The sequence below is a fragment of the Elephas maximus genome, chromosome 25 (genome assembly GCF_024166365.1).
Source record: "Elephas maximus indicus isolate mEleMax1 chromosome 25, mEleMax1 primary haplotype, whole genome shotgun sequence".
NCBI lineage: Eukaryota > Metazoa > Chordata > Mammalia > Proboscidea > Elephantidae > Elephas > Elephas maximus.
The window spans coordinates 18,096,916-18,385,273 of record NC_064843.1 but is presented as its reverse complement, the minus strand read 5'-3'; the positions used below and the strand labels follow the sequence as shown (position 1 = coordinate 18,385,273).

The 288,358-nt window shown below is 46.5% G+C and overlaps 1 protein-coding gene across 5 annotated transcripts; it reads right to left on the bottom strand.

Moving 5' to 3' along the window:
• Window positions 1–106,457: 106,457 nt before the first annotated feature.
• NFATC2 (nuclear factor of activated T cells 2) lies at window positions 106,458–273,171 on the bottom strand. Of its 5 annotated transcripts, none has more exons than XM_049868794.1 (11): window positions 272,817–273,171; window positions 249,881–250,913; window positions 247,199–247,370; window positions 196,281–196,483; window positions 194,773–194,945; window positions 181,233–181,373; window positions 161,846–161,901; window positions 161,301–161,427; window positions 158,012–158,701; window positions 119,976–120,063; window positions 106,458–111,282 (listed from the first exon to the last, which is right to left on the bottom strand). In XM_049868794.1, exons 1-10 carry the CDS (start codon window positions 272,944–272,946, stop codon window positions 120,020–120,022), a joined length of 2,769 nt encoding a protein of 922 aa, XP_049724751.1. In that variant the 5' UTR covers window positions 272,947–273,171; the 3' UTR covers window positions 106,458–111,282; window positions 119,976–120,019. The 5 variants fall into 5 exon arrangements, with proteins under 5 accessions (XP_049724751.1, XP_049724752.1, XP_049724750.1 ...); XM_049868795.1 differs by having other exon boundaries at window positions 106,458–110,819; XM_049868793.1 differs by lacking the exon at window positions 119,976–120,063.
• Between the last annotated feature and the right edge of the window lie 15,187 nt (window positions 273,172–288,358).

Sequence of the window (288,358 nt, the reverse complement as noted above, 5' to 3'; positions counted from 1 at the left end):
CTTAACTCTCTGAGCCCCAGTTTCCTCATCTGTGGAGGGGAGGCCTATTAAGATCCTTGGTTATAGGGCCAAGAAGCCCTTGTGGCACAATGGTTAAGCACTCAGCTGCTAACCCAAAGGGGGGTGGTTCAAACCCATCCAGCGGCTCCATAAGATAAAAACTCTGGTGATCTGCCCTGTACAGATTACAGCCTAGGAAACCCTATGAGGCAGCTCTGCTCTGTCACGGGGTAGTGATGAGTCAAAATTGACTTGACGGCACCCAAAAACAGCAATAACAAGATCCTCTGCTAGAGTGCTAGTGAGAGGATTAAATGCTATTTCATACACGTTTATCAGGGTGACTGGAACACAGTAAGTGTTCAATCAGTGTTAGCTATTATTCGTATTTATTGTAATTCTTTCAGATGCCTCCATTCAGGAAACTTTATTGCTTGTCTGCTACGTACCAAGACACTTGTTGTTGTCGTTAAGTGCCTTCAAGTCGGTTCCGACTCATAGCGACCCTATGCACAACAGATCGAAACACTGCCCCGTCCTGCGTCGTCCTCACAATCATTGTTATGCTTCAGCCAATTGCTGCAGCCACTGTGTCAATCCATCTCATTGAGGGTTTTCCGCTTTTTCACTGACCCTCTACTTTACCAAGCATGACATCCTTCTCCAGGGACTGATCCCTCCTGACAACATGTCCAAAGTACGTGAGATATAGTCTAACCATCCTTGCTTCTAAGGAGGATTCTGGTTGTACTTCTTCCAAGACAGATTTGTTCATTCTCTTGGCAGTCCATGATTTATTCGATGTTCTTCGCCAACACCACAGTTCAAAGGTGTCAATTCTTCCGTCTTCCTTATTCATTGTCCAGTGTTCGCATGCATATGCAGCGATTGAAAACACCATGGCTTGGGTCAGGCACACCTTAGTCCTCGAGATGACATCCTTGCTTTTCAATACTTTAAAAAGATCTTTTGCAGCCCATATGCCCAAAGCAATTCGTCTTTTGATTTCTTGACTGCTACTTCCAGGAACTTGGAATACCCTTTTGTGGATCTTACATCCTGTAGGGGGAGCCAGGCCATAGACCAATAAACAATTTTAATATAACGTCAGGTAGTAGTAAGCAGGCCGAGGGAAAATGAGGGAAGGTTTTTTTTTTAGTAGTAAGCAGGCCGAGGGAAAATGAGGGAAGGTTAAGGAACAGAGGATGGTAGGGATGAGCTGAAAAGAAGCTGGATAAAGGGAAGGCGGGAGCCATGAGGCTCTCTGATAAGAGAATGTTCTAGGTCAGGGTTTGGCAAACTATGGCCCACAGGCCAAATCCAGCCTACTATCTGTTTTTGCAAATGAAGTTTTACTGGAACATAGCCACATCTGTGCATTTACATGTAGTCTGTGGCTGTTTTTGCTCGACAATGGCAGAGTTGCACGGTTGCAACAGAAACCAAAGGGCCCACAGTGCCCACACACACGCACTCTCTGGCCCTTTACAGGAAACGAGTGCTGAGTCCTGCTCTAGGGAGACGGACTAGCAAGTCCGAAGGCCCTGAAGGTGGGGCGTGCCTGGCAAGCTGACTACATAAGTGCTTATTTTGTGTGGCTCTCTAGGCCCCTTGAATGGTCAGTTGTGTGTAACTTTCCAACTGATTAAGATTTAGAAGGTCCCTCAAAGGCAGAAGTAAGCCTCAGGCATCTTATGAACCTTATGGCACATTAGCTGATGTAATGTGAAGTGCACAGTAGGAGCTCACTAAATGTGGGGAACAATAGCATTCTAGAGCTATTTTAAAGCCCTCAAAGTTAGCTCATGCAATCACTGTCATGAAATCACTATTTCAGCCTCAGAGAGAGATCAGCAGGGACTCTTTGGTTACAGCCTGAGTCGCTCCCTCTTATCTTCCAAGAGACCCCTCTTTTCTATATTTCTGTGTGGTCATCTCCCAAATTATAGACCACTTCTTTCTAATCAGGAGTCCCTGGGTGACAAAAACAGTTAAGCACTCGACTACTAACCAAAAGGTTGGCCATTTGAACCCACCTGGAGGCACCTTGGAAGAAAGTCCGGGCAATCTGCTTCCAAAAGGTAACGGCCATTGAAAACCCTATGGAGTGCAGTTCTATCCTGCAACACATGGAGTCGCCAGAAGTCAGAATCAACTCAACAGCAACTGCTTTGGTTTTTTTTTTTTTCTAATCAGAATGCCACTGGGGAAGTCAGACACTTGAACCCCTTATGTTCTAATTCTCTCCCTCAGGCACCTAATAAAAATCCATTGAGGACCAAACATCTGCCAGGAACTACACCTAGCAGTGGGGATCCTGTGGTGAGCAAGACAGCTGCAGGCCCTGCACTCAGAGTCTAGGGTGGAGGGTGAAGCTAGAAGTCAAAAGCTTACAGGGCCCAGGACAGGTAGCATAAAGAATGGAGTAGGTAGGACCAACCTGCAATCTGCTGGAAAAAACATAACCTGAACCTGGGGTCAGTTAGGATTACAATGCCTATTGGCATAAATGAGAAAGAAATGTGTTTCTCAATCATGGAAAAGAACTTGATAGGTTGTCCAGTGATGGTATGGCATTTCCACGGTCTTTAGGAACTCAGACCTCTTCTGACATTCTGCTTACCATCCTGAAATTTGTGGCTCTTTTCCTCATGATCCAAAATTACTGCTGGGGATCCAGCCATCACATTCATGTTCTTTTGCACTCCCACACAGAGTTCCTGTTGTCTGCATACGCGTTATCTAAGTCCCCACAAAAATAAGTCTGTATAGGGAAGCAGAAGTTATCAGAACTCAAACATAGTCACAAATAGACTGAACATTTATAAATTGGCTCCTAACGAAGCATTCCTCTTGGGTTCAAATCAGCTGCCTATCCCTATCCATTGAAATTTTTTTGCTGTTTTTCAGGTTTTTCCTGATCGTTGGATATTGGAAACATCAGACTGTACTATAGCAATACAAAATAAAAATTGGAAACACTGCCAAAGATGTAGAATTTCATGAACTTGATCAAGTGACATTGGAAAAACGACAGTTCAGGTCCAAAACCTTCAACAAGCTGGGATCTGGTAGAGCAGGTCCAGTTAAAAACCAAAGGAGAGCAAACCGACAAAGATAATGACAGGGATAACTACTTCAAACAAAAGCTATGAAAGGTTAAGGACAACCTTTGGGAAAATCCATCCAGCCTGGAGATAACCCTCTTTATAACATGATTTAAAAGTCAGATCTTAGGTAAACGGTGATGTTTCTGTTGTACTATTAATTTTGTGGGGAAAATCACTCCAAAAGAAAATGATTAACAACTGGATCCTTTCTGTTCACTAGAAGAATTTAGCACAGAACTGGAATTTAGGCATTCAAATTCATACTTCAACCAAGTCACAGTGGTCACAGATCTTCAGGGTTGGGCAGGGAATGGCAGCGTGTGAATTTCCATAGCTCTGAACTGGAAAGTATTAGAGGCTCTTGATAGTTGAAGAAATGGATACTAGGAAGATGACCTAAAAAGATCACGTTTAAAACATGGATCAAAATTTTGTAGTCGACAACGACAACAACGAACGTTATACTTTATTTTGAACCATGCAACAATGCAAAATGAGGGTAGTCCAGGAGAAAAGGGGGTAGGGAGACTAGAATACTGGAAATGATACAACCAGAACAGACTGAACAAGAATGATGACACATTGTGAAAAATGTAACCAGCATCACTGAATAATTTGTGTAGAAATTGTTAAATGGGAACATAATTTGCTGTGTAAGCTTCCACCTTAAATACAATGAAATATTATTAAAAACAAAACAAAAATTAAGGTAGTCTCGGTCCTGGACTCTGCTTATAGCCGCTATACTTTTCTGTTGTTGTTAGGTGTCGTCAAATTGATTCCAACTCAGAGCAACACTATGTGACAGAGCAGAGCTGCCCCATAGGGTTTTCTTGGCTGTAATCCTTACCGGAGCAGATCACCAGGTCTTCCTCCCGTGTTGCTGTTGCGCGGATTACAATCACCAACCTTTTGGTTAGCAGGCGAATGTTTACACCTAGCGTACTGTGTCCCGCCCCTAGGGGGCGCGCAGAAAACCTTGCTGACTGCAAACATGAGTGGGTTTGTGAGGGGAGAAGAGCAGCCCTGCCATTTGTTGAGCCTGTAAGAAAGGCATCCATCAGAGCCCAGGTCCCTGACAGTGATGAATGGGAGCATTTCCAAGATAAGCCCGCCACACAGGCCCTCCTCCGAGAGTCGTCCTCCCACCCCAATAAAGTAGGTACTGCGCTCGAGACGCCCAGAGCTACACATGTAATCTCACTGAATCCTCCCAGGGAGCCCCTCAAGTAGCTACGGTTGTTATGCCCGTTTACAGATGAGAAAACCAAAGCCCAGAGAGGTTAAGTGACTTGCTGAGTGTCACACAGCTAGCACGCAGTTGTAACGGATCTCATGCCTAGACCTGTGTGACCGCAGGGCCAGACATCTTAGCCACGGAGCAGAAAAGGGGCATGGTAATTGCCTGCTGAGCATTATTCGTGAATGTGATGGCATGCGTCAGTTTTTAGTGAAACCCCAAAGAACGGATTCTGGATTCACAAACCTGCGTGATGGGGACGGTGCTTCGCCTTCCTCCGCAAGCCTTCCCTTTCAGAGCGCGCCCTTTGACGCATTCAGCACGTGGTTCTGCAGAAGCCTGCTGCTTGTACTCATTTCCAGAAGCCATTCACTGGCTCAGTCAAGATTCATCTGCAAGCTCGGAGGCCCTGGGGCAGCCGTCAAACTCGTCGGTTTTGTAGATGTGCATCCCAGACGCTAACTCTAACTGCCTGATCCAATAGAAGACACTTCTCCAGGAGGTGAGTTTAAATGCCAGGAGTGACATCCAATGCAAGATGAATGGACTACGTCTGGGGGTGAGGAAGGGATGGGGCATAGGTTGGAGGGAGGAGAAGAGGTTAGGAAGAAGAGAGAGATGAGACCTCAGCCTGCAGTGCCCAGGGAGGACTTTGATGTGATTTAAGTTTTCTGTCCCATTATCTTGGTCAAGAATTTCATAATTGAGAAGATCAGAAACCTACTCAGAAGAGTTCCAACAAACAGGGAAACATATACATTCATTTAAGAAGCCCTGGAGGTGCAACTGTTAAGCGCTGGGCTCCTAAGGAAGAGGCCAGAGGTTCGAACCCACCAGTGTCTTCGAGGGAGAAAACAACTGATGATCTGTTTCTGCAAAGATTAACCCACTGCCGTTGAATCCACTCCGACTCATATCAACCAAGGCTGTGATCTTTATGGAAGCAGATTGCCAGGTCTTTTCTCCCAAGGAGATGCTGGTAGGTTTGAACCGCTGACCTTCCTGTTAAAAGCCCAGCGCTTAACCACTGTGCCAAAGATTACAGCCTAGAAAACCCTACTCTGCCACAGTCAGTTGTTATGAGTTGAAAATCGACTCAACAGCACCCAGCAACAACAACGTTCATTCATTTAGCAAATTTTACTTGTGTACCTACTATGTGTCACATCATGTGCCCTGTGGGAATTTAGATTCTCATCAGGAAGATGGTCAGTAAACAAGGTGCCAAATAAATAAACAAGGCAATTGCAGATAGTGCTAAGGGTTGTGAAGATATAACAATAGCAAGGTAATGTGAGGGACCTGGAGTGGTGGAGGAAAACCCGGTGGGGTAGTGGTTAAGTGCTACTGCTGCTAACCAAGAGGTTGGCAGTTCAAATCCACAAGGCGCTCCTTGGAAACTCTACCGGGCAGTTCTATAGGGTCGCTATAAGTCGGAATTGACACGACGGCAGTGGGTTTGGTTTTTTGGTTGGAGTGGTGGAGAAGGTGATCAGGGAAAAGCCGCTCTGAGCTGAGGTGTGAATAATGAGAACTGGCCATTTGCAAATTTGAATGAAGGACTTTCTAGACAGGGAGGACCAAACCAAAACCAAACCCATTGCCGTTGAGTCGATTCCGACTCATAGCAAGTGCAAATGCCTGGAGGCAAGAATGGACTTTGCATGGTAGAGCAACAGAAAAGAAGCTTTGCATGGTAGAGCAACAGAAAACAAGCTGGGGGGCAGGATGGAAGCAACCAAGGAGCAAAGGGCAGTGAGAAGAAGGCGGAGTGGGGCCTTAGAGGCCTAGGCCTGGGTTTTATCCTAAGAGCAGCAGGGAGCCATTGGAGGGGTCAAGCAGAGGCCAGTGAATTTGGAGCATGCTCTGGAGGAACAGGAAGTTCAGAGGTAGGTGGTTCCAAGTTTGGTGCCCTGAGGGCCCAGGCTAACTTTCTACTCCACCATCTTGACTGTGTTGAGTTTTATTCTTTAGCTTGTTGCCTCATGGTCTCAAGATGGCAACCACAGCTGCCAGCATTCACGGGGCCGGTATGTTGCTTCTGCATCTGTAAAGCCAACAGGGAAGGAGAGCTGCCTCCAGAGAGCTTCCACTTTCATTCCATTGGCTAAAGCTGGGCAACCTGGCCGTCCCCACCTGTGCGGGCAGCTGGGAGAGCAAGGGTCCTGCAAGGGAAATGGCTCTGGCCAGTCGTAATTTCATGAGAAGATGGCACAGGGCTGACAAATGTTTCAGAATGGACTCGGCACCTAACAACAGCAAGTTGTAATTTGTCACACAGAGCTAGGCATGTTGCCCCGGGAAAACATATTAGGATTCTGCAGGCAGACAAAAGTGGAAACTGTTTTTCTCTCACGCCGTCAGAGGGAGCCGGAGCGTTTCTTCTGAGGTGTCTCTACATCCTCCCCACCAAGGAGACGGGGCTGCCCGAGAGGAATGCCCACCTGTCAGCGTCGCCTCCGCCTTTGTTTCCCGCCCAGAGGGATGCTGGCAGGAGGGCTGGTGTGAAGAACGATGCATCTCAGCTGAACTCTGTGGGTAGCCTCTTGCTTGCCCATGGTGCCATGCCAGCATCACCTGCCAGAGTAAACCAGTGTTCTGAGCGAGTGTCCAGATGAAGTGCCCTTGGCAGGATTGATGAACAGGAAGTGGTGAACTTGACCTGGTCCTGGGAGAATGAGAAGATACTACAAGGACCGAGGAAAGGGTCCTGAACACAATTCCAGAAGTTAATTTGATAGCCTTTTAGGAAACGCAGTGTGGGCAGAAGAAGGAAGCTGGCTGTCTAGGCTTCAGCAATATTGATGTTAGTTGACTCAGAGAGTCAAAGAGACAGAACGTCCCTTGAACGTTAAGGAGTCAAAAAGAGATCCCTGGTAGGGGGCCAAGATGGCGGACTAGGTGGACGTTACCGCGGATCCCTCTTGCAACAAAGACTCGGAAAAACAAGTGAATCGATCACATACATAACAATCTACGAACTCTGAACAACAAACACATTTAGAGACGGAGAACGAACAAATACGGGGAGACAGCAATTGTTTTCAAAGCCAGGAGCCAGCGCACCAGCAGATTTTCTGGAAAAACTAGTTTCCCAGTGATGGCTCAGAGACAGCAGTCCATATCAAACCACATAAAGAAGCAGACCATGACAGCTTCTCCAACCCCCCAAACAAAAGAATCAAAATCTTTCCCAAATGAAGATACAATCCTGGAATTATCAGATACAGAATATAAAGAACTAATTTACAGAATGCTTAAAGACATCACAAATGAGATTAGGCTAACTGCAGAAAAAGCCAAGGAACACACTGATAAAACTGTTGAAGAACTCAAAAAGATTATTCAAGAACATAGTGGAAAAATTAATAAGTTGCAAGAATCCATAGAGAGACAGCATGTAGAAATCCAAAAGATTAACAATAAAATTACAGAATTAGACAACGCAATAGGAAGTCAGAGGAGCAGACTCGAGCAATTAGAATGTAGACTGGGACATCTGGAGGACCAGGGAATCAACACCAACATAGCTGAAAAAAAATCAGATAAAAGAATTAAAAAAAATGAAGAAACCCTAAGAATCATGTGGGACTCTATCAAGAAGGATAACTTGCGAGTGATTGGAGTCCCAGAACAGGGAGGGGGGACAGAAAACACAGAGAAAATAGTTGAAGAACTCCTGACACAAAACTTCCCTGACATCATGAATGACTTTTGAAAGGATATCTATCCAAGATGCTCATCGAACCCCATTTAAGATTGATCCAAAAAGAAAAACACCAAGACATATTATCATCAAACTTGCCAAAACCAAAGACAAACAGAAAATTTTAAAAGCAGCCAGGGAGAAAAGAAAGGTTTCCTTCAAGGGAGAATCAATAAGAATAAGTTCAGACTACTCAGCAGAAACCATGCAGGCAAGAAGGGAATGGGACGAAGTATACAGAGCACTGAAGGAGAAAAACTGCCAACCAAGGATCATATATCCAGCAAAACTCTCTCTGAAATATGAAGGAGAAATTAAGATATTTACAGATAAACACAAGTTTAGAGAATTTGCAAAAACTAAACCAAGACTGCAAGCAATGCTAAAGGAGATTGTTCGGCCTGATGACCAATAATATCAGGTACCAGCACAATACAAGGTCACAAAACAGAACGTCCTGATATCAACGCAACTCAAATAGAGAAAGCACAAAAACAAACAAATTAAGATTAATTCTAATAAATAAATAAATAAACAAAATAATACACATAACAGGGAATCATGGAAATCAATAGATAAACGATCACAATAATCAAAAAAAAAAATCAAAAAGAGGGACTAAATATAGGAGGCATTGAACTGCCAGATGGAGAGTGATACAAGGCGATATAGAACGATACAAGTTAGGTTTTTACTTAGAAAAATAGGGGTAAATAATAAGGTAACCACAAAAAGGAATATCAATTCCATAACTCAAGAAAAAAGCCAAGAAAAACGTAACGACTCAACTAACATAAAGTTAAACATTATGAAAATGAGGATCTCACAATCTACTAAGAAAAACGTCTCAGCACAAAAAAGTATGTGGAAAAATGAAAAGGCCGACAACACACATGAAAAGGCATCAAAATGACAGCACTAAAAACTTATTTATCTATAATTACGCTGAATGTAAATGGACTAAATGCACCAATAAAGAGACAGAGAGTCTCAAACTGGATAAAGAAACACGATCCGTCTATATGCTGCCTACAAGAGACACACCTTAGACTTAGAGACACAAACAAACTAAAACTCAAAGGATGGAAAAAAATATATCAAGCAAACAATAAGCAAAAAAGAAGAGGAGTAGCAATATTAATTTCTGACAAAATAGACTTTAGACTTAAATCCACCACAAAGGATAAAGAAGGACACTATATAATGATAAAAGGGACAATTGATCAGGAAGACATAACCATATTAAATATTTACGCACCCAATGACAGGGCTGCAAGATACATAAATCAAATTTTAACAGAATTGAAAAGTGAGATAGACACCTCCACATTTATAGTAGGAGACTTCAACACACCACTTTCGGAGAAGGACAGGACATACAGTAAGAAGCTCAATAGAGACACGGAAGATCTAATTACAACGATCAACCAACTTGACCTCATTGACTTAAACAGAACTCTCCACCCAACTGCTGCAAAATATACTTTTTTTTCTAGTGCACATGGAACATTCTCTAGAATAGACCACATGTTAGGTCATAAAACAAATCTTTGCAGAATCCAAAACATCAAAATATTACAAAGCATCTTCTCAGACCACAGGGCAATGAAACTAGAAATCAATAACAGAAAAACTAGGGAAAAGAAATCAAATACTTGGAAAATGAACAATACCCTCCTGAAAAAAGACTGGGTTATAGAAGACATCAAGGAGGGAATAAGGAAATTCTTAGAAAGCAACGAGAATGAAAATACTTCCTATCAAAACCTCTGGGACACAGCAAAAGCAGTGCTCAGAGGCCAATTTATATCGATAAATGCACACATACAAAAAGAAGAAAGAGCCAAAATCAGAGAACTGTCCCGACAACTTGAACAAATAGAAAGTGAGCAACAAAAGAACCCATCAGGCACCAGAAGAAAACAAATAATAAAAATTAGAGCTGAACTAAATGAATTAGAGAACAGAAAAACAACTGAAAGAATTAACAAAGCCAAAAGCTGGTTCTTTGAAAAAATTAACAAAATTGATAAACCATTGGCTAGACTGACTAAAGAAAAACAGGAAAGGAAACAAATAACCCGAATAAGAAACGAGAAGGACCACATCACAACAGAGCCAAATGAAATTAAAAGAATCATTTCAGATTACTACGAAAAATTGTACTCTAACAAATTTGAAAACCTAGAAGAAATGGATAAATTCTTGGAACAATACTACCTACCTAAACTAACACATTCAGAAGTAGAACAACTAAATAGACCCATAACAAAAAAAGAGATTGAAATGGTAATCAAAAAACTCCCAACAAAAAAAAGTCCTGGCCCAGACGGCTTCACTGCAGAGTTCTACCAAACCTTCAGAGAAGACTTAACACCACTACTACTGAAGGTATTTCAAAGCATAGAAAAAGACGGAATACTACCCAACTCATTCTATGAAGCCACCATCTCCCTGATACCAAAACCAGGTAAAGACATTACAAAAAAAGAAAATTATAGACCTATATCCCTCATGAACATAGATGCAAAAATCCTCAACAAAATTCTAGCCAATAAAATCCAACAACACATCAAAAAAATAATTCACCCGGATCAAGTGGGATTTATACCAGGTATGCAAGGCTGGTTTAATATCAGAAAAACCATTAATGTAATCCATCACATAAATAAAACAAAAGATAAAAACCACATGATCTTATCAATAGATGCAGAAAAGGCATTTGACAAAGTTCAACACCCATTTATGATAAAAACTCTTACCAAAATAGGAATTGAAGGAAAATTCCTCAACATAATAAAGGGCATCTATGCAAAGCCAACAGCCAATATCACTCTAAATGGAGAGAACCTGAAAGCATTTCCCTTGAGAACGGGAACCTGACAAGGATGCCCTTTATCACCGCTCTTATTCAACATCGTACTTGAAGTCCTAGCCAGAGCAATTAGGCTAGACAAAGAAATAAAGGGTATCCAGATTGGCAAGGAGGAAGTAAAGCTATCACTATTTGCAGATGACATGATCGTATACATGGAAAACCCTAAGGAATCCTCCAGAAAACTACTGAAACTAATAGAGGAGTTTGGCAGAGTCTCAGGTTATAAAATAAACATACAAAAATCACTTGGATTCCTCTACATCAACAAAAAGAACACCGAAGAGGAAATAACCAAATCAATACCATTCACAGTAGCCCCCAAGAAGATAAAATACTTAGGAATAAATCTTACCAAGGATGTAAAAGACCTATACAAAGAAAACTACAAAGCTCTGCTACAAGAAATTCAAAAGGACATGCTTAAGTGGAAAAACATACCCTGCTCATGGATAGGAAGACTTAACATAGTAAAAATGTCTATTCTACCAAAAGCCATCTATACATATAACGCACTTCCAATCCAAATTCCAATGTCATATTTTAAGGGGATAGAGAAACAAATCACCAATTTCATATGGAAGGGAAAGAAGCCCCGGATAAGCAAAGCATTACTGAAAAAGAAGAAGAAAGTGGGAGGCCTCACTCTACCTGATTTCAGAACCTATTATACAGCTACAGTAGTCAAAACAGCCTGGTACTGGTACAACAACAGGCACATAGACCAATGGAACAGAATTGAGAACCCAGATATAAATCCATCCATGTATGAGCAGCTGATATTTGACAAAGGATCAGTGTCAGTCAATTGGGGAAATGATAGTCTTTTTAACAAATGGTGCTGGCATAACTGGATATCCATTTGCAAAAGAATGAAACAGGACCCATACCTCACACCATGCACAAAAACTAACTCTAAGTGGATCAAAGACCTAAACATAAAGACTAAAACGATAAAGATCATGGAAGAAAAAATAGGGACAACCCTAGGAGCCCTAATACAGGGCATAAACAGAATACAAAACATTACCAAAAATGATGAAGAGAAACCAGATAACTGGGAGCTCCTAAAAATCAAACACCTATGCTCATCTAAAGACTTCACCAAAAGAGTAAAAAGACCACCTACAGACTGGGAAAGAATATTCAGCTATGACATATCCGACCAGCGCCTGATCTCTAAAATCTACATGACTCTGTCAAAACTCAACCACAAAAAGACAAACAACCCAATCAAGAAGTGGGCAAAGGATATGAACACGCATTTCACTAAAGAAGATATTCAGGCAGCCAACAGATACATGAGAAAATGCTCCCGATCATTAGCCATTAGAGAAATGCAGATTAAAACTACGATGAGATTCCATCTCACACCAACTAGACTGGCATTAATCCAAAAAACACAAAATAATAAATGTTGGAGAGGCTGCGGAGAGATTGGAACTCTCATACACTGCTGGTGGGAATGTAAAATGGTACAACCACTTTGGAAATCCATCTGGCGTTATCTTAAACAGTTAGAAATAGAACTACCATACAACCCAGAAATCCCACTCCTCGGAATATACCCTAGAGATACAAGAGCCTTCACACAAACAGATATATGCACACCCATGTTTATTGCAGCTCTGTTGACAATAGCAAAAAGCTGGAAGCAACCAAGATGTCCGTCAACGGACGAATGGGTAAATAAATTGTGGTATATTCACACAATGGAATACTACGCATCGATAAAGAACAGTGACGAATCTCTGAAACATTTCATAACATGGAGGAATCTGGAAGGCATTATGCTGAGAGAATTGAGTCAGAGGCAAAAGGACAAATATTGTATAAGACCACTATTATAAGATCTTGAGAAATAGAAAAAATGGAGAAGAACACATACTTTTGTGGTTACAAAGGGGGGAGGGAGGGAGGGAGGGAGAGGGCTTTTTATTGATCAATCAGTAGATAAGAACTGCTTTGGGTGAAGGGAAAGACAACACTCAATACAAGGAAGGTCAGCCTAATTGGACTGGACTAAAAGCAAAGAGGTTTCCGGGATAAAATGAATGCTTCAAAAGTCAGCGGAGCAGGGGCTGGGGTCTGGGGAACTTGGTTTGAGGGGACTTCTAAGTCAATGGGCAAAACAATTCTATTATGAAAACATTCTGCATCCCACTTTGAAATGTGGCGTCTGGGGTCCTAAATGCCAACAAGCGGCCATCTAAGATACATCAATTGGTCTCAACCCACCTGGAGCAAAGGCAAAGGAAGAACACCAAGGTCACACGACAACTAAGAACCCAAGAGACAGAAAGGGCCACATGAACCAGAGACCTACATTATCCTGACACCAGAAGAACTAGTTGGTGCCCGGCCACAATCGATGTCTGCCCTGTCAGGGAGCGCAACAGACAACTCCTGAGGGAGCAGGAGACCAATGGGATACAGACCCCAAATTCTCATAAAAAGACCATACTTAATGGTATGACTGCGACTAGAGGAATCCCGGAGGCAATGCTCCCCAGACCTTCTGATGGCACAGGACAGGAACCATCCCCGAAGACAACTCATCAGACATGAAAAGGACTGGTCAGCGGGGGGGGAGAGAGATGCTGATGAAGAGTGAGCTAATTAAATCAGGTGGACACGGGAGAATGTGTTGGCAACTCTTGACTGGAGGGGGGATGGGAAGATAGAGAGAGAGGGAAGACGGCAAAATTGGCACGAAACGAGAGACTGAAAGGGCTGACTCAATAGGGGGAGAGCAAGTGGGAGAAGGGAGTAAGACGTATGTAAACTTACATGTGACAGACTGATTGGAATGGTAAATGTTCACTTGAAGCTTAATAAAAATTAATTAAAAAAAAAAAAAAGTTGAAACTATCCCTTGGGTCTTGTGAGGAGGAAGAAGTCTCAGGCCAAGGGGCTCAATTGTAAAATAGAGGGTCTGTTCAAAGTGCAAAGAGAACAGCTGCAAGTGGGGCCACCCCCATCCCACCCCAGGCTGCTGTTAGGCTGGAAGGTTCCAGGTCAGGCCCCAAGGGGAGGGAGTCCACAGTGATTTAACAGTGATTTTTTTTAAAAGAAGGCTGCCTGCAGTATGGCCTGTGTGTTAGGAAAGGCAGGTGCTCCCTCTTGTGGCCACAGGTAGGCGAGCACAGCATCCTCCAAACCACTTGGATCCCTCCAGTGGGAGGGCTCTGGGGACGGGAACCAATGAGACTGTTAACGGCTAAGAGGTATCGGGCAGTGTGTGCCAGGTTCCCTTCTACACACCTTACGAACGTTAATCCTCAGGACAACTCTGTGAGATTGGTACCATTGCGGTTATTTATCCAACATCACACAAATGAGAATGGAACCCGTGCTTGGGACACCCCTAAAAATGCCTGGGGATTTCCTGGGGAACAAGCACATTGATCATGAGTTACAGTTCTTTACTGTTTTTCAACTTATTTATTAAATAATGTCAACCAAGACTATTTATTTTAAATTATATTGTGTTTTAGGTAAAAATTTACAGTGCAAATTAGCTTTTCATTCAAAAATGCATACACAAATTGTTGTGACATTGGTTGTAATCCCTGCAATATGTCATCACTCCCTCCTTTTTCCTTTATACCTTGGGTTCTCCCTGTCCATTTGTCCAGGTTTCCTGTCCCTTCCTTCCATCTCATCTTTGCTTTTGGGCCAGTGTTGCCCATTTGGTCTAATATACTTGGTTGAACTAAGAAGCACATTCCTCACGTGTTGTTTGTTTTATAGACCTGTCTAATCTTTGGCTGAAAGGTAGGCTTTGAGAGTGGCTTCAGTTCTGAGTTAGAGTGTCCAGAGGCCATAGTCTCGGGGGTTCTTCCAGTCTCTGTCAGACAAGTAAGTCCAGTCTTTTTTTGTGCATTTGAATTTTGTTCTACATTTTTCTCCTGCTCTGCCCAGGACCCTCCATTGTTATCCCTTTTGGGTAGTGGTAGCTGGGCGCCACCTAATTCTTCTGGGCTCGGACTAGTGGAGCCTATGGTTCATGTGGTCTTTTAGTCCTTTGGACTAATATTTTCCTTGTGTCTTTGGTTTTCTTCATTCTCCTTTGCTCTGGACGTGCTGGGACAAATAGATGTATCTTAGATGGCCACTCATGAGCTTTTAAGACCCCCAGACACTACTCACCAAAGTAGGATGTAGAACAGTTTCTTTATGAACTGTGTTATGCCAGCTGACCTAGATGTCCCCCAAGACTATGGTCCCCAGCCCTCAGGTCCAGTAACTCGGTCCCTCAACGTATTTTTATGTGTCTAGGAAGCTTCTATGACTTTGCCTCGGTCAGGATGTGCTGACTTCCCCTACATTGTGTGTTATCTTTCCCTTCACCAAAGTTGACACTTGTCTACTATCTGGGTAGTGATTTCCCCTCCCCATTCCTCCTCATCCTCGTAACCACCGACGAATTTTATTTTTTCTGGGTGTAAACGTTTTCTTGAGGTTTTATAATCGTGGTTTCATGCATATTTGTCTTTTTGTGATTGACTTATTTCGCTCAGCATAGTGCCCTCCAGATTGACCCATGTTGTGAGATGTTTCAAGGATCCGTCATTGTCCTTTTTCATGTTTAGCGTTGCACTGTGTGTATGTACCGTAGTTTGTTTACCCATTCATCTGCTCATCCGCACTTAGGTTGTTCCTTCTTTTTTGCTATTGTGAATAATGCTGCAATGAACATGGGTGTGCATAGGTCTATTTGTGTGATGGCTATTGTTTCTCTAGAATGTATTTCTAGGAGTGGGATTGCTGGATTGTATGATATTTCTATTTCTAGCTTTCTAAGGAAGTGCTGTTATCGTTTTCTGAAATGGTCATATCATTTTGCCTTCCTACCAGAAGTGCATAAGGGTTCTGATCTCCCTGCAACCTGTCCAACATTTGTTATTTTCTGTTGTTTTTTTTTTTTTTTAGTGCCAGCCTTGTTGGGGTGAGATGGAGTCTCACCGTAGTTTTGATTTGCATTTCCCTAGTGGCTAGTTTTTAATGGCTAATGATCGTGAGCATTTCCTCATGTGTCTCTTAGCCACCTGAATGTCTTCTTTGGTGAAGCGTCTGTTCATATCCTTTGTCCATTTTCTAACTGGATTATGACCAAGACTTTTTAACCCAGGGACATGAGGGGCCTGTGGGTGGAGCTTAGGCACCCCTGGAATTGGGTGTAAAATGCTGTGTGCATCTCTGCACATCTCCCTGGGCAAAGACCCCCAGCCACCATCAGGTGCCCAAAGGGATCAGAAGAAGGTGAAGCCCCTCCCCCTCCATTCCATCATATCTTTAGGCCGTGTTTATTCTTTCACAGGCTTTTGGAAGGGGCGGGGCGGCTGGGGGGCTGATTATAGCGTGTTTGTCACAAAAGCTTGCTTGAGCCCTAATTGACTTGTGATGATCTTAAATTTTACATAAATCAGCTTTTGTGGAGCTCTGCAAACATCTTGGTTTTGACACCTAATCAGAGCCTCTCAGAGAACAGCCAAATTTAAATTTAAAATAATTTTTTAAAAAGCCAAAAAGGAGATATAAAAATTGTGGTAGATTAAGTGCTTATGTTTAATAAAGTAATGCTTTTCACATAAAATGCAATGATTGTGTCTAAGTGCATGTATAGGTAATACCAAAAGCCTAAATTGGAGGATTCTATGAATAAATGGCCCGAGCTAAGTAGCCCCCCACACACACTTGCCCTCCCCACTCCATATAGGACACCAAGGAGTTGAGTTATATAGATCCAGGTTTCTGGTTTCTAGTTTCTTGCAGAGATAATAAAACATCCACCACCTTTCTAGTTCCTAGAGAAGTTGGGGAGAGCCAAGGCCACCTCCAGTTAAGAGAAGGAGGTTCCTTTTGCCTGGGAACACCCTCAAGGGCAGGGGCCAGGTCAAGGGAGAGAGAGAATGAAGATAAGAAAACCTCTTAGCTCCCCAAGTTTAATTCCTTATAATCTGACATTAGTGCTTGATTTAAGGGTAAATTCCCAAGCACCCAGCCTAATGCATGGGTAGGGATGCCCCAAAACACTTTCCAAAACCAGAAGAAATTATTTTCAGTGTGTAGCCATTTGAGTAATAATGGAAAGAGTTTGGGCTTTGGATTTGGTTCTGTCTCTGCCACATTTTGGCTGGGGAAGTTTGAGTTTATCTCTTTGAACTATGGCTTTTTCATCGTTAAAGTTGGGGGAACGTGAGGGTGCAAGTCCCAACCCCGAGGACATGGGGACATAAGGGTACAGGTTCCAATCATGGGGATATGAGGGTGCAAGTCCTGACTGACCTCAGGACACAGACACAGGGACCTGAGGATGCGGGCCCTGACATTGGGGCCATGGTGTGCTGTTGGAGACTGAGTCATCAGTGTTAGCCTGGCATCGGTATTTCCAAAGTGGTCAGTACAGGGGTCTGCTAGCACAGGCTGCCACCCTCCCCAGTGTCCGTGGCTCAGAGAGAGGGCCTTGAAGGTATACTAATGGGAACAGTGACAACAGAAAGAGTGATCAGCACTCACGGAAATTTGCTCTATGCCAGGGGCTCACATCCCATTTCGCCTTTGTATCAACCCTGTGATTTAGGTAATATATCCCCACTGTGCTGAAAATCAAGGCACCCACTAACTAAAACCATGCCAGATGTCATGCTCATAACAAATGGCAGAGCTGGGTTTCAATCCCCATACCTGACCCCAGAGACCGCTCTCTCTACCACTGTGCCCACTACCTCCTTGGGGGAGGGAGATCTTGTACTAGGGTGGTGGTGGTGTTAGTTGTTGTCAAGTAGATTCTGACTCATAGCAACCCTTTAGGACACAGTTGAACTGCCCCATAGGGTTTCCTAGCCTGTAATCTTTATGGAAGCAGGTCGCCATGTCTTTTTCCCAAGGAGCTGGTGGGTGGGTTTGAGCTGCCAACTTTTGCGTTAGCAGCCAAGTGCTTAACCAGGGTTCCTTTGTACCAGAGTAGTGTGTGCCACATATGAGGAGTCTGAACAACTTTCCATAGATTGGTGTGATTGACCAGAAGGGGTGCGGGACAATGGTGATCCTGTAAATCCTTTTTAGGAGAGTTGGAGGTGGGGATTGTTATAAACAGGGGGACAGTTTGATCAAATTGACTCTTAGCAGGAGTGTCCTGCTCCTTAGCATTTGGAAAGCCTGTTTCTAATCCCGATTCCATAGCTGTAGAAAGCCCATTGCCTGTCTCCACATTGTGATAATTTCCCAGAGACTCACAATCTCTAAGGAAGCCCTGGTGGCATAATGGTTAAGTGCTACGGCTGCTAACCAAAGGGTAGGCAGTTCGACTCCGTCAGGCGCTCCTTGGAAACTCTATGGGGCAGTTCTACTCTGTCCTATGGGGTCGCTATGAGTCGGAATCGTCTTGACGGCACTGGGTCACAATCTCTAAGCGCCCAGCTGCCACCAGCGGCTCCTCAGGAGAAAGACCTGGCAATCCACTCCCGTAAAGATCACAGCCTAGAGAACCTTATGGGGCAGTTCTACTCTGTCACATGGGGTCGCTATGAGTCAGAATCGACTCACCGGCCCCCAACAACAATAGGGCACCTCTACACCCTCGGGTGTGCTCCCTCTGGAATGCTGTGTCTAAAGGTTTTCTCTGCTTTCTTCCGTCGTCTCACCTGGGGAATAGAGAATTTGTTGTTAACTTTCACAAACATACCCCCAAACCACTGGCACAAGACATTTGGGGGCAGAGCAGACTCCGCTGGAGGTTTGGGTCAATGGAGGGACGATATTACACAACCAAAAAAAAGCTTACAGTTTAACACTGGACGTCCCTCAGCTTGCAAAGGCTGTTGACGGCTTTCACAGTTCTGCTCCAGGCCTCTGCCATGTTGCCCAGCTCATCTCCCTCCTCTCTTCTCCTCTCTTGGCTCTTGCCCTCTCTTCAGCTTCCTCTGTATTACCAGCCCAGAGCACTTCAGCACATGCTTTTCGTGATTTCACTTCCAGGGCCACCACAAACAGCTGTGCAAACACAACCCAAGTCTACAGCAAGTTCTGCAAACTATGGCCTGTGGGCCAAATCTGGCCCCCTGTCTGGGTTTGTAAATAAAGTTTTATTGAAATGCAGCAATGCCTATTCATTTACATATTGTCTATGACAGGTTTTGTTTTATCACAGTCAAGTGGTTATGATGGAGACCATGTGGTCTGCAAAGCCTAAAATATTGTACCTATAGAGAAGTAGTACCCATACAGAATTAGTTTGTTGATTCCTGGACTGCAGATATAAAATCGCCTAAGGAGCCCTGGTGGCACAACAGTTAAGCGCTCAGCTGCTAACAGAAATGTTGGTGGTTCAAACTACCAGCATCTCCATGGGAGAAAAGACCAGGTATTCTGCCCTGTGACGATTATAGCCTAGGAAACCCTATGGGGCAGTTCTACTCTGTTCTATAGGGTTCTATGAGTCAGAATCAACTTGACGGCACCCAACAACATCATCAATCCCATAAGGGAGCCCTGGAGTCACAGTGGTTAAGCACTTGACTGCTAACCGAAAGGTCAGTGATTTGAACCTACCAGCTGCTCTGTGAAAGAAAGATGTGTCAGTCTCCTTCTGTAAAGATTACAGCCTGGGAAACCCTATGGGGCAGTTCTATACTGTCCTATAGGGTCACTATGAGTCAGAATTGACTCAACAGCAACAGGTTTGGGTTTTGGTGTTGGGGCCATCTCCACCCCATGATAGTAGATGCCTTTTTTTTTTTTTTTTTATTAAGCTTCAAGTGAACATTTACCATTCCAATCAGTCTGTCACATGTAGGTTTACATACATCTTACTCCCTTCTCCCACTTGCTCTCCCCCTATTGAGTCAGCCCTTGCAGTCTCTCGTTTCGTGCCAATTTTGCCATCTTCCCTCTTTCTCTATCTTCCCATCCCCCCTCCAGTCAAGAGTTGCCAACACATTCTCCCGTGTCCACCTGATTTAATTAGCTCACTCTTCATCAGCATCTCTCTCCCCCCCGCTGACCAGTCCTTTTCATGCCTGATGATTTGTCTTCGGGGATGGTTCCTGTCCTGTGCCATCAGAAGTTCCGGGGAGCATTGTCTCTGGGATTCCTCTAGTCGCAATCATACCATTAGGTATGGTCTTTTAATGAGAACTTGGGGTCTGTATCCCATTGGTCTCCCGCTCCCTCAGGAGTTGTCTGTTGTGCTCCCTGACAGAACAGACATCAATTGTGGCCGGACACCAACTAGTTCTTCTGGTGTCAGGATAATGTAGGTCTCTGGTTCATGTGGCCCTTTCTGTCTCTTGGGTTCTTAGTTGTCGTGTGACCTTGGTGTTCTTCCTTTGCCTTTGGTCCAGGTGGGTTGAGACCAATTAATGCATTTTAGATGGCCGCTTGTTGGCATTTAGGACCCCAGACGCCACAATTCAAAGTGGGATGCAGAGTGTTTTCAGAATAGAATTGTTTTGCCCATTGACTTAGAAGTCCCCTCAAACCAAGTTCCCCAGACCCCAGCCCCTGCTTCGCTGACCTTTGAAGCTTTCATCCTATCCCGGAAACCTCTTTACTTTTAATCCAGTCCAATTAGGCTGACCTTCCTTGTGTTGAGTGTTGTCTTTTCCTTCACCCAAAGCAGTTCTTATCTACAGATTGATCAATAAAAAGCCCTCTCCCTCCCCCCCTCCCTCCCCCCTTTGTAACCACATAAGTCTGTGTTCTTCTCCGTTTTTTCTATTTCTCAAGATCTTGTAATAGTGGTCTTATACAATATTTGTCCTTTTGCAACTGACTCATTTCGCTCAGCATAATGCCTTCCAGATTCCTCCATGTTATGAAATGTTTCAGAGATTCGTCACTGTTCTTTATCGATGCGTAGTATTCCATTGTGTGAATATACCACAATTTATTTACCCATTCGTCCGTTGATGGACATCTTGGTTGCTTCCAGCTTTTTGCTATTGTCAACAGAGCTGCAATAAACATGGGTGTGCATATATGTTTGTGTGAAGGCTCTTGTATCTCTAGGGTATATTCCGAGGAGTGGGATTTCTGGGTTGTATGGTAGTTCTATTTCTAACTGTTTAAGATAACGCCAGATGGATTTCCAAAGTGGTTGTACCATTTTACAATCCCACCAGCAGTGTATGAGAGTTCCAATCTCTCCGCAGCCTCTCCAACATTTATTATTTTGTGTTTTTTGAATTAATGCCAGTCTAGTTGGTGTGAGATGGAATCTCATCGTAGTTTTAATCTGCATTTCTCTAATGGCTAATGATCGAGAGCATTTTCTCATGTATCTGTTGGCTGCAGTAGATGCCTTTTGTGTTATGAGCAATATGCTTCATTTCTCAGGCTTTGACCCTCTATCTGGATATAGGAAAATCTCTATTTGGCAATGGTAAATCCTTTCCCTTCCTAGCACTCAGGACAATTGCAGTTACATGGTTGAACGAAGCGGGGCACGATTCTGTTGTTCGCACTAGGCCACGTAGCTACTTCCATGCTCTCGAGGAAAGATATAAATTTGAAACTAATACCTCTTTCCAGTGGAGCCACGAATACCATCTGTTTATAGAGCCCTGGCTGGCCAGTAATTCTATCCTCTCTCCCTCGCCAAGAGCCAACAGAATGCAGATGGGCTTAGAAGCTGAGAACCATCTAGGAGGCTAGTTCTGATGTTTGAACCCTCCCACAGCTCCTCCTCTGCAGGCCTTTAGGAGAAATAGGACATGGGAGGTGTGCTAGTCACCTCTTGTGTGACATATTATTCTCTAAACTGCAGTTTAAAGCAGCGAGCATTTATTATCTCATAGTTTCTCTGGGAGGCTTTGGTGGTTCAGTGGTAGAATTCTCGTCTTCCATGTGGGAGACCCAGGTTCTATTCCCAGCCAATGCCCCTCATACGCAGCTACCACCTGTCTGTCAGCGGAGGCTTGTGTGTTGCTGTGATGTTGGACATGTTTCAGTGGAGCTTCCAGACTAAGACTAGGAAGAAAGGCCTGGCAATCTACTTCTGAATATCAGCTAGTGAAAACCCTATGGATCACAATGGTCCAATCCACAACCAATCATAGGGATGGTTCAGGAACAAGGGATTTGTTCCATTGTGCATTGGGTCATCATGAGTTGGGGGCTGACTTAATGACAGCTAACAACAACAGTTTCTGTGGGGCAGGGAGGAACTTTGCTGAGTCTTCTGGTGAGTCTTCTGGCTCAGGATCGGTTTTAGTCATCTAGTGCTGCTACAACAGAAATCCTGCAAGTGGATGGCTTTAACAAAGAGAAATTAATTTTCTTACAGTCTAGTAGGCTAGAAGTTCAAATTCAGGGCATCAGCTCCAGGGGAAGGCTTTCTCTCTCTGTCAGCTCTGGAGGAAGGTCCTTCTCATCAATCTTCCCCTGGACTAGGCACTTCTCTGCACAGGAACCCCAGGTCCAAAGGAAGTGCTCTGCTCCCAGCACTGCTTTCTTGGCGGTATGAGGTCTCTCTGCTCGCTTCTCTCTTTTATATCTCAAAAGGGATTGGCTCAAGACACCAACCAATCTTGTAGATTGAGTCCTGCCTCACTAACACAACTGCCACCTGTCCCACCTCATTAACATCATAAAGGATTTACGACATACAGGAAAATCACATCAGGTGACAAAATGGCGGACAATCACACAATACTAGCCTAGCCAAATTGATACACATATTTCTGGGGGACACAATTCAACTCAGGATCTCTTGTGAGGTTGCAGTCATACTATTGGCCAGGGCTGCAGTCGTCCGAAGGCTCAACTGGGCAGGGTCCACTTTTAAAGTCGCTTGTGTGGTTGTTGGCAAAATTCAATTCCTTGCTGGCAGTTGGACTGAGGGCCTCAGTTTCTCGCTAGCTGTTGGCCTCCCTCAGTTTCTTGACAAGTGGGCCCCTCCATAGGGCATCTCACAACACAGCAGCTGGCTTCATCAGAGTAGGTAAGAGTGCCAGCGAGAGAAAGTGCTAGCCAGACAGAAGTCACAGTCTTTTGTAACCTAAACTTGAATGTGGCATCCAATCACTGTTGCCGTGTTGTATTCCTTAGAAATGAGTCACTTGGTCTAGCCCACACTCGAAGGGAGGGGGTGACACACATGCCTGAACACAAGAGGACAGAGATCATTGGGGGCCATTGGAGGGGCTGCCTGGCACTGTAGGGGAGCTGGGAGGGGGGATTGCGGTGCTGTCGGCTAAAAGGACACTGTAATGACTTACAGGGAAACTGTGTTGCCTTTGTAAAAGAAAAATCTGTATTTGCTGGTGATAAATCCTTTTCATTCATAGCACTCAGGACAATTGCAATTATATGGTTGAGGTGTGATTATTGATTCGTGCCTGATCCCCCATTAAAGTGTAAGTTCTTGAAAGCGGGAACTGTGTCTGTATTAGTCAGCATCTGCTGCATAACAAAAAAAAACCCAACGTTTCACTGATTACAACAATAAGCATTTAGTTTCTTGCAAATGGGTCTACAGGTTGGCTGTGGCTCATTTGAGCCCAACTGGGCTTGGTTCTAGGCTGCAGGTTGGGTTGACATCTTCTCTGCATGTTTCTTCATCCTCCAGGGACCAGTGGCTACTTGAGTCATATCTTCTTGGAGCAGGTCACTGGAGTGCAAGCAGGCAGGCAAGCCACTTAGTACATGTTGGGCCTCTGCTCATGTCCCATCTGCTGACATTCCATTAGCCAAAGCAACCAGCTCACTAGCACTGTGATTGATGACAGGGGTGCATCTAAGACCAGCTGGAGCAAGGTCCTCAGCCTAGAGCCAGGTTCCAGGACTCCATTCCCTGCCCTGTTTGGGCTCTGTATTTTTGGTCATAGTCCCCACACCACCTCCTTTTGACTGTCCATGACTTTAGCCCGGTAGGCTTTTGGCCCACAATTTCTGCAGTGACCATGTTGTGGCCTGTTGGACCACATCCAACAAATGCAAGCTTCTTCTTGGGCAGTGACTTCTACCCTGCTTTGAGACTGGCTTGTTGTGGCCTGTTGACATGGCACATACTGTGATGTGTGTCTTGTACACGTGTAGGGAGGGCTCTTGGAGTGGACTTTCAAGGGGTGGAGATGGGTCCCCGCATCCCACCATATGACTATCAGCATGGGAGCCAGTAGGATGGAGAGCGATAGGTCTGGAGGTGTTATTAGAGCCCTCAGGGTTTCAACCAGTGGCCATAGCAACATATTAGTAGATTGAAATAAATAGTATCCATAGACACTGGCCATATTCACTTTCTTGAACCAGTCACAGTTGCCTGAGCTCAGTTCATTATTTATCAGCACCTATTATATTTTTTTTATTACCAGTGCAGCCTAGAGGTTTCATCTTGCATGCCAAGTCCTGCTGATTGTGGCAGCCTGCCCAGACAACTGTATCAAGACAAATTGTGAGGCCACACCTGGCTCATTGGAAAAGAATGCTGTGATTGATTGGTGATGTCTGCCCTGGGCTGGGGCGGGGGGGATGCATAGGCAGATGAGTCACACATTTGTCCACTGGCCTGGACTCTCTATGGGTTCATCCAGAGCCTAAGCAGTGGATGAGAGGGATACATCGTAGTGGTTCAGAGCATGAACTTCAAAGTCAGAAGGGCTGAGATTCTCCCCCAGCTCTGCTCTATATTTGCACAAGTTGCATAACTTTGCTGTGCCTTAGTCTCCTCATCTGTGAAATGGGAATAATAAAAACTGTCTCATGAGGCTGTGGTGAGCACTGAATGAGAATGTAAATAAAGAACTTGGCATACTGGCTGGGAAGGATCAATGCACCTAGTACTGTCTACGATGACCATAAGTGTCCCTTAAACATTGACAGTCCACCGAGAGACACAGATGTGCAGAGAGATATGTATGGTGAGTATTAGCATAGAGGGGGTGGGCAGTAGAGTGAGGCACAAACAGGAAGTGGGTGGATATCATCTAAGTGGGGCTACTTCAGCTGGGCCTGGAAGGATGGGTAGCAGCTTGCTAGGTAGAAACATAAGGACGTTTCCAAGAGAAGGAGGTAGGCAGACAAAAGTCACAGGGGTATTGATGACAAGGCATGGGGATGGCTAAAGAGAGAGGAATTAACGGGACAGCAGGAAGTGAATCTGTGCATGAGACAGGGCCCCGTTCTTGAGGACCTGTGAAACACTAAGTCATTTACACCTGACCAGGTACATGAGTTAGATATGGTCTGACTGCTGTAAGGAGACAGCCCAAGTCCAAGTGGCCTCAACAGACAGAATGTCCTTTTCAGTCATAGAAAATGCTGACCTGGTATGGTGACTCTGCTTTGTGAAGTCACTGGGGGCCCAGCCTCCTCCTTTTAGTTTGCTATGGCTGTGTAACAAGTTGCCACAAAATTTTTATTGTTGTTAGGTGCACTGGAGTCAATTCCAACTCACAGTGACCCCATGTGACAAAGTAGAACTGCCCCATAGGGTTTTCTGGCTGTGATTTTTTATGGGATCAGATTGCCAGGTCTTTCTCTCACGAAGCTGCTGGGTGAGTTCAAACTGCCAACTATTTGGTTAGCAGCCAAATGCTTAACTGCTTGTGCCACTAGGGCTTAAAGCAACAGTGTGTACGATCTCACAGTTGCCGTGGGTCAGGAATCCAGGTGCTGCTCCGCTGAGTTCTTGGGCTCGGGTCTCTCATGGGCTGCAGTCAAGGTGCTGGTCAAGGGTGCGGTCATCTTAAGGTTCAACTGGGGCAAGATTCACTCCCAAGCTCACTCAGTGGTTGTTGGCAGGATTTAGTTTCTCGTGGGCTGTTGAACTGAGGACCTTGATTACTCACTGGCTATCAGGGAGGCCACTCTCAGTTCCTTGCCATGTGGGCCTCTCCGACATGGCAGCTTGCTTTATTAAAGCAAGCAAACTGAGAAGGTGAGAGAACTAGCAAGAGAGAAAGTGTGCAGCAAGACTGAAGTCACGGTCTTTAGAACCTCATCTCAGAAATGACAACCCATCGCTTTGACCGTATTCTATTCGTCAGACATAGGAAGAATCAAAAGAAGAATGAAGGAATACACAGAGTCACTATACCGAAAAACAATTGGTCGACATTCAACCATTTCAGGAGGCAGCATATGATCAAGATCCAATGGTACTGAAGGAAGAGGTCCAAGCTGCACTGAAGGCATTGGTGAAAAACAAGCTCCAGGACTTGACGGAATATCAACCGAGATGTTTCTACAGGCAGATGCAGCACCAGAGCTACTCACTTGCCTACACCAAGAAATTTGGAAGACAGCTGCCTGCTCAACTGACTGGAAGAGATCCGTATTTGTGCCCGTTCCAAAGAAAGGTGGTCCAACACAATGTGGAAATTATCGAACGATATCCTTAATATCACACACAAGCAAAATTTTGCTGAAGATCATTAAAAAATGGTTAAGACAGTATATCGACAGGGAACTGTCAGAAATTCAAGCCAGATTCAGAAGAGGGTGTGGAACCAGGGATATCATTGCTGATGTCAGAAGGATCTTGGCAGAGAATACTGGAAGGATGTTTACCTGTGTTTTCTTGACTATGCAAAAGCATCCGACCGTGTGAATCATAACAAATTATGGATAACATTTCAAAGAATGGGAATTCCAGAACCCTTAATTGTGCTCATGCGGAACCTGTACATAGACCAAGAGTCAATCATTCGAACAGAACAAAGGAATACTGTATGGTTTAAGATCAGGAAAACTGTGTGTCAAGGTTGTATCCTTTCCCCATACTTAATTTGTATGCTGAGCAAATAATCCAAGAAGCTGGACTATATGAAGAAGAACTCGGCATCAGGATTGGAGGAAGACTTATTAACGACCTGTGATATGCAGACGACACACGCTTGCTTTCTGAAAGTGAGGAGAACTTGAAGCACTTACTGATGAAGATCAAAGAATACAGCCTTCAGTATGGATTATTCCTCAACATAAAGAAAACAAAAATCCTCACAACTGTAACAATAAGTAACATCATGATAAACGAAGAAAAGATTAAAGTTGTCAAGGATTTCATTTTATTTGGATCCAAAATCAACACCCATAGAAGCAGCAGTCAAGAAATCAAACAATGTATTGCATTGGGCAAATCCGTTAAAAATGACCTCTTTAAAGTGTTGGAAAGCAGAGATGTCACTTTGAGGACTAAGGTGACCCAAGCCATGGTATTTTCTTTTCTTTTTTAAAACCATTTTTATTGGTTTTGTTTTAAGTGAAAGTTTACAAATCAAGTCAGTCACTCACCCAAAAACCCATATACTCCTTGCTACATACTCCCAATTACTCTCCCCCTAATGTGACAGCCTGCTCTCTCCCTCCACTCTCTCTTTTCGTGTCCTTTTCGCCAGCTTCTAACCCCCTCCACCCTCTCATCTCCCCTCCAGGCAGGAGATGCCAACATAGTCTCAAGCGTCCACCTGATCCAAGAAGCTCACTGCTCACGCCATGGTATTTTCAATTGCCTCTTAGGCATGCACAGGCTGGACAATGAATAAGGAAGACCAAAGAATTGATGCGTTTGAATTACGGTGTTGGCAAAGAATATCGAATATACCATGGACTGCCAGAACAAATAAACCTGTCTCGGAAGAAGTACAACCAGAATGCTCCTTAGAAGCGAGGATGACAAGACTTCATCTCACGTACTTTGGACGTGTTATCAGGAGGGACTAGCCCCTGGAGAAGGACATCATGCTTGGCAAAGTAGAGGGCTGGCGGAAAAGAGGAAGACCCTCAATGAGACGGATTGACATAGTGGCTTCAACAATGGGCTCAAACATAGCAAGGATTATAAGGGTGGCGCAGGATGGGGTAATTTCACGTTCTGTTGTACACAGAGTCACTATGAGTTGGAACGGACTTGATGGCATCTAACAACAGCAACAATGTTTATTTAGAAGCAAATCGCTCATCTAGTCCACACTCAAGGGAAAAGGATTATATAAGGGCATGAATACCAGGGGCCAGGGGCCATGGAGGGCCATTTCAGAACCTGCTTTCCACTTTCTACCACCCAGTCCGGCGTTGTCCTTGTCTACCTAGGCCATAACTAAACTGAACCCATTGCCGTCAAGCTGATTCTGACTCATAGCAACCCTACAGTACAGAGAAGAACTGCCTTACAGGGTTTATAAGGCTGAAATCTTTACAGAAGCAGACTGCCACATCTTTCGCCTGTGGAGCTGCTGGCGGGTCAAACCACCAATCTCTTGGTTGGCAATAGAGTGCTTAACCTCTGTACCACCAGGGCTCCATCCCATTTAGTGGAAGTGCAGGAACCTGTAGATTCCACTGTTGTTCATATTCTGTTGGCCTGAACTTAGTCCATGGGTTCTGTAAGCTGCTGGGGGCTGGGCAGTGCAGTCTGTAGCTGAGCCTCCACGTGCTGGGTTCAGAATTTGGGGCCCTATTTGTATGAAGGCAAGGAGAAAATACATGGGATGGGGGAGCATTAATTGCTATCATCCAGTAGCCTTCCAATCGGTCCTGGGGACAGGATATAAAATTTTCCCTTGTATTAAGATGGAAAAATCCCTTCCTTTCTTCCTTGCACAATCACTAAGCATCTGCAGTAAGCCATGAATTCAGCCAGGCACTATTCATAATGCAGCAAAAAAAAAAAAAAAGAATACAGCCCTGCCCAGCTTTACCCAAACAGGGGCACAGGTAGGATTTGAACTCCTGTCTCTAACTCTATGGCCCAGTGCTTACTCATTGCATAATACTGCCTTCAGGTCTAAACTCCTTGTCATCACTGTCGCTACAAGGCTGGGCTAGTTAGGACGTTGAAATCCTTGCTCATTTGTTTCATATCTTAGGAAATAGAAGTACCCAGGAAATAGACTCAGAGGCTCCAGGCTCATAGCTCTGTGCCTTAGCTTTTGTACCTGTGCCAAAAGTTGTTAGCTGCCATCGAGTCAGCTTCAACTCATGGTGACACCATGCACAGCAGAATGAAACTTCGCCTGGTCTTACACCATCTTCCGATCGTTGGTACGCTCAAGTTCATTGTTGCAGCCACTGTATATTTTGAGTGCCTTCTGATCTAGGAAGTGCAAATCGTTAAACACTTGGCTACTAGCCAAAAGCTTGGTGATTGGAATCCACCTAGAGGTGCCTCAGAACAAAGGCCTGGCAATCTGCTTCTGGAGCATCAGCAGCCGTGAAAATTCTATGGAGCACAGTTCCACCCTGAAGCACGTGGGGGTGCCGTGAGTCAGGATTGACTCGACAGCAGCTGGTGGTGGTGGTTCTGGCCCAGGGGCTCCTCTTCCATCCCTATACCGGACATTATTTTCTTGTGAATCATAGGGTTTTTGTTGGCTAATTTTCAGAAGTAGATCTGCAGGCCTTTCTTCCTAGTCTGTCTTAGTCTAGGAGCTCTGCTGAAAGCTGCCCACTACAGGGGACCCTGCTGCTATTCGAAATATCACTAGCATAGCTTCCAGCATCATAGCAACACCTAAGCCACCAAAGTATGACAAACTGATAGCGAGGTGGTGGATGCCAAAAGTTATATCTGTTTAAAAAGGCTTCAAAGAACTGGCTGTGTGTGTGTGTGTGTGTGTGTGTGTGTGTGTGTGTGTGTGTGTGTGTGTGTGTGTGTGTGTGTGTGTGTGTGTGTTTAAAGAGCAGAGTGGAAATACTGTTTGCTTAGAAGGGCCTGGAAAATTTTCCCAGTGTTTCTTTGGCTTCACGTTGTCCTAGGGAGCCAGGGAAGGCTCCACCAAATCATTTTAGCAGTAGCATTTTATAAATGTATAAATCTTTAACCTCAAACCCCCTCCACTCAAAAGCCCATAGAATTGGACATTGATCTCTGTTGATGGTGAGTCCATTAACAGCTCATTCCTCTGGCCCACCACAAAACCCATCTTTGATAGAAACACAGGTCTGTGGTGGCTGACAGGAGGAGACGCCCCACACATACCCCCAGCTGGCATCCCCAGGGTTGCCCTCTGTCTCGGACACAGCCACGGTGACTTCATCCATGCCACAGCTCGGAACGCCCGGTGGTGGTGTCTGTGGTTGCCCCAGGGCCCAGAAGTGTCTCCCTTCCTGATCCTTACTGTCCTAATGAAGTCACATTTCCTGGGCTGTGGATTTGGTTACCAATAATTGCTTTGCGAACAGGAAGATGCAAAATAAACATTTTTGGAGCCTGAAACATATGGCTCATCAGCTCTGGTGGTGGCTGGCCCGGGAGGGGGTGGGAGTGAGGCTGCCACAGAAGGGAACCTGGGAGATTTAGGTTTCGTGTTTATAAAGTCCTAATGTTGGCTTTTAAACTACACACACGAACGGACACATGAGGAAACGGTATAGCTGAAGGGTGGTGTGTCAGCTTATCTGAGTTTTAGCTTGTATGGACGGGATACAAGAAATGCAGGCACTGCTGGGAGGCCTGGGTCCCTTGGCATCACTTTGACCACAGACCTAAGTCTTGTGGGGAGCAGCGTGGAGTCTGGGTTTTCCACACTCACATAGAAAGCAGATATGGCAATTGTAGCATCCCCTGCCAGGGCGAGCCATGAGTCACTTTTTCCACCACCCACTCTCCTCCTCTCCAATCTTGCACTGCGGTTGTTCTGTGAAGTCAGGAACCAGAGACTGCCCTCTGGGAGGAAGGAGCCCCCAAGCCCAGGATTAGGAGCCCTGTGTTCTTCCCGTGGGCTGGCTCTGGGTAGATGGGTGGGACCCCTCAAACAAACAGCCACTATTTAACAAGAACTGGCTTCCCTTCACAAAGAGAATAAAATCCAAATTCCCATAAGGCCCTAGGTAATCTAGGCCCTGTCTGCCACTTCCTCTTGAAACTTCAGCCTCAAAGCCCTCCTCCCTTTCTCCCCACTGTTTCTCAAATACCCCCAGACTCCTTTCCACCATCTGAACTCAGGGCATTTGCACTTAACTGTCCTCTATGGCCGGAATGTCCATCTCAGGTCTCTGCTCAGTTGTCACCTCCTCAGGGAAGCCCTTCTTGGTCATTCTATCTAAAATACTATCCCTGTAACTATCCCTGGTGCCCTGTTTTCTCATAGCTTTCATAACTGCCTGGTTATTTACTGGTCGTCTGTCCCCCTGTTAAATATTAGTGCCACTAGGACTAGGAATTGTGTCTGTCTTGTTCACTACTGTGTCCTACTGCTTGGCATAGTAGATGCTAATAAAAAAGAGAGTGAATGAAGGAAACCAGTGTTGAACACACCATGTGCAATTAGAGAATAAATAAAAATCATGGAGCGATGAGCTGTGTGATCCAGATTAAAAAAGGAGCCAGGGCGCAGATAAGGGTATGCTTTCCTTGAGTTAGGAGCCCTGGTGGCAGAGTGGTTAAGAGCTCGCTGCTAACCAAAATGTCAGCAGTTCAAATCTACCAGCCGCTCCTTGGAAACCCTGTGGGACAGTTCTACTCTGTCCTATAGGGTTGCTGTGAGTCAGAATTGGCTCGATGGCAATGGATTTACTTTGGGTTGGGGAAAGTTGGAAATGACTTCATGAAGAACCTGGGTAAATTGTTTTGCATCCTCGGGAAGGTGATACTTCATGAAACTTATCCATGGTAGGAAGTATAGAGAAATGTGAAGAGCAAGGGCTTTGAGATCAGAATGCTCAGGTTTAATCCCAGCTGTGTGAGAGTCTACGAGTCAGACAACCTCTTTGAGTCTGTTTCTACATCTGAAAACCAGAGCTCATAATAGTACCTGCTTACAAGAAATTTGGGGCAGATTCAATGAGATAATACAGGTAACACATTTAGCACCATGCCTGGCACACAGTATGCCTACAATAAATGTTAGCTTAAAAAAGGTTCTGTTGTTCAAGGGACCCATGCATAGGTAACTTGTTGTGCAATTTAAGACGAATTACTTAACCTCTCTGGGCCCTAGCTGCTTCAAGTGTAAAATGAGAAACTCAAATTCATTTCCTCCCAGCTCTAACATTCAATCATTGTCTCGGTTCTGAGCACTTCTGGTATCGAAGGTCAGCTGGAGTTTTTCTTCCTTTGTACCTTCTTGATTTAGATCCTGGGGAACCCCTGTTAGCTTATGTTGAAGACAGGGGGAGAAAATCCAGTTGAAGAGTTAAGAAGCAAAGACTTAGAGTAGGTATGAGTGTATCATCACCTTGGGACAGAGAGGTGGGGCAGCAGGGACCTGCGCCTTTCATCTGTCAGCAGGGGAGGGGCAGGCTGAGCAGACAGAGGGCTCGATTCCAGAGTTGAGCTCTGGTGTGGGATCTCTTGGACAGGGCTGCAGCCTCAGAAGAAGAAACGTTCCTTAGCAGCCCTGGAGATTCTGCTTTCTCTATTGAGATGCTCAGGACTCTCTTGGTTGTGAGTGACAGAAACCAAATTCCAACCGACTTTTTTTTTTTTCAGCAATGAAGGGAATGTATTGGCTCATTTGCCTGAAGAGACCTGAAGGTGAAGCCACCACAAGAGATAAAAGTGGAAAGATGGGCAAAGACCAAACCCCGAGGACACTCTTTAAGCCCCTAGACTCAGCCAGGCATAAAGACCCATCGTGGTCTCTTCAGGAATGGGTTCAATTGTTAGGCTGCACTTTTTGTTTTTCTAAGAAGTTATTTGGTAGTCGTATTTATACGCAGCTTCTATTGCAAAATGTAGGGTTTCTAAAATGTAGATATAATTGTAAAGCCTGAAAGCTTTTCATGTGTTTGCTGCTTGTGTGGCCCGTGGACAGACGTGTTAGTTATTGCTGTGTAACAAATGACCACAAACCTAGCGGCTTAAAACAGCACAAATTTGTTACCCTGCGGTCAGGAATCCAGGCCTGGCTTAGCTGGGTCCACTACTTCATCTCTTCCAGGGCTACAGTCAAAGCATTGGCCAGGGCCACAGTGTCATCTGAAGTTTCCACTGGGGAAGGGTCTGCTTCCAAGCTCACTCATGTGGTAGTTGGCAGGCTTCAGTTCTTCTAGGGTTATTGGACTGAGGGCCTCAGTGTCTAGCTGATTGTTGGCCACATGGGCCTCCCCAACCTCAGCACAATCAGTAAGGAGAGATTCTGCTAGAGATGGAAGTCAGAACCTTTTGTAATCTACTCCCACAAGTAACGTTCCCCCAAAGTTGAGGTATTCTGTTTCTTAGAAGCAAGTTATTCAAAGGGAGGGATTATACAATGCCATGAATACCAGGAGGTGGGATCATTGGGGGGCCATCCTAGCAGCTGCCTACAATAACAGAGAAGAAGCTGTAGGGTGGTGAACAGAGACTTAGCTGAGTGGACTCAAGGTTATTGCCCCTTTCGGATTGTAGTATGACCCCTGAGCCTGTTCACGCCTCTCCTCAAGCCATGTTGAAATAAACCTTAGTTGAGGAAAGAATTGGTTATGTAAACAGAACAAATACAAACCTATTGTTTGAGGGTGGTTGTAAAGGAAACTGACAGAGACCTAGTTGCAGGGAGTGGCCGGATCAGCTTGAACATGGAGCCAGAGTCCCTAGGGATAGAAGGGGCTGAGATATCCAACCACTGTTCCTCAAGATGTTAAGTTAGGGAAACCCGTCAGAGTGAACCATGGTGCTCCCAGCTAATACCCGCTGGCTGAGAAGGACAAGAAATATACTTGGGAAATCATCAGGACAGGAGCAAAAATTCAGGAGTCCAAATGAGCTTGGGGGGCATGCTTGTGACAGGTCAAGTGGATAAGTTAGAATTCCTTCCGACCCCAGAAATCCTTGTACAATTGTGTTTGGGAACAATAGCTGAGGTTAGGATCGTGAGCTAGGGGAGCTGTAATGACTGTGCACAACCTATATGTAACAGTGACCCCTAGTGGCAGGGAGGCGCAATGGATGCAGTGCGTGGTTCAGACTCTCCCACTTCTATTGTTTGGAAGCCCATTCTTTGGACCAAGTAAACCCCAGGATTCTTGGACACTGGGAGGCGTGATGAAGTAAAAAGCTCAAGAGAGGTATTAGGCTTCCCACTAATGAGGGTAGGAGGGGCTCAATTTATTTATTGAAAACATGAAAGCAATAGGGAGCTATTTGTACAACTCACTGGTTATAAAGTTTATAGAATAAACCAGGGATTGGCAAACCTTGTTTTAAAGAACCACACAGGAAACAGTTTAGGCCTCGTGGGCCCTACATCTCTGTCCCAACTACTCAACTCTGCTGTCATAGCATGAAAGCAGCCACAGACAATTAAGTAAAAAGAATGAGTGTGGCGGTGTCCCAATAAAATTTTATTTATAAAAATAGCCACTCGGCCATGGGCCATAGTTTGTTGACCCCTGAGATAAACAGCCAAGGTCATTCTTTCCACCTTTATAAAATTGACCACTTACACTTTTGTGAAATGTTCTTTCCTCCTTTGAATAAATGGAGGCTCTTCAACAAATTTGCTGATTGCTATTTCTTTTGCTTTCTTTCCTTTTTTTTTTTTTTTTAAATAAATGGAGAGTTATGTACTATTTTTTCTTTTAACCTTCGGGTTGATGAAAGCACAGTCATGGATTTTCTCATTGTTCCTTCATCTTTTGTGAATTATGCTCAATTCGATCATTTTAATGCTTGTATGTATACACACACGTACAAGCTTAGGAATGTACTATTTGTGGTTGTAAAAATGAAATTGCTCATCTGCTGTATTGAGAGTCTGGAAAAGTTTATGAAAATCAAGTAGTACCCACTGGCATTGTCCAACAAGGCACATCACTTCCTGTTGCGCCGGCACGTCCCCCCCAGTCTAGCCGCATGCTTGCAACACAAGGCTCAAGCCGGCAGCAGGATTTTCCACTAGACAGCCTGCTGTTTGCCAGCAGCCGACTCGGAGGTACTCTTGTCCTCAAAGCCACGGCCAAGTCCAGGCCCTCAGGGGCAGCTCTGGGGAAAAACCACCAAGTGATTTGGGAGAACCGGGGAGCCTGGGTCAAAGGCAAAGGGATTCCCTCCTACCCCTAGTCTCGCCTCTCCTCTCTGGTCAAACCTACCATTCTTCCGGAACGTATTTTTTAAAAACTTGAAGAGAGCTTTTAACCATGATGTGTAACAAATATAAGCATTCCTTACATACTCATATATTTTTTTTTCTCTTTATTTTCTTTTATTGTGTTTTAGGTGAAAGTTTACAGCACAAATTACTTTCTCATTCAAAAATTTATACACAAATTGTTTTGTGACATTGGTGGTGTTTGTTAGGTGCCGTCAAGTCAGTTCCAACTCATAGCTACCCTGTGTACAACGGAATGAAACACTGACCAATCCTGAGCCATCCTCACAATCGTTGTTATGCTAGAGCCCATTGTTGCAGCCCCTGTACCAATCCATCTCGTTGAAGGTCTTCCTCTTTTTCGCTGACCCTCTACTTTACCAAGCATGATGTCCTTCTCCGGGGACTGATCCCTCCTTTTCCCTGTCCACCCTGGGTTCTCCGTGTCCATTTATTCAGTTTTCCTGTCTCTTCCTGCCTCCTCGTGTTTGCTTTAGGTCAAGTGTTGCCCATTTGGTACTTGATTGAACTAAGAAGCACGTTCCTCACGTGTGTTACTGTTTGTCTTATAGGCCTGTCTAATCTTTTTGAAAGTGGACTTTGGGAGGGGCTTCAGTTCTGAGTTAGCAGGGTGTCCAAGGGCCACAGTCTCAGGGACTCTTCCAGTCTCTATCAGACTAGCAAGTCCGGTGGCCATAGTCTAAGGGGCTCTTCCAGTCTCTGTCAGAACAGTAAGTCTGGTCTTTTTTGTAAATGCTTATAGATATTTGATGCAGATATTTGAAAACAGTGGAGAAAGGAAATAGCTTTGAGTTATTCTATTATGGAGTCCCTGGGATGGTGCAAATGGTTAACACACACAGATGCTAGCTGAAAGGTTGGCAGTTTGGGTTCACCCAGAGATACCTTGGAAGAAAGGCCCGGCAATTTACTTCTGAAAAGCCAGCTATTGAAAGCCCTGTGGTGCGCAGCTCTACTCTGACATACATGGAGTCACCATGAGTAGAAGTCAACACAACGGCGGCTGGTTTATTCTGTTTAAAAGTACATGTAATGTGAATTAGGCTTAAATTATTCTATCAGGGCTTCATCAGAGAAACAGAGTCAGTGGGAAGGATTTATTGTAGGGATTTGGCATTAGGTCTGGGAGCTGGTTAACAGTCTATGTAAGACTCCTTTGTTGAATCTGGTGCTGGAGCCCAAAGTCAGCAGGGCAGCGGCCAGGAAGGACGGATGGACAAGAAGTGGGAGAGGGTGCGAACAGAGTGGGGCCCACGAGGACAAGCTGGAAACCTTGCGGACAGACTGGAACCCCCATTGGTCTTACCAGCTTCAAGCACCCACCTATGATGACCCATCTGGGTGGTCTGCAGACATTAGTGTCCTTCCTCCTGGAACTAAACGGCCACCCTGTCCAGGTGTCAGAGAAGCTGAAGGAGCGTCCGCAGGACCTGGAGGAGCCAGCCAGGTGAGCTGGGAGAAAATTGGGGGCACGCATGAGGTACAGCATTGCACCCTGCGCTGATCTTCCAAGAATAAATCAATGTACCTGCTGCTTCACTTCGACCTTCCACATCTCGCCCAAAATGTCTCTTGTGGTCACGCTAACCAGGGACTAAGCAGGGAAGGGAATTCTGGGAATTCCAGATTAGCTCCGTTGACACAATCCAAATCCACCACAATTATTACATTAACAAGTAAATGGTGGTAAGTGAATTGATTTGGGCTTTTATTAACAATGTCACTCACAATTGTCAGTGCAAATGTGGGCTTTTAAAACATCTGTAAGGAAAGCTATGATGCAGTAGTAAAGGCTTAGGGGTCAAAATACCCAGATTCAAATTATTAGCTGTGTGACCTAAGACAAGTTACTTAACCTCTCTGAGACTACATTGCTTCACCTATAAACACCTACTGTGTGTAGATAATGTATATAAGATTTAGCACAATAGCTGCATACAGTAGGTAGACTCATGAAGGCACTGTATCTCGTGACACTTTGTTTTTAGAATGCACCAATCCATTTGTATCTCCTACTGGACCATGAGCCCCGTGAAGCCAGGGGTTATGACTGAATGATCAACATGAATTAATTGAATGAATGATATCCCTGGGTGTTAGGCAGACTGGGTATGATTACTCCCATTTAAATATGACAGAGTTTTAGTAGTTTATTGATTAAGTGGCCGAGCTAGTACTAGGCTCCCCAGCCTTCTAACATCTAACCCAGTGCCCTTTACAACCCCAGCTGCCATGTCTCTCCTATATGCCAGAACATTCTGGGGCTACTATGAGAACGTGGCTTTGTGTAGAGAAGCTCTTGCTTTTTCTTTTATTTCCTCCTGTCATTCTGAAGTTGTAGCAAACGTTTGGAGTTCTTCTCAGCTGTGTGGAAGAAAGCCTTGTTGGAGAAGTGAAGCTCTATTTGCCTTTTTTCTTTTTTTTTTAATTGGCTTTAGGTAAAAATTTACAGAGCAGATTAGTTTCTCATTAAACAATTAATACACGTATTGTTTTGTGACATTGGTTACCAACCCCTCAACATGTCAACACTCTCCACTTGTCGACTGTGGGTTCCTCGTTTCCATTTGTCCAGCTTTCCTCTTCCCTCCTGCCTTCTCATCCTTGTCCCTGGGCTGGTGTCCCCATTTAGTCTCATATACCTGGTTGAACTATGTGTGTTATTGTTTGTTTTATGGGCCTGTCTAATCTTTGGCTGAAGGGTGAACCTCAGGAGTGACTTCAGTACTGAGTTAAAAGGGTGTCCGGGGGCCATGCTCTTGGGGTTTCTCCAGCATCTGTCAGACCAGTAAGTCTGGGTTTTTTTTTTGTTTTGTTTTGTTTTTGTGTGAGTTCAAATATCGTTCTACACTTTTCTCCAGCTCTGTCCGGGACCCTCTATGAGATCCCTGTCAGAGCAGTTGGTGGTGGTAGCTGGGCACCATCTAGTTGTGCTGGACTCAGTCTGGTGGAGGCTGTGGTAGTTGTGGTCCATTAGTCCTTTGGACTAGTCTTTTCCTTGTGTCTTTGGTTTTCTTCATTCTGCCTTGTTCCAGATGGGACCAGTAGACTTATCTTAGATGGCTGCTCACAAGCTTTTAAGACCCCAGATGCTACTCACCAAAGTAGGATGTAGAATATTTTCTTTATCCGTCTGCCTTCTGAGAGGCCTGCGTTTTCTGCTCCAGCTAAGTTCTGCCTTGTCCTGTTAATTCATTCACTCATCCAGGTATTCAACAAAATGTATTAAGAATCTACCATGTGCTAAGCATTGTTCTAGAAGCTGAAGAAGTAGCAGTGAACAAAACAGACATGATACTGTTCTCTTACAGACATGGGATCACAGAGACATGGAACGGACATGGAACTTACATTCTGGCAGGTGGTTCCAAAATGGCCTTGATGATCCCTGCTCCTGGTATTCACATCCTTGTGTAGTCCCCTCCCACAATGGGCTTACTTGCGTTACCAGAAAAATATTACAGAAATGATAGTTGTGATTTCTGGGACAAAGTCCTAAAGACATTATGCCTTCTATCTCGCTCTCTCTTGGATCACTTGCTCTGAGGGAAGCCACCTGCCATGTTGTAAGGATGCTCAAGTGGCTTTATGGCAAGGCCTGCGTAGTGAGGACCTAAGGCCTTGTGCCAACAGCCATGTGAGTGTGCCACCTTGGAAGCTGTCTTAGGCTGGGTTCTCTACAGAAGCAAAACCAGTGAAGCGTATATATGTATATATATAAATACCAAAAAAAAAAAAAAAAAAAAAACCCACTGCCGTCGAGTCGATTCCGACTCATAGCAACCGTATAGGACAGAGGAGAACTGACTGATAGAGTTTCCAAGAAGCACCTGGCAGATCCGAACTGCTGACCTCTTGGTTAGCAGCCATAGCACTTAACCACTACGCCAGCAGGGTTTCCATATATATATATAGAGAGAGAGATTTATCTCAAGGAAATGGCTCACACATTTGTAAAGGCTGACAAGTCACAAGTCTGTGGGTCAGGTGTCAGGCCGGGGGCTTCTCCTGACTCACGTAGCTGCAGATGCTGACAAACCCAAGTTTGGCAGATCAGATGGCAGACTGTTGGCTCGCAGGCTACAGAGGCTGATGAATCCCAAGATTTCAATGGGTAAGCTGCTAGCTCAAGTCCCAAGAACTGTGGGTCAGATGATGACAAGCCAGATGCAGGATCCAGAGCAAGAGCCTTGCTGTAACATCCATTTATTTCCTGGAGGCAGGCTACACACCCAAGAAAACTCCCTTTCAACTGATTGGCTGCTCATAGCAGATCTCATCATAGGGTTGATTATATCATTACATAACTGCCAAATTACATCATTACATAAACCACCAAATTACAACTTAACTGCCAAACCATTGAGAATCATGGCCCAGCCAAGCTGACACACAACCTAAACGATCACAGAAGCTGATCTTCCAGTCTCAGTCAAACCTCCTGATGACCACAGCCTCAGCCTACATCTTGACTGCAATCTCATGATAGACTCTGAGCCAGAATCACCCAACTAAGATGCTTTTAAATTCCTGACTCACAGAAACTGTGAGATAATCAATGTTATTTTAATCCATTATATTTTGAGGTAATTTGTCATGCAGCAATGGATAATAATACATGGGGAGAGACAGAGAGTACTCAAAATCAGAAAATACATAGCATACCAGATGGTGGGTAAGTGCTATGGAGACAAATAAACCAGGGAAGAGGACCAGAGAAGTGGAAGGGGTTACAGTTTTAAATAAGGTGGCCAGAAAAGACCTCACTGAGAAAGCAGGTGTTATTAAAGACCTGAAGGAGATGAGGGAGTGAACTGTGTGGAAGAGTGTTCCAGGCAGAGGGAACAGCAGATTCAAAGGCCCTGAAGCAGGAGCTCAAGTGAGTCAAAGTGTCAGCAAAGAGGCCAGGGTTTTTGGAGCAGGTGAAAGGGGGAAGAAAATAGGAGGTGTGATCAGGGAGGTGATGAGGAGCCAGACTGTCTATAGCTACTCACAGCCACAAATGTCTTGGTGCTGGACATAGCCCTTCCCATACATCACCTCCTTCAGACTTACTGAATGGGGTAGACACTGTGACTATCTCGATTTTCTAGATGAAGAAACCAAGGCCCACAGAGATATCTCAAGGCCACCTAATCAAGAAGTGGCAGAGTCGGATCCAAACCTGTTTGAAATCTGAGAACCTCAAACCCATGATTTTAATAACCAGCTGGAACAGATACATGAGAAAATGCTCTCGATCATTAGCCATTAGGGAAATGCAGATTAAAACTACGATGAGATTCCATCTCACTCCAACAAGGCTGGCATTAATCCAAAAAACACAAAATAATAAATGTTGGAGAGGTTGTGGAGAGATTGGAATTCTTATACACTGCTGGTGGGAAAGTAAAATGGTACAACCACTTTGGGAATCTATCTGGCATTTTCTTAAAAAGATAGAAATAGAACTACGATACAACCCAGAAATCCCACTCCTTGGAACATACCCTAGAGAAATAAGAGCCTTTACATGAACAGATATATGCACACCCATGTTTATTGCAGCTCTGTTTACAATAGCAAAAAGCTGGAAGCAACCAAGATGTCCATCAACGGATGAATGGTTAAATAAATTGTGGTATATTCACACAATGGAATACTACACATCGATAAAGAACAGTGGCGAATCTGTGAAACATTTCATAACATGGAGGAACCTGGAAGGCATTATGCTGAGTGAAATTGGTCAGAGGCAAAAGGACAAATATTGTATAAGACCATTATTATAAGATCTTGAGAAATAGTATAAACTGAGAAGAACGCATTCTTTTGTGGTCATGAGACGGGGGAGCGAGGAAGGGTGGGAGAGGGTTATTTACTGATTAGTTAGTAGATAAGAACTACTTTAGGTGAAGGGAAGGACAATACTCAATACAGGGAAGGTCAGCTCAACTGGACTGGACCAAAAGCAAAGAAGTTTCCGGGATAAACTGAATGCTTCAAAGGTCAGCGGAGCAAGGGCGGGGGTTTGGGGACTATGGCTTAAGGGGACTTCTAAGTCAATTGGCAAAATAAATTCTGTTATGAAAACATTCTGCATCCCACTTTGTGGCGTCTGGGGTCTTAAATGCTAACAAGCGGCCATCTAAGATGCATCAATTGGTCTCAACCCACCTGGATCAAAGGAGAATGAAGAACACCAAGGTCACACAATAACTATGAGCCCGAGACAGAAAGGGCCACATGAACTAGAGACTTACATCATCCTGAGACCAGAAGAACTAGATGGTGCCCGGCCACAACCGATGACTGCCCTGACAGGGAACACAACAGAGAACCCCTGAGGGAGCAGGAGAACAGTGGGATGCAGACCCCAAATTCTCATAAAAAGACCAGACTTAATGGTAATGGTCTGACTGAGACTAGAAGAATCCCGGCAGTCATGGTCCCCAAACCTTCTGTTGGCCCAGGACAGGAACCATTCCCGAAGACAACTCATCAGACATGGAAGGGACTGGACAATGGGTTGGAGAGAGATGCTGATGAAGAGTGAGCTACTTGTATCAGGTGGACACTTGAGATTGTGTTGGCATCTCCTGTCTGGAGGGGAGATAGGAGGGTAGAGAGGATTAGAAACTGGCAAAATTGTCACGAAAGGAGAGACTGGAAGAAAGGAGCAGGCTGACTCAGTAGGGGGAGAGTAAGTGGGAGTATGTAGTAAGGTGTATATAAGCTTATATGTGACAGACTGACTTGATTTGTAAACTTTCACTTAAAGCACAATAAAAATTATTTTAAAAAAATAAAATAAAATAACCAGCTGGAATTTGGGGGCCGGGGGTTCTGTCTGTTTCCCTGGGGACTCTCTGTCTCTCATGATGCTGTCTGTCTCAATTGGCATCTGCTGAACCCATGTTAATGAGCCCTGGTGGCACAGTGGTTAAAATTTCGTCTGCTAACAGAAAAATCCGTGGTTCAAAGCCAGCAACTGCTCCAAGGGATAAAGATGTGGCAGTCTGCTTCCATAAAGATTACAGTCTGGGGAACTCGGTAGGGCAGTTCTACTCTGTCCTATAGAATCATTGTAAGTCAGAATCGACTCGATGGCAGTAGGTACGGGAACCATGTTATAGGAGGTCAATGAATATATTTCAGGCCCTGGATTGAGCACAGACCATCAATGACCCAATAGGTTGGAATTTGGGGTGGGTCCAAGATTCTGAGGAGCAGTAAAGGAGCTTGGGGGATCCCCAACACCCAAAGGAAACAGGCCCAGCCGAGGCCTACTTGGCAGTGAGGACGCTGGCCTCGTCAGTCCCAGCTCCCCACAGAAATGCATGAGTCACCGTGGGGTCGCACTGTACAGCCTGCCCAGGACGCGACGTTCTGCGGGACCACAGCTCCCTACTGTGAGCTGGGCCCAGCCAGCAGAGCGTGTGGAAAAACACTGCGGTGAGGTCCACCCTGGCATCTCCTCTGTTCTGCGTCGTCCCAAGTCACTGTGGCCTCCTGCCAGCCAAGTGGGATTTAGGACACTGGCTCAAAGAAAAAAAAAAAAAAAAATAGACAATGGAGCACTTTTTGAGAAGCCAGAGGCCTAGATGTGAAGTTTTTTGCTGCTTTTTCTCCAGATTATGATGACAACAGCACTAATAGGTGACACCTAGTGAACGCGAACTGAGTGCCAGGTGCTGTACCAATACTTTACATCTTTTTGACACATTTAGGCCTTGTTACAATCTTATAGGGGTGTGCTGTTATTTATCCCCCGTTTCCCAAGTGGTAAAACTGAGGCAGAAAAAAAAAAGGCTAAATAACATGACCAAGGTGAAGACGGTGCCCCTGACCACGCTGTGTTGTGTGGTACTCCAAGGCATCTCTGGAGTTAATTAAGGGTCTCAGTGAGAGACATGGAAGGACACAAGGGTACTCACCCTTCCCCCACTTCAATCAGAGCACTCCTTTTTTTTTTTTTTGGCATTGCAACAAATTAATTTTATTTTTATTATTGTATTTTAGATGGTTTATAGAACAAACTAGCTTCTCATTAAACAGTTAATACACATATTGTTTTGTGATGGTGGTAACCAACCCCACAACATGTCAACGCCCTCCCTTCTCGACCTTGGGTTCCCCATTACCAGCGTTCCTCTCCCCTCCTGACTTCTAGTCCTTGCTCCTGGGCTGTTGTGCCCCTTTAGTCTTGTTTTGTTTTATGGGCCTGTCTAATCTTTGTCTGAAGGGTGAACCTCAGGAGTGACTCCAGTATTGAGCTGAGAGGGTGTCTGGGGGCCACACTCTCAGGGTTTTTCCAGTCTCTGTCAGGCCAGGAAGTCTGGTCTTTTTGTGTGTGTGAGTTCGAATTTTGTTCTACATCTTTCTCCAGCTCTGTTTGGGACCCTCTATTGTGATCCCTGTCAGAGCAGTCAGTGGTGGTAGCCAGACACTATCTACTTGTGCTGGACTCCGTCTGGTGGAGGCTGTGGTAGTTGTGGTCCATTAGTCCTTTGGACTAATCTTTCCCTTGTGTCTTTGCTTTTCTTCATTCTCCCTTGCTCCTGAAGGGGTAAGACCAGAGGAGTATCTTAGATGGGCACTCACAAGCTTCTAAGTCCCCAGATGCTACTCACAAAAGCAGAATGTAGAATATTTTCTTTACAGACTATGCTATGCCAATTGAACTAGATGTTCCCTGAGACCATGGTCTGCTCAGACCTCAGCCAAGCAATTCGGTCCCTTGGGGAGTTTGGATGTGTCTGTGGAGCTTCTGTGACCTTGCCTTGGACAAGCTACGCTGGCTTCCCCAGTATTGTGTACTGTCTTACCCTTTACAAAGTAACCACTTGTCTATTTAGCGTGTTTCCATCCCCACCAGCTCTGCTCTCTCCTAACCATCAAAGATTGTTTCTTTTTTTGTGTGTAAAGCTTTTCATGAGTTTTTACTCTAGTGGTCTCATACAATGTTTGTCCTTTTGTGATTGACTTATTTCATTCAGTATAATGTCCTCCAGACTCATCCATGTTGTGAGATGCTTTGCATATTCATCATTGTTCTTTGTCATTGTGTAGTGTTCCATTGCAAAGCACTCCTTTTTATAGATGGGCCTTCTGGTTAATGATGTTAATATAAAGCAAAAGGAAACCAACAAAGACTCCTAGTTGCTACTCAATGTCCGTTCTTTCCTTCACTAGAACAGAACGCTGATTTTATTTAGTGTGGCGTTGTGTCTAGCTAAAAGACTCTATTCCCAGCCTCCCTTGTAGATGGGGATACCCAGCCCAGTGCCGTCGAGTTGATTCCAACTCATAGCGACCCTATAGGACAGAGTAGAACTGCCCCATAGAGTTTCCAAGGAGCGCCTGGTGGATTCAAACTGCCGACCCTTTGGTTAACACCTGTAGCACTTAACCACTATACCACCAGGGTTTCCTGTAGATGGGGATAGCCAATGAAATGTAAGCTGAAGTCACCAGATGGCGCTTTTAAAAAGGCTCTCTTCAAAGAGTTTACATGCAGTGCTGTTGAGTTGATTCTGACTCATAGTGACCCCATGTATTTCAGAGTAGAACTGTGTTCCGTAGGGTTTTTAATGGCTGTAATCTTTATGGAAGTAGATCTCCAGGCCTTTCTTCTATAGCACTGCTGGGTGGGTTCAAGCTCCTCCAATCTTTTGGTTAGCAGCTGAGCATAAACCGTTTGCACAATCCAGGGACAAAGAGTTTACTCACCTAGAATTTGACCCCTCTGGTCCTTCTTCTTTTTGCCTCCTTTTTCCTGCCTGGAACTCCAACATGATAGCTGGAGCTCTGGCAGCTATGTTGGGCCATGATTTGTCCTTGCGCATGGAAGCCATGTATCGAGGATTGTGAAACAGGAGCCTAGGATATTAATGGCATTGTGGCACTGCTATGCCAATCCTGGACTGCTTCTATATGAGGAATATGAGTCCCACATTTGTTTAAGCTGTTATTTGGCTTCTGGTATATTCCACTAAAGCTAAACTTACATGTTGTTGCTGTCGAGTCGGTTCCAACTCACAGTGACCATCTGTATAACAAATTGAAACGTTGCTTGGCCCTGCACCATCTTCATGATTTTTGTTACGTTTGAGTCCATTGGTTTGGCTAGTATGTCAATCCATTTTGTCGAGGGCCTCCCTTGCCTTCGCTGACCCTCCACTTTACCAACCATGTTGTTCTTTCTAACAATTGAGCTGTCCTGATGACATGTCCAAAGTAAGCAAGCTGAAGTCTCTCCATCCTCACTTCTAAGGAGCATTTTGCTGTATTTCTTCTAAGACCGATTTGTTTGTTCCATTGGCAGTCCACAGTTTATCCAATATCCTTTGGCAACATCACAATTTGAAAGCATCAGTTTTTCATTGTCCGACTTTTGCATGCATGTAAGATGATTGAAAAGACCATCACGGTTTGGGGTAAGTGCACCTTAGTAATCAAACTTATATGGCGCTGTTTATTGAGTATTTACCATGAGTCAGTTACTGAGCTAAGAACTTTGTACATATAACCTCGTTGAACCCTGAGATAATCTGATGAGTGGGGTGGGTTCTGGAGCCAAGTGGCCTGGGTTCAAATTCTGGATTTGCTTCGTTCAGTTTGGGAGAGTAACTTGATCTAGGCCTTATTTTTCTCTATCTTCAATGGGGATAGCTGCAACAGTGTCAGTCTCATCAGGATGCTGGAGCAGAGACCAGCTGTGCAGAAGCCTAGAAGGAAGAGAGGACAGTCCTTCAGCAGAAGGCAATGTTCCAGCTGGGTTAGAGTGCAAGCTGAGAATGCCGGCTCCATGATGGCAGGAGCTGTCACCACACTCCCAGTGCCTGGAATGGGAGGGGTAGGCATGCAGTGGGTGCTCGATAAATGTGTGTGGGTGGTGTGGCCAATGGAGGAGACCTTCAGGCCAGTAACTGAGGCCCAGCAGGCCACCTCATGGAGCCTGGACACGGTCCTCGGGGCACGGAAGCCTCAATTCACATTTCAGAAGGATGACCGGCCACCGTGAGAATAGCCTGGACAGAGGAGCAAGAGACAAGAACAAAACCAGAGGAGGAGGCCAAAATAGTCTTCCAGGTGAGAAGTGACCTGGACTAGAACGGCTCTGGGTCAGTGAGCAGACCCAGGGCATCTACTGGACATGGAGCCCACAGGACTTTGTTATGCATTGGGTGCATGGGCGGACTGGGTGATGATGGTGCTGTTTTTGGTGATGGAAAATATTGGGGTGTGACTTCAGGCAGGTCACATGACCTCTCCGTGCCTCAGTTTCCTCATCAGTAATGTAAGGCTAGTGAAGCCTACCGAGCAGGACTGTTGCAAAAATTAAACGAGAGAATGGATAAAAACACCTAGAACAACAAAAAACAAAATTTGCACGTATGAATTTTATCTGTGATTTATATGTAAATATGGGTTGCTGAGTCGGAATCAACTCAATGGCAGCTCGCTGGGTTTAGGAGTCCCTGGGCTGAGCAAACTATTAACAAATAGCTGAATGGTTGGCAGTTCGAGTCCACCCAGAGGCGCCTTGGAAGAAAGACCTGACAGTCTACTTCTGAAAAATCAGCTTTTGAAAACTTATGGAGTACAATTCTACTCTGATATATATGGGGTCACCATGAGTTGGAATCAACTGGAGGGCAACTGGTTTTTATACGTAATGTGTGATTTATATATAATATGTGACTTATATGAAAATAACATATATAATGATTTTTATAGCTATACCTATCTATATTAGGAATCCCTGGTGGTTAAGAGCTCGGCTGCTAACCAAAGGGTCAGCAGTTCGAATCCACCAGCCACTTGAAAACCCTACGGGGCAGTTTTACTCTGTCCTGTAGGGCCACTATAAGTCAGAATTGACTTGACAGCAATGGGTTTGGTTTTTTTAATCTGTGCTAGAGTCACACTGGAGTAGGAGCAATTTGAGGTGCTGTAGGGACACCAGGAGAGGTGTTCAACTTTGGAATATTTTCTCCAGTTCTATCCCTGGGAAGAAACAAGCCACTCAAAGGAAATGAGAACGCTCTCGATGAAAACTCACTTTTGCCAGTTGTGGCGAAGGCAAATTACATTCTGATTTTGCTGCCATCTGCAAATGCCTCTCCCCACCCCCCAGAAGTGGCCTCTCCTCAAGCCGGCAGAGCCTCAGAACTAGAACGCTCCTTGGAGTGATTAAATTAGGGCCCCTTGCCTCTTGACATCATTCGGAGTCTAAGGGCTCCGTCTCACCACTACATATGTATAGATTTCAGGGTTTCAAGTGTAACGGGGGTTTGCAGCATGCCTGTGGGCTGGAGTCATCTTTTAGCTTTTCAGGGCCAACTGTGCTCTCTCACATAGCAGAGATTTCAGGTTCTTGACGTAGACATTAACTATTCAAATGGGTGTGATGTGAGTCCCTTGGACGTTTATAAGCTCATGGATCTCAGGTAGTTCTGCAAGTGATCGGCAGGGTCACCCTAGGCTTCTCCCACTAACCTAGTTGTCAACTGAGTTGATCCCAACTCATGCAGACCCCATGTGTGTCACACTAAAACTGTGCTCTGTGGGGTTTGCAATGGTCGATTTTTTCAGAAGTAGACAGCCAGGCCTTTTCTTCTGAGATGCCTCTGGGTGGACTTGAGCCTTCAACCTTGTGGTTAACAGCTGCACCATTTGCACCACTCAGGGACTCCTCTAGCACTTTATCTAGATCAGTGGTTTTCAACTGGGTGCAATTTTTCTCCCCAAGGACTATTTGGCAACGTCTGGGGACATTTTTGGTTGTTACACTGGAAGGGTTCTGGAAATGCTATTGGCATCTAGTGGCATCTAGAGAGAGACCAGGGATGCAGCTAAACATCCCGTAACACATAGGACAGGCCCTGACTGCAAAGAATTATCTGGCCCAAAATGTCAATAGTGCTGAGGCAGAGACTAAAAAAAACCCATTGTCTTCATTCGCTTCTGACTCATGGTGACCCTGTAGGACAGAGTAGAACGGCCTCATAGGGTTTCCAAGGCTGTAATCTTTTATGAAAGCTGACTCGACATCTTTCTCCCATGGAGCGGCTGGTGGGTTCAGACCTCCGACCTTTTGGTTAGCAGCCAACTGCTTAACCACTGTGCCACCAGGGCTCCTTGAGGTGGGAACTAGATTTATTTATTTAACAAACTGTATGTGCCTACTATGTGCCAGGTCCTGTTAGGCCCTGGAGATATGAATGAGACAGGCGAGGGCCTACCTCTCAGGGAACTAACCTTCTAGTGGGAAGGGCAGGTGATAACCAGGCATCACGTAAGTATTCTTGCACAAGACCATTCCAGATGTGCTATGAGGGAGAGCAGGAAGGGCATCTGTTTTGACTTACAATTGTTTTATTACTACGGGGCCCGTGCTTTGGTGCAGATTAGGGGCTCAGTGTGTTCAGTGATTTGGCAGTGGTTAAGAGTACTCAAGGAGCCCTGGTGGCATAGTGGTTAAGAGCTCAGCTATTAACCAAAAAGTTTGGCAGTTCAAATCTACCAGCCACTCCTTGGAAGCTCTATGGGGCAGTTCTACTCTGTCCTTTAGGGTTGCTATTAGTCAGAATTGACTGAGAGCAATGAGTTTGCTTTGGTTTTTTGGAAGAGTACTCAAAGGTGCAGTGGTTAAAGTGCTTGGCTGCAAACGAAAAGTCGGTGGTTCAAACCGACCAGTGGCTCCACAGGATAAAGACATGTTAGCCTGCTTCCATAAAGCCTTGGAAACCCTATGGGGCAGCTCTACTCTGTCTTATGGGGTCACTATGAGTTGGAAATTGGCGTGATGGCAACAAGTTTGGTTTTGGTTAAGATACTTCTCTCTGTAACTCAGTTTCTTTATCTGTAAAATGGGGATTATCATAGGACCTGACTTATAGAAGTATGAGGATTAAATGAGAGGATATGTGTAGAGCACTGAGAACGTATCTGGCCCATAGTAAGTGCTCAATAAAGCTTAGTGGCTTTCATTCATTCATTCTGACTCCTAGGTTCCATCTCTGCCCTTCACTTTTGCCAGATGTTGTTGGTCACAAGTGCCCAGCACAGTGTAATAGACCTTCCAGAAGGTATGAGGAGCATGGTGACCAGAGGGTTGAAGAGAAAATGTGCATGACTGAGAGAAGTCCATCCTACCATTGGGGAGGGCACAGGTACAGCTGTGTGTCCTACACGTGGCCCTTCAAGGTCATCATAATAAACCTGTCGGTGAGCGTTGTACTGTCTGGGCACCTTGGTGGCTAGCACAGGTTCCCATTTGGCTTCTGATCCTAAGTGGGGTATTTTCTTCTTCTGTTGCCAGCTTTTTCTTCTTACTTGCTACCCGCTCCAAAGACTCGACTCACCACTTGAGGGAGTCAAGAACCTTTTGGTCATAGTGAGAGAAAATCAGTTCACATGGGTTCAGGCCAAAGAAAGGAAATGCTCCTGTGAGGGAATTCAGGGCATGGCTGGATTCAGAGTGTAATATTTCCAGAAATCTCTCTCCCTTGATTTCACACTCTAGTTCCCTTTATCTTGGTTACATTCTCAAACAAGTTCTTCCCAAGCACTGGCTAAACTCCCCCAGCCCACTCCCACCCACAACGCTGGATTCACTTTCTGCAAGTTTAGGAACCTGAGCAGAAAAACAGCGTGTCTTTCCCAACAGTCTCAGCACAAATCCTGGGTTTGGCTCTCACTGGCCCAACTTGTGTCTATTCCTGAACTAATCAGTATAGCCAAAGGGATGCGGTGTTTTGGTTGGCTAGGCTGGGTCAGGTGCCTACCTTCCTGTCTTGGGTAGAGACAACTTCACCCAAACAACTAGACTGAGAATGGAAGGTCACAGCCCAAACGGCAGATACCCCCCATCATCTTTTTTGAGCATAAAACCCAAGGGCTAAATTCCCCCAACTTGGATTTCGATGCTGTCAGCCAGCTATCTTTTTTTGGTGGGTAGAAGTCAATGTGGTGGACTGCTGCACAAGGGTCATTTTCATGAAAGATGGAAGGCTTCAGGAAGGGTAGAGCTCAGCTGGGCCCAACCATCTCCCCAATGCTGACTGCTTCCTAGGTATTGACTACAGACCCCTCTCAGCTTGAACCTCTGCGAGAGTTCTTCCCTGCCATATTCCCCTGGCCTGTCCATAGAGCAAAAGGCCCCTTGGGCTCATCTTTCTCCACATAGGCAAACTCATGAAACCAGTTTAATGATAATGCGTAATCAAGATGAAACCTGACTATAAACAACCTTTTTTTGTTGTTGAGGTAAAATTCTCATAACGAAAATTAACAATTTTAAAGTGTGCAATCCAGTGGCATTTATTGCAGTCACAGTGTAAATGTTGTGTAAATTATATTTCGAATCCAGTTCCCTAACATTTTTATCACCCCAGACAAAAACCTCGGGCCCGTTAAGTTCTCACTCTCCCCGCTTCCCTCCCCTAGCTCTTGGAGACCACTCATCTGCTTCTGTCTCTACAGAATTCCCTATTCTGGGTATTTCCTTAAAGAGAATCATCCAATATGTGACCTATGTCGGGCTTTTTTCATGTAGCATAATGTTTTCAAGGTTCATCCACGTTGTTGCACGTATTAATACTTCACTCCTTTTTTTTTTTTTTTTTTTTTTAGCGGTAGCAACAAGTGATTGGCAAATTTATTCAGTCAGAGAACCATGGATTCTGAACTACATGTTCAAACTCTTGCGTTCTGTGATTGTCTCAGGATACAGGTAGGGGTGGGGGGGACTGTCTTTACCACTTGGACTGCTTCAAAACAGTGTTCTCTAGTCCTACCTGGGGTTCTTCAGGATGTTGTGGATGCCTTCCTAATTTTTATAATCTAGTATGAAAAATTGACACACATTTCTGAGCACCCCACAGTAATAAATTGCACATTATGACCCAGTACATATAAATGTCTGTATGTAAGTACATGTCACCTGACACAAAACTTCATTAAATAGTATTTAGCCTTATTTTGTGTAATGCGCTCTAATATTTTCTATTCTTTAATATTTTACTGTTTAATTTTTTTTTAATTTTGTATCGTGCTTTAGGTGAAAGTTTACAGAGCACATCAGTTTCTCTTTTGATAGTTTGTACATAAAATATTCCATGACATTGGTTACATTCCCCTCAACGTCTCAGCACTATCCCCATTACTGCCCTGGGCTCCCTGTTGCCTTTTCTTGGATTTTCTACCCTTCCTGACTTCCTATCTTTTCTTTTAGTCAAATTGTTGTCCTTTTGATCTCATATAATTGATTTTTCTAAGGAACATGTTCCTCTTGGGTGTTATTGTTTATTTTATAGGCCTGTTTATTGTTTGGCTGAAAGGTGGCAACTGGGAATGGCTTCAGTTTCCAGGTCACAAGGGTGTCTTAGAGCCGTAGTCTAAGGGGCTCCTCCAGTCTCTATCACACTAGTAAATCTGATCTTTTTTGTGAATTTGATTTTTTGTTCTACATTTTTCTCCCACTTTGTATGGGACCCTCTGTTGTGATCCCAGTCAAAGTGATCAGTAGTGGGAGCCAGGCACCATCTAGTTCTTCTGGTCTCGGGGATGTATAGGCTGTGGTTCATGCAGTCCATTAGTCCTTTGGACTTAACTGCTCCCTGAACCTTTGGTTTTCTTCATTTCTCCTTTGCTCTGAATGGAAAGAGACCAATAGTTTTATCTTAGATGTCCACTCCCAAGCTTGTAAGACCCCAGAAGCTACTCACCAAAGTAGAATGCAGAACGTTATGAACTATGTTGTGCCAATCGACGTAGACATCCCCTGAGTTAATGGCCCTTCACCTTTGAGCCTAGGAACTTCGTCCCAGGAGGTGTTTGATTATGTCTAAAAAGTTTCCATGACTATGCTCCTCATGTGCTCTATTGTCTATATTAACATACATGCAGCACCTACAATTATGAGTGTAGAAATATCCACAACCAAACCTATACCTGCAGGTGGGTGTGCTCCCTTACACCCTCCCACACATCTTCAGTATACCTATCTGTGTATCGATTTGTATATTCTTGTTTGTTAATACTATTGTTGCAGGATTGTCTGTGTTATAGTAAAAAAAAAAAAAAAAATTTATAGTAGTTACCATAAAAAAACCCATTGCTGTTGAGTTGATTCTGACCTATAGCAACTACAGAAGACAGAGTAGAACTGTCCCATAGCGTTTCCAAGGACTGGCTGGTGGATTTGAACTGCCAAACCTTTGGTTAGCCATATCACTTAACCACTGCACCACCAGGGCTCCAGTCGTTACCATAGTTGCCCTTTATTCTTGCATTTCTCTCAGCATCTTCCTTTGCCTTGGTCATATTGTGCTGACTTTCCCCTTACTGTGTATTGCCTTTCCCTTTACCAGTGTTAACAAGTGTCTTCTATCTAGCTAGTAATTTTCCCCGTTAGGGTGAGGTGGTATCTCGTTGTAGTTTTGATTTGCATCTCTAATGGCTAATGACCAGGAGCATTTCTTCGTGAGTCTGTTAGCTGCCTGCGATGGTTAAGGTTGTGTGTCAACTTGATTGGGCCATGATTCTCAGTGGTTTGGCAGTTGTCATGTAGTTTGGCAGTCTCATAATGATCTAATCACCTCTATGATGAGATCTGATATAATGTGATCACCTCCATGATGGGATCTCTGTGAGTAGCCAATCAGTTGAAAGGGAGTTTCTTTGGGGGTGTGGCCTGCATTCAATATAGGTAGACTTTCTGACAAGGCTCTCGGGCTTTTGCTTGCTCTGGATCCTGCAGCTGGCTCCTGTTCATCTGACCTCTGGTTCTTGGGACTCGAGCTAGCAGCTTACCTGCCTGTCATGGATTGAATTGTGTCCCCCTAAAATATCTGTCAAATTGGCTAAGCCCTGATTTCCAGCACTGTGTGATTGTCCACCATTTTGTCATCTGATGTGATTTTCCTTTGTGTTGTAAATCCTGTCTGCATGATGTTAATGATATGGGATTAGCAGCAGTTATGCAAATGAGGCAGGACTCACTCTACAAGGGTAGGTTGTGTCTTAAGCCAATCTCTTTTGCAATATGAAAGACAGAAGCAAGCAGAGAGACATGGGGACCTCATATCACCAAGAAACAAGAGCCAGGAGAATAATGCATCCTTAGGACCAGGGGTCCCTGCACTGAGAAACTCCTCAACCAGGGAGGATTGGTGACAAGGACTTTCCCTCAGAGCCAACAGAGAGAGAAAGCTTTTCCCTGGAGCTGGCACTCTGAATTTGTAGCTCTTGACTCCTGCACTAAGAGAATAAATTTTTCTTTGTTAAAACCAGCCACTTTCTGTTATAGCAGCACTAGATAACTAAGACACTGCCAATCTTGGGATTTGTCAGCCTCTGCAGTTTGTGAGCCAGTGGCCTGCCAACTTACTACTGATCTTGGGTTCGCCAGCCCCTGCAGCTACATGAGTCAGGAGAAGCCTCAACCTGACCCACAGACTTGGGACTTTATAGCCTTTACAACTGCTTGAGCCATTTCCTTGATATGAATCTCTTTCTCTCTCTCCATATATATAGACACACATATATATATATATGTGTGTGTGTGTGTATATGTACATGTATATATAGATAGATAGAGAGACGCTTCACTGGTTTTGCTTCTCTAGAGAACCCAGCCTAAGACACCACCGGAATGTCTCTGGTGAATTGTCTGTTCATATTCTTTGCCCTTTTATTAGTTGGGATTGTTTGTCTTTTTGTTGTTGAGGTGTTGAAGTCTATGAATTTTAGAGATTAGACCCCTGTTGGATGTGTCATAACCAAAATTTTTTTTTCCCAGACTGTAGTTTCTCTTTTTACTCTTTTGGAGAAGTCTTTCGATGAACGTAAGTGTTTAATTTTTAGGAGGTTCTGTTTATCTCGTTCATCTTCTGCTGTTTGTGCATTTTTGGTTATGTTTGGTATTCTACTTAAGCCATATATAGGGCCCCTATGTTGTTCTTATTTTTTCTTCCATGATCTTTATAATTGTAGGTTTTATATTTAGGTCTTTGATCCATTTTGAGTTAGTTTTTGTGTGTGGTGTAAAGTGTGGGTCCTGTTTCTGTTTTTTACGGATGGACACCTGGTTTTCCTAGCACAATTTGTTAAAAAGACTGTCTCTTCTCCATCTAATGGACTTGGGCCCTTTTCCAAAGATTAGCTGTTCCTAAAAAAGGTGGATGGATTGACATCCGGTTTCTCAATTCTGTTCCATTGGTCTATGTGTCTGTTGTTATACCAAAACCAGGCTTTTTTGACTACCGTGGCTACGTAGCAGGTTCTGAGATGAGGTAGTGAGAGGCCTCCTACTTTGTTCTTCTTCTTCAATAATGCTTTACTTATCCGGGGCCTCTTTCTTTTCTGTATAAAGTTAGTAATTAGTTTTTCCATCTCATTAAAGAATGCTGTTGGAATTTGGATCGGGTTTGTACCGTATCTATAGATTGCTTTGGGTAGTATTGACATTTTCACAATGTTAAGTCTTCCTATGCATGAGCATGGTATGTTTTTCCATTTATGTAGGTCTCTTTTGGTTTCTGGAGCCCTGGTTAGGAGCATGGCTGCTAACCAAAAGGTCAGCGGTTCAAATCCATTAGGTGCTCCTTGGAAGCCCTGTGGGGCAGTTCTGCTCTGTCCTGCAGGGTTGCTATGAGTCAAAATCAACTCAACGACAGCAAGCTTGTTTGTTTTTGTTTTGGTACTTTTTGGTTTCTTGCAGTAGTGTTTTATAGTTTTCCTTGTACAGGTCTTTTATGTCCCTGGTTAGATTTCTTCCTAAGTATTTTATCTTTTGGGGGACACTTCACTCCTTTTTATGGCTAGGTAATATTCCGTTTTATGGATACACCACATGTTGTTTATCCATTCATCAATTCATGGACATTTGGATTATTTCCACATTTTGGCTGTTACAAATAATGCTGCTATGAATATTTGTGTACAATTTTTTGTTTGAAAACTTGTTTAGAATCATTTTGGCTATGTATCTAGGACATATCTGGTATTACATAAAGAACTCTTAAAATTAAACAACTAAAAGGGACACAATGCAAAAATGAGCAAAAGACTTGAAGAGATATTTCTCCAAAGAAGATACACAAATGGCCAATAAGCTCAGGAAAACATGCTCGACATCACTAGTCATTAGGAAAATGCAAATAAAAACCACTCCCACTGGGATCTCAAGCATTGGCGAGGACGTGGAGAAACTGGAACCCTCAGGCATTGTTGGTAGGAATGTAAAATGGTGCAGCTGCTCGGCAGTCCCTCAGAAAGTTAGAATGTTTTTTCTTTTTTCAAGTGAAAGATTTGGATATGCCTGCAACTATTTTATTGAGTTGTCTTAACATTTTAAATCCGTCTAATTGGATGTTTTTCACCTTCTTCCAATATTATCTGCTTTAAAATAAGCACAGGAGGTAAAGAATGATTCTCTGTTCTTACTCCTTGTTCAATTTTTAATAGAATGAATATAGTAAAAATACTCAAACTAAGTGTCACGAAATAAAAAACAAATCTTTTCAGGAGGATTACCTTCAAATGGAAACTGCGGAATGATAACAATAACAACAGCAGCAATACTAGTAGCAGCTCACATGCCGCACATCTCCCATGAACCAGGCATTGTTCTAAGAATTTCATCTGTATAAGCTAGATACTAACATTATCCCCATTTTACAGATGAAGACACTGAGGCACAGAGAGGTAATGTAACTCAGCTACAATTACTTACACTGCTAGTTACTGGTAGAACAGGAGCCCTGGTGGCATGGTGTTTAAGAGCTTGGCTGCTAACCAAAAGGTCAGCAGTTTGAATCCACTAGCTGCTCCTTGGAAAACCTATGCGGCAGTTCTACTCTGTCCTATAGGGTCGCTGTGAGTCAGAATCAACTCAACATCACACAACACACACAACAATCTAATGCCAGAGTCTAGGTCCTTAACCACTGACCCATATGGCCCAGGAGAATCCAGGTCTCAGCCATCTCATCTTACGGCGACTTTAGTCTTTCTAGGCGTAGCCTCTGCATTAAGGAGTTGAAATCAGAATGTGGGTGAGGTGAGGACCAGGTTCTAGGGTGGGCTGAAAGAGAGGCTGTCCCATTGGAATCGCCCATTTTTTGGGTTTGTTTAGTAAAGGCTACATTTCTCAGCTACTTGATTTTTTTAAGGCTGGGAACCCAGCTTGGTAAAAGGTGGATTCTTTCAGAGTTCCTTCCTCCCCCAAAGTTCTGTTTGCTGTCCCATGAAGATTACAGGCGCACCACGTCTACAAACTTCAAAGCCAATCACGTGCAGCCTAAAGTGACCTGAGGGTGCCTCCCGCAGCCCTGGCAGAGACACCGAGGCCCATGAAGCTGTTTTTAATGATGCTTCATTTTGATCAAACCAGAAACTATGTGCAAATGCTCAAAACGCTATTTTCAGACCCAGTTGTCGTCACTGACCCACATCTAATTCTGCTAATCATATAAACACTAGGTTATCTCCACCCCCCGGAATGCGTTTCAGGCCTCTCACCCCCAGGCAAGAAACTGATGTTCTTTGCCACTCACAACGGGTGAAGTTACTATTGTCTATACTGCAATACCAGGCCTCTTCTCTTTGTTGCTCCCTGCCCCAAGCTGTGCCATTAAAACAGAGGGTTCTGACTTTTGGTGATGTCTAAACATCCCAAATTTATTCGTAAAAAAAAATTTCAGAGGAAGAACCCCGCTTTAGATTTCCACTTATAATCAGTTATATCTATTAGGATTCAGTTTGAATATAACAACTACAGTGAGAAAAACTCAGATATGTTGTGACTTAAATAAGATCAAGGTTTGTTACTGTCTCACAAAAAATATCAGATTCAACACTTCTTACAGAGGAAAATTCTCAACAAACTAGGATTAGAAGGGAACTTCCTCAGCTTGACTAACCAAATGCTGACAAGACATGGAACCACAGGAATGCTGGTGTGTGGCTCGTGGGAATGCAAAATGGTATGGTTACTTTGGAAGACCGTCTGGCAGCTTTCTACAAAGCTAACCATGGACAGTCATGTTCCTAGGTATTTACCAAATGAACTGAAAATGTGTGTCCACATAAAAATCTGCACATGAAGATTGATAGCAGCTTTATTCATAATTCCCAAATTGGAAGCATCCAAGAGCTGCTTCCAATGAGTAAATGGATAATTAAACTGCAGCACATCCATACAATGGAATATTATTCAGCAATAAAAAGAAATGAGCTGTTAAGCTACAAAAAACAGAAGGAAGTACCTTAAATGCCTTTTGCTAAGTGAAAGAAGCCAATCCAAAAAACGTATGATTCTAACTATATGACGTTCTGGAAAAGGCAAAACTGCAGAGATAGTAAAAACATCAGCAGTTCCTAGGGGTTCAGAGGGAGCCCAGGGTCCTTTTAGGGAAGTGAAAGTATTCTGGGTGATGCCATAATAGCGAACACATGACATGCATTTGTCAAAACTCATAGGCCTATGCAACACAAACAGTGAACCCTGATGTAAACTATGAACTTAAGCTAATAATAATGTATCAATATTGGCTCATCAGTTTTTACAAATGTGCCACATGAACACTAGATGGCAATAGTAGGAGATGTAATGGGCAAAGAGGGAGTATATAGAAATTCTCTGTACTTTCTGCACAATTTCTCTGTAAACATAAAAATACTCTAAAAAAAAAAGTCTATTAGAAAAAATCAGCAACTTTATCGTGTGGCCTGCGCCCCCCAAGGTCATCTCATAATTTAAGGTGGCTGCTGTTGCTCCAGCCATCACATCCACATTCTAGACTAACAACCAGAAAAAACTGAGAAGCCAAAGGGCCCTCATGCTCTCCCTTTTTACAGAGCCTTCCTGCAAGACCACAGCACATTTCCTTTCACATCACATAGGCCAAACCAAAGTCACATGATCATACCTAACTGCAAAATGTGTTGGGAAACATAGTCTTTTGGATACTGGTTGGTAATCAGCATTCTCGGCCTCCATCAAAGATGTGGCATGACTAGATCAGTCCAGAACAGTACTGGGGATCAGGGCGTTCCCTGGTACTTTTTCTATCATTCATTGATCCTAAGCTTTCATGGCTTGGGACAAACTCTCTTCTCCCAGAGGGGCTGTGATCTGGGAAGAGAACTCTAACTTATTATTAGTTAACCGACAGTTACTTAGTTAATTATTAACTAACACAAGCGGTCTTTTGTGTTCCCAGGAGTGTTTCTCTAAGCTCTGCCCCAGGTGTAGTTTAGCTGCCGTGGTAACTAGCTGAGAATATGGCTGGAAAGTTTGTCCTGCTTTGATCCCCTCTCATTCACAATCTGCTCACCCCTAGCCCACCTACCCCAATAGGAAAGCTTTCCAGGCTCTGCCTTAGGCTTCTCTGTCACCTAAGGTGGCATTGCCCGTATACCAGCCCTCTGCCATCCACCTCACCTTCCTGCTCTCACCTTAATCTCCCATCAGCTCTTTCTATAATACTAGAGGTTGGCTGTGGGGTGGGAGGGCTCAGAGGAAATAGGGTCTCCTTGAATGGGAGCCCAGCCAGGGCTGTTCTCATGGTTCAGGTCCATCCCACGGTGGGGAAGGGATAGGTAATGGAGCTGGTCAGCCCCTCTTTCTGAACAAACAGTAGGACAGAAAGAATCATTGGGACTTGAAGCCTTGAGGAGAGCTTAGGTTAAAGCAGTGCTGTTCAACTGGGGGCGATTTTGCCCCCCAGGGGAGATTTGACAATGTCTGGAGACATTTTTGATTGTCAAAACTGGGGGATGTTGGAGAGGTAGCTACTGGTATCTAGTGAGTAAAACTGAGGCTAAATATCCTACAATGTCCAGGACCCAAAAAAAAAAACGTTATTATTGTCTCACATAAAAATATCATCAGATTCAACACTCCTTCCTGAGAAAAATTCTCAACAAACTAGGATTAGAAGAGAACTTCCTCAACTTGACTAGCCGAATGCTTACCAGACATGGAACCACAGGAACGCTGGTGTGTTCCTCGCAGGAATGCAAAATGGCATGGCTACTTTTTACAAAGCTAACCATTGACAGTCATGTTTCTAGATATTTACCAAATGAACCGAAAATGTGTGTCCACATAAAAATCTGCCCATGAAATTTATAGCAGCTTTATTCATAATTGCCCCAAATTAGAAGCAACTAAGATGTTCTCCAATGGGCGAATGGATAATTAAACTGCGGCACATATCATTCAGCAATAAAAAGAAAGGAGTTATTAAGCTACAAAAAACAGAAGGAAGTACCTTAAATGCATTTTGCTAAGTGAAAGAAGCCAATCCAAAAAATGTATGATTCTGACTGTATGACATTCTGGAAAAGGCAAAAAACTGCAGAGATGGTAAAAAGATCAATGGTTCCCATTGCCATCCAATCAATTCCAAGTCATAGTGATCCTATAGGGCAGAGAACTGCCCCATAGATTTTCCAAGGAGCAGCTGGTGAATTCCAACTGCCAACCTTTTGGCTAGCAGCTGAGTTCTTAACCACTACACCACCAGAACAGCCCACAATAAAGAATTATCCACCCTCAAATGTCAACAGTGCCAAAGCAGAGAAACCCTCTTTGTTTGTGTTTGTTTTTGTTTTGTTTAATGAATCCCCAGGGGTCAGGGCAGTCAGTGCCTTGTATGTAGATGTTGTTCGTTGCCATCTAGTCCCCTCCAACTCCTGGCAACCTTATGTATAACCGAACAAAATGTTGCCTGGTGGTATGCCACCCTCAAAATTGCTGACAGTTTGAGCTCATTGCTGCAGCCATTGTGTCAATCCATTTCATTGAGGGTCTTCTTTTTCGCTGACTCTCTGCCTTACCAGCCGTCCACCCTGTATTCACTGAATACTTGGGTAAGTATTTATTGAAGTATTCAAGTAAGTGTGCATTGAAGGGTGCATAGTAGATCCTTGAGGAGCCCTGGTAGCTCAGTGATTAAAGTGCTTGACAAGCTAATGAAAGGTTGGTGGTTCGAGCCCACCAGCAGCTCCTCAGGAGAAAGATGTGGCAGCCTGCTTCCATAGAGATTTACGGCCTTGGAAACAGCACTGCTTTGTCCTGTAGTGTCGCTGTGAGTCAAAATTGACTCATCAGCAATGAGTTTTGTTTTTTGTTTGTTTGTTTAGTAGGTGCTATGTGGGGTTTATGTGGGTGTGTATTACCTTCAGCATCCTAGGCCTTTGGGCTCCGACTTTATTTACTGTGCTTAAGAATCACCTAGGGACTTATTAAAAATGTACAAATCTGGGCTTTACCCTGAGATTCTGATTCACAAGGGGTTGTTGTTGTTGTTGGGTACTGTTAAGCCGATTCCGACTCACAGCAACTCCATGTGACAGAGCAGAACTGCCCCAGAGGGTTTTCTAGGCTGTAATCTTTATGGAAGCTGATTGCCAAGTCTTTCTCCTGCAGAGCCACTGGGTGGGTTTGAACCACCAACCTTTCCAGTCAGCAGCTGAGTGCTTAACCATGTGTGCCACCAAGGGTCCTTAGGCCTGGGTTAGGACTTGGAAGTCTGCATTTTTTAAACAAGGTTCCCAGGTGATTCTGAGAAGGGAATTCTGGCCCAGAGGGGATGCACTTTGTAGAACCCAGGTATCCTGGGCTGCTCCTGGCCTAGAAGAGAGTCCAGATTCGCTACCAAAACACTGTCCTCCCAGAAGGCTCCTGCCTGCTGGGGATGTGGTTTTATGATCAGTAATCACTTCTTCTCTGGCTTCAGGGTCCAGAACTGGGACTCACATCCCAGCTGTAGGCCCTCCTCCAAAGCCCAGCCCTTTAGGACAGGTGCTCCAGGCAGACACATGTGTCTGCACGTGTCTCTCCCTGACTTACAGGACATGAGAGCAGGCTGGCAAGGAGCTTCTGGTGAGCTTCCAGGCAGACCGCCCTCCTTGTACCAGCCCTAGGGTAATGTAACTTCAGATGCCGGTGACTAACCCATGGTCCCAGCGCATTTCTGTGTGGGGACACACGAGGTCCAGCATCTCCCAAGTTTAAAACCAAGTATTTTGAGGCTATTTAGAAAAACACAAGGGGGACATTCAGATAAAGGCCACGCCTCAGAGATGGAGGGAAGGAAAGGTGGCCAGGAGGTGTACCTGCAAGCTTGACCAATTAAGGCCATGAACTTCTGCCAGAGCCTGCGGTACAGTTGACTTTCAAAACGAGCTTGATCTTGGGAAAGCCATGAGTCTTATTGACTCTGGTGCCTGGTGGCACAGCTTCCAACCTCGATAGGCTCCAGGGTGTTTCTGTCCTGAGAAAGTTTACTTGGCAGGTAGGTGTCAGGTGCCCTGCCAAATGCAACAGGGTGTCTTCTCCTGTGAGCTGACCTAGGTGGGAAGAGGTAGGTCAGCTTCCTTGGGAGGACCCTGGGCTGGTCAACCCTAGTGTCTCAGTTGGGTCTCAGCTGGTCCCAGGCTTGGCGTGACCAGTAGACACTGGATCAACCCATGAGAATAAATCTCATTGGCTTGCAGAAGCTAAGGTCAGGGAGGAGCAGGGGCCAGAGGGCCAGGAGGTGTGGGGGCTGCCTTGATCTTGTTTCAATTCTAAGATTTAAGAAGCAGCCAGCAGAGCCCACCCTAAACCCTCTGTAAGCACCATCTCATCTCACTTCTCCTCAGTGGTTGAGAGAGAGGAAAAGAGCACTGGACTCAGAATCCGGCTGAAGGCTTAATCACCCCTGAATTGTTGGGGGGCCTTGGGCAACTTATGGCAATAATAACAATGACCATAACAATGACAGCAGCTCCCATTCATTGAGCACTTGGCATGTGACAGGTGCTGGGCTCAGCCCTTTTGAAACATCTCATTTGATCCTCATACTGCAAAGGCCAGAGGCTTTGGGATTGGTCAGGGCTGGAGCCCTGGTGGCGTAAGGGTTAAGAGCTTGGTTGCTAACCAAAAGGCCAGAAGTTCAAATCCACTGGCCACTCCTTGGAAACCCTATGGGACAATTCTCTTCTGTCCTATAGGGTTGCTATGAGTTGAAATCGACTCGACGGCAAATGGGTTTGGTTTTGGGTTTTTTTTTTTTTTTTTTTTTTGGAGCTTGAGCAACAGCTGTGCCATTTATAGGCTGGTGACCTTGAGTACATCACTTAACCTTTTAGGATTTAAAAAACAGTGATTATTTATTTACTCATCTCACAAATCCGTAATCTAGGCTGAGGTCCTCTAGGGACCTTAGTTTCCTCATCTGCAAAATGGAGTTAGTAAGGTCTACCTCCCAGGGTTAAACTAAACCATGCATGGGAAGTGTTCAGCTCCAGGCCTTGACGTGAGCTGTTAGTTGCCGTGGGATCAGCTCAGGCACATGGCAACTCCGTGTACAACAGAATGGAACATGGCTCGGTCCCATGCCACCTTCACGATTACTGGTATGCTCAAGTCCATTGCTGCGACTGCTGTGTATTTTGAGCACCTTCCAACCTGGGGGCTCATCTTCCAGCACCATATCAGGCAATATTCTGTTGTGATCCATAGGGTTTTTGTTGGCTAATTTTCAGAAGTAGGTCATCAGGCCTTTCTTCCTGGCCTGTCTTAGTCTGGAAGCTCTGCTGAAAACCCTACTATGGCTAACCCTGCCGGCATTGGAAATATCAGTGACATAACCTCAATCATCATAACAACACATGAGCCACGACAATACGACAAACTGACAGATGGGCGATGGTTGAAGAGAATAAGCAATAAACAAATATGAGTTGATGGTGGTATTGTTGTTGATGTTACTATTATTAGCCTGAGTAGAGACTGCTTCCTTGGATGATACCCAGTCATGGTGGAAGATGATAATATTTGTTGGACTTGAAACACTTTCTCTTCCCAGCTCTGAATCTGTTAATACATAGCTACAAAGGCAGTTAGGGATGGAAAAACCAGCTTCGTTCTGGTAAAGCTGGAGGAAAGGTGAGGGAAAAGGCATGGCCCTTCCACCACAGGTAACTGTCAGGAGATGGCAAGCGGTCCTCCCCTCGGCTGCACCATCTCTGACCTGTCCTTTATACCTTAGTAGGACTGAGTTCAACTGAGCCAGTGGAGTGCCTGGGAGAGTCACATTCAGCGTTTCCAAGTACAGGATGAAAAGTTCTTGGCTAAAAAGTGCACAGCACCATTCAGCAGGTGCAAAAGGGTTAATGTTTGGGGATTTTTTTTTTTTAATAATTTTTATTGTGCTTTAAGTGAAAGTTTACCAATCAAGTCAGTCTGTCACATATAAGCTTATATACACCTTACTACATACTCCCACTTACTCTCCCCCTACTGAGTCAGCCTGCTCCCTTCTTCCAGTCTCTCCTTTTGTGACTGTTTTGCCAGTTTCTAATCCTCTCTACCCTCCTATCTCCCCTCCAGACAGGAGATGCCAATACAGTCTCAAGTGTCCACCTGATACAAGTAGCTCACTCTTCATCAGCATCTCTCTGTAACCCATTGTCCAGTCCCTTCCATGTCTGATGAGTTGTCTTCGGGAATGGTTCCTGTCCTGGGCCAACAGAAGGTTTGGGGACCATGACTGCCGGGATTCTTCTAGTCTCAGTCAGACCATTACCATTAAGTCTGGTCTTTTTATGAGAATTTGGGGTCTGCATCCCACTGTTCTCCTGCTCCCTCAGGGGTTCTCTGTTGTGTTCCCTGTCAGGGCAGTCATCGGTTGTGGCCGGGCACCATCTAGTTCTTCTGGTCTCAGGATGATGTAAGTCTCTAGTTCATGTGGCCCTTTCTGTCTCGGGCTCATAGTTATTGTGTGACCTTGGTGTTCTTCATTCTCCTTTGATCCAGGTGGGTTGAGACCAATTGATGCATCTTAGATGGCCGCTTGTTAGCATTTAAGACCCCAGACGCCACACTTCAAAGTGGGATGCAGAATGTTTTCATAATAGAGTTTATTATGCCAACTGACTTAGAAGTCCCCTTAAGCCATAGTCCCCAAACCCCCGCCCTTGCTCCTTTGACCTTCAAAGCATTCAGTTTATCCCAGAAACTTCTTTGCTTTTGGTCCAGTCCAGTTGAGCTGACCTTCCATGTATTGAGTATTGTCCTTCCCTTCACCTAAAGTAGTTCTTATCTACTAACTAATCAGTAAATAACCCTCTCCTACCCTCCCTCCCTCCCCCTCTCGTAACCACAAAAGTATGTGTTCTTCTCAGTTTATACTATTTCTCAAGATCTTATAATAGTGGTCTTATACAGTATTTGTCCTTTTGCATCTGACTAATTTCACTTAGCATAACGCCTTCCAGGTTCCTCCATGTTATGAAATGTTTCACAGATTCGTCACTGTTCTTTATCGATGCGTAGTATTCCATTGTGTGAATATACCACAATTTATTTAACCATTCATCTATTGATGAACACCTTGGTTTCTTCCAGCTTTTTGCTATTGTAAACAGTGCTGCAATAAACATGAGTGTGCATATATCTGTTTGTGTAAAGGCTCTTATTTCTCTAGGGTATGTTCCGAGGAGTGGGATTTCTGGGTTATATGGTAGTTCTATTTCTAACTTTTTAAGAAAACGCCAGATAGATTTCCAAAGTGGTTGTACCATTTTACATTCCTACCAGCAGTGTATAAGAGTTCCAATCTCTCCGCAGCCTCTCCAACATTTATTATTTTGTGTTTTTTGGATTAATGCCAGCCTTGAAATTTTTTTTTGTTGTTGTTGTTGGAGTAAGATGGAATCTCATCGTAGTTTTAATTTGCATTTCTCTAATGGCTAATGATCGAGAGCATTTTCTCATGTGTTTGTAAGCTGCCTGGATATCTTCTTCAGTGAAGTGCGTGTTCATATCCTTTGCCCACTTTTTGATTGGGTTGTTTGTCTTTTTGTGGTTGAGTTTTAACAGAATCATATAGATTTTAGAGATCAGGCGCTGGTCGGAGATGTCACAGCTGAAAATTCTTTCCCAGTCTGTAGGTGGTCTTTTTACTCTTTTGGTGAAGTCTTTAGATGAGCATAGGTGTTTGATTTTTAGGAGCTCCCAGTTATCTGGTTTCTCTTCGTCATTTTTGGTAACGTTTGTATTCTGTTTATGCCTTGTATTAGGGATCCTAACGTTGTCCCTATTTTTTCTTCCATGATCTTTATCGTTTTAGTCTTTATGTTTAGGTCTTTGATCCACTTGGAGTTAGTTTTTGTGCATGGTGTGAGGTATGAGTCCTGTTTCATTTTTTTGCAAATGGATATCCAGTTATGCCAGCACCATTTGTTAAAAAGACTATCTTTTCCCCAATTAACTGACACTGGGCCTTTGTCAAATATCAGCTGCTCATATGTGGATGGATTTCTATCTGGGTTCTCAATTCTGTTCCATTGGTCTATGTGCCTGTTGTTGTACCAGTACCAGGCTGTTTTGACTACTGTGGCTGTATAATATGTTCTAAAATCAGGTAGAGTGAGGCCTCCCACTTTCTTCTTTTTCAGTAATGCTTTACTTCTCCGGGGCTTCTTTCCCTTCCATATGAAGTTCGTGATTTGTTTCTCCATCACTTTAAAAAATGTCATTGGAATTTAGATCGGAAGTGCATTGTATGTATAGATGGCTTTTGGCAGAATAGACATTTTTATTATGTTAAGTCTTCCTATCCATGAGCAAGGTATGTTTTTCTACTTATGTAGGTCCCTTTTAGTTTCTTGCACTAGTACTTTGTAGTTTTCTTTGTATAGGTCTTTTACATCTTTGGTAAGATTTATTCCTAAGTATTTTATCTTCTTGGGGGCTACTGTGAATGGTATTGATTTGGTGATTTCCTCTTCGATGTTCTTTTTGTTGATGTAGAGGAATCCAGGTGATTTTTGTATGTTTATCTTGTAACCTGAAACTCTGCTGAACTCTTCTATTAGTTTCAGTAGTTTTCTGGAGGATTCCTTAGGGTTTTCTGTGTATAAGATCATGTCATCTGCAAATAGAAATAATTTTACTTCTTTCTTGCCAATCCGGATGCCCTTTATTTCTTTGTCTAGCCTAATTGCTCTGGCTAGGACCTCTAGCACAATGTTGAATAAGAGTGGTGATAAAGGGCATCCTTGTCTGGTTCCTGTTCTCAAGGGAAATGCTTTCAGGCTCTCTCCATTTATAATGATGTTGGCTGTTGGCTTTGTATAGATGCCCTTTATTATGTTGAGGAATTTTCCTTCAATTCCTATTTTGCTGAGAGTTTTTATCATGAATGGGTGTTGGACTTTGTCAAATGCCTTTTCTGCATCGATTTGATAAGATCATGTGGTTTTTGTCTGTTGTTTTATTTATATGGTGGATTACATTAATGGTTTTTCTAATATTCAACCAAACTTGCGTACCTGGTATAAATCCCACTTGGTCATGGTGGATTATTTTTTTGATATGTTGTTGAATTTTATTGGCTAGAATTTTGTTGAGGATTTTTGCATCTATGTTCATGAGGGATATAGGTCTGTAATTTTCTTTTTTTGTGGTGTTTTTACCTGGTTTTGGTATCAGGGAGATGGTGGCTTCATAGAATGACTTAGATAGTATTCCATCATTTTCTATGCTTTGAAATACCTTTAGTAGTAGTGGTGTTAACTCTTCTTTGAAAGTTTGGTAGAACTCTGCAGTGAAGCTGTCCGGGCCAGGGCTTTTTTTTGTTGGGAGTTTTTTGATTACCTTTTCAATCTCTTTTTTTGTTATGGGTCTATTTAGTTGTTCTACTTCTGAATGTGTTAGTTTAGGTAGGTAGTGTTTTTCTAGGAATTCATCCATTTCTTCTAGGTTTGCAAATTTGTTAGAGTACAATTTTTCATAATAATCTGATATGATTCTTTTAATTTCAGTTGGGTCTGTTGTGATATGGCCCATCTCGTCTCTTATTTGGGTTTTTGTTTCCTTTCCTGTATTTCTTTAGTCAGTCTGGCGAATGGGTTATCAATTTTGTTAATTTTTTCAAAGAACCAGCTTTTGGCTTTGTTAATTCTTTCAATTGTTTTTCTGTTCTCTATTTCATCTTTAATTTTTATTATTTGTTTTCTTCTGGTGCCTGATGGATTCTTTTGTTGCTCGCTTTCTATTTGTTCAAGTTGTAGGAACAGTTCTCTGATTTTGGCTCTTTCTTCTTTTTGTATGTGTACATTTATCGAAATAAATTGACCTCTGAGCACTGCTTTTGCTGCGTCCCAGAGGTTTTGATAGGAAGTGTTTTCATTCTCATTGCATTCTATGAATTTCTTTCTTCCCTGCTTATGTCTTCTATAACCCAGTCTTTTTTGAGCAGGGTATTGTTCAGTTTCCAAGTATTTGATTTCTTTTTCCTGATTTTTATGTTATTGATTTCCACTTTTATGGTCTTGTGGTCTGAGAAGATGCCTTGTAATATTTCGATGTTTTGGATTCTGCAAAGGTTTGTTTTATGACCTAATATGTGATCTATTCTAGAGAATGTTCCATGTGCACTAGAAAAAAAAGTATACTTTGCAGCTGTTGGGTGGAGTGTCCTTTATAGGTCTATGAGGTCAAGTTGGTTGATTGTAGCAATTAGGTCTTCCATGTCTCTATTGAGCTTCTTACTGGAAGTCCTATCCTTCTCTGAAAGTGGTGTGTTGAAGTCTCCTACTATAATTGTGGAGGTGTCTATCTCACTTTTCAGTTCTGTTAAAGTTTGTTTTGCGTATCTTGCAACCCTGTCATTGGGTGCATAAATATTTCATATGGTTATATCTTCCTGATCAATTGTCCCTTTAATCATTATGTAGTGTCCTTCTTTATCCTTTGTGGTGGATTTAACTTTGAAGTCTGTTTTGTCAGAAATTAATATTGCTACTCCTGCTCTTTTTTGATTGTTGTTTGCTTGATATATTTTTTTCCATCCTTTGAGTTTTAGTTTGTTTGTGTCTCTAAGTCTAAGGTGTGTCTCTTGTAGGCAGCATATAGACGGATCGTGTTTCTTTATCCAGTTTGAGACTCTCTGTCTCTTTATTGGTGCATTTAGTCCATTTACATTCAGTGTAATTATAGGTAAGTATGTGTTTAGTGATGTCATTTTGAGCCTTTTTGTGTGTGTTGTTGACAATTTCATTTTTCCACTTAGTTTTTTGTGCTGAGACGTTTTTCTTTGTAAATTGTGTGCTCCTCATTTTCATGGTACTCGAATTTATGTTTGCTGAGTCATTATGCTTTTCTTGGTTTTTATTTTGAGTTATGGAATTGTTAGACCTCTTTGTGGTTACCTTAATATTTACCCCTATTTTTCTAAGTAAAAACCTAACTTGTATCGTCCTATATCACCTTGTTTTCCTCTCCATATGGTAGTTCTATGCCTCCTGTATTTAGTCCCTCTTTTTGATTATTGTGATCTTTTACATATTGACTTCAATGATTCCCTGTTTTGAGCATTTTTTTTCTTTTTAAAATTAATCTTTATTTGTTGTTGTGATTTCCTTATTTGAGTTGATATCAGGATGTTCTGTTCCGTGACCTTGAGTTGTGTCGTTATCTGATGTTATTGATTTTCTGACCAAACAATTTCCTTTAGTATTTCTTGTAGCTTTGGTTTGGTTTTTGCAAATTCTCTAAGCTTGTAAATGTTTTAATTTCGCCTTCGTATTTGTGAGACAGTTTTGCTGGATAAACGATCCTTGGCTGGCATTTTTTCTCCTTCAGTGCTCTATATATGTCATTCCATTCCCTTCTTGACTGCATGGTTTCTGCTGAGTAGTCTGAACTTATTCTTATTGATTCTCCTTTGTAGGAGACCTTTCTTTTATCCCCAGCTGCTTTTAAAATTTTCTCTTTATCTTTGGTTTTGGCAAGTTTGATGATAATATGTCTTGGTAATTTTCTTTTTGGATCAATCTTATATGGGGTTCAATGAGCATCTTGGATAGATATCCTTTTGTCTTCCATGATGTCAGGGAAGTTTTCTGCCAACAGATCTTCAACTATTCTCTCTGTATTTTCTGTTATCCCTCCTTGTTCTGGAACTCCAATCACACGCAAGTTATTCTTCTTGATAGAGTCCCACATGATTCTTAGGGTTTCTTCATTTTTTTTAATTCTTTTATCTGGTTTTTCTTCAACTATATTGGTGTCAACTGCTTTATCCTCCAACTCCCTCACTCTGCATTCCAATTCCTCAATTCTGCTCCTCTGACTTCCTATTGAGTTGTCTGATTCTGTAATTTTACTGTTAATCCTTTGGATTTCTGAATGCTGTCTCTCTGTGGATTCTTGGAGCTTATTAATTTTTCCACTATGTTCTTGAATAGTCTTTTTGATTTCTTCAACTGCTTTATCAGTGTGTTCCTTGGCTTTTTCTGTAGATTGCCTTATTTCATTTTTGAGGTCATCCCTGATGTCTTGAAGCATTCTGTAAATTAGTTTTTTATATTCTGCATCTGGCAATTCCAGGACTGTATTTTCATTTGGGAAAGATTTTGATTCTTTAATTTGGGGAGTTGTAGAAGCAGTCATGGTCTGCTTGTTTATGTGGTTTGATATTGACTGCTGTCTCCGAGCCATCTATAAGATACTGTAATGATTTATTCTATATTTGCTCACTGAGTCTTATCTTGTTTTGTTTTCTTTCAATATACGTAGATGGGCTACTAGGTTGCACTGTCTTGATTGTTGTAGCATTTGAATCACTTATGTCCTCTTACCAACTGGTTTGGGCCATTACCAGAAATATAAGCCTAAGAGTCCATTCACTATTCTTGAGTAGAATCTGATTTGGGGTCACCAAGTGTGTGGGGTAGACTGTCACCTATTCGCTTAGAGGAGTAGTGGTGATAGTTGTGTGTACCAGATTCTACTAGCAGCAGAGGGTCACATTCCAGGGGGGCGGCAGGATGCTGACAGGCTTCCCCCAAGTGCCAGTGAGGTAGGTGTGTCTCTATTCCTAAAGCACTTTGGTGGGTGGGCTCTGCAGCTGTACCTTAGGCACCCAATGCGTGTACCTCTACAGATTGGTAGATGTCACTATCCTCAGACCCCTATGGCAGGAGGTTAGGTGGTTTGGGTGGAGCTTCAGCCTTCAGTTCCCCATTGTGGGTCATTGAGGGCTCTGTTTAATAGGTAGAGATATCAGACCTGGAAACTTGTCTTTCCAGTAATCCGCTAAAACAATTTAAGTCAGATCATTATCAGAATTGCCTTTGCACTATAATAGCCACCTTGTTCCCTGTAGGGATTAAAGCCCAAGACTGTGGATCTCATTTGCTTGGCTGGAGCTGGTTCTGTATTTTTAGTCCAATTTCGGGAAGTCAGGGAAGGATTCTTGGTCCCTGGTTTTTTTGTAGCTGCTTCTCTCAGGCCAGGACAATGGGTTAGGAAAAGACAAAACAAAGAAACAAAAAAAAAAACGCAGAGCACTTCACTCTCTGGCCCAGGAAATTCCAATGTTAATGCAGCCGCCTGGGAAGCGGAGGGGCGGGATCAGATAGATAGGAGAGAGTAGCACCCAGGAATATAGACTTATCTTGCTTGGTGAGGACTGTTTTATCTGAGATTCCTGAGGGGCAGGTAGCCTGTGTGCGTTGGCTGGGTCCAGGTTGCCCCCGGCGGTCAGGCCCACGTCCTGTGCATGTGCTGTCTCAGAAGCCGTGGTCAGTTCCTCCGCTCCCGGTCCAAAGGTCCAAAGCCCGGCACCAAGGTTCCCTGGCTGGGACGCCACATTCCAGGCTCCAAAACCAGTCGCTGCCTCCCAGTGACTTCTCCTCCTGTCAGCCGCTTCGCTGCGCTGCCTGCATGCACTGGCTGGGCTTCCCCCAAGGTCACTTCTGGGGGCTAGGGCTGCGTCCTGTGTTTGTGCTGTCTCAAGATGCCATGCTCAGCTCCCCTGCACCCAGTCCAAAGCCCGACGCCAAGGTTTTCTGACTGGGACGCTGGCTCCAGGCTCCAAAAACAGTCGCTGCTTCCCCGTGGTTGCTCATTCTCTCGTTAGCCCTGTCCGTGTGCAGCCTGCTTGTGCTGGCTGAGTCTCTATGGAAGTTACCTCAGGGGGCTAGGGGTTAGGGCTGTGTCCCGTGCCTGCCCCACCTCAGCAAGCCTCTATCAGCCCCGCCACTTGGCACCAGGGAACCGTGAGGGCTCAAGGCTGTGGAGTGAGTAATGGGTTCCAGAAGCAGTCGCTGGTTCAAGGTGCAGCTTTTCGCTCACCTGTCACTCAGGTCAACTCTTTAGATCTGTGTTTGATGGTCAGGGTTCGTAGATTGTCATGTATGTGATCGATTCACTTGTTTTTCCAAGTCTTTGTTGCAAGAGGGATCCGAGGTAGCGTCTACGTAGTCAGCCATCTTGGTCCCGCCTCCTGGGGATGTTTTTAACTCTAAAATCATCCTAAGGAGCCCTGGTGGTGCAAACATTAAGTGCTCGGCTGTTAACCGAAAGGTTTGTCATTTGAACTCACCAATGACTCCAAAAGAAAAAGGACTGGCGATCTGCTCCTGTAGAGTTTACAGCCAAGAAAACACTATGGAGCAGCTGCACCCTGTCGCACGGGGTCGTTATGAGTCGGAATCGACTTGACGGCACCCAACAACAACAGCATCATCCCAGAGTATCCCAGGCCAGTCCAGCAATGCAACGTCATGTGCTCCATGGGTCAACCGCCCCCTCGGCCCCCCCACCCAGCACCCCAGTATGCAGTACACTTTGGATCAGATTCCTAGCTCTACCACTGACCACTGTGTGACCTTGGGCAAGTGACTGTGCATCTCTGAGCCTCCCTTTCCTCTGTGTCATGAGCAGCAATAGAGTCGACCTTGCAAATGTGATGCATGGCTGCAAGGGCCCCTCCACTAACATCAGCCTTCCTTGTCCCCTGTCTCCACAGCATCTCAACAGATATCCTCTCACTTGTCCTGAAGGCTGAGCCCTGACTTCAAAGTCCCTCCCACTCCTCACCGGAAAATAATGGGAGGCCAGTGCCAAGGGAGAACAGCTCAGTCTCCGTGACTGTGACCACCTGTCCAGGTCAAAAAAGTGGGTGGGGCCTAAGAAAATGAGTTCCAGAGATACATGCGTACCGATGTACATTTTAATTGTATTTATAGTGGCAAACATTGGAAGCACTCTAGATGTTGATTCTTACAGTTTATTCTAACTAAATCACAGCACTGCCATACAGTGAAATATACAGTGTTTACTGTAACTGTTGGCTGCTGCTGGTTAGTTGCCATTGAGTCACCTCTGACTCACGATGACATCATTAATTATAGCAGAATGAAACATTGCCCAGTCCTGCACCGTATTCATGACCGTTGGTATGTTTGAGTCCCCTGTTGTGGATATTGTGTCAACCCATCCAGTTGAGGGTTTCACTCCTTACCAAATATATCCTTTTCTAGCAACTGGTCTTTCCTGATGGTGTGTCCAAAGTAAGTGAGCCAAAGTCTCGCCACCTTCACTTCTAAGATGCATTCTGGTTGTATTTCTTCTGAGACTGATTTGTTTGTTCTTCTGGCAGTCCATGGCATAGCCAATACTCTTCACCAACACCACAGTTCAAATGCATCAATTCTTCCATCTTCTTTTTTTGTTGCTTGGTTTTTGCATGTATATGAGGCAATTGAAAAGACCATGGCTTGAGTCAGGATAGGTCTAGAGAAACATCAGAAAAGGTACTCAGCCGATGTTAATGGTAGTTATCGTTAAGCAGTAACTGTCACTTTCCCTCCTCTGTGCTTCCTAATTTTTCTACAGTTACATATATCATTTGAGTAAGAAAAGTAAACATGTTATTGGGACCAGCTTCCAGGGCATAGAACCTGAATACTCTGCTGTCAGTGTCTTAAAATCCTTAATACTTTCATCTTTGAACTTGTGTTTTGTAAGTGAAGTCTAATGGGACAATGGGACATGCATGTGAGCAGAGGAGATGCATGCAACACACCTGTCCCCCATTCCCTGACCCCTCATTTGCATATAGCATTTGCTATTTCCCTTGAGTGCAGAATTCGGGCAGGGAGACCCACAGTGCGTGGGAGCTCAGAGAGACTGAAAGCAATTACAAAGCAAGCATGTTAAGTCTATCACTGAGTAGCAACTGGGGGCATCTACAGCCCTGAGAAAGGAGTCCTGGTGGCACAATGGTAAAACAGTTGGCTGCTAACCAAAAGATGAGGCAATCTGCTTCTGTAAAGATTCCATCCTTGAAAACCCTATGGGTCAGTTCTACTTTGTCCTGTAGGGTCACTATGAGTTGGAACCAACTCGACAGCAATGGGGTTTCATCCCCAAAATGCCATGCTTTCAGTTAGAACCAGAATTGCTTTGAATGTAGGAAAAAACACAACTGCCCAAGGAGCCCTATCATGTCCTTTCTTACTCCTGCTCCCCCCCAGATTAGTCAAGTGTTTCTCTGAAAACAATGGCATAGAAGGAAAGGGAAGGGTGGAGCAACCCATAGCTCTTTTCCTCTCAGTCCTTTGTTACTCATCAGTAAATCGCATGTAGAAAGTGTTGGTAGAATGTATCAAGAAATGAAATTAAAACAGTTGAGTTAGTTTTGTGCAGTGTTTCCACTGTTCTGGTAAAAATGAAATACATATGCCTTATCTTAGTCATCTAGTGCTGCTATAACAGAAATGCCACAAGTAGATGGCTTTAACAAAGGGAAATTTGTTCTGTCACAGCTTAGGAAGCTAGAAGTCTGAATTCAGGGCATCAGCTCCTGGGGAAGGCTTTCTGTCTATACAAACTCTGGAAGAAGGGCCTTGTCATCAATTTTCCACTGGTCTAGGAGATTCTCAGTGCAGGAACCCCAGATCCAAAGGACACACTCTGCTCCCAGCTCTTCTTTCTTGGTGGGATGAGGTCCCTCTCCTCTTGGCTTGATTCCCTCTTTTATATCTAAGAAGATATCGACTCAAAATTACAACTTAATCCTGTAGATTGAGTCCTACCTTGTTAACCTAACTGCCTCTAATCCTGCCACATTGACATCATAGAGGTTAAAATTTACAGCACACAGGAAAATCACATCTGATCATAAAATGGTGGACAACCACACAATACTGAAAATCATGGCCTAGCCAAGTTGATACATATTTTAGGGGGACCAATTCAATTCATAACATGCCTGTTGTTGTTAGCTGCCATTGAGTTGCCTCCAACCCATGGGGACGCATGTACTACAGAACAAAATGGTGCCCAGTCCTGCTCCATCTTTATGATCATTTGTATGCTTCAGTCTACTGTTGTGGCTCTTGTGTTACTCCATCTGTATGAACTACAAAATAGTAGTTCTTTAATTTCAGTGATTCCACTTATGAGTTAAGTATTCTTATATTTGTATTAAAGACCTCTGGTGACACAACGGATTAAGTGCTTGGCTGCTAACCTAAAGGTTGGCTGTTTGAACCCACTCAGTGGCTCTGTGGGAGAAAGACCTGGCTATATGCTTCTGTAAAGATTACAGTCTAGAAAACCTTATTGGGCAGTTCTACTCTATCACATGGGGTCGCTCTGAGTCAAAAATCAGCTTGACTGCACCTAACAACAACGCATTTGTAGTTAAAACCAACTGTCTTAATCATCTAGTGCTGCTATAACAGAAATACCACGAGTGGATGGTTTTAACAAAGACAAATTTATCTCTTCACAGTAAGTAGGCTAAAAGTCCAAATACAAGGTGTCAGCTCAAGGGGAAGACTTTCTCTCTCTGTCAGCCTTCTCATCAATCTTCTCCCAGACTAGGAGCTTCTATGCACAGGAACTCCAGGTCCAAAGGATACACTGTGCCCCTGGCACTGCTTTCTTGGTGGTATGAGGTCCCCCTGTCTCTCTGCTCGCTTCTCTCTTTTATATCTCAAGAGATTGCCTCAAGACACAATCCAATGTTGTAAGTTGAGTCCTGCCTCGTTAACACAACTGCCACCCATCCTCCCTCATTAATATCATAGAGGCAGGATTCACAATATATAGGAAAATCACACAGTACCAGAAATCATGGCCCAGCCCAATTGATACACACATTTTGGGGGGACATAATTCAATCCATGACATTCAACCCTTTGGCCCCCCCAAAATTACATCCTTGCAACATGCAAAACTTATTCATTTACCCCATTATATCATAGCAGAAGTCTTAACTTCAAGTCCAAAATCCAAAAATTCCTCTTCATCTGTGAAATCTAGAATGCAAGTTCTCTGTTTCCAAGGGTACAATGGCAGAACAGGCACAAGCTAGACATTTCCATTACAAATGGGAAAAACTGGAGGAAAAGAAGGGATAACAGGCACCAAGCGAGTCAGCAGAACACATTACATTAGCCCTCAAAGCTTTCAAAATAATCCTCTGTTCTCTGAGACAATTTACACAATGGCCCTGCCCTCTAGACTCTAGGTATTAGCCACACTCTCCTGATTCTGAGTGGAGGCCCCTTGGCCCTGGGCTTCGGCTCTGCCTCCCAGGCCCACTGGGATAGCAACTCTGCTCCCTCGGCTTTAGGTACACCATTCTCCTAGCCCATCTAAGTGGCGACTCCACCCTTAGAAACACCAGAGGCCATGGCTCCACCCTTTGAAACCCCTGAGGTCATGGCCATACCTTTTGAGACTGAGGCAGCTCAGCTTCTTGTGTTGCCCCTTCAGCTTCTGCTTCCTGGTTTCTTGGTCTCTCAGGTCTTTGGGCCTCATGCCTGTATCTGCCCTGCTGGGGCAAGTGTTCTAAAGCTCAGTACCCCACTGATAAGTGCCAGGAGGAACCCCACTCTGCCAGGAAACCTCCTGCGCACAGGTACTCAGCTCTCTGACTGTGGTTCAACCCTACCTCCACACATAAGTGCCTGGAGGCACCCTACTCCTGGTATCAAATTCTGTCTTAGTTATCTTGTGCTGGTGTAACAGAAATACCACAAGTAGATGGCTTTAACAAAGCGAAGTTTATTTTCTCACAGTAAAGTAGGCTTAAAGTCCAAATTCAAGGTGTCAGCTCCAGGGGAAGGCTTTCTTTCTCTGTGGGCTCTGGAGGAAGATCCTTGTCCTCATCTTCCCCTGGTCGAGGAGCTTCTCAGGTACAGAGACCCCAGGTCCAAAGGACGTGCTCTGCTCCTGGCACTGCTTTCTTGATGGTATGAGGTCCCTCAGTCTTTCTGCTTGCTTTTCTTTTATATCTCAAAAGATTGCCTGAAGACACAGTCCAATCTTGTAGGTTGAGTCCCGCCTCACTAATGCAACTGCCACCCATCCTCCCTCATTAACATCATAGAGGCAGGATTTACAACATATAGGAAAATCACACAATACCAGGAATCATGGCCCAGCCAAATAGATACACACATTTTTGGGGAGACATAATTCAATCTATGACACCGACACTGCAAAACATAAAGGTGAACGGTGAAAATTCATGCTGATGTTTAAAATTTTAATTTTTTCTTTACTTAGAACAATAAATAGCAAATAAAAAAATGCCGTGACAAGTCAAGACAGGAACCACAGAACAGAGAAAAAGCTTTATATTTAGTGCCTTTAGGGCACCCTGCTTTTTGGACAAAGGACCCTATATTTTCATTTTGCATTGGGCCCCACAAATTAGGTGGCCAGCCTAGTACACTAGATAGAAAGAAAACATAGAAGTCGTGGCTGGGGCACACAGCAAGTGAGGGGCTGGCTCAGGGCCCGGGCCTTGCTCTCCGCACCCAGATTTGCAGAGAGGCAGGAAACCGTGTGATTTGTTTGCACTCAGATCAGCTAATCAGGTGCCGGGCGGGCATCGGCAGTAACTTAGACTTTATCACAATATTTTCTTTGGCTCCTGGCTTCACCTTGAAGGTGAGGTTAGTGAGGAGAGCGGCTGCTCTGAACACCCTCCCCTGGGTCATTCCGGAGGCGTGTGAGCATGAAAAAAAGCTCATTTTTCTGCTCTTTAAAACAATCAGCCCCTTTCCCTCTCTTGTTTATTTTTTCATTTTAAGTCCAATTTGAAAAGGGCTGGGGGGGGCCTGACTTGGCCCTTCCTCGCCCCCCCTTGGAGAGGCCATGTGCAGAAGTGCGGCCCAGCTAATCTCCAGATAGATACTTATTACCCCCTGGGAGGCGGACGTACTGCTGGTTTTCCTGTTGGAGCAGCCAAGAGCTGTGGCAGGGTGCACCCCGCCATTAGTGTCTCTAGGGGTGGCCTGCCACTTTCCTGTTGGGACAACCTCGCCACCACCAGTGGGCTCGGCTTTTCCGAAAGGCTCCCCGGCTTCTGGGGCTGGCAGATTGGCAGCCAGGGCAAGGGGAGGCTGGTGGCCTTTGCAAGGCCTGTGGAGGAGGGGTGGCGGGTGCCAACAGAACCCACGGGCGCTGTCTCTGTTATCTAGTGCTGCCATAACAGAAACACCACAAGTGGGTGACTTTAAAGAACAGGCATATATTTTCTCACAGTTTTAGAGTCTGAAAGTCCAAATCAGGGTCTCGGCTGTGTTGATTCCTTCTGTGAGTCTCTCTCCTAGTGTCTGGTGTCTGCCAGTGTTCCTTGGCCTTGTCTTCTCCCGGTGTGCCTATGTGTCTAGTCTGGTCTTTTTTACAACTCAGAAGTGATTAGCCTAGGACCCACCCTACTCGGGTATGACCTCATTAACATAACTAAAGAGACCCTCTTTCCAAACAAGGTCACATCCACAGGTACAGAGGCCAGGACTTCAGTATACATTTCAGAGGACACAGTTCAATGTGTAATGGTACCTTCCATTGTCCCTGCCCTGAGGACCAGGTGGGAGGAAGCCTCCCCTGGAGAGAGCCTTGTGCCTAGTGGGCCTCACAGATCAGGAAGGAAGGAGCTGAGAGAGGAAATAGTTGCTGCCTGACCCAGACAGTGGGATGATGTCATCCTCTGGGGTTCTAGTGGGGTAGGGGGGCTGGTGGAATTTACTGACTGGGCCTTCCCACGGTTGTTCAGCACACAGGGAGGCTGGGATGATAGAAGGGGCTTGGCTTTGGCCTCACTTGAGTATGAGGTCAAACACTTGCTCTGCCTTGGGTGGTGCCTATGGCTCTTCTGAGCCTCAGTTTTCCCTCTCTGTATAATGGGATTGGTAGGAGATAAAGGATGTAGCACACCTGAACATGCTAATGGATGCAAAGTACTCACTGGCCAACAGCAGTTAGCTTGTGGGAGCCATGATGGAGGTGGCAACATTGAGGGCTGAGCACTCTGGGCCAGGCACTGTCCTGGGCGCTGGGCGGAGGGGGCAAAGATAGAGGGCTCGGTCTGTGTCCTCTTCTTCATTCAGCTCTCGTCTCTACATGTCACCTCCTCAGAGGGATGTGTCCGAGGGAGCTCTCTCAATGACCTCTCCAGACCTCCCTGCCATGGCACCTGGACCTTTCCTTTCACAGCTCATGCCCGCATCATCCCTTTGCCCCGTGACCTCCACCACAACATAGGTTCCATGGGCTCAGGACCTGTGTTCAGCTTGTCCATCTCCACGCCCCCAGTGATTCACAGTGTTCCTAGCACATAGTAGGCATTTGATAGAGATTTAATTTAAATGATTGGTTGATTGATTAATGGAGTCATAGAAACATAAGCATCGTGGCCTTGTTCTTGGGAGTTCAGTGTCTTGTGTTCATGCCACAGCCTTGTGTGCAAGAGCCACAGGCCTGGAAACTTCCACTGACATTTGAGGAAACCCTCTTCAAAATTAAGGATTCATCCCAGACTTTCTAAAGACCCTTCCCAGCACTCCATCTGTGAGCATGTAGGGTGTCCTCCTTTTGGCCAAATACAAATGAGAAGTAAAACTTCCATGTAACATAAAGCCACATAGAGGCTTAAAGCAAGAACTCTGAGTCTCCCAAATGAGAGCAAATCCTGATGCTACCGCCGCCTACCAGCTGGGTGACCTTGGCAAGGTTTTTTACCCTCTCAGGACCTCAGTTTCCTCATCTATAGAATAGGGATGATGGCAGCCCACCTCATGGGGTTGTCATGAGGTTTAAATGACATGGTCCACAGGGGCTAGCACTGTGCTGGCATCTAGTAGATGCTCAATAAATGGTGGGAGGCTGTGGGTGGTTACATCTTATCTCTGTTTTGTGGCCTTGGAGAGAGACTTGGTTGTGTAGCCACCATCTCTGGATTCAAATACAACCTTTCCTACTTACTCCCTTGTGGATGTTGGGCATGATGCCTACCAGCTGAACCTCAAGCTTCAGCTCCCCTACTGTAAAGTGGGGATGACAGTGATGGTCCCTGTGAGGCTTGTTAAGAGAGTTAAGTGAGACACCGAGCCTTGTCTCTGACCTCTGCCCCATGTGCTGAGAACATCCCTGCCCCAACCACAGAAGGGGTGGGAGGCTGGGTTCCCCTGGAATGGAAGAAGGATAATAGATTCTGGGTAAGCTACCATCCGTGGGCACAACGGGACATTTTCACACTGCGCGCTCCTGGGTGCGTGGGGCTGGGAGAGGGGTGCAAAGGGACCTCTGCCATGCTGCATGTCTATCATCCCCCACTGCTACAGATGAGGCTGAGACTGGGACATCTCTGCCCCTGGACAGACACTCGTGTAACAGCACTGTTGGGTCCCAGAGGGTGTCGCTGCAGGCCGAGGAGCAGGGAGGAAACATGTGATGGGGCAGGGGGTCCCTTAGTCATGGGCCAGATGCCAGACCTCACTTGAGTCCTTTGTAAGTGGCCTCAATGGGGAGGTGCCCAAGGGACCCAGGGTGTGTTAAGATGGGGTGGGGAGCATCTCAGACTTGGCACAGCCCTCAACCCTGTGGTTTCTAGGCCTGGCTGCTCCTGGGAGTCCCCTTGCCCCAGACCCCTCAGCACCCCTGACTCATGCCTCCTTCGTCACAGGAAAGCTGTTCTCCCAAACAAAGCGAGGAGGCTTGCGGTGTGCTTATGGGCAGCCTCAAATGAGGGGTCTCTGAGCTGCCAAACTGCAGCAGAGCAAAGGCTGTTTTTACTCAGAAGAGGGAGGTTTAGGGGATTAGGAGTATCTCCTGATGCATCGGAAAAAATAAGGCATTTGTTCCCAGGTCGGCTCCTGGGCATGGCATTCACCCTGAACTTCCCTGCCTGAGGCCTATAAGTTGTTTGAAGATGGGGGCAGGATAGCAACACATAGGAGAGAGCTGGCACATATCCCAGCTCTTTGCCACTTACTAGCTGTGTGACCTTGGCTGGTTTATGTAGCTACTCCGAGCTTCAACTTTCTCGTCTATAAAATGGGATGATAGGTGTAATTCCTTCTCAGGGTCCTGAGGATTAAATGAGATAATGCAAGTAAAGTACCTGGCACACATCAAATGCTTTGCAAGCAACTGCTTTTCTTTTCTTATGGATCACATCTGCAACCAGGGTATTAGTTTCCCGTTGGTGCTGTAACAAATTACCACAAATTTAGTGGCTTCAAATAACACATAGTTACCGTCTTACAGTTCTGGAGGTCAGAAGTGTCAGCAGGGCTGTGTTCCTTCTGGAGGCTCTCAGGTAGAATTCATTTCCTTGCCTTTTCCTGCTTCTAGAGGTCATCTGTGAGGAGCCCTGGTGGCACACTGGATAAGCACTCAACAGCTGATTGAAAGGTCAGTGGTTCAAACCCACCAGCTGCTCCACAGAAGAAGGATGTGGCAGTCTGCTTCCATAAAGATTTACAGCATTGGAAACCTTATAGGGCAGCTTTCCTCTGTCTATAGGGTTGCTATGAGTTGGAATTGACTCGACAGCAGTGGGTTTAGAGGCCATCTGCATTCCTTGGCTCATGGCTCTCTTGCTTAACTTCAAAGTCAACAGTATAACATCTTCGTGTCAATCAACCTATCTCTCTGTGCCCCCCCTTCTCTCTCCCCTCCCTTCCCTCTTCTACTTCCATCTTCACATCTCTGATTTTCCTGCCTCATAAGCACCTGTGATCCCACTGGGCCCTCCTGGATAATCCAGGATGATCGCCCGACCTCAAGATCCTTCCCTTAATCATAGCCACAAAGTCCCTTTTGCCAGGTAAGGTGATTGATTAATCACAAGTCCTGGGGATTAGGACTGGAGCATTTTGGGGGAGCCATTGATCAGTCAACCATATAACCAGTGATGATGAGACGAAAATGGGCCTAAGAAAACACCTTAGGGTGGCTGTTTAGGTCTGCAGTGTTTATGATATATGCAACACAGGCCCAAATACAGCAGGTCAAACTAGATGAAACCTCATTTATCTTTCTCTATAGACTTGGCTGAGGTGGCAGCAAAGTCGCCTGCACTGAGGAGGTGCCCATCACATCAAGGATGACTCCCTCCATGCTGATGCTCAACCATTCCCAGGGGTGTTCTGGAAAGTTTCCACCACATTTGCAGTCTAGCCAGTGGGAAAGAGGATTGGGGATGGCACCACACTTCCCTTTATGGACACAACCCAAAAGCTGGAAACTTTACTTCCGCCACCATCCCATTGGCCAGAACTTGGTCACATGGGCACTCCTAGCTGCAAAGGAGGTTGGGAAAATTGGTCATTCTAGGAGTCCACCTGACCAGTAAAAATGAGAGTCCTATTGCTAAAAAGGGGAAGAATTAACATTAGGGGAGAAATAGCAGTCTCTGCCACAGGGCCTGAGAGAGGAGAGAAAACCCCGCTCCCTGCCTTAGATGTGGGGCTGATGGGGATGAATAAGCAGCTCCACCCAGGGTGAAACAATAGAGGAATGTCCTATCATGCACACAGTTGGTAACTTACTCTATGTCTTTTCTTCTCCCTTTCTAATAGGAACTCAGGTTTACTCAAGGTCACAAAGTACTCAGCTAAAAAGCTAGCTCTTCCAGGCTCCCTTGAGACCATGAAATGTGAGCAGGAGTCCACTGGGGATTTCTGGGATAGCTTTTGGTTTCCTGATATTAGTGCCCCTGCCCCCTTGCTTTCCTGCTCTTCTTCTTCCTGCCAGAAGCTCAGGAGCAAGGTTGCACAGGGCCCAGCCATTTTCAAGTATGAGCAGGCAGCAACTAGGAGGGGCCTGGATCTTTGAGGACATCACTGTACTACCCTAACGTGTGGACTGCCTGCACCCAGACTTCCTTCTGCCCAAGAGAAAGGAGCCCCTTTCTTGTTTAATCCCTTTTACTTCGACGTTTTGCGGTATCCCTGCCTGTGTGCTCTCTGCCCTGGTGTTGTTGGTGGGTGTTGTCTTAGGCTGGGTTCCCTAGAGATTGCTAAACCAGTGAAGGCATATATTATAGAGAGAGGGATTTATCTCAAGGAAATGGGTCATGCAGTTGTGGAGTCTTGCAAGTCCCAATCCATGGGTCAGGCATCAGGCTGGAGGCTTCTCCTGACTACCATGGTTGCAGGGGCTGATGAACCCAAAATGGACAGGCCACGTGGCAGGCTACTGGCCTACAAGGCTGCAGAAGCTGGTGAATCTCAGAACTGGCAGTTCAGACAGCAGGCTGCTGGCTCACAGGACTGCGAAAGCTGGCAAATCCCATAGTCAGCAGGTCAGATGGCAGGATGCTGGCTTAAGTCCCAAGAACCAGAGGTCAAATGATGATGAGCCAGATGCAGGATCCAGAGTGAGAGAGAGCTTTGCCAGAGGATCCATGTATATTGGATGAAGGCCACACTCTCAAGGAAATGCCCCTTACATCAGAAACTTGAGTAAGGGTGTGACTCACAATATACCTTATACTAATCCAGCCTCATTAATATACAAAAAAAAAAAAAAAAAAAAAAAACCCAAACCCATCACCATCGAGTTAAATTCTAACTCATAGCAGCCCTACAGGACAGAGCAGAACTGCCCCCATAGGGTTTCCAAGGCTATAAATCTCTATGGAAGCAGGCTGCCACATCTTTCTCCCATGAAGCAGCTGGTGGGCTTGAACCACCAACCTTTTGGTTAGCAGCCAAGCGCTTAACCACTGCATAATTAGGGCTCCTTCCTTAACATGTAGAGGTTAAGATTTACAACACATAAAATGGAGGATAATTACATCAGATCACAAAATGGAGGACTAGTACATAATACTGGGAATCATAGCCTAGCCAAGCTGACACGTAACATTAACCATCACAAGTGCCATCAAGTTGATTCTGACTCATAGTGACCCTTTGTACAACAGACTAAACACTGCCTGGTCCTGCACCATCCTCACAATCGTTGCTGTGTTTGAGCCTCCTGTTGCAGTCACTGTGTCAATCCATCTTGTTGAGCTTCTTATGCTTTTTTAATGACTCTCTGCTTTACAAAGCATGATGTCCCCCTCTAGGGACTGGTCCCTCCTGACAACATTCGAAGTAAGTGAGATGAAGTGTCACCATCCTTGCTTCTAAGGAACATTTTGGCTGTACTTCTGACTGCTGCTTCCATGGGCACTGATTGTGGATCGAAGTAAAATGAAATCCTTGACAACCTCAGTATTTTCTCCACTTATCATGATGTTGCTTATTGGTCCAGCTGCCCTTGTACCCTTCATTATTCCACCATTCCAGGGAGAGGCCCATTGGAGAAGGAGAGCATATAAGGTTGCAGAGGAAATTTGTGCCACTTACAGAAACTAATCAAAGCAGTCCTTTATTTGTAAACATGAAACAACATTCAAGGGATCATAAGACATTTGGGGAAAACAAACATCACAAAAGACAGGGATCAAAATGGATGAACTGAATATTTCACTCTGGAATAAACAGATAATTCTTGGAAGAGAGAAAAGTTTTTGTTCTAGTTTGTATCCCCAGGAGTATTTGAGAGACTATTGCATCAACAAAACAAGAGTAGGTTGCTGTGAAAATGGCATAGTCAAAGAAATAGGAATAGTTCTTGTAAATTAGAAATATAATTATATTTAAAATTTTAATGAATGTGCTGAAAAATAAAATAGACATGGATAATGACAAAATTAGTCATCTGGAAGACAGAACTGAAAGAATCTCCCAGAATGTAAGCTGAATAGGAACATATAAAAGAAAAGTTGAAACAAACAACAACAAAAAAAGCTAAATCCATTGCCGTCAAGTCAATTCTGACTCATAGTGACCCTATAGGACATAGTAGAACTGCTCCATAGAGTTTCCAAGGAGTGCCTGGTGGGTTTGAACTGCTGACCTTTTGGTTAGCAGCCATAGCACTTAACCACTATGCCACCAGGGTTTCCAAAAGTTGAGACAGTGAGGATAAATCCAGGAAGTCCAACTTCTGTATAATGGGGATTTCAATAGGAGAAGAGAGAGCATGGAAGGGAGGAAATGATAAAAGAAATAGGAACATTTCACTGTAGTTCAGAAAAAAACTTGAGTGTTCAGGGTAATTATATCAACCCAGTGTCAATTAAGGTGTGTACCTGGAGACACCAGGGAAATTTTAAAGCTTTATGAATAAAGAGACTACAAGCTTTTGGAAATAATAATTAAAAAAATTAATAAACCAAAAAAAAAAAAAATGCAAATCAGACTAACACCAGATATGTCATCTGCTCAGATGCCAGAAGATGGTGAAAATATGCCTCCCAAGTTCTGAGGGTAAACGATTTTGAACTCTTTATATGTCTAAGCAAAACAGTCTTAGATATTCAAAAACTTGAAAATTCAGAATCCACATACTGTACATGAAAAAATTACCCAAGAATGTATGCCAATCTCCTGAAAAGGAATTTAAGAAAGAGAGTGGCATAAAAGTGATTTAAAAGTGGCAGCTGACAATCAAAGAGAAGAATTCTAGAAAGGAATTAAAAGAGTATCTATTAAACCTTATACTTGGAAGATGCTCCTTGGAGCTGTAACCATTCAATGACTTTTGAACCAATGACATTTCCATTGACACTTAGTCCCTCAGTGAATACTATTTACTTGTCATGTGGTACATGCTGTTTATTGGTTTTCATATTGACAGTTCACAGAAGATTTAATTCTAAATCTAGAACAGAATAATGAGAAGTAATAGCTAATGTTTATTGAGATTTATTGTATATCAGGCTCTGTACTAAGCACTTTGCAGGAATCATCACATTTAATCTTCACAACAACCTTATGACACAGGTACTATCATTATCCCCGTGTTTATAGATGTGAAAACTGGAACACAGAGAGGTTAGGTAACTTGCCCAAAGTTACACAGCAAGTAAGTTGCAGAGGTACGATTTGAATTCAGACATACTGACCCCAGCATCCACGCTCTTACGCTGCCTCGCAACATGCGTGTTACAAAACTTGACCAAGTGAAAATATAACATGGCGTGCGGGATGGGAGGGAGGCATACAGAAGTCAGAGTAACTACACTAGTTTCCTTATTTTTCAGTGAAAGAACCATTCAATGCCAAGTTGAAAATTAAGAAAGGGAAGTAGACATATTATTAAAGGTAAGCTTTACCATCAGAAAAATTAAAATAAAAAGTTAACACCATTGGCAAGTGGGCTTGGGAGAAGTCTGATGGAAGAAGACTTTTTGTGTTTTGCTTTTCTTTATTATTGAAAATAAATGTGTTACCATGTGCATATATTATTGGTATCATTTCAGAAACTAGTTCAATTTTTACAAAATTAATTCTATCGATGCACTCAGTCATCCTGACAATCCGTTGTGGAAGTTACAGATTTTAAAAATGATAGTCCGGAGCCTGCTTTCAGCAGCCTGCCCATCCTGACCCCTCATCTCTGTCCAGTTCAGCCTCCCTCCCACTCTGAAGAAAAGTCTTTCTGGTAGAGTCTTCCAAGTTCAGAACCTTGGCAGATGCAATATTCCCAAAGGGAGCCCCAAGATTCCTGGAAATGGCCACACTTACTGTAACCCTTACCCTCCCAGTGGGTGTTGGGTGATAGGGCCTGGGAGTACTTGGAGGAGTGGTTACTCTGGCCTCGCAAGTGGAATCACCACTGGGGGCATCTGAGCCATTTGGAAAGCCCGAGTCTGGGTCTTCCAGGTGCGCTTCAAGGTCTTCTCTAGGCTCACCCCTTGGCATCTCGTGTATCTGTCATCCGTGGCCTCTTGGCCATACCCCATCCCCAGTACTGGGTTTCCCAGAGCCCTCTCTGGAGCTGCAGCCCCCACCAAAGTCCCCTCAGAAGGTTCCAGACTGCCTCACCCGGCCACATCCCTGTGGTTCTCGTCGTGAGTCATGGCGGGTCTGCTGAGCGTCTTCGTATCTTGGGGAATCGGAGATCCCGTTTAATTCCCTCCAGCTGTGTCTGAGCTCATCCATTCTGGCGCAAGAGGAAAGCAGGGCATTTGTTGTGTCTTTGTTTCATTCAGATGGCTTGGATGGTGACTCACCCAATTGGTTCTTTCTTTTTAAACCAGGGCACCATCTGGGAGTCGTTTCTGATTAGACATTGACCTCAGAAATATGCTCGCATCATTTCAAAAACATGTCCTAACCCCGCAGAAATCAACTCAGATTGAGAAAGGGCATGGAGTGGATGGTGCGGAGAGCTGGGGCTGTACCCTTCTGGCCTCTTCCTGGGACAAGGGCCTTCCATGGTGCTCTCCAGGGGTGGCTTAGCCTGAATCAGAATAAGATGCCCTGCTCTGTCAACCCCTGGAGACACGTGTTGATCTAGTGCCTTCATCATCATTGTCATCATCAACACTAGCTAAGTGCCACAGAGCACTCATTATGGATCACACACTTTCCTGAGGGAATCACATTAAATCACATCACTTCATCCTCACCACATCCCGTGAGGCAGGTACCACTGGAGTGTGAGGTCTGAGTGGCATTGGCAGGCGCTTCTCAAGGGCTGGGAAGGCTGGAATGTACAGTCATGCCCTTGACCACTTGGGACAGGCCCACCTACTGGGCGGAATCAGAGGTCTCATGAAGAAGGTGAAGCTTCAGAGCGGGGACTGGTCACTCCTGCAGCCTGAGAGAATGTCAGAGGTTATGATCAGAGCAGGAGTAGGGTCAGAGGTCAGCGTTCACAGTGAGCAGGGAGTCTCCTACAAAGGAGAATCTAAGAATAAGTTCAGACTACTCAGCAGAAACCATGCAGTCAAGAAGGCAATGGGATGACATATGTAGAGCACTGAAGAGAAAAACTGCCAGCCAAGGATCATATATCCAGCAGAACTCTCTCTGAAATATGAAGGCGATATTAAGACATTTACAGATAAACACAAGCTTAGAGAATTTGCAAAAACCAAACCAAAGCTACAAGAAATACTAAAGGAAATTGTTTGATCAGAAAACCAATAATAGCAGATACCAGCACAACACAAGGTCACAGAACAGAGCATCCTGATACCAACTCAAATAGGGAAATCACAAAAACAAATTAAGATTAATTTTAAAAAAGAAAAATACGCTCAAAACAGGGAATCATTGAAGTCAATATGTAAAAGATCACAATAATCAAAAAGAGGGACTAAATACAGGTGGCATAGAACTGCCATATGGAGAGGGATACATGGCGATATAGGACAATACAAGTTAGGTTTTTACTTAGAAAAATAGGGGTAAATATTAATGTAACCACAAAGAGGTATAACAACGCCATAACTCAAAATAAAAACCAAGAAAAACATAACAACTCAGCAAACAAAGTCAAATACTATGAAAATGAAGAACACACAATTTACAAAGAAAAACATCTCAGGACAAAAAAGTAAGTGGAAAAATGAAATTGTCAACAACACACATAAAAAGGCATCAAAATGACAGCACTAAACACATAAAACTTATCTATAATTACGCTGAATGTAAATGGATTAAATGCACCAATAAAGAGACAGAGAGTCTCAGACTGGATAAAGAAACACGATCCGTCTATATGCTGCCTACAAGAGACACACCTTAGACTTAGAGACACAAACTAAAACTCAAAGGATGGAAAAAAATATATCACACAAATAAGCAAAAAAGAGCAGGAGTAGCAATATTAATTTCTGACAAAATAGACTTTAAAGTTAAATCCACCACAAAGGATAAAGAAGGACGCTATATAATGATTAAAGGGACAATTGACCAGGAAGATATAACCATATTAAATACTTATGCACACAGTGAGCAGGGAGCGGGAGGCAGAGCTGGGTGCACAGCTGGATGCACCAGGTTGGACAGCAGCAGAAACCTGGGTTTTTCTGAGACATGGTTCCCTGGGTTTGTTCAGTTCTTGCTACATCTGTGCTATGTGCCGGGCAACACGGGAGTCAGGAGCAGCACGGGGTGGCCATTTCCCTGAGGAGACAAGGTTAAGGGACAAACAACCCTTACGCTCTTGAGATGGACACGGAGAGCAGGGGTGAGGGATCTGGGGAATCTCCCCACATGGAGGAGGCTTTGGAGCTGAGAGGCAGGGAGCAGGGCCTTCACACAGAGGGAGAAGGGGGTTGCCCTATTTGGTATGGGTGTGAGCTCAGGGGAAAAACATTCTAGGAAAAAAGATCCAAAAAGTCAGTGGAGAATAGACCGATAGTAATTAAACAGGCATCTCCTGGCATCTCAGGAGACAAATGAGCGCTGAGTGCTTCCTCCAAGAGCCGCTCATTGGTGCTGGCCAACCAGGGGCCGCTGTGGGCAGTCTGAGGATTGATAAACCATCACTGTGGGAGGGTGTATGAGTCCCACGCTGCTGTAACACATCACCACAAACTGGGCAGCTTAACAGAGAATTATTCTTTCTTAGTTCTGAAGGCCAGAAATCTGAAATCAAGGTGTCGGCAGGGCCATGTTCCCCCAAAGGCTCTAGGGGAGAATCCTGCCTTGCCTCCTCCAGCTTCTGGTGGTTCCAGGCATTCCATGGCTTGTGGCCGCATTGTTCCAATCTCTGCCTCCGTCTTCACATGGCCTTCTCTTCTGTGTCTCATTTTTTTTTTATGTCTTCTCTTATTATAAAGACACTTGTCATTAGATTTAGGGCCACCTGGATAATCCAGAATGATTTCAGCTTGATATCCTTGATTAAAAATGCAAAGTCCTTTTTCCAAATAAGGTCATATTCACAGGTTCCAGGTGGACATACCTTTCGGAGGGCCACCATTCAACCCAGTTGATAAGGTCTGTTCTCCCCCACTAAGTGGGGGTGCCTTGAGAATAGAAACCATGTGTCTGCCTGTCTTTCCTCCTCCTTTCCTTCCCTGCTTCTCTCCCTCCCTTCTTTCCTCCCTCCTTCCTTAAAGTATTTATGGAGCACCTATGATGTTCCTGGCACAGTACAGGGCCCTGGGTTTACAGACCTGATTCCCGCCCTCCTGGAGCTGACTTTGCAGTGGGGGAGACGGACCCAACAAACACAGAAGAACAGTTACACATTGCAAGGAGAGCTGCAAAGAAAGCAAACCAGGGCAAGATCAATAGAGCCAGGTGAGTAGGATAGACAAGCTATAACCAGGGGCTTGGGAAGGCCTCTCTGAAGATGTGACACTTAGCTGAGCCCTGGGTGACCAGAAGGACCAGCCACAGGACCAGTCCATCTTTTATTGTTTTGTTCTCTGTATGCCCAATGTCCAGCATGCGCTCAGACAGGACATGGACATATGGCACCAGGGCTGACTGTGTGTAACGAGGTCCCAAACCCACTGCCTGTGGGGCCTGGGCAGGTGATGAGCACCAGGGATGTGGGTCAAGAGCAGTGAAGTAGCAAGTGGTGGGGCAGTGGCAATCAGACAACACAGACCCCACCAAGGGCCCATTGCTCCTGAGCTCCAACCCACAGGCACCAGGAAGGATGTGGGGCGAGTGTGGTTGGATCATCCAGTTCTCCAAAAGAAAATGGAATCGGGAATTTTATGTGAAGGCTTACGAGTTATAAATGGTTTTTAAAAGAAAAAGACATCACTATGTGGACAAAACAAAACATGCCCTTGAGCCAGGTTCAGCCAGCAGGTCACCGTGTGCAGACTTTGGCTTGGATAAGAGAAGGCATTCTGGGTAGGACAAAAAGGACACAGGGTTGGGGTGACAGTCGAACTGTGAGCAGTGGTGTGACTGGAACACAGTTCATGTGTGAACCCAAAACATGGCAGACCATGACCCGATTGGAAAGGGTCTCACAGCCCTGATGAAGATCTCCCTTCCCTGGGGATGGGACACCTTTCCAGCCTCCTCGATGGTCCTCACACAGTGCCCTCTACCTGTCTGTCTTGGTTATCTAATGCTGCTATAACAGAACTACCACAAGCGGATGGCTTCAACAAAGAGAAATTTATTCTTTCACAGTAAGTAGGCTAAAAGTCCAAATTCAGGGCATCAGCTCCAGGGGAAGGCTTTCTCTCTCTGTCAGCCTTCTCATTAACCTTCTCCCAGACCAGGAGCTTCTCCGCACAGGGACGCCGATTCCAAAGGACGCACTCTGCTCCCAGCACTGCTTTCTTGGTAGTATGAGGTCCCCTACTCTCTGCTTTCTTCCCTTTCCTTTTATCTGTTATAAAAGGTGGTGCAGGCCACACACCCTTTACATTGGATCATGGATGTGACCTTAGTGAGAGTGTTACAATCCCACCCTGATCGTCTTCAACATACAATTACAATCACAAAATGGGGGACAACCACACAACACTGGGAATCATGGCCCAGCCAAATTAACACACATTTTTTGAGTAACGTAATTCAATCTATGATACCATCCTTCCTCTGCAGGTCTAGATCCTACCCTGACTCCAATGCTACTTCTTCCTCAGTGTCTCCCTGGTGCCCTCACTCCCCCACTGAGATGAGATCTGGCCTTACTTTGATCACCCAGTGTATTTTGCACTCATTCACTCCTGTGTTCATTTATTCAACAAGTGTTTGTTGAGTGACTGCTCGATGCCAGGCAGTAGGTATAGGAAGGGAGCACCGGGGACACAAAACCCAAAAAGCCACAACCATTGCCATCCAGGCAATTTCAACTCATGGCAACCTGTAGGAGCCAAAGCAGACAGTCCCTGGCCTCATGGGGCTCAGAGTCCAGCAGGGAGAGACTGGTCAGGTGATCACACAGGCACAGGTGAAGCTACAAGTTCAGGAAGTGCTAGAAGGGGAAGTGCTACTGGGGAGAGGATGAGGTCAGGAGGGCCTCCCTGAGGAAGTGAGCTGAGCTCTGACCGTGTGAGGAGTCATCCTGAAGATGACGGGAAGCCACTGGGGGGTTTACGCAGGGAGACAGCATGCGAAAGTGTGCCCTCGGGAGGCATCGCCGACAGAGGGGGCAGAGGAGGCTGTAGCACCACTGGGTGGGAGAGGACAGGGCGTGGGCCAGGGGTCTGGCTGTGCAGAGATGGAGGGCAGTGGGCCAAATCTAGAGACATGTACCAAAAACAAAAACCAAACCGTGTAGGAGGCAAGAAAAACGACTTGATATTGCTTTGTGTCCCCTACCAGACTGAACTCATAGTGACCCCTTGTGACAGAGCGGAACTGCCCCATAGGGTTTCCTAGGCTGTAATCTTTGCAGGAGCAGGTCACAAGGTCTTTCTTCTGCGGAGCCACTGGATGGGTTCAAACCACTAACCTTTCGGTTAGCAGCTGAGCACTTCCTTTTTTGTGCCACCAGGTCGCTATGAGTTGGAATTGACCCAATGGTGCCTAACAACAACCAGATTGAAAGCTTCTGGACATCAGGGATGGGTTCTCCCTGGATTCTTTTGGGCTCCGGCATGTGAGGCCACACTGATAAAAAGAGAACAGAAAACAGGGTGACCCCATATTGAGTGACCCAATTCAGAAAGAAAAAAATATGGCCTCACAGTTAAGATCATGAACCAAACTGCCCAGGTTTGAGCTTCACCTTCACCTTCACTTCTTAGCTGTGTGATCTTGGGCAAGTTGCTTAACCTCTCTGTGCTTCAGTTTCTTCAAACAAAAGAAGGGACGCAGCGTGTGCACACATGAGGAGCTCTCAGAACCATGCGGAGCACGTAGTACCTGTTCGATACGCAACAGCGAGACTTTGTAAATGAATGTGTAAATGTTACACTGTTATTAGCGCATCAGCAGAGTGGTACACCATTCTAATAATTTGCTAATAATTTGAGGGATATTTATTTTAAAAAACAAAAAAGACTTTAAAGTAGTCATCATGCAAAATTCGGAATGATCTTGGCTTTCCTTACTGTGATTTTACAGCTTAACGTTGAATTTGTTTTGAATGAAATTGGGGGGCATGAGACACCCTCTCTATGGAGCAGTTCTCTGTCCTATAGGGTCACTGTCGGTCAGAATTGCCTCAATGGCAATGGGGGTATCCTATTTGCAGGGCTTGGGGCTTTCAGGTCTCTGGGGTGGCCGGGCAGAAGTGCCTGTGGAGGTTTGTTGCTATTATAGACAGAGCTGGCTGAGTTCTTTCAGATTCAGCCTACAGTTCAGGGGCCTGATTCGGCCAACCGGGCTTGGGGTCTCCTACAAAGAGTCTTGTTGACTCTTTCCAAAGAGACTGAGGTTGTCCTGGGGCGATGGCAGGCAGAGAGGCAGCGAGGCCTGGGGAGGCTGCGGATCTGAGCATCCCAAGGCTGGGCCTTAGGGAAGCGATTCCTCTAGGGGGCAGTGGGGCTTCACCAAGAGAACCTTCCTCGGCCTTCTCAGTGACGAAATGCTTCTCGCCCCTGAACCAACCTGAGAGGTCAGCACAAAGGGACATTTCTGCAGGCACTTTGCCTTGTCAGGTCCCAGCCTTGTCACATTCAAACGTTGGGGAGAAAGACTCAGGAAGAAAGGTACTTAGTGCCAGTTACATGTGAATGTTTCTAAAACCAGAAGCCAGACAGTTGTACCCACTCAGGGAGCACTTTGGGGTTCCAGTGACAGAGAGAAGGCTGCCTCCCATCCCATTACGTATTCCATGATATCATAATATATCACAATATATCATAACATTTTCATAGAGAAGACCTGTGTTTCCACACTAGTCTTCTGTGTGATATTTAGGTTTTTAGACCCCAAAACCCAAATCTCCTTGCCCCTTTCTTCCCTACCTATCTTAGGAAGTGCCTACTTCTCTTCTTTCTTGCTTGGAAAGGAACTGTCCCTGGATGTGTTTTGGTGTAGGCACTGCCATCCCAAAGATCTCTGAGCCCCATGTGCCATGTGGTCCCCACTGGGGACAAGGGTAGCAGTTAGGAGTGCACGTGCTTCCAGTGCCCACAGACTTTAACACTTCACAGGTGTGTGGTTGTTGGCAGGTATCATCTCTGAGCCTCTGTCCTCACCTTTAAAGAAGGAGGAGGACAGACCTGCCTTGCTGGGGGGCTGTGGGATCAGCAAGATGACTCCTAGAATGGGCTTAGCATGGTGCCGGGCATGTCACAAACACTCAGCATAGCACTGCCAGCTGCCCCCTCCTCGATGCCACCCATCCTGCCCACCCAGGACCCTGGCCCCTCCTACCCTGATCTGCTCCTTCTATTTTCCATTTGTTACGTATTTCCGTATCAGCCATCTTGACTGGTTGTAGTCTCTCTCTCCTGCTGAAATGGAAGCTCTGTCCTTGCTTGGTTCACTGCCGTATCCAAAACATGTGTTCTAGGCACAGAAAACCCAGAACCAAACCAGTTGCCACTGAGTTAATTCTAACTCATGGCGAACCCATGTGTGTCAGAGTAGAACTGTGCTCCATAGGGTTTTCAATGGCTGATTTTTTGGAAGTAGCTCGCCAGACCTTTCTTCCAAAGTGCCTCTGGGTGGACTCAAACCACCAACCATTGAGTTAGCAGCTGAGTGCATTAACTGTGTGCACTGCCCAGGGACTCCTAGGCACAGTCAGCATCAATAAGTGTTCGTTGAATGAACGAATGAATGAATGAATAGGTGCTCTTAGTATGGTTATCTGGGCCTCAGTTTTCCCAGCTGTACAATGGGTAAATAGTATTAGAAATCTGAAAGGTTGCTTTGGATGGATTATGTGAGTAACTTGTGTGAGGGCACCTGGCCTGAGCACTCAACAAGAATGGCAAATTCACTTCCTTGTTAGATTGTGAGGTTGTCAGAGCTTGGTAATGCAGTCAGGAAGATTGTGACCACCCCAGCCCCCAAGTGGGCCTTAGAGCGCTGGGCCGTCAGCCAACCATTTGTACAGACGCAGCCAACAACAAGGCCTGAGTGGGCACTCTGCCCCAGGTGCTCTCATGTCGGATCCTTCTGGACACCACCAAAGGAGACCAGGGTCGGAGAGGAGGACCCTGAGGCTCAGAGAAGGGGAGTCATTTGCCTGGGTCTGTCTCAGCTGTTCCTCAGCATGAAGCAGCCCCGGACTGTGAGTCTCCAGGAGGAGAGGGGAGGCAGCCCATGGTGGAGGGCAGAGCCCAGTTATGGGGAAGAATGAGGGCTCTCGAGATACAGGTGGATGTGGGCATAAGCCCTAGATTTGCCTCTTACTTGTTGGTGGCCTTTAGCAGGTGACCATACCTTATAAAAAAAAATAGTTTCCTGTAAAGTGGGGACGATCATAACCCCTCCCTCCAAAGCCGTAGTGAGAGTATAAGCAGCACTGTCCATGAGAGTTGTTACCATGCTGAGTTCAGAAGGAGCAACGGAGGTGTGATTGGCAGAATAACAGCCCTCAAAGACGTCCAAGTCCTAGACCCTGAAACCTGTGAATACGTTAGGGTACATGGCAAGGGGGCATTAAGGTTGCTAATCAGCTGACTCTACTATAGACAAGCTATCCTGGATTATCTGGGTGGACCCAATGTCACCACAAGTGTCCCTAAATGTGGAGGAGAGAGTGTGGGAAAGATTCAACTGACCATTGCTGGCTTTGAAGATGGAAGGGGGCCAAAAGCCAAGGAGTGCAGGCAGCCCCTAGAAGCTCGAGAAGGCAAGGCAAGGGATTCTCCCTAGAGCCTCCAGAAGGAACATAGTCCTTGACGTTAACCCTGAAAGGCCCATTTTGGACTTCTAACCTTCGGAAACTCTGTGGGGCAGTTCTACTCTGTCCTGTAGGGTCGCTATGAGTCGGAATCGACTCGACGGCACTGGGTTTTTTGTTTTGGTTTTAACCTTCAGAATAGTAAAATAATAAACTTGGGCGTGCGGGTTTTTTAATTTATTTTTTTTGTGGTTGCTGAGACTATACACAGAACATAACACTAACTCAACACTTTTCTACATGTGTAGTTCAGTGACATTAATTATGTTCTTCAGGCTATGTAACCATTCTCAGCCTCCTTTTCTGAGTTGTTCTTCCCCCATTAACAAACTCACTGCCCCTAAGTTAAATTCGTGTTGTTTTAACCCACTAAATGGGCAGTGATTTGTTATTGCAGCGATAGGAAACTAATATAAATGGCAATATTTACTCTTCCCTAACTCCCTGCCATGGAGCCCTGGTGGCACAGTGGTTACAAAGCTAAGATTGTCGGTAGTTGGAATCCATCAGCTGCTGCTTGGAAATCCTATGAGGCAGTTCTACTCTGTCCTATAGGGTTGTTATGAGTCAGAATCGATACAACCGGTTTAGTTTTTGGTAACTCCCTGCCAGGTGGGTAACACCACAGCCATCCTGCCAGGCAGGTTTCTTATCTCCATTTTACAGATTAGAGAACAGAGGCTCAGAGAGGTGACGTGACTTCTCCAAGGTCACATGGCTGATTGTGACAGTGCTGGAATGCAAACCCAGGTCTCCTGGTTCCAAAGGCCACATTCTTCTTTGATGCACTTAGGTGTCCTTGAGTTTCAGTTTCTAGAACTGTTTTTCTATGGAGTTTGGGGACTTTTTCTTGCTGATTTGTAGGTGCTCTTTTTATTATTTTTTTAGCCTGTTGGGAAAATTATCCCTTTGTCCTATCTGTTACAATTTTTCCCTTCCCAGTTTGTTGTTTTCTTTTGAGTTTATGATCTCTTTTGCCAGGCAGAGGTTTAAGCTGACATAGTGAAATCTATCCATCTCTTACGGCTGCTTAGTTGTAAGACTGGGCTTATGAACAATCCTCCCCTGTCTTTTTAAATCCTTTTGTTTAATATTTTAGTCTTTAATGTATCTGGGGGATTTGTGTTTCAGTGGGGTGCAGTTGCAGGGGGGATTTGAGGGGAACAGCATGAAGGCAGGGTGGCCCACTGGACAGTGGCCACAGTAACAGAGGGGAGTATGATGGCAGCCTTGTCTAGCGCAGAGCTTCTCAACCTTGGCTTTAGTGACATTTGGGGCTGGGTCATTCTTTATCACGGGGGCTATCCTGGGCATTGTAGGATGTTTAGCACCATCCCTGGCCTCTACCCACTAGACGCCAATAGCACCTACCCTCCAAGTTGTGACAACCAAACCATCTCTAGACATTGCCACATGTCTCCTGGGGTTGACCTTCAGTTGGGAAGCACTAGGCTTGGAGAATTCTGGAGACATTTGGGAGGTGAATCCGTAGGACTGGTGGCCAATCCATAGGGCTGGTGGGGTGGGGTTGAGGGAGGACTTGGGACTGAATCCTGGGATCCCAGGTTTGGCAACAGGGTAGCTGGCGATGTCCCTTTCTGAGAAGGGTTCACAGGGGAGGAATGATATTTTGCAGGAGTGAGGGGAGATAATAAGTTCCATTCTGGGTATGGTAAGTGTAAAGGGCCTAAGACACGCCCATGTGGGGATGTCAGTGGGCAAATAAAGATCTGAACTGGAGAAAACAAAGTGGGTGGTATCAGCATCAGGATGGGAATCAAAGCTCTGGGTTGCCCATGGAGGAGGCATAAGAGGACCTGGGGGTAGCCCTGAGGAGCCTTCATTATGACTGCAGAGGAAGGGGGCCTGTAGGCAGAAGTAGGGGAAACAGGTGGCAGGGGGGCCTGAAACCCAAGAATGAGGAGACCATTCCAAGATGTAGGAGTCCTCGACGATGCCAGTGCTGCAGAGCGGACTAAGAAAAGAAGTGCCGAGAAGCCACCCTTTGAGCAGTAAGGAGAAGCAGTGACCGAGGTGAGGGCAGTTTCTGCAGTGTGGTGGGGGCGGAAGCCACGTGACAAGCTGAGGAGCAGCAAGAGGAGAGGAAGTGGAGATGAGAAGAGTCAACAGCTCTTTTAAGACCCCTGGCAGGGAAGGGGAGGAGAGCAGACCAGTGGCTGGAGGCGGAAGTGGGGTTGACAGATTTTCTATTTTTATTTCTGATTTATTAAGACAGAGGACACCCAGCATGCTTGAACACTGATGAGTAGGAGCCGGGAGAGAAGGAGGTGAAGGTAAAGGAGAGGGGTTAACCAAGGTGCTCAAGTGGGTGGGAGGAGGCTCCTCCCAAATCCGTGGCTGGGTTTGGGACGGCCCTCTCTGGAGGCAGGAAGGACCCAGGTGCAGGGACATGTGTGGTGGGGAGGCGGGAGAATCCTCTGCCTGGACTTGCCTGCACAAATACGTGAGCACCAGCTTGGCCAGTGCAGAGAGGGACAGGGCCAGGTCACGGGTGGCCTGTGATCCACATAAAGGAGCTATTGGAGGGTTTTAAACCCGGGAGTGACAGGGCCTGATCTGAGCTTCAGAACCACCGCTGGGCAGTTGAGCGGAGAAAGGTGAGGGAGGCATGTAAGATCAGTTAGGAGGCAGGTGGACTGGTCCATCGGTGGCTGAGTGGCCCGTATACTGAGTGGCCCGTATGCTGAGGCTGTCATCAGCCGGGTTTACCACGCTGGTGATGCTGATAGATCTATCAGTCATGATATAAGATGCCAAATATTCTGAGATGTGGGATGTTTCAAGGTGGACAACACAAGCCCTGTGGGATAGACCAGGTTTGGATCTTGACTTCCCCATTGCAGCGCAATGGCTTTCTCTTACATGTGGCCTCTCTGGCCTTGGATTTATAATTCTGCCAAAATGATTGGCTAGGCCACAATCTTGCAAAGGGATGAGTTAGTTTACTATGCAAACAGCGTGTGTAAAATCCACCTGTCTTAGTCATCTAGTGCTGCTATAACAGAAATACCACAAGTGGATGGCTTTAACAAACAGAAATTTATTTTTTTCACAGTTAGGTGGCCAGAAGTCCAAATTCAGGTGCCGGCTCTAGGGGAAGGCTTTCTCTCTCTGTTGTCTCCGAAGGAAGGTCCTTGTCTCTTTGAGCTTCTGCTCTGGGTGATCTCCATGTGGCTTGGCATCTCTCTTCCCCCATCTCTGCTTCTTGCTTGTTTGTTTAATCTCTTCTACATCTCAAAGAGATTGACTCAAGATACACCCTACAGTAATCCTGCTTCACTGATGTAACAAAGCCAACCCATTTCCAAATGGGATTATAACCACAGGCATAGAGGTTAGGACTGACAACACGTATTGTGGGAGGACACAGTTCAATCCATAACACCACCCAATAGGATTAAGTGACCTTGCAGGAATTGGTTGATTACTATGTAAATTGAGTAATTGTGGTCTACTACAGAGTGGACTGGACAGTTTGTGGCCTGGCTGGGAGGGTCATGCCTTTAAATTGAATATAAGGGCCAATCCCACAGAGGTTGAGGGGGACCTCACTACCATCAAGAAAAGCCTGGAGTGAAGCGCGCCCTTTGGACCCAAGGTCGCTGCACTGAAACCCTCCTAGACACAGGAGGGAGAGAGAGCCATAACACTGAAGATGGCGCAAGATGGTGAGAAATTGGTGGCAATCATAGCAGAGACCAGCAGCAGAGAAATGGCAGCAGAAGTATGGGCAGCAAGAACCAGGAGACTGGCATGAGGCAGCTGCAGTGGGCTTGCTGGCACACAGAGCGAGAGAGAGCTGAGCACCTTTGGGCAGGAAGCTTGCTGGCAGAGTGGGGTGCCTCTGGGCACTTGTTGGTGGAGATAAAGTACTGTAACCCTTGCCCAAGTGGGGCAGAGACCCAGAGAAGGGCCTGTTGGTTGGCACAGGCAAGAGAAGGGCTGCCTGTTTGCAGGCATGGCCAAGAGAAGACCAGCCGGTCTGTGGGTACGGCCCAGAAGAAGCAGAGAGCTGTCTTAGTTGGAAGCTGTCCCGATTGAAGAACTTTATCCTGTCTCCTGAGTTGTATCCTGTTACTTCCAAGTTGATCCTGATCCCAGGTTGTAGACTGTTACCTCCCTAATAAACCACATAATCATTAGTATGGTCTGTGAGTTCTGTGTGGCCATTTCAACAGATTTTTGAATGCAGCAGAGAAATAGAGTGTGCCATGGCGGGGTGGGGCGGGGGGAGGTGATGCATAGGGAATAGCTAGTGTCTGAAATGGTGAAAAAGTTGGAGAGTGGAGGTATGTCTAACCTCCACCTCACAGGAATCAGCTTTGTGCTAATCTTGATTCTCATTCCTCCTCCTGAATGTAGAGAGGCCCTGATGCTACATTACACCACTAGCTAGCTGTGACCTTGGGCTGGTTACTTGACCTCTGTGTGTGTATTCCTTTATCTAGCATTTGTTTATTGAGCGCTTACTACATCCCATACATGACGGCAAAGCAGCAAACAAGACAGAGGAGTCCCCTGACCACAGGGAACTGACAGTGTGGTGGGTGAGGCAGGGAACAAGTCCTTTCTGTGTGCAGAAATGACAGGGACCCAACTGCAAAACAAGTAGGTGCGCATTAGGCAAAGAGGGGTGGAAAGGTGCCGACTGCAGAGGGAACAGTAGAGGTGGTAGCCCTGAGAGAGGACGGAAGGGGGCACTGTGGGGGGCTGAGAGTGCCAAGTGGAAGCAGAGGTTGGCAAGGGACAGACCTACAGGGTGTTGTTGGGACCTGGCCTGGGCGCTGTCTTCATCCTGACAGCAGTGGAGAGCCAGTGATGGGTACTAAGTGAGGGAGTGATCAGGTTTGCCTGTTGAAGAAATAACACTGACCGCTGGAGGTCAGAAGACCAGCAGAGAAACTGGCCCAGTCACGATTCTCACTCTGTGCCTGGTCCTGGCTGCTTGCTGAGGTCAGGGGTTCTCCTTGTTCACTGCTGTATCCCCAGTCTCTGGCCCAGTGTTGGGCACATGGTAGACTTTCAGTAAACATTTGTAGGATGACGGAATAAGGCATAGAGGTGGTGCTCAGGAGGATGGGGACAGTGGGTGTGGTCTGAGCTGGTGGGGAGGAGAATTTTGTCCCTGACATTGTTTAGAACTGCCCATGCATGGTGATGGTAGCGCGCAAACCAATTTTTAAAAAATTACTGTATTTAAATTCTCTACCGATAAATAGTGTACCACACAACTGCTAGCACCCAAGTGGACTGCTCTCAACACACCCATCCCATCCCTTAGCATGCCACTGGGAATACAGTTTAAGGACATTTACCCAAAAAAAGCCCTCAGGTTTTACAAAATTAAAAGTTATACAAAGTTTTACAAAGATGCAAGTTAGGCATCTGTTTGAGTTCAGGTATCAGTGAAGAGGGCAGTGGATCAGTTTGTAGGGTGGAGTGAGCTCAGGAGATGTCTGTGCTGAATTTGAAGCTGATACATCTAGGAGAAGAGACTTTCAGGTAGAAGGAAAGGCTAAGAAAAGGCCCTGAGGTAGAAGCATGTGTGGTGTGCTTGGAAAGCAAAAAGTGGTGGTAAGGAGCGTGTTTTGGGGCAAAGGGAGATGGAAGGGTGGTGGAAGGTGGAGTCAGAACCAAGGGCTTTTAGGGTCTTTGGCCTGCACACTGAGGGTTTGAGCAGAGGCATGGCCTCATCAGATCTGAGATTTAACAGGATCACCTTGTGACAAGAGCAGACACTGGCGAATAAGGGAGAAAGCTGGGAGACCAGCTAAGAGATTACTGCAAGGATCCCAGCTGGAAGTGGTGATGATGACTGGAACCAGGCTGGGAGATGGGCTGAGACATGGTCAGATTCTGGACATAGTTGAAAGGTCAGACCAATAGGACTTCCTGACAGATTGGAGGTGGGATGTGAGAGAAGGATGGTGCTGAGATTTTTAGCCTGAGAAACTGGAATAACAGAATTTCCATGAACTGAAATGAAGAAGTCTGGGGTGGAGCAGTTTTGGGTGGTTCAGGTTTGAACATGGGAAGTTCGAGATCTCTTTTTGACCTTCCGCTCCATCCTGCCCCCTGCTGGAATGTCAGCTCCAAGGGGCAGAGACCTTGCTTGATAAGGTGCTGGCACATAACAGGGACTCAATAGATGTCTGTGGTATGAATGGAACGTTGTTGTTGTTAGGTGCTGTCAAGTAGGTTCCGACTTCATAGTGACCCTACATACAACAGAACAAAAACACTGTGGGGTCCCGCGCCATCCTCACAGTCATTGCTATACTTGAGCCCATTTTTGTAGCCACTGTGTCAGTCCATCTCATTGAGAGTCTTCCTCTTTTTTGCTGACCCTGCACTTTACCAAGCATGTTGTCCTTCTCCAGGGACTGGTCCCTCCTGATAACATGTCCAAAGTACATGAGATGAAGTCTTGCCATTCTCACTTCTAAGGAGCATTCTGGCTGTACTTCTTCCAAGACAAATTTGTTCATTCTTTTGGCAGGCCATGGTATATTCTGTATTCTTCACCAATACCATAATTCAAAGGCATTAGTTCTTCTTTGGTCTTCCTTATTCATTGTCCAGCTTTCACATACACGAGGCAATTGAAAATACCATGGCTTGGGTCCTTAGTCCTCAAAGTGACATTTTTGCTTTTTAACACTTTAAAGAGATCTTTTGTAGCAGATTTGCCCAATGCAATACATTATTTGATTTCTTGATTGCTGCTTCCATGGGCATTGATTGTTGATCCAAATAAAATGAAATCTTTGACAATTTCATGAGTGGAATAAACAGACTCAAATGGAGTTTATCAAGTAAGTTCGTAGATAATTGAGTCTAGAATTCTGCGGTGGGGCCCAGGCAGGTGATATACATTTGGGAAGCATATGAACATGTGCTTGTTAGTTGATGTCGAGTTGGCTCCAACCGATGGCAACCTTATGTGTAACAGAACAAATGTAGTCCAGTCCTGCGCCATCTTCATGATCTTTAGTATGTTTGAGCCCAATGTTGCTGCTATCTCACTGAGGGTCTCCTGCATTTTTGCTGACCCTCTACTAACTGACATCAGGCATAAATGGGAAAAGGAGATTAGTCCTGGGGTGGGGCTGTGAGCACTGAGAGGCAGAGAGGGTACGGATTCAGGACCCTCAGAGGAGACAAGAAGGCCTGGACCTCCTGTGGGCAGGGTTGGAGGAAGTGTCCCTGGAGATGGCCTACAAGCCCCTGGATCCTGGAGTCCAGGTTGGGGGTCGGAGGTTTGTGTGGGAGATCCCAACAGCACAAAGACGGTGCCCAGCTTATTTGTACGACGTGGAGGATAACTGAGCCTATGTGCTCCAGGCAGCATGGCTGCGGGTGTCTAGGAAGGACCAAGTGGAGAGGAACCGCAGCCAAAGCGAGTTAGCACGGTATCACATAGCAAGCAGCAGGTTCCACCATGCCTGTGCAGACAAACCCATCATTCATTGTCAAACAGAACCCCTGGAGAAGGCATGTTGCACATTTGGCTTGTAAATGACAGCTGGCAGCTGCCCCCCTTACCTGTCCCCAAAGAGCTGTTGAGCCACAGCTATGAGTGCTTTACAGGCAGGAGGGCCACAGGTGAGTGCAGGAGGCCGGGGGCAGCTGATGGCCTGGCAGGCCCAGGATCCTACGGAGCAATGTTCTGCATTGCTTTCTGCAGCAACGTGAACTGGCTCCTTCCAGAAGGCAGACTGAGAACACCGATGTGTAATTAGAAACGGATGCACTGAGCCACGTGGGACGGTGTCTGAAAGACCTCTTTTGAGTCAACTGTTTGGTTTTGAAAAATACGTTAAAGAGTAGGAAACAATTCATTGTCCACGCATTGCAGATGAATCCATTGTTCCCAGTGCCACTAAAGCTAGACACTTTTGTTTATTCCACACCCAGTTACTGAGGGCCTACTGTGTGCTGTGGTCTGGGGATATGGCTGCAAGCAAGAAAATGTTCTCCTGGCTCCTGTGGGATTTACTAGACAACAAACATGCAGTTATCCAATCAGGAGAAATATATATATATTACATATAATTGTATATATGATGTGATATATGATATAATGATGTATATGATATGATATAATGATATATATATATGTATTATTTGATATAATGATATATGGTATGATACATATGATGTAAATTATATACGATGATATATGTATTATATGATATGATATAATGACACATGGCATATATAGTTGTACATATTATTGGTATTATATACATATCACACGTGTAATATGTGAGAAAGGAAGGGGGCAGAGTCTATGCTACATCTACTCTAGCAGTCGGGAAAGTTCTCCTAGGAGGAGGTGTTTGAAGGGAGACCCGAAGAATAAGACAGAGGCAGGTTCATGAAACTCTAGGAACAGGCATTTCAGGCGGTAGGAAAAGCAGACGCACAGGTGGGAGGTGGTTTTGTCTGGGCAAGGAGCAGAAGAGAGGCTTCTGTGGCCAGAGGTGAGTTTGGGGAGGTGGTTGGCAAGGAGGATCACCAAACATCTTGCCCAGATTCTGGATCATTCTAAGTGCAAAGTGAAGTCATTGGGGACTTTAAAGCAGGTGCGTGACGTGATCTGAGTTTTCTTTACGATCCTTCTGGCTACTATGGGGGCAGGAATGAACCAGGGAGTGAGGAGTCCACTCCATCACTGGGCAGAAGATGAGGGTGGCAGGGCCAGGTGGCTAAGTGGGCAGGGAGCAAAGAGGTGTGATCCATTTCGGAGACGGACCCGGCAGGACTTGCTAATGCCTTGGGCATGGGGACTGGAGGTCGCGAGGGATCAAGGCTCACACCCAGGCTTTGATTCCAGTAACTTTTTAGATGGTATTGCCATCACCCTATGGGGAAGACAGGGTGTGCTGAGGGGCAGGCGGAGGGAGAGAAGAGGGGATTGGGAATTAGGGAGCTTGAAAAAGGCGTGTTGGATCAGAAATGCCTCACAGCAGGCGGGTCACATAGGAGTTTGGAGCGTGTGTATGTGTGCGCATGTAAAATTTTGTGCTGTGATTGTCTTATGGATGTTTTTTCCTTAAGAACTGCCCTGATGGCATTAAGAATAGACGGTTCTTAGTCAGAACTCCACAGATGTCCTTCTGACACTTTGAGAACCAGCAGAAGTGCGGGCAATGTTGTAGGTGTTGTTGGCGGGGGAGGGGGGTTCATCAGTATTTCATAGAAGGCTACCTGATCTCCCCCTTCTTCCTTAATTTTAAGGATCACTGATGCAAAAAGTGTCACCCTTGGGAAACATATCACATTGTCATTGTGCTTTGTGTCTTGAGTTCAGTGCAGAGTTTCAGAGCTTGAAATTTTTAGTAAATCAAGAATTCCCAGAGATCCTGGGAAAGGGCAAGAGTGGGGCAGATGCTTCCATCTCTTTGGTGATAACTCCACATTGAGCCGTTTACCAAGCTTGACTTCTGAATTTCACCAAGAAGGCAGGAAGGGGCGGGTTGGGGCGAGAAGCCCTCTTGGGAGAAAGTCTGGCCCAGCCTCCCTCGCCTTTTATTGCAAAATGCCTAGGGTTTGCAGCAAAGGTGTCCCATACAGCTTATCACATCTCCTGCAGCTCCTCAAAAGAAACATCACTCTCATTTCCTAGTGGTCCCTGGGATTTGGGGCCTCTGATGAGCCCTGGTAGTGCAGTGGTTAAGCCAGTGCTTAACTGCTAACCGAAAGGTTGGAGATTCGAACCTACCAGCTGCTCCACAAGAGAAAGATGTGGCAGTCAGCTTCCGTAAAGCTTTGAAAACCCTGTGGGGCAGTTCTACTCTGTCCTATAGTCAGGATCAACTCGATGACAATGGGTTTGGTTTATTCGGTTTGTTCTCGGCTATTATTTCATTCCCAGCATAGCCCTGCTAAATAAGCCAGTTTCCCTTCATTTTGTGAATCTAAAAGAGCTGCATAGAGCTGGCTTTTTTCCTCCTATAACTTTTAGAGCTTCTTAAATTCCCACTTGTTAATAAGCCAGTGTTCTATTTCTACTCCTGACAGCAAAACTACACCATGCTGTTGTTTACAGCAAGGAACAGTTTCAGGATTTGCAAACTCCTGGCAAAAATATTCCCAAGGCCGAGACGTTGCTTGTCCCATTGTGTGGTTCCCCTTAGTTTCAGGATATAAAAATTGGATAAGCAAGTTTCTGGATTTAATTATCCAAGTAGAAAAATCCAAACCCCAGTTGTTAAGAGTCCTGAATGTCTCCTTCTAGATATTAGGAAAATGAGGTCAAGCTTAGATGAAGTTCATCTTAAATCTGTTTGCTAAATGGTGGGATATTTTATCAAGAGTTGGCATTTATTAAGCACTCAACACCCCTTTGCCATAGGGACTATTATTATCCTCATTTTACATCAGGGGAAACTGAGGCACAGGCTGAATTTGTGTCTATCGAGTATGGCTTACAAAGCGTAGAACACAGGCTTAATTTTTTTAATGGCTGTATAGTTTTGTCCAGCCTTATTTTCTGTTTATGATGATTCTGGCTTTCCATTTAGGTAAGCAGTGTAAGGGTTTTGGAAGGTAAGTTAAAGAAAAACAGCTGCACATGGCTACAACAAAAATCGTAAGGAGGACTGAGCTACCTTTAGGATGTGTGGCCCTTGGTAAACACTGTTTGTAGGGCTCCTGTCTACATATGAATTTGAGTCACCCCAAAGCAACCTGTCAGCACAAGTCTGTTGGCATAATCTCACACAATCCTGCCAAAAAAATACCCAGCTGGCCATCAGGAGCAGTCCACTCACTAAGAAGTTCTTCTTGGAGCCCAGCCTAGACACAGGTGCCTGAACAACCCTATGAGTCCTGGAGTTCTTTGGGTCATCTGGTCGACCTTGTGCCCTAAAAGGGAGAAATGGAGACCAGTTGGTCCTAGCCACCAGAGGGAGACTAAGAACATTTCAAGGCAGGCAACTGTCTGAGTTTGGGATACCCTGCCCATATGGTACTGCCAGTTCCTGGCAGGGGGAGGGAGCTTTGAAAATCCCAAGGAAGATACTCAACACACAGGTAGCCATGGAGAGTGGGTTGGGGAGCCAAGCACAGGGTCCAGGGCAGAGGCCCCATTTTCCTGGCATCTAAGGACAGTAATGAAGGGTGCAATGAAGTTTGAACATAATTTCAATTCAAAAAAAAAAAAAAAGAAGCTACTTCCAAACCTCTGAGTTGCTTTAGGTACGTTGCCGTTAGCTGCCATTGAGTAGGCCTCCAACTCACTCTAGGGGGACAAGTTGCTTTAAGAAGGAAGTTAGCTGGCAAGTTCTAGTACTTAAAATATCTGTTTGTGGGTTTGATAGTAAAAGGTACTTTTTTTTGTTAACCTTGGAATTTTGCAAAATGTGTAGGCAAGAAGGGACTACTTTTGCCTTCCAAGTGACTGCCAGTGTTGGAGGACCCCCTCTGAAAGCTGGTTTAAGGTGGACATTATAAGCCTAATTTACCTGGACACTGCTCCTAAAGAGTTATTGTTGTTAGGTGCCGGAGTCGGCTCCGACTCACAGTGACCTTATGTATAACAGAATGAGACGTTGCACGGTCCTGCGCTACCCTCAAAATTGTTGCTATGTTTGAGCCCACTGAGGCATAGAATGTAGCAGGGTGGTGAGGAAAAGAGCAGGGAGAGACTCAGTTCTGGGTTGGCCTCTTGGTTCTGTAACCTCGGGCAAGTGGCTTCTGAGCCTCGATGTTTTCACCTGTGAAATGGGATAGTACCAACCGCCTAGGGTTGTTGTGAGGAATAAGTGTACACACAGTATGTGTGAAAAGAAAAGGAAAAAAAAAAAAAACTCAAAACTTAAAGGGATATTTGAACAGCCTCTTTAAAGAAGAAAAGATACACAAGAGTAGCCATTGCTTTCGACTGTTTTATTGCTAAACTATCATAATACAAGCCGTATAAAAATACTTTACATATAGCAAAAATAAACTACATTACACTGGAGATTAAAAACGTTTTTTCATAGGAATGCGATGTATTCAAAAGTCCTTTAACAGTCAGGATGTTCAAAACCTAAGCCTTCCAGCACCACTCCGTTGGAGGGGCTTCTTTCTATTCATTGGAGAGCCATGTCAGGACACTCTCAGCGTTGTCTCCCTTTGAGGGCTGCAGAGGTGACAGGGGTAAGTGAGGTTCTTTGACAAGCTGTCCAGGATGCTAAGTTTGGGGTCCCAACAGGCACAGACTGTCTGCTCCGCCAAATTGAACCCAGCAAGTGTCTGCTTTGATCAAAACAGCATCATCTGAATTGATTTCATTGAAACCCTGAAATCAGCAGGGGGACTCTGGCAGCATAAAGACAGGATCTAAGGACAGGAGTGTTAAACTTTCCACTTCCAACTCCCAGGACCCCACCTCATTTTCAGACAGGACTTGTGCAGGGGGCATTTCTTGTTACCATTCATCAGAACAGTTTGGTTTTAAGCAAACCGAGTGAAGACAGTGAGGTTGGCTATACCTCAAGGCACTTGTGAAAACAAATGATTGCTGTTTGGGTCACAGCTGAATGGGACTCTTCTTAAGCGTTTAGTTGGAACGTAGGCAAACACTTGTCATGTGATTAGCTGGTCTGGTTCCATGAGATGTTAATTCTCAAGCCCCATGCCTGGGAGACCCAAGGTTAAGATGTGTTGAGTACCTCCTTAAGGGCTGTCCCCTGAGAAAATGAATTGGGGAAAGCTGACCCCAGCTTGTCAAGAATGTCACAACCCACGTGCCTCTTGTAAACTCAAAATGAACAATGTTGTTAAGTAGAATCCTGACATGTTTTCCATTCAGAACAAGAGAAAGTACATGGAAAGTAATTTTTTGACATGAAAATTAATTTTCAGCCTCACTTTAGTCCAGAGTAACAATCAGAACACTTCAGCTAACGACCTGCTAAGTGTGACAGCTCCCATACTGGCCAGGGCTGACTGGCTGAGACGGATATCCTGGCTACTGGATGTAAACAAGAAAAGCTACATCACTGCTTCCCAGTTCGTAGAAGGAATCCGCTCAATTAGTCCTAGGCTGTGTCTATGCTGGAGAACTTTGGACATCTTTTGGGTAATGCGTGTGAGGGTTGTCTACCAGGATTCAGATTTGGCTGGCTCTTTAGACATTAGCCTGCATTAGGGATTTTTAAAAATTTGAACTATTTTTGAATCCCATTACGACACAGGCAGCTTTTGGTAAAAATCAAAATATTCCATTAGGTCACTTTGGGGGATTTAGATATTTTACAATACAGTTCTCTGCAGTCCTAAGATCCCGGCTTGGGGCTGAAAGACGTCAGCATCATTCTCAAGTAAAAAACAGGTGGTCCTTCTTCCTCAAAGCCATTGCCCCTCCTGTCTCCTGAGCTGCTCTCTGCTAGGAGACAGATGGCCGGCAAATAGGCTCTGAGTTTTCTGTTGTAACAAATAACAGATTTTCAAGAATACATCATTTCTCTTAAGGGAAAAAAAAAAATATATATATATATATGTAAAAAGAGACACTTGAAGAAAAATTCCGACCATTTATAAATATTTTCTAATTCCAACAGGGGTGCGATATTTGGAGGACAGATTAAAAAGCATACAAATACAGATACGAAAATAAAAATTTAATAACATAGTAATTAATTTGGATTGCTATTATATACTATCAAGCAGCAGTATTTTTGTACAATACAGGAAGACTTGCAAATGTGGGAAATGGACTACATTCAGCAACATGGTGGATTTCTGTCAGAAGTGCTACATATTTACATTAGCCGGGATGTAGCAAGTGCAAACTTTGACCTAACAACCTAGTTCCTTCTAACCCACCTGCAACATACCCATCTTCACCATTCAGACATCCTGACTTGCTCCTTCTCTTGGAGGGTCTATATCGCCTCTTCCCATACTGAAAATATTTCATGAGCATCTACTGTGGGCAAAATTTCCTCCTGGCGTTTGTGACTGACCAAACTTTCTTGCTGTCAGTTCCTACTTCACTTTCTCTTGCCTGTCTATGTCTCAAGACTAATGCTCTTATCTCTCTTTCCTTTGTTATTTGGTAGAGTTGTTTGTGAAAGTGCTTCCTATGATATCCAGCTAAGATGTCTCAGAGAGCCGTTAGTGTGTGTATTATACACACACACGTGCAGATATATGTACAGGAGTCTGAGCTACTAGGAAGCCCTTTTCACTAACATGGGTAGATGATTGATGGAAAATGCATTAGTCCTTTTCACCCTGTGGACAATGAAGCTGAGCTACTTTGCTACAATAGCAGGAAGGCACTTGGATAAAACATTCAGATAACTGAGGAAAGGCCAAATTTCCTCATGTGCAAAGATGGCTGCGGGCCAGGCCGAGTGAGAACAAACCACTCACCAAACACCCTAACTCTTCCCCTGTGAAGTCAGTGTTGCTGGAGAGAAAATTCTTTAGGTAAAGCTGCTTGTATAAGGAACTTTCTTTGATAATTAGAAAGAATTTAGCATCTCAGAAGTTCTGCAGTAGCGGTCAACTTCTTACTGGCGTTCTGTTGGCTTAAAAGAGAATTATGCTCTACTCTGTGCTTGGGATGGGAAAGGCCCCTGTTGTTGGGGAAAAGTATATGTTTGGTATTGACTGAAAGGTACAGACAAGTGGGTATAAAGACCTCCCCTCTCTGGAGCACTGAGTGTATCAGGCTGTGGTTATGAAGTCCTACACTCTTGGCCCAGCTCTCAAGAAGGTTTTCACACTCTGGATAACTTCACTGGAGAGGCAGGGCTGAGAAAAGCCACAGTGGGAATTTAACCCCCCTGATTCTCTTCGTAGGCCTTTTTTGCCTAGCAGATTTTTTTGAGGATTCACTCTGTCTTTTGAGGAGCGCTAGGAGCGAGCCGTGGTGGTACGATGGTTAAGTGTTCAGCTGCTAACTCAAAGGTTGGAGGTTCAAACCCACCCCAGTGTCTCCACAGGAGAAAGACCTGGCAATCTGTTCCCGTAACGATTACAGCCTAGGAAACCCTATGGGGCATTTCTACTCTGTCACATGGGATTGCTGTGAGTGGGAATCGGCTCAAAGGTACTTAACAACAACAGGAATACTGAGACGTTGTTGTTGTTGATGACTGGGGAAAACAACTGAAGGCCTGCAGGTGAATCCTCAGCTTGTCCTGGGGTGTGTGCAATAAATGCAAACAGAAAAAGGTGATCTGTGTGATTAAAAACTCACCTGCCAAGACTCTGAGGGTTTTGTTTGCAAGGACTGTTGACAGCACCTTTGTTACTGCATGTTCAGGAGACAGAAACAATTGCGGGGAGAAATCACAACATACAACTTGTGGAAGCACAGCTAATCCAGACAGGGATGGAGGGTGAGTGGCTGTGCATCTAGAAGAGTGAGTCCTGTAGGGGTGGGGGAGGCTCAGACAGCCTGGGCTTTAGGATCAACGCTTCGGGACCAAGAGAAGCTTACAATGGGTTCAGGTGAAAATAACCAATGAATTTTGGGACCCATTTTTTGAGTTCAGGGCAGAGAAGTAGTTCAGCCCTTCTTCTCCTCGGTGGCAGACCCCACTTACAGAAGCACTCAGATCTGCCAGCTGCCTCATGCAACAAGTGTCTTACTTAACAAAAACACCTGCGCTGTTTATTTCTTGGTTGCTTAGCCCTTCCACCATTCCTCTTCAGAATCCATTGCACGTGCTTGAACTTCAAACTTCTTAACTATTTTACGGAGAAGCATTCTTGCTGTTAGGAAGAAAGAAAGCGGGAACCTTGAAAAGCCGTTAGGTTGTACAGCGCAGCTGATGGCGTGCTCACTACCAGGCGCCTTGGCTGACTTTCTCCAGTCTATGAAAATTCTGCGATAGCACCGATGCTGCTGCAGGGAAGAGCAGCTGGCCAAGACGGCTTGACCGCTAGCCTTCTTTGCCAGCTTTTTGAAGCAGCAGGGAAAAATAAAAATGTATACAAATATCATAACTTAACGCCAAGAAGTCTGAACAGATGATTGGTATCAGCCAGGCAGTTTTGTTTTGGAATGAGAGAATAAGTAAAGCTCTAGCCGTGGCCCAGGTGTGGCATGGCATAGACGATCCCTAGGGAGGATGGTCTGGCTTCTGTTTTTACCAAGAGGGTTTGGGGTATCTTCAGCCTGTGAGCCGGACTCTCGGGCCACGTTCCTTTGGTTGCTTGGTTTGAGAACTCCTTTCCTTCAAAAGGTACAGGGGCTGTATCTGTGACCTGGAAGAGTGAATGCAAGGCCTGGGGTTTAATCACAGCACCCACATCCTCCATCCCGCACCCCTTCAGCCCCCCCAGCTCTGGTCACTCAGTTCTCAGGCGAGTTCCAGCGTGCTGTCTTGCTCGGAATGTGTTTTTGGTCAGCAGGCACTTAGTATTTGGGTGGAACACCATTAAGGTCAACAGGGTGCTCTTTGGGATTTGGAACAAAAATAAAAAGGAAGAGGGTTCTCTCTGGTGTTTACAGAGAGGGCTGGCGAGCTCCTGAACGGAGAATCCGAGTTAGCCAATACATTGTTCCGCAGTGGACGCCGGGTCGGGAGATGTACAGGAAAGGAAACAGAGGTGAGGGGCAGTGGAAGGCTCCGAGGGGTCAGATACGGAAGGTGTCTTGCTAATGGCTTCTTTTACGTCTGATTTCTGGTGGGAGGTCCTGAAAACTCCTTCCTGATAATTTCATTTACTACAAAAGAAAGAGAGAGAGAGAGAGAGGGAGGGCCAGTGAGAGGGCACCGAAAACACGGATCCCATTCGCTTTCTGGAACCTAAAACAATCGGGCTATTTTAAAAACATTTCTTTTGTTCTTTGCCGTAAAACACTTGACATTGTTTAATACAAGAAATGCCTTCCTGTGTTGTGATGTTTCGTTTTGTTTTCTGAGAGAGAATAATTTCTGCTATGGATTTGTTAATGACAGCTGCCCAAATGGTAACTTTTTCAAATCTCTGTGGCAGAAATGGAGTTGGACCATGGGGCATGTTTTTAAGTTTTTCTCCTCCTTCTGTATTTAATGCATGTGAGGCTCTCTTCCGCACACCCAACTACTTCCATTATTGTGACATCCAGGAAATGTCTATTAGACGGTTTTAAGTCTGATAAAACACAATTTTTCCTTAACCCACAAAACCCATAGTTCTCAAAAGAGGGGCCCTTAAGAAGAGATCAAATGGAAGCACTGTAGACAGACTTAACTAGCCATCAATTTAGGCATAATTTCTATCTTGACACAAACAGGAATTCCCCAACACACACACACATACTAGTGAAGGACCACGGAGCCCTGGTGGCACAGGGGATAAGTGCTCTGCTCTGCCGCTGACTGAAAGGTTGGCTGTTCAACCCCCCGGCCACTCTGTGGTAGAAAAATATGGCAGTCTGCTTCCGTAAAGACTACAGCCTTGGAAACCCCATGGGACAGTTCTACTCTGTCGAAATCGGCTCCATGGCAACGGGTGGGTGAAGGATCATGATGTGAGCCTTCAGAAGTGGAAAGTATTGGGGCAGCGGTTGGGGAGGGGAGGTGGCGGGAAAGCTCCAGAAAGTTCAGTCACCCCCCTACCCCAGATATATGGGCGGAGCATCTAGCAGGCAACCAAGAATGCAGTGCCAGCCACTTGGCATCAAGAAGCTGCCGCTTCTCCCATGTTAACGACCTTAGCTGAGGCACCAGAGTTATTAGAAGTGATGCCATGAGATCTTAGAAGAACTGAATCTTGCACAAGGGCTTCCCTCAACGTTCTCGGGAAGAAGTCACTGCCGTCAATGGCAGCCCAGACGCAGGACACGCGTGGGCACTTTCTTTCCCTGAGGTGTGTGTGCGTCTTCCGTTGTGTGGCCGGATTTTGTGGAATGCTCCCAGGGTCGGATGAGGAAGGCTGTTGTTGGGTGCCGTCAACTCAATTCCAACTGCGCCATAGGGTTTTGTTGGCTGTAATCTTTTCGGAAGCAGATCGCCAGGTCTTTTCTCTCGTGGAGCTGCTGGGTTTGAACCGCCAACCTCTCAGCTAGCCCCTGAGCACTTAACCAGTGTGCCACCAGGGCTCCTGAATGAGGAGAGGGATGCCATTAAAGGCAGGTTAATCTCCCCTCTCCTAGTGCTGACACTCTGAACTCTTATGCTGCCGCCGCCTACTGTTTCTCATCAGCCTTATTTCTAAACTTAAAGACACTGACAGCTGTGGGGGTTAAGAGGGTCACTCAAAGTCTCTTCATGGTCAAGCTGCGCCAGTCTAGGCTGTTTTTCACTGGAAACCATGCAAGCCTCCATAGTAACATTCACAGCAAGGACAAACTGTTTGCAAGAGCTGGACAAGCCAGGTTTGACTCCTATCTCCTCGGTGACTTTACCCCTCTGTGGCTCAGTTTTCTCATCTGTAAAATGGGAATCATAATAGTGCAAACCTTTTAGGTCTGTTGTGAGGACGTATGGCTCTAATGTGCATAAAAGCACTCAGCCTGGTTCCTGGCAAATAGTGCTCACTTGCTGTTAGCTGTGATGGTTAGTAATATCCCAATGCTGACTGCCAGAGTTTGGACTGTGCTCTGCACCTATAGACTTTCTTTCCTAGGCCTGAAGCTGACCAGGCACAGCTCATGGTTCTTCCAATACATGCTGAAAACATGTGCAAGGTGAGGTTGAGATTCTAGAGCCCCACGGCCAAGGTCAAGTCAGAATCCCCCCCTCTGCTGTCTCCTTGCTTCATGAACCTTGCCTTCGTGACTTAACCTCCTTGTGCTTCTGTTTCCTCATCTGTACAATGTGGATAAAAACTTTCCCTACCTCCCCGGGTTGTCGAGGAGTTTGGATAAGATCATGCAAGCCCAGAAATGATCACAGCGGACAGCGCACAGCAGGGGTTACCTTATAGAGCAGTTATTGCTGACAGTGTATGTATTACAATAGCAAAATCAGTAGGGACTCAGAGGATTAACTCATGTATTCAGCCAACCAGCACTAACTGGGCACCTACTGTGTACCAGGCACCAGCTGACCCTCAGGGGTCCTAAAACAAACTGCAACTGACTGTGTTCAGAAACGAAAGGAAGAATGTCAGCCCCCAGGCACCGCCCCACCTCTGTGAGCACCTTCTCCAGGCCGAGGTAGTGAAAGGGAACGCCAGGGGAGATGGCCCCGTTCAGCTTCATGTGAAGCTTTTGAAAGCCCGGATTTTGAAGGGCTTCCTGTTTTCTCAACCTAGGAAACGAGAGGAGTCGATCCTTAATGGAAAGTTTCCACTGGCTCTGTGCTCTAAAAATAGCTGGTAGGCAGGGAGTTGGCACCCGGGCCCTCACAAAGGGCTGTTTCCCTTCTCAGAACACGGGCTGTGGTTGGGGCCAGGTTAGGGGACGAGAGGCTGGGGATCTTTCCAAACAGGTAGAAGTGGCTTTTCCCTCCCTTTGGAGAAAACTTTTCTGCTTTCTGGGCCCTATTTCCAGGTAGACACTAATGGCTGTCTCTGTGAAATCCAGCAATTGCTGCCTTTAGACCTCCAAGCTGTCAGGGGCGGAAGGTGGCTGAGCAGTCGGGTCCTGAGGTGCAACCTATTCATGCCCCCATGGAAACCTCTCTGGGGAGGAATGTTCTTCTTCTGAGACCTCTGAGCTTCAAATGAGGAGGAGAAAGTTCTGGGGCTGAGACACCGTCCCCTGGGTGGAGTCACGTCAGAGTGAAGACTTGGACTCTGAATTCTGGGGAAGGCTCTCTGCTCCACGACTTCACTCCATCAAGATGCACGAGGCCCATGTTTGCAGCCGTGGTTTGGTGCAGAAGGGGAGCACGCCGCCCTTGGAAGGCTCTGTGATGTCCGCCACGAAACTCTCTTGGTCTTTCCCCTTTTTGTCCTTCCTCTCCAGCCTCAGGACAAGGAGGGTCCCCACTCAGCCTGTCACCTCCTATTCTGACCATTAGTCTCCCCTCCCTCATTTTGCCACTCTGCATGCTTAAACGCTCTCTCGTCCAGAACCCCCTCTGCTGCCTCGCCACGTCTATGAGGCCCCGTGTGGTCTGACCTGGGCCTCTGTACCCTCCCCCTCACGTGCTGCCCTCCAACCACACCAGCTTCTGTTGTTCTGCCCTTGACCTTGCCGGAGCCTTTTCCTGCTGAGCCCAGGTCCCTGGTGGCCCCTGCCAGGACCACACTCTCCCTCCCTGGCTCTTCCAAGAAGCTTCTTCCTTACTTCACTCATGTCTCTGGTCAAACACAGGCTCCTCTGTGAGGCCTTCTCTGGCCCCCGTTGTGCCAGGCCACCCCCAGCCCAGTTTTGTGCCATCCTTTATTGCCTTCATTTATCAGTTCCTGGCAGTTCACTAGATACTGCTGTTTATGGTCTCATTCCCCCACTGTCTCCCTAGGCCTCACAACAGTGCCTTGGTGCATAAGAAGCACTCGCTAGCATTTATTAAACTAATGGATAGAAAAAGGGAAGCTGAGAGAGGGTTAAGGAACCGTGGGTCACACTGGCAGAGCTGAGGCTTGCCCTCGGCCTGACTCTGAGTGTTGAACCACTACCCTTTATCACTGCCATTGACAGTTTTCAGCATCTACCTAATGCCACCTCTGTGCTTTTCCTCTTACCCCTTTCCATACTGGACCACAAGCTTCTCCCAATAGCCCTTCTGCTTGTCCAAATCCTAACTTCCCTTCCTGCGCCCCACCCCCCCGCCCGGCCCCGTTCTAACATCACATCTTCCAAAAAGCTGAACCAGGCACAGTGCCTTACACATAGCAGGTGCTTAATGCATACGGCTTAGCTGAAAGCCATCACAAGGACCCTGCCAGAGGGGCACCATCAGCCAAGGTCACTAGGTTTAGGGAAGCTGATTTTCTTCTGTCATTCAATTAACAAATGGGTTGCCAGTTTGTTACCGTCTGAAGCCTTATATCTCTCAAAAAAGAATATGTGCCGTTCGTGTTTATTGAGGGGTAACTATGTTCCAGGCATTGTACTAAGCACTGCTATTTAATTCTCACACTAATCCTGGTAAAGTGTGATTATTATCCCCTTTGATAAATGGGAAATAGAGAAAGGTAGTTACTTGCCATAGCAGGTAAGGAGGTACTGGGATTGGAACCCAGGGCCCACTTTATTAACCCATATACTGTATGGCCATATACCTCACAACTGTCCTATGAGGCTGTTAGTGGCTGTCGAGTCAGCTCCTGACTCAATGGCAACCCCATGCACACAGATTGGACTACTGTGATCCATGGGATTTTCATTTGCTAATTTTTGGCAGTAGATCACCAGGCCTTTCTTTCTAGTCCACCTTAGTCTGGAAGCACTGCTGAAGCCTGTTCAGCAACTTACAATCCTCCACTGACAGAGGGGTGGTGGTTGCGCCCGAGAGTATACTGACCAGGAATTAAACCCAGGTCTTCCGCGTGTAAGGCTAGAATTCTCAGTGGTTACCTTTCTGCTAGGATCCCAGAGTCCTCAATGTGTTTTGTGTGAGGCCAGGACAAGGCAAGGGCAGCCTCTGCTTAGCAAGCAGCAGAGGTGGTCATGTGAGGAGTGGTGAGGGAGTCACCGAGCACCGTTTTCTCAGAACAGAATCGAGGCCAGTAGTGATCAGCGTGCCACATGCACTCCTGACCCTTTCTCATTACCCTTACAGAGAGATGTTGGGATGAAAACACCATGGAATGTGTCTGTAGCCTCAGGGCAATTTCTAAGCCTGATTCCTAAGGCTGAACTCAGAAAGAAAAAGATGAGAAAGATATCAGTATATAAAAATCATAAAATTTTCTCTTCAGACCTTCAAAAGGAAACGTATGATGTAATATTTTCAGCACATATGATAACCCAAAACCAAACCTACTACCATCAAGTCGATTCTGACTCGTAGCAACTCTACAGGATGGGTAGAGCTGCCCCACAGAGTTTCCAAGGCTGTATATCTTAACTGCCACATCTTTCTCCCATGGATCAGCTGGTAGGTTCAAACCACCAACCTTTTGGTTAGCAGCCAAGCGCTTTAACCACTGCACCACCAGGGCTCACTTATACATGATAAAAGGCCATTTATACATGAGGTCTTACAAATTAACATGAAAAATATAAGTATTCTAATAACAATGACTGCAGACATACGAAGTATATACCAGAGGTTGGCAAACTTTTTCTATAAAGGGCCACACAGCAAATATTTTTGGCTTTACGGGCTATATGGTCTCTGTATCAACTACTCAACTATTGTTGTAGTGTGAAAGTAGCCATAGACTATATATAAGCAAATGGGTGTGACTGTGTACTAATAAAACTTTATTTACAATGGGCTGGATTTGGCCTCTAGTACATATCAATGACAGAGCCCTGGTGGTACAGTGGTTAAGAGCTTGGCTGCTAACCAAAGGGTCAGCAGTTACCAGCCAGTCCTTGGAAACCCTATCGAGTAGTTCTACTCTGTCCCATAAGATCACTAGGAGTCAGAATTGACTCGATGGCAGCAAGTTTGGTTTTGGTTTATATATCAATGACAAAGAAGAGAAAGAAAGCAGGCTGCTCTCTTTGTCTGCTTTTTGGGGGTGGCAATCTGGTGAAGCCAGTGCCTTTAGTAGAATTGTTCACCAAACAATTCTGGATTGATTTAGGTTAAAAATTTCTTTAAAAACTGGAATTGATTTCTGTTAGCATCCTTTCATATGCCCTTGGATGGTGCAAACAGTTAACACACTTGGATGTTAACTGAAAGGCTGGCAGTTTAAGTCCACCCAGAGGCCTGGTGATCTGCTTTGGAAAAATCAGCCACTGAAAACAACCTGAAGCACAGTTCTAGGCTGACACACGTGGGGTCGCTATGAGTTGGAATCGACTCAGTGGCAACTGGTAGGGGTAGTGGCCATCGCTTCAGGCCAGCTGTGAACCACTCTCCCCCAGGAATTTTCTGATTTGCTCGAAGGCCCAGACGCTCACATACGTACTTCTTTTTCCTTCCTGTTGCCAAGCTCAGAGGTTCTCAAACTTCAGCTTGCAGAAGAACGAGTGCTGAGGGTTGTACACAGGAAACCAAGGAAATGCTTTAGGCACATTTTAAGGGACTTTCAAGGGTATTTTGATTATAAGCCCTTTTTGCCCCTTATGTGCTGACTTTGGAACCTAATCCTCAGAAATCAGAAACAGGAAGGAATAGATGGCCTGTCTTGCTTCTCTCCCAAGTCTCATGCCTGTTTTCTAAAATCTGGTTAGACCACATGAGTGCCTAAGAAAGTCTGGACTCAGCCAGAGCGATGCCCCTCAAACGAGGATGGGGGTCAGGGGTGACCAAGCTCTCTAGGCTGAATCAAGGAATCTGAGCACCAGGTCCCAACCACACTCCCTTCTGTCTGTCTTGCACAACTGGGCTGAATTCCCTCCAGAAGACCCTGCTTGGGGCAAGATGGGTCAACCAGAAAGCCCATGAAGTACTCTCCAACAGTTCCTGGAGAAAGCTACTCTAAAGGCCAAGAGAAAACTCCAGGGTCTAAACTCTGTTGGTGGAAGGACTAGGCCTGCTTTTCCCATGCCAAGATCCACGTGTCGAAGGGGCTGAGGAGGAAAGCTAGTTGGTGGCCTCCCATGCGACTTGCCTCCCGCGTGACTTCTGTCTCAAAGCTGAAATGGGTTTGTCATCTGGGGACAGAACTCTCGTGAGGCTACACATTTTGCTTGCTAGTGACCTTGCCAATCTTTGATCCTTTCCCAGCCATGTTTGCATGTTCTGAGCGTGCTTGGGAACCTCAGAGGAGAGCTTTCCAGAGGAGCCTGGCCAGGCCAACTTCAGAGACTCCGTAGAAAACACAAAAAACCCTTGATAAGACTGTAGCCCAAAGCTGTGGGTGGAGCCCACAAAGTTATGTGACTCAATCCACGCAGATTAGAGTTGGGCACTGTAGTGAATGTCCCGGTGGCCAAGCCCAAGTTCCCAGGCCCCTGTGGGGTCAGACGCATTGCCAAGTTCTAACCTCAGGGGGGAATAAGCACATTAAAAAGGCCCTGCCCTCCAATGACCTTCTCTAAGTGGCTCACACGCTCAGCACTGATACGTCAACTGCATGTCTGTCATCCTGATTCCTTGGCTGGAAAGCCCGTGAGAGAGCTGGCACACAGTGGGCATTCAGCCAAATGTTTGCTGGCATTATTGCCTTTAAGCTGTTGGAAGCCCCCTCCCCACTAAGGGTTCATTCTAGCATTGGGCAAGGATGGTACATCTCAACATCTCAGTAGGCCCCACTCTGGGAAACACAGTGTTGGGGAGTCTACTGGTTGTGCGTGCTAGTGGGCATGATACCTGATGATGGTTTTTATCAGGCTTTCAGAGCAGACCACCAGAGTGATGCTACTAAGGACTTGTGGATCCGGCTCATAATGTCATGAACCTACTTTCCTTGACCAAAGAGGAGACTATTCAAAGCCACAGCCCAGTAGGCTGGGAGGACATCCTGGGTGGCATATAACCCAACAGTAATGGCGGATGTGTGGAGAGTGTGCCCCCACATGGGGCATGCAGCCTGTACTAATGAATATCAAGAGGATTCAACAACAGCAATGCCATCTAAGAAGCTGGGGCCCAGAATGGTAACTTTCTCAATGCCCCACTCTTGGGACTCGGTACTCAAAGAGCCTCCAGAAATTTGCATTTCACAGTCTGTTGTAGCCACCAGCCCTTCTGCAGAAGCCCAGGAGCCAAAGTCAGTCAAGACGGATCTCTACTTGTTGAAGCTGCTGGGGTAGGGGCGTAGCTGAGCACAGTGGCAAAACTGTGGCTCTAGTCCCAGTGAGAGAGACTGGCTTCACATCTGTAAGAAGTGACATCTGTAAGAGGTGCACTGAGAATGCCCCAGGGGGAGCTGGGGCTTAGAGAGCATCAAGATCAGAAATGATGGAAACACAGGGTGCCTCCCGAGTAGCTTCCTGGGTTTTCTGCCCTCCCTGCCCACTCTCTCATTCCCCAATGCAGAACGCCCATCACTGATGGCCAGCCTTACTTCACTGCATACACAGAGCAAAGTGCACAAAACCAAAGAGGAACAGGCCCAGGGCAGAGCTTTCCAACACCGGCTTGAGGTCACTGACGTGTTTTTTCATGCAAAACAGTCAGGAATGGGGGGGAGGGGGTCCCCTTTGTGAACATACACATTCCTGAGCCTCATCCCCCTCCTGCCCCGACCTTGAACTCCAGCCTCACAGACTCTGAGCATCTCAGAGATGGCCCCCAGGGGTGTCCACATCAGAAGTGGTTGGGGTCTAGCCCCTGAGGGCAGGAAATGGCATCTGTGAGGAGGGTTGGAAAATGAGAAGAGAGGACCTTTAGTCGGCAAGGTTTTCTGTTTCTTAAAAAATTCAAGTTAAGGAAAACACACAGCTGGAAAAACAAAAGGAGAGGCAGAAAATATTACCTTCAACTTTGATTTCTCGGATCAAAGAGCACAGTCATTCTGTTTCATAATATGTTTTGTATCCAGCTAAGGTGTGTGTCTATCAGCTCTGAAAAAGATTTGCAAAATCATTTTTGAGAAGAAAAAAAAAATCACCTTTGACCTCTATTTTATGCTTCTAACTCATTCACGCCAATTACCAGCCATCTACGGGGTATCTCTTAACTAACGGAACCCAGGATAGGAGTTACCCCTCCCACTACAGTTTATAATATAGTTGAAGCCCAAATTCTGTGTCATCTTAACATCGGTGTCAAAACTGACCAAACGCCAGGGTTTTGTGAGATGAGGGACTTGGTGCAAAGAAATGGGGGGACCCCTAAGATTAAAGCGTCTCAGCAAGATGCCCTTTGAGACAAAATGGCCCTGCTGCTGGAGCGGGAATACCCTGGCGTTTCAAATCACGGACAACTGGAGAGAGAAAGTGAACAAGCTGACTCCTAATACAGTCAGGAGGAGATCCAGACTTCCTGCAGGGAGCTACTGAACGTAACCTTCCAGCTTCTCTTTCTGCTACACTCAGCCCCGGTTTCCTTCTTAATAGCCCCAGAACCTCCCTAGCCATGCAAATTCAGAAGACTGCACATGGTCTTCCTGTTTTTTATCGACAATGCAAAAAAAAAAAAAGTTACTATTTTTAGCCCCTGCTCAATCAGAGTGGTGAAGGCACTTAAAAAGAACAAAATGTGAACCCTCTATTTTACAAACCATCGTATTAGTTCCCGTTTTCTCTTCGATTTTAAATAATGGGAACTCCCCCCTCTAGAGCTGTGCAATCCCTAGAGCTTTCCGAGCTCCCCGTCTCCTTTAGGACGGCCCAGTCATCGGGCCAGAGTGTTTTGAGCGCCTGGTTTGGAAATACTTGCTGGGTTTCAGTTATTACAGAGGGTGATTCAACTTTTTACTGGGTGCAGCAGCATCATTATTGCCATCATTAGGTAGACCAGGACGCTCCTTTGAGGAGAGGCGTGATTCCCCGCGCCCCCCTCCAAGCCTTATCTTTAAGGGGGAGGCCGTTGAATAAAGAGATCTTCCCAGCAGTTCTGTGATTACAGGCCTCAGTTTCCAAATGCAGGGCTCCGGGGTCAGAATAACACCCTTACCTCTCCTGACCAGTAACTGCTCTAAATAGTGTGGACCAAACATCTCAGGCCCACTCCTGAGGCGAAAAGGCTCACTCTCCAACATCTCAGGTAGATGAGGCCCCAAAGAAGCTCCCTCCTTGGGCTTCCCTAGCGCTGCCACAGATCAGTCTGTTCTAAATCCAAGAGCAGAAGGAGCTGTCTGATAATTCATGCAGGGCCTTCAAGTACCATCTATGCCCTAACAATGGCCAGATGGTTTTTTTTCAGCCTGGACCTTTCCCCTGAAATTGAAACTTAGCTATCTAACGGCCGACTGGGCATCTCAGACTTAACCTGGGCAAAAGCAAGCACCTGATACTTGCCACCAACACTTTCCCTCTCCCCTGAAAATAACTCTAATCCACTTGCCTCCTTAGAGGAAACACCCTCCCTTCTGGTTGTCCAGACCAACCTTGGCGCCCATCTTGATTCCCCTTTCACAGCCCACGTCCCGTCCATGCGCAAATTGTTCTTGAACCTACCCGCAATATGTATCCAGAAACTAACAACCTCCATGCTACCACCCTGGTCCCCACCGCCGTTGTCCCCCGTCTGGATTACTGCAAAGACCCATCACCATCTACCCAACAGCAAGGCGAAACTCTTGGAAATTAAGTTCAAGCACATCGCCCCCCATTTGGCTCAGCCGTTACAGGACACCGCTGCCTCATCGCCCACTCTCCCCTTGGCACCTGAAATGACCCCCTCCCAGATATCTCTGTGGAGTGTTCCCCTCCCATCCTTCACATTGCCCCTGAAGCAATGCCTCTAGGGCCACCGTGTTGCCCCTGCCCTCCTTATTTTTCTCCCTAACACTTACAGCAAGGAGCTGCTGGTGGTACAATGGTTAAGCACTCTGCTGCTAACCGAAAGGCTGGTGGTTCAAACCCACCCTGCAGCTCCATGGAAGAAAGACATGGCGATCTGATTCCATAAAGATTACAGCATAGGAAGCCCTATGGGGCAGGTCTACTCTGTCAAGTGGGGTCGCTATGAGTCGGAATCGACCACACCCAACATCACCGCCACTTACAGTACCACCAAACCTTCATAAACTCTATTTCACAACCTCTTTTAAACACCTCCTTCTAGAATGTCAGTACCATGAAGTCAGGGGTCTTTGGTGGTTTTAGTGGTTGCTGAAGCCCCTGGCTCCCAGGTGAACTGGGCACATCTGGGTTCTCATCCTGCTTGCTGACTAATAAATCTACCCACTCTTTCGTCAACTAGACCTTGAGCTGGAGCAGCCCCAATAACTTGGGGACCTCCTGGACATAAGCTGGGGAGAGCACCTTACCCAAGAGTCAGTAAGAAAGGCCACACTGTCACAGGGGCTTATCACCAATGCTGCTCAGATGCTGTCTTTTGTTGTTTCCCCACACAACTGAGCTTACAACAATTAACAGTGACCGCGCCAGTCAAAAAGCCAGTATTTTGTTGGGGGCTTTCCACAAGTCACTGTTAATTCTCACTTTACCCCACAAGGTGGCGGCTGGAGCCAAGGGAGCAGGCCGCCCTCCCCATCATGCAGGACTGCTAGCGTGAGATCTGAACCCGGGCCTAATGCCAAAGTTCCTGCTCTCACACCGTCACAGAATACCTAGCCTGGGCCACAGAGCTCATATATATTGCTTCATTTAACCTTGCTCCAGGTACAGCAATCCTTCTACCTCAAAACAGAAGAAACTGAGGTTCAGAGAGGTCCGATAGCTTGCTTGAGGTCACATGGCTGGTGAGAGGCAGAGGGAGGTTTGAATTTAGGTCTGACACCAAAGACAGTGTCCACCCCACCACCTGCTTGGCTTAAGGGGGTTAAGTGCAAGGCTCCCATCTGGAGACCAAATTACAGAAGGTCAAATGTGACCAACATCCCTGGGGTGACGGAGGTCATTACAGGAACCTCTCACCTCTTGGATATTGTAATCTATCTCTGTGCCGAGGGCGGGAAAGCTGTCAGACCCCTGAAACAGCACAGCTCCAAGGAGCTGCAGTGGCCAAGACAGTTTCACTTCATCACATACAGCCATTTAGTGGTACTTTGTTAGTATCAGGTATCACAGCCAGGTCCAAGGCCGCACCCTTGCAGGAGCAATTCCAAACTAGGTAGAGCCCAAGGCACGGTGTTCTTACCACCACCAGCCAGATGGTCACCATTGGTCACTCTTTGACAGTGACCTCTCCAGCCTCCTGATACTGAACTGCGTGGTATGCGGTGGGGTGCAGCGAGGCCTCACTGGTACCGCCCCCACCACTGGCTTGTCTGCAGTGCTTTGAGGTTCAGCTTCCTGTTTAGCCACGGGATTTCACTCTTTGTTTCTTGGTAGGAAGGAGGGGCAGCAGAGCCAGAGGGAGGGCCTGCTCCAACTCAAAGGCCTAAAAACCAACTCAAGAGCCAGACCACCACCAAAACCACACAGCCCTCCTTGCACGTGGCTGCTCACACTGCCTTACGGAATCCTACAGCCATCTCAGGGGCTTGGTGGTGAGATTCCCATTTCACAGGTCAAGTTACTGAGACAGAAATGGGGGAATGACTTGCCCGGAACAGCCCGCTAGCACTGGGCAGAGCCGAGGTGTATCCCCAGCTCTATGGGGCTCTAGTCCCAGGCAAGGGCTTCCCAAACTTGGAAGAGCATCAGGATGCCTTGCGAGCTTTGTTAAAATGCAGAGTACCAGGCCTGGCCTCAGCGACGGTGGAGCAGCTCTGTCCAGTAGAACTTTCAGCGGTGAGGGAAAGGTTCTCTATCTGCACTGTCCCATACACCAGCCATATGTGGCTACTGAGCACCTGTAAGGTGGCTAATGCCTGAGGAGCAGAATTTTTTTTTTTTTTAAATTTTGTTTAAATTTTAAGAGTACCATGTGGCTACTGTATTGGAAAGCACAGTGATAGATGCTGAATCTCGCAAAGTTGGCGTGATGGGCACCGGGGGTCTGCTGGCCGCTCTGTCCCCATAGACCTTACTTCTAGTAAAGCTCTTGGGAAATCTATACTCTACCTCCTCTCCCCGGCCCTCTGCCCACTCCCAGAGGTACAGCATGTGGCCCAAGCCATCAATAGATCCCATTCTCCTTGGCCACCATGATTGGTTCAAGGACAGGCACACATCCAATCAGAATCAACTTAATATTTGCTGGGGCTTTTGAGTCATTCTTATCCTTGTGTTTCTGCCATCACTGGCTCAGAGGGAGAAAGCCTATCTAAGATAAAAGCCAACGTGTAAGAGAGTAGAAAGGAGCCCTGGTGGTGCAATGGTTAAACCACTTGGCTGCTAACCAAAAGGTTCACGGTTCAAACCCACCAGCTGCTCTGCAGAAGAAAAGACCTGACAATCTTCTCCCATAAAAATTACGGCCTAGGAAATCCTATGGGCAGTCCTACTCTACTATAGTCTTATTATAGGGTCCCTATGAGTCAGAATCAACTCGATGGCACAGAACAAGAAGAGGGTAGAGCCAAGAGACACAGGGAACAAAACTGAGTTTTGATGACATCATTTCAGTCCCTGGATCCTGCTGCGCCTGAAGCCTTCACTTAGGCAAATGTCCCTTTTGTCCCTTGCAATCAAAATGTCCTAATTGATTCCATGGGACATTCTAAAAGGAGGAAGGGGCAGGAAGTACTGCTAAATATAAACCTCAAGTGTGGTTGGTTTTATTTTCTCTTGGGCTAAAAGTGTCACTACCACCATCTAAGCTCACCTCTACTCTCTCCTTATTCATTCTTCTGCTCGTCTAGCCATCTACCTGCCCAGCCACCATGTACCTGGCCCGTGCCAGGGACCCAGTGGGGAACAATCAAGACATTGCCCTCATGGAGTTCACAGCAGGGCACATGAAACCAGTTGTCCAAAGAACTACAAAATTATAATCCTGGTAAGTGCTGGGAATGAAGCCTTCAAAGGGTGGGAGAGCAGCTAAACAGCTAGTTTGGCAATGGAGATCTAGCAAACCATTCAGGTCACTAACTCAGAGGAGGCAAGGACTGCTCCAATCCATCTACAGTAGAAGGGATCTTCCCACATTTTCTAATTTTTTTTTTAAATCAAAATATATAAGAAGCATTTTTTAAAAAGACTCCCATTTACCAAAATGAAGCTGTGCCTCATACTGGTAATGTCATGACTGTTCTATTGTTGTTGTTGGGCACTGTTGAGTCAATTCCAACTCACAGCCACCCCACGTGACAGAGCAGAACTGCCCCATAGGGTTTCCTGGGCTGTAATCTTTATGGGAGAAGATCGCCAGATCTTTCTCCCATGGAGCCGGGTGAGTTCAAACTGCCTTCAAACCACCGACCTTTCACTTAGCAGCAGAGCACTTAACTGTTTAGGACACTGGGGCTCCCGCAGTTGTTCTAGGTCCTGCTATAGAAGCTGCTCAGAGATCAGCACTCTGGTGCACCCCCACCTTCTCCACCCAAAATTGCTTCCAACAGGGTATTTTTAAAGAAATTAATTAGGGGATCAGCTTGAGGGTGTCCCGTAGGCACCAGAGTCATCTTACCACTGTAGGAGTGTAGTAACCACGGTACCCAACAGGGCTGCCACCAAGCTGTCAAAGCACATGGCCCAACAACCAGATTCTCATCAGAAGCCCTCAGAACAAAAGCACCCTGTCAGTACAGCCAATGTGAGTTTCATGACTTCCTCACTGAGCCTCAGTTTCCCCAGCCACAAAATGGGGATAAAACCACCTGTTTTGCAAAGTTGCTGTGAGGGTCAAACGAGATGATATAGCTGGTTCGTTGGCATGTGTTTTATTAACTCTACAGTATGCCACTAAAGAAGATGGGGGAGAGACAGAAAAAGATGTGGAAGGAGACAAAGATCAGTTGAGACGGTGTCCTCTACCAACCAAGAATACACTTCTATTTCCCTATACATTTAAAAGGAGCCCTGGTGGTGCAGTGGTTAAGAAGCATAGCTGCTAACTAAAAGGTTGGCAGTTCAAATCCACCAGCCACTCCTTGGAAACCCTATGGGGCAGTTCTACTCTGTCCTATAGGATCGCTATGTGTTGGAATTGCCTTGACAGCAATAGTTTTTTTTTTTTTTTTAATACATTTAAACAGTAAGATCCATTGAGCAGGGTGAATGTTCTGGCCAATTGTTGGTAATATGGAGATGGACATCAACAGAAAAGACAGTGTTTGGAGTTACTGTATGCTGCCTAGATATCAAGGAGCCCTGGTGGTGCAGTGGTTAAGCACTCGGCTGCTATCCAAAAGGTCTGTGGATCAAACCCACCAGCCGCTCCGTGGGAGAAAGATGTGGCAGTCTGCTCCTGTAAAGATTACAGCCTTGGAAATCCTATGGGGCAGTTCTACTCTGTCCTATAGAATCTCTACGAGTCAGAATCGACTCGAAGGCAATGCGCTTGATTTCAGGTTTCCCTAGATGTCACATGCAAACACACTTCCAAAGACACAGAGAAGCCTCTGGTCCCAGAATTACAGCTCTGTTTTGTGGTCCGAAAGGCTAAATACCTTTACAGCGGCCTTGCGTTTTTACAACCTTAGGCATAAATTGGTGATCGTCCTGCTAGTTGTGTTGACAAGATGATACTTTAGTGTGCAGATGGGAAGTGGTTCCCTGGCTAGTTTAATCAACACAGATAATTATCACTAAAGCACAAGGTGTCAACAAATAGCCTCTTATAGACAAAAATACCAACCTAAGAATTTGTCCCCTTGACAAATTACACAACTTAGTTTTCTAGGCTTCTGAGAACCCAGGCATACATACTTAAACGGGATGGAAGTGGATGGGAAGACCTGGGTGCTCCTGTGCCATGGAGCTGATGGGAACAGACTGGTCTGAGGTACGTTCACTCTGATGGCTCTACGTGAAAATACCGATGTCCCACCGAGTGCAGAACATACTACCATCTTTCTCGGCTTTTTTCATTCTTGCACATCAACTTAACCAGTTGCCATCAAATGGACTCCAACCCATGGCGACCCCATGTGTGTCACAGTAGCACTGTGCTCCATAGGGTTTTCAATGGCTCATTTTCAGAAGTAGATTGCCAGGCCTTTCTTCTGAGGCACCTCTGGGTAGACTCAAGCCTCCAACCTTTCAGTTAACAGCCAAGTGCATTCATCGTTTGCACCACCCAGAGGCTCTGACTTACAATTAGAGAGAAGCAATTTGTGACTTTCTCAAAGCTGAGCTGCCCCGACAAGAAAGGACCAACCAACCCTGTGAGCTCAGGCCTGAGCTGAGCTTCCCCTCTACCCTGCCACATTCTCCAATTCAGCAGAATTTCTTCTGAGTACATGCAGCTAAGCTACACCTCTCCTATCAGGCAACCACAGGCCTTCTAAAGTAGCAACCACAGGCAGGAAAGCATTCTCAACAAACCACGGTTTACTTCCTTGTCATTGTGCCATTTCATCATGGCCTCGACCCCAAACCTCTGCTAAGCGGCAAGAACCAGCCACAGGCAAGCACTGCAAAATAACTTGTTGCCCCTTTTTTTTTCCCTTTAAATAAAACAAAACCAAAGCACAAGAAAAGCCCTTGTTACTGCATCTAGTTGAGATTCAGGAAAGAAACAGTAATCCAAGCCCACAAATCAGCCTGCAACCACAAATGAGATGATAAAATAAATCCCTAATTGTTGGGGAAGCCATCTTTCTCTCTGGGGCTTGGAGGAATTCAGCAAACACTTCTGTTAAGACATTTGTATTTACTTATCCAAGAGCAATGGGACTGAGGCCGAGGGAGGGCAGGTGAGCCACCTCAGGTGGAGCAGCAGGTGAAGGCCCCGCACTTACACTAAGAAGCCTCTCCATCCTAAGCCACTTATGCCAGGTCTCAAAACCACACACGACTTCCTCTCACCCCCTCCGAGGAGGTCCCAAGCCCTGGCCTGGCTCATGAGACCTTTCCGTCTGACACCAGCATTCACTGGATATTTACTGAATCGTCCAGCCCAGTTTCCACCTCACCCTCACCCTAGGTTCACCTTCCCGATCATTCTATGGCCTCCTACATACGTCATAAGCAGCCCACAGCATAACCCCTCACGCCCAGCTTGAGCCCCTCATCCTGACCACTGCTCCCTCCCCTACTGCTGTCCCTTCTAATCTATCTCGGGTGTCCCAAGTCCTGAATTTCCCCTAAAATATTCCAACCCCATTTGCCTCTCTCTGAAGTCCCCTAAGCACTGCTTGGCACGACAGCTGACTTGCAGACTGGCTTCTCAGGAGTGCGGGCCCAGCCCATGAGCAGTCGGCAAGCCCTCCCTTGAGGCCCAGGCCTCTGCCAGAGGCCCCACCTATGGCCTCTTGAAAAAGGACAAGAAAGGGGCAAGTGCTGAGGGCTAAGCAGTCCCATGGCCACGAGCCTAAACCTCTTATTTCATCCAAGCACCTGGGGGTGAGTGACAGCAAGAGAAAAGCAGAGGGCCGCTGGGTCACACAGCACAAAAAGTCACTAGCTGCCTGGAAGGAAAGTGTTAAGGCAGGGACCAGAGGGACCAGATTCTTAACACATCTCTCTACGTGAGACCCACAGGCTCATCCCTTCCAGTCATTTCCCTCAACTCAAAGGCTGCCCAGAGTGACTCACAAGGAATGTACTTATGTGACTTTATGCCAGGTGTCCCCGAGGGCCATGAACTCTCCCAGGGCACACACACACAGCCGTAATGCCAGACTCATCCCTTTAATCCAACCTTTTACCTGTGCTGTTTGCCAAAGTGCACTGACAGCGAAAAAGTCAAGGTTAAGTGACTTGCCCAAGATCGCACAGCCAGTCCGAGGCAGGGACTGCGGACGCTGCTGCTACTACCTGACAGAGCACACCCTCTGCAGCCACGGCCCCTCCCATCCACACAGCCTCAGACGCCTCCAGCCAGGGGCCCTGCTCCCTACTCGGTGCTCTCATTATCTCCCACGTGCAGGCTTTATGTTTGGTCTGAGGGTGGGGGCCACAAACGGCTTGGGGGAGGAGCTGAGCAGGGTGGTGAGCACTCCCGCTCCAGGGTCGGTACCACAGGGAAACACTGCAAGGAGCCAGGCTGCCTGGGTCCAAATTCCAGCTCTGCTGTTCTGCTGTGGGACTGGATACAAGCCCTGCCCTGCTTTGCATCTCTGCTCCCTCATCCATGTAAAGGTGGGCAATCATTGGACCTAAATTTTGAGACTTTTTCGTCCCTGGGCGGTGCAAATGCTCAATGCACTCAGCTGCTAACCAAAAGATCAGAGGCACCTTGGAAGAAAGGCCTGGTGATTTACTTCCAAAAAAGCAACCATTGAAAAACCCTATGGAGCAGTTCTGCTCTGACTTATGTGGGGTCGCTGTGAGTCGGAATCGACTTGCAGCAACTAGTTTTGTTTTCTAAGCCTTTTAGGAGAAATAAATGAGTTAACTACACAAGGCGCTACAAAACCAGCATCTCATATATCACTCACTGAGGGAACTTGAGCTCACCATAGAACTCTCTTGTGACTCAGTTTCTTCATCTGTAAAATGGGAATAACAGTGTGTAGCCCAGGCAGATGTTGTGAGATGAACACACATGGCACACTGCCAAGCTAACTCTGCAGGGTTAGCGGCCGTCTCTCTTACTGTCACTCACACATTTTATTAGCCCACTGCACAGAGAACGTTTGGTTAGCAGACGGAATTGATCTGACAGCCAGTCCACCTCTTTTCACCAAAGCACTTTCACCTCGGATGCTATTTCTGCATTTTCAGAGTGGGCGGCTCTGAGGTCAGCCTGCTCTCAGAGATGCATTTTCACATCCTGCCGAGGCGGGCCCCTCCTAGCCTGGCTGCACTGGGCCTGCCACACGCAGAATGGCACTGAGTCACCACCACTCTGCACCGGAGGCCTCCGGAAGCCAGCCCAGGTAGCAGCCTGCACAGCACCCAGCCACCTTACGAGCAAGACCTCGGAGTTACGAGAAAAACGCTATGGCACGTCCCAAAATGTCCTCAGCTCTCGGGATGAGTAAACGTGGCAGGTCTAAGGCTGCGGTTTCTAGTAAAAAGCAAAGGTGCTTATCGGGAGAGGAGCACATGGTTGGCAGATGAGCGGGGGTGGATCGGCCTGCAGCCAAGAAGGCACCAAGCCCCAAGGTAGCGAGAGCCAGCCCCCAGATAGATCCCTTCATCCTCCCCTGGTTGGGCCACTTTCCCAAACTCAGCTTCCTGGGGCCTTGATCCCAAGTGTCTACCTTGTCCCCATCCTCCCTCACCATTAAGAGCCCTGGTGGCACAGTGGTTAAGAGCTCAGCTGCTAACCAAAAAGTAGGTAGTTCGAATCTACCATAGAATCCTATGGGGCAGTTCTACTCTGTCCTACAGGGTCGCTATGACTCAGAACTCGATGGCAACAGGTTTGGTTTTGGTTTGGTTTCAGAATCTCAAATTCACATGTGAGGTAGCTTCTTCGAGGCGCCTGACAAAGTAGTGCTTGAGGACAGGGTAGAGGGCCATTCTGCAAAGCTGGCAGGAAGTGCCAATGTGGAAAGACAGGCAACACGAGGCCAAGGGCATGGTTGAGATTCCTCAAAGGGCAATGTACGTGCAGGCACCTTCCCTGTGGGCCCCATGATGGGTGCTCACACACAGGTCATCTCCTTCACGCCCCACAAACAGACAGTAAACACATGAACGAGTTTACAGAATCCCAGCAAGAAGACCAGTCAGAGGGACACCCCGTAGGCAGGCTTTCATGGCTACCGTGGTGATGAACGGGCTGGCTGGCCTGGCTCAGGCCACAAGGTCCCTGCATCTTGGAGCCCACGACATCATAACATTAGCCCCTCATGGGACTACAAAAGCCCCATGAGAGCAGGAACCCTGCCTCTCATTCACTACTCTCCCCCAGTATCTTGGCCAGAGCACAGAGTAGGTGCTCGGTGAGAATTTCATGGAGAGATGATTGCAGGAATGCAACCCAAACCCCTCGTTGATTGGGTCTCACCAGAATCTGCCCAGTAGTCTGGCGTTCACCATCTCCAAGAGCTGGTCTGTCTGGTTCTGGCTTTGTGCTCTGGGGGCCATCGGCAGAGCACACAAGTGCCCCCTCTCTGAGACAGTGGAGCCACCTGAGCCTCCACAGTCAGGGCCTGCCTGACGGGCAATCCAGCTGATTCCAGGGGGGGAAAGGAGGAAAGGCCACCAGTTTGCAGCGGTCCACACAGGTGTCTGCACATGGACACCCAGCTAAGCTGGCCTTCGCATTGGATTTTTATTTTGATAGACTCTCCCTAACCACCTGCTGGCACCAACCCACTTCGGGGACCCAGCATCCCACCCAGCCTTGGGAAAGGCCATCCCTTATGACTAAATATTACGCGTTTTTCTCCCTCGCTCCACTCTAGCCCTGCCAGGCTCCCTTAAAACCAAAACCAAATCTGTTGCTGTTGAGTCAATTCTGACTCAAAAAGACCCTGTAGGACACAGCGGAACTGCTTTACAGGGTTTCCAAGGGTGTGGTCTTTGCAGAAGCAGACTGCCACATCTTTCTCCTGTGGAGTGGCTGGTGGGATTGAACCACCGACCTTCCAGTTAGCAGCCAAGTGTTTTAGCCACTGTGCCACCAGCGCCCCTTCCAAAAAAAAAAAAACCCACTGTGCTCAAGTCAATTCCGACTCACAGATACCCTATATACAGGACAGAGCAGAACTACCTCACAGGGGTATCCAGGGAGTGGCTGGTGAATTCGAACTGCTGACCTTTTGGTTAGCAGCCGAGCTCTTAACCACAGCGCCTCCCTAAATAGCCTAAGCACGCCTGAATCTCAGGGTCTTTGCACTGCCTGTTCCTTCTGCCTGGGATGCTCTTTCCTCAGAGCCGTGCAAGGCTCTCGCATTCAGATCTCCACTTGAATCCACCTCCCTCACTAGAACAGCCTCCAGCCCACACTCTATTTCCTACCCTGCTTTATCTTTTTTCACAGCACTTAGCACTCCCTGGTGTCATAACTGATACTTGTTTGGCCATTGTTTAGACTGTGAGCTCTATGAGGGCAGGGACCTTGTGCCTTTTTGTTCACCATGGTATCCCCAGCAGTGAACGATAAATAGCTGGTGGATGACAAACAATAAATAGGTGTTAGATGACTGAATAATTAAAGGAAACAATGAATCAGCGAAGGAACAAACTATGGCTTCTGACATCACTGTGCCAAAACGTGGAGTATTACAATGCTTGTCTCTGCAAAGCAGACCCAAAAGGGAAACAGGAAGAAATGAAGACTCTTGGTCAGGAGGAAGACGACGGTTCCTCTGGGCTTTGCTCCGCCGTACTTCTGCCTGGCACACTTCTCCCCAGGTCTCTTATCTGGCTCATGAGGTCCTGCTCATCCCTCAGGCTGGCTCTGACTTTCCATGCAGCCCACATGCCCCTCAAGCAGGAACTAGTACAGATGCTGGGCATACAGTAGGCATGTTAACCCGCAACCATGGAGCAAATGAGGTGAGGGCAAGAAGTGTGGAATCTGGAACCCTCAGCTTCCATTTTCCACTCAGTCTAACTCGTTGTTGTTAGACGTCGTTGAGCCGGTTCCGACTCATAGTGACCCTGTGACTTAAAGGAGGAGAAACTTTCTCCATTGGTGAGCATGCATCAAGCTTCATGGGGCTTGGCGAGCTCCACGAGGCTCATTGGGCCCGTGCAGTAGGGTCTGTGGCTGGGAAGGCCAGCCACCCCTGCCAGAGGGGGCTCTCTCATTCCTTCTGTTATGAAGGACAATCTTGAGCAGGCTTTAGAAAAATGCGTGAAGACCCAGCCTTGAACAATGTCCATTTTTCCCAAATCGAGCTAGTGATTCGATAATGTAAAGTGGAGTGAAAGAGTCAATGCAATTCTGCAGAGCCTGACAAGCTGACTGTAATGTGGACACAGAAAAGCAAAAAGCTGAGAAGAGCCGAGATGCTGCGAAGAACAAGCACGGGTGACTGGATCTACCAAGTGTCAAAAATGTTTACAAGACGGTTGTATGTGTAAAGCCAGTGAATCACTGGCTGGGGACAGACAGACTGACCAACGGCACAAAACCAAAAGCCCAAGAGGCCCCCACTTATGTGGCGATAAGATTTATGACATGGATGGATCATGGGCCCGTGGGGAAAGCATGGACTTCTCATAACAGGTCTGGGACAACTAGTTATCCATATGGAACTAATGAAATTAGAACCTTACCTTGTGCTGGACACCCAAACCAATTCCAGGTGGATTACATCCTCAGTGTGAAAAGTAAGACTATAAAGTGTTTGCAAGATAATACAGGAGAATATCTTCATAACGTCGGGGTAGAGAAAGATTTCCTACACTAGTTCTTCCAATCTGAGCACTGGAATCATCTGGAAGGCTCGTAAAAGCAGATTGCCGGCCTGACTCTGTGTCTCTGATCCCAGAGGTCGGGGGTGAGGCCTACAAATGTGCATTTTTATCAAGCTCCCCAGTGACACTGAAGCTGCCAGTCCGATGACATATCTTGAGCAACACTGTCCTCAACTACAAGGAGCCCTAGTAGTGCTGTGGTTATGTGCTCAGCTGCTAACCAAAAGGTCAATGGTTCAAACCTACCAGCCGCTCTGCGGGAGGAAGATGTGGCAGTCTGCTTCTGTAAAGACGACAGCCTTGGAAACCTTATGGGGCAGTTCTCCTCTGTACTGTAGGGTCGCTAGGAGTCGGAACCGACTCGACAGCAACGGGTTTAGTCCTCAACCACACACAAAAAGCCTAAATCTTTCAGAAAATAAATTTAACTACCTAAGAAGTTTCTGTTCACCAAAAGATGCCATTTCATATACACCTTTCGGTTAGCAGCTCAGTATGTTAACCAAGTTCTCAAGCTAAGCAAAACAATTTAAAAGTCTGACACTATCAAGTACTTTGAGGATGAAAAGCAACACAATTATTTACATGTTGCTGGAATAACTGCTACAACCACTTCAGAAGACAATCTCGAATTGTCTAGTAAAGGTAAAGGCGTGTACATCCTCTAAGCGAGCAACTCCACAACCCAGGTGTAGCCATGTAGAAACCTCTGTTTGTGTACACTGGGAGACAGACAAGGAAGCTGAAGGCAACACTGTAACAGAAAGGAAAAAAGACCCTTGGAAACAAGCCAATGTTCGTCATCAGAATGGATACACTGGATAAATGAGGTCCACAACGGAATACTACGCAGCAGAGAAAAGGAATGAATTACAGCTACGCTGCACACAAAGACTTAATCTCAAGAACATGATGTTGATGGAAAAAGCAAGCTGCAGGAACTACTTACAGAATGATTCCATTTATGTAAAGTTCTCAAGCATGCAAAATTAAACATTGCATTGCTCAGGGAATCAAATGTGGTATACCCATAAAGAAAAGGAAGTGACAAAATCTAGGATAGTGGTCACTCTAAGGTGGGAAGGAAGCGGATACATTCAAAATAACATGTACAGTCCAGGCCTTGAGTATCTGTGGCTACAAGCCACACAAAGGAGAGACAGCCAGACCTCACAGGCCCTCTCCTAGGTGGAGGCGCACACCACCACCTAGGAGGTTAAGCCAGTTGCTGGTGAGTGAAGTCCAACGCATGGTGTCCCCATGTGTCTTGAGTAGAACTGTGGTCCATAGGGTTTTCAGTGGCTAACTATTTAGAAGTAGATTGCTAGGTCTTTCTTCCAAGGTGCTTCTCGGGGGACTCAAACCTCCGGCCTTCTGATTGGCAGCCAAGAACCACCCAGGGACTCCACTAGGAGGTGGTCCTGCCAAAAACATCAACCTGAATCTGATCAAGCTGCCAGATCCAACCACGAATTTAAAGGAAATACTGAGATCAGGGCAACACATTAAATAACAACATGAGCTGCAATCAGCAAAACCGAAACTCTGGAAAACTCTACAGGACAAACGACCTGGCTTCTTGAAACATGAAGATGGCGGGGCGGGGGGAAGACAATGGGGGAATGGACAGATGGAAGAAGCACAGAAGACATTCCAATCAATCACAATGTATGGACCTCCCTTGTGTCCTGATACAAACAAACTGTATATTAAAAAAAATATTAAGCCATTTATGAGGCAACTGAAGATTTGGACCTTGAGTTTCAAGGATATTAAAGACTGATTCATTTTTAGGTGTGATAATGGTATCTGGCAAAAGTTTTTGTTTTGTTTTGTTTTTTTACAAGAGTCATCTGGCTGAAAGGTTTGCAGGGGAAATTTTTTCAAAAGGCAGAAGAGCTTAAAGGTAATGGTTACGCCATTTGTCTTTCAATTTGAGAGTCCGTGGGCACTATTCATTTATGTTATTTTTTATATCTTACATATATTTAATAAAAATTATTTAGTACATAACAAAGGAAGCAAGGAAGGAAAAAAGGAAGGGAGGGAGGGACAGAGATAAAGGAAGAAGGGAACAAAGAGGGAAGGAGAGAAGACAGAGAAGAGAGGAAGAGGATGGAGAGAGGAAGGATGGAAAAAAAGAGGAAAGGAGGGGGATGGAGTGAAGGAAGCTAGGGAGGGAGGGAGAGAGGGAGAAAGGAAGAAGGGAAGAAAGAGATGGGAGGAAGAAGGAGATGGGAAGAAGAAAGACAAGAGACAGATGGCCTTGGTGCCCACATTACAAGAACTAGCATGTGGAACAACAGTAAGCGGCTTGTCCCTTCAGGGATGGGTGGGGGAACATTCTAGCACACTAGGGCAGCAGAAAGCCACCTCTACCAAGGTTTAGACCCTGTCCAAAGTCTTCTCTCTCCCAGCATCCTGTGTCTTTTCTTCACAGCAGGTCTCACCACCCGACATGTATTCCTTTGTGTGTTTGTCATCCCTCTTCATCGGGAGAACAGCCCATCAGGTTTCCTCTCATTAAGAGAGCTGTTGGCATGAATGATCCCCTCTTTGAAATTCAAAGCAGCTCCAGGAGAGGCCCTAAGCCATCAATCACTCCCATTTTAGCTCGAATCACTATCAACAGAGGGGATCTTGAACAGCTAAGAACTTGGAGCAGTAAGTGCCCTGATGGCTGGGAGAGCTGGAGTTTGGAACTAAGGATACTCTTTCCAGGGTAGGCCTGGCCAGAGTCAAGCAGCCAAGTGGCCTCTCGGGGTGCATCCCTGGGAGCAGACCACTTGGGGATAAAAGCAGCTGGGGTGACTGGGTTGGGGGAGAAGCCAGTGACCACAGTGTCCCTACTGCAGATGGGGCAAAGCCAACTGCATTCTGAGTCAGAAGACCGTCCTCAGAACCTTCTCCCGATTCAGAAGAGAACAGGAAACCAGCCTGGAGTGGGGGAGCTGGTGGGTGCCCCTTCCCTGAAAGGGGCCCAGGGTGGGCAGGAGAAGGGAGTTCCTGGGCCGAGGCCTGAATTTCTCAGAACCTTGGCGGGCTGGAAAACACAGAGTTGGTTTCTGTTTTCCGTCCCCAGAAATGGCCTGTAACCACAGCAGGAGGGAGGGCCCGCTGGCCCAGCCAAGCGGGCCTGGCGGCCGGGACACAAGCACGGCTGCTGTTGACAGAGGGAAGCCGGGCCAGCTTGGATGCCCCGTTCCTGGGCGTCCCCGGCCACCCCGCGCTCTCCACCAGCTGGGCCTGCGGGGATGCTGGTTTCACCAGGAGCAGAGAGCTGGGAAGCAGGCGCTGGAAAGGGGGGCGTGTGAGCCAGCTGGCCGGCTCCTGGCACGGGGGTGGGAACACCTCGTGGGTCTCCCTGCAAAGGGAGCGCTTCTGAGTCCAAGGCGAGCAGTGCCAAGCACAACAGAGTTAACGGGGGAGTGGGAGGAGGACAACAGCGAGGCTGGTGCACCGGGGGAGCCCGCGCCCGGGGTTTCACCATCGTTTCCATGGCACTTGCTTTTGCTGTCACAACAACCTTGGGATAGCCCGGCCGGGCAGCGCGGCTGGCTAAAGGTGAGAAATCGATTTTCAGGGGAGCCCAGCGGCCAGCACATTTTTGAAGCCTTGCCCTGCCTGGCCCACGTGTCCCCAGACATCTGCCTTGGAGAAGTCCACCAGCATTCCGAGGCCTGGAGAACGTGGCATTGAGGGAGCCCCGGGGACCCACTGGAGCCCCTAAGCTGTCCAGGTGATGATGTGCCTACTTCCAGTACCCCACCAAGTCCCAGCAGAGCAACCAAGGCCCCCGGCACTTGTACTTTCGGAGAATCTGCATCATGCCATATCAAGCCACTAAAATGCCCCCGCTGCTCCTAATAAATACAATTTAAGTGTTGCTATATATAGGTTGTTAAGAGCTCACCTGCTAACCAAAAAAGTCACCAGTTAGAATCCACCAGCCGCCCCTTGGAAATGCTATGGAATAGTTCTGTGTCCTATATATAGGGTTGCTATGAGTCACAATCGACTCAAAGGCAACAGGGTTTTTTTTTTTTTTTTTTTAATGGGTTGAAAGTGACTAGCTGACAGATGCTTCTTGTGGTTAGGTGCTGTTGAGTGGACTGCAACTCAGAGTGACCCCATGCAACAGAGTACAACTTCCCCATTTGATGGTTTCAAATCACTGGCCTTTCGGTTAGGGGCTGAGCACTCCGCAGATCCTTATGGGGATTCAGTGCAGCTGGCACTGCTGTGATTTTGCAATTCCCTTTTGGATTTAGAAGCTAATTCTCCCACGCCCTACCCGCACCCTAGGTCTCTCTGACCTTTTTTTCAGGCCTTCTGGAAAGCTTGGAAACCCTGGTGGCACAGTGGTTAAGAGCTACAGCTACAAACCAAAAGGTCAGCAGTTCAAATTCACCAAGCGCTCCTTGCAGACCCTATGAGGCAGTTCTACTGTGTCCTATAGTGTCACTATGAGTCACAATTGGCTCGATGGCAATGGGTTTTTTGGTTTTCTGGAAAGCTCACAGCCCTATGGTCCAAAGCTGTCCTGTTGAATGGAAAGAACAGCCTGATTCTAGGACCAGGACACAGGCTATCTACTTTCCCATGTTTTACATGCTGTCACACCTGGTTAGTAGATGTTATAGAGTGTTTATTGGTACTTCTGACTTCCTAGAGAAAAGTGCGGTATCTTGCCTCAAAAATACCTAGATAAAGAACATCTACAAATTTACTCACTGGCTGAATGACCTGGAAGCCCTGGTGGTATAGTGGTTAAGTACTACGGCTGCTAACCAAGAAGTCAGCAGTTTGAATCTGCCAGGCACTCCTTGGAAACTCTATAGGACAGTTCTACTCTGTTCAATAGGGTTGCTATGAGTCGGAATCAACTCGACAGCAGTGGGTTTGGTTTTGGTTTTTTGTGTGACCTTGGGCAAATTACTTAACCTCTCTGGGCTGCAATTTCCTCACCTATAATAATACTTGCCCCAAGGGGCTGTGGGAGGATTAAATGAGTTAATACAGTAGTCTAAGAAGAGTGCCTGGAACACAATAAGCCCCATCTAAGTATTAGCTAAGGAGCCCTAGTAGTGCAATGGTTAAGCGCTCGGCAGCTAATCGAAAGGTTGGCAGCTCAGACCCACCCAGCTACTCCTCGGGAGAAAGACCTGGCAATCTTTTCCTATAAAGATTACAGCCTAGGAAACCCTGTGGAGCAGCTCTACTGTCACATGGAGTCACCATGAGTCAAAATCAACTTGATGGCACCTAACAACAACAAAATATTAGCTGATATCATTATTATGATGATGATGATTACAAATAATTGTTGTTTTATGATCACTTAGTTTTACACCATTTTAAACCCATGCTGTGTATGATCTCCATTTGATTCCTGGATATTTGTTCAATTCCACAAATACTTGATGAACCTACTATGCCCAGGGAGTTGGACCAGTCTTTGAGCAAAAGGGCCCATGAGCCAATGTGGTCAAGGGCCTACTGTGTGCAAAGTCAGCCAGGGGCAAACAAGTCAGAGACATTGGTCCTCACTGTCCAGAGACTTGAACTTGAGTTAGGGAGAAAATGAAACAGAAACACTTAACAGATGAACGGGCTGAGTAGCTACTGCAAGGGACCCTGTGTGTCCCCAGACCCTCTAGCTGCAGAGAGCCACTTTGTCAGGGCCTTAAATACTGGTCAGATTTCAAAAGGCAGAGGGAAGGAGGGGATAGCATTCTAGGCAGAGGTTGTGGCATGGGTCAGCAGTGGCCGGGCATTGTTCTCCACCCAAAACTGATGGAGCTGGGTGAGAAGGGGAGTTTCACACCTGAATGATGTGGGAGACACACCCTAAGCGGAACTAACAGCCTTCTGTTTCTAAATGCCCATTTTTTACACGAGCCTCTGGGGTCATTTCTAGGACCTGAAATCTCTCCCTTTCTTTCATATTGTAAGTAATAGGTACATATTGAAAAGAAAAATTCCAAAAGTATAAAAACACACAGGAAAAGCCTCCCTTCCGCTCCTGTCCCCCAGCAGCTCAGTATTCCCCATGTGGCTGTCTTATTAATAGACAGTGAAGCTGTTTCTCACCTGCTATGACAAACAAGACAGCCATCAACATCCTACACCCAGTGGGGTATCTGGATGGAACGGGCCAGGGTCCCTGAAGACAAGGCTCGTTATGGCACCTGAGCAGGTGGCCTCTGCCCTGTCTCCTGTGATCTGGGAAAGCCAGGCCCTCGTGATGTCACCAAGCACCAAGCTGGAGGACACTGTGAAGGGCTGGGGGCCAGGGATGTGACGTGAGCAATCTAGCATAACTCACAGATGTGCCACAACTTCTATGGGATAAAGGGCTAGAACCGGGATCTTCTGGGCCAAAGGATGTATGCCCTTTCAGTTTTGGCAGGTTTTGCTAGACTGCCCTCCAAAAGAGGTTCTATCAATATAGAGTCCCCCCAGTAATGCAGCAGAGTGCCTGTTTGCACCCTTCACCAACACTACACGTTACCTATCTCCCTTTCTTTCCTTCTTTCTTTCTTGCCAATCACAGAAGGAACAATTGGCCCCAGCCCAGAACAGCCCTATACCAAGTATACAGAAAAGGAAATCCAGATAGCAGAAAGTCCAGGAACTAGGAGATCAGACTGGGAGTTTAGAAAATCATGACTTTTCTTTTTTTTTTTTCAATGTCCATCTATTACTTGAAGGAGCCCTGGTGATGCGATGGTTAAGTGCTTGGCTGTTAACATAAAGGTCAGCAGTTGGAACCCACCAGCCAATCCATGGGAGAAAAGACCTGGCGATCTGCCTCCACAAAGATTACAGCCTAGGAAACTGTATGGGGCAGCTCTTTGTCCCATAGGGTCACTATGAGTTGGAGATCGACTTGATAGCACACAACAACCTATAACTTAAAAGAAAATATAACAGGAAGGGACAGATTTCAGGTCCTGGAAATGACCCTAGAGGCTAAGTATAAAAAATTGGGATTTAGAAAAAACGGTCCAGAGCAGAGAGGGACCGGGCAGGACCCCCTGGGACCGTACCCTGGGGTCAGAGGAGCCACCTGCTAAGCCCGGTCAGCAGGGCCCCAGCTGGGACTTCCTGGGACCAGCTCCTGTCCTCCCCTGGTCTAAAGGGGCTGCTCCCCGTGGTTTCTGAACTCTTATCTGTCCAGGTGGCTGTAATAGGGAATCCTGGAGAATGGGTTTGCACAGGACTCTGTAATAAAAGACCTCACTCAAATCTAGAGCAGTGGCCACTTTCCCAGCCATGTGGGAACCAGGAGCTGGTGGGAAGACTTTAAAGAAGGTTAGCATATACGAAATGTAGAGAATAAGACAGTTCTATGGGCCGCAGCGGTTCAAGCACTTGGCTGCTAACCAGAAGGTTGACAGTTCAAATCTACCAGGTGCTCTGCAGGAGAAAGATGTGGCAGTCTGCTCTCGTAAAGATTATAGCCTTGGAAACCCTATGAGGCAGTTCTACCTTGTCCTATAGGGTCACTATGAGTCGGAATTGACATGATGGCAACGCGTTTGTTTTTTTTTTTGGTGGGGGGTTTGGACAGAAGAAGGTGATGACAAGGAAGGTGATGAAGCTGATGGTTACTATTTATGAAGTGCTTTCTATGTAGCCAACCATGTGACACAAACACACACATTCCATATATCTTCTCATTTAAATCTGAGGCACCACTGTTATCCCCATTTAACAGATGAGGAAATTGAGGTCGCAGACATTAAGTACGTTACCTAAGGATACAGTTCTAAATCCCCCGGGCAAACATGTAGACGGGAACAGAGCAGGGAGGCAGGGGCAGGGCATGAGGTCATGTTAGCACAGGGTGAGTCTGAGATTCCTGCAGGGTATCCACACAGGGGTGCCTGTTTTCTGGAGTCTTCATCAGATGGGGCAATGAAGACGGAGAGGCCCAGACCAACGAAAAAGCTCCATCCTCTTTACAAAGGGACTTGAGGTCGTCATTCATACACACACACACACACCCCCACACACACACACACCCGTGCCTCTAATTGCTCATACACTCTGCCTCTTCCTCCATGACCTTAGACAAATTCCTGTCTCCAGTCTCAGCCCAGCTTCCCATGTGGGATGCAGAGATGATAATGTGCCCCTACCCCCCTAAGGTACTCATTAAGTGGGAAGGAGTGTTGTTATTTTCATAATTATTTCCTGCACTTGCCAGCCTGGCAAACACACCCCAAACTACAACCTTCCACCTGCTAACAGATTTCCTCCCCTTCCAGAACAAAACCCAACCCACTCACGGTGGCCTGTGAGGCTCTAGCCTGCCCTCCAAACCTCCCCTTCTCTAGTCCCCTGGTCGTGGCCCTCAGCTACCCCAGGCCTCTTTCTGCCCTTCCCAAATCAACATTTCTGCCAAGCCCCGGCCCTCTGCACTTCCTGTTCCCTGCTGGTCCCTTCTGGTTTATCACATGTCATCACCTAGTTTTTCTTCAGAGCACTTAACCAATTGACTCCAACTCATGACAACTCCACGTGTGCAGGGTAGAACTGTGCTCCATAGAGTTTTCAATGGTTGACTTTTCAGAAGTAAATCGCCAGGCCTTTTTTCTGAGCTGCCTCTGAGTGGACTCAAACTGCCAACCCTTCAGTTAGCAGCTGAGTGTGTTAACCACTCTTATCACCTAAGGACTCCATTTATTTTCTTCAGCGCACATTTCATGATAGACTGGTTGACATTTGATTGACAGCTTCCCCTCTGCCCACCAAGAGAGTAAGCTTTGTCAGAGAGGCCTTGTCCATTGTGCCCCAGCTCCTGGCACCAGGCCCAGCACATAGTAGGTGCTCAGTGAATATCTCTTCGAGGAATGAATGAATGGGTACCAGTTATAAAGAAGCAAGGGTGAGGTGCCAAAACAAGAAGGCAAATGCTTAACCCAGATCCTCCTGGGAAGTTCTCTGAGGCAGCCTGCCTGCCAACCTGAGGCTGGAGCAGGCTGTGCCCACACCACAGCACCAACCCTCCCCACCACTGGGGGGCGCCTGCCAGTCTACAAATTGCCTTTCACACATGCCTCACTCAAAGCCATGAGCCAGGAAGAGGCAAAGCTGGGGCTCCAGCACAAGCCTTCCTTTGATAATTCCTCACTGACATCTTTGAGGCCAAAACTACTCTGCTGGGCAGAACACTGTGCTGAGGGAGACATGAGTTCCTGGGGGGCTTTACACACTCGCTGAGTTCTAAGCATTCTCCAGTCTACATATACAGGCGTCTTTCCAGAGTTGTTACTCCACCCCACCCCTACACATACATGGTTTGGTCACTACTCAACAAGGTAAAGCTGTTACTTCCATCAGAAAAACCAAAAAAACAAACCCACTGCCATCGAGTTGATTCCGACTCATAGCAACCCTACAGGACAGAGTAGAACTGCCCCTTAGGGTTTCCATGGAGCGCCTGGAGGATATGAACCGCCAACCTTTTGGTTAGCAGCCATAGCTCTTAACCACTACACCACCAGGGTTTCCCTTCCATCAGAAAAAAAAGTGGGTACTAAATCCTTTATACCAGTGGTTCTCAGCCAGGGGCAATGTTGCCCACCAGGAGATACTTGGCAACATCTGAGACATTTTTGGCTGTCGCAGCTGTGGGTGGCGGTGGTGCTACTGGCATCTAATGGTTCATAAATTTGAACCTGAATCCAATGAAGCCTCTAGAACCAAATGCCAATTTACAGGAAGTACAGGGGACAGAGGAACATGTTAAATCTCACCATGGGGATATAACTGGCAAACTGGGGGAAATTTTACAGGATAAACAACCTTGTTTCTTTTAAACATAAATTGCAAAATAATAATTATAGAGGCCAGAGATGCTGCTAAATACCCTACAATACCCAGAACAGCCCCTCACAACAAGGAATGATCCGGTCCAAAATATCAATAGTGCAAGACTGAGAAACCCTGGCTAAGATGGTAAGAATGATTTGGGGTTCTTGGCCTGACTCTAAGAAGAAGAATCTCTGACTCTTGTCTTTCACAATAACTCAACATTTAGGTCTTCTCTTTCCTCAATCTGTTTTAGATTTTCTTCATAGCACTTGACATCATAATATTTATCTAGCTGTTTGTTTCCCCAACCAGGATGTAAGCTGGGATTCTATCAGCTTCATGTACCATGTGTCCTCAGGACCTAAAATTTTCACTTGGCAGGTACGAGGCATTCAATAGATATTTGTGGAATAGATGAAGAAACTGCTAATAATATTAAAGAACATAAGATATCCTCTGTGGAGCTAATCTTCCCATTGTGATCCTGTTCCCTGGGGAAGAGACCTAAAATCCAATCTCCCTGTCATCTGGAGTAATGGATTTTAGCGGGGCATATGACTGGATAACGTAAATATAAAACGACATTTCCCAGCCTCCCTCGCAGCTCAGTGAGGCCACAAAGCAAAGCTCTGGCCAATGAAATACCAGCTAGAGGAATGCAGGGGGTTTCCTGCCTATGTCCTTAAAGGGAAGGGGCATGCCCATCCAGAAGCCATCTTGGACAATGCAGATGATGGCTCTACCCTGAGAATGATGGAGTGATAAGACAGAAAGAGCCTGGGTTCCAGCACCGTGGGGCCAGCATACCAGCCCTGGACTGCTTATGCCTGTGCCATTAGGAGAAAGAAATCACCTATGTTGTTTAAGCCACTGTTGCTTTGGGTTTCCATTACAGCTGCCCCTCTACTTCCTAAGCAACTCATAACCTGTGTTGCAATTGCTAACTATTCTGACATCACATGTAAAGACTCCATAATGCTATTAGGAGCATCTCAGCCAACAGGCAGCCAAGAGCTTCTGTGACGACCTTTAGTCGACACATAGGATTCCTTCCTCCCGGAAGCCTCAGAATATCCAAGCACATTTCTAAGCCAGAGAGAGAAATGAGAGGAAGTCACATTATTTATATCCATCAGCTGAGAAGGACAAAAGAAACTACTAAAAAGCCCATTAAAATTTTATTCCAAACATATCAAATGTACTTAAATCCACGAGTTCATAATGGTATTAAAAAAGAAACAAACCCTAATTGATCACCATTGGGGGATGCGAATGAACCAACTCATTATTTTAAAAGCTAGTAACTACAGAGGAAGAATCAAGCATTCATCCTGCTTTTCCTATATGAATTATACTATTGTCAACAGGGGAAGTTTCCCTTTATAGAGGTTTTCCAGCTAAAAGAAGAGGAAGGGATGATAGGATCAGAATAGAACATCGCGACTTTGCAGCCTCCGATGAATTAATGGAATTAGGCATTGCCTATCAATAGCTACTAATATCATCAAAAGAGAGGCAACATGGCATCGTGTGCCTCCTGACAGAAGGATAAACCACCAACTATGAAGCACTTTTGCAAAAAAAAATAAAAGAAAAAGAAATTCAACATGAATTCAGTGAAGGTTGCAAACCGACCACCAATGTACAGGAAAATACAGGAGATAGAGGAACATGTTAAACCTTACCATGGAGATATAAATACAAAATCCAGACTGCAGGAAATTTTACAGGACAAACGACCTCGTTTCTTCAACAAATAAACTGCAAAATAATAATAAAGATAAAACAAAAAAGGGGGGGTTTTGCTATTTAATCTAGAGAGGTTAACCTCTAGATTAAAATTGACTTAAGAGTCATGGCAGCCATTTGCAATGTGTGGGCCTGGTTTGAATCGTGAGTCCAACGGACTATGAAATAATAAAAACAAAACAAAGCAGAAAAAAAAAAGTATTATATTTACGAGACAACTGGAAGTTTAAACACCGGGTATTTCACGATTATTAAGGAATCGTTGCTAATTTTCGTGTGTGCTAACGGTATTGTGGGTACTTCCAGAGCCCCGTCTTTGAGAGAGACCTACTGAATACTTATTCATGAAATAATATGACATCTAAGATTTGCAGCAAAATATTACTGCGGGATGGAGGTGTTGAAGAAACCAGATGGGTAGCTGTTGAAGCTGGGTGGTAGGTTCACGGGAGTACACTGTGCTATTTGATATTTATATATATTTAAAACATTTCATAATAAAAAGTTTTTAAAATCTTACCCCCAGCCACGAGCAGTGGGAAGGAAGAAAGATCGAGGGAGCTAACATTTCTAAAGCCCTCACTGTGTGCCAGGTGCTGGGTTAAGCAGCCACAGAAGATAGTGGCATTTCCAGACCGGAGGTCACGAATTCAAATGCCTAATGGGTTCAGACAGGAAGCTTGACTGAGTGAGGTGGACCAAGGGTAAGAGGAACAACAGTGCAAAGATGATGGTAAGTAACAATGGACACTGTCTATCTACCTATCATTGAGACAAAAAAGGGTGGTGGGGACTGTGGAGAACCGGCAAGCATGTGCTTTGTCTAAAGGAGGTCTCCACTCAGGGTCAGCCTTGACCTCAACTCCTCGTAGCCGCCACCAGAAAGTGGGGACCAGGGTGGCCAGATTCTGATTTTCCAAGAAACACTGGAAATCTGTATTTTACGTGCAGTCCCCTGGCTTTTAAATGTTGGCATCTAATCTAACTATTTTTTTAAATAATGTGTGGGCCAAACAAAATATCTGCCAGCTAAATGCGGCCTGTGAACGCCAGTTGGCCACCCCTGTTCCAAGTCTTGAGCAGACCACAACTCAATCCATCTGTAAGAAGTAGACAGGGTGCATTAATCAACCGTGGGTCAATTCTTTTTTAGGCATCCAATAAAGCTGAGAATTCAAAAGCCACCAGCAACTTCCAGAAATCTATAAGAACCGGCTGCAGAACATTTCAAAGGCATCCTCCACGTAGTCAGCTTATGCAACCGAACCTCTGCTCTGTCCCAAGTTTGTAAATTAACAACAAGGAGTGTCCACTCAGCTTTCCTGGGACAGTGGAACTAACAGGCTTCAGATGAAACCCATTTGCTGGTTTGCAGAATGCTGAGGACTTAAGTCCAAATTGCTTGCAACAGACAATCCCATCACAAAATCAAGTTGGGGCGCTCAACGCTCACTGTGAAATGACTAGGGAGCCCTCCTCTTGGGCTGCCTGGCCAGAGATCTGATTTCATGGCAGTTAAAGGGTGGAGGGTGGAGGTAGATGTCACCCCAAGCCTGAAAGTGGCAAGCTTCACTGCTGAGGACCAGAACAGACTCCTTCACACTTAACCCTCAGCCTGCCTTTGACTTTGCCTAGAAAAAGACGCCCCACAGCCTGAACTGGCAAAACAGGACCAGCCCTTCCTTCCTATACACAGTCTCAACTTGACCAGATTCCTGGATCAATGAAAAATTTAAGAGGTTATCAAAAATGTGGTGAATAACAACCAGACGGATGGTTTCGTTGATCCCCAAGAACAAAGCCCCTCTTTTCTTCCAAAAGGGTGAAAAGCAAAAGAAAACTGGTGCTAAAATAAAGTTGAATAGGTCAAGGGCAAAATGAGCAACCAGAACTATATTCAAAAGGCAATAAAATACACCCAATCTCAGTTCTGCAGGAAGGGATAAGACCAGGGTTATTTCATTAAAAAGGCGTTTTTCTGAGAAAACCAAGTGTCGTCATTTTCCAAAAGGGGTTCCAAGATGGGGGAGAAGGTAGGGAATACAGAGAAGAACCTAGTATGTAAAATACGATTTAATCAACTGCCACCCACTTAATTCAAAACCTCAAACCACTAAATGGCTTTTCAAGTTCTACTTTTCTAGAGAGAAACAAACTGCAGCTAGAACAGACCTTGGGAAAGTATGCAATTTTTTTTTTTTAATGTAAAATTTTTGGTTTATCCTAAGTTATGGCCTGGGCCGGGTGAACTTAGTAGCGTTCAAAGTAATCACTCTGAGTCGCTGCATCATCCTGAAATGAGCAGTCTCCAGCAGGTGCAGCCTACCACACTCACTAAGGCAGGAAAGTGAGTCTTAGCACTTCTGTGTGGCATCCTAGTAAGAACAAAAGTAAGTGGTTGTTATTTCTGTTAGCTACCATCAAGTTGGCTCCAGGCTCATGGTGACCCCACGCACAACGGAAGAAAAGCCATCCAGTCCTACGCCATTCCCATGATCTGTTATGGATCAGATCATTGTGATCTACAGGGTTTTCACTGACTGATTTTCAGAAGGAGATCACCAGGCCTTTCTTTCTAGTTTGTCTTAGTCTGGAAGCACTGCTGAAACTTGTTCAGCATCATAGCCAGACGCAAGCCTCCACTGACAGATGGGTGGCGGCTAGGCATGAGGTGTCTCGACTTGGAATCAAACTCGCGTCTCCCACGTGGAAGGAGAGAATTCTATCGCTGAATCACCAATGAAAGTATAGAAGGACCTTTCAAAAAAAATTGGATACTGATCTACCCATAAATCCTGTTTAAATGAATACCTTACTCTTTCGTTGTTGTTGTTGTTGTTAGGTGCCGTCGAGTCGGTTCTGACTCATAGCAACCGCACGCACGACAGAACAAAACACTGCCTGGTCCTGCACCATCCTCACAATTGTTGCCATGCTTGAGCTTCACTTGCTGCCACAAGAGAATAACCTCTTTGAAGATGGAAATGAAATGGAACACAAATGACTCAGAATAACTGGTTCTGGTGGGTGGCTGTGTGGCTATCTGATGCCATAGGATGATGTCTTTTTTGGTCCCCTTTATTGGGTGCTGTCTACTCTTTGTGGGTCCAATGCTGCTCTGGAATGAGGGTGGAGTGGCCAGCAAGTCTGAGACTGGACTTTCTTGTGGTTTGGTAGCTTCTGACCTCCAAAGGCAAGAGCTCATTCCTTTGGAAACATCTGCTGAGCAGAGATTCAAAAAGATGGCTGAGCGTTTCTGGGTCTAGAATCAGCTGGAGGGTGGCTCCCTTAAATAAGCCAGCAATGCAAAGTATATCATCCGGGGTTAAAGGACAACCAAGTGGCACAGCTAGAAACTGAGGCTTTTAGAAAGGGGGGAAACATCAAGAGGGACCACATAATAGAAAATGATACTGGTGAGGAATGAGCTTCTTGGATCAAGCAGACACATGAGACTACGTGGGCAGCTCCTGTCTGGATGGGAGATGAGAAGGCAGAGGGGATCAGAAAGTGGCCAGAAAACAGAGTGGAGAGAAAGAGTGTGCTGTCTCATTAGGGGGAGAGCAACTAGGATTATAAAGCAAGGTATATAAATTTTTGTATGAGAGACTGACTTGATTTGTAAACTTTCACTTAAAGCACACACACACAAAAAAGAGGGGCCAAATAAAGACTGCTCCTAGCTTGGGATACCTGCAGGGTGTTTATTCTCCTCTGGGAGGGGCATGGACCAGCTATTGGCTCAATTCAGTGACCTTCACACAGTAGCTCTTTCAGATTTTGTGGGTTCGTGAATTTTCTAATGATACTCTATAAATAGCCTTTGTCCAATTAACAAGAGTCAGCCTAGCAGGGGAACAAGAATAGAGGCTAAGAGTCAGCCACACGGCTCTTCTTCAAAGCCCAGCTCTGCTGCTGTCACTTACAGGATCCTGAATTTCTGAAGATGATGATGATGATGATGACATTGCTGATGGAGAAGAATATTAACAATTATTGTGTGCTTACCAGCTACTGGTCAATGTGCTTTACAAGGGTGATCCCATTTCAATTCTTAAAATCATCTTAAGAATTGGGTACCATTATATAAATCACTTGCTCAAGGTCACAAAGGAGTGACACGGTAAGGCCAGGCTGAAAGGCAGGCCAGCCAACCACAGAAATTCTGCACAGAGCTCAACCATAGACCCAGAACCAAGGGTGGGCCCTCAGACTTGCAATCCCACTCCTGAGAGGTGGCCCCTGGACACACCTGCCCATTTCCCCAGGGACAAGTGCACAAGGCAATCAGGGCAGCACCGGGTGTAATACCAAGAGGCTGGGAATCACCCAAGTCCCACCCACAAGGGACTGGCTAAAATAAATGTGGTCTATCCATGTTACAAAATACTATAAACATGGAACGAGGACACTTTTTATGTACTGATGGGGATGATCTCCTGTGAAGTGAAGGTCCTAGGAAGTGAAAAAACCCAGATGTGGACCTGTGTATCTATTCTGCTACCTTTCGTAGAAGAAAGGGCGGAAAGGAGAAAATATATTTGTATCTGCTCACGACTGCATAAAGAAACTCTAGAACATGCCTTCTCAACGAGGACGATGTTGCCCTCAAGAGGGTGAAATGTAGGTCTCAGAGGAGTAAAAAAGACCTTAAATATGACAATGGTTTGTGGCCCTACAAAGGGCTACATTCCATAAAGAGATATACAGCGTATCTGTGCTGTTAACATTACGTGAGGGATGTGGTTAGGAAAAACGTGTCTAAAGAGGCTCCTGGGGGAGGTGATAATAACGGAAAAAAAAAAAAAGGTTGAGAAATAGTGCTCTGGAAGCCTAGAGAAAAACAGAAACAGTTGTTATCAGGAGCAGGGCAAAAACAGGAACAAGAAAAGACATTTTGCTCTATATTGTTTTGTACTGTTCTGTTTTTTCCGACGTGTAAAAATATTGCTGAAGAAAGTCCTGGCCGTCTGATTCCATAAAGACTGCAGCCAAGAAAACCCTGTGGAGCACAGCTCTACTCTGACATATGTGGAGTCGCCATGAGTTGGAACTGACTTGACGACAATGGGTTAGGTTTTTTTTCTTTTCTTTTGGGTTAAACATATTACCTATATAAGATATAAAATATTTAAAAATCAACTAAAAAAAGAATGTTGGCGAAAGCCCTGGGCAGGGGCCTGGCATTCTGATGGTGCTCACTCAAGGTGGCCGGGTAGCCATGGAAGCTTAACTTGGTATTGGCGGTTCCTGGCACACCAGGCATAGCCCCACACTCCAATACCAACTTGGGCTCTGCAGAGGCACGTGCCATCTGGGCCTCTTGCTTGGTTCTGACCCGAACAGAGAATACTGCATTTTCCGCTCTGCCAGAGCCACCATCCCCATCGTCAGGAGCCTAGACCTCCTGGGGCCAATATGGCGGCCGGGCACGTGGGCCATGCCCTGTGACAGCCAGGCTCTCAGTGTGCTTCGCACGCCTCGCACACAGGGGCAGCTTTGTCGCAGGCTTGCCGTGGGCACTGAGTGGCCCCAGTTAGAGCCTACTGACCTGCTGGACAAAGCAGTGCCAGTCACAGAAGCCAGCTTGACCCTATGGTCCCTTCCCCCGCTTCCTGCACTTTGGAGAGCGCCTCTCTCTGTTGGTTCTTCCCTGGCTCGTTTCTCACGCACTGGCACATCGAGCTTCAGGGCAAAGAGCCTTCTTAAAGGACACCCCTGGCCCCCCGTCAATGGTTATAACTAGTAAAACCTGGGCCACTGGTCCCCACTCTGCCAGGGGAGCCTATAGCAGACAACACACACTAACTGGACTTCCCAGCAGTCCCTCAGCCAGTGGCATCATCCCCCTCAAGTGAACACCGCGAGGTCCATCCAAGGATATTGGGCAGGGAAACTTGAACCTGTGCTAGAAGTCCTGCAAGAAGTCAATTATATTCATAAGCATATACAGTGAAACCTGTGAGAGCTGGAACTCGATGGAACTGCCTTGTTTTTCCAGGTCTCGCAAGTTTTCTGCCTTTGACAGGGTGCAATCAGATCTTCCTATAGCTCTCTCTGAGTGAAAAAATTTGAGTTTTCCTTCTCTGACAGGTTTCCGCCTTACACAGGTTCCGGCTTTTGCAGACTTTCCTGTAGAAACAATAGCTAACGCTCACGGACGACTAGCTTGTGCCAAGCACTATTCTAAGTGTGTTACGTGTATTAACTCCCTTCATTCTCACCACAACCCTATGAAGTGGTGATTGTGATCATCTCCCTTTCATAGAGGGGAAACTGAGGAACAGAGTGGCTAGGTAACTTGCCCAAGATCACACAGTAAGTGGTGGACCAGCACTGAAAACTAGTGTCTTATGTCTTAAAGAGAGAACGTGAGTAAAAACTGAGAATTGGGAACAAGACAAGAAGAAGATTAAAACAGAGCACAAAGATAAAATAAAGCGCACACAGGCCGGCCACCGCATTGCACTCATTTCTTGCAGCAGGGTTGTGCCTTGGACATGGAGCTGGTGTGGTCAGCTCTTCTGAAAGCCCCAGGATGGCTCTTCCAAGAGTAGAGAGAAGCTAGCTCACTGCCACCTACCCATAGGGCCAGAGCTTCCCTGCTAGTTATAACCCTGGGGGTTCTTTCACAAGAGAGGAAGAGAGTCATCAGCAGGGAAGTGAAACCTGAATAGAACATCTATGCTGCTTCCTCGCTGCTGCTTGAAAACTAGTTCCTGTGAGCGGAAGATCAGATCTTTCTCTGGGGCTTCTTCCTATTTGTTTTTTCACAGAGTCTTCTCAATAAACAAAAATGGCCAAAGTATTTAGTGGCCAAAATAAAGTTAAATCTAGAGGTGGCAGGACCAGAAATGTGACGGCAAGTGGAGTTACTGTCATCATGCTTGTTGTTAATGAAGCATACATTGTCTGTTGAACATTTACTGTATTATAAGCCATATGTCCTTTGCTGGAAACTCAAGCTCAACCTTAATGCCTCCGTGGCGGTTTCTGAGTATCCATGTGTGAGTAGAATTCACATGGATGAGAAAAAAGGAGAATCAGAAAGGCTAAGAAATTGGCCCAAGGAAGAGTCCGAGAAGGGACTGAAGCCAAATTGGGTGACATTGAACAGCCTGCTCCCCTTGGGTCTGCTGCCCAGATCCCCTGTAACTGGACACATTCATCAAAAGGGAGGTCACATTCCAGGTTCGGATGATAGAAAAATTAACTATACTTGCAACTACTTCATATGACCCCTGTGCACTGCTGAGGGCGTATAAATGGGTACAACCACTTTGGAGAACAACTTGGCTGTGAACGCTAATGCAGAACAAACACATACATCCAGCAGATCCAGTGGCCCCACTCCTGACCATACACTCAGCAGAAACACACATGTGTGGGCGCCAAAAGAAGAGGTCTAGTCTCAACAGATAAACAAAATGTGGGCTATCCATCCAATGCAATATTACTCAGCCATAAAGAGAAATGAAGTCCGGATGCATGCTACAACACGGACACACCTTGAAAACATCCTAATGAGTGAAATAAGTCGGTCGCAAAATGATGAATACAGCGTGAGCTCACATATATGAAACAGGCAAATATAGAAAACAAAGCTTATCAGGGATTTCCGGGGGAGGGAGAGAGGGGAAAAGGGGCAAGTTGCTGTTTAGTGGGCACTGAGTTTATGTTAATGGTGATGGGATGATGTGGAAAAGGATCGTGATAATGGATAATGAGGAATATAATCAATGTCACTGAATAATATATGTAAAAATTGTTGAATTCGCCAATGTTGTTATGTCTATTTTTACCACAATAAAGAAGAAGTGCTACTCATCATAGCCCCAAACTAGAAAAACCCAAATGTCCATCAGCAAGAAGATGGAGAGACTGTAGGGTATTCCCCCAATGGAATAACTCCAACGGTGAAAATGAAACTCTACTCAACAACATGGAGGAAGGTCACAACCATGTTGTTGAAGGCAAGATGCCAGACACAAAAGAGTATGCTTGTCTGTACAAAAAAGACAAAACAAATCTCTGGGGTTAGAAGGCAGGAGAGTGGCCATCTCTGTAGAGACGATGGAAGGGGCACATGGAGGCTTCTGGAATGCTGAGGAGATCCTGTCTTGATCTGGGGGGTCATTACATGGATGGCCCACTTGGTGAAAACTCACAGAATACAGTATTGATTTCTATATGTATCTATATTTCAATAAGCATTTTTCAATATTTAAACAGTCAAATACATTTGATCAATATATTTCAATAAATAGTGTTTTAAGTACATCGAAAGAAGGATAGAGCAGAAGTACATTTAGAAATGACACAGGCTGGTTAGCACTCTCTCCTATCTGTGTAAACTCTCACACGCACACACACTCATTAGCATCCTTATCCGTATCACCGTCATCTTCTGCCATCCCCCAGCCACTGGTGGTAAAGGCCCCAGCCATCACTGAGACCATGTGCTTCTTCCTCAGGTCACTTAGAGAACAGGGTCGAGGGTCGAGGGTCAGCCCCTGCCACTCCCCCACCCCTGGTACTCTGGTCTGTGGCTGAGTCTCTAGGCTGTGTGGTGTGAGTTCGCTGCCCCAAAGTGGGTTTGTGGTAAGAACACACTGGCTTGATGACCTGAAAACCTCCAGATCAGCTGCCGAGCCACCAAGGCTCTGAGAACATGTCACCAGCAGCACCCAGCAAAGTGTAGCGTCTGAAGTCCACCTTCCCCCAGCGACTGCCCAGCTTGCCTCCATCCCACGCGACAAGCTAATTCCCACCTTCTCCATAAAGACACCTCGATGTAAAGGTGCAGCCGTCCTCTATTTTGTGCAGTGGAAGTGGTTGAGATCTATGCGTATATAAATCAAAGTCTGGAAATTCCCGGTTACGTTTTAAATAACCTTACTTACCAATGAATGAAATTCATAAGGTGGACACTTTTGTAAACTCCAGCGCCTTGCCATGCATTCCTGCCATGAGGATTCACATTTTTCATACCTGGCTATGTCTAAGGCAAAGTAATCACCCCCTCGCCAAAAAAAAACAACTCCAAATTGACTAGCCTCTGCTCCCAACCTTTATGTCCTTACAGTCCATTCTCCAAATGGCAGCCAGAGCAATCTTTTCCAAAGGTAAACCCAATCACACTGCCTTCCTGCCGAAAGCCCACCCACAGCTGCCACACACTTAGATAAGCCCAAGCCCCTTGTCCACTTCTCTGACCTCACAGCCTCTGCCACTGCTGTTCCATCTTCCTGAAACACCCTTCCCTCCCTCTTTTCCCAGATGGTTCCTGCCCTGACATCACCTCTTCAGACAGGCCTTTCTGTCCACTTGGTCCAAGGGGCCAACACCACCCACAGCCACAACTCTAGCCCCCGGCCTCCTTCAACTTCCTTCACAGCTTTTTTCGGGCTTATTTATTTCCTTACATGCAAATGTCTATCTCCCTAACCGAAAAATACTCCATAAAAGCAAGGACTTTGTCTGATTTGTTCACCTGTGTCCCTGAGGCCCAGAACAGTGCCTGGTCGAGTAAGTACCTGCAGGTGGGTGGGTGGAAAGGAGGGAGGGAGTATTAGGGAGGAGAGGAGCCCTGGTGGCAGGAACGATTAAGTCCTTGGCCACTAACAGAAAGGTTGGCAGTTCAAACCCACCCAGGCTCCGTGGGAGACTAGACCTGGCGATCTGTTCTCGTAAAGATTACAGCCTAGGAAACCCTATGGGGAAGTTCTAGTTTGTCACATGGGGTCGCTATGAGTCAAAAATCAACTCCACAGCACCCAACAACAACAGGGAGGACAGGGGAGTGGAGGGAGGGAGGGCTAGGAGGGAGAGCAGAGGGCCTTGTCCATTGGTGAGCCCTGCCTTTTCCAGCTGCAAAACTTTCTCATGACTCTCAAAACCCATAAGCTGAGTCCACGTGAAGTTTTCAAGGAAAGCCTACTTTGCCAAAATTCCAAAGAAAATCAGAAATACACATGCCCGTTAGCTGGAGCTCGGTGCTCTGTGCTGCCCAATATGCATTCTATGGAAAAAAACCTCTTTGAATAACACATAAAAGAGACAGAAAAAGGTCTTCAAAACGGAGGCTGTCTCCCGACCAGACATCAGAGCAATGACCCAGGGGATTTCCAGGTTACCTGGCAGAAATAAAACACAAAACAGCAGAGCACGCTGTCCGAATTCCATACCCACAAAGCCAATGACAGACATGTTCCTTGCACGCACAGGCCAGGGGCCTCCGCTAGGAGGATCTGAACATCCCAGCAATTGGAACCAAAGCTGTGCCCCATCCTCCTAGGGCTGCAGCTGAGGGTGCAGCTTGGAGCTTCCTAATGAGCACAGCAGGCCACCTGGGTCCTTCCCGTGGGGGAGCTCGAGCTGGACAGAGCCTTGGGGAGAATGCTGGTTGAGCACTGAACACCTGAACAGCAATCGCATGGCTGCATTTTGGGGCCACACAAGTAGAAATTATTCCACTGCCCTGTCAAAGCTCTGGCCCCAGGAACATGAAGGCCAAGAATTTGGAAGCCTGAGTATGGTGTAGGGCAGTGGTGGGCTTCAGAACTCTGAATTTCTTTTGTTATAATGCCCAGATGTTGAGGGATGAGGGGACCCAGGCCTGCAGGGGCTCCATTCTCACAGAACACAGCAGGCTACCCACATGCACAGTGCCTCTGCAGCTGTGCTGTGCACACCCCTGTCTGTGCTCAAGTATTTCTGGGAAGTGCCTCGAGCCTCGTTTTAGATTCACAATGTCCTCTAACACAGCAAAGGCTCTAAGAAGTCCCGCAGTAGATACACTTTTTAAAAAACTTGATTTAACCTCAAGTTTTGTCACCCTGTTGAGCCATGGACCCCTCACTTCAGAAAATTCCTATTGAAATCCCATGGAACTGGGGTTGTGTAGAACATATTCAAGAAAAGCCTTCTTCAGGACAAGCAGCTCGCCGCACTCAGTTCTCCAAGACATCCTTAGAGTGGACTCATGTTATGCACCCGTCAGGAGGTCGCTTTCTCCAAAACTCTGAACCTGTCTGTGATCAGAAAGACGCCTGAGGAGACCCAAAACAGTCTCCACACCAGGCTGCTTTCTCCATAATGTAAGCTTCTGTGAAAACAGCAAGTGCCTCTGTGGGACTGGAGCTATGGCGGACAACTGAATTGGCAACCTCGGGCCACTGAATATTGGTCTCCTGGACTGCAGGAATTCAGGGGTTGGGCCAACTCTGCTCCCTACCCGAGGGACTGACCGTGGTCTTTAATATGGACTGAAGACAGGGTGGGAAGGTGTGTGCATTTCTTGCTCGTTCTCAACACTACACCAGCACTGGGCAGAGAGTCAGCTGGGGAACGCATCTGCCCTGCCCAGGCATTCACTTATTCATAAGGCACCTCGGGGATACGATTCCCCAAGCACCCAGGAGGTCTGGTTATGGTCACATTTCCTTTACCAGTTAGCACAAGGTATTCTGCATTAACTGAATTGTGTACATGTCAACCCCCTTTAAAAATAAGCACCAAAACTTAATTTTAACCATTCTGGATGTAAATTGTTCAAGGATGCACTATATACCGGTCTCCCTTTTAAAACAGAGCACAGTGACTCTAACTCAGTCTGTGTTAGGTTATTCCGGGTTAGACAGATCAATTATTAACACATCAGTACCCTAAGGCTACGTGGGGTAGTTTGACACTACACTAAATGGGCCAGCTAGCCATGCCAGGTGAGATGCGGGGAGTTTTTCTTGGTAGCTTTACAAAAGAGAGGACACGGAAACTACTAGAAGTCACGGAACCCCCTCCCCCCTCCACCAGCAATTACTCGGCTCATCTCAGCTGCGAGCCAAGTACAAGTCAGCAGTCTCTAAGTGAGAACCAAGGGGTTCCCCTGTGACCAAAGTGTGGGCTATTTAGTACCTGCTCTTTCTATTAACTATGTTGGTTGTTTTGACACTTTTGGCCTTACTTCCCATTCCTTGGCTGGGTTCCTGTGAGTTCATTTTCCTAAATAAATGAGGTTTTGGGGTATAGCAGATGCTACAGCCTGTAAAACGCAAAGCTGGCACTGCGGATGGCAGCCAGGGGTAGAGGTTTTCATTTTCCTGTTAAAAGACACCAGCCACATGCTTTCCTGGAGCCCCTCAGGGAAGACTGCTCTAGGCTCCCTTTACCCTCCAGCTGCACCTGGCTGACCCCAGGTGAGTCCTTCCAACACAGCTGGCACTTCCTCCCTGAGGTCACCAGCCAATGCCACACACAGCCATTCCATCAAGATACCCTTGGGTCCCCCGCCAACCAACTTGGGCACCTCCAGACTCACAAAAGCCTTCTCTGCGCCTTTCCTGGGCCCAGCCACCCCCTCAGCTGGGCTCGCCGCAACGGAAGCCCACTGTTCCTCTCCCCTGGCACACAGCAGAGTCATGCCCACAGCATGCCCACAAGCCCCCCCATTCATGCTCCCTTCTGAGAGAGCCACTTTCTCAATCAGCTTTCCTCTTCCGTCTTCTCCCCCACCCCCCAAAATACACAAAAGGGAACTAGAAAGTGGGATTTGTTTTTTTTTTTTTTTCTATATGAATAAAAGGGGTTGGCTTTCCTTCCTTTTGGTTTTCCTATCCTGGTTCTAAATTTGGCCATTGGAAAGAGAGCAAAGCCGTTAACACAGACCCAGTTCGTGACCCAGGGGACACTCCTATGGCCCAGGGGACACTCCTATGGCCAGAATTGCCCTCACTTGCTTTTTCTTTGGGGAGGGGGTGGGTGAGGGGCACGTAAAACTGTTGCCACCCAACCTCAAACTCCTCCTGGGAAATGATTCCTGCACAGAAGTGGGTGAGGCTTTAGTGGTCATCTAATTCCACCCCTTAAATTAAATTAAAGGAGAAACTAAGGGCCAAAGAGGCTGAGAACTACACCCAGGTCTGTAGGTTAGCTTTCTGAGTGGGAGGTACTTGTGGGCACCATCCTTTTCGGGCACTGAGAAATAGGATCTTACCGTCATCCAAGTAGGTCTGGTCCAGGTTCTGCTCCTGCTTAATTGTCACTCCTGCGGGTAATACTTCCTTTTGGTCACTGACCGGGGGTCCATTTTTGGCGGCTCTTTGGCTGGTGGCATTCTGCTGCTGAATGACTGTGGGGTAGGAACCCGGGCTTAATCTCTGACCTTGACTGACCGGTGGCTGGCCTGGCCTGGCAGTGCTGGGTGCGAAATTCTCACAGCACAAGATGTGCTGGAATTCCTGGCGGCTCCCGCAGCGCAGCTGCTGGTTGGTGGGCGAGTAGTGGATCACCGGTGAGGCCTGCTGATTGGCCGCGGAGGGGTGCAGGAGGGCCGAGCTCTGGCCCTGGGAGCCGGCGTGCACCAGCACGGAGCGGTGGGCGTCTGCGACAGACAGGGGGGCGGCCATGAGGGCCGGCTGCTGGTAGCCCAGCAGGCTGGGGCTCAGGCTCTTGCTCCGTTGGTAGAGGACAGCCGCTGGGTTCTGCTGCTGGTAGCAGGCGTCGGGGGACGAGAGCCCTGAGCGGAACTGCTGGCAGGGAGCCATGGTGGCAACGAGGCAGGAGGGGGACTCGGCCACCATTGGGTGCTGCGGGTAGTAAGGCTGGCTCCCCAGGCCTCCGTGGGCGGGGCTGCAGATCAAGGTGGGGTCATACTCATCAGTGGGCTCCGTCTTGATGGCTGGAACTAGGAGGAGAGAAAAAGCACATGGGGCACATGGCTGAGGAGCTGTGCACGTGCAAAGAGGAGGCACGGACAGTGGCGTGGAACGTGGACTCTGGGGTCCAAATGGCTGGGATCAGTCGGCTGGGGCTCTGCTGCTCATTAGCCTTGGGCAAGAGGCTCCCTGTGAAATTGTCCAAGGCCGGGAGTTTTACCCTGGAGGATGATCTTGAATTATGGATTTCCATTCCCGGAAAGGTGGCTGGTCAGTCCGTCTCAGCCCTTGGACTTTTGCTCCCTATTTTTCCAAAGGCAGAGCTCAGAGGAGAATTTTTTTATTTCAAATTATACCTCCCTCCTCCCTCAGCAGTTCCCCTCTTCCTTCCCTGCTTCCCTGCTTACTTTTATTAATAACACTTACCGCCATCTGACGTATATGTTCGATGTGTTTATTTATTCTCTCAACCCGTCCCACCCCCCAACCCCCCCCCCCCCCCCAATGAGGATGTCAGCTCCTACAAGGCAGGAATTTTCATCTGTTTCTTTTCAGTGTTGGGTAGGCTCCAGGGCCCAGAAGAATGCTTGGCACTTAACTGACACTCATGTATCTCCTGGACAAATGAATGAATGAATGAATGAATGACCAAATGGTGACCGTCACCCTCCTTGGTGCTGTACTCTTCTGGGGGATGAGACCTCATGAGCTTGGGCCTTGGTTTCCTTATCTATTACCTAGTAACAATTATACCTACTCCAGGGGGATGCTGGGGACACTGAATGAGATGTATGTGCAAAGTATTTAGCATAGTGACTCATATACAGTAAGTGCTCAATGCTTGCTGTTGCTGCTGTTACTGCTATTATTTTACTAAAATTATTATTACTACTACTATTAGCATTCTCATGATCTTTCCTCTCTCTCTGCCCAGCACCAGTTGCCAGAATCGGTAATTCTCCAATGTCCTTCACTAAAGGATCACCAACTCACGAGTTGGAGAATCAATTTTCTTTTCACTCAAGTAAACGAATCGGTGACACAGCTGTGACCGAATGGGGGGGGGGTGAGGGCTGCTCCCAAGCATGGGGAGAGCTGAGGTGGCTCAGCATCTAAAGCAAAAATTCAAGTCTGACTCCCACCCACAGAAATCGTTTCTCAAGATGACATTGAAAGCCATCCTTTTGGTCCCTCACCCAACTGGGAGACTCAGTTCTCGCTCTGGCTACCATCAGACAGACCAGAGCCAAGGCCGGGCCCACTGTGGCCTCCTTACCAAAATGAGGGAAGAGAAGGCCATAAAACCTAATTGGAAAACTCTACGTTAAAAGCGATGGTTGAGCCTGTGGTCCAGAGCTCTCCCAGCGATCTTCTCCCCTAGTTTCAGATCCCATTATCCTCGGCCACCTGACCACAGCCGCTGACAAGCATGGCATGTTGGTTCTGGGACAGTGATGTGCTCGCAGGGGCCGGGACAGCTAGCGAGAGGAGCAGAAGCCAACACAAACCTACAACAGCACTTAACTGGAGCCCAGGACATCCCTTTGGCTCTGTGTGGAACTCTTAGGACAGAAATTATACCCTGGGTGATAGACAGTCTTAAATTATAGGTTCACGATTCTGGAAAGGTGGCCGATAGGTCTGGCTCAGCCCTGGGAAGTTTACAGCCTATTTTCCCAAGGAGGAACAGAGCCCAGAGAAGAGCTTTTTATTAAAATTACACTCCTCCCCCCTGCAGTTTCCATCCCCCTTCTCTGCAGCCTTTATCATCATCAGGTGTATCAATATCATCCATGACCTGAATCCCATCGATTAGAATGTCAGCTCCACATGCGTGGGAATTTTTTATGTTTTGTTCACTGTAGTATCCTCATGGCCAAGGACAGTGTCTGACACTCAAATATATGTGGACAAATGAATGAATGAAAAATGGCACTTGTCACCCTCCTTGGAACTGTAGTATTTGTAGGAGTGAGAACTCCTGGTCAGGAGCGCCATTTGGCCACAGGGTGACTACCTACTATTGGGTCAACTACAGATTCTGTGGGTTTTAAGGCATATTCACCTTCTGTCCCTATCACGAAGGAGTTCTGGTGGTACAATGGTTAAACGCTAAGCTGCTAACCAAAAGGCTGGCAAGTTTGAACCCACTCCGCGGCTCCTCAGGAGAAAGAACTAGTGATCTGCTCCAGTAAAGACTGCAGCCTACAAAACCCTATGGGATAGTTCTCCTCTGTCATGTGGGGTTGTTATGAGTTGAAAATTGACTTGACAGCACCTTATAACAACCTCTATCACGACCAAACCTAAGACAGAGGCAAGAGTCATCAGCTTAGCAGCCTCAGTTTATCATGTTGGCACATGCTTCTCTTCCAATCTCCCCCTGAAGGAAAATATTAACAATAACAGCATCATTGCTATCTGCCTACTATCTACCGGGCACTGTGCTGAGCACTATACGTGCATTTGACTTCCAAAGTCTTATAAGGATGGTGCCATGAGAAACCAAGGCTCAGAAAGTTGAGCCACTTGACCACAGCGGCAGAGCTGGGATCAGACCTCGGGTATCCTGACCCCAGGCCTGTGCTGCCTCTCAACACCAAGGGGCCTTCAGAGAGAACTCCTTACCTGGGTGGTAGGTAAAGTGCTGAGGCTGACTCCGTTTCCTTTTCCCATTGATGACGTAGAAGTTGACCTTCACGGATGACCTGATGTGTTTGTTCCGATACTCAGGGATCTCAACAAAAAGCATGTTCTGGAAGGAAGGCATTGCTGTTAACTGCAACAGTGTCTAAATTCCTATGTAACGCCCTAGGCACATTCGGCCGGCCCACCTAAAATGAGTCTTGACACCTTCTGTACTTCTACAAGTAAAATTCTATCTGAGGGGAATTGAGTGTTTCAGCAACAGCCATTACTCTATCTAACAAAGTGCATTACGATGGCACAGCTTCAAATTGGGGGCCTGGCGCTCAGTGAATGCTTAATCCATTCATCAATTCAACACGTATTTACTGAGTGCCCCTTGGGTCCCAAGACGGTGTCTGGGACTTTGATGAAGGAATGGAAAAGGGAAGCAGGAAAGAGAGCATGAAGGAGGCAGACGAAAGGGAAACAGAGAAGGGTAATCAGAGATGTTCAGTATCCAAAAACCATCTTGTTTGTGTGCTTACAGGCTGGCTCTTGTCTTTATCCACTGTGGCTTCCATCTCCCAAATTTGCTGCCCATCTGAAAAAATAAAAAAAATGACAGACTCTAAAGGCTGTGTTAGAAACCAAAGATTTAAGGCAAAAACCCACCAACTGACATTTCTCTTGGTTTCTGTATTAGATCATTTCTGTAAGATGTGTGTATGTACATGTATGCATATTTTATATATTATATACTTTTATATGATATATTTTACATACTTATATATGTAAGTTATATATTTTATATATTGTATGTTTCATACATTTACATATAAATTATTATATTTATATATATATAAATTGTAGATTTATACATCTAAATCATATACATACATATATGTTATATATTATTTTCTTCTTCCAAAAGGAATGCATGTTCATGGTAGAAAACCAGGCAACAATAGAAAAAAAAAGAAAATAAGAAACTAGGAATTGCCCATCATTCCACTATCTAGAGATAATCACTATCTCTTTCTCTCTATCTAAATGTCTATGTATCTTTCTTTTAAAACAAATGGTATTGTAACACATTATATTTTATAGCATGCTTTGTTCAATCCAAGGCTATTTCCAAAACATCCTGCGTTCACCCACACTGTCCCTGATGCCCCCATCACAGATCACTGGCCATCTCAGGCTCATCTTCTCAACTATCTGAAAACCTAGGTGGGCTTATTTGCCCTAAGACAGCAGGCTTAAGCCATGTCCTGGGTGTGAGTCAACAGAGAAGGTGAAAACACAGAAGTCTACCCTCCCACCTCCAGCCTTCGCCTTTCAGTCAACAAGCAGCTTGAATCTTACGAGGTTCATTCCAACAATTGATGAGGTTTCCCTCAATAGTAAACTCTCCTTGCCTGGAGCAGAGTGCTGTTTCCCCAGTTTGGGGCCAACAAGTTGGGCCAAACAAAACTCCGTACTTGCGAATAATAGATTTCTCTTGCTGACCACCTACATTGGCCATTGGCCGTTTTTGGCCGAAACAAATCCTTTCCACAAGTGTTTCCAGGGTGTTTTGTGGAACGCTGGTTCTGAGGGATATTAAATGGTTTTATGAGAAGAGGAAAAAAATTCTACGAGCTAACAACTATTTGGAAAATGCTGAGTCAAAGTCAAATGGGTTTCTTTACTGCAGGACTTCTCAGAGCCTTTAATATGCTCACATGCAGAGTAATTCTCCAAGGTGGGCTACAGTATGTAACACATCCCAACATCTGGCTAAAGAGGCACCCCCCCCCCTTTTTTTTAAGCACAGCTATTAGCATCTTCTGTGACAGGTTGGATTTGAACCTATATGGCCTTGGCTCTTAAGGTTCACCCATGGAAATCTGGTTTTTAAGCATTACTTGAACTTACCAGTACAGACCATATTTCCCAAAATAATAACAAAAAGTTGTGATTGCTGCCAATGATACAATCTGGATGACTGTACCAAGGAATAAGCAATGAACAAGCTAGAACTCTCTGTAGTAAATAAGCCTGCAAGTTCTGACCTTACAGTTCTTTTAGGTCCAATTCCTGAAATGACTAATGAAGACATGGGGTTAAGTCAGAAGAAAGGAGGGAAAGGTGGCTGATGTACGGACTCTCACTTCACTGTGAGATCCCCGTGGGTAGGGACCAAGTCATGAATCACTATCTCCCAACACATTGTAGGTGCTCAGTAAACATAACAAATGGAGGTATCTGCAGCTCCAAAGGCTGTCAATGTGGCCAAAAGAAAGCCAGAATCTAACATCAGATACTGCTCAAAAGGAAGCAAGAGAGGATGGGAGGATGGGAGGATGGGAGGGTGGATGGGTGGATGGGTGGATGGGTGGATGGGTGGATGGGTGGATGGACAGATGGGCGGATGGGCGGATGGATGGGAGGGATAGATGTAAGGAAGAATAAATGTTTGGATTTATGAATGGTTGGAAAAATGGATGTTTGGATTGATGGATGGATCAATGGAAGAGTGGATAGACGGATGGATGGGTGGGTGGATGGATGGACAGATGGATGGATGGATGGATGGACAGATGGATGGATGGACGGACAGATGGATGGACATCAACAAGTTTGATTTTAAGTCATAAAGGCCTGAGGACCTTCAGTGTGCAAAGGCCTCGACAAAACTAGTCACAGACAATGCTAATTTCTTTGTCAAAGGCAGGTCAAAAGTGATCCAACAGAGCCATGTTCCCCATTCTCAGGTGATGATTACAACTAGGATCATGGTTATACAAGCAAGGTTCAGGTCCTCCTCAAAAAGTGCATTCTCATTTGCTAACTGCTCTGAGCCATAAGATCAAGTAAGAAATTAATCAAAGAAGCAAACAATAACATACTATTTGCCTTGTTACCCTCTCCCTTAGCCTGTCATTGACTGAAGGGAATTCTACCACCAACAGCCCTATACTTGTTTCAGTTTGGCTCCTGACCCCATATCAGCTTCATCTTCAGAGGTCTCATAATTGGGAGGAAAGGGAGAAGCAGTACCTGAAAAAGTGATTGGGAACTGTTAAGCTGAGTCCATGAAGCTTTCATCCCCAGCTCTCTTCCTTGATCCATGCCAATAAGTGGGAGATGTGGCACAGAGAATACGAAATGGTGGTATGATGTAAAGGGTGCCACCAAGAAAAGAGTTCTTACCAAGTCTCCTCTCCAGTGGCTGGAAAACCCAAGGGCAATGGGAAGGAGCCCTTCTCCCCAAATTTGACCCTTTCCCCCATCTCTGGGGGACCTATATGTTAAGCTATATTCCACCCACCAGCAGTCATAAAATTCTAGTTCATCAGCGTTTGAGAGTACCCTTAGAAACTAGCCAGTCCAACACCCTCAGATGGGGAATCCAAGGCCCGGGGAAGGGAGGGGAGTTGCCTAAAGGCTCAAGGTAGACAGTTATTAAATCACAGCCCTTTAGCAACAACTGGCACAATCCAAGAATGAAGCAGATGCTGTCAATGAGGGGAGCTCAAGGTGATCAAGCAGAGATAAAATTATCAGCTACCTGTGAGGCTGGAGAAAGAAAAGTCCTACATGGTTAGGATTCTTCTAGAGTCGTATCCACCACTAAGATGCATGCAGATGACTGCAAACCCTCCCCTGCTTCTCCTGTGCTCCCAAGATAGTCTAAGCTCCCACCTTGGCCTTCAAGGCCCTTCATGACCTGGCTCCTGCCCTCCACTCCAGCCTCCCCTGTTGCCTCTCTTACTCCTTTGTGGTAGGAATAACAGCTAACACGCACAAGTGCTCGCTACCTGCCAAAGTATCACTCTCTAAGCACCTTATACGTACAGACCTGTCTAATCCATACAACAACCCTATGAAACAGTTCTGATCATCACCTTCATTTTATAGGTGCAGACACTCGGCACAGAGAGGAGAGGTCACTTGCCCAAGATCACACAGCTAGTAAGTGGGAGAGCCAGCTTCGAACCCAGGCAGCCTGGCTCTCAGCCTGTGCTCCTTATCCTGTTAACATGATGAGATTTCAGATCCCCGGGCCTCTGTCTGTGCTCACATGGTCTCCACAGACAAGTTCATTAAAAACAGTAGGAAGGACAGTCCAGGTGGTTCATCCTTCAAGGTTCAGCTGCCGTGTCTCCCCAGGAAGCCCAGCCAAGTCTTGTTTGACCAAGTTTGTCCCTTCTGGGCTCCAATAGTACAATGCCTGTCTCCCCTGTCCTCTGGGGGATCCTCAAAGGCCACATCTTCCTTATCTCCCTACACAGTGCTCAGCCCCAAGCAGTCTCTCAGTGGAAGCATGAGGACTTGGTCAGAATCAGGAGCCCATGAAGCAAGCAAAACTCACTGCGATACGTTATAATCATGACCTAAGTTGTCGCTGGGGTGGTACGAGAACAGTGCTTCAGAGAAAGTAGAGGCCAAACGCCAGTCAGCCTCACCCCTCAGGTCTGGCTTGTCTCCTGGCCTAGAGAGTGGCTGAGTGGTTTTGGATTAGTTGTTGCCCACATTTCAAAATGAGAAGATTGCACCTAAAACTCTGGATTTTGCTCTTGAAGAAAAAAAAATCCCGATGTTATTACCACCCTGGGCCCCCCACACTGGCCCCTGGTGACGGCGGCCTCCTCAGAGACAGCCATGCCCCCTCTTCACCTAGCCCCCTATCCCAGCCTAGCTCTCTCATTCACTTTTCCAGCCCAGTGGGCCTTTGAGAGAAAGTGGCAGGCGCCTCCCTCCCCTACAGCTTAGTGAAGACCACTGGTCAGGTCCTGTAAAATGTCCTCAGTTGAGATTTACCTGAATTTTTCTCATGATTAGACAACACTTTGCCAGAAAAAGCCACTGGGCCAATTTTGTCATAGCCAGTGCACCCCTCTGTTGCTGTACCACCCCCTTCCCAAACTGAGGACCCCCGGCTGTCTGCAAGCACGAGACAAACAACTCCCTTTCCTCCTTCCGGAACCTTCTCTTTTCTGAAGAATCAGTGCCAAGTACCCAGGGGGCCCAGAAGCACTGGGCCACCCCACACTCCGTCCCTGTCCAGCCCAGTCTCCTTGGGGGCCCTGCGCTCTCTTACAACGTCTACATGTCTACACGGGTATGGAGGAAGTCCCAACAGAAGCACTCACTGGAAACCTTCCTCCTCCTGCCCCCTCCTCTGGGCTCTAGCCAGAGCAAACAGAGCCTGAGAGGCAGTACTTCCTCGGGACTCCCTCTGCAGTAAGTCAGCCCACAGCCACCTCAGGGCCTGGGCGGCCTCCGTGTTGGTGGCCCCCAGAGCTCAGACTTGAGGTCAGGGAAACACGCCTGGGGGCCCAGGGGGAACTCCTGCTCACTCCAGCGATCTGTCAGGACTTGAGGGACACATTTACTGCGACCCCGAGCACTCTTGGACACATTTTAAGCTGGAACCGACTTCCCCTCTCGGTGTCCCGTCACCTCACTGTTCGGCCATGCTGATCCTGCCAACCCTAAACTCTGGAGCAGACCAACCTGGCTTCAAATCCCTGTTTTGCTACCAATTCACCATGTGAACTTAGATAGGATACCCCTCAATGCCTCGTGTCCCTCATCCCAAATCTGGGGACAATCGTAGCATCTACACCTCCAGGGTTGTTGCAAGGATTAAATAAGACAATAGCACTCAGCACAGAATAAATGCTCAGTAAATACCATTAAGGATTACTATGATGCTAATGCAACAGATTATTTAAACACAGATTATTTAAACACTGTCTTGTTTATCCATTTTTTTTGCATATATTCCACAATGTATTAATATAAAAAAAAAACAAGCATTTTTTAATCAGAAAATCATACGCATTCTCTGATTACAACTACAGATACTTCTGCCTGTGGATGTGGCTAGGGGAGAACACCGGTTATGTGAGATGGGCGGCCGGATGCCTGGTTTTCTTTTTTCTCAAAAATGGGTCTTTCCATCATTAGCTTAACTTTAATAAAAGAAAGAGAGCCCTCATAGGAATGAGGAATCAAAGTGCGAACCAGGAGCCAAAGCCAGCAGCCTGTGTCCCTGCTATTGTGCCCTCGAGGCATCAGAGGGCAGCTCCAGGAGCCCACCCTGGCCCCTACACCCTCACTCATGGTTTATACTCAGTACTGAGCAAACAAGTGTCCAACAGGAAGTCAAAGTCCGTATTGGCTCCCTTCTTGCTCTTATACACGTGGAGGACATACAGGGGGGATGGTCTCTAAGGGAAGTGTGAGGTCTGCAAACTACCTCAAAGCCATTTTCCTGGGCTCGCCTCTTCATCCCTCCACCCCACATCCCCTCAGCGCACAAGACCTGGGTTTCACCAAGAGAACCCATTAATCCCATCCCCTGAACTGGGCACCTGCCAGTGGGTGGAATTCAAAATAAATGCTGGCAGGGCTCCGGGCCAGGTTCAAGTCCTGGTTTCACCACTGACTAGCTGTGTGGTCTTTGAGCAGTTGCTCGACCTCTCTGTGCCTCAGACTCCTCATGGGTAAAATGGTAAAGTTAATATTACTGACCTCAAAGAGTTGTGGTGAGATTTTCAGGATGTGTAAAATGTTCAGCACAATGCCCAGCCCATAATTAGCACTGCCCTGGTGACACAGTGGTTAAGAGCTCAGCTGCTAAACAAAATGTTGGCAGTTCCAATCTACCAGCCGCTCCCTAGAAACCCTAAGGGGCAGTTCTACCCTGTCCTGTGGGGTCACTATGAGTCACAACTGACTCGGGGGACCACCACTGGGTCTGGGTCCTTCCCCAGGTCAGCATGGATTTAACTCCTACTGTATGCAGGCCCTGCATAGGGTGCTGGGGCCTGAGACTGGCTGTGCAAGCCTTTCTGTCTGCGAGGGCATCCAGACAAGAGGTACTCGAGAAAAACAATGTACTCAAGGTTTCTCACTTCTACTGGTGGGGCGGAAAACCCTGTCTCCCCCTCCGACACATCCTCCTTCACCCTCACTCAACTCCAGCCCCAATGGCCTTGTCTGTTCCTCCTACAGATAACCACACCTGTACTAGCTCTGGGCTTCTGAACTTGCTCTTTCTGCCCCCGACACACTCTTCTCCAGATCTCCCCAGGGAAAGTACCTTTCCATCCATCAGGTGGCCCAGCTCAAACCTCACCACCCCAGGGAGGTCCTCCCTGGCCACTCCATCCTGTCATCTCCTATTCTCTGACCTTCCACTCTCTGACATCATTTTATCTACTTACCTGTTTGCAATCTTCCCCACTTCCCCCCAGGCTGTGAGCTCCCCAGGTGCAGAGGCCACCCTTCTCTTATTCCCCGCTTGATCCCCAGCGCTACCATGCCTGGCATGTAGTAGATGCTCAACAAACACTGGCTGAATAAATGGAAAAACTGGCCTCAGGATCCCCCAGTGCTCAGCCCAGAGCCAGAGCTCAGGAAACCTCTGCAGACTGCCCTTTCTAGCCAAAGGATCCCACAAAGAGAAATCAGCCAAACCCTTTGAAGATTCCTTTCTGGGACTCAACTGATGAATCAGGAGCCTGGAATCGGGTGCAGACAAGGAATCAAACACAACCAGACCAAATCAGCCCAGAGGGTACCACCGGTGCTGTGGACCACAAGTTCTTTATAATCTACCTCCCCATTTGGCATCTTGGATCTGTGGGACTCTGGGCAGACCTGCCCTGAATGGAACAGACCGCAGAAGACCAAACGCTCTTCCACTGCTCTGGGCTGAGATTAAATAAAGCACTTGGGACTCTGGGGCAGATGTTCAGGCAATCTTCCCCCATCCTAAATGAACAAGGCATGGGAGTCGGCATGAAAAAGGTCCTTCCAAGTCTTACTCAGAGGGAAAGAGAAAGGAGCCAACTTCTTCAGGCAATAGGTTGGGTCTAGACAAGACTCTGCAAGAAAAAAAAAATTGGGGTGGGGGTAAACTCATATTACAGCCTTCCTTTTAAGTCTGCTGCTGTGCCAACTCAAGAAGAGCCCTACTGGACCATAAGGAGAACCTGCACCAATAACTGGTGTGTTTGCTGATGGGTGTCCTCCATATTTCAGCTGGTTCAGTGGTTTCTCCTTGCAGGCAACTCTTTAACCCCACAACAGACAAAGTATGCAGGGAATGGTTGGGTTGGCCTTGGGTGGGGGCTTGGAGCCTCAGCAATAACCTCAATGAGAAAAGGGATCATGTCAACGCTCATAGGAGGAATGAGTGAGCTTTCAAGAGCAGGCAACTGGACCCGTCCTCACTAGGCCCTGGGCCTGCCGTTGGGCTCCAGGCAAACTGGGAGGAAATCAAAGTGTCACTTTGGGTCAGGAAACCACATGTGATACAGCCCAGTCCTGGCACTGCTTTTAAAAATCAGCCAAATAAAGACTGGTGAAGTCATTTCAGTCTGCTCTTTACAACTGCTAACTAGCAGAAAACCCTGTGCTCCCCTGAAGCAGGGGCTTCATGAGCTGAGCAGACTAGGGGGTCTGGAATGTCCCCTTAGCTTAGGATTTCAGCCACTGGAAATGGTAAAGCTGCCCCAATGTATTTACAGAGACCTTTCGAGGAAGGCCCCTTGATTCCAGAAACCCCTTCTCTCTTCTTATTGCCCCATCATCACCTACCCTTGACCCAAGCCACCACCATCTCCACCTTGACAATGGCAGCAGCTGCTCAGCAGCCTCCCAGCTTCTGTTCATGCTCCCCAGGCCCTCGAGACCATTCTTCATACAGATTGCCAAAACATTCTTAAAAATATAAATCAGATCATGTCACCCCCCCCCCCCCACCCCAGCCTAAAAGCCTCCAATAGCTGCTCATTGCTGTGGGAATAAATTCCAAGCTCCTCACCATGCCGACCAGGCCCAGCATGGTATATGGTCCTTCCCCGGCCACCTCTCCAGGCCCGTGTGTCTCTCACATGGCTTCTTGCACTCGATGCCCCAGTCACCTGGGCCTGCTTTTAGTTCTTCAAACACCCCAACCTCATCTCCCTGGGGCCCTGGCACTGGGCGGCTCCTTCTGCCTGGGACACTCTTCTGACAGTCCACATGGCTCTCTCTTTTCCCTCCCCTTCAGGGCTCTGCTCACAGTCACCTCCTCAGAGAAGCCCTCCCCGACCTCACTATCCAGGGTTGCTAGACTTAGCAAATAAAAAAACAGGATGTCCACTTAAATTTGAATTTCAGATCAGCAATGAGTAATTTTTCAGTCAGAAGCCTTGATGGTGCCACGGTTAAAGTGCTCAGCGGCTAACCGAAAGGTTGGAGGTTCAAACCCACCCAGTGGTTCCACAGGATAAAAGATGTGGCAATCTGTAAAGATTCCAAAAAAACCAAGCCAAACCCACTGCCACTGAGTCAATTCTGACTCATAGTGACCCTACATAACCTAGGAAACCCTACGGAGCACTTCTATTCTGCCCTATAGGGTCACTAGTAGTCAGAATCGGTTGACATTGCACAACAACAGCAGACTTTTCAGCCTAAATATGTCCCAAATGCCTTGCTACTGCATGGGATACACTTAGACTAAATAATCAGAATATTAAAGAGCCCTGGTGGTGCAGTGGTTAAGCACTCAGCTGTGAACCAAAAGGTCAGTGATTCAAACCACCAGCTGCTCCATGGGAGAAAGATGTGGCAGTCTGCTTCCATAAAGATTACAGCCTTGGAAACGCTACGGCGCAGTTCTACTCTGTCCTGTTGGGTTATTATGGGTTGGAATTGACTCAACAGCAAGGAGTTTGGGTTTTGAGGCTTGTTGTTGTTGTTGTTTAAACAATATTCTTTGGGATTCGAATTTAATCGAGCATCCTATATTTCATCACTCCGACTCTGAGGCAGCCCCTCACCCGGCCCTCACTGCTTTCTCTCCTATTACCTGGTTTTCACCGACTTCATAGAACCCTCACCATCTGAAAACACCCTGCTCATGAACGTGTTTGATACAGTCCACCCCCGTGGAACAAAGACCCATCTGCCACGTTTGCTGCTGAGTTCCGAGTGCCTGGCGCAGAATCCGCACCCAGGGGGTGCTCAATAAATACCAGCAGAACAAATATGGGAATACTGCGGTCTACTGGGAGTCCCTGAATGGTGCATTCAGGTAACGCGCTCAGCTGCTAACTGAAAGGTTGGTGGTTTGAGTCCACCCAGAGGCATCTCAGAAGCAAAGCCTGGTCATCTTCCTAAAAATCGGCCATTGAAAATCGTATGGAGCACCATTTTCCTCTGCTACACACGGGGTCACCATGAGTCAGGGCCAACTCCACAGCAAATGGTTTGGTTTTTGGGGGGGTGATGAGGGTCTAATAAGCAGAAGGAGGCTGCAATGTTCACAGCCTGGTCAGTTTTCCATCCCTGGAGGGATCTCAGCTTATCTTTCACCCCGCTCCAGACTTGATCACTTTCTGAGGAACAGGCTATCTTCTGCAGATGATCCACACAGGTTTCATATATAGCCTGTTGCTCTGGGAACCAGGAAACTGGGGTTTCAGGCCCAGCCCTGCCACTGACAAGTTCTGTTACCTCGAGGAAGTCTCTCAACCACACTGTGTGACTCAGCTTCCCCATCTGTAAAAAGGTGGAGGGGAAAAGGGAGGGGACGATCAGTCAAGCTCCTCCAGCTCCGTCAGAGCCTGATTCCAGGAGGCCAAGGTTCAAGGGTGAGGAGAGAAATTTACCAGTGCCAGCAAGAGGCCTTCTCCCAGTCAAGTACTCATCATGGGCCTGCCTTCCTGACTCCTTATTAAGTAAAGTGAGCTCCTAGAGGGCACACAGAAGGTCAACTGACATTTTCTGAGCACCCACTATGTGTCTGACACTGTCAGATTCTTGACCTACTTGTATTGCTAAGCTACCACCAACCCCATTTTAAAGATGAGGAAACTGACCCCAAGCTGACATAGCGTGAGGTGGATCCAGGCTTCCATCCAAGCCAGCCTGATGAACAAAAATCCAGCCCACTAACTGAAAATTTCGTAAAGGCCTTTTGCGACCAAGAACAATTTCTGTTTATAAAAACACCTGGACCCAAGTTAATTAGGAAACTCACTTCCCTGAGGCCTCTTTCAAAGGCATTCAAGTAGAATGAACTCCAAAGGCAGTTCTTGAATTCAAGGGACCAGAGTTTGGGTCAATATCTAGCCCTCTGAACAAGAGACCGTTTCTTGGTCTCTAGTGAGGCTGTGGAGCTGCAATCTGGCCTTTCTTTGGATGAAAGCGCCACGTCACAGCCAGCTATGCATAAGTGGCGGGCTCCATCCCAGAGGGCCTGTGGCACTGCAGACTTGAGTCACCGAGGGCAAAGGTCGGCACAGCCTTACTCATGCACAGCCCAGCCTCAAGTCTGACAGTTCCCAAAGGGAAGCCCAATCTAGGCCCTCCCATCCCAGGTCTTCTGTTCCAGAGATCTCCACACCAGGCAAAATGAAACCCGGGGGAAGAAACAGGTGGTAGGAGGTGGTATCTTTTCTAAGCTTGTTCCAATTTTCCCAGGATACTAGATTTCTGGAAAAACACCTAAATTATCAAAAAAAGTTTATTTTCAGTATATGCATTTGTATTTATTAAACAAAGCTCAAAACACAACCATTGGGGAACTCCAAGTGATGAAGTGACTCATGCCAGGATATGATGACTCAGTGGGAAAGAGGGAATTCCACCACCCACACCACGCTTCTAAAAAATCAATTTGTCTCTTGATAGGTGATGGGAGCCTCAGCCATTGCCCGTTCCAAGAAAATCGGCCAACAAAACAAAACAAAAATTTTCTTCAAACAATTTAAGTTTCAAAGCTGAGTAATCCAAAACAGGCCGGTTTCCAACCTACACCCCCGCAGGACACAGAGGGCCAGGGAGTTCCTTGGCCGGGAGGGAGTGGGGGCCTGAATTAAGAAGGATTTACCAGCTGAAAAATTCCAACGCCCTGTGTCATGTGGAGGAACCTTCCAAAACACTGGATCCCGCCCAGTCACAGCGAGTCTCTGGAAGCCATGGCAACCCCATTTCCGCTGCCACATCACTTTTATTTTTGTGTCCTTAGATTTTTTCCTGTTTTGCAATGTTTTGCTGGGACCCCCGACTCCGCCTGGGGCCCCGGTGGCCCAGGGCCAGGGTTACCAGCTGAAGTCAGTAATAGCCTGGATGTCCCAGCAAGCCTGAACCTCACTTGGAAGGTTACATGTTTTTTTAAATTTCAGAGAATATATATAGGCTTTCAGCAACGACTGAGAGTGATAAATAGCAAAGATCCCAATCATTCTGTTTGGTTTCTGTTTGTCCTCTTTGCCATGACTCGAGATATTACTCAGGAGTTGAAGATAAACGTTGCCTTGGAGTCTGAGCTGTCACCAGCTGACCAGGGACCCTGACATCTCTGAGCCTCGGTTACCTTATCTTTAAAATGGAGATAATGCCATTTGCCTCTCAGGGCTGGGCGGCAATGAAAGGAGGTAATACATGTACTCAACACAATGCATGGACCACCTACTACGTGCCAGAGGCTGTTCTAGATGTTGTAGATACAGCAGCAAATACCAAGTTCCTACCCTCAAGGAACAGTCTTGTGTGGGAGACCGGATAATAGATGAATAAACAAGATCACTTCAGTAGTGTCAACTGCCACAGGGAAACAGAACAGGCCCATGGGACAGAAGGTGACAGGATTGTGGGGGAGGGTGGACAGCTTCAGAACAGATGGCTAAGGAGGATCTCATTGAAGTGACTTTTGGGCAGAGACTTAAGGATGAGAAGGAGGTACCTTTATAAAGAAATGATGGGCTCCAGACCTACAGGGTCCCTGGGTCACAATTTGAGAACCACTGGTCTGTCATGGATCCAAGGTGGCACAGTGGTTAAGAGACCTGCTGCTAATCAAAAGACTGGCAGTTCAAACCCACCAGCCGCTCCTTAGGAATGCTATGGGGGCAGTTCTACTTTGTCCTATAGGGTTGCTATGAGTCAGAATCGACTCAAGGGCAATGGGTTCGGGTCTATGTCACAGCCCTGCTTCAAAGACTCCAGTGATTGGTATGGCCACTTGGAAGAAAAATTTAGCAGTAACGAGTGAAATTGAAGAATGTATGCCTGGGATCCCAGCAATTCTATTCCTTGGGGTATACCTTAGTATATTCGTGCATGTGTGCACAGGAAAGTCACACACAAAAATGTGCACTGGAACATTGTCGGCTTTCACAATTGGGAAACAACCTGAATGTACATCAACAGGAGAACTGATAAGAATGTTATGCTATATTTACACATTATACAGTACTTAGGAGTATCTGTAAACAAGTCCCCAAAACAAAACTGAATGAAAAATGCAAGTTGTAGAAGAAAATGGTCAGTATGAATCCATCTGGTTAATTTAAAAGTATGCAACACAATACAATACTACAGACTATTAGGGATACACATATGTGGGTGGACAAACAAAATTCAACATAGTGGTCACCTACTCGGGGCGGAGGAAAGGGTTAGGAAGAGAGGGCACACGGGGGGTTAACTGTATTTGTGATGTTTTATTTCATAAAATAATGTTAAAAATATATATCTGATTGGTGAGTAGTGTCTGGGATCTTAATGGCCTGTGAGTGGCCATCTCGGACACTCCACTGGTCTCATCCCTTTGGAAACAAGGAAGAATGAAGAAAACTAAAGACATAAGGCAAAGATTAGTCCAAAGGACTAATGGACCACATCTACCGTGGCCTCCACCAGACTGAGTCCAGTACAACTAGATGGTGTCCAGTGACTGCTCTGACAGGGATCACAATTGAGGGTCCCGGGCAGAGCTGGAGAAAAATGTAGAACAAAATTCTAACTCAAAAAGAAAGATCAGACTTGCTGGCCTGACAGAGACTGGAGAAACCCTGAGAGTATGGCCCCCGGACCCCGTTTCAGCTCAGCGATAAGGCCACTCATGAGGTTCACCCTTTAGCCAAAGACTGAACAGTCCATTGTAACAAAACAAGACTAAAGGGGCACAGCAGCCCTGGGGCAGGGACTGTAAGGTAGGAGGGAACAGGAAAGCTGGTAATAGGGAACCCAAGGTTGAGAAGGGAGAGTGTTGACATGTCATGGGGTTGTTAACCAATGTCATAGAACAGCGTATGTGCTTACTGTCCATGATGAGAAACTAGTTTGTTCTGTAAACCTTTATCTAAAGTTCAATAAAAAAAAATTTTTTAAATAATATAAAAAAATACATATCTGAGTTGTTTTTTTTTTTTTTTAAAGGAAATGATGGAGGAACATTCTAAGAGGCAGCAGCAAAAGCGAAGGTCCTCAGACAGAAGTGAGCTTGGGGTGTTTGAGGACAGAACGGAGACACGCGTAGCTACAGCCAAGTGAGCAAGACAGAGAGTTGAAAAAGCTGAGATCGGAGAGGTGGGCAAGGGCCAGATCATACACGGCTCTTGTAAGCCATGAAAATAATTAAAAATAGTAATAAAAATAATATTAGAATCATTATTATTACTGCTGCTATAAATAAGATGCCATTTTCCAAAACACCAGGCTTTTTTAACTTCAGAAACACCACATTGCCCGCTCCTACTGTTTTTCCACCGTTCTCCAATTTGTCATCTTGCTGGAGTGGAAACTGCCAATTCCATTTTAGTCCGCAGCTATAAAAAGAATATTGGAGCCGGTAGTGCCGATGACCAAACGCGGGGGCTAAGATTAGCCTGGGAGGCTGTCACCTTTCCTTAATGTGAGAACCAGCTGGGATTCCCCTTCCTTGGAAAACTTCAGCTGTTCCACTCCACCCCGCCCCCGGCAGCCCAAATGTCCATGGAGATGGCAACGGGGATGCGTTTTGGAAAAAAGAAGTTGAGCAACAGGGATTCCCTCTGCAGAAGGCAGCCCCAGGCTGGGTGGTGAGTCCTTGGGGTCAAAAGAGCAGGACCAGCTCCTGGCAAACCCCACGCAAGCCCCCTTCTGTCAGAGCTCCTGGGAGCCAGACGTTCACCCAGGGAAGCCCACCTCTTCTTGGGGACTCAGGGGCATCTCTCGTCCCACTGCTTGTCTGTTGTCATGCACCCAGCAACTGCATTTGCTCAGTATTCTTTAGCTGGGCATGAAAGGGTTGAAATGGATCCTCTTGACCCCAGTAGTCCACTGGGAATTCAAGTCTCATGGGTTCCAGTCAGTAGCTCGGAGCAGCTGAAGGGTCTTCAGGCAAAATAACCTGGTTCTAAGCTTTTTCACAGTAAGGCAGCTAAGGGTGGAAGGTGCAGACTCTGGAGTCAGGCTGCCTGGGGTCCAATCCCAGCACTGCCATTTACCAGCTATGTGATCTTCACTAAGTCACTTAACCCCTCTGTGCTGTTTCTCATCAGTAAAACCACGAGAACAGTAACCCACCTTATAGGGCTATCATGAGGAATCAAATTAGTTAATACATACAAAGTGCTTCGAACAAGGCCTGGCACAGGTTGTATTGTTATTAATTGTTTTTAATGTCTCCTGGTTGCATGAGATACAATCTTACTCATCTCTCTCCTTCCACAGCTACAGGGAATGGTACTGATAATAGATGCTAACTAAATGAGCATTTACCATGTGCCAAGCCCTAAGCTAAGAGCCTAACCCATATGATGATCTCATTTAATCTGCCCACTTTCCCCAGAGGAGCTATTGTTGTTAAGTGTATCAAGTCAATTCTCGACTCACAGCAACTCCATCTGACAGAGCAGAGCTGCCCCACAGGGTTATCTAGGCTGTAGTCTTTACGGGAGCAGATCACCAGAGGTCTTTCTCCTGAGTTGCTGTTGGGTGGGTTCCAGCTGCCAACCATTCTGTTAGCAGCTGAGGACCTAACCATTGCACTACCAGAGCTCCTTCTCCAAGAGAAGTAGATACTACCATAATCTGTATCTTATAAAAGAAGAAATGCTGTCTCAGAGAGGTGAGGCGACTTGCCCAGTGTGACACAGCTCCTAACTGGCAGGCCAGGGATTCAAACCCAGGCGACTCGACCTCAGAGGCTGTGCTTGTAGCCACCACTGTGGACGGCCTCCCAATGCCTGCCCAGCACAGCACCTGGGGCAGCATGTGCCAGATAAATACTGACTATGCTAAGAACCCAAGAATTGAAAATGTTGGAGAGAACGTAACAATAACTAACATTCAATGAGCACCTACTACACGCTAAGCACACACTTCTCATGTCTACATTTAACTGTAGGAGGAAAGGACTGTTATCTCCATTTTACAGAGGGGAAAACTGAGGCCTGCGGACAATGGGACAATGCTGGACATGATCTGCCTGCCTCCCACAGATGCCAGGAGGGTTTGATAAGACTCTGTGTGCACAGGGGCTGGCAGAGGGCCCTCCAGAGATGGTATTCAGTAACAGGGAGGTCTTATTATTACTCTTTGTTTAACACTCAACTTTTCAAAGATGAAACAGGCTCTGCTTTCCTCTCTTCAGGAGGTAAGCATGTGAAATCCCTTCTGAGATCAAGAGGAGAAGCTAAAGAAAAAATGCTGCTCATTGGTTCATTTGTTCATTCAGTGTCCATGCATTTACTCAAAAATACTTCACTGACACCCTTGGGTAGCTTCAAAAGTGAGTGCACTCCCAAGTGGGTTGAGGGTCGACTGGCTCCTAACTCCACAAAGAACTCAGTAGGACTAGACCTCTGAACCTTTCCCTTCTCGTTCCACCAGCCTGCTATGGAAACACTGCCGCTCTGGACGTGAGAGACAAGATATTTAGACCCGGGCCCTGTGGTCTGAGCGCTCCATCACTAACGGCCTTTCGAACCTATGAGACACTTGGCCATCTTCCTTATCTGCTTAATGACTTTAGGGTCAGATTAATCTGGGCAGTCACACTGTGGGCCCAGCTCTCTCTTTCAAGTGTCATTTTCCAACCCGAGAGGCGGGGCGGGGGGGGGCGGTGCGGCGCGGTGAGGCTGGCCACTGAAGCCAAATCTCTTCCACCAGAGGACAAAAACGTCTTTAATCCAGAGCGGCCTGGAGATGCTGAGAGGGCGATTCACATGCATATGGAATTATTCATAGGAAATTCATATGAAAAAGTCTTCAAAGCAGCACTGTGAAGATAAGTTATAATGGCAAGTGTATCTTATTAGCATTTTCCCCTCTGCCAATAAGGCACTTTGAAGCCATATGCTTCTTCAGACAGCCAGCAGGCTCGTTTCCTGGTACTGGAGATGCATCAAAGCAAGAGAGGCTATGCTTAGTTGGTCACTGACATTTTGTGCCACTCCCTTACTCAAGAACCCACGATGACTCCCTATTACCTTTCCCATGTACAGACCAAACACAGCCAATGTCTCTATGTGGCACTGGGAGACCACTCTATTCTGGACCCTGGCTGCTCATCCAAATATACCTCCCAGGGTTCACCGGCCTCTACTCCAGCCACATCGGTTTGCTCTCTGCCTTTCGTGAAAGCGCACCAAATTCTTGCCGCAGAGAGTATTTTTTTAATGTTTCCCCAGCTGAAAAAGAAGCCTCCCCCCAAATGCATCAAGACCCTTAAAAAGGGGCACGGCCTTTGGATCCATTACACCACACTTAGGCCTTAACCCTAACCCAACTCCATTGCCATCGATTAGATTCCAACTCATAATGACCCTATAGAACAGAGCAGAACTGCCCCACAGGGTTTCCAAGGAGCGCCTGGTGGATTTGAACTGCCAACCTTTTGGTTAGCAGCCAAACTCTTAATCACTATGCCACCGGGGTTTCCGCCTTAACCCTAAGAAGTAACAACTACAAACAGTGCACTAAAACCTCTGAGAGCTGGAACTCAACGGGACTGCCTTGTTTTTCCAGCTCTCACAAGTTTTCTGCCTTTGACAGGGTACAGTCTTACCACTCTTCTATCACTTGCTTCAGTGGAAAATACCTCAGTTTTCCTTTTCTGACAGGTTTCTACCTTACACCGGTTTCGGCTTTCACATGTGTTACTGTATTCGCTACAGAGCACAGTTCTACTTGCCTCAACACATTCAAACCTCTCCTGGAAGGGTAAAAAAAAACCATGATCATCAAGTCGATTCTGACTCATAGCAACCCTATGGGGAGAGCAGAACTGCCCCATAAGGTTTCCAAGGAACAGATGGTGGATTTGAACTGCTGACCGTTTGGTTAGGAGCCGAGCTTTAAACCACTGTGCCATCAGGGCTCCCCTGGTGGGGTAGGTGCTACCATTGTTCCTGTTTTTCAGATGGGGACAGGGGAAGACGACCTTCCGCAGGTGACGCCACAGGTGAGCTGCACAGCTGAGTTGGGAAGCCGGGCTGGCCTGCCCGCTCTGTACTCCTAGTCCCTCACAGCAGCACCCCAGCCATCAAACACTCAATGACAGGCCCTTCCGCCTTCTAAGCCGCTCCCAAACCCAGCCATTTTCTCCATTCCCCACCGCCTTGGTCTCAGTTAATGCCTTTTTGCTGCCAACGGCTTCATCGAACCTCTTCAAAATAAATTCTGCCTCCCAGCAAGCTTTCGAAGTGTGAGAAAGCAGTTCCCAAAGCCTGGTCACACGGCCAGGCCAACCCTGGAGAAGCCTTTGTGTGAACTGGGATGAAGCGTCCCCTCCCCAAGACACTCTGCTTCCACCTGTCAGAAACCATCTTAGTACACCTGCAAATCGATGATGTATCCAATCTGAATGGCATCCTTCAGAGGAAGTGCCCTTGTGCCGTGCACGAACCTTACAACCGGACAGCCTGCCTGTTAGTAACTGAACCAGCCTCAGGACAGTAAGCAAACAGGCAAATATCACCACTCCCTCTGAATCAACCTACTGATCACATCTGCTAGGAAAAAAATGGAAAGAGAGAAAAAAAAACCCTAGGCCTAGCAGCCATCTATCAAATAATTGCATAACTTCGTTGTTTTTCCTACTTCAGGTAATTATCTTTTCACCATGTCCCCACTGGCAAAGGACATTAACAGGCAGTGCATGGAAGAAAGAAGACAAACGGCTAACAAAAACCATTAAACCTCTTGCAGCAAAGAAATGCAAAGTGAAAAAGTATCAATTCAGCAAAGACTGTTTTTTAAATGGTGCTTCTGGGAGTAGAGTGATTAATGACGTGGTATTGAGGCAACAGTCAATTTACAGATTCCTAGAAGATAATTTTGGAGCCCTGGTGGCTCTGTGGTTAAGGGCTTGGCTGCTAACCAAAAGGCTGGCAGTTCGAATCCACCAGCCACTTTAGTGATATATATTTAAAACCTTAAAAATGACTATCAAAAATTTCAGTTAGGAATCAACCCTAAATAAAAAAGATACACATAGAGATTCACGTATGATAAGATTAATTAATTAACCCTAAAAGTTAATTGTAGGGTTTTAAAAAAGTGATTAATAAGAAGGGTAATTACAGCACTATTTATCATAAAAAAAATATGTAAGTAGCCAATGGTTACTGAATGCTTATGATGTATCCGGTGCTGTAATAATTACTTAACATTATTAACTCATTAAACCTTGGTCATCACACTATGAGCTAAGAACTTTTGTTACCTTCATGCCATACATGAGGAAACAGAGGTGCAGAGAGGTTAGGTGACTGGTGTTTAAGACCACAGAGCAAGCAAGTAGCAGAGCCAGAATATCTACACTTAATCACTGTGCTGTTCAGTCTCCCTTCTTGATAATAGCAAAAAGATCACTTCTCTACATGAAAAAATAATTTAAGAAAAAAGAGTGGGGAGGGGGAACAACCTTAACATCCCACAAAACAACGTAGGATCAGTAAAGATACATTCTGGATCATTCTTACCAGGGTGGACTAGTCACCATCATAATCACCAAAGGCTCAGAAAGTGTCTCACGGTGAGTAAAAAGAGCAGGGTATAAAACTCCATGCAATGGGATCTATCGCCCAAGTCAATGTTGTTTAGGAGAAAAATACGCTTACTTTTGTATAGCCTCAGAGTACAAGAATGAGAGCCTGAAGGCTGCCTGACCTGTGGTCTTCTCAGTAAACACGACTTTGGACTCGGCCGTGAAGTTCTGTCCCGTGAGGATCATCTGCTGGCCCCCGTAGACCAGGCAGCTGTCAATGTCCTGTCTTTCAACCATGGGCAGCTCGTGGGCAGAACGCTGGGCTGAGGGGGAGAAAAAGAGAAGTCCTGTGAAAAAAGGAGACCTCTGGCCTTCTTGGAAAGAAACAGTTTGTTTCATGGTGATGTGATACTCCAACCCAGCTCACAACATGCTCTGCCCACCTTTATCACTCTGTTGTCATTGCCAGTATAGACCCAGCACCCCCTGATGACCTGTGACTCTACAAATGTGCATTCTTGAGAAAGCATCCTCCATCACTGGGGTGAATTCTCCTTGAACAGCATGCTTCATTTTCATGAATCAAGGCACAGATCCTCTCCTTATAGGGAGGAATAGTGGTAACCAGCATTTGATGCTTGCTCTATTTTTTTTAATAAAGGGAATGGGAAAACCAGTTTTTTCATAAGATGTTTTCCTTGTCAGGGCATACTCTCTCTTCCTACATTAGATGTCAAAAAACTTAAACGAATTGAGCACTAAAACTTTAAGACCTGTTCCTGAAAGCTTCAGACACATTTATCTGCAATTCATTCACAATCCTTAACATGGTCTTCAAGACACCCATGACCTGTTCCACCACCTCTCTGACCTGACCCCTGGAACTGCTTTCGATTCTTCGGGCCTCCTCATTGCCTCTCAAACACACCCAACACACTCTTACCTTCAAGAATTTGCACTTGCTGCTCACTCAGCTTGGAAAGTTCTACCTCTATTACATCCCTGACTCTCTCCCTCACTTCTAGCCGGTTTCTATGCAAACATCGCCTCCTCAGACAGACTTCCCAGAACCACCTCAGCCCCCAGTTAAAACAGCATTACCTACCCCCCATCTCTTCTCTCTCCTTTATCCTACTTTACCTTGCCTCACTGTTCTTACAGAGCTTCTCACTTTGGGATACATTACGTAGGGCTTTTATTGGTTTGTGTGTCTTCCCTCTCTCCCCTCATAAGGTAAGCCCCAGGAGGGAGGGGCTTGGCTTTGTCTGCTGGTGAGAGTCCAGGGCTGGGCACAGTGCCTAGGACTTAGCAGAAGGTGCCTGAGATAGGTAGGTAGGTAGATGATAGATAGATAAATAACTCAGTACATAAATACGTCTCAATATAATTGTATATCTTGATAGACATACCTATATAGTTATATATCTCTAAACACCAATAATCTCGATACAGCTATATCTCTCTATACACAGATACATCTTTATATAGCTATATATCTTGATACATGTCTATTTTTTGATATATATCTTGACGTATTTATACATCCCGATATAACCTGCTGCCACTGAATCGATTTTGACTCATAAAGACCCTACAGGACAGAGTAGAACTGCCTCATAGTTTTTCCAAGGAGCGTGGCTGGTGGATTTGAACTGCCAACCTTGTGGCTAGCAGCTGAACACCTGACCGCTGTGCCACCAGGGCTCCATGTATCTCCATATATATCTCTATCTACATTTATAGATACAATGAGTGAATGAGGGAGGGATGGCTCAGGCCTATATTGAGTGCCATGTTGAGACGTGAATGCTAACAGCAACCCTCCAAGAAGGGAAGTATTAAAATTATTGGCATTTGGGGAAAAAACAGAGGCTAAGAGAAGTCGGGTCACTGACTGGTGCAGGTCATGACCTCCTTGTGAAGGTCATGTACCAAGGCCGGTGAGGCTTAGCTATGAACCCTTAAAAGCAGGGTTGTCCAACTTCACAGCCCAATCTCTTAGCCACTCCAGCCAGCCACCAATTCTTCCAGAAGGCAGGCTGTAGGAAAGAATGAAGACCCTCTCCCAGCTGCCTTCTCTGGGCAGGGTGGGAAGCAGGGCCCAGCCACCATGTGAGACCTTGGTGATCTACATGCAGGCCCCACCTTCGAAGCGTGGGCTAAAGAGGCTGGGTGTCCCCCGGGTGAGTCATCTGGGGTTCCTGGGGTTCCTCCCAAAGCCTGGGGAGCTGGGCCAAGGGCCAGGCCTTCTCATGAACCTCCCCATCCGGAAGCCGAGCTGCAGCCACATGAAGCCAAGGTCCAAACCTAACCCTTCCCTCCAGGCCTGCCTGTGCCTCCAGGCAGCCGAGCATCTTCCTCCATCACCCCGGAGCTGCTGGGGCCACATCCAAACAGCTCCTTCTGTGAACACTGTACTTGGCAACACTTAAGGAGTCTGTTGTGGGCTGGCCAGATGCTTCCAGATACTTCTTCACTTTGAAAGTACCACCTGAAGACTCATGACAACCCCACTGACAATTTCCCTGTCCTGGCTCGGCCTAGGCTCTCTCTGCCCCAGAGACAAGCCTGCCAACCGCTGGTCCAAGGGGCTGCTGGCTAAGAGTATGCATTAAAACGGCCACTCCACAGAAGCTGCTAATGTCTCCCACATGGCCTGTGGTATTAATCCCTTCTTTCAATACTGGAGTTTTGTGATGACTTACTAATTGAGCTGCCACAAATGGAGATTTATAAGTAGTGAAAAAACAACAGCCACGTCACCTGGAAAGGGAGGTCCCTGGCTTTTAAGATGTGCCTTTGATGAAGCTGAGGGGCAGCTGAGCAGTTGGGAGCTTTTGGCAAGAGCCATCCCCTCCCATTTTACAGGTGGGAAGCCTGAGTCATCACCACAGGGGGAGCCGGCCAGGGACTGGCAGCAAGCCAAGCCGGGCACTGGACATGGCCAGCGGAGCCTTTGGCTGGGTGGGAGCTGCCCTGGTGGCTGCTCTATGAACCACTGTGCATTGCTGTGAACACAACTCCTCTGTTTCCTGAGGCAACTTCACTGGTCCCCCTTCAAAGCCTCCCAGTTTCAGCTATCAGCCCTTTGCCGAGTTTGTATGGCCCACTAAGCAAAAACTAGGAAAACTATTCCTTTTTCATGAAAATTTAAAGATAGAAAGGAGAGAGCATCAGAGTCCAGCCCGGCCTTCTGTACGCTTTCGTCCAGACTTCAGTCTTGCTACTCAAAGGGCGGTCTGTGGACCAGAAGCATCAGCACCTAACAGAGCGGTTAGAAATGCAGACTGTCAGGCCCCACCCTGCCCTACTGAACCTGAATCTGCATTTCTACAAGATTCCCGGTAATTCTCAGGCACTATCCAGTTTGAGGAAACCCTGGTGGCATAGTGGTTAAGTGCTATGGCTGCTAACCAAAGGGTCGGCAGTTGAAATCCGCCAGGCACTCCCTGGAAACTCTATGGGGCAGTTCTACTCTGCCCTATAGGGTCGCTATGAGTCGGAATCGACTTGACGGCACCGGGCACTGGGTTTATCCAGTTTGAGAAGGAGCCCTGGTAGCGCAGTAATTAAGCACTCGGCTGCAAACCAACAGGTAGGCAGTTCAAACCCATCAGCTACTCCATGGGAGAAAGATGTGGCTTTTTGCTCCCCTAAAGCTTGAAGCCTTGGAAACCCTATGGGGCAGTTCTGCTCTGCCCTGCAGAGTCACGGTAATGCGAACTGACTTGATGGCAACAGGTTTTGGTGTGGATTTTGAGAGGCACTGCTTTCCCATCACAGCTCAGTCCTAGCACATTGGCATCCCTTGGGGAGTTTAAAAAACACCAGCACCCAGGTCCTAATTCTCAACCTCGGCACATTTGGGGCCGGGTCATCCTTTGTTACGAGTCCCTGAGTGGCACAAATGGTTACTGTGCTTGGCTGCTAACTGAAAGGTTGGCAGTTTGAGTCTCCTCAGAGGTGCCTCGGAAGAAAGGCGTGGTGATCTTCTGAAAAACCAGCCACCGGAAACCCTATGGAGCACAATTCTACTCTGACACACACAGGGTTGCCATGGGTTGGATTCAAGTTTACAGGAACTAGCTTTGAACTCTTTGTTGTGGGGTCACATCTGTGTAGTGTAGGATGTTTAACTTCATCCCTGGCCTCTATACACTATATGCTAATTGCACACCCCTCCCCAATTGTGACAACCAAAAATGTGTCTAGATATTGTCTAATGTCCCCAGGGGACAGTTGGGCGGGGGGCGGGCGCCCAGACCTGTTGAGAACCTCTGTCCTAGAGATTCTGACTTAACTGGTTGAGGGTAGGGCTCTAGCAAGTATTTTGTTTTTCAACAATCCTCAGATGATCCCAACAGGTGACAGCCAGGTGTGACAGCCAGGTGTAACGGCATGGGCACCTACTGCTTGGGTGCTGGAGTGGGAAAGCTGTGGTTGGAGTCCCATCTCTGCCACCTCGCTGCTGTATGACATTGCTCCAGTCACTTCACCTCCGAGGCACAGACGCCTCGTCTACACAATCATAACAACACTGGTCCTTGTGGGCCTGCTGCACGCAGTACAGGAGGTCCTGTGTGTAACCACGTGGACTGGTCGATACACAGTTGGGGAAATGTCTGCCGTGAGACACAACTCTTAGCCTGGGCCCAGCAACAGTAACAGCTCAAGAAACTGCCACCTTTACCGTCGTTCACCTTCAAAATGCCACCTTTTCTTTCTTGCTCAGTTATTTTCTAAACATGTTCTCATTTTTTTATCTTATTAAACCTTTAAATTACAACAGTGGAGCAGCAAGGAAAGGGGCCCTGGTGGCGCAGTGGTTAAGTGACTAGCTGCTAACTAAAAGGTTGGCCGTTCTAGCCCACCCAGCTGCTCCGTGGGAGAATGACCTGACCATCTGCTCCCTTAAAGATTACGGCTAAGAAACCCCGATGGGGCAGTTCTCTGTCCTACAGGTTGGCTATGAGTTGGAACTGACTCCAATGCACCGACAACAACAGCAACAAGGAAGACAGCGTTAGTGCTGTTTTACAAAGGAGGAGACAGAAGCTCAGAACTCAGCTTAGGTGAGGGCAGCACCTGACCGCATTAAGGCTCCAGCTATCATATTAGACAGACCTGGGTGCCAGCTCAAGTTCCCCAGAGGGTGATCCTTGTGAAGGGCTTTGCAGCTCTAAACCTCAGCTTCCTCATCTGTAAAATGGGGCTGTTAACAGTCCCACCTCTCAGGCTGCTGTGAGGATTAAATGGGTGAGTTCATAAATACTGGCCAGCAAGGTGAGTGATGTAAAGGCTGTGGTTTCTAGAGCATGCACTAAGCAGGGGCTAGGTGTTTTTGTCTTACGGTAATGCTATGCTATGTAGTCTATCTACTGACCATGGCCACGTGGCTACACATATCACCTCTTCTTGTCACTACTCTTCTTGGTGGATCCTGAACCATAACGCAGGTGCATGGGTTATGCCGGTGGGTGTGGGGGGAGTGGAAGGGGCACTTAATAAAAATGCAGAAGCCCAGCTCAGGCCCACAGGCCTCCTGCCCCCAAATCTCTTACGGGAAGCCCAACATTTGCATTTTAACAATCTTTCCAGGTGACCTGTTACACACCTTGGCTTGAGGGCCAGGTCCTACACTAAGAAGGCCACCTGAGGGTGGCGGAGCTGCTCCAAGGGAGGCCCAGGCACCCTCAGAGGGCCCAGTGGCAAAGCAAACAAATCCAATTAGCCTTTGAAAGAGGAAGCAAACAGCAACCAAAAGTAGCCTCCTGGGGGCCTACTTCTCCACCCTCTCTGATGCAACCTCCATCACCTATGGCTGCTAATTGGGGTGACACCGCCAGGACCCAAGGAAGGCTCTCAGGAAGCCCAGTGGGCCCCTAGCCCTGTGCTTACCCACCCCCGTGTGCCTTCCAATCATTTGGAGAATCCAAACCATCCAAACCACAGACCCTGTTGTGTTCGAACCAAGCCAGGGGCCGCCATTTTAAAGCCGCCCTGAGGGCCCAGTCTCACTGGTAGGCGACGCCTTGACCCTCGGCTCCAGCTCACATGAGGTGGCCCCTGCGAAGTGGTTTCCCCACTGCTTCCCTCCTGCCCCAATTCTGGCACATCATAAAGTGGCTTTGAGCTCCTGGGTTTTACGAGCTCTGAATAACAGGACGCTGTTGGTTTAACCAGATGGGTGTTTGCTTTCACTAAGAACAGTGGCTGGTGTGCTGCACAGTGGCCGAGGCAAAGGCTCAACGAGGGAAGCTGACACCAGTGCGGGGTCCTGGTCATGGGAAATTACTGCCCGACTGTCTGCAATGTGCCCTGGCGTAAGGCTGGGTGGCCAAGAATTATCATCTCCCCAGGAAGCTCAGGAGAGAAGTAGGAGAGGCTTAGCCACACAGTCACCTCTGTAGAGCCCACCTGGGTGGGTTCTGTTAATAACCCAACAATCAGGAGCACTTGCATGTGAAGTAGCTGGGATACGAGGCACTATCAACCTCACATATAAATGCTCATTTATATTACAGTTTTCTGCCTTTGACAGGGTGCAGTCTTACCACTTCTCTATCACTCCCTATTATGTATTTGCGTTTGCCTTCTCTGACAGGTTTCTGCTTTACACAGGTTCTGGATTTTGCAGGTTTTACTGTACTGAACACACACACACAATGAGGCAGTTTAGAGTTATGGGTACAAGTAAGAACTGTGCAGTGTGACTGCCTAAGTTCAAAGCCCAGCTCAGTGACATCCTAGCTTTGGGACCTTGGGCAAGTCACTTAACCTCTCCATGCCTCTGTTTTCTCATCTGTAAAATGGAATGCTAATAGTACACATACCTCATAGAGAACTCTGAAGATTCAATGGGTCAGTGCATGGAAAGTACTTGGTCTCTGGCCAGGGCTCAATGACTATCCTTTTTTTCCCCCAGAAAATGATATTTACTGGAGTGATTTACCCAAAATAGGAAATCTTAGGACCTCTTGATTATTTGGCCCATAATCCAGTATTCACTGAATATGGAGTTACTTTTTTTTTTTTTTTGGTGAAAGTATACACAACCGAAGTAATAACCACTCCAACAATTTCTACATGTACAATGCAGTGACACTGGTTATATTCTTCACGTTGTGCTACCATTCTCGCTACCCTTTTCCGAATTATTTCACCACAACTATCATAAACCTACTGCGTCCTAAGGTTCCCATCCAACCTTCTGAGTTGCCCTTGTCTATTCATCTCTCATAGATAATTCTTTAAAAGAGCATAATGCTCAAAGCAGATATACTTCACTAACAAGGTAAGCTATTTTTTGGTTCAAAGGCTTCAGGGGATAGTTTTGGCTTAAGGCTTAAAGACTATCTCGGGGCAATAGTTTTGGGGGTTCATCTAGCCTCGATGCTTATTTTTGTTGCTAAACTTCCAACAAGACCACAAAGCAGGAATTATGCCCATTTTGGAGCTGAGGAAACTGACTCTCCAAAAGAGGACATGCCTGAATGCTCACAGCTAAGGAAGCTGGACAGGAGGAATGTGGATTCAGGACTGTGGGGTCCACCAACCCATGAGGCCCCTTTTAAGCAAAACAGGGAAGAACTCAGTGGTAAAGCTGCCAACCAGGCCCTGCCAGGAGGGTGCTCTTTCCCCTCTTTGGTCACCTGTCAGGCTCCAGTACTGGCCACCCTCACCGAGCACTCCAGCTGTTGTAGGCCCTTCTTGTTAACGTGAGATTGGTCATATCCCTAAACATAAAAACCAGAAGCAAAATGCTTCCAGGAGAAAATATAGTACAATATTTTTGCCACCTCAAAATGGGCAAAAATTTCTTGGGGAACACAAAAAGCACAAACCCCAAAAGGAAAAAAAAGACAAGACTTCATCAAAATAAAAAATAGATGCTCATAAAATGACATTATTAACAATATAAACAGGCAAGCCACAGACTGGGAAAAAATATTCACAAAATATTTAGGATACCTGATCAAGGGCTAGAATACGTTCAGAATATAGAAAGAACTACTACATATCAACAGTAAAGATATGTGTAACCCAATAAAACTCAATAAAAAGTGGGAAAAAGATTTGAACATAAAACCCTGGTGGCGTAGTGGCTAAGAGCTACAGCTGCTAACCAAAAGGTCAGCAGCTTCTCTGACAGGGATCACAATAGAGGGTTCCGGACAGAGCTGGAGAAAAACGGAAAACAAAATTCTAACTCAAAAAGAAAGACCAGATTTGCTGGCTTGACAGAGACTGGAGAAACCCTGAGAGTATGGCCTCTAGACACCCTTTTAGCTCAGTAATGAGGCCACTCGTGAGGTTCACCCTTCAGCCAAAAATTGAATAGGCCCATGGAACAAAACAAGACTAAAGGGGTGCATCAGCCCTGGGGCAGGGACTGGACGGCAGGAGGGAACAGGAAAGCTGGTAATAAGGAACCCAGGGTTGAAAAGGGAGAGTGTTGACACGTCAGGGGGCTGTTAACCAATGTCATAGAACAATGTATGTACTAATTGCTTGATGAGAAACTAGTTTGTTCTGTAAACCTTCAGCTAAAGTTCAGTTAAAAAAAAAAAAGACAAAAGGTTGGCAGTTTGAATCTACCAGGTGCTCTTTGGCAACTCTATGTGGCAGTTCTGCTCTGTCCTACAGGGTCACTATAAGTCAGGATCGACTCACTGGCAGTGGGTTTAATGATGACGCTGAATACCTATTTGTGTGCTTGTTGGCTATCTATATATCTTCTTTGGTGACCAAAAAACCCCAAACCATCTGCGTCGAGTAGATTCCAACTCATAGTGACCCTATAGGACATAGTAGAACTGCCCCATAGGGTTTCCAAGGCTGTAAATCTTTATGGAAGCAGACTGCCACATCTTTCTCCCAACAGAGCTGCTGGTGGTTTCAAACCACCCACCTTTCGGTTAGGAGCCAAGCACTGTCATTAGGAAAATGCAAATTAAAACTACACAAGATACCATGTTATACTCACTAGAATGGTTAAAATGAAAAGAATGACTACGGCAAACATTGGTGAGCCTCTGGATCAACTAAAACTCTCAAAAACTCTTGTAGGGCATATGAAATGACACAGCCACTTTGGAGAACTGTTTGGAAGTTTCTCATCAACTGAAAAGGACCCTTGCCCTATGGCCCAGCAATTCCACTCCTAGTATTTACCCAAGAGAAATGAAAGTGTTTGTCCACAGAAGGCTGGAACAACGATGTTCGTAGCATCCTTTCCCATAACATCCCAAAACTGGAAACAACGACAATGTCTGTCAATGGTATACAACCAAATTGTGGCATGTTCATACCACTGACTCGTTCTTCAACAAAAAGGAATGAACCATCAACTCACACAGCGACAGGGATGGGTCTCAAAACCATGATGCTGAGCAAAGACCACCAAACACAAAAGTATGCATTCTGTGTAATTCCATTATATGACATTCTAGAACAGGGAAAACCAATCCACGGTGAGAGGAATCAGAACAGTGGTGCCTCTGTGTGGGTTGGGGGGACGGTATTGATTGGCGGAGGCATGAGGGAACTTTAGGGGTGAAGGAAAAGCTGTACGTCTTGTTCTGAGTGGTGGTTACATGAATGCGACAATTGTCAAAAATCACTGAACTGAACACTTACGACCTGTGAGATCAATTTAATGTATCTTAATTATAGCTCCCTAAGTGTGCGTGTGTGTGTGTGTGTGGACAGACACACGTTACAAAAGAGAGAGAGAAATTTTACACACCAAGGCCCCCCCCCACCCCCTCGGCAAAATGAGCAAAGGGGATTGACATTCTGTTCTCTGCAGGCAGGGCTTGGTGTAAAATTGCTTCAGGCGGCTTTAGAATACCATGCATGAGAGGCCCTTTGCAGGTCAAAGAGGAAGCCCATGGCCCAAGGTAGGGCTGCAGGAGTCACAGCTGGAGAGGTTCTAGAAGGTTCTCACTGGACGAGGTCAGTCCCTGCGGACATCTTTCTGTGTCGCTGCTGCGTCTGTCCCTGGCTAGGTGGTGTGCAGATGTTTGCTTTCACACTTTCATTTTTTCAACAAACATTCTAGAAACCCCTGCTACAGGCCAGGCCCTAGTCTCTGCCCTTATGGAGGGAGATGAGCAAGTGAACTCGATGGCTGGAGCACGGAGGGCACCCTGTATCCTTTGGGGCCAGGGAAGACTTCCTCCAGGAGGGGCCATTTAAATAGGGGCCGTGGATAAGGAGGAGTTTACTAAGTGCCTGGAGGATGGACCTCGAGGTGGGTGGTTCCTAAACTTTGCTGGGCGTCAGAGTCATGAGGTACCTTTGAAGAGTTCCCATGCCGGCCGGTGCTGCACCTGAACCAAGCAAATCAGAGTCTCTGGATCTGGGGCCGGGGGGAACCTTGGCATCAGTATTTTTTTAAAAAACTCCCCAGGTGGCTGGAAGCGAGAACCAGTGTTAGAGAAAAATCCCAATGCACTGGGGAACTAAGGAGCCTAGGGAAGAGGGAAGTCAAGAAATACAGTTTAAGAAGTGTAGTGAGTTCAAGTGCAGGTTTGTTGCTGGGGCAGAGAAGGGTGTTCCCTTTTGACTTCTTTCATGTTCTCAGGGAAGTGGGAAGCAAGATTATCTGTCTGAAGTTGGAAGGGGTTGGGTACATCAACCAGAGGTTGGAAGACTGGAGAAGGTTCAAATAGTGATTGCTGAGAACAAGGGAAGGAGCAGTGGGGGAAGCACAGAAGTATCCCCTTGGCAACACTGGAGACCAAGTGGGGTTCAAAGCTAGGAACGTGAGCCACCAGTCTGTGCAATGGTGAGATTTGACCTCTGGCAAGCTGGTACATAATCGTTATAAGGATCTGCACTTCTATCAAACCAGTCTACTTTCCAGAGGGTGGCCTCTGGTAGTTTGTTCAGGGTTTTTCTACCAGAAACTGTGAAATTTTCCTTGATTCCTAAGACAGCACCATAAAAGACACCTCTGAGGTAAATAAATTAGCCTTACAAATAACTACCAGCCTACCAAGAGTTTTTCTTACCAACTCACCTTCTCTAGAGGTGTACAGGAAGTCATTAGCCAATACCTATTTATTGTATACATACTGTATCAATAAATTTTTGTTGATAATTACTCAATAAATATTTATTGAATATCTCCGCAGGGTTAGGCAATCGGTCAATAAATATTTACTGTACATGTGCTACATCAATAAATATTTGTTGACAATTAGTCAATAAGTATTTATTGAATATCTCCCCAGGGTTATACAGTAAGTCAGCTAGTCAATAAATATTGATTGAACAACCAGGCTTTGGTCTAGGAAAAAAGAACAAAGAAAAAAAATAAAATGACAGAAGATTCTGGGTGAGAGAGAAAGTGGCCAATTGGTGGCCCAACATGGTACTGTAAGAAACCAAAAGAAGAAGGTATTTCCCAGAACTAGAAAGTTGGAGACTCTGGGTCAGCTACCTACTGAAAAAAAATGGGTGAATCATCGTACAAGAAAAAGTCTCAGTTTCCTTATCTGTCAAAACAAGGTAGTTGAATCAAATGCTTTTTAAAAAGAAAAGGAAAGATAAAAATTATTTTTAAGGTTCAAACAACTTTAAAACACCCTGAAGATCTTGCTGGATGGAGCTACACGTGGTTCAGTGATGATCCTCAAAGTTTCAGACTGACGTAAGATGATTTGAGGAACCGAAAGTGGAGAGAAACATGGGCTACTATTGGTCCCCCCTTAAGCCCCCTGTTCCCCACCTTGCTACAAACCATAGCCCCATCCTACAAAGTGAATAATTTGCCAGAAAGGGGTAACCTTATCTGCTCAAAATCCTCCAAAGCACTGAGGAAGGGCCTGAGTTTCCCGCCAAAAGCATCTTGAGATGTTCAAAGCCAAGACAGGTGGGATGGCCCTCAGGACCAGCATTTGGGGTCAGGGGTGGGGTCTGCTGGGTAGATAAAAAAAATAGAGCAGGGAAATTACAACGTTTCAGCAATGATGTTTTTCAACACATGTTTTCCCTTGTTATCTGCAGTTGGACCTCTCTTTCTGTCTCCTAAGAGCAGACAGTACAAACTGGCCATCAGATTCAGCTGGATGAGCATCTTGACTTGCAAGGCTATAAGAAGCCAGAGTGCTCCTTCTCCATTTCCAGTGACCAGCCAAGACCAATACCAAAGGAGGGTTCATCCTCTCTCCTTGCTGGCTTCTAATCCTGAGGGCCAGGATTCCTCAACTCTTCCCACATAAAATATATTTATGCCCTCCCTCTGAGCATTAATGTCTCATAAAGACTACTGTGGATTAACTGAAGTCATTAGCAGATTTTGTCTGACCCACAAAATATTTTTTAAAATTTGAATTTGTTGCCATTTTTTATAAATCAGGAGATTTTTTTTTTTTTTGGTTATCTATGTGCCTATGTTCCCACATGGAAATCAGGAATGGGCCATCCTGGTCCCAGTCTCCACTACTCTCTATTGTCTACCACCTAACCCACAGCACTCATTTCCACAATCAACCTGGCCTCTGAAGGCAACTGAGTTTGTGATCCTAATTTACAATGTCCAGTAAAAAGAGAAAAAACATCCTGTAATGCCATTTAATATAGAACATGATTGCTACAACGAAAAACAAAATATTCTTAGAAAAAGTGACTTAAAAATTATAGTTTCTGTTTCTGGAATCCTATTATTACTTCTTTATGCTTTCTTTTTGTAAAAAATAATTTCTAAACGTTCAAAAACTGAGCACATAATAAGGCTTTGTCATGCTTAATTGCAAAAACCAACAGCAAAACTGTTCTGAAAAGTACCTAAGACTGAGCTCGAAACGACTCCTTTTGAAACCTAGTAGAAGAACTGAGCCAGGCTTCTGCTCAGAGCCTTTCCACACAGCAGATCAGTGGTAAAACCTGGCAACTTCACTCTGGATTCCGAAAAACTTCTGATTCTTTACAACCATTTGTTTGGGCGTCTTTATCCCCACCAGACTGTAAGCTCCTTGGGGACAGGAAAATGTCTGGCTCATATGCAGGTCCCCGCTCCTACACAGCGCTGGACCCCAAGCTGACTCTCAGTAAACATGCCAGGATTGACTGAGGATAGCAATGAAGCAAGTCTCAAGGGTGAGAAAGCTCAGGTTCAAATCCCAGCCCTGCCACTTTTTCTGCGTGTAGACAGGTTACTCAACCCTCACCTCTCTCCCTTCTCTTCTGCAAAGTGGAAGGAATGACACCAGCTTCTGCCAAGGATTCTCACAAGGACTCAGTGAAATGTTGCATGTTGGGTGCCTGGCACAGTAACCAGCAGAGTCAACGCTAAATAAATGAGCGCCACTATGATATTAATGCTATTATCTTGAAGGAAGAAAGGGCGGAAAAGAAAAAAAGATGATTCACCATGACTTCACTCCAACTGCCATCTCCCCTTTGTAATAGCAGAAAATCATTTATACATTTTGAATCTTCTAAACAAAGCCTTGGGCTCCTCATTAGCCATGTTATTTTTTAATTTCCTGTGAGGCCACAAAACTCTCCAGAAGTAAATAGAAACAGAGAGAAAACTCTTAAGTATGCGTCATCGCTTCAGTCCTTTTGGTCAATGTGGGCCAACTATTTATCCTTGTGGATCCTCCGTATTCTTGATGGCCACCCTAGGGACTCCAGCCCAACATTACCCAGGGTGGCAGGTCACATACAATACACTTTCCAAGAGATGCCCTCCCCTGGAATCCAACTTACAGCATTCGATGGGGTTTGATGCAGTTTGCAAGGAGACGATCCTCCCACTGGACTCTGGGATGTGCACCCGGAAAACAAGCCGCACCCGTGTGTTCTTTCTCCCAATGTCAGTCTCGCCTTTCCGCAGCTCGATGTCGGCGTTCCTAAGCTTCAGGATTCCCGCACAGTCGATGCTGCCAGGGGGTAATGAACTCTGTTTATAATTGGCCATCCTACCAGAAAAACCAAACTCTTTGTCATCCAGTCGATTCTAACTCATAGCGACCCTATAGGACAGAGTAGAACTTCCCCATAGGGTTTCCAAGGAGTGGCTGGTAGATTCCAACTGCTGACCTTTTGGTTAGCAGCCGAGCTCTTAACCACTGCGCCACCAGGGCTATCTTAGTGAGCAGGAAAAATCATCCCACAAAACCACCTTCGTTATTTAGCCAAAATAATTCTACAGCTACCCTCAGGGGCAAATTCCAAAATACTGATAAACATTTCAGCTAGAAATTTACTCCAGGGTGGGGGTAAAGAAAAAAAAAAAAAAACACCAAGTTATTAGTGAAAGTCCCTAATTTCGTCTCTAGGGAGATTTTTCATGCCAACTTTTCTACCCTGAAAAGTATCTCAGAAACTCAAAAAGGCAAACTGGCAAAAATTGAATATGGACTATTCACTAGGTAAGAGTAATGTATCAACATTAAATATCATGAATTGGACAACTGTACCGCGGTTTTATGAGAGCTTCTTTCTTCTTAAGAAATGCAAACTAAAGTTTTTAAAAATAAAAGAACAGGATGTCTGCAAGTAATTCTCTAAAAGTCAGGAAAAAATGGTGAGAAAGGGAGTGACAAAGCAAAGCAAAAATGCTAACAATCGGTAAGCCTGAATGAAGAGCATACTGGAGATCTTTGTATGATTCTGGAAGTTTTTCTCTGTGTTTGAAACTGTTTTCTAATAAAAAGTTTTCTTAAACCCTAAAACATTTGTACAAAATTTTAGCCATATGCATATTAGCTTTGTGAGTTTTGACCTATCTGTCTTTGCTATTTAATAATTTTAAGTCAGATGATTTTTAAAATTCCAACAAATTTAGCCTCACCCAAGTAATATGAGTAGTCTTCCTCCTAAAACACATGAAATATATTTATATATGTTGTTGTTATTGTTAGCTGCCCTTGAGTTGATTTCGACTCACAATGACCCCGTGTGACAGAGCTGACTGCTCCATACGGTTTGCCAGGCTGTAATCTTTACAGGAGCGGATCTCCAGGTCTTTCTCCTGTGGAGCCACTGGGCGTGTTTGAACTGCCCACCTTTCCCCTTAGCAGCCGAGTGCTTGACCACTGTGCCATCAGGACTCTTCTATTTACATATAGTACGTTTTAAACAGAAATCACTGTGGGTTAATCACAGACCGAGAACCACCATCCATGGTTCTTCCTTCAGCTCCCTGGAGTCCCCTTTCCCAGCCCTCACTCACTTTCCCCAAAAGACCCACCGCCCTCACCACCAGCCCTTACGTCGCCCTCATGTTGTTTTTTGGCTCCAGAGGGATCTCCAGGACTTTGGTGTTGCCCACGATCTTCTCGTAGCTGGTGGTGGTGACAGTCTTCCCTGTGATACGGTGCACCTGGTAGAAGGCATGGGGCTTGAGGATCCGCTCATCGGCAGTCCCAATGAAGATCTGAAGCCCCAGAGGCTTGTTTTCCATGTAGCCATGGAGCTAAGGGAGAAAATAAAATTATTACAGCATGTAACGTGGTGGTGGCTCAAATCCAGCAAACAAAAAGATCAGAGAAGCTCATGGACATCGGAAACAACATGGGATTACTGCACCGTCTAGAAGAGCATAAACCTAGAAGCAACCCTGATGTCCATCCATAGTGGACTGTTTGGATAAACAACAGCATCCCCTCTTAAATGGAATATTAAGCAGCCATGAGAAAGCACGTGGTAGAACAGAAATGTGTTTATGGAAAAACAGCCAGAAACTATACTTAATTGGTGGTGGGGGGTAGTAGAGTGTTGCACAGTAGTGAGGACAGAATATAATCTGAAAAAATAAACACCAAGTTCTTGACAATGGTTGTCTCCAAAGGTGAAAGAACTTTCACTTTTTACATGACAATATTCCAACTAACACGGTTCGACTTGGTAATTCAAAAAGAGAAAAGAGCATAACAAAAGCACCATAACCTAAGTCAAAAGAAAATTAAAGACTGAAAGATAATATGTGCAGCATGTAACAAAGGATTAGTACATAGCATATATAAAGAATGGCTACAAATGAATGGGTAAAAGACCAGATTCTCTGACTATTCTATTTAAAATTGAGTCCCACTCTCAATTGACATTCCCTATATCCTTTTTTTTTATCACCATCAAACATACTATATATTTTCTTGATTGCTTTTGTCTAGGCCTTTCTTCCACAACTAGAATGTCGCCTCCTTCAGTGCAAGGATCTACTTAATTTAACACAAAATCCCTAGCATGCAAAATAGTGCTTAGCCTGTAGTAGGTATTCTAGCACATATTTATTAAATGAATTATTGAAACCAGTCAACAAAAAAATGAAAGAGATTTAAATGGGCAATTCAGAGAAAAACAAATGGTCACTAGAATAGAAAAGATTTTAAATTTGACTTGTAATCAGGAAAATGCAAATTAAACAACTATGAGACATCATTTTTCACCCACTAAACTAGTACACATGTAGTTATTTGATAATATCAAGCATTTTGGAGGCTGTGGAAAAACAGACACTCTCATATAGCTGATAGGAATATAAACTGGTATAACAATTTTAAAGCATATTTGAGCAGTAGTTACTAAAACTAAAAATGCATGTACTCTAAAAACCACAACAAACCCCGTCGATTCCGACTCAAAGCAATACTATAGGACAGGGTAGAACTGCCCCATAGAGTTTCCAAGGAGCAGCTGGTGGATTTGAACTGCTGACCTTTTGGTTAGCAGCCAAGTTCTTAACTACTGTGCCACCAGGGCTCTGCCTCTACTGTATGACCTAGTAATTCCATTTCTCAGTGTGGGCCCTAGAAAAACACTGGGCATACAGGAGATGTGTACAAAAAATGTTTACTGAAACAAACATAATAATGAACAATTAGTTACATTAATAGGCCTATGACTAATAATGACAAGTCTAGGCTATAAAACACTATGAAGCATTTTTAAAAAGTATGGTAGAGGTCTGTGAACTGACCCAGAAAAATCTAGGCTGTGTAGTTTAAAGAGAAAAGCAATTCTTAGAAAAAGTATGATATAACTTAGAAAAACGCTTAATATTTCCTATCTATCCATTTGTACATATGTCACTGCAATAGAAAAAGGTGTGAAAGGATGCACTTCAAATAGACCACACCATAATCACCTCTGGGGATGAAGAAGGAGATCAAGATTGAAAAGGTTGTCAAAGGGGACTTCGACTTTATTTTCAATGTCATAATATTTCATAGAAGGAATGAATTTCTAGAAAACTTGTGAAATTTAACCTTGGTTTAGAAAATAATAAAAGAAAAAAGTACACTGAGCCTGAGAGTTTGGAGATGGGTTTCCGTCTTGCCACCACCCAGCTGAGAACTGCCAGACAAATCATTTAATTCTTCTGTGAACTTAGTTCCTTTCTCTGTAATCTGAGGGGGGCAGACTGTTACAAGTGACAACTTAGTAAAATTCTGCCCTTCCTCTGGAGTTCTACAAAACTTCAACAGAATCTTCAGTCAATTGCCAAAATAAAGGGGTGGGGGGGCAAAGAAAGGCTCTAAGACAATGGATTTACACCTGGGGTCTACAATCGTGCTGTCTAATATGGTAGCCACACATGACTATTGCAGTTTAAATTAATTTAAATTAAAAAAAAAAAAAAAGTTCAGTTCTTCAGTTGCACTAGGCACATTTCAAGTGCTCCACAGCCACCTGTGGCTAGTGGTCACCGTAACGGACAGCACAGATATAGAAGATTTCCATTAGTGCAGAGAGTTTCACTGGACAACACCAAACTAAAAAGATGGCGTTCTTGTGTCCTGTTCTAAAAACTATTCAAAGAGACAGACTGGGAGTGGGGCAGAGCCAGGTCACAGCCTTTTTCATAATCTGCCACCCTGACACCCACAATATTTGCATAAGTGTCTGATATACACCTCAAGAGGCAGCCTAGGGCAAAGACGGAAATCTAAGTCAGAAGCCGATCTTTCTATCCCATGCAACCTGAAGAACAGGACATGTCAAAAGGGAGAAGGGCAGTGTCGAGAGAGATTTTGTTTTCATTTTGCACTAGGACCCAAGATCAACATATTTCCTCACCTCCTCTCCTGGATTTATCAGGAGATGGTCAACACCATAGTGAGAAGCAAAGCAGATAGGACAGACAGCAAGTCCAGATGGTGGAGGCTACTTCCTCCTTCCCAGGATAGAAAAGCAGAAATCACATCCTGGGTGTACTCATGATAAAAACTAGGGAACATCTGGAGATGAAATAACTTGTCATGTCCTGAAAGTTCTACCTGAGTCCAGCTACTTCTCCCCCTTCCTCTGCTGCCTCCCTGCCCCAAGCCAGCATCCCCTCTCACTGGGGAGCCACTTCTGCTCTTGCTGGTCTTTCACAAAGCAGCCCAAGGATCTTTCAAAAAGGCAAATCAGACCCAGACACTCCCTGCTTAAAATCTTCTGATGGTTTCCTGCGGCCTCAGAATAAAATCCAAACTTGGTGCCATGTTCTACAAAGCTTTCCACCCCAACAGGCTCTTGCCAACATCAGCCACCCCAGTCTGTCTCCTGAATACACCAAGCTCTTACCGACCTCAGGGCCCTTATACAAGCTAGTTTCTCTGCCTGAAACACCCTTCTACTGAACCTTTGCACTTAGGACTCAGCTCTTTTAGGTCTTTCCTGAATCGCATTGTCTACACACACCCAGTGGTATACTTGAGCTAGCTCTTATGGACTCCTGAGAACCAGGTGTAAAATTTGGGGGAATTTTAAGAGTCAGCTACAACCACGTTGGTCACTTGGGTAGCTTGAAATTGGCCACGTGGGAGTATTTACGCCACAAAAATCAACAGATGCTACAAATCATGGCTTCTACTCCTGGAGAGTCAGTCGTTAAACAATCTACTAGCACAGCACTGGAATTATTTACCTTGTTACCACCTGAAATTTTCTTTTTTTCTTAGATACATTATTTACTCTGTATCTCTCTCTCTCCCACCTGAACATGAGGTCCCTGATAGCAGGTACCTTGCTTATTTTGCTCAGTATGATCAATAAACGTCTGTTGAAGCAGCTGTTACCATCAACAACGAAGCAGCAGCTAACAACATACACTTCCCTCCTGTCTAGCACTGCGCTCATGTCATACTCATCACAACAGGTCTTTGGAGGCTGGGCCTACTATTATCCACGTTTTGTAGATGAGGAGACTACGGTTTCCTAAAGTCAGGCAACTTGTCCAAGTCAACATCATTACTACAGGGCACAGCCAGGATGCTCCTAACTGCAATGCCCTCCACGTCCTTGGTGTCTGGTGGATTCACAGATGCTGATCTAGGACCCCAGGTTAGAAAGTACAGATCGGGCCCTCAAAGGAAACAGGAGCAGATGCTAAATTATAAGATCAAGAGTATTCTTCCTGCTGAAGGAGACGGAGAGAAAGAGACAGGCAGACAGCAGCAACCAAAACAAAGAATGTTACTTCTTAAAAGATACACCCACTTCTTTAGAAAGGCCAATGACCCCCTGAGTCAAGAACAGCCCACTGAATGGGACTAGCTGATACATGTGAGCAGATGCAACCCACCTCACCTTGGTGAGTGCCCCTCCCCAGGTAACAGCAGGAAGGGGGGGTGGCATAGTAGAAAACCAACTATTGCACTTTGGTCAGATATATCTGAATTTCAACTCTAGCTCTGCTTCTCAATAGCTGTGTGGCTTTGGGGAACATACACCACCCCTCTGAGTTTCCATTCTCTCATGTAAAAGAGGGCCATCACCTTCCGCTCCCAGGGGTTCTTTCGAAGGCAACCTTTGTAAGGCCTCAAAGCATCTCACGCGGCATACTGTAGGTGCCTATCAAATGAGTTTTCCGTCATCAGAGGATGACGCAAATCAGAAAATGGAGGTGATATTACAGAACTGAGTGGAAAGGCAGACTTTGTCAAAGACCAACAAAGTGAAAAACAACCCCAAAACATCTCCAGATCGGGGAAAACCAAAGCGCCAGTTCCAGTCCGCTCTGTGGGCTGGCTACTCAGTCATGGACACGCGGCACCGGAAGAAGGAGAGGCCAGATAAGGAAACTTCGCCATTTTACATGAACTGAGTACTTCCCTTTCGACACTTCCCTCCCTACATGTTGTTGCTGGGTGCCATTAAGTTTCAACCCTATAGGACAGAGTAGAACTGCTTAATAGGGTTTTCTAGGCTATAATCTGTCCGGGAGCAGATCACCAGGTCTTTTCTTCCATAGAGCCACTGGATAGGTTCAAACTGCCGACCTTGCAGTTACCAGCCAAGCAGTTAACCATTGTGCTACCTTTTCTACCCCAGAAGGTGGTAGAATTTGCCAGAGCTCTGATAGCTCAGCGAGCTCATTTGGAAGGAGCCGTGCCAGCCCTCCAGAGGCGTGGTAAGTAGAGTTCACAGCCTTTTACTTGCTTCTCCAAAATTTGAATGATGTGAGTCTTGCAAATCGAACTTGAAGTCATGATCTGGCCTCAAGTTCTCAAATCCCATTGTTTCCATTTTAGGGAGATTTTGGTCTTGAAGTTTTGGTGTAACCTTCCCAGGTCTCTCCCCAAAGGGAAGGGCTTCTCCACGGTCTGGGCAGGCAGGATCACCTGCTAGGCACAACAGATACCTCCACAAGGTGATGTTCTAGCTCAGTGGCCTCCAGAGCAAAGGAGGCTCCACTTCCTGCGGCCAAGGTGAGAGTGCACGTTTTTCTGTTTCTCATCACTTCCCAGGCAGTCGACAAGTTTCCAGGAAGAGGGGGTGTCACTTCCTGAAGGCCTGGAGCCACAGGCGTCAGTGTCCGCAGGGTGTGTGGGGTAGGGACCGTGCTGCAGTGCCATGTGACTGCCGTGCCTGAGCCTCTCCGCCAAAGGGAACCCCATGACCTAACTGCAGGCCCTGGGGATGGGGTTTCCCAAATAATCTACTGTCTCCCCTTGCCAGCTTAGCTACTTGAAACTCAGACCTAAGGATGGGAGTCTTGCAGGTAACTCCTGATTTAAACATCCCCCACTCCCTCAAAAGAGCCCTGGTGGCACAAAGGTTAAGTGATCAACTGCTAACCAAAAGGATGGTGGTTTGAACTCACCCAGCTGCTCCACAGGAGAAAGACCTGGTGATCTGCTTCCCTAAGAAACCCCTATGGGGCAGCTCTGCTCTGTCACACGAGGTTGCCATGAGTTGAAATCGATTCATCGAGACCCAACAACAATAACAATGTCTCCCTGCACATAGCTGGTTGTATAAATGATACTTTCCAACCTGTCACAAAGAAAACTTTACGTTCCTCTAGAGGCAAAGACCTCTTTGTATATTCCGGTTGCTTACACACACTGCTAATTTAATCTCCACAGCAATGCTCAGAGGAAAGCATTGTTATCCCCTCTTTCAGATGACAAAGCTGAGGCTCAGAGAGGTTAAGTGATTATACAGCTCAAAGGCGATGTGGCGCAGAGCCATTCCCAACAGCCCAAAGGTGAGAACAATCCCAACGTCCATCAACAGCTGAGCGGATACGCACAGGGGGCATATATGTCCGAGGGAGTATTATTCAGCCGTGAAAGGGCATGAAGCACTGACACATGCTACAACATGGGTGAACCTTAGAAACATGATGCTGAGTGAAGGAGGCCAGACACAAAGGGTCACCTACTGTATGAGTCCATTTATAGGAAATGTCCAGAATAGGCAGACCCACAGAAACAGAGCCGACCGATGGCTGCCAGGGCAGGGAGAGCAGACTCGGAAGTGACTGCTTAATGGGTTGTTCTTGTTGTGTGCCGCGGAGTCTGTTCCAGCTCCTAATGACCTCCTGTGACACAGCAGAACTACCCCATAGGGTTTTGTAGGCTGTGATCTTTATGGAAGCAGATCACCAGGTCTTTCTTCTGTGGACCCACTGGGTGGGTCCGAACCGCCAACCCTTTGGTTAGCAGCCAAGTGCTGCCACCCGGGCTCCTTCTAGACACATAAACCAAACCCAAAACCCATTGCTGTTGAGTTGATTCCAACTCATAGCAACCCTATAGGACAGAGAAGAACTGCCCCATAGGGTTTCCTAGACTGTAATCTTTACGGAAGCAGATCACTAGGTTTTTCTCCCATAGAGCCACTGGGTGAGTTTGAACCGCCAACCTTTTGGTTAGCAGCCAAGCGCTTAACCACTGCGCCACCGGGGCTCCTCTCTAGACACACAGAGAAACATATTTGGGATTCTGTTTTCCATACTGTTTTCCACTTAACAATATGGTGTGACTACTTCCCTTGTCATTGAATCTTTTACGAGAGAATCTTGCAAAAGATGCAGAGTATTCCAGTAAGGCGCCTAACCCAGTACCCAGTCCCGCAGCCCAGCCGTAGCACTTAACCACTATGCCACCAGTAAGGTGCCTACAGCCCACAGTTTGAGGAGGCTCTCACTGTCCAGGTCGTGCAAGGGCAAGGTCAGGACCTGAGAGTGAAAGCCTCCTTAAACTTTGTAACCCTCCCCCAGGTGCCTCACTCTCCTCACCCTAGCCCCGGTCCTGGCATTTCCATCCCATTTATATTGTTGTTATTTGCTCTTGGAGTCGATTTGCAGAGTAGAACTGCCCCCATGGGGTTTCTAAGGCTGCAATCTTTACAGAAGCAGGTTGCCAGGTCTTTCCGCCAAAGAGCCACTGGGTGGGTTCAAACCAGCAACCATTTGGTTAGCAGCAGAACACTAAACCACCGCGCCACCAAGGGCTCCCTATCCTATAGATGTACCACAGCTTCCATTAACCTCTTTGGGCTGGGTACTTCCATTCTTTCCAAATCTTCCCTGCCATAAACACTGTAATGAGGACCCTGTAAATGACACTTCCTTTAGAGCAATTTTTCTATCAACAACGCTCAGATCTTTTTAAATACTCTCAGATGGATGCCGCTGCCACCAAATCTGAAATGTGGGATTGATTTTCAAAATGGCAACTGGCCAAGGAAGCTGTTTTGAATTTTACTGAAATCAAACTTTAACAATGTTAAGTAGCATTTTTGTTGAATTTGGACTATTAGGGAATTGGTACCATCCTCAACGATTTCACTCAGAAGGAAAGGAAAAGCCCAGGGGGACACTGCTTCACGATTCCCAAAGGCCACACAGTGCACGGGGAGGAAGTTTTCACCAACACACAAGATCCCAAATTCTGCATTTAGTTTTGGGTGTACAAGAAGAACACACCTGCCACCACCAACCACACCCAGCCCATGCACACGTACACACACGCCCACCAGGGAAGCTTAGACCATGATTTCTTCTCTCATCTAAGACATCCCAACCATCACGACATATCCATCCAATGAGCATATATTAATACCTTTAATAAAAATCCTAATTCTTGACACCTCCCTTGGCCTCAGCCCATATTGAATTCATCTCCAAGTCCTGTCAGTTCCATTTCCTAAAGAAACCAGTTGCCATCGAGTTGGGTCTGACTCACGGCAACCCCACGTTTCAGAGTAGAACTGTGTTCTGTGGGGTTTTCAACAGCTGATTTTTTGGAATTAGATCACCAGGCCTTTCCTCTGAGGGAGCTCTGAGTGAACTCAAACCTCCAGCCTTCAGGTCTTCCTCAGTGACTTCTACCCTAGTCTAAACTACCACCATTTTCCTCCTCAACCACCAGTCCCTCCTCCTGAAGAGCTTCCCTGCACCCCCTCTCATCCCCACCCGCCCACTTTCCACCCTATGGTCAGAGTGCTCTTTCTGAAGCTTTGATTGGCCATTGGCAGCTCCCAGCTTCCAGCCCTTCATTGGCTCCAACACCCTTTGTGATCCAGGCCCTCCCCACCTTGCGCTCCACCCACATCTTCCCAGGCTCTTCCCTGCGTGTGATCTCTGGTCATTCAGAAACAATCCCCCTCTTCCCAGCCCCCACCTTTTTCCTCGTGAACTTAGTCATACTTCAGACCTTGGCTCAAACGTTATTTTCCAAGAAAGCCTTCCGTCACTCCCCAGACAAGGTGGGGGCTCCCAGTAACAATTTCTGTTGCATTTATCATAACTGCATGATATTAGCTGTACAACTAGTTGCTGCATGCCTGCCTCTCCTGATGGAACGTATCCTCCATGAGGGCAGGGACCGCTCTACCCAACCGCCTACAACATGTCGCTGGTGTTGTTAGTTGCCCTCAAGTTGGCTCGGGCTTATGGTGACCACTGTGTACAACAGAACGAAACGTCATCTGGTCCTGTTCCATCTTCACAACCATTTGTATGCTCTAGTCCACTGTTGCAGCCACTGTGTATCTGGAGTACCTTCCAACCTAGGGGGCTCGTCTTCCAGCGCTATATCAGACTATATTCTGTTGTGATCATAGGATTTTCATTGGCTGATTTTCAGAAGTAGATCACCAGACCTTTCTTCCTAGTCTGTCTTAGTCTGGATGCATCACTGAAACCTGTCCACCATGGTTAACCTTGTAGGTATCTGAAATACTGGTGCTTCCAGCACCATAGCAACACACAAGCTACCACAGCACAACACACTGACAGACAGGTGGTGGGCCAGAACATAGCATGTACTTTATATACACCAACCCACTCCATGAAGTAAAAAAAACTATTAAATGTCTACCTTATAGAAGAGGAAACTGAGGCTCAGAGACTCAAAGTCCCCTAAAACAAGCAAGCAGCAGAGAACGCATTTGAACCCTGGTTTGACTACAGAAGGGATACTTGGTTCGTCTGCTCTGTGTGGACTAATGCAAAAGATAAGAACATGCAATCTGGTTGAAATACGTAAACCAAAGGGAAGAGTCTGCAGAAATTGGGTGAGCCCAAATCCATGCTGGGAAATCTACCAAAATTACCAAGTCCGCTCTCTTTGATACAGCAATTCTGCTACTAGTGAGGGCATTATCCTATGGATTCTTGACAGAAGACGTGCCCCACTCCCCCCCCAAAAAAAAAAACTGAGAGGAAGGCGATTCAACACAGCATTCGTTAAAACAGCAGAAGACTGGAAACAACCTAAATGCCCACTGCAAGGGTACTGGTTAAGTCCGTTATGGCATAGTATGGAATACAATGTTGTTATAAAAAATGAGTATGCTCAGGACCAGCAACAGAGTTAATAACAAATGGTGCCCCCTGGAGCTGTGCAGTGAACAGTCTGAGTAGCCTTATGGGGTGCCCTAAGAAAGCTTTTTATGTACTAACATGGAACAATCTCCAAAATACATCAAAATGATGTATGCAAATAATATTTGCTTTTGTAAAGTGGGGGAAATGTGTGTGTAGGTGTGTGTGCGAGAAGCTGCGTGTACGTGCATGCAGGCACATGTGTATGGTTGTATATATACTGAATCTTCCTGGACACGTAAGAACTTGTGAGAGCAGCTGCCTTTGGGGATGGAACTAGGGACATAAGTGGGAGAGAGACCTTACCACTGAATACCCTCTTTTAAAATTATTATTATTAAAATACTTTATTGTGTTTTTGGTGAAAGTTTACACAGCAAAATAGGTTCTCACTGAACAATTTGTACACACTTGTTCAGTGACATTGGTTACATTTTTCACAGTGTGTCAACTTCCTCATTATTTCCATTCTGGTTGTTCTGCTTCCAATAATCTAGTTTCCTCGCCCCCTTGCCTTCTTGTCTTTGCTTTTGAGTAAATGTTGGCCATTTGGTCTCATATAGGGTGATTTTTTTAAAGAAGCACAGTACTCACAGATGATATTGTTTATTTTGTGAGCCAATCTGTTATTTAGCTAAAAGATGACTTCATGGAAATAGGTTTGGTTCAAGGTTTAAAGACTATCTCAGGGCAATAGTCTTAGACAGTCCTCCACTCTCAACCAGTCCAGTAAGTCTGAACTTTTTAAGAATTTGAGTTCTGTTTCACATTTTGCTCCCATCATACCGGGAGTCATTTACTGAGTTCCTGATCAGTACAGTGGTTATTGGTAGCCGGGCACCATCTAATTCTTCAATGGTCTCACGGTAGATGAGGTGAATAGCCTCTTGTAACTTTCAAATTTCAAAGCATATACGTATAGTATCTATCCAAAAGAAAATTTAAAATAACAGCAAAAAAGAAATTGAGCCCTATTTTAAAATGTCCACTAGGGGTTTGACCATTCCCAGGGAGGAGTCCATTGTTGTAGCTCCCCTGAACCTTCTATTTTAATCACAATTTGACACAAAAATTATTTTCCAAATATACAACCTAAAAAATACAGCCAAACCATTCGTTCAAAAAAAGACACTGGCCCCTCTGCTTTTCACATTGTGAATCTTGACCTTTCTTTTAAAAGGCCACAAGGAAGAAAAAGTAAAGTGTTCCCAACCTGCAAGAAAAGCAAAAGCCCCGGTACCACCCACTGAAACCTGAAGAGCAGGAGTCCAAGGAGGAGGACTGTAGGAAAGGAAGAGGCAGGTGCTAGCAGGTCTGCTTCAAGTTCAAAGCCTGAAGCAAACCACACACAACAGCCAGTTGAGTAGCAAGTCCTGTTGGCTTGATTTTCAGAAACCATCCAGATTCTAACTGTTCTCACCAATCCTATCACTACAACCCTGTTCTGAGCCACCACCATCTCTTGTCTGGACCTGTGCAGTAGACACCTTTCTGGGCTCATCTCCTGCCTGGACCTGTGCAGTAGACACCCCCATGGACTCATGCCCTGTCTGGACCTGTGCAGTAGACACCTCCCTGGGCTCATGTCCTCTCTGGGCCTGTGCAATAGACATGCCCCCAGCCCAAGGCTCATCTCTCCCTGGGCCTGTGCAGGAGACATCACCCTGGACTCATGTTCTCTCTGGACCTGTGCAGGAGACACCTCCCTGGGCCATCTCTGCCTGGGATGGTGCAGTAAACACCTCCTGGTCTTCTGCTTCCATCCTTGCCTGCCCCTCTGCCTCCACACACACAGTCATTCTCTACACAATACCCCAAAACCTATTGCCATTGAGTTGATTCCAAGTCACAGCAACCCTACAGGACAGAGGAGAACTGCTCCATAGAGTTTCCAAGGAGCGCCTGGTGGATTCAAACTGCCGACCTTTTGGTTAGCAGCCGTAGCTCTTAACCACTATGTCACCAGGGTTTCCTTCCACACAATAGCTAGAATGATCTTCAAAAATTTAAGTCAGAGCTTGTCACTCCTACTCCGAAAACCCTCCAACAGCTCCCTTCTCACTCAGGGCAAAAAGCCAAAGTCCTAACATGACCCTGTAGGTCCTATCTCTCTCCACTTATTTATCTCCCTATCTGCCCACCTCCCTCCACACCAGCCTTGTCCTCAAACCAACCAGGCAGACTCGAGGCACACTTCCGCTGCAGGGCCTTGGCACTTACTGCTCCCTCTGATGGGAATGCTCCTGCCCCATATCCACCTGGCACATCCCCCTCCACATTCACCTCTCCTCAGTGTCCCCTTATCAGAAAGGCCTTGCGCACTGCCCTCTCCCAGTATGGGAGCCCTTCCCGCTCTTTACCTACCCGCCTGTGCATTACACAGTCGCACTACTGGGCACTGCACTCAGTATTTCTTTGATTTTCCTTTGCCTCCCACTAGAACCAGAGGGCAGGCACCTTATCTGTCTTGCTCACAGCTATCTGCCCAGGGTCCAGAAGACTGCTGGAGCCATGTTGTGGTGGTGGTTAGGTTCTGTCGAGTCAATTCCGACTCACAGCAACACTATCTGACAGAGGAGAACTGCCCCATAGGGTTTCCTAGGCTCTGATCTTTACACAGTCTCTCTTGGAAGAAGTACAGCCAGAATGTTCCTTAGAAGCGAGGATGACAGGGCTTGGTCTCATGTATTTTGGACATGTTATCAGAAGAAACCAGTCCCTGGAAGGACATCATGCTTGGTAAAGTAGAGGGTCAGAGAAAAAGAGGGAGACCCTCAAGGACATGGCCTGACACAGTGGCTGCAACAATGGGCTTAACCATAGCAACGATTGTGAGGATGGCACAGGACCAGGCAGTATTCCATTCTGTTGTACACAGGATCGCTATAAGTCAGAACTGACTCAATGCACCTAACAACAACAACAATGCTCTATAAGGGAACAAACTGTCCCCATGGAGACATTGGGTAGGTTCGAACCACTGATCTTTTGGTTAGCAGTCTAGTACTTCACAATTACACGACCAGGGCACCAATGAGGTGCTAACCATTGTACCACCAGGGCACCAAGGAGGTGTGAATATGTGAGCAAGAACAGCATGGAGGGAGTGCTAAATGGCAGGGCTGTGAGGAGCTGCTGTTTTTTCCAACCCTCCCCTCCACGTGACAAAGAGCTGTTAGGCAGCCCACGCTGGCGTCTTTTCAGGCTGGGCAACAATCATCCTTTCCCACAATGTCCTGGCCTAAAGGACCACTGTGTCACAGGGCTCCCACCCTGCTCGGCATGGGCAAGACTCAGCTGGCTGGACAACTGCTCCTGGGCTGCCCCATTCCAAACAGAGGTGACAACGTCTCGAGGGCAAGGATAAAGGAGCTCAGAGCCCGCTTTCTAACACAAGCTGGGATCCCGCTGGCCAGCAACGCCCCGCTGGAGACTGGTGTGGTCAGCAATGGACAGAAAGCCCACTGAGAATGGTGCCTTTTGAAATCACACGGGGCGCCATTAAAAAAAGAGACAATTTGACATTTTGCATAGGCTCAAACACAAAACCAGCCCGTCTCTCTCAGTTTTCTAAATTAAGAATCAAGTCATTCTATATTTCTAACATCACTGGGAATTAAAAACAGACATATCTACCGCACGGCAAGCACGCTCACTGAAGGGAGACGCGAGGGCCGGAACATGCTAAATTTGTTTCCAATTACCATGTCCACATGGAAGCCCCAAGGAAGCCATAGAAACAGTGTGGGAGATCAGAGGCAGGCACACCAGGCTCACGGGATTCAGGGCCAAACGCTGCGCCCATTCCCTTCCACCCACAGCGTTCAGGGGGTCTTTGAATAAAGAAACGGGATTATTTCGCCCACCCCGCTCAGGGGCTAGAGAGATTAACTTTCCCTTCTCTGCTCCCACCCCAGCTTTTCTGCTCTCAAACTCCAGCTTCTGTTCCACTGGACAGAAACGGGAACTCAGATGTGGCCCCACCTGTGTTCCCATTCTGACCAATATCTCCCTGGGCCAAAGAGGGGCTGAGTCACCTAGGAGATGCGTCTAGAAGTAGAGGCATCGCTAAGGGGGTGTGGGGAGTGCAGACCACACCGGGTGACACTGTCAGAGGGCGAGACACTGTCAGAGAGGGTGACACCAAAATGACTGTCCATAAAATTTTCGTGCAGTGTTTCAGCAGAAATTTATTATTTTTTATAAAAATAACCCTGTAGTTATAACAACAAAAACATTTTTCATAAGCCCCGCTTACATGTATCAATATACCTACAAGGCTAAAACTCTATGCTAATTTCCTTATTTATACTATATATCAATAACTTTTTTGAGAATGAAGTCATAATTAAAGGAAAAGGAGAAAAAATAAAAAAGACTTCCGATCAGTTACAATAATGTTGTAACTAAGAGTGCCATTAATTCGATGGAGAAAGATTTTACAAAACAACTTCCTTGTTAGTATTCATACAATCAGAGCCCTGGTGGTGCAGTGGTTAAGAGCGCGACTGCTAACCAAAAAGCTGGCAGGTCGAATCCGCCAGCTGCTCCTTGGAAACCTGGGGCTGTTCTACCCTGGCCTGTAGGGTCGCTATGAATTGGAATCATCTCCACAGAAACTGATTATTCACAGAATCTAAGAAATACTACATTTCAGCAATTTACAACTGTATTTATCACATCCTATTCTGTGATTGAAATTGATAGTAAACTTACATGTACAGCAATTATTGATTTTATAACTGTGATAACTAAATGGAGAAAATGACGGTTTAAAACACGAAGTGGAAGCAATGCTACGTTCATACCTGTTTAGAAAGACAAATCTTCAGGTTTGCTTTTTTTTAATCTTTTTAAAATTGTCTTTAAAAAATCACTAACTTGCAAATATATATCTGATTTTAATGAAATTTTCAGGGTTTAAGTTTGAGTTACGGTTTAAATACATTTAAGCTGTGCGTATGATATTATGAAGGTATAATTTTAATTTTGCTAGTTGTTTATGTCACCGTTATTGCCATTACTTTGAGTGATATATGGGAATTTCGATTTACAAGTAACATTAGTACAAAACACACTGCCAAGGATAATGTGTGATCTGGGGTACGGGAGGAGATCTGTGCGCGCGGGGGGAGGCGGGGGGACAGCGTGAGTTACCACAGCGGGTGACACCAACCCCAGCGACCCCACTGCCTAGAAGTCCTGGATTCAAACATGCATGTCTTCTCCAAGTCAGCCTTTGGATGAGCTGGTTTTGTTAGTTTGTTTTTAAAGAGGCCGAACAAGTGCTTTTCATGTCTTCTCTGTGTAGAGACAGCGTGACACGGAGGTTACCGGCGCGTACCCGGAGCTGGGTGTCCAGATTTCCACTCTAGGACTGGCGGGCTGTTCTTTCACCTCTCTGGGCCCGAGTTTCTTCATCTGTGAATGAGACTAACGACAGTGCCCACCTCATGGAGTTGTTGGGAGGACTGGGTTACGTGTAAAGCATGTAACAAATGTTAACCAGTCGCCGTCGAGTCAGCCCCGACTCATGGTGACCCCGCGTGTCAGTGCAGAACTGTGCTTCACAGCCTTTGCAGTGGCTGACTTTTTGAAAGGAGACTGCCAGGCTTTTCTTCTGAGGCACCTCTGGGTAGACTCAAACCGCCAAACTTTTGGTTAGCAGTTAACCATTTACATCACATTCTTTCACCTATAGCTGGATAACATTCAGCAATTAAATTCCTCTTCTCTCGTCTCAGTTCTTGGAAGACGTAATCTCGTAGGCTCTCTTTCATCTCTCAAATGTAATAATCCTCAGGTATACCAAGAATAAAATCCAAACTCTTCACCACAGCCTGTACAAACTCTGTGTGACCTAGCCCCTGCCCACCTCACCAGCTTCATCTCCCCCTACCCTCACTCTAGTCCAGCCACACAGGCCTCCTGGCTGCTCTGCAAAGAGGTCAGATTTGCTGCTACCCCTTGCTGGTCCCTCAGCCTGGAATAGCCTTACCCCAGGTCTTCCCATGACTGGTCCCTCCCTGATCCTTCAGGTCTCGGCCTAAATGCAGGGCCTCCTCAGAGCACCCTGGCTACAGCAGAGCCTCCCCTACCATCACCCCATCACCAAACCAGAAAAACCTCATCTGGTGCTGTGGGGTCCATTCCAACTCATGGTGACCTCATGTGTAACAAAGAAGAACTGTGCTCCACAGGGTTTTCTTGGCTGTAATCTTTACGGAAGTAGATCACCAGGACTCTCCTCCACCGTGCCGCTGGGCGGGTTTGAACCACCAACCTTTAAGTTAGTAGTCAATCGCAAACCATTTGCACCACCCAGGGACTTCACTCCATCATATCTCCTCTTTATTTCCTTCCTGCTGGTGAGAGGTGTTAGCTCATGCATTTTTTTTCTTGTGTGTCTCTCCAAGTAGAATGTAAGCTTGTTCATCACCTCGTCCCCAGCCCCATGAACAGCCTGGCCTACAGGAGATGTTCAATAAGTATGTGTTGAATAAATAAATGAATAGGTCAGGCTCACCATATTGCTGGGTGATTCATCCTCCACCGGCCCTAAGAGAGGAGGCTTACTCATGTCTGGGAGAGAATCCCCACATTTGGAAGCTGCCTGAATCCGGTCCCGTTTGAGCCAGTCTGCAAGAATGTGTCTCACCATGAAAGAGACATTTTATACCAGGCCAATTAAACTGGAAGGCAGAAGACAGCAGACAAACTCGAGCTGGAAATGCAAGGTTTGAAAGCTCTTCTCCAGGCAGCATTCAGGACTCAAGACTGGGACAGGCTGAGTCAAATCACAGTGACCTGGCAGTCCCTCAGGGGTGGAGAAGGGAAAGAGGCCCAAACAATGTCCCCTGCGCTCCTGTGGTCACCTGAAGACCAGACTACAAGAGGAGACCAAAACATTGCCATCGAGTCGATTCCAACTCATAGGAACACTTTAAGATGAAACAGAACTGCCCCACAAGGTTTCCAAGGAGCAGCTGGTGGATTTAAACTGCCGACCTTTTGGTTAGCAGCGGAGCTCTTAACCACTGTGCCACCAACCTTCAGAATTATTCTCTAAGAGTCTTTTTCTTGGAGGCAGTGGCCTGATACTGAAGAACAAGGTCACTTCTGTCTTCAGCACAGGGACCTGGCCTCAGACGCAGGGAAAGAGGAGCAGGTGGAATTCTTGGGGAGGGGTAGTTGAGAAATATAGAGGGGCTCGCAGAAACCCTGTGCAGCTATCTAGCCCTGACAGGCGACCCAACCCTGAAGTGTCGTGAAACACACAAGGGTCTGGGGGTAAGCATCCTACAGAATCTATGACGGCCCCCTTGGAACATGGGAAAAACACCCCAAGGAAGGCAGTCCAGTTTCACATGAATGCTCCATCCAAGACAGAGACATCTGGGTGAGGCTAAGCTCCAGGCTCTCCCCTTTCACTGCGGCCCAGAGCTAAAAACGAAGCCTGAGAAGGCAGGGGTGGGGACAAGACAGGATTTATGAAATGCAAGATAACAGCTGCGTAAGCCGAGGTGTCAAAAAGGTGAGTTTTTCCTACTCAAAATCCACCCCCCCGCCTTCCCCCCCCCCGCCCCCGACAAAGGCTGTGCAGGTCTCCCTGGATGGAGACCAAGAATTCTGAGTCACTTTTGCCATGAGGAGGGAAAAAAAAGCAGACAGACGTGATGTGTACCTTTACGGACTCTATTTTGGGATTTTAAGATCCAATTTCTCTCGTTTCAAAGGGTGGGTTTTGGAGGGCCCTCTGCATAGCTCTTATACTCAGAGTGGCGAGACAGCTCAGAGACGGGCCTCTGTCGGTGACCTGGGAGAGGCGGCCCCTTGGCAGGTAAACAAATCGAATCATCTAGAAACAAGGAGCCCGTTCTTGCACGGAGCCGTGGTGCGGCCGGGCCTGGCCAATCCCCTCTGACTCACCTCTTTATGGAGGCAGGCCCCTTGTTCATTCACTCATTCATTCATTCATTCCTCAGAGCACCTCTCAGGGAGGGTAAGGTAAGCTGAAAGCTGTGCTTCAGAATAATTAATAAGAACCAATTTGGTGAAAGATCAAGGTTCCTCCCTAGTTGACCAGTAACATTTGGGATTACCATTACTGCCCAATTTATTTCAGACACAGGGGCAAGAAACTAGTAAACCAGGGTTTCTCAACCTCGGCACTCTTGGCATTTGGGGCCAGGTCACTCTTTGTTGTGGGGGCTGTCCTGTGCATTGTAGGATGATTGGCAACATCCCCGGCTTCAAGATGCCAGTAGCACCCCACCACACTGAACTGTGACAACCAAAATGCCTCCAGACAATGTCAAATGTACCCTGGGCATTTAAGCCCTGTGAAGTAAGCTAACATTTGGGGGAAGGGGTTTTTTCTGCAGAAAATCTGTACTGGAACCCTGTCCCTTGTCCACCACATCTGATCCACCAGACAGTGCTGGAGGCGGCACCTTTAAACCGTTCCCATAGTCCCTCTACTTCTTACTTTCTCCTCCACCTCCTCCAGGTCCAGCCACCCCATCTCTCTCCTGAATGACTGGACTGGCCCTCTCACTACCCTCCCTGCTTCCTCTCTTGCCCTGTCCAAAAGAGATTCTCTACAGGCTCTTTGAGGGACCTTTTTAAAACAAATCAGCTCTTGTCACTCCCCCACTAAAAAAAGCCTGCCAGTGGCTTTCCGGTGCACAAAGAGTTAAATTCAAATTCCATCGCTTGGGAAGTTCTATGCCAACTGTCCCCTCCCTCTCTCTCCAACTCTGTCTCCTACTGCCCCTTCCCTTGTCTACTGCAGGTCCCTGGCCTCCCTGTTATTCCTTAAACACCCAAGCTCATTCTGCCTCAGGGCCTTTGCACTTGTTCCCTCTATCTAGAATGTTCTTTCTCTGATTTTTATCTGTTATCAAATATCAGCTTAAGTGGACTCACCCTCAGAAAAACTTCCCTGACTACCCCCAATATAAATTAAACCACTCACCCAGGCATTCGCTCAAATCATCCTTTCCCATTCAAATGCTTCATCACAATCTGAAACTGCTCTGCTGTGGCTTCACCAGGAGCCCTGGTGATGCAACGGTTAAGTGCTTGGCTGCTAACCGAAAGGTTGGCAGTTCAAGCCTACCCAGCAGTTCTGCAGGAGAAAGACCTGGTGATCTGCTCCCCATAAAAATTCCAGCCTTGGAAACCCTACGGGGCAGCTCTACTCTGTCACAAGGGGTGTTGCTGTGAGTTGAAATTGACTTGATGGCACCCAGCAACAACAGTTTACCCTGTTTAATATCTCTCTTTCTCACTGGAATTAACACTCCAAGAAGGCAGGGACTTCTCTCCTTCACCCAGACTCGGTACCGGGCACATAGCAGATCCTTAATAAATAGTTAATGAGTGAATAATCTGCATTTCCTAAATATTTTACAATGAGCATGCATTATCTTTGTTATAAAGAAAAAAACCTATTAAAAATAGTAACAGTCACACCTCGCCTAGCACCCTAACCATTGACCTACCATTTCCACAGCTCCTTAGAACGTGCTCCTGTCTATAAAGGCCAGAGGACAAGGACGCTCATTCAGATTTTACAGATGAGGAAACCAAGGCTCCGATTAACTTATTCTTTGACTAAGTATAGATAAAGCACATGTTATGTACCACTTTGATGACTAAGATGCACCTGACCCAAACCATGGTACTTTTCAATCACCCACTATGCATGTAAAAGCTGAACAATGAAAAACACAGAAGAACTGACACATTTGTATTGGTGAAGAAATATTGACTATACCATGGACTGACAGAAGGACAGCCAAATTTGTCTTGGAAGAAGTACAGTCAGCATGCCCCTTAGAAGCGAGAATGGTGAGACTTCATCTCAAGTGCTTTGGACATGTTATCAGGCGGGACCAGTTCCTGGAAAAGGACATCATACTTGGTAAAGCAGAGGGTCAGCAAAAAAGAGGAAGATCCTCAACGAGATGGACTGACACGGTAGCTGCAACAACGGGCTCAAACACAGCAATGACTGTGAAGATGGCGCAGGACCAGGCACTGTTTCGTTGTGTTGTACACAGCGTGGCTGTGAGTCAGAAACAACTCGACAGCACCTAACGACAACAAACGTGCCACACACGCTTCTGGGTACTGGAAGCTCAGCACTGAAAAATGCAGACAGGGTTTGCTGGAAGACATGCTGGTGTTCTGGAGTTTGGGGTAAACCAAAAAAACTAAACTCACTGTCATCAAGTGGGTTCCGACTCATAGCAACACTACAGGACAGAGTAGAACTGCCCCATAGAGTATCCAAGAAGCAGCTGGTGGATTTGAACTGCCGACCTTTTGGTTAGCAGCCATAGCTCTTAACCATTACACCACCAGAGTTTGGGGTACAGGCCCTCAAAAGGGACTCTCAAAGGTTTCTCAGAACACCCATCACCAGGGAGATGTCCTACCCTGCCCTAGGTAGTGTCCTTCGTGGGTCCCTCCCAAAGCCCTACCATGTCTACCAGTTTAAGACTCATCTCTCTAGACCACATGCCATGGAAAATCAGGTAATAAACCAGGACCACATCTCTCGAAGCTTTTTAAAATTTCATTATGAACACAGTGTTACAATGTCTTTTTTTAAGGCCATCTGTTATGGCAGGGACGGATTGTTCTCTATTACCTACTCTCTACTCCTTAGTAACAGGATCCTGATTATTTTGAGTGGCAGTGAGCCCAGCTAGAAGTCTACACTTCCCAGCCTCCTTTGCAGCTGGATGTGGCCACATGACCAGGTTTTGGTCAATGAGATGTATGCAGAAGTATATGAAAGATCTGCAGAAAGGGCCCTGAAAGAAAACAGATCGAGCTGGCAAGTGGATTCCTTTTGCCCTTTCTCTCTTCCTCCTTGTAATTCCACTACTTGGAATGTAGACGTGATGGCTGTAGCTCCAGCAATAATTTTGGATCATGAGGCAACCTTGAGTGGATAGGAAGAGAGATGGAACCTGGATTCCTGATGACCTAATAGAATGTTGGACTACCCATCTCTAAACTTTCTACATCAGAGAATAAATTCATGGATGTTTAAACAACTCTTATTTTGGGTTTTATGTTAAATTTATGTTAGATACTGCTAAATATTAGTCTAATTGAAAGACCCACCACCACATCAGCACAGCATCATTTTCTCCATGCCTCCATGCTCCCTTCAACTGCATATAATAGTGAATTTAAAAAAAAAAAAAAAAAAAACCTGCTTAGGTGAACGTGACCAAGCAACCTTCAGTTTAAACAAACCCAGTGTACAAACGGCAGATACATGTGCACATGAGTCTCTGCTTTATAAAAGACTTTGCAAAAAAAAAAAAGACTTCTCTGAAAAGCCAGCACTAAAAGTGAGTTGAAAGAACTGCCATATACGAAAAGCCAAATGATCCAACGGCTCAGAAATATCGGGTGACTGTGCCCAAGCCAGTCTGCGTGGCTTCTCGCCCTCTTACGCACAATCCGAATGAGCGTCTAGATTTGGTTTCCAGAAAGGGGAGGTGAAGCAGGGAAAAGACAGCTGTCTGACACACACGGGAGAGACGATGTGCTCGCTAGAAATAAAATTGCTGCTTACTTTCTGTCTGGTTTCCGAATTGCTTTTTCCTGGTTGAAAGGTGCCAGGCCTGGCAGCTTTCTAAAAATTTAAAATTCAAGACAACAAATATTTGTTGAGCACTGCCTATTCACATGCAAAAAAAGAAAAGCCACACTAGGGAAAACTTGCATAGCAGGAGGACGCTATAATTAATAATAACAATAACGGCAATGATAACAATAACAACAAGAGCAGGAGCTAACAATTTATTGAGGGTTTGCTAAGTATTGGGCATTGTTCTATGTGCGTATACCTATTAGCTCACTCAATCTTCACAGCAACCCCACGAAGTAGGTACTATTGCTTTATACAGGAGGAAACTAAGGCCCGGGGAGGTTAGGCAATTTGCTCAAGGTCACACAGCCAGGAAGGGAAAAGTCAGGATTCCAACCCAGGTGGTCCAGCTCCAGGACCCATTCTCTTGCCCACTATATTCTGTTCCTGCCCTCAGAAGGAGGTAGAAAGCACACCCACAAAGGGCCACAATAGTGTTCCCCAACTCTCAGTCATTCTCCAGTCACACTGCAGACTTTTTACTGGACTGTTTGTTACTGAGACTCTCTCTTTAAAATTTGACTCATATTTTCACTTACTAAAAATCATTTTAAAAGAAGACTATGCCACTACCATAAATAGGAAACCAGGAGTCCCAGTTATAAATCAAAGATGCACATAAATGACAATAAAATAAGGGTGCTGTTAAAATAAATTATTATAGACGTTAAAAAATGCTGATTAAGTGACACAAAATTAATCTGCATTCCCCCGAAGCGATCACAGTCTGCAGAATGCCGGACCAACACCCAAAGTCCATCCCAGGAGGAGCATGGGAAGAGCACTGCCGGGGTCCAGAAGCCCAGGGGTGGGAAGCCACCTTTTCCAAAGCCACAAGGCCATCCACGGACCGGTTAAGGAAACTACCCAGGCCAGTCCCCAGACACAGAAGGTGCTCAACAAACCTCCCCTAAAGGCATCCAGAAGGTCGGCCAAAGAATTAACCGGGAGAAAAAAAGTCTCACTATCTTGCTCATGTGCTAGGGAGAAGGGGCCTGTCTGCAGAGAAGCGATCAGAAAAAGAAAGTCAACCAACATAAAAATTTAATGCATTTTCCTGAAACTAAAAGTGGCATTTGTTTGGCAGCTGGCCTGACTGTCTTTTTCTGTCTTCCTTGCTCCAATTGTGCAGCTATGGTGGGCTGCTTGATGTTTAACAATGGGTCCTCCAGGGGGGAAATCCGCATTTGCAGAGTTTGCCAATTTCCATGGTGTAAATACTCCCACCATGGCTGATTTCAAGCCACCAACGTGATATCACGGAACACGGAGTTGGGAAGAGATGTGTGCCAGCTCACCGTAATATACTGTTTCCACCATGCAGATACTGCTGTAAAGCAGTTCAGGAGCAGAGATCACAGTAAACTCTAGTAGAATTCCTGCAAAGTCAACATTCAGCTCCCGAGCCAGCATGAGCTGGCTCCGCAGCCGCTGGTGCACATGTGTCTCCCTGCACATCTGCTTATGTGCACATCTGCTTCTGTCAGTCTGGCCCTCTCTCACTCTCTCTTCTCCCTCCTATTTCCACATCCATAAGTTGAGAATACCCCTCTAATACACACACTTTATCCCCCAAGCCCACTCTCCGTGAAAGGGTGTAAGGATCTTGCTAGGGTCTGGTCCCCTTTCCACTTTGCCCACACTCATATCATGGATCGGCTTCCTGCTCCTGCACCTCCTGGCAGTGCCCTGAACACCCTGTATTCGCCCAGCCTGGGCCCCATCAGGCCTGGAGAAAGGCTAATCCCTGTGCATCACAGCCAAGGTGCCTTGGCCCCAACACTCCAGGCTCCTTCTCACCCAGCAGGCACTAGAGCCTCATCTTTAAATCCAATCACACACATCTTCCTGTCTAGACAAGCCCAGTGGCTGCCAGGACCATGGAGTGAATGGCTTCCCAGCGCTCCACGCCCTGGCACCGCTGGGACCCATCCCAGCTCTCTGCGGAGCTCCGAGGGCCTGCCTGGGGTCCGGAAGCCCATGCTCAGACTCAGCATGGCCTTCTGCTTGTTGGGCAGATAAAGGAGACACTGCACAACTCCTGGGCGTGAGTGTGCGTGAGCGTGGCAAGGCGTGCAGGGTGCCACCTCCGGGAGCTGGGCGCCAGCCGTGCCAAGAGTCATCCATCATGCCTGTGCTGAAAAGTGGGAAAATAAACAACAAAAACCCGCCGGCCTTATTTCACGCGAACCAACACAAAAGCCACAGGAGAAAGCTTTTCCTCTTTGTGTTTCCTCTTTCCGGCAGAGAAACACCAACGGGCCAAGATAAGGGACTGTGGGGGGGTCCTCTGGGTTGTTTCAAAGGGTTGGCACCCACCCACCCAGGCCCACCCCCTCGAGCTAATGCCCCCCGCCCCCAGCCTTGGATGGGAGCCGAGGCTCTGTGCCAGGCCCCTTGGAAGAGGTTGAAGGCTCACGCACCAGAAGGGAGGAAGCACTGCCTGTCAAAGGCGTGATAAAGTGTCTCCTTATCGGGAACATTCCTTTCAACTGCCTCCAAGTGAGTGCTGGGGCTGGGCCCCGTCAAGGCCGAGCATGTTCCTTTCATGTCACCCATGTCCCCGGGTCATCGATGTGGTTGCATGTGCACGGAGATGGAGCACCCCATCAGAGTTCACAGTAACAAGCCTCCTCCATGCCTGGACCCCAGGTCTGGGCCTGGCTGGGCCCTTGGGTAGCCATGAGGCATTTGTGAAGTCACCCAAACTATCTGAGCCCTGGTTTTGCTATCAGAAAACCAGAAGACATTTCAAAGCAGTGCTGTGCAGCATTGAAGTCTGGGGGCTTGGGAGCTGGTGGACCCAGGCTGACATCCCAGCTGCTGAACTCACTGGTGCTGACCTTGGACACATCCCCACGCCCTCTGAGAGTGCATCTATGGGTATAAAAATGGAAACCAGGACCAAAAAAAAACAAACCTGTTGCCATCGAGTCCATTCCGACTCATGGTAACCCCATGTGTTACAGAGTAGAACTGAGCTCCATGGGGTTTTCTTGGCTGTAATCTTTACAGAATTAGATCTCCAGGTCTTTCTTCTGAGGTGCTGGTGGGTGGGTTCAAACTGCCGACCTTTAGGTTAGTCATCGAGCACAAATCATTTGCGCCATCCAGAGAGCTTCCAAAATGGAAGCAGCCCCTCATTGATTTCACAGTTACGAGGATGACGTGAGGTAACATGTACTCAGCTCTGACAACAGTGCCTGGCAAGTGATCCGTGCTCAGGATGGGCTTCCCATCATCGTCTTGGTGTCACGTCTGTTACGTTCTCACGGGGCTTCTGTGAGCATGGAACGAAGTTTGGTGGCATCGCGTCTGAGTGGTGTGAAATCAACGATGTAGCTGAGAAGTCATTTTGATCTTGCAGGTGATTCCACTCACCTTTCCTCTCCAGGGTGAAGGTCCCAGGGAGCATTGCAGTCGGCTGTCCTCCTGGGGTCCAGGAACCTCCTGTCACCTGAGCGTCTCACTGCCCCTAGTGTGAGTCCCACTCATGCGGCCCCAGCACCAGCAGCTCCTCCGGCTGAGGCTCAGCAAAAGCAGCAGCAGCCTGGCCCAGGGCTGCAGGAAGACCTGGCAACTCTGACTCCCCGAGAGGCAGGGGCGTTCCTTGAGACAAGGCCATCTGAAGGAGCAAGGGCTCTTCCGTCTGCATGATTCTCTCGTCCCTATGGACTTCAGCACCAGCCCTGAGTGGAATGCTACCACGGTGACGGCTATGGGACACTTAGCAGAGCACCTGGCAGGGGACACGGTAGCTTTCACCATCAGCTCTCTTGAGCCCCTCTGTGTCTCAGATCTAAGATGGGGGGTGCAGTGGAGTTGCAGAACATGAACCACACCGTCCTGCCCTCACCACACAAGGGGTAACAGCAGACTCCCCCTCAGACGGCCGGGTAAGGATGAAGGGATTTAATTCACATAGAGCTTCAACCAGGGCCCGACACCTAGTCAGTACTCAATAAATATCAGCAGTTAGCATCCTCATTAAGAAGCCCTGGTGGTGCAATGGTTAAGCACTCTGCTGTGAACAGAAAGGTTGGCAGTTTGAACCTACCCAGCAGCTCCATGGTAGAAAGACCCCATGGTCTGCTCCTGTAAAGATTAAAGCCTAGAAAACCCTATAGGGCACTTCGACTGTGTCACACTGGGGTTGCTATGAGTCGAAAATCGGCTCAATGGCACCCAACACCAATAACTATCATAAGCATCACTTTCATCAAACCTTTCTCAAACCACCTAAGTAGCTCCAGGTGACCATCACTTTCATCCTCCTTTGAACGAGGACACAGAGGAAGGGACAAGGCCCACACAGACCCTGTCCCTCCCCAGCGCCAAGCCCAAGCCAGGCACGGAGTTTCCACACCTGAGCTCTGAGAGGAACAGCAAGCTGCCTCGGTACCCAGCCGGGAGGGGTGGGCTGGGACTGGAAAGCAAGTCTGCCGGCTTCCCCAGCCTGTTGCTCTTTCTGGTACACCTGCTCCTATTTCCTCTTTGTTGAAAAGTTGTCCTTTTACTTTCAAGTAGCGCACGCATCAGGGATTCACTTACACTTTGCTCCTGAGAAGCGATACTCCACCTCCCCACCTTTATCTAAAGCCCAAAGCCTTTTTCCTTTATTACAACGTTCCAGTCTTTGGTCATCGAGTCGGCAACCCACCCCAGCTGAGAGTTCAATTTGGCTCCAACCCAAATCCTGAGATGCTGGATCTGTGAGGTCTGCAGGGCAGAGCTGTGGGGCCATAAATGGGGCCCCCACCCAAGCCACTTCCCAGCAGGGAGACAGTCTCATCTCAGGGGGCAGGTAGCGAGGTGAGAGGCTAAGCAGCCAGTTTGTCAAGGAGTGCTGTTCCAGGGAAAGGGAAATGAAGTTTGTTGTAAGGGGGAAAAGCTTGCTCTAACTCCTTAAGGATTAGTGAGGCCTGGGTGCCCACCCAAATTCCAAAGTCGCCTTCTGTTAACTAAGAGAGATCACTATCAAAATGACACCAGATATTGGACCCAAGTCTCAGCTGCCAAATGTGACTGCAAATGGGTGCACCTGCCTCCTGCGAGTCAGTCACACTTGGATATGAGACCAGCATGTGACTCAACTGCACACCCGGCCTCCTGACAGGCATAGGGTTACTGGCAACAAAAGACTCAAGGCCCTCTCCTCCTAGCCAGGCCATTTAGGCCTTAAAGGATGCTTCACGTGGTAGAGGCTATTATTTTTAAGCTTCTGTCTTGGATGAAGTTTCTTGTTCCAAACTGATTTGGTAAGGGCACTGCCAACACTCTGGCTGGTCAGGGTACTGTCCCTTGAGGACGTGCAGCTGGAAGGCAGGGCCGGCCACCAGGGGTGGGATGGACCCATGGGCAGGCACCAACATACGCCATGATCACAGCAGGCATTGGGGGTCTGTGGCCCCAGAAGTGGTAAAGAGCAGGCCCCGTGCGAGTCCTGTGGTCCCATGACCCACCCACCTGCCGGCTCTCTGGAGCCCAGACAAGTGCTGTCACCCACCAGGTCAGAAGGGCTTGGATCCACGTAAGGAGGAAGCCTTCTGGGCTCCTGGAGGAAACGAGCAAAGGAAGATGGAGCAGGGAAGCTGGAGGAAAGGGTGAACAGACATGGGTAGCATGAGCTGGGTGCCTGGACTATTTCGACACTTTTTTTCCCTAAGCTTTTCTTGAAGCTGTATTTCAGGGTCACCAAAGAGAAGCCCAGTGGAGCCAGGCCAGGGTCGCAAATGAGAGAACTGGACCGGGATGGGACTGAGGAGGGCCAATATAAAGGGTGGGTAGCTGCCACTCTGTTTTCAGTACCTGTTACCATGCAGAAGTGGACCCAATGGTGCCAGATCTTCTAACTTTTTTTTTTTTTTTTAATTTTTATTAAGCTTCAAGTGAACATTTACCATTCCAATCAGTCTGTCACATGTAGGTTTACATACATCTTACTCCCTTCTCCCACTTGCTCTCCCCCTATTGAGTCAGCCCTTACAGTCTCTCGTTTCGTGCCAATTTTACCTTCTTCCCTCTCTCTCTATCTTCCCATCCCCCCTCCAGTCAAGAGTTGCCAACACACTCTCCCGTGTCCACCTGATTTAATTAGCTCACTCTTCATCAGTATCTCTCTCCCCCCCACTGACCAGTCCTTTTCATGCCTGATGATTTGTCTTCGGGGATGGTTCCTGTCCTGTGCCATCAGAAGTTCTGGGGAGCATTGTCTCTGGGATTCCTCTAGTCGCAATCATACCATTAGGTGTGGTCTTTTAATGAGAATTTGGGGTCTGCATCCCATTGGTCTCCTGCTCCCTCAGGAGTTGTCTGTTGTGTTCCCTGACAGGGCAGACATCGATTGTGGCCGGGCACCAACTAGTTCTTCTGGTCTCAGGATATTGTAGGTCTCTGGTTCAAGTGGCCCTTTCTGTCTCTTGGGTTCTTAGTTGTCGTGTGACCTTGGTGTTCTTCCTTTGCCTTTGCTCCCGGTGGGTTGAGACCAATTAATGTATTTTAGATGGCTGCTTGTTGGCATTTAGGACCCCAGGTGCCACAATTCAAAGTGGGATGCAGAGTGTTTTCATAATAGAATTGTTTTGCCCATTGATTTAGAAGTCCTCTCAAACCAAGTTCCCCAGACCCCAGCCCCTGCTTCGCTATCCTTTGAAGCTTTCATTTTATCTCGGAAACCTCTTTACTTTTAATCCTGTCCAATTAGGCTGACCTTCCTTGTTTTGAGTGTTGTCTTTCCCTTCACCCAAAGCAGTTCCCATCTACAGATTGATCAATAAAAAGCCCTCTCCCTCCCTCCCTCCCTCCCTCCCTCCCCCCTTTGTAACCACAAAAGTATGTGTTCTTTTCCGTTTTTTCTATTTCTCAAGATCTTATAATAGTGGTCTTATACAATATTTGTCCTTTTGCAACTGACTCATTTCGCTCAGCAGATCTTCTAACTTTTAACCTTAGTGAGCAATCCCACATTATTTAAGGAATCCCCCAATGTTTCCAGGTCGGTAACTAGTATCTGTTGTTGTTTAAAACACTGAGGGGCAGAAACCCATCAGTGGCCCAGTCTCAGCCCTCACGCTTTCCCTGCAGGGCACTCTCCTCCCCACGTTTACCCAGGCTGTTCCTGAAGCCTGGAACAGTCTTCTCCTACATCCTTCGAGATTCTGCTAAATGCTGCCTCTTCCAGGAAGCAGTCCTGGAGTCCCTGAGGCAGAGTAAGCAATTCAGCTCACAAAGGCCTCACAGCTTCCCTCTCCCTCTATCACTGCCTATCTCAAAAAAAGTAAATGAATAGTCATTGCTAACACTTATTGGATGCATATTACCAGCCCCCTCCTTAATGCTAGTAGGTGGGGGGACTGTCATCATCCCACTTTACAGGTACAGGGAGGTTAAGTAACTTATCCAACATCACACAGCCATATGTGGCAGAGCCAGGATTCGAACCCAGGCCATCTGGACCCAGAGTCCATGTTACTGACTTCTTTTTTAAACTGCCTCCCTGTGACCTCAGTTACCCCTGTATCCACCTCTCCCTGCAAGCTAAGAGTCCCGAGAAGGCAGGGACTGGACCTCATTTCTCCTGTATCTGGGGTGCACACCAACACACAGTAAATATCTGTTGACTGTATCAATGTCACTGACCACCTTTCTTCCCCAGGGAAGGCCCCAAAGGATTACAATCCACTCTGTTCTGAGAAGCTCAGCTGGGCTTTTGCAGACGGGCTCAACAGGAGACGAAAACCCTCTCACTGATGCAGAGTAGTGCCAGGGGTCTTCGAAGCTTGTGAGCAGCCACCCAAGATACAATTGGTCTCTATTTGCCTGGAACAGCAGCGGAAGAAAGAGACCCGGGAACTAGAAAAAGAAATGGACTGCAGGTTTAACTGCCTCCATGAGACTAGAAGAAATGGATGCTGCCCAGCTGCTATTACTGAACGTTTTGATCAGGGACCCAGTAGATGGATCCTCGTCAAAAGGAGGAAAACTGTGGCACAGAACTTTCTATTCGTGTGAAAACCAGACTTACCACATGCACTCAGACTGAGGGAACCCCTGAATCTATTGCCCAGAAATAACCTTTAAATCTTAAACCAAAACTATTAAATGAAACCATCATTAAACTAAACAACAGTTTAGCTCAGTTAATAAAGAATGTTTGCCTTGGGCATTGAGCTCTTAGAAAGAATTGTCTATATGAGTTCAAACTGATAACCGTTAACCTAAAGCACAGGTGAGAACTTTAAGGGGCAGAGAGTCTAAATTAATGGTGATGAAACAATATGGGTCGAGACAGTGAGAATGGTGATACACTATGAAGTCTGTAACCAATGTCATTGAGCTGTACATGACGTACATGTGAATGAATATATATTTGGTTGTTTACATTGCCACACACACACACACACAAAACACTTCCCACTGAAAAATGTCACTCCTTTCCTGGCCCTCCAGGGGGACAGAGGCTGGACATTGGCAGAACTTGTACCCAGGCCCCCAACAAGACTCAGGTCCCTCAAGTCCAGCCCTGAGCTGGAGATACACTTGCCACGGTCGAGCCCTTCACCCAAGGAAATGGCAGCAACGTGCCTGTCTAATGGTTTCCACAACCCCAAGTCCGAAGTCATGCAATACCAAGAACCCCAGCAAGAAAAAGCACAAATCCACCAAAACATAAGCACATGACAAAAGAATGTAGGCAGGGGTATGCAGGCCAGGACCCAAGGGTGTGTAAGGCAAGAGAGAACCACATGAGAGAGAACGCCCTCCTGATACATAGTCACAGGGCTGTTTGGGGGCTCCTGTCTGAACTTAACAGCAGCCCATTTCTGTAGAACACCTGCCTGCGTCATCCTTCTCCCCCACGGCACTCGCGGAAATCCCTAGTGGCACACTGAACCACCTTCTTTCTATACCTGCTCAGTACCCCACGCCCTCAGGCTTCAGACGGTCATCGCTTAGCCCACCTCCCCTCTGGATGGACTGTCCTCCGGGCTCAGGTCCTGAAGCTCCTGCCTTCCAACCAAATCAGCCCCAGACCTCCTGCCCCCACCACCAAGGAGAACGGTCAGGAGGAGGGGCAGGACTGGGCTGTGGATGGTTATTCGGAAAAGGAAGAAAAGGGGTAGGATCTGGGAAGTGGCACTTTGGACACAATGAACAAGCCTGTTGCCTTGTTCAGAGATGGACCCAGGACCCCCAACCCTAGCCCTGCACTAAAGCATTAGTTCAAAGTTAAAGTTGGACACATGCAAAGCTGAAGCCCCAGGGGGAACTCAGAGCTTAAGAACAATACTCTCTTTGACTGGAAAACCACAAGGGAACACCCACGGCATACTTCTTGATTAAAAAAGGAAAGTGAAAAATAAGGTTTTTTTTTCTTTCTTCTTAATCATTATAAATCTAATTTGTGCCCTATTCCATCAAGTCACGATTTCTGCACGCCTCCGGCAAGCCCAAGTCATGTGGGTTACAAGATGAGGGCCAGAGAAAGCCTGGGCATGTCTCAGGGAACTGAAGTGGTCCTTCTTAATTGTTGTCACTTCCTTCCTCTGCTTCCTTCAGCACAGGAAAGCCACTGAGGAGCCGCCTGCGCCAGGACATCCATCATCCCAGCTCCTAAGGCATCGTTCACCAGAGAGGCCGTGGCCCTGCGGGGCTCAACGCCACCTCAAAGAACAGTGCTGATGATCACGCGACAGTCGTTCACTCAATAGATTAAGTGCCTTCTCTGTGACAGGCACTGTGCTTGGGACTAGGGATGGAGCAATGGTGGATGGGTGGGTGTGTGCGTGAATATGAGGATGATGGGTGAAGAGGTGAGTGAACGGGTGGATGGATGGATGGGCGGAGGATGTGTAGATTGATGGGTGGATGGATGGGTGGGTGGATGAGTGGGGTGGATGGAAGGGTGGATGGAATGATGGGTAGAGGATGGAGGGATAGATGAGTGGATGAGTGTATAGGTGGGTGGGTGGGTGCGTGGGTAGTTAGATGAAAGAAAGGAACAGACACAGATATATAAGGCTATGAAATAAAAACAAGTGGAGAGACAGAGGATGGCAAGGAAGAGGTATTTTTCTTGACAGAGGAATCAGGGAAAGCTTCTTTGAGGAGGTGACATTTGAGGCAAAACCTGAATGAAGCAGAGAAAGGAGCCATGTGAGTACCTGGGAGACGTGAACAGCAAGTGCAAAGGCCCCGAGGTAGGAGCCTGCCTGGAGTATTTGAGTAGTAGCATGGAGGCCAGGAGGGTAGAGATGGAGTGAGTGACGAGTAGAGAGGTGGGCAGGGCCCAGATGACAGAGGACTTTCAAGTCCCTGGTGAGGAGTGTGTGTGCGCTAAGTGAGCGGGGAGACATGGAGGCTCAGAAGAGGGGAGTGGCGTTGTCACACGTGCATTCTGAACGGATGCCTCTGGCTGCTGTCTGGGGAGCAGACTAGACAAGGGGCACAAGCAGAGACAGGGAAACCAGTTAGGAGGGGACAGTGTCACCCAGACAAGAGAAGATGACAGCTTGGCCCCGAGGCAGAGGGGAGGCAGGAAATGGTTGAGCCAGTGGCCACCAAAATGCCAACATCCCCCTCCCTGCCACAGACAGACTTGTGACAGGTGCCAACAGGTAAAGAAGACGCATGGGAAAGTGCACAAGGCAGAGGGAAGTGGAAGAGAAGGAGAAAGAGATCAAAAATCTGACATCGTCCCACTAGCTACCGGAGTGTGCCCTACCTTGGGCAAGTCTCAAATCTCTTTGGGGTTCAGTTTTCTCATTTGTAAAATCCCCATTGCCATGGAGTGATTCTGACTCACAGTGACCCTACGGGATGGAGTAGAACTGTCCCATAGGGTTTTCAAGGCTGTAAATCTTTACGGAAGTGGACTGCTGCATCCTTCTCCTATAGAGCAGCTGGTGGGTTCGAACTGCCGACCTTTCTGTTAGAAGTCAAGCACTGTAACCACTGTGCCGCCAGGGCTCCTATTTGTAAGATAACAGGACTCAGTTCATAGAGTTATGACGGACATTGCAGGTCAGTAGTTAGGTAATGTCTGGCATGTTGTACACGCTCAATAAATACTATATTCCAAACCCTCACTTTTAACAATCTGAGTTGGTAACCCTGAGAGCTCAGTCGCAGTGTGATCTTTATAATTCACATCATCTCTCTGAGCCTAAATTTGGTCATTTGCAAAACCAGTACTCACTGTGAGGACTGAGTGAGGGAACTTTAGCTTAGCAAAAGGTCTGAACATAGGAAGCCCTCAGTAAAATGTTAACCAAAGCCCTCAACAAAATGGTGCCTGAAGCCCTCAGTAAGATGGTAGCTGAAGCCCTCAGTAAAAAGGCAGCCAAAGCTCTCAGTAAAATAATATATGAATCGCACATACCAATTATTCAACCAGATGATTTCCAAGTACCCTTCTAGCTCATTCAACTCCAAACTTGAAAGAAACAGCTTCAGTTCACTGAATTAATCAGCCCTGGAGTTAAGAAATGCAATTTGAGGTGGGCCAAGTTGAAGAGCACCTGGTACTCCCAACTCAAAGAGAAGAAAACTAAACATAGGCACCTCTTCTTGGTAACACCTATTAATCTGAATCACAGATTCACCTAAGGTGGGAGTTGGGAGGGAGTTTAGAGCTGAGGTTTTCACAGCTCAGAGAGGACAAGTGTGTGGGCCGAGGTTGCACAGTGAGATTCAGGCAGAGGTGGAAGCTGAGCGGCAACCCAACACTCCTCAACTGTTCCAGGAAGCTAGAGGGTCAGAGGGTGGGAAGGAGAGGACAACAAAAGTCCCACCTACGAGAAAGGGAAGTACGGGAGCAGGGGTGTCTTCTGGACTAGCAAAGGTGTCTTTTTAACCTCGCAAGTTAAACTCAAATACCTTAAGGAGCCAGGCAAGCGGTTTAATGAGCTGAGAAACCAGTGTAAAGACTGATGGACTACACACACAGGGAGGACGTCCCTGACCATTCAAACTCAGAGTTTTTTCTCTTTTTAAGAATTATCCTGGCAGGGCCGTTGCTAACCCATCTGGCACTTCTGCACAGGTTGAAAAAAGACGCCTCTTCCTCTGCACACTTTGCAGGCGTGTGCCAGAACACGGTCTAAATACACATGTGAACGTGAAGGGACCCTCATGAGATGCAGTGCACAACCTGCGCAACCGTACCTAGTGACACACAGAAGACTTCCCCGGGGCTGTGAGTTGGGGACTTCTGTCTACATTCCATGGGCTTATAGAAGGCACTGAAATGCCACAGCAAAAGTCACAGGAAAACCAAAAATCCAGTTCATAGTCAACTGCTCAACTCCTGAATCGGAGACACAGCTGGCTCCCCTCTTTGTTCAGATGCCCAGGGTGGACCAAGGACCAGCGAGCTCTTAAGCACCAATGAGCTCAAGGCCCTAAGGCTGAGCTGTCCCAGGCAAATGTGTTCGTGTGTAGAGCAGTCACAAGTGGTGGCCCACAGCACACCATCTCACCCCCCAGACTTCAGCTGCGGCTGGCATCCCAAGCATGCCGGTGACTTCTCCCTCAGCCACAGGTGCTCCCTTGACCTGCAAAGGCATCACCTGGGTGTGGGGGGGGGGGGGCGGGGGGGCAACCTTCAATAGCAGAAGTCAGCTGGTAAGAGCCCACGTCTTCTGTGCTCTGGAGGGACAGTTCCAAGTTCTCTAAGGATCCCCTGCGGAGCCGAGCCCTACTGGCCACGGCAGCAAGCAGCTCACCAGCGCCCTGGCCCGCTTCTCCCTCCCCTTCTCTACGTCGCTCTCCTGTTCCTTCATTCCTGCTGCCTGGGATCACTTCTCAAATAAATTGTCGTTGTTAGTTGCCTTTGAGTCAGCCCCTGAGTCATGGCGACCCCATGCACAATGGAATGAAATGCTACCCAGTCCCAAGCCATGCCCATGATAAGTTGTGGATCAGACCGTTGTGACCCATAGGCTCAATTTCAGAATATATTGCCAGGCCTCTCTTCCTAGTCTTAGTCTGGAAGCTCACTGAAACCCCTTCAGCATCACAGCAACATGCAAGGCTTCAGTGACCGTGGGTGGTGGCCATGCATGAGGCGCACTGACTGGGAATAAAACCCAGGGCTCCTGCACGGAAGGTGAGAAGTCTACCACTGAACCATCACTGTCCCCGTCCCCAATTACCTGCCCCCAAATCCTTGTCCCTCAAAAAGGGACACAAAAATAAAGGATGCAAACTTATTAAGTGACAAAATTCAAATTTACATTTTGTTAAAGGTCTTCTGCATCACTCAAAGAGCTCTCAGTAGGTCATCAAACCGGGGGCTCAGACCCACAGCCAAATGAAGACGCTTTGCAGCCCTTCCCTTCCCAGCCAAGACATGCTCCACCTGCTGGCCCTGCCCCTGCCCTGGGCTCCTCTGCGCACGCACCAGCAGCACGCGAACAGCCTTACTGTGCTCATTCCCTCGTTCCACCCCAACTCCCCCCGCATTTCCTTGGGAGCACTTACAACTACCTGAGCTACCATTTACTGACTTGTCAATCTGTCTCCGCCTCAAGACTGCTGGCTTCATGAGGGCACAGACCATGTCGGTCTCATTCACTGCTGGGTCCCAGCCCGCAGCCCAGTACCAGCACAGAGCTGGCCCTCAGCAGAAAATTTCCAGTGAAACAATCAATTCCTCTGGTTGGTACTTTTATCCCGAAAAGATTCCCAGCTCCCAAATTCATCCTAGTTGCCAGCTTTGCAAACACAGAAACGACTTTGCTAAGTAAGTGCATCAGCAGAACAAGACAAGCTAAAAAGAATGCCATGCTTAGGGACAAGCCCCGCTGTCGAGAGGACACGAAGACGCCAGGCCACCGCTCACACCTGCTGCCTCCTCCCTTCTCCTGCCATCCGGAACTGGGAGCCAGCCAAACGGAGGCCGTGGCACTCAGCTAACAAAGTCGGTGTGCAAACCGCAACAGCCACTAGCTAAATAACCTAACACTAGGATGACAGCGATGGTGAAATCCAAGATGTGCCTGAGTGTCTTCAAAAACAACGATTTATTCAGGGGCTCTGAAGGAACTCCCCAGGCCAGGAAAGAGCTGGATATTCCCGTTCAAAGGCGGAGTAAATCTCCAAACAGGTACAGATGTTTAGAAAGAAGGTGAAAGTTCAAGTGAGAGCATCTCTGCATGTGCACGCATGTGCGCGCACACACACGGCCAAAACCACAGGTCTCAAAGTTAAAAGGCTGAGGCGATTTGACGCTATTTATTTCTTGGCAAAATGGATGGTTTCAGGAATGCTCCTTCTACAGGGAAAGTGCTTATCATATTTGTAACCACGTATTTTGTTCTTTGCAATCCTCCTGATTATAAAGAACATATGTGCAACATAGAAAATGTGCAAAAAGCCAAGGAAAAGTCCAGATACTCACCGATCCTTTCCATCTCTACTGCTACCACCCTGATCCAAGCTCCCGTCAGCTCTGAACTTGGATAACTGCCTTAACCTCCCAACTGGCTTCCATCCTGGCCCCCTTACAACCCACTCTCCATGTTACAGCCACCCCATTAAAACAGGAGTCAGTGAATTTTTCTGTAAAGAGCCAGATAATAAATACTTTCAGCTTTGCAGGTCCTTCTGCCTCTATCAAAACTACTTGATTCTGCCATTATAGCAGGAAAGCAGCCATGTTGTTGTCATTGTTGTGTGCCAACGAGTTGATTTCAACTCATAGCGTCCCTATAGGACAGGGTAGAACTGTCCCATAGGGTTTTCTAGGCTGTAATCATTACGGGAGCAGATCTCCAGGTCTTTTCTCCCACGCAGCCACTGGTGGGTTCGAACCACCAACCTTTTGGTTAGTAGCCGAGCACTTAATCGTTGTACCACCAGGGCTCCCTAACAGCAACCACAGACCATATGAATAGGCATGGCTGTGTTCCAATAAAGCTTTATTTACAAAAAGAGGTGGCAGGCCACATTTGGCCCCTGGGGCCATAGATTGACCATCCCTACCATTTTAGAAGGTTGTGTCTCAGACTTCAATGTGCACAGGGGGATCCTGTAAAATGTAGATTGACTCAGCAGCTGGGGTGGGGCTGAGAGTCTACGTTTTTAACAACTTCCCAGGGGATGTCCGTGCTGTTGGCCCACAGGCCAGACTGAGTAGGAAGCACCTAGCACAGCGCATGCTCAGTGTGTGGTAGAAGCTCCATCAACATTTGAATAAATAAAAGATGAAAACCACCCATAATCCTTCCCAACACTTTAATTGCTAAGCTTTAACCATGATGCCACACCCTTGCTGATACTTTCCTTCGTTGGGATTTTATCTCTAGTGTATCATTTTCTGATGGATAGAGGAAGGACAAACACTAATAGATATATAACAAAGTAGTAAATTGTTAGTGGTAAAGTCAGTCATGAGTCTATCGGTATTCATCGTAAAACTTTGCTGGGTGTTTGGAAATTTTCATAATAAAATGTTCTTTCATAATTTTTTTTTTTTTTTTTTTTGCTGAGACTAACTGCATGCTGTGGTTTATTTTAGGTGATGAAGCCTGGGGTCAGGTAAGTTCAAGGCTTAATAAACATGTACCTGATGCAGGTTCCAAAAACCACATTTCCTAGAATGCTGTTTACAGTTCTGTAACAAATGTCAAGAAGGAGAATGGGGCTCACGTGACAGAAACTGCGTTTCACGGGGAAGGGTCTGCTGGTTAAGTGGGTAATGCCTAAAGATCAATTCAGTTTCAATTTCTATTCAGAAAATCAAAATGCAATGTTTCTTTAAACTGAATGATGATAACTGCCTTGATCATTTATTGGGAATTTACAATGTGCTGAGCATCCTGTCAATAAATTATAACAATGACGAGTTTATGTCAATGGGGGAGGAACAACTCAGAAAAGGAGGGTAAGAATGGCTGCACAACTGGAAGAACGTAGTCGATGTCACTGAATTGTACACGTAGACACGGTTGACAGGTGTATGTTTCACTGTGCATATTCTCAACAATAAATTTTTTTTTTTTTTTTTTAATGATGATGACAGTGACAACGAAGACTACAACCACAAGGGTAAACAGACCGTGTCTGGAAAGATGGTCAAGAAACTAGCAAGGCTGGTGCCTCCAGGAAAGGAAGTGGCAGCCTGGGAACGGGGTGAGAGGGAGGCCTGGTCTTGTCCATCTCTTGTACCTTGTAAGTTCCACACCATGTGAACGCACCCCCTACTCAAAAACATTAATTTAGAAAATAAACCAGTGCGTCTGCACTTGGTAACATGCTAAGTGTCTTAAGCGCACTCTCACTTACGCATAAAAATCTTAACACATAAGTAACCGTCTCTCCAATTCTGCCATTGAGTCGGCCCTCCATTCATGGCTACCCCATGTACAACGGAATGAAACGCTGCCTGTTGTCATCCACAGGGCTTTCATTGGCTGATTATCAGAAGCAGATCACCAGGCCTTTCTTCCTAGTCTGTCTTAGTCTGAAAGTGCCACTGAAACCTATTCAGTATCACAGCAACACCAAAGCCTCCACTGACGGACAGGTGGCAGCTGCTCTCGAGGTGCACTGGCCGGGGATCAAACCAGAGTCCTCCTATACGGAAGGTGAGAACTCTACCACTGAACCACCACCGCCTCCTCTCTCCAATTTGCTGCTAGGGAAACTGAGGATCCAGGAGTTCAGATTATCCTTGTTCATGGTCACGGGTGAGAACAAGCTCAGTTTGAAAGGCCAGAGCAGTCAGGTCCCAGAATTAATTAACACAGGTCTGGCCACCGTTGTGAGCCATGGAAGCAAATTCCCCTGCAGGAGGTTGACATCTCAGAACCCAAGTGCTGGCCACACAGGCCCACCTGGTTCTCCTCCCAGATGCTCCTGGGCTCCAAGCCCTCACACCAGGACATGCTCGGAGATGTCAATAGAGGCTGGCAGCCCACAGGCCCCGTGCAGCCGCACCTGCCCCACACCCCAGCTCTTGTTCCACCTGTTGTTGGTGGAGGGGGGACCTGCTGGCTGCTGCAGCCAAATGCGGGAGAGACAGAGGCCAGGTAGATGGTAGGACTCTGTTGGCCAGCAGGGGCCTGAGCAACCAACAGGGCAAACCATCAGCTTGATGCTTAACCAGCCTGGTTTCACTTCCCACATTTTTAAAAAATCCTTAAGCAGCACGAAGAGCTTCTAGGGCAATCTGGAAAATTCTCTCTGAAGAGAGCCACTGTTATTATTTTGACATACTTCCTTCCTGTCTTTTTTTCTGTTCTTGCACACTGAAGCCCACAGAACCTGGCCCCTGCCCTCCTTAATACAGTTGAGTCTGTCTCAGGCTATGTGGATGAAACCAGGGAAAGAAAATGAGCATTTCCCAAGATCCAAGCATGGCTGGGTACAGTTCTAAGTGGATTCCATGTATCACTGGGTGTAATGGATATAATCCTCGTAATATTCCTAGACAGTACTCGGAGGCACAGAGAGGTTAAGTAACTTGCCTAAGATCGCACAGCACCATGAATGGAACCCAGGTGGCCTAGCTCTAGTGCCCATGCTATTAACTACTTAGGCCACAAAGAACCAGAAATCCATGGGAATCTGCCATTTCCCCAGTTTTCCTGCCCAACCCCCTCGCAGGCCAGTTAATGACTCTGTTGTCAATGGAGCTGGTGCCTTCTGAGGCAGTCACGGGTCTCATTCATAGGACCAAATTAGAAAATGCTCAATGGTCAAGACAGAGGTCCTGGCCCCCACGCCCCTGAACCCAGGGGGCACTCGGAAGGGCAGCAGGGCCAGCCAGGGACACAGAGCACCTCCTCATACACCCCAGCCTCCGCCAGCAGACAGGCTCAGGCAGGGTGCTCCAGATCCTTCCAGAGGGTCCCAGGAGTGGTCACAGTCCCTCTTCTGTGGAATACTGCAGCTGACAGGTGCATGATAATCCACCTCATGCAGAGGCCTCATTTCTGACAGAAGCAGAAGAGGTCGTGAGAAACCCAAATGCCCAGCTCGGCCCAGGGTTCATGTTGCACCACCGGCTGACCACGCCCACGGAGCTGCAGAGCTGCCTCCCTGGACCCCATCCCCTCCTATCCTCATGTCCATCCACAATCCCCCAACTCAGCAGTATGCTCATTATATTGTGTACCCGGGGCTGAACATAGAGCCACTCCGGAAATACCAGCGGGGTCACCCATGGTGGACAGGTTTCAGTGGAGCTTCCAGAATAAGACTAGGAAGAAAGGCCTTGTGACCTACTTCAAAAAATTAGTCAATGAAAACCTATGGATCACAACAGAATACTGTCCAATCAAGTGCTGGAAGATGAGTCCCCTAGGATGCAAGGCACTCAAAATACACAACAGCCTGATATAACTATGGACTCAGATTCAATTCACTCAACCAAAAAAAGCCAGCATGAGCCCCAGGATCTAATCTTAGACTAACAGAGCTTAAAAAAAAAAAAAAAACCCCAATCCACATGTCAACTGCTCTGCTTGTAAACAAAAGAAAAGCAATGGGTGTCTGCTTTTATGCCAAAGATCTTGCTGGGCATCTTCATTTAGATCCTAATTACTCTTGGCAAAAGCAAAATAAATAACATGAAAGGTCTGTTACGTCCATTTCACAGACAAAGAAACTACAGCCCAGTGAATTTCCCAGAGCCCCAAAGCTAGTGCCTACTCTACTGCCTCGCTCCAGACAACCTGCATTTTCTACTTCCAAGAGGCAGCGCAGACCCGTGTTTACGAAGAGGGCTCTGGCTTCAGGTCTCCTACCCCCAGTTCGAGCGCCTCCACTCACCATCTGGGTGATATTAGGCTAGTTGCTTAACCTCTCTGTGTCCCAGGTTCCCTGCCTGTAAATTAAGAACTGCAATGCACGTCTACAGGCCATTGCTGCAAAGATTAAATGAGTCCCCGTAAGGAAGGCACACCGGAAGTGCTCAGTAAGTGTAGCTCTTATCATTACAGCCCCCGGTGCCCAAAACGATGTTTGGGAAACATGTGGAGATTTCCTATATGTCCCCACTGACTGCAAGAAATAGTGCAAGTTCAACACTTTATCTCACTTTTTGGAACATTTGTTTCTCTAAGACTCTGGAAGCTTTCTGTGTTCTGCCCACATCTGGAGAAAATGCTGTACTGATGTCCATTCATGATAACTGACCTTCTAATGGGGCCTGAGAGGCCTCTTGCTTAACACTGGCGTGTGAGATGAAGATGTGTTAATGCTGGTACCAGCTGGGCTCCACACCCTCATCACGCCACACCTCTGCCCACCCCGGCCCCACCCGGGAATGCCGTTCCTCTTCTCCACTCGGCTCGGCAGGCCCCGCTCCAGTCCCAACTCCTCCACAAGGCCTTCGTGACCACTCCAGCCTTCAGCCGAGCTCACACACGGGGGCCGCATCTGGCCTACAGACGCACTGGGTTTGGACTGTACTCTGTAAAGTTTTTAAATTAGTCACCAAAAAAACCCCAAAATCCCATTGCCATCGAGTCAATTCCAACTTACAGCGACCCTACAAGACAGAGGAGAACTGCCCCATAGGGTTTTTTCAAGGAGTGCCTCGTGGATTCAAACCGCTGACCTTTAGGTTAACAGACACAGCCCTTAACCACCACTACGCCACCAGGGTTTCCACCAGCGGTTGTAAATCAAGAGACTAGTGTTGACTAGGGCAGGGTGGTGAGGATGGCTCCTCCTAAAAGTGGCCTCAGAGTCCTCACACTGCACACCTCGCTCTGCGAGACCCCGCCCCACTCCCTCTCTTCCCCTCTCTGGGCCACATTTTCCCCATCTTTAATTAAAATGAAGGGGCTGGCTTGAGCATTATGTTCTTTTAAGAGCTCTCTCTATGGGATCAAACTGACAAGAGCAACTAGAAAGATTAGATAAGAACCTTAGGGGACAGTGAGTTTATGTTAATGGGGGAGGAACAACTCAGAAAAGGAGGGTGAGAATGGTTACACAACTCAAAGAATATCAGCAATGTCAATGAATTGTACATGTAGAAACTGTTGAATTGGTATGTTTTGCTGTGTATATTTTCAGCCACAACAAAATAAAAAATGAAGGGGCTGGATCAAGCCACCCCTAGAAGATGTCTGCCCTCTGAAAATAGAAGGCTTACTGGGATGGGCCTGGTGGCTGAACCCTGAGGCCTCTGGCTTTTTCTAAGGCTGCAGCCCCATACAGGCTGAAAACCACACCACACCTCTCACACCTCAAAAAATCTTGTTACTCGACTTTCAATATGTTCCTGGAACCTGACCACTTCCCACCTGCACCCACCACCCTGGTCCAGCCACCATCCTCTCTTGCCTGGACCACTGCCGTAGCTCCTCACAGACATCCTCGCTTCTACCCTCAGCCCCTCCAGGCTATTCTCCTCCCCACAGCAGCCAGACGGAGCCCGCTAAAACCTAAGCCAGATCCCACCCCTCCAATAAATGTCCTCTGTTGGCTTCCAGGGTTCATCATCAGCCCACCCCCTCTCCTCTCCACTTTCATCTCCGTCTCTTCTGCCCTGGCTCATGCTACTCCTACCACACAGGCCTCTTCTCCACTCCCAACCACCCCAGGCCTTGCACTGGCTGCTCCCCCTGCCTGGAACACTCTTCCCCAGAGACCTGCACCTCTCACTCCGTCACCTTCTTCTCTGCCCGGAAAGCCCTATCCTGACCACCCTATTTAAAACACAATAGGGCAGCAAGCCCTTGCCTGTAATTTTCTCCCCAACAGTACTTATCACCTCCCGACATATTATTTAGTTTTTTGATTTATTAGATTGGAAACTCTGGTAGTGTAGCGGTTAAGTGCTATGGCTGCTAACCAAAAGGTCAGTAGTCCCAATCCACCAGGTGCTCCTTGGAAACCCTACGGGGCAGTACTACTCTGTCCCATAGGGTCACTATGAGTCAAAATCGACTCAACGTTGACGGGTTTTTGATTTATTAAATTTACTGCTTATCTCCCCCCAGCGAGGACATCAGCTCCACGGGGCAGGAATTTGTGTCTGTTTTGTTCATTACCATGTTCCCAGAGCCAGGAACAGTATGCACACATAGTAGGTGCTCAGTAAATGGTTTGAGTAAATGAATGCACAAATGAACCCCCAACAATCGCAGAACTCTCTTCTCCATCAAACTTTTCTGAAGCTTAAGCCACCCAATCACCATGTCAGGCCTTTTTTCCTTTCCTTTTCCGGAAGGTTCTGATTGGACCCTTCTGCAGAGGCAAACACAGCAGCCCCAATCAGGACAAATTAGCATCCGTGAGACCTATTTCCTGTCTCATGTCTTAAAAGCAGGGGTGGGGAGGTGGCTCACCAAGCACAAAATTTTATTGGTCAAAGAGAAGTCAACATGCCAGTCAGTCGCCAAAGGAGGGCTGCTCCCAGGCACGGGTCCAGCTTCGCCTGGTAAACAGAAAACCCCATCTGGCTTTTCTTCTCTTTCTGAGATGTAATTTAAAGGGAGCCACGGAGAGCACAAAAGCTGAAATCCAGCGGGTTGCAAATCCCTGCCCCGTAATCCATTTTACAAGATGCTAGTCTGGAGACTTTACCAGCCTCCTCCGGCTCAGGGGATAGTAACCTGGACAGGTGCGCTCTCCCCGCCCCCCAGTCACGCAGCCCTGCGAAGTGTGTTACGGTTACCCGGGATCAAACAGTGATCCGGTTTCCGCATCTGCAAGGAACTTCTCCTAAAGGAACCAACCATATTTTTTCCATATGTTGAAACATCTGCTCAAAAGAACCAAGAGTGTTGTCTTTGGAGGTGAACATTACGGCGAGGCATTCTCACACTCTGAGTACGCTCTGCTAAAAGGATGGCTTTCTGTCATGCTTTCAGTTGAAAACGTTTCCTGCAGAGCGGTGGCAATAACATTTGTGGAAGTGCCAGCACAAGGGTGCAAAAGGAATAGAACCAGAAGTGTCCTATGCTGGAATTTCTGAGCGGGAACATGGTTTCTGGGTCTGGAAGCAGCCCGGGCAAGGATCAAATGACAATGGCGTTACAGAGGCCTCTCTCAACTGGGGCATTATTAGGTTCCCTAAGCTGAAGCGCTATGGAAACACTTAAAGCCCAATCTTACAAGCTGCCTTTGAATGGGAGTTTTGTCCACTTGGGACCACTACATCCAGTCCTAAAATAGAATGAGGAAGTGACAGTGAGGTTCCACCAAAAGGCTGATGGCTCTTTCGAGGGGAATCAAGCAGCTAAGATTAAGATTCCCCGGCTCTTCTGAACAAACTTTAGACTCGTTTTACTTTGATAAAGTTTGGAGCTTTATAGAGGAAACTAAGGAGGCCTGGTGGCACAGTGGTTAAAGCACTCAGCTGCTAACCAAAAGACTGGCGATTCAAACCCACCAGCCACTGCTTCCGTAAAAGTTTACAGCCTTAGAAACCCCATGGGACAGTTCTACTGTGTCCCATAGGGTCGCTATGAGTCGAAATGGACTCAATGACAGCAGGTTTGGTTTTCTGGTATATGTATAAACAGGAGCCCTGGTGGCACAGTGGTTAAAACACTTGGCTGCTAACCGAAAGGTCAGCGATTTGAACCCACCAGCTGCTCCGTGGAAGAAAGATGTGGCAGTCTGCTTCTGTAAAGGTTTACACCCTTGGAAACCCTATGGGCAGTTCTACTGTGTTCTACAGTGTCACAATGAGTCGGAATTGACTCAATGGCAAAAACAGCAACATAGGAGAAACTATCTGATCAGGCTGCTAACAGTGCCCCTTCTAACTGAACAAGTCTTGGAAATCGTATAAATACAGCTTCTCTCTAATTGCCCTTCTATTTAATAAACCTTGAAGTAGCACGTCCTTATTTACCCTCCAAGGATACGAACTGGCAGCCTTGAGCCAAATCTAACCCAGAGTTTGATTAAGTGGCCAAACCTAAAAATCAGAAATGTCACATAAAAATCCAGACTTCCTGCTCCTCTTGATAAAAACTGGAAAACCTGGCAACGCTGAGCCCACATTCCCACGTGGCCCGACCGACAGGGGCTGAAGAGCAGCTGCCTTGAGACAAGGCCCACACTCTGCTTTGCCCTATTCCCTGCCACTCCCTATTGCTCCCTGGCGTTTGGTCAATTCAATCATTTCCTCTCATTGCTGGCCCGACAAGCTGGTCAGTTTGTGATGCAGGTTTCTCCAGTCTCTCCTTTGGTTCTCTCCTCAGTCCATTGCTACTGGAGAGAAGCATGTTGGTATTGAGGGTGCAGGAAATAAATTCTTCCAAGTGGGTGCCCATTAAGCCCCCTGAAGACTGAACATGTGGTCTTCGGGCATTCCTGAGTTTTAGAAAGTCCCAGACTTTGCTTTTGAGCTCCAGGCTCATATATCCAATTATCTTCTTGACATCTTTGCTTGGACACCCCACAAACCCTTGACACCTTCTATGTCCCAAAGTGAACTCAGGATTTCCCCTGCCAAAAAAAAAAAGCTTCTTCCTCCCCAAACTTCCCATCCTAGCACATGGCTACATCAACCGCCCAGTTGAACCATCCACTCAATTGCTCCTTCCCTCCCATATCCACGTCAGCACCAGCTCCTCTAGAGCACACCATAGAATCCATCCCCTGCCTTCCACCTCCACTGCCAGCCCCTAGTCCTCACCACCTTGGTCTTTGACCTGGCTAACTGTCACGGCCTAAGAAACTCTCTGCTTCCTCCCTGGACGCCCTCTAACCCAGCCCCCAGAGAACAGCCTGAGTGACCTGAAAGATGTTAAATCAGAATCACATTACTTGCCTACTCAAAACCCATTACTCCCTTTCCCTCACCCTGGAAAAAAAACCCTAGCTCCTCACCTTGGCTTACAAGCCCTTCATGGCCTGGCCCTTCCAACCCATTTCCCTCCAAGCTAAACTCAAGTGACACTGGTCTTCCTTCAATTCCTTAGGCACACTGAGTTCTTCCCTGCCTCAGGGCCTTTGCACGTGCTGTGCTCTGTGCATGGAATCCTTTCCCACCACCACTAAAAGGGAGAGAAAGGACATCATTTGTCTCTGTGCTGGCTGTATCACTTGCTCCAGCTCTCAGCTTAGAAGCCACTTCCTCAGAGAGACCCTCCCTCTATAAAGTAGGCCTTCCAAGTACTGTCTCTAAGCATGGTTTGTTTTGTGGAAGCAGCTACCCCAAGATGTGACTCCAATGGATGAGCTCCTAATCAGCCTTTCTGTCTCACCTTAGAGTCTAGGTGTCCACCTGACAAGTCACTGTAGATCACCCTCATCTGGGCTCCCGGGGCTTCCCTAACTCAGGTGCATCTTAGTAATACCCAAGCCCACTGCTGCCAAGTCCATTCCAACTCATAGCAACCCTACAGGATAGAGAACAGCCCCACGGGTTTCCAAGGCTGTTAATCTTTACGAAAACAGACTGCCACACCTTTCTCCCATGGAGCAGCTGGTGGGTTTGAATCACTGACCTTGCAGTTAGCAGCCAAGCGCTTAACCACTGTGCTACCAGGGTTTCTTCATCTTAGCAATTGTCACCACAAACTGTCCTGATCTACTCTTCATCTCCAATTGCCCCTGAGCTCCATCAGGGCCAGAACCTTGTTGATCTCACCCATCATTACTGGCACCAAGCACAGTGCCTAGGACGCAGCACATTCCAAACAAGACAGTTCCAAATGACTGAATCATAAGATATGACTTGAAAAGCATTTACAGTTTAGAGAAAACTTTCTTCCAAGACCCAGTGACATTCAAGAAATACAAACCAGCTAAGCAAGACTAAAGCCATTTGGCTGCCAACCAAAAGGGTGAAGATTCGAGTCCACTCGTAGAATGGCCTGGTAATTTTCTTCCCAAAAATCAGCCATAGAAAACCCTATGGAGTACAGCTCTATTCTGACACACACATGGGATCACCATGAGTTGAAACTGACTCGACACATGTTTATCATTTTTAGGTTTATATTCAAGAAGGGAGAGCTAAATGATCTTGTATTCATGTGATTTTGATATAAAGAAGGGACATAAAGCCAATAAGCATGCAAAAAAAAAAAAAATGCAGCTTTATAGTGTGACAAAGAAAGAAGAGAAGGGTGGAGACCAGATAATTGAGAAAGGAAAAGAAGCCGCAGTACAATACAGAAATAGTAACAGATGTAGCGATAGAGAGAGGAAGATCAAGAGAGATATCAGCAGAAGCACTGAGGCAAGGTACAAAACACGACTGTGTTACCCTTCTTGGAATGAAAAGGGCAACCCTCCAGATTTCAAATGGGGTTTTCGCACCTACCAAAAGGTTAAGAACAGTAATCTCAGAGTCTCCTCTTCACTTTTCGAAGAAGTTTTTAAAAAAACTGACTTTCCCTGTGCTAAAAATCAGGGATTCATGCATTTCATATTAAAGAGAAGACAATCTCATCAAATGATAAAGTTAAAATACTCCACTTGTGTCTTTTGAGGATATACCTACAAATTTTTAAATCATGCGTTGGGTTTTTAGAGTTACAGGCAACAAAAGAACAGGTCTTTGTGAGCTGTTGGTGGGAGGGGCATGAGCTTCAGGCACAGCAAAGCCGGTGTCTTTTGGGCTGCACAGCCAGCCCATTCCCTGTCTAGAATCTTCCATGGCCCCAGGCCCCCTCTGAGTGGGTAGAGTTAGCACCAACCACATATAGGTCAACTTCCCTGGCCACAGCTAACTGTGGCCCCCTATAACCAGGGCCAACTAGAGACTCCCCAAGAATCAGGATTTAGGTTCCAATTAGCTGGTCACAGGAGTGACAATTGGGAAAGCATGTAAAAATGGGGGCAAGGGGAGTGGTCAGTGGCAGGCATGAGGCATTTTCTACCAAGCTTTCTCTGCTCGAGTGTGGGGAAGTAGCAGGGAAAGCTGGTGGGCGGTCAGGACCGTTGTGCAGAGAGCCAAACCAGACAACCTGGGTTCCAATCCTGAACAACCTGGACCTTGAACAAGTTCTTTGGCCTCTCACTCAGATAATTGTAATCTGCCTCATGGGGCCCTTGTGAGGATGAGTTAACAGGCGGACAGCACCTGGAACAGGGCCTGGAACAAGTTAAATGCTCAGAAAGTATGAAAGTTGGACAGTGAAAAAGGAAGACCAAAGAAGAATGGATGCATTTGAACTGTGGTGTTGGCAAAGAATACTGAATATAATGTGGACCGCCAGAAGAGCAAACAGATCAGTCTTAGAAGACACACAGCCAGAAAAACTCTTTAGAAATGAGGATGGCGAGACTTCAACTTGCTTACTTTGGACACGTCATCAGGAAAGACCAATCGCTAAAGACAGCCATCATGGTTGGTAAAGTAGAGGCTCAGCGAAAAAAAAGGGAATCCCTCCGTGAGATGGAGTGATGCAATAGCTGCAACGATGGACCCAAACACACCAACAATCATGAAGATGGCACACAACCGGGTGATGTATCGTTCTGTTACACGTATGTTTACCATGAGTCGGAGCCAACTCAACGGCAACCAAACACTAGAACAACATTCTTATTACCATCTTGCTACAATGTACATTCCACAAGCGCAAAGATTTTGGACTGTTTTGTCCACGCGATATCCCAGGATCTAGAACTGTGTCTGGTATATAGCAAGCGCTCAATAAATATTTGCTGAATCATCAGTGAAGGAAGACACCACACAGCCCTAAAAAGATGGAGATCATGTAAATAGCCTTCCAACTGTTTTCCTTCTCTCTGCTTGTGGCCCCCTCAAATCTGCCCTCCACTGAGCAATTGGAAGGGGGTCTCATTAAAGCCTAAATCAGATCATGCTTCTTGCCTGTGTATGTATGTGACCATTCGGCAGTTCTTCAGGGTAAAAGCTCCACATGCCCTGGCCCCTTCCTACCTCTCTTCCCCTCTCACTCCGGCCACACTGGCCTCTTCAGTTCCTCTGATGTGGTCTACACCTGGGCATTTGCACATGCTGTTCCCCTACACATCCTTCAATTCTCAGCTCTGGTCTCATCCTCGGGAAATCTTAGCTGATGCTCCTCCCCATTTATGTCAGCTCCTCCACTCTAACTCCCAAAGCTCTACGCACTTTTCCTTCGTGAGGCTTGCCATAGCTTGTAATTCTATTGATTGCGTGATTACTTAATCAATGTCTCTCTGTCCCCTAGGCCGTGAGCTCCATGAAGAAAGAGACTGTCACTTACTTTACTCTTCTTCATTGTATTTCAGCATCAAGCACGGTATCTGGCACATAGTAAGTGCTCAACAAATACTTGCTGAAAGAATCCACCTGTGGGATGAACTGACTGAACAAAGAAATCTTGAACCTGACTTCCCAAGTCCAGGTTCTTCCTGACTTGAATCTCCTGTCCTGGTTTTATGCAATATCCCAGCAGCCTCCTCATACAATCCCTTTTTCTAATCTGCTTTGAATGAGTTTCTTTCTTTATTACTACCAAAAGCTGTGACTCAAACACAGAGACAAACAGCAACCTCCAAGCAAGGAAGTTCCCATCCTAAATAGATTAGCCTAGATAATAATGATATGAAGACATTTTTTCTTTTCTAAAAGGTAACTTCCAGGCCATGACAGAGTAACTAGTACCAGACTAACACTTCCACCACACACAAGTATAAAACACAACAAAAACTTACAGGTCAACTGCTTTCAGGCTTTGGACAACAGGCACTACAAGACTGTGAAAGCATACAAAGTGAGCCCACATCCACTCCAGCCCTCTGCCTGGGACAATTTCTCGACCACACTTAGAGCCTAAGCAGAACATGGTGGTCTTGCTGACTGAGGAGGCAGGGTTCAGAGTTCCGAGCTACAGAAGCAGCTGGAGTCTGTGGGCAAGGCATCAGAGGAGGAAGCTGCTGGGGGATTCCTCGGTCAAGGGCTGGGATGTGTAAGCACAGGGAGAGGCTTGCCAGGTTTACCAGAGAAACACTGCTATGGGGCAGAGCAGGGGACAGGAAGATAAGAGGTTGACAGGGTAGATATGTTGGGAGTTCTGGCCCAGCCAGACTAGAAGGATCTCCCTGTCAAGCAACCAAAAATGCCAGGCCTTAGGAATAAGGACATGCCTTAGAGTAAGGGATACTCTAGACCTGCCTAACAAAGCCTAAAACCAAGCCTCAACTAGATTCGCAGAGGAGACAGTTTGAAGGCTGAGCTCCATCAAGTTAGAAGGGTATGGGAAAAACCTTGGCTGTCCACAGATCCACCTAGCAAAGCATAAAATCATGCCTACGCAAGTTGAAAGTGATTAGTCGGTAACTAAACTGCCTTCAGAGGAAGATAACAAAATCCAGAGTCTCTATAACGTCCTGTATCTGTATGCAATAAACAATTACTAGACATGCAAAGAAACAGGAAAATGCTCACGATCTAGGAAAAAAAAACAATCAATAGAAACAGATCCCAAAACGGCTGAGATGTCAGATTTAACAAAAGCAACTGCCAGGACTTACAAGTCCCTAACGTTGTCATCGCAGAAGTACTATACGCCAGTAACGTATACCGGAATCACCTACAGGGTATTTTGGGTTTTATTTTTAAGTACACTCGTCTGGGCTCCACTTGTGCAGTTTCTAACTAACTAGTTTCAGAAAATGCTTAAGAATCTGTGTTTTTAACAATCACTCCAGGGGGTTCTGAGGTTCACTGTGAATTAAGCACTGGGGTCGTATCATAGGACACGACCACTTTAAGGCAAATGCCAAAAAAAAGGATAGTTAAATTAAGTGAATTGAGTGTTCTGGTTAATCAAGCTGGTTGGTGGGAACCAGTCAACAGTTCCTGGTTAACCAAACTGTACAACTAAAAACAACGTTTCAATTCTAATTATTTGGGGGGGAGGGGGCAGAGCACACTTCTCTACTTATTTTTTTTAAATACCAGGTTAAATCAAAAGCCACAGACATAAGAGATACGTACGAAACTGTTTATATGCAAAGCTATTTATTCATTATAACATCAAGTATATAAATACACAATAACAGAGATTGCCATATTTGTGAACAGAAAAAAAAAAAAAAAAAAGACCAAAGGAAATATATCAAAATGTTAATAATGGTTATTTTAGGCAGTCTGATTATGTGTGGTTGTCATTTTTTCCCCCTTTTCAGTATTTTAGAAGAGCATATTGCTTTTCCCTAATGGGCCAGACCCAAGATGATGGCAGCAGGATCCTGTCAACACACAAACTTCTGCAAACCTCTAGCAGTCTCCCCGTCAGAAAGAGAAGGGAAGCAGTGCCTTGAGCAAGGATATCATTTCTATCCTTACACAGCTCGAGGAGAGCCTTCTCTTGCTTCTGTATAACTGGATTAGCTTCCGATACTAATTTAATCCCAAATTTGAGAGGCTGTGACACATATCTAACAAGCAGCAAGTAGTGATTTAGTAGAAGTTATCATCCAGTGACAAACAAAGAAAACAAAAGGTAAAGAATTCAAATCCCTACCTGGACCACAGGGTGGCCGCCAGTTGGCGCTTTGACGGCCCCGCGGCTGCCTTCTGTCTCATAGTGGGCGCGGTGATGCGGCTTTGGCTGCACCTCAATTCGCAGCTCATAGGAGCCCGACTGGCTGGACAATGGCCACTCAAGTGGAGGGAGGGACGCAGTCACTGGGATGCTGAAGGAAGAACAGAATCAGTCATGTGAAACCTATACAATAAATGTAAACGGCCCCTCTTCTGAAAATCACGTCCGAGGGGCAAGCCCTTTGTTTTCTCTCCATTTTGACGAAGACAGCATAACTGTCATCTCAATTTATGATGCAAATTTCAAAATATGTTAGTTGTATCGTGTTTCTAACTGCTGTAACATCTTTTCCTCTGGAAATGTAGAAGAACATCCAACTTCCGCCTCTCAAAAACACTCCCTAGAAAGAATGTTTTCCTCTTCCAGAGGAATAAATATGGGAGAAGAACACTGAAGTGGGTATCAAGGGCCCCACACGTGTCACTAACTTGCTGTGTGACTTCAGGCAAGTAACTTCATCTCTCTTATCCTCAGTTTCCTATAATCATATGGTAAATGGACCAGGTGGCATCTGAGACTTGTTCCACCTCTTTTCCTATGGCGGATGATCTCAATAAAAAGTACATTTAGAGGAAAGTCCATTTCCAATCAGTCATTAATTATGAGGTCAAGTTTAGAACATCTAACCACAGACAGGTGTCTGGTTTTGGTACAGATGAGTACAACCACTCAGATCCCTAATGTTAAATGGAGCGTAAATGAGTCGGGTTATACACCCATGTTCAAGTCCCAGCCCCACCACTAACTACCTATGTGATTTTGGCCAAATACCTGTACCCTCAACTGTAAAATGGGGATACTGAGATCATATAAAGACCTTAGCACAAGTGCTCAATAAATATATTAGCTATAATTATTATTTTTCCTCTAACACATATTTCAAATAAATAGTTATTTCCTGTGGACTGCTGGGCTCAGTTACATAGACTGTTAAATGGTGTTATGTCTGAAGCCATAAGATCTTTGAAGGCATTCATCCATGTCTCTTATCTTACTGAATAATTTATTTAAAATAGGTCCAAGAAAATATCCCATTCACGGAATGGCTGAGAAGACCTGCACAAGGGAACCTCTTGAACTCTGTTAAACCCAGAAGCTCCTTTTAGGGGGAAAGCTAATTAATCATCTACTGTAGCAATGGTGTTCTCAGAACCCACACTGGAGAATATGCCAGGCTGAACTTTCCCTACCATCCATTTCAGTCTGGCATCAGGACAAGCAAGGCCCAGTGGACAGAGCCCTGGCCATACTCATCCGTGTATCAGTCAGAACAGCTCTACCTTTATCTATGCTACCCTTCAACTCAATTTTTTATTTGAAAAAGAGGCTTCTACCTGCCAAAAGCAAAAATAGCTTGAAAACCACCGGGACAATTACAAGAGCAGAAGGCTTCAGGTTCTTTATCTAAGATGGGTAGGATAATATTGCCCTTTACCTCTGTGACCTCATTTTCCTATCAAAATAAAGATAAAAACAGTACCAAACCAGGTTTATGTGAGAATTACATGAAATAATACATACAGAGCCTTAGAATTGTGTCTGCACATAGCAAGCACCCTTGAACTTTGGTGATCATTATTATCATGACCATTACTCTAAAGGCAATGGTGATCTCACTCTCCGAGCTCAATGCTTTTCAACAAGGACTTTCTAAACATCAATTTTGCTATAATAACAGCTACCCCTTCTTTGAGTTCTTACTATATGCATACACACTCTTTGTCACAAGCTTGACATACATCATCTCACATAATCCTTGAAAAAGCACCATGCGTAGGTACTGTTGTTATCCTCATCTCATAGAACACAAACCAAGGTCCAAAAGGAAAGCGGGTCCTGACTGATTAGCGATGTCTGCCCTGGGCGCAGCATCAGAGAAGTGTTCAATGAGAAAAAGGGTCCTGATTGATTAGCAATGTCTGCCATGGGCAGAGCATCAGAATGGCAGCACCAGAGATACCCACAAATCACACAGCCAGTGAGCAGCAGGGCCGGGACTCCAACCTAGTGCTAAGAGACCCAAAGTCTACATCCTGCTATCTCCATGCCTGCCAAGATTTTAAGCTCCCTGAGGACTGTGGCTCATACATTATTTTAGGGCCTTCCTATCACCAGGTACAGTGCTGACGCATATAAAAGATACCAATCCAACAAACATCAATTCTTCTTATAATGAGATAGCAGATATCATGCAGTAGGTCTTGCAATGTGCTTCTTGAATTTCAGCTCCATGAAGGCAGATTTTTGCCTGTTTTGCTCACTTTATCCCCAGTAACTATAAGGTAGTAGATGCTTAACAAATACTGACTGATTAAATGAATGAATGAATCAACCAGGTGCCATTATAAGCAACCAAATGCATTGTATGACTGCATTCTCACAATTAATCTGGTGAATCAGATACACTTGTTACACCCATTTTACAGGTGAGAAAACTGCAGCTCAGAGAAATCTAACTTCCTTCTCAGGGTCTCACACCAGTGAGTGGCAAAGCCAGGATTTCAATCCAGTCTGCCTGACTCTAAGTCCCATGCTCCTAACCAGATAACCTTCTCTTAAAACTAAACCATGGAATCAACCGCTTTCAAAGCCTCAACTCACCTGCAGATGGGAATAGCAGGAACCAGTTGCTTGGGCCAAGTTGGTGGCACTAGCAAGATGGACTCTGGGGCCGAGTTTCTCCTTTCCTCCTGCTCGCAGGGCCCGAGGAATTCCACTGCCGGGTAGACGTGGCGGGGCAGGCCAGCCTTGGATGGGGCAGCAGACACTGGCGACGGGTCAGGGCTGGTCTTCCACATCTTGGGGGGGATCCCGCACGGGGAGTCTGCAGCAAGGCTGTTCAGAGCATCCATGAGGACGGCAGAGCCAGCTGTGGGTGGGTACCCAGCCCGGGCGCTGTCGTCCTGGGGAGCCACGTGAGGCAAGGGCTGTGGCGAGGGGCTCCGGGAGCGCTGGGGTGAGGCTCCGGGCAGCGGGGTAACCAAGGCCTCTGCGCACGAATGCCTCCGCTTGGCACCAGGCGACGAGGAGCGGGAGGCCGGACGGGGCACGGGCGAGTGGCGGCCCAGGCAGCTGTCCTCGGCGAGGCTGGTTCGAGGTGACATTATTGGCGAAGTTCTGGGGGAATAATAATTAGCAGGGATGTTTTGAAACTGGGGACACAGGTCGTCGGGCCCGCCGTTATTGGGCGAGACGCAGGGCGAGGTGCAGGGGGAGAAGGTGTCGGAAATGAAGCTGGCAGAGGAGCCGCTGCTAGCGGGGCTCAAGCAAAGCGGCTCGCGGTAGCCCTCAAAGCCGGGCACGGGCAGCGTGAACCTCGGGCTGGCGGCCGCGCCGGGCCCGGGCAGCTGCTCGACCAGAAGGCCAGAGTCTCTCATGCGGAGGGACCCCCCTGCCTGCATCAGTTCGTGGGACGGAGTGATCTCGATCCGAGGGCTCAGGCCCGAGGCCCCTGCTGGCTTGGCCGGGCTCAGAAAGTTCTGGGGCCCCACCCTATCCGGCTCTCCGAATCGGCCCGGGGGCTCGCCAGAGAGACTGGCGAGGGGGCTGTATGGCTTGAGGCCATAGTCCAGGACTTCATCGGGGTACGCGAGTCCGGAGGGTGGGCCGACGACCTTATGTGCATTCGGTTCTTCTGGAAAGAGAAGGGGGGAGGGGGGTCTTTTTAAGCCTCTAAAACAGAACTCCCGATGCAGAGCAGTTAGGGGTCGGGTTTTGTTTCCTAGTGCTTATTTTTATTAAATCCCCACCATACCAAACCTCCGTGGCTCACCAGAGGGTAAGTGGGGCCCGATTCCTTAAACAGAAACAGCAAAGTGGACCGACCTTAGCGCAGGCGCACAGTGCCCAGCACGTCCAAGCCATGCAATGCCTGAGTGGGAAGGCCTGGGAAAGGGGCTGGGACGTGGCTTCCAGCTAGTTTTTAGAAAAAAATGCATTTTATCCACAACCCAGTTCACCCCATCGCATACACCCACAACTGAAGCAAGTTTCACAAAACAATACTTACTCCTGTTACCTATGATTTATCTCCCAGACTCTTCTGGGTTATTTTGCTTAATTTTAATGTTGTTCGCAACCCATTAAATGGATTTCCTATCCCACCAGTGGGTCATGACCCAGTTTGAAAAACACTGACCTAGGCCAACCTAGTCATTCTCTAGATGGAAAGGGATGACAGCAGAGTGCACAGAGTGCAGAGGCAACTGCACGGGTTCAGAGCCCCACGGAACACCGGGTTCGGATCCTAGACGTTCCCACCCAAGGCTAAGAAGTGGTTTAATGCAGAGCCAGTGCTCCTGACTTAACCTCTCGTCTGTGTCATTTTACAGATGAGGAAACTGAGGCTCAAAGAAGGGAAGCAATTCACTCTAATCCTGCAGATAAGCCACTTGGTCCCCAAAGGACAGGGTTGTGGCTGGCTACAGAGAGTCCCCCAAACTATTAAAACCAGAGGATACAAGATGACCTTTTTTTAAAAACAGCGACCATCTACCTCAGGCTTCTGCCTCCATGTTAAAAGGCCCCATCAGTGGAGACTGTCGTTTAAGTAGATTGTTCCAAGTCAACTGCCTAAGGTCATTGCCACCCCTCATCTCACAGTCATTTGAATTCTCAAGCCCGTGTGTCTTTTTCTTCTCAAGGAGACTGAGACTTGCCTCCTTGAGAGACACCACATCCTACTGACCTATGTCTCTCACTGCACTCACACAGGTCCAGGAACACAGGCTGTATGGGAAATTCCTGTGGAATTACTGAGGGAACTAACCATTTGTTCCCACCATCCCTCACCCTCATTCCTCAACCCCCTTCAATGCTCCATGCCTCATTAAAGGCCCTGCCACCCTCTCTGTCAGTTACTTGGGTTAGCATTGACTCCACTCTGTCTCTCATGCCTCATGTCCAGTCCATCAACAAATCCTGACTGCTCTACTGCCTAAATATAAACTGGACTCACTAGATGACCACCTCTTCCATGCAAGCTGCCATTCTTTCCCACCCGGACTATTGCAGTTGCCTTCTCTCTGGTCTCTCCATTACCACTCCAGCCCCCTACAGTCTGTTCTCCATCAGACTTTTTTTTTTTTTTTTGAAATGTCCATTTGCAAAGGCTTTAAATGGGATCTAAAGTCTTTAACACAACTTGCCCCTGGCCCCAGCCTGTCTCCCCACCCTCACTTCTCCCCACTGTTTCCCAAGCTCACTCAGCTCCAGCCCCAAGGACAGCTTCACTACTCATCAAGCACGCTCCTGCCTGAGTTCTTGAGTTTGCTGTTCCCTCTGCCTCAAAACTCTGGCCCCAAGCTCTTCGTATGGCTGCTTCCCTTAATTCCTTCACGTGTCTGCTCAGCCAACACCACCTTGGATTGGCCCATCAAAAAGACCGACTCCATCTCACTTTGGAGAGTGGCATCTGGGGTCTTAAATGCTCGCAAGTGGCCATCCAAGATGCATCAATTGGTCTCAACCCACCTGGAGCAAAGAAGAATGAAGAACGCCAAGGACACAAGGTAATTATGAGCCCAAGAGACAGAAAGGGCCGCCTAAACCAGAGACCACATCAGCCTGAGACCAGAAGAACTAGATGGTGCCCAGTTACAACCGATGACTGCCCTGACAGGGAACACAACAGAGAACCCCTGAGGGAGCAGGAGAGCAGTGGGATGCAGACCCCAAATTCTTGTAAAAAGACCAGACTTAATGGTGTGACTGAGACTAGAAGGACCCCAGTGGTCATGGTCCCCAGACCTTGTTAGCCCAAGACAGGAACCATTCCCAAAGCCAACTCTTCAGACAGGGATTGGACTGGACAATGGGATAGAAAAAGATGCTCGTGAAGAATGAGCTTCTTGGATCAAGTAGACACTCGAGACTATGTTGGCATCTCCTATCTGGAGGGGAGATGAGAGGGCAGAGGGGGTCAGAAGCTGGCGGAATAGACATGAAAAGAGAGAGTGGAGGGAAGAAGCGGGCTGTCTCATTAGGGGGAGAGCAATTAGGAGTATATAGCAAGGTGTATATAAATTTTTGTATAAGGGACTGACTTGATTTGTAAACTTTGACTTAAAGCACAATAAAAATTAAAAAAAAAAAAAAGACTGCCTCCAGTCACTCTCCACCCCTCTTCCCTGTTATCTTTTTCTCCATGGCACCTGTTACCAGCTGATATCACCTCAGATATTTGTCTGTTTAGGGAATCTTACCCCCACTAGACCAGGCATAAGCAAACTACAACCTTTAGGTTATATGCGGCCCATAGATTGTTTTTGTAAATAAAGTTTTACGGGAACACAGTCATGTCCGTGTGTTTACATATAGTCTATGGCTTTTTTTATGGCTGCTTTCATACTACAGCAGCAGAGTTAAGTAGTTGCAACACAGACCAGATGGTCCACAAATCCCAAGATATTAACTATCTGGACCATTATAGAACAAGTTGTCCACCCCCGCACTAGACGCTAAGCTCCACCAGGGCTGAAATCATGTCTTTTGTGGCTCACCTAGCAAAGCAACTAGCACTTATAGGCCTTCTGTAAACATTTGTGGAGTGACTGACTCAATGAATAATTAAATGAAAGAATCAAGTTCAAGGGTTTACCCAGCCAGAAATGGGACCTCTTCCTGAAGTTGTGCAACTGGCTCTAGCCTTGAGGAGCTGGGATGGCCAGGCAGGCGATCCTCAACCTCCTTAATGCCCTTTCTGGGCCATCCTGGAGGAAATGACAATCAGTTTAGCTGAGCTGATCTCATAGGGTCCAGAAGTTGCCTGTACCCCAGCTGAGAGCCCAAAAATGGTTGCCCACAATGATTTAAAGATAAATTGCCTCAGCCAGGCCTGCCTGGCCAGCCCTGCCTGCCCCTCCAGCCTTGCGTCTCTCCACTCTCTTGCCTCTCTCTCTGGACTGCAGCCAAACTGGCTTCCTTTCTGTTCTTAGGAAACCTCAGGACCTTTGCACTTGCTGTTCCCCCAATAGCTCCGCCCCTACTCCTGCCACTCAATGGTTCCCTGTTCTGCTCCATGTGCTTCTCACAATTCCAATTAAGTCATTGTGAAGTTACCTGTTTCTTATCTCTCCCTCCCCCAACCTCCAGCCCCACCCCCACCAATCAGTAAATTCCAAGGACTCTTTTGTTCCCCACTGTATCCTCAGCACCTTGAACAGGGCCTGGCAGAAAGCAGGCTCTCAGAAAGTATTTGTTGGTTGGTTGAATGAATGAAAGAAGTGAGCTCAGGAAAGCCTATGTAAAATATTTAAACTAATACTCAAAGATGTTAATATCCAACTCCAAAGGTATAAAGATACAACCTCTAGAAAGGGGAATTTGGTAATATCTATCAAAATTCCAAACACACATATCCTTGGAACCAAGCCATGCTACTTTTAGGAATTTTCCCCTGCAGATATATTCTCTATGTGTAAAATGGGCTGTATACAAATTAGTCCCTGCAGCCCTGTTCTTAATCACAAAAGACGAGAAACTTGTTGTTGTTGGTTGCCGTTGAGTCAATTCTGACTCCTGGTGACCCCATGTGTGGAAAGCAGAACTGTGCTCCACAGGGTTTTCGATGCTGTGACCTTTCAGAAGCAGATCCCCAGGCCAATCTTCTAAGACAACCCTAGGTGGGTTCAAACCTCCAATCTTTCAGCTAGTAGTCAAGTGCTTAGCCATCTGTACGACCCAGGGACTCCAGAAACAACCTAACATCCATCAATTGGAGATGGGTTAGATTCTGGTTCATTCATGGAATGGAATACTATACAGCCATAAAAAAAGAACAAAGGTGTTCTTTCTGCACTGATATGGAATGACCACCAAGATATAGTGTTCAAGGAAAAATGCAAGGTGTGTAATGGTGTGTGTAGTACAAAAAGGGAAGGGAGCAAATATGTGTACACACACATACACACAGAATTGATGATGGATGCACAGGTTTCCTCTGGAAGTTACAAGTGACAGTAAATTCCTCCAGGAAGGGAAACTAAGTAATTAGGGGACAGGAGGGCCATGGTTAAGAGTTTGCCTGCTAACCAAAAGGTCAGCAGTTCAAATCCACCAGCCAACCCTTGGAAACTCTATGGGGCAGAACTCCTCTGTCCCATAGGGTTACTCTGAGTTGGAACTGACTCAATGGCACCTAACAACAACAGGAAGGTACCAATGGTTAAGCACTTGGCCACCAACCAAAACGTTAGCAGTTCAAGTCCACCATGAGGTGCTCGGGAAAAGCCTGGTGATCTACTTCTGAAAAGTCAGCCATTGCAAACCCTATGGAGCATAGTTCCACAATGACACACATGGTGACTCCATGAGTTGGAATCAACTCAACGGCAACTGCTTTTTTTTTTTTTTTTTAGTATGGCAAAAAGAGACTTTCTGATTTCTTTATCATGTAGGATATTACCTATTCTCCAAAGAAACATAATTACTTTAATTTTAAAGGACAGTGGGCATAACATGGTAGCTAGTGCTGAAACCCTGGTTTAGAAGGCAGGAAATTAAGAATGGAGCGCTGCTCTGCCACTATCTGTATGGCCTTGGAAACCATCCCCCCCCCCCCCACACACACACCAATTCTGGGCCTCAAGCCTTCTCAACTGTAACAGAACGCGTTAAACTGGATGAGTCTCCCTGCTTGCTCTAGCTCTGAAATCCTTTGATTTTTTTCGCTAGAGTTTGTAGGGCCTGGGTTCTCAGGAAGCCACCATTCAATATAAACTCATGCATCTTCCTAGCGGGTAGATGAGCACAGATTGGTAATCCAGGAAAGATCAACATCAAATCCATATCCAACAACACATTCTGAGAACCCAGTGCCCTGTGAGACAGCAAAACAAAACACAAAAAGTCCCTCAGCAAAAATTCCAGCCTTATCAGAAAAACTGCTTTGCATCTTATCAGAAACACACCCTCAGGGCTGAGGTGAAAGTCCCAGCAAAGCAGGCATGAGAACAGGCATCACTCACACACCCAGGAGCCTTCTCAACAAAGCCCTGGTTTGCAAAGCCACAGAATTTCAAGCACGTACGTTTGCTTTAATTAATCCAAGTGCAGAGTTGTTCATTTTTCTTTCTTTCTCCCCAAGACTTTGAAAGCTTAACAGCAAGCAGGGAATAGGAAGGTAATTTATAATCATCTCAATTCTCGGTCCTCTGGGTGTTTGGCAGCAAATTTCAGAGAAAAATGGCACATCATTAAAACATTCCTTTAAGTAGCTGGGGTTTCTCGCTCTTTCTCCTTAAGCAAGCGCCCACGCTTGCAGACAGCTCCTTCCAGAGACCCAGTTGCCCACCCACCGCCGGGAGAGGTAAGTGCGTCTCAGAACCACCAAGTTTTCTCAGGAGGGTTTCCAAAAGTCTTGCTTTTCTTACCATTTGCACGATCTTTGCTCTATCCGTGTACCAGCAGTAAATATTATTTACTTAATATTTCTATTTAAATGAACTCTAATTTTTTTTTCTTTTTATGGATGCTTTACACCACTCCTGTGAATGGAAAATCAGTGTCAACTCCATAAATAGAAGGCAGGGTAAAAATACAACAAAAACAAGAGTTACTAAACTCAAGAGAGACATTGTGGCACCCCAAGGCTCTGAGCCTGAGGCCTACATTTTTCCCCTCCTCAAGGCTCTTTTTTTATTGAGGCATAATTTACATATGCAGATTATAAGTACTGACTTCAATAAGTTTTGCTAATGGAAAGGTTGGTGGTTCAAACCCACCCAGTGCTTCCGTGGGAGAAAGACCTGGCGATCTGTTCCCATGAAGATGAAAATTACAGCCTAGAAAACTCTGTAGGACAGTTCTACTCTGTCACCCGGAGTCGCTGTGAGTTGGAACAGACTTGAAGGTATACAACAACAACGCACTATCCTGAAACCACCACCATAACTGAGATATGTAACATCTCTATGACCCCAGAAACTCCACTTTTTTTTAAGGCTGGGGATGGGGGGAGGGAATGGCAAGTATCAGAAAGGCGTTAAAGACACAGCAGCACCTAAGTGAGATTCTTACTTCTGACTAGTCCAAAGAGAACACTGAGAAGGAAAGGGCTCTCAGTCTGTGTGCAAGGTACTAATTCATGTGTGGACCACCTAAAGTCATCTCACCTGCCATGGGAGGTACCTGGCCTGAGCTTGAGAAATCAGAACTCCAAGAGTAAGGAGGAAGAAGCAGTGATGGGGGATTCAGAGGTTGCTGCTCTAGGTCTTCTGTGCTGCCATACCTTTGCACAGGCCATTCCCCTTGCCCAAAATTCCCTTCCATACACCCTACCCCCACTTCTCCTAGTAAACCATGAGATTTTTAGCTAGGGCTACCTCTTCCTGGAGGCCCTCCCTGACTCCCTAGCCTGGATCAGGCAGCCTTTCTTCTGGACTCCCAGAATCCCCAGAATCTTGTACGGAAGTCTATGGATTGCTGGTTCACTTGTCTGCCTCCCCACCAGACTCTGAGCCTCTTGAAGGCAGATAGGGGGCCATGTGCCAATAATATTAATAAAAATAATAAAACCCATTGCCGTCGAGTCATCTCCAACTCATAGCAACCCTGTAAGATGGAGTAGAGCTGCCCCATGGGGTTTCCAAGGCTGTGATCTTTACGGAAGCAGACTGCTACATCTTTCTCCTGTGGAGCAGCTGGTGGGTTCAAATGCTGAGCACTTAACCACTGCGCCACAGGGGCTCACAAGCAGCTAACATTTATTGAGAACTTACATGTATTAAGCCCTTCTCCGTCAAGCACTATTATAAGCCTAGTACATGCAGTCAGTCACTTAATTCTCACAACTGCCTGAGGTGGGTGCTATGCTACTCCTTTACAGATGAGGAAACTGAGGCACAGAGAGGCAAATTAATTTGGCTGTGGGCCCACAACTTGAACCTAGGCAGACTTGAGTGCACCGTCAACCACAGGCCAGGGATGCTCAACCTCGGCAGAACCAGCATTTGGGGTGAATAACTCTGTTGTGGGATCTGTCCTTGCACTGTAGGATGTTTAGCAGTATCCCTGACCTCTACCCACTAGATGCCAACAACACCCCTCCCCAGCTGTGACAATCAAAACTGTCTCCAGACATTGCCCAGCATCTCCCGGGGTACAGAATGAGCCCCAGCTGAGAGCCACTGCTCTAAGCTTGCAGCCCTGGAGCCTCCCACGAGGCCTGCAAACAGAGGAGGCCTCAAAGACCGTTGGAAGCATCAATCCATGACTCATGCCCTTGAACCTGAAATGATTCAGAAATGAGGCAGCCCTAGCACGTACCTCCCCTCTACAGCAGACGTCTGAAAGTACTCACTGTTATCACCCTTCCTTCGTCAAATTTCCAGGTGTCTACCTCAGCCCCTAGGCCGCATGAATATCAGGGGAAGCCTCTGGCCACCTGCAACTGGAAAAGAGTGCTGAGGGGCCACTCCAGCCCATATCAGCAGTGGGTCTCGCACTGAATTCCAGAGCTCACTCAATAAGAGGTATCACAGTGTTAGGGACCCCGGGCTGCTCCACCACTCACCAGCTGTGTGGCCTTGGGACAGAATAATGATGATATCGGTGACACCTACCTGATGGGGGTCTTGTGGGGATTAGTATACCTAAGCCACACAAAGCCCAAGACACACAGAGGAAGCACTTAATAAACGGGGCTTATTGTTACATTATTGTTATGGAAAGAATGCTCTTCTAAGTGAAAATTCTACCCTTTATGTGGCTTCATTTTATAACTTCTTAGTTTTGACACGTACTAGCCCCCAGCCCCTTCAAAAGCATTTTATAAAAAAGAGGAAGAAATGTTCATAAAAATAAAATGGGCTGGTCAGCACTTCGGGCATTCTGTTTCATCACAGATTCAGCTGGCCTGCAGGAAATGTGCGGAGAAGGTAAAGAACGCCTCCAACGTCCTCTCTGTTCCTGCGCTTTATACTCTTTTCCCTGGTCTAGCTGGGAGCCAATCAACTAAATCTTACTGAAGTGTGGGGGACTCACTGAGCCACCCTGTAACGACAACAATGGTAACAGCGAGCACATTCACACCACTTACTCCGGACCAAGAACCACCGTATGCATTTTACATGTATACATATGTGCGTCTCACAGGAACTCTACAAAGCATGTATACAATTTCTCTGTTTTACAGGTGGGGAAAGTGATGCTCAGAGAGGCTCAGTAACTTGCCCAAGGTCACACAGCTTCTAAGCGGCAGAGCTGAGATTTAGTGCCAGATTCCACCATCTCCCTAACCACTATACTCCCCTGCTCCTCATGAAAGGGGTCATTTCCTGGATGGCAGTGCCTTAACCTAACACAGGGAAATGAGGTTCCCCCTGGAGTAGGAACTATTCTGGGGGCCCCAGAGCTACCATCCTTTCATCCAGGGAATAGGCTGCCCTAGCAACTGAAAACATCGATTCCGTGCTTCTGGAATGTTCAGGCTCCCTCAGTTTGCCCCAGGACTGAGTCAAGGATTTAAAAAATCAGGCTCAGGCCACAGCGCAGCCTCTGCCAATCCTTCTCCTCCTGGAGCCTCTCGCAGGCTGGCTGCTCACCCTCACGGACACCCACCAAGTCTGGGGCAGCCGCTCAGTGGCAGCCCACAATCCCACAGGTCTCTTTTAAAAAAAAGGAAACAGCAAGAGGACACCTTCTCCGTCCAGAACTACCAAGGCGGGCGGAATTTTCGGGAAGCAGAATAGAGTTACCAAAATAGAAACCCAGTTAGGGAAGCTACATGAGGCGTTTGTCCTGGGGGGAGAGGGAGGGGGCCAACCTGAATGGTGTGATGGGGCTTGAATGGCTTGGAGGAGGCTGGCTGCACGCTGCTGTCCCGCTCCGAGTGGGGGCCCAGCAGGGGACCAGGCACACCGTGGGCTGGAAATCAGCCACAGAGCCTCGGCCTGTCCTCATCCAAGACAGTCCGCCCCACTACACAGTGAGCTCACACCCCAAGGTGGTGTGGCGTCCCAGGCCCCGGGGTTTGAGACATCACAGTCTGTTGTCATGGCAATGCCAAGATGCCACAAGCTGGCACCTCAAATCTACAGGCCAAGCAAGTGGGAGAAGGCGAGGCTTCCACTGCCCTGAGGAGTCTTGAAATTCCCTGCACAGTGGGGGTTGCGAGGAATCACAAAGAGGAACAGGAAAGTAGATGAATTTTTTTCATTGGCTCAGCAGCTTACATAGGAAAGACCCTCTTTGAAAGCTTAGACAACCTTCAAATAATAAATTCAACCCTCAGCCAGCTTTCCAAAAAGCCCCCCACAACCCCTGTTGTTCCCCTGCCCCATGCACACACGAAGGACAGTCACTGGATTCCCAATCATTGACTCGTGTGTTAACGGCAACGGAGAATCAGGTTGTCACACCCTTCATTCAGCGGTGACACAGACAGACGCAGGGCACCAAAGGCAAGAAATTCCATCCAGATAAGTCAGGTCCAGAAACGCCAGAAAAGGCTGGCAGGCAGTTTACCCTCCCGTCTCGTCAAAGTGGAACCACCGGAAAAAGCAACCTTGACCGCCATGCTCTCTGCTGACCTTGCCCAGTAAAGACAGCTGTCTGCCTTTACCAGACGGGCACGATGAAGGGCTTGGTACTGCTTCCCAGGCTGTCTGCCGTGAGGCCAGGCGTCCAGGACACAGGACACAGGACAATGTGCAAGCAACACGCCTGCAGACTGGCTGCTGGCACAGCTGTTTGCAAAAACACACACCCCTAAATGCTGACACGTATTGCTTCAGGGGAGGGTGAAGAAACATATGGGATCTGCGAGCAGCATACGTGCCTCAGTCAGCTTTTGGATGGAGGGTGGGGGGGCAGGGCCCAGGCATTTGGCACACGAGACACCTCATCTCCATCCTCAAATTGTGATGGGAAGAACTGCCTCTCTCTGGCTTAACACCATTTCATGGGACCCTCCCACTTGTAAGAGGTTCAGAGACCTAAAGAACTATCTGCATGGGATCAAACTGACAACAGCAACTTGAAAGGCTAGATCGGAAGCTTAGAGGGCAGTGAGTTTTTATCAATGGGGGGAAAGAATTCTAAAAGGAGGGTGAGAATGGTTGCACAACTTAAAGAGTGTCATCAGTGTCACTGAGTTGTACATGCAGCAACTGTTAAACTGATGTATGCTTCATTGTGTATATTTTCAACAAAAAAATAAAATGAATTCTCTTTTTTAAAAAGCTCAGAGCCCTTCATATTATTATGCATCCTAACAGCTGATGTTCACTGTGCTAGGAGCTTTCACATGTACCATCTCTCTCTGCAGGTTACAACAACCCTGGGAGACAGGTATTCTCAACACCTCCATGTTACAGATGGGGAAACTGAGGCTCGGGGGTGCAGGGATTCACCCAATGTCACAAAACCAGCCAAGAGCAGAGCTGGAATTCAAATCAAGGCGTAGTTTACATGCAGTAAAATGCACGGATATTAAATACGCATGTCATGCCTTTATACACATGTATAGGTCTGTGTCTACCACTCAAGATAGCATTTCCAGCCCCGCAGAGGGCGCCTTTGTGGCCCTGCCCAGTCAGTAACCCTCCCCCAAGGGGCCCCACCAGGCTGACTCCACTCATCACAGCCTCATGATGCCTGTTCTTGAACTCAATATAAATGAAGTCACGCAGGATGTGCCACACATCTTTAGCCCAGCATCATGGCTGAGACTCAGCTACGTTGTGTGCAGCTCTGGTTTATTCTTTTTTATGGTGTGTAGGAGTCCCTGGGTGGTGCCAATGGTTACGCCCTTAGCTACTAATCAAAAGGCTGGAGGTTCCAGCGGGACAATTCAGTCAATTGGCATAACATTGTTCATAAAGATAAGACTTTACATCCTAGTTTGATGAGTAGCGTCTGAGGTCTTAAAAGCTTGCAAGCAGCCATCCAAGATACAACTACTGATCTCTGCTCACGTGAAACAAAACAGAATGAAGGAAACCAAAGGCTCAAAGAAGAAACTAGTCCACAGGACTAACAGCCCGCATGAGCCACACAGCCTCATCTAGCCTGAGACTCAAAGTTGACTCAATGGCAACCGGTTTTTAGTATCCCGCTGGATGAACAGGAGCCCTGGTAGACAGTGGCTAAGCACTTGGCTGCTAACTGAAAGGTCAGCAGTTCGAACCCACCAGCCACTCCTCAGGAACAAGATGTGGTAGCCTGCTTCCATAAAGCTTACAGCCTTGGAAACCCTAAGGGGCAGTTCTACTTTGCCCTATAGCATCGCTATGAGTAGGAATCAACTCCACAGTAATGGGTTATTGCATGAATACATCATAATTTATTTGCCCAAACACCTTGCCTCTGTTTTTAATTTGTGATTAAACCTGGGTATTTGAAGAGATCGATTTCTAAGAAAAGAGCTCGTCAGTGATGAGAGAGAACAGGACCCGGGGCGACTTCCTCACCAAAACAAGAAGGAAAGAACTGGTCAGAAGAATTAACCGGAAATAGACTGTAGATAATCCTCCCTCAGAAACAGGCTTCCCACAGCTAAACCCACCCTGGCCTGGCCTGGCCTGGCCTGGTCTCGCAAGTGGATATGCAGGGGGAGAGAGGCACCCAGCATCTCCCTTTTTCATCCTCTATCCCACTCACCAAAGACCCCCCACATTTATGCCAGCCATATCAGACGGCTTTGTCCCTTATTGATTCTCATACCCCTTGGCACAGCCTGAAAATCCGGTTTCCATTTTTCTCTCAGCCAATTTAAAATCCAAGTGGAAACTTCCCCTTGAAGACAGTGGGGCCCGTGTAACACTTGGCCAGGGGCAGCGATTTGAAATTAGGAATGTATTGACTGACGGTTCTTTGTTTACACTTTCCCCAGGAGCTCTCCTTTCGGTGCCATGTTCCCAGTGGCAGGCACACTTAATCAGTGGCCCCTGCCAACCCCAGTCATTAATGACAACCCTCCCATCTCCATGGCAACAAGGGTGTGATGTCACTCATTGCAGATTTCAGCCCCACAGCCCACCTTCTTAGTACTCCATAGGTAAATGGTCTCTTTCTCCCGTCTTTAAAATAACTTTTGGAGGCATTTCAGACTTAGTTTTTTTTTCCTCATTTAACATCCCCCCGTTTGCAGGCGTGCCTGAGCAAGTCTGTTTTGATAAAGGGCTTTATAAATCCTGAGCCTGGCCAGCCACTTTCCCCCCTTCAGAAAGCTCACCCAGGCGTGGCTCGATTAAAATTCACATGGGAAGGGCTGGCTTTGAGAAATGCATTCTATTAACTAAAACAGACCCAGCTGAGAACATGTTCTTGCCCAAAACCTCAAATTAGAAGGCAGGGAGGGTGGAGGGTCTCAAATGCCAGCTCAGGAAAAGCAATCTCCCCACTCTGCGTGTAACTTACAGCCTGCCTTTGGTATATTTCTTTTGCAGAGAGAGAGAAAAAAAAAAAAAAAAATTAAAGGTCCAAGGCACAGGGCTTTGGATCTAAATCCCAGTGGATAGGAAATACAGGGGACAGAGGAACTTGTTAAAAGACACCATCGGGATGCAACTGTGAAAATCCAGAATGTGAAGAACCCTAAGAGAAAAATGGCCTTTTTTCTTCCACAAATAAATGGCAAGAAACAAACTGATAGGGATTTTAATAGAACGGAAGAGATTTCATGGCCATACCAACTAAATAAAATGTGAGGATATTGTTTGGATCTTGATTCAAACAAATTAACCATACAAAGATGTTTACGAGACAAGCAGGAAAATCTGGATGCTGGATATTTGATATTAAGTAACTACTGTCTTTTTTTAAGATTTAGTAATGGCATTGCGATTTCTTTTTGAGTCTTTATCTTTTAGAGATATATACTAATCTATTTATTGAGGAAAGTCTATGAATTCTGGAATTTGCTTTAAAGTAATTAGAGGGTAGGGAGAGTGTGAAGGGGGAATGGAAGATGAAATAGAAGTAGCCTTATGTTGATAACTGTTGAAACTGGGTGACGGCCACATGGAGTTAATTATACTATTATGTCTACTCTTGCATATTTTGGGGGAAGTTCTTGATAAAAGCTCAGAAACAGAGCCAAAGGCAGTTCCTCTTGCACCAGGTAGGGAGCAGACAGCCCTGGACCCTCCCAGGAGGAGCCCCAAGGTTGGGGTCTTCTTCCCTTGAGTTCACTTCCAGAACCGTCAGCAAAAACCTAACCCCACACCAGCCCCGGGAAGCGAGTTTGGCTGGAGCTCTGCGTAGCCTGTGGCTATTTCCTGTGCTGGTGAGGGGGAAAGAGGAAGTCCCTTTTTGGGGGGAAGCCACAGAGCACCCATCATACTGCCTTTACAGACCGCTCCTTCCTTCCTGGCCCTGGTTTAGAAGGCTCCAGAGGGCCAGGGCCAGACACCTGGGAGACCCTCCTCCCAAAAGAGGCAGCCACAGGAGAGCCTCCAAGTACGGAGTGGGGAGCTCTTGCAGCCATCCAGGGCTGAGGCCAGAGGAGAGGCTTTAAAGTCAGAACTGGACACACGTAAGGGCTAGATAACTTGCTGTACCATTGGACTCCAGCCCAGCAGCCAGTCACTCTTCTCCAATTACCAGACCACATGCCCTTCATTCCCTAGATCACCTTCTGGCTAGACTCTCTAAGGGTGAGGAGTCACCAAAGTCCAAGCAAAGGACTGACTCTCCTCCAAGAAGCTGCTGCCCTCAGCAATTCAGGAGAGCTAGAAGACTTTCTCAGAGCCCATCACCACCACAGCCATCATCCAACCTTCACATGCCACAGCCTGCCACCTGCTTTTATCACAGCAGCCCCAGCAAGTGGGCACTGTCTTCACCATCCCTGTTTTACAGATGACAAAAGGACAAGCCAGAGAACCCAAACCACGGGTTCACCATCATACCACTAATAAGAATCATATAACATTCCATGCATTTATTAGACAAATGCTTAGCCAAGGTCACTCAGCTTGGAGACGGCTATGCCAGAGTTTCAAGCCAGGACCTTCTGATTTCTGGTGCTCTGATGTGCCAAGTCAGCGGCCTCCAGTAGTGGGGTAACAGGGTCACATGTGCCCCAAAGGCCATGCACGAAAATCCATGGGATGTAGAAAGAAATATAAAAAGGGGAGAACTCTCATCTAAAGCTTGTCCTTTTCCATTTCTATTTTTTGCTGTATGTTTTTTAATGAATACGGTCTCACTAAAAAAAAAAAAAAAAAAAAAAACCGAAACCCACTGCTGGCAAGTCTATTCCAACTCATGGTGACCCCACGTGTTACAGAGTAGAACTGTGCTCCATAGGGTTTCCTCGGCTGTAACCTTTACACAGAGCCCTAGTGGTCCAGTGGCTAAGTGCTCAGCTGCTAACAGAAAGGTCAGCAATTTGAACCCACCAGCCGCTTCTCAGAAGGAAGATGTGGCAGTCTGCTTCCACAAAGATTCGTTTTGGAAACCCTACAGGGCAGATCTACTCTGACCTATAGGGTTGCTCTGAGTCGGAACTGACTCAAAGGCAATTTTTTTTTTTTTTTTAATCTTTAAGAAGTAGGCCACCAGGCCTTTCTGCCGTGGCACTGCTGGGTGGGTTCAAACTGTCAACATTTTGGTTAATAGATGAGCACAAACCATTTGCACCACCCAGGCACCTTTAGGGCACTAGTAAAGTTTACAATTATGTGAATATCAAATATAAGGAATAAATAAACACACTTATGCTACCACCCAGGGGCCACGCTGGGCAGAGTTGGAGACAGCAGTTCTGGATGACGTCCCACTGCTCTTGCTGGCCGCATTCTGGCTGCAAGGTCTAGTGCTGAGGTCCCCAACTCTCAAGTTCATGTCCTGCCTTGCCACAGACCAGCTGCATGACTCTCGGCAGAGTTGCCTTACCCCAAGGAGCCTGACTTCATTGGTCTAGGTGAGGTCCAGGAGGTTCTAGCACACAGCCAGGGTCCAGAACCACCGGCTGCCTCAGCTATATTTTCCAAATGCATTTAACCCCATCACCTGATAGGGCTACAGCACCCTGGGAGCCAACCGGAAAAACACTGCTTTAGGGTTTGGAAGAACCTCCGCTTGGGATCAAAAACTAAAGGCCTACAGAGTAGCTGCTGTTGTTGGCTGCTGTCAAGTCAGTTCTGACTCTGGGTGACCCCATGTGTGCAGAGTAAATCTGCTCCACAGGGTTTTCAAGGCTGTAAACTTTCAGAAGCAGATCGCCAGGCCTGTCTTCTGAGGCACCTCTGGGTGGGTTAGAACAGCCAACCTTTCAGCTAGTAGTCGAGCACCTAACTGTCGGCGCCACCCAGGGCCTCCTTTCTGTAAGGAAGAGAGGACCTTTAATTTGGAAACTGGATGACGTGTGTCCAGTAATAAAGAATGATGGAGGCAACTTTATTCCCACTTCCTTTGTCTATCTGACCAGGACCCTGCTCAATCCCAGCCTTCATGCACCTTTCCAGCTGCACCTGGAGACATTATTTGTCCAGCGTAGGCTTATTAAGGCCCGTCCTTAACTCCGCGCAGACGGCACCTTCTCTGAAAGTCACATGTTTAGTGAACCTGCTTGCTTAGTGTCAAAGTCTATTTTTAGTAAGCACCAAAAACACCACAGTACTGTATCCCAGCACCACATTTGCACTATCTGTTTTCAAGGCTGTCTCCCACATGGCCTAGGGCCCCACAAGGGCGGGGACCACATTTAATTCCTCTCTAGCCCCCCACAGGGCCTGGCACTGAACCAGCAGTCGCTGTTTGCTCAAAGAATGAGTTTTTAATTGTCCCCTGTAAATGGGCTGAGAGCAGGTGTTCCTAACTTAAAGTGCAGGTGACATTAGGGAGTGAGCAAGCCACAGAAGGGTTTATGACTCCCTGTGAGAAATGGCAAAAAAAGTGTGTGGGCGGGGGGGAGGGCGTAAGGGGCTGTGGTGCTGGGGGAATATGTGTGGTGTGTGCATGTGGTGGGTGTGTGTGCATGGTGTGTGTGTGGTATGTGTGTAAACATACAGGGTGTGCATGGTACATGTGTGTATGTGGTACGTGTGTGTACATGGTACGTGTGTGTACACGGTACATGTGTGCATGCTGTATGTGTGTATGGTGTGTGCATGGGGGTACTACGGGGGAGCATTGGCATGTGTGTATGATGTGTGTGCATGATGCATGTGTGTGTGCATGATGTGTGTGTGTGTGGTGCATGTGCATGGTACGTGTGCATGTATGATGTGTGTTGTGTGTGTCTGTAAGGTGCACATATGTGTGTGTGACGTGTGTATGGTATGGGGGATACAGGGAGGTGGGCAGAGGAGTGTACAGGGGAGTATGCATGTGTTCATGTGTATAGACGTGCATGTGTATAGTATGTACACTTGGGTGTGGGCGTGTGTATGTGTACAGTCTTGGTTTCCAGTAACTTTTCAAAGGCTGTGACCCCAAAAGTTGAAGGATTACTGGAATGGATTCTTCAAAGCAATAAGCAAAGGTCAGGAGGAGTCTGTTTTCCTTTCTGAAAGGTCAAAGTTGGTGCTATGCTAAGATGTGCATCCACTGACCAGTAATGGAGGGAGAGGGACGAGCCAGACCTGTTGAGGAAGTGTGCATTCCAACATGTCAGTCCCAGACACAGCACAGAGAAGGTCTGGCACCTCTGGTGGTGACCAGGGATTCCCAGTGCCCACCTGTGCCTCCCAATGTATTACAAATTGGATGAAGTAAGAATTCATTGAGTTCACAAGCATGCACAGGGAAGCAAACTTCAGAACCATCTGCTGGCAGCCGGCATGTTTCAAAGGACCCTGAACTCTTTTCCCCTCCAAGCTGGGGTCAGTAGCCCTACCGTAGGCTCCCACACCCCTGCCCCCACTCTTCCCCATTACCAACTGTGAACTTAGCTATCTCCCCACTAGAAAAAATAAGAGTCTACACCTTCAGGCAAAAAAAAAAAAAAAAAAAGAATCGAAAACCTGGATAGATGAAATGGATAATTTCTTAGAAAGATATAGTTTAGCAAAATTGACTTCATTAGAAGTAGAAAGTTTAAACCGACCAATTTCCATAGACACAATAGGGAAAGCTATCAATGGGTTCTGGGTATCAAGGAACAACACCACAGAAAAGCACCAGGCCCAGATAGCTTCACAGAGGAATTCTGCCACACCTTCAGAAACCAGAGGGCTCCAATGCTACATAAATTGTCCCCAAGCATAAAAAATGACAGAAACCTAAATCTGACAATGCACAAAAAAGAAAACTACAAATGCCACTCATGAATATTGCTGAAAAAAATTAAATAAGATATTATCAAATAGATGCCAATTTACCACGTTAAGAAAAATATACAGTTACTAACTGAAGTGTATACCAGGAATGCTTCAATATTAGGAAATCTATTCATGTAAGTCAACACGGTGATAGGTCTAAGGGGCATTGAGGGAGCCCTGTTGGCACAGTGGTTAAGCACTCGGCTGCTAACCAAAAGGTCAGTAGTTTGAACCCACTAGCCATTCCAAGGGAGAAAAATGTGGCAGTCTGCTTCTATAAAAATTTACAGCCTTGGAAACCTTACGGCACAGTTCTGCTCTGTCCTGTGGGGTCATTCTGAGTCGAAATCAACTCAATGGCAATGGACTCATTTTGGTTTTGTTTTAAGAAGAATAGAATCATTTCTCCATCTTTTACATAATTCAACTCCCATTCCTGATAAAAACTCTCAAGAAAATAGAAACAGATGGATATTTCCTTAGTATAATAAAATATATACACCTCAATCCTACCTCTAAGCCAACACTAGAGACATTCCTACGAAGGTCAGGCAAGGCAAGGAGGCCCACCACCTCCACTATTATGTAACATTCTACTGGCGGTATTAGCCAACGCAATTAGACAAGAGAAAACAATCAGAGGCACTCACTCAGTGAGGGCAGGAACTGAGCCTTACTCCCTATGGTAGTCTCAGGATCTAACACAATAGGTGCTCGATAGATAGTTGTATGAGTAAATGAATAATGGGTCACATTAACTGAGTACCTCTATTAACAAATGCAAGGAGCCCTGGTGGCGCAGTGGTTAAGCACTCAGCTGCTAACCAAAAGATCAGTGGTTTGAACCACCAGCTGCCCCACCAGAGAAAGATGTGGCCGCCTGCTTCTGTAAAGATTACAGCATTGGAAACCCCGTGAGGCCTTACTACTCTGTCCTGTAGGGTCACTAGGAGTCAGAATTGACTCAATGGCAATGGGTTTGTTTTTGGGGGGGGGGATTATTGACAACGGCAAGGGTTTAATAAAGTGCTACTAACACGACACACTGTGTCAATTGATTTATATGGATTAATTCATTCAAGTTCAGTACCTATAAGTTCAGTACCATTATTTCAGCCATTTTACAGATGAGCAAACAGAGGTCCAAAGAGGTAAAATGACTTGCCCAAGGTCATCCTGCTGGTAAATGTTCTAAATCTCAGCCTTGCCCTGATGCCGGGCACAAACAAATTGCTTTGCATGTGTCTCTCATCAAAAAAAGAAATGAGGGGGCCTCATATAATAGCTCAGAATGCAGAGAAGGACTGTCAGGATTCATATTTTAGCTCTGCCATTTACCAGCTCTGCTTTCTTGGGAAAATTACTTCACGTCTCTGTGCTTTAGTTTCCTCCCCTATAAAACAGGTGTAATGATAGCACCCACCACCTAGAGGTGTAGGGGTGTTACAGAAGTTCCTAAATGTCTGCTACATGCTAGAGTTGCATAAAATGAGCATCCTCTCTTCCAAAAAATTCCCTAAGTACCTTCCCCCATTTCTTACAGTGATGACCGTCCCACCAGCAGTCATTTGCTCTCCTTGGTTTCTGCCAGGCCCATGTCCAGCGTTAAGGGTAACACACCCCATGTGTATCACCAATATATTGTCATCTGGCACGAAGGCCAATAGCAAAATAGGGGCTAGTCTCAGCCCTCAGGGAGCTGTGCCCTGCAGAAGCAGAGAGGTGGCTGCTACCGATATCTGAATAAGCCAGAGCTGGGCCCACGTCTGGAACAACTCTATCTAGCCTCTCAAGGCTCACGATGCCCTTTCTCTTCCTGAATGTCGCCTCTTCTGTGCTGCCAGCTTCCCAGCAAAGAGTCATTCTTCTACAGATTCCGGAGCATAACACCCCACGCCTTACATGTGGATGTGTATAGTGCCTTCCTTCCAAAGAGAACAGCACGGAAGGGCGGTGGGGAGAGCAGAGTGGAGAAACCTGACAAACACTATCTGGGCCAGGTGACTGAGGTCAACATCCACAGTAATAAGTCATGTTGACAGCATGTACCCTTGATACGATGGGATGAGAATGGAATCTTCCCTAAAATCCAAAGCATGTCTAATCCTGAGAAATACAAGAGACAACCCCTAACTGAAGGACATTCTATAGTATACTCAACCGGTACTCCTCAAAACTGTCAAAGTCGTCAAAAACAAGAAAAGTCTCAAACTGTCACAGCAAGAGGAACCTAAGGAGACAAGACAGCTAAATGTATGATGGTACTCCAGATGGGATCTTGGTACAGAAAAAGGACATCAGGTCAAAACTAAAGAGATTTCAACATGGTATGGGCTTCATTTAGTAATCGTGTATTAATATCGGGTCATTAACTGTAACAAATGTACCATACTAACACAAGATGATAATAACAGAAGACACTACCAAAACCAAACCAAACCCATTGCCATCAAGTCGATTCCGACTCATAACAACCCTATAGGACAGAGCAGAACGGCCCTATAGGGTCTCCAAAGCTGTAATCTTTGAAGGAGCAGACAGCCAGGGCTCCAATAGAGGCTACTGGGTGTGGGGTATATGGAAGCTCTCTGTACTATCTCTGTAATTTTCTGTAAATCTGAAACTGTCCTAAAAAAAAATAAAGTTTATTACAATAAATAAATAAATAAACAGATTCCAGGGCTTTCACTGTGGTCATTTAGGCACTCATCTGGTGGCCACCAAGCACCACTTGCCAAGAAAAACTATAAAAAGCGCCTCCCATTAGATTTGGTTTGGAAACTATTTCCCTGGAATCTCCCCTGTAAAAAAAGAAAAATGTTAGTTGATTGGGAACCTGGGAGGGGTGTAAGTATTAGTTCCCTGCAAAACATGACTTTAATCTTAACAAACACAAAGACCACTGATGTGAGTGGGGATCGTTTGCAGATTCTTAATTGTATCTTTTCAAAGGGAAGGATGGCCCCCAGATTGCAACTCTAGAAGACCAGTCTCCTTCGCTGGCTAATTACTTCCATCTCCAGCCAAAATGCAAAATTATTACTAATTACCATCTCTGGGTATCCAAGTGAAGGTGAGACCACAAGTCAAAGCAAGCCCCTCACCTGAGGTGGCCAGGGGCAACACTGATGTGAGGCAAACACCATCTTCTCTGTTCATCTGCCTGATACAGCCCCTCTGGCACACAGTGAGCCACCAGGAATCCCTGCAAAGCTTCCTACACAAACCAGAGCACAACCTTCCTACCTCCAGATGCAGGCCAGCTCCGTGCATCTGGAGGTTACCAGCAGGCAGCCCTGAGGCTTCGGCAAGCATGGGCTGAGCTCGGCTGTCAAAATCAGGAAACCTGGTTGGGTTTTTTCTGTTTTTGTTTTTTCCAGGACAACCTGCTAACCAGAAAAAAAAAAAAAAATACAGTGAGGCTGTGTGGGCCACCTCCTCCTTCCTCCCACTCTGACGACGGCTCCAGTTATACACGTGAAGTGACGGATAAGCTTCGGCCCCGGGCCCTGTCTGGGGAAGTCCCCAGCCCCAGCGACCGAGGGCCATTGGAGGTGCAGACCGGGGGATAGTTAAAGCAGGAATAGCTTGCGTCTTCGGGGATCCCCACGTCGGTTCTCCCCACACCCTCACAGTCAACACACACCATGTAAATAGGATTCTGGGGTACAGGAGCATTTCACCGTTTCTAAAAGCTCAGCCGGATCCACTTGAGGTGATTCGCAAACACGCAGCCACAGAACCCAGGGAGGAAATGGGCCGGCCTCCTAACAGCAGCCAAACCACCCTCCAGCATTAGACACAGACAAACTCTTCCTTAGTTTCAACACAAATTCACCAATAAACGGGGCTCGCATCCGATGGCGCAGGGCAGCCCTGATAATTAGGTTCGGCTGCAACCTCTTTTGCACAGCCCCCTCCCCACAAACTCTATTCTTTGCTTCCTCACCTCCTCCCTCCAAAGGCAAAGAAATCATTGCCCTCTGATCATCCAGTACCAGCAAGAGGTCAGCTGAGCCCCCTCCCCTAGCCTTGGGCCTGTCCCCTTTTGCTTAGCCAACAGTGACCCTCAGGGAGAAATCACAAATAACTCGAAACTGACGCCCCCACGGGGCAAGAGTGAGCCTACTGCCCCCTAGGGGTGAAAGCACGGTTACTACTGACCCTCATCCCCTCCTCTCACCTGGGTAGGGGAACTTCCCCCACCCGAGAGGCCCCCCAAGAAAGTGTGGCATCTGGAGCAGAGAGGGGCCCTGCGCCCACTCCCCAGCGCCAAGTCCTGCCCGGGCTCGGGGCCAGGCCGGGGGCCACAGGGAGCCTCCACCGACCTTCGATGGGATTCAAATACTCATAGTCGAAGAGGATGGAGAAGTCGAACTCATCCTGGGGGCTGCCCCCGGGCTCATGGCCTGGGGCGTCCCCGCCATCGGGGTCGGGCTGAGACTCCGGGGCGTCCATGGCGCGCGAGCTGCAGACTTGGGGGCGAGGGCAGGCTCAGCGTTCTCCTGGCCGGGTTCCGGGCCCCTGGCCGGAGGTGGCGAAGGCTGCAGGAAGCTGAGAGGAGAGGCGGGTCGAGTGGGGGTCACTTTCCTTGTGCGGACGCACGCCGGGTCGAGCTGGCGCGCCTGGCGCAGCGGGTCCGGACGCGCCCGGGAGCTGAGCGACGACGCGCGCGCTTCCTGCTCCGGGAGGCACCTGTTGCAGCCCGGGGTGGGGAGGGGGACGGGGCGGGGACAGGGCGGCCGGGCCGGCCGGGGGCGGGGCGCCACCCGGAGACCGGGGAAGGCGGGCAGGAGAGGAGGCGGCCGGGGTGGCTGGCCCCCTGGAGGAAGGAGGCCGGCCCTGGCTGCGCTACCCCGGCACTGCGCAGAGCCACCGGCCGCGGCCACCGCCAGGCGCCTGGGCCTCCCACCCTCCCGGGTGAGCGCGGGGCGCCCTGCCCGACCCAGGGTCTTAACAAGACAGCCACTGGCCATTGCAGTTTTGCCCTAAGTGACCAAATGATCGCAGTTCCAAATGGAGGGGAGGGGGTGTGTGTGTCTGCCTTTAGGACCATTACTCCTTCCTTTTGCAGAGGTCTCCAGGTGCCGCTTGCGCCCACAGCTGTGGCATGATTTCACCGGCAGTTCAGACTCCTGGGTGCCCCTGAACTCCATTTCCCAGGGCCTGGGAAAGAAAACTCAGAAAGCACAAGTCCCACCCTTATGTCTGTACTTATCCGTCACCAACAATGTGCCAGGTGCTGGGGACACAGCAGGAACCAGACACTGTCGCTCTCAGGAGCCCAGGTTCTGGAGCGGGGAGAGGCTCAAAGGCGAGAAACGGGAATAAAGATCATCTCCCACAGAGCAAGGAAAGGAATCACCCAGGGGTGCGGGGCGAAGACTAGGGGCTGGGGAGGGTTAGTCACATAGATGGCCAGGGTGGACCCTTCTGCAGAGGGAACATGTGGATCTGCAGGAAGGCTGTTTCTGGCAGTGGGAACAGAAAAAGCAAAAGCCACAAGGGGCTTGGCTTGGCAGGTTAGAGGCAGAGCAAGGGAGGAGGGGAAGGGCAGGACAGAGGTTGGAGAGGTTGTCAGGTAAGGAGTACACCCGGATGCTTGTCAAAAATCCAGATTCCCAGGCCCCTCCTGTAAGTCTGGAGTAGAGGCTCAGGAATGTGGGGTTTTGTTTTTGTTTTTAATTTTTGCTGTAAAAATATAAACACAACATTTGCTGATTCAACATTTTTCACAGGTACAAATCAGTAAAACTAATTACATCAACCATGTGCAACCATCACCAATATCCGTTGCCAAATTTTCCCATAAACAAAAACTATACTATCTAAACAATGATTCCCGCCCCCCCGCCCCCAGCCCTCCTGCCCCTGGCAACCACTATTAAAGTCTAATCTCTGTACCTTTGCCTATTCTAGGTGCTTCATATTAGTGAAATCATACAATACCTGTCCTTCTGTAAACAAGCCTTAAGGTGACTGTTATGAACAGGTACATCTGGGGCACACTACAAAAGAACCCAGTGCCACTCCGGACAAAACATTTCCAGGGGTCTTGGACCAATTCAGCTGAAGGCGGAAAATGAGTCACAGGCAGAAAAGGAGCCCTTCAACCCTTGCTGCACGTTAGAATTACCTGAGACAATTCTTTGAATGCCTGTGCCAGGCTGCAATCCAAACCCACTGAACCAGGATGCCCAAGGGCATTTTTTTTACAACAACCTCAGATCATTCCAAAGGGTAGCCAGTGTTGAGAACCACTGCATCAGAAGACAAGGAGGGAGAGGCTCTTGGATCCCCATGAGTTTGCCCCTAAGCAGGATCCAGCTCATCTCCTTCCCCACATGCCAGGGAGAGGGGAGAAGCCATCTCAGCTCCAATAAGGGATTTGTGCAAAGCTGTCGACTATCATTCATTCCATAAATATTGATTAAGCACCTGCCAGGTAGCTGACATTGCTGCAGGTGTTGAGGGTACAGTGATGAACAAGATACAGACACCATCTCTACCCTCATCATGTCTACATCCTGGGAGCAGAGAAGCACAGCTGTATTTTCCAGAATGCACGTAGAGTGGTGGTTCTGAACAAAGGGTGACGTTAGAATCACCTGAAGAGCTGTTAAAATAGTCAAATGCCTGGGCCCCACAAAGACCAATTCAGTCAAAATGTTGGGGGTGGGGCCCAGGCATCAGCATTTATAACAGCTCCGCCGGAGCATCCAATATGCAGCTGGGGTACAAACCACTGGTTTAGAATCAAAGTCCATTTTAGGGGCTGAGGCCCGGCTCAAGACTCACCAGCATTCAGAATCTTGGGAGACGATTTCTGGTTCTCAAAATATAGAGCAATCCCACTCTTTTTTGCTTCCTAACCACAAGTACCGCCATACTGTTTGTAGCCAACAAGCATCACAGGGGGTGGCTGGGAAATGTAGGTGGATGAGGGACAAGTGATGGCCCAGGGCAGCACACTTAACAGTTGAGTGTCTACAAGTAGATACTCTTTGGTCCCTATGACAGGCAGGAAGGCTTTCAGCTTCTCATGGTCCACCCAGACCCACTGCTGATGAGTCCATTTCAACTCACAGTGACCCTACAGGACAGAGTAGAACTGCCCAATAGGGTTTCCAAGGCTGTAATATTTAAGGGAACAGACTGCCACATCTTTCTCCCACAGAGTGGCTGGTGGGTTCAAACCACCGACCTTTTGGCTAGCAGTGGTTAGCTTAACCACGGTGCCACCAGGGCTCCTCCCATGGTCCAGTCCCTGAAATTTGTCAGGAACAAACAAGGGAAGCAGCCTTTCCTTGTGCTGTAGAAAGGGAGAAAGGCTGGTATCACCCCCAGACATCCCTTCCCATCTCTCCACCCCATAATGACTAAATACCTCTAATCTAGTGGATATCTCTTGACTCCATGTACCCAGAATCATTCCCCTCTTCTGATAACAGCACTCCAGTATGTTCCTTTGGGAAATGACGCTAGATAAACCTTGGAAGAGTTGATAACCCAGTCGTTCCACCAACCCCTATGAAGAAGTGGCCCCATTACCCAGGCTTGGTCAATCAGGGAATTCTACCTCCACCAGCCTATGAGCTCCATCAAGGCAGGGACCATCACTGCCTCATTCACAGAGAATCCTTGTAGAACTCACAGCTGTACAGTGGACATGTGGGTTGATGGATTATTGGACGGGCAGAAGAGGTCGACAATCAGTGTCCATGGAAGCAGCAGTCAAGAAATCAAACAACTTGGTGCATTGGGCAAATCTGGTGCAAAAGATCTCTTTAAAGTTAAAAAGCAAAGACATCACTTTGATGACCAAGGTGCGCCTGACCCAAGCCATGATCTTTTCAATCACCTCATATGCATGCAAAAGACAGTGAAAAAAGAAGACGGAAGAAGAATTGGTGCATTCAAACTGTGAGTTTGGTGAAGAATATAGAATATACTGTGGACTGCCTAAGAATAAACAAATCAGTCTTAGAAGAAATACAAAAAGAATGCTCCTTAGGAGACTTTGGCTCACTTACTTTGGCTCCTTAGGAGACTTTGGCTCATTTACTTTGGACATGTCATCAGGAAAGACCCATTGCTAGAAAACAACATCATGGTTGGTAAAGCAGAGGGTGAGTGAAAATGAAGGAAGCCCTCAGCGAGATGGATCGACACAATAACCACAATGATGGACTCAAACGTACCAAAATCATGAAGACGGCACAAGGCCAGGCAACGTTTTGTTCTCTTACAGAGAAGGCCACCATGAGTCAGAACCAGCTCAACGGCGATAACAACAACAACAAGGGTGGATGGATGGATGGACGGACGGATGGATAGATGGGTGGACGGGTGGATGGATGAAAGGAAGGATAGTGAAAGAGAGGGAAATGATAAATTGAATAAGATCATTAGATCTCTCTTTAAGGGTCCACCTCCCTGAGACAGCCTGTCTACCCAATTGATAGGGCAAGAACCCTAAATTCTTACCCCCAACTTCACATCCTCTTGAAATACCCAATAATAAGATGAGACAATAACTTTACAACTGATAAGTACTACAAAAACTTCAGCCTTAGGAAAGGTGGTTCTCAACATTCTAAATAAGACTCTCTTAGTTGTTCCTCTGAAGAGCGGGTACATTTCAAACTCTTCTAGGATCAGACTTCTTGAAAGGGTTGGGGTTCAGAGTTTCCACAGGAGCAGTGAGAAGTGAGAGGGTTTTCTTCTCTAAACGCAACCTTGAAGGGTAGGAGTTTGGTTGGGGGAAGGCATATTTTTTACTCCAAAATAAATAATTTGTGCTATTGGGAGCAAGGGCCAGGAGCAGAATGCATGACCTTCATGCATTCAGAGGCCAACCCCAGGGATGGCGGGTGGGCAAGAGGCCTTGACAGTGGGTCTCTGTCACCTTCTCTCTGCCCTGCAGCTGACCTCCTTGCGGAGGCCCTGACCTTTTATTTCTTCTCTAGTCTCTCCAGCCAAAGTGTAATGGCAAGTGAGTGAAGCCACTGAAAGTTTGAAACTTCTAGCACACATTCGTACGGTCTGATCCTGGCCCAATTCACTGAGTATTTACTCCAATGTATAATTACAAACTGAGATAAGTGCAATGAATGGAAAGAAAATGGTACTCCAGGGCTTATATCAAGGAAACCCTGGGGAGGTGATGTTTAAGCTGGGACAGGAAGGACGAGTAGAAGTTAGCTAGGAAACAGTGAGGGGAAGAACTAACAACCAGATGAGAAAGTATGTGCAAAGGCTCTGAGGCAGGGGAAAGTGTGAAGTGTTGGACCGGGAACACACCAGAGTAGAAGGCTTCAGGGAAGGAGGAGAAAACGGTGCAAGGTAAGGCTGGGGTAGCAGGCCTTGGGAGCCATGTTGAGAATTTTGAAATTAATTGCAATGGTGAACAATTGAAGAGTATTAAGCAGTGGGTGACATGGTCATATTTGAGTTTTTAAACAATTTCTCTGGGTTCCATGCAGGGACAGGTGTCTGTTAGGCTCAGTGTTATATCTAGGATTTAGCAAACAAAGATACCAGATAGTCTGTTAAATTTGAATTTTAGACAAATAACAAATAATTTTTAGTGCAAGTATGTCTCGGATATTGTATGCAATGTTTTCGTATAAGTATGTCCGTATACTGTATGGGATCCCGTATTTTATCTGGCAGCCCTGGCTCTATCCCCAGGTCCTAGAACAGTACCCAGCACATAAAACCAAAAACCAAACCCAGTGCCGTCGAGTTGATTCCAACTCATAGCAACCCTATAGGAGAGAGCAGAATTGCCCCATAGAGTTTCCAAGGAGTGCCTGGCAGATTCGAACTGCCAACCCTTTGGTTAGCAGCCGTAGCACTTAACCACTACGCCACCAGGGTTTCCACCCTGCACATAGAGACTTACTAAAAAGCAGCTACAGGAAATGAATGGCGGAATGGTGCCCAACAGATCTTCTATCTGAGAAATTGAACAATAAATGGAATTGCAGCAAGAGCAGACCCCAAGTCCCTGCTTTGCTCAGTTTAATGGGGTTCGTCAATGATGGAGAAGAGTCAGGTGGCATTTTGCACAATTCGTGGCCCAGCTTCTAGAGTGGTTGTAATACCCATAATCATTTTTATATAAACATTTCATCTGAGTCAATGGCTTCAGGGAAATTCTGCCCATACTTTCTCTTTTTTAAGGAAAAAAGAAAGAAAAATGAACTTTTTTTGTAAAAGAAAATGGCATTCATCCTATTAGAGAAAATACATTCTTGGAGTTATTATAAAAAGACCAGTGGGCTTGAATTGAGCCAGCATCCCCCACTTCGAGATGACCTTTGTAGGTGTCCCCACGGCCATGGAGGTATAAATGTTTGGCCAAGGCTGGGATAACCTCATGGTACAATAAGGAATGGCCCAGAACTGGGAGGTCTAGGTCCAACCCAAGTTCTTCCTCTGACTCAGTTTGTGAGCTTTAAGCAAGTCACCCAGCCTTTCTGTGGCTTGGTTTCTCCATCTGTAAAATGAAGAGAAGGTGAATTAGACAATAGCTGAACCTCCATTCCAGCTCTAGTACTCAAAGCTTCTTTGACTCTGATGGAGCCCTAGTGGCAGAGTGGTTAAGAGCTCAGTTGCTAACCAAAAGGTTGGCAATTCAAATCCACCAGGTGCTCCTTGGAAACCCTATGGGACAGTTCTGCTCTATCCTATAGGGTAGCTATGACTCGGAATCAACTGGATGGCAACGGATTTGGTTTTGACTCTAATAAGGAAAGCCAAGCAACCTGCATAGCAGTGAGGGCCAGCTTCACAAGACTGTGCAACCATGCAGGGCCCCACGCTTGGAAGGCCCCATACTTGGCTTCCTGCTCTGCTGTTGCCATCTGGAAATTCTTAATAATTTTTGAACAAGAGGCCATCGTTTTCACTTTGCACTGGGCTCTGAAAATTCTGCAGCTAGGCCTGATCACAGTACATAACATACAAGTCACAAATTCTCACCACAGACCCCATGGCCTGCCCATGCCCGTGATAAGAAAACATTGAGTGGTGAACTATATAACCATCACTGAACTGTACATGTAACTATTACTGAATGGTGTATGTTTTCTTGTACATATTTTTACCAAAAAACAAACAAACCTGACCACAGTATGATCTCGCTTATATGAAACAAGCAAATATATAGAAATATATGGAGCCCGGGTGGCGCAGTGATTAAGAGCTCGGCTGCTAACCAAAAGGTTGGCCGCTCGCATCTACCAGCTGCTCCTTGGAAACCCAGTGGGACAGCTCTACTCTGTCCTATAAGGTCACTATGAGTCGGAATCAACTTGATGGCAACCAGTTACAGAAACCAAAGATTATTAGTGGTTACCAGGGGCAGGAGGGACGGATGAAGGAGGACTTTTGGCTTAGAGGGCACTGAATTTATGTTCATGCTGGTGGAATAATTTAGAAAAGGATGGCAAGAATGGTGGCACAGCTTGGAGGATGTAATCAATGTCACTGAATTGTACATGCAGAAATTGTTGGAGTGGTGTATGTTCTGTTGTGCATATTTTTACAATTAAAAAAAAAACTGACCACAAAAAAGGTAAATAAAACAAATGAGCATCTCAAAAAGAAAAAGAAAACATTGTAAAATGTAGGCACGAAGTCATTTTTAAGCCCAATCCAAAAAGTAGAGCCATTCTTTACCAGATTCCAGAAACTGTTTCCCTCAATCTAAGCACATCCTGGGATTCATTATTGCTCTAGGTATTAATATGGTAATTTATAGACCAAGGCATTTGAATCCCACAGGGCTGGAACACTGCCAGACAATGAGGCAACATTCAAGGGGACACCAAAAACCTCACTAATCAAAAAAATAATATTTAATGCAATTTCTGAAAAACCAAAACAAATGCAAAAAAAAAACTCATGGTGAACAAAATATTAAAATTTTCAAAAAAGACAAGATCAGTAACATGGCCATGGCAAGCTGGGACTAAAGGAGAAATGAGTAATATTGATGTCTTTATTTAAAATTTTTATTTTCTTCATTGTAGATTTTTTGCATTAATTTTTTTTAATTAAAATATTTTCCCCCTTTTGAACAAATTCTTTTATAGAATTTTTGGTGAAAATGTTCAGTAATGGCAGCCAAGCACCATCCAGTTCTGGCCTCATGGCAAAGAAGGCAGTTGTTCATGGAGGCAACCAGACATACAGTCAATTTCTTCCTCAGATTTCTGCCTCTCCTTTTTTTCTTCTATTGCTTCAGGTAAATGGAGACTGATTGTTGAAACTTGGATGGCTGCTTGCTGGCTTTTAAAACCCCAGGCACTATGCAACAAACTAGGAGGTAGAACAGACATACTAAGAAAAAATATAATGCCAATTGATTGGATGTCCCAAGAAACCATGACCCTACACCTCCAAACCAAGGAATCAAATCTTGTGAGGTGTTCGGTTGTGCGTAAGCACTCTCAACAGATGCTTTTCTTTTCTTTTTTTTTTTCTTGGTAAAAAAATACATAACAATATTTGCCAATTATTGTACATGTAAAAATTGTTAAAATGGTATAGCTTTAGCTGTGTATACTTTCACCAAAATAAAAAAAAATTGCTTATTTGATTGAGTTTTTAGCACCCTCTTGAGAGTTGCCTTACTTGCTCCCCCCTACTTCCAACCCTGTAGGAGTCAGAAACATGGTTCTATAAAATATTACATTAAAAATATTTATCTTTAGGTATATACCCAGAAGAAGTGGAGACAGGAACGCAAACAGAAACTTGTACACCAGTGTTCACTGCAGCACTTTTCACAATAGCCAAAAGGTGGAAACAACCAAAACGTCCTTCAACAGGTGAACGGATAAACACAATGTGGCACACACACACAATGGAATACTACTCAGCCATAAAGAAAAATGAAGTCCTGATGCATGTCACAACATGGATGCACCTTGAACACGTCAAGTCAAGCAAAATAAAAAAAGCCAGTCGTAAACGGACAAATACTGTATGATCTCACGTATATGAAACAAGCAAATACACAGAAACCAAAGATTATTAGGGTGGGAGGGAGGGGGAAAGGGGACATTTCTGCTTAGAGGGCATTGAGATTATGTTCATGGTGGTGGAATGATTTGGAAAAGGATAACAGGAATGGTTGCACAACTTGAAGAAAGTAATCATGGCACTGAATTGGACCTGTAGAAATTGTCAAAATGCTGTGCCACCTTCTCCATCCCCACTGCATCCGAGCCCTGTCCTGGACTCCTAAATGTATGGGCAGAAGGGGGAAAAAAATAACATTTTTAGGACGGGGGAAACAGAACAATTTCAAATCCAGCTTTCACTCCAATCTACCATTTCCAAAATCATCTTCATAAGTCAGAACAGGACCTCTCTGCAGTGAGGCAACTGTTATCTAGCAGGGGACGGCAGCAAAGGTGGTTTGTCGAAATCAACGGTCTGCTGGGCAGGTGCTGATGGTGAGTCCTCATCTAGGAGTGCACCCACTGCCGTCGAGTCAATTCTGACTCATAGTCACGACCCTATAGGACAGAGTAGAATTGTCCCATCAGGTTTCCAAAGAGCACCTGGTAGATTTGAACTGTGGACCTCTCGGTTAGCAGCCATAGCACTTAATCACTACGCCACCAGCGTTTCCACTAAAAGTCAGAGGCCAGGTCAAGCTGCACAATGTAAGAAGATGCCCCATTGGACAGACGCAGCAGAATACAGGCTCCCAGGGCCTTGGCCAGGTCATCTGCAGGCTGATTGGATTTGGCCTGCCCTGTATTTTTTTAATCAGAACGAATATTTTTAAATTGGGAGATTTTATGTAAAAATCCAGATTTCCAAGTTCTCCTGATAAATGTGAAGATCTGGCTGCATCTGGCCCATGTTCTCCATGGAACCATCAGCAGGAACAGAGTGAAGGCCATCCCCTTCAACTGGCCCCTTGCTCTAGGTTTACCGCAGTCTCCACCTGGCTGCCTCAGGTGTGACCTGCCTGCTCTCTGTGAGAGTTGGCATTTGCAGCCTTGGATCTTGATGCCTCCTGCCTGGTCCCTGCTCACCTACTTTGTCTGGTTGTGTTTCTCCTCTTGGCTCCTTGCTTCATAGTGCATTTCCCTTTGCCTTATGGAACCACCAGTGAGAAGGGGAGCCCGGTCAGCAGCTCCCCTTTATCTTCATTAACCACTGTCCTTGCCTTCAATTAAACAGGAGCTGCCACCTTCCCTCGGGAAGGAAACTTCATCTTCCATTAAGTGAGAGACTTAAGGGGCAGGGAGCAGAGGGTTGGTTAGTTAGGGAACAGAAGTTTGGTTAGTTAGAGAATAGAGGGCTGGTTAGTCTTCACCCAGCCCCCCAACCATTTCTCAACCACTCACCTACCACCCTCCCTCCACTATCCCCTTCACAACCCACACAGTCTTCCCAGACAGCCATAGGACCAGCGCCATGCCTCTCATCCCATTCTCTCACCTGCCATATTCTTTGCATACTCAAACATCCGTGTTGATTTCACCGTCTTTGAAGTCAGGGTGAGCGGAGAATGCTGAGGCCAAGCAAGCTGACTTCAGGGACCTCAGAGCTATCCATCATCAACCTCCCATCCACACGAGCACACCCTGGAACGCATCCCTCCCTCCCCAAAAAGCCCATGGGGTCTGCTCTTGCACTGTTTCCTTTCTCCGAAAAGAAAAACCGTCACTAAGCCTCACCTTGGCTGCTGACTGAAAGGTCGGTGTTTTGAACCCACCAGCACCTCTGCAGGAGAAAGACCTGGTGATCTGCTTCTGTAAGGATTACAGCCTAGAAAACTCCACAGAGGAGTTCTACTCTGTCACGTGAGGTCACTATGAGTCGAAAATCAACTCGGTAACACACCACAATGGCAACAAACCTCACTTAAACTTTTAATTATTTAACTTGTGAATGGCTTCACATACAGAAAAACTTTATTCAATTTTCAAATGCAAAAAAGTACGTCTTCCATATCTTGCATTGTCTTCACACCACCTAACAAACTGTCTTGTATCTAAAAGACTCTCCCTAACACCTCTGGGCTCATTGGTTGAGAAATTAAAGCAGGTTACCTGGAACTCACACAAAAGACTCCTGAAGTTTGGTAGAAAACAGATTTATCCCCTCCTGGAAAGACTCCTGAAAACTATTCAGACAAAGGAAAGTGATAAGAAGAACTTGAACTGAAAACAATAAGATAGTGGTAACAGCGGCAACTAATGTGAGCTGACCACTTGACAAACGCTGAGAACTTCACAAGCATGACCTCATTTAAGCCTCAGAGCAGACCCATGGTAAGGATTACCCCCATTTTTTCAGTTAAGGACACTAAGCCTAGAATACATTGTGCTGTTAATATTCAAGTCACACATGCCACCATACAGATGGTTTTGTCCTACATGAGTCTGATCCTCATTACTGAGTCACACTGTCCCTGGGTGGATCTTCCGAGGGACATTTTTGGACCAAGACGAAACACTGAAAAAAGACGTATTTGAGTCCCAGTGATAGCAGAGGGTAAAAGGGATGCTGACGTGAAGAATTTAGACTGGGCCGATAGGAAGGCACGTCTGAAGTGGTTCCCATTAGCTACAAAGTCAATGGCATCTCCCCTTGGGTGCCAAACGCAGAGACCATCAGGCCTCAAGGAAACACAGTCTGAGAACCCCAAAGGAGAAAGTTCTATGGACTTGGGAGGCACCCCTTCTCACCACCCCACGGTGGTCCCAGCCACCATCATCAGCTGCCAGGGTCACCTGCCACAGCATCCCACCCGGTGCTCTTGCATCCACTCTCACCTGCCTAGAGGCTGTTCTCCGCATGATGGTCAGGGTGACCCTTTGAAAAGATTAACCAGACCATACACTCTGCTGCTTACAATGGCCCTGAACTTCAGACTCCTTAGAAGACCCCACAGGGGCCTGCTCTTGCCTACATTTCTCCTATAATGTTCCAGCCACGCTGATCTTCTTGCTCGCTCCCAAGCACACATCTCTCCTCAGGGCATTTACACTCGTTATTCCTTCTGCCTGGAATGCTCTTCCCCAGACATCTTCCAGGCAGAGTCCTCACCATTCAGGGGCTGGCTCATCAGGGCATCGCCTTACAGAGGTCTTCCTGGGCCATCCAGTCTGCATTAGCAATCCCCACCCACCCACCACACACACAACACACACATAACATACACGCACTACTCATCACACACACAACACACATACACCACACACCATACACACACACAACACTCACATACACATAACATATATACTACACAACATACATACACCACACACAACATACACACATACACACAACATACACATAACATATATACTACTCACAACACACATACACCACACACACTACACACAACATATACACACAACATACACATAACATACATACTACTCATCACACACACACACTGAGTCATCCACAACTCCGTTCTATTTTCATCCCTAGCATTTACACCATTTGCAGTTATCTGGAATATTTCTTGGTCCGCTTGCTTGCTGTTTGTCTTCTTTCCCAGAATGCAAGCCTCATGAGGGCAGAGCCTTTATCTGTCTTGGTCACTACTCCATCCCCAAGCATCCTGGACAGTAACTGGCACAGAGTAGATGCTTTAAAAAGGTTGATAAATTAAACAGTCAAGGAGGCTTCTAAGAGGTGACAGGAGTTGGGCTGGGCCTTGAAGAAAGGTGAAGAAAGGGAGATGGAACTCCAGGTGGGAAGACTGGCAGCAGCGAAGGCAAGGGGAAAATCAACGGTGCCCGGGCGGAGGAATGCGGAGAACCAGCACAGGCTGGCACAGAGAGTAGAGATAGTGCTGGAAGTGGAAGTCCTGGAATTCCAGGCTAAGGGAACACCCAGCTGGGCTTCAGCGTCCAGAGAAGCTTTGCAGAAATGGGTCCCAGGACTGGTGCACTGTAATAAGGAACCTCCAAGGGAATGGGACCTGCTAAAACTTACTGAGTGGCACAGAAAGACAAGGTGCAGGAAGCCAAAGAGCCCCCTACTCCAAATTTTGTGAAGGGCTGGCTCCAGGAGGGGGCTGGGGCCCTCCACTCCAGCTTGCTCGCCATCTTGGCTGGGTGTTCCTGCTGCTGGAAGTGGAAGAGGCCGGACTACAGAGCCGTTATAAGGCCAGCCTTCCACATCAGCTGGGTCTGGTTCTACCACTTTAAATGCCTGCTCTCTCCCAGTCTTGATTTTCCTCATGTCTACAAGGAGGTGGGGCAAACAGTTAACATGCTCAGCTCCTAACCAAAAGGTCAGAGGTTCAAGTCCACCCAGTGATGCCTGGGAAGAAAATGCTGGCAATCTACTTCCAAAAAATCAGCCGTTGAAAACCCTATGGATCCCAGTTGTACTCTGACACACATGGGGTTGCCATGAGTCAGAATCAACTTGATGGCAACTGGTTGGTTAAACGGCAGATAATTTCAAATATCAACCTCTCAGTTTCTTTTGTGAGAATCCAGTGATAAAATATCTGTAAAGTGCTTGGCCATACAGTAGGTACCCAATAGAAAAACATTATCGCTTTATGATTATCATCCAGCCTAACACTCAGGAGCAGCGCATGCTCAGTTTGAATCCAAGCGCCATCACTTGTTAGCAATGTGACCTTGGGTGAGGACTGTACTTCTCTGTACAAAATGGAGGTAAAAACTGTGGAGCTGGTGTAAGGATTATCGAGGTATACATGGAAAGCTCTCAGAATGGTGTCCGGCACAGTTGTCACTCAAGAAATGGTGGCAGCTGCTGCTGCTGCTGTTGTTGTTATGTAGAGGGGCTCCTGGTGGCATAGTGGTTAAGAGCTCAGCTGCTAACCAAAAGGTCAGCAGTTCAAATCCACCAGCTGCTCCTTGGAAACCCTAAGGGGCAGTTCTATTCTGCCCTATAGGGTCTTTATGAGTTGGAATGGACTCAACGACATGGTTTTTTGTTTGTTTTCGGTTTTGGTATGTATTGACAGAGGAAGAAACTGAGGTGTACAGAGGCTACAAAACCTGCCCAAGTTCACACAGCTAGAAAATGGTGGAGCCAGGAGCACTGCTGGTGTAATGGTTAAGCTCTTGGCTACAAACCAAAAGGTCAGTGGTTCAAACCCAACAGCCCCTCCGCGGTGGAAAGATGCAGTATTCTGCTTCCATAAAGATTTACAGCCTTGGAAACCCTACAGGGCAGTTCTAGTCTGTCCTGTAGGGTCTTAACAGGTGCTCAAAACCAACTTGACAGCAATGGGTTTGTTTGGTTGGCTGGTTGGTTTATTCCAGGGAGTCCCTGAGTGGTGCAAACAATACAGTTGGCTGCTAACCAAAAGGTTGGAGGTTCTAATCTACCCAGAGGCACCATGGAAAAAGGCCTGGTGATCTACTTCCAAAAAATCAAACATTGAAAACCCTGTGAAGCACAGTTCTACTCTGTCACACATGGGGTCGCTGTTAGTAGGGGTCGACTGGATGGCAACTGGTTTGGGTATTTGTTCCAGGCAGCAGCATGGAAGCGTTTGTCTACTGGGTGGCCCGGGGGGAATTCTGCTGAGGTCACTAGTCCTAGTGGGAAAATGTGGATGTTAGAAGGTCACTGTCATTGTCAAAAAGAGGCAGAAGACAGTGAGACAAAATCAGGGCAGAGTGCTTCAGAAGTGAAAGATGCTGGGCCTTAATTCTGTGGCCTTAACAAGTCACTTCACCCCTACTGTGCACCATTCACTCATTCGCTCGTTCATTTGCCCATTTGTTTAACAAAATGTTGACTGAGCACCTAAGTGCCAGGACCTGTTCTAGGCAGCAGAGCCACTGTGATCAAGACAGTTGTGGATAAAAGTTCCTGGAATCCACACCTGGTGGAGCTTCTGGACAAACTGACACACAATTACTGTCAGAGTGACAATTCCAGGATGGGGGCAGCACAGGGGACAGTCTGGGGGAGCCCAGAGGAGGCCTCCAATCCAGTCTGGGCCAGCCCCCATAAAAACCCTTAACCGAGTTGATTCCCACTCATAGTGACCCCATAGAACACAGGAAAACTGCCCCATAGGGCTTCCAAGGAGTGGCTGGTGGGTTCGAACTGTCAACCTTTTTGTTAGCAGCCGAGCTCTAACCACTGTACCACCAGGGCTCTCTGGGCCAGTCACAGGTTCTCAAATTCCTGTTCTAGAAAAGAGCTGCTTCCAGGTGAGATGTGAAATACTCATTTAGGTATTAAGCATGTGCCTTCCAGTGAGAAAAGGCATGAGAAATCACTAGGGGATTGGTTTTTGTTTGCTGGCTTTTTAGTAAATGTTTGTTGAATTAATAAATTGTACAATAATGATAATAATTGCTTATTAAATGGGTACTTCAAAGGTCATTCAAAAATAAAAAAGCCTAAACCTATTGCTGATGAGTCCATTTGGACTCATGGTGACCCCATGTGTTACAGAGTAGAACTGTGCTTATACGTTTTCTTGGCTATAACCTTTACAAAGCAGATCGCCAGGCCTTTCTTCTGTGGCACCAGTGGGTACACTCAAACTGCCAACCTTTAGGTTAGTGGTCAAGCACAAACAGTTTGTGCCACTCCGGGAACTTTTGAGGGTCATACTATTTGTTAAAAGATGAAATCCTCCATAGATAAGTAAATAATTGCTGTCCTGATCCCTCTCCCCCAAGGACCGCTGCAGCTCAGGACTCTACCCACAATTCAGCAAATAAAGGGTTAAAGCCTAGTCCAGCAGAAGAGTCTCTTAGGTCCCTGTGCTCCTGCTGTTATGATTTATTGATACCCTGTTGTTAAATAAATAGCACCCTGGGTAATATTACACTGCTTGCTTACACATGGGGAAACTGAGGCACAGGAAAGTGAA

What these genes read in the sequence shown, in the direction of transcription:
- NFATC2 (XM_049868792.1), bottom strand. Translation starts at nt 272,946, where the DNA reads ATGGACGCCCCGGAGTCTCAGCCCGACCCCGATGGCGGGGACGCCCCA. An exon ending in GCGGCCACCCTGTGGTCCAG is followed by an intron (nt 196,484 to 247,198) that starts GTAGGGATTTGA and finishes TTTCTCCCTTAG; the next exon opens with CTCCATGGCTACATGGAAAA. An exon ending in ATAAAGACAAGAGCCAGCCT is followed by an intron (nt 161,428 to 161,845) that starts GTAAGCACACAA and finishes CCTTCCTTCCAG; the next exon opens with AACATGCTTTTTGTTGAGAT.